Raw genomic sequence first — 288,358 nt, 5'->3', positions numbered from 1 at the left:
GCTGCCTGCCTGCCTGAAGCTTGAGCTTGATGTATTTCTGCATCTTTCATAGTTAACCACCCAGACCACCATGTCCTGATGCCTGCCCTGCCTCCCGATCTGCCTGCCCTCCAGCGCATATCCAAGCCCTTCTCAGATATAACATACCTTGTTGGTTTGGGTTTACTTGGGTTATGGGTTAGAAATAAATGTCCTTGAAATGCTAATCAGCTCTCTGATAACTTAGGAAAACGTCCTCCCATGGGGGAAAAAAAAAAGTCTTAGAATTTACTTTGGAATCTTGGACATGACTTTTATTATGAGCTAGCCCACAAAACCTCTTCTTATTATCTTGGTTTGGGGATGAAATTTTAATGCTTGAAAGTTATATATGGAACCACCAATTTTTTCTTTCATTCTACTGAACTTATTATTATCTTTTCTTTCATTCACAATGCAAATTCCTTCTTTTTACCTTGTTGGATCCTGGTTTTAAAAACATATAGTCAACTGAACAAAAACAAAGTGGGGGTGTGGGGTGGGGAACAGAGAATAGTAGACCCCGCCAATTGATTTTATGGAGCTTTGGTGTGGCCAGGACTGCAATCCCTGTCTGTAGGACTGCCAGAAGTAACCCTTGCCAGAGCTATGTCTCATAATTTTCTTGTTTTATTCCTATATCTGCAAAAGATGGAATCAATGCTGTGTTTAGAGCTGACCCACAGTGTTTGAGTAGTTTTTTCCATTTACAGTTGTGTTGGACACATAACAGCTTTACTTGTTTGTTTTTATTTTTTATTATGAGTCTAATTAAATAACACAGAGGACCTGTGTGAGTGTGAACGAACACTGGTGAGCAGTTAATCCTCAACTGGACTTTTTCACTTATTATTTTACTGCCTGAAATTTCAATAATTGGGGATTTATTTGGGTGAGTATTTTATTTTAAAAAGTGTAAATATCTATGCTAAGTTTAAGGATTTGTGAGCAAGTTACACAGTCACACATTTTTGAGAACTCATCCATCCAATTGCTTTCCAGTACCCTGGGGAATGAGAATAGTGATTGGAGGAGAGGAAAGGAAATATTTAGAGAGTGCACCCAGGGTTGTGGGAGGAGCAGGCTTGTGTAGGTCACTGGGACACTGAAAGGAAAGTACTAGGAAGTAGGGTACTCATTCCAGAAGTGGGTGTAGAAGCCAGAGACCAACTTGGCCTTTAAATGTTTGCTCAAGGCAGGTCCCAGAGTCATAGAATGTCATAAAAGAAAACTGAAGATGACTAACTCTCTTTTTTTGTCAAAGCATTATCGGACCAAGCTCTGTTTATTGTCATTCTCAGAAAATAACTGATTTTATCTGATACCATCACAAAGCCCTGAGGCTCCCCTCCCTTCCAAAGAACACACAGTGAGGAGGCACTAAAGTTCTGGAGGCAGACACTCAGACTCTTGGACAAGCCTCTGTGCATAGAAAGGGCCATATATATAAGGGTGGTCTGGACCAGCGGGCTTTTGACTGCATCAGGACTAGACCCTGTCCAATTGCTTAAAGAAGCAAGATCTCTTGTGCAGGTAAATTTCTTTAACTCCAATGGTGGGTCCAATTTAGCCCAGTGTCCCTAGAATCCTCTATAGGGTCTGGGTTCAGAAGGTGAGGGAAAGGTAGTTGCTGTCTCTAATTTGTACTCTGCAAGTTAGAGTCTTTCTAGAAAGTGCCCTGGAGTTTAGAGATGTGAATTTTGTTCTCAGCATTGCTATTACTTACCAGTGTGACTTACGTGACTTAAGAAATAGCCCTTTTGCCTCAGTCTTCTCATTTAAAAAGGGCAAGTTTTGACCTTAGTGATCTCTAAGGTCTGTCAGCTCTGATTTCTATTAAATGGTCATTTGGGAGAGTTACTGATACTGTTAGGCATTGTCATTTCCTAAGGCTCAGACCCTTCCAGAGATCTTCTGGAAGGAGTGTGGAGGTGGCCTGCGGCCTTGTAGGACCCTAATAATCCAGGAGAAATGGTGCTCTATGGGTGTTAATGGATTTTCTCTGTGATACCAGATGTGAAGAAGACAATGATGACAAATTGAGAATAAAATAGCTCCTCACGCGATAGTTATCATTGTGGGGCTGGTGGTGGAGGGGCCCTGGCTTAGATGAGAAATATAGAAATCATGCAGGTTTGAGCAGTTTGGTGGCCTCTGGGCAGCTGAAGTCACTCATGTAGGCTCTGGATGACTGGAAGAAAGCAGTCCACTCAGCTTATCATCAGTCCTCACCTATGGAGACAGAGGGAGATGTTGTTCATTGTTTGTTTAGGTGGGATTTAGCCTGGATATGGGTTAAACATTTTTGTTTCAGAAATGTCAAATATAGTCAGGTACAGAAGCTGGAACTGTGATCTTAACTTGAGCCAATGGGGTAGACCTAGGTTTGGGGGTTTGGGGAGATCTATCAGACTCAAGGTTGAGAGAGTATGTATGACTTTCTAGTTCACTCTAAAGAAGTCTAGAAAGGATTCTTGGATGGCTTGGGAACTGACCATTAAACAGAGTGAGCACCTTGTGGAGAGAGAAAAGGGCTCTCTCTAGAGTGAGAGCCCAGCCAGTGGACCGGGACTCCTTGAGGACAGCCATTCTAGTTCATCATGCATCCCTACCATCGAGGGGAGCGCCTGGCCTATGATCAAGCACTTAATAACGCCTTGTTTAAATGAATTGGACCTACCACTTCTCAAATTCCCATCTAAAATCTCTCTCCTGACCATCAAGACCGTCAATAGAAAAGAATAGAATTGATTTAACTATTAGTGGTAGAATTGGTTTTGTGATAAATCTCTCCACCCCAAGGGTAACCAATGAGCTTATTTGTAACACATGATTCGTTTTGCCCTGTGTAAAGAGAATCACAGAGTTTCTGTGTCTAGACTTTTTCACTCAGTACTATGTGAATTGCATCCATATTGTAGCATGTAGTTCTTGTGTGTTCATTCTCAATGCTGCATAGTAGTCTATTGTGTGAATGTACTCCAATATTTAATCCATGTTCATGGGCCTGTTGGTAGTTCTCAGTTTGGTGCTATTTTGAATAATACTATTATAAATATTCTTATAGATGTCTTTTGGACCATAAATTTAAGCATTTCTATGGGTAATACTGAGTAATGGAATTAATGTTATAGGATATATATATATATATATATATATATGTACTTAGCTTTAGTATTTACTGCTGAACAGTTTTCCTAGAAGATGTTTTTGATTTTCCTAAAGTCTTGCCTGGGTTTTTAACTGCATAGGCTTATATTCTGGAGTAGCATAAATCACAACCTAAGATGCAAGTTCATTCATTCCTTAAGTCCTAGACTGAGCTTTGGGGGTGAGAGGCCAGTGAGTATGTACACTTGTTATCCAGCACCCTTTTCTCTAGTTCGTGCACTTGAACTAAGGGCAAGTGCTAAGTTATACCTGATTCAGGATTGCTCTTTCACAGCATCTTCTTTCAGTCTCCCTAACTGTTACACAAGCTCAGAGGTCCTGAGAATAATACCTTTTCTGAGCTGCAAACATCTGTGTATCAGTGAGATAACTCAGCTGTGAGAAGATAAAGTGGGCTTGAGGCTCCAGGTAGGAGGGGACGCTTGAGCTGAGGTTTGAAGGATGGGTGCAATTCAAACCAGAGACAGCAAGAAACATCTTGTGTTTGTGGGTGGGTAAAAGATACATTAGGGTAGAGCTGCAGGTCACTTATATGGAAAGGGACCTGAGCACTGAAACCCTGATTCTTTGAGTTCAAGGCCATGAACTACGGGATCAAAGGGAAGGGATGTGACACGGTGGGTCAGACAGCAAATTCAGGAACAGGGGGAAACAAAAGCTACCTTATTCTGACTGGTAAAACAGCTCAACATCTGACCCTTTATGATGCAAATATTCCTGAAAAAAAGAGGAACGAATTTACATCTGTTTTAAGTCTCTTTCCTATTCAAATATGTTTTGAAATCTTCAGAAAGGAGAGAAATCAAAAGGGTTGGTCCTTTAAATGTGTGGAAAGTGGTAGAGAAATAAGGGTAGGAAATGACCTAATACTAGGGTGCTGGTGTCTCCTGGGTGGAGGTGGTAAGACCAGAAGCAGGCTTGAGGGAAACAGAATGATCCCACTGAGGTTCTGCTCGAGGAGCCAGTAAGAAAGAGAAGTAGAAGAGGATATGCTGAAGAGGTGCCCAGTACTCACCCTGGTCCTGTGGAGTCGGTAAAGAGCCCATGGGCACTGCTCAGAGGTTTAACCTGTATAGAGGGGCACTGACCAGAGTGACCACCAAGTTCCATGTAGCCTGATAGTAGGTTTATCTTCAAGGAATGACATCAGGGTCTGGCTTCCACAAAGGCCAAGTGAATGTTCTTAAGCTCAAGGAAAGCTGCCTCCACTGCATGACAACTCAATGAGCACACTCACGCTCCGGGAGTGGTAGGGTGTCCGCACTTCTGCAAAGGTCTGTGGCTGTGCTGTGTCTCATGGAGTCAGATGGAAGATGCTGCAGTAGAGAGTGGGTAGGGGGCTCTGCCAGCCAAGTTTTTATGTCTTCAAATAGGCATGCAATCAGCCCAGAGGATCCCCTAGCACCCCCAGCTAAGGCAGGGGGTTTCCGGCCTATTTTCTTCCCAGCCTACTCCCAAGGCTCATGGATCCCACAAAACCTTCTCCCCCTGAAGGGTGCTCCCAAATAAGTCTGGATCAGAAGGGGGGCTCTTAAGAAGGCCCCTGAATGCAAGCCTCAACCTAAATCAGTTTTCGGAGATGTAATCAGAACAACAGGAGAGCAGCCCAATGGTTGACAGTTCACAACAAGTTTTCACATCCTTTATCCATTTCAGCTTCATGTCAGGAGGAGCAGGGAAGACAGGCTTTATTAGCCTTCACATTTCACAAATGAGAAAACACCCATCTATTTTTTTTTTTCTTTAGTCAGCCAGTCAGCAAACATTTATTAAGTATCTGTTTGTTTGTGATGGAAGACTAGGCTCTGAGAATCTGGTAGGCCATTCTTGTCATCAATAGCTCATAGGTGGGCCACTTTTTAAAATTGTTTCCTGAAAGGCAAATGTCTGCTCTAATAAATGAAGATGAGTTCTTTCAGTCCTCTGTTAAAAATGTAGACAAATATTTAAATAGTAAAAACTTTCAAGATCCTTTTAAACTATTAATTGGGCAAAGTCATTTCCTCTTTTATGAACAGGGCATGCTCTATACTTAGAGATGTGGGTTTTCCTATTTGTAATCAATAGCCACAAAACCACCTAACAGCTGCCCAGGAATGTCTGCTGTCATCACATCAAAAACATTAGAGACTTTAGCAGAGAGAAATGGCAGGCCACATCTTTAAGACTCTTTGAGTCATGAAAGTATCCTGCGAATGTTAATTATCTACAAAAAAAAAAAAAAAAAAAAAAAAAAACTAACAACAACAAAAACAATGTCACTTAGAGATAAAATTCTCTTGCATTAAGATAAATTCTTAGTGATGGATGCAATTAACCATGTTCCTATTTGGAGCTTACCTCTGTGCCTAGCACCGTGCAACAATGATCTACCTGAGTTAGACAGTGCTTTAAGTAAACTTGTCTGTAAATGGTCAATCAGTAAGTATTTAGGCTTATAGGTAATAATTTCTGTTGTAACTACCTGACTCTGCTGTTGTATATTGCAAAAGCTGCCATACATGAACAAGGTAACTATGGCTGTGTTTCAATATAATTTTATTTACAAAATCCAGTAGTGAGCCAGATATGGCCCAGGGACCATAATTTGCCAACCCCTGCTTTAGAGTTCTTTCAAGTCACTTCACATAGTTACCTCTTTTGAGTCCTGAGAATAGACACAGTATGTCATCGCCATTTTACAGGTAAAGAAACCAACTTAGAGAGGGTAGGGAGTCTGTCCAGAGCCACATGGGTAGAAGGTGGCAAACTTGGCCACCTCTTGGGTTTTCTGGTTGTAAATGTAGTGCTTAATGACCACTTCACACACCATCTATTACACAGAAGTACAGTGCCTACCCAAGATAAATCAGGCAGGGCCCATAATTAGTCTTGTTCTTTTTGTTCCAACTGTCAAGAACATGGAATTGATCACTTTTTCAATCTGATGCTTTTTATCATACAGACAGAGCTATTGTGCTAGGAGCCTAAGTTTCTATTCCAATTTTACCTTGGACAACTTAGTGGTTTGTGGCAAGATGCCAGAGTTCTCTGGAAATCAATCATCCCTAGGGGGATGCTACAGATTCATAGCACCTGTGAGTGAGAATACAGTTCTTATGTCTTTTGTTTCCTTCCCAGAGCTCCCACTCTACTCTTATGAGGTTGACCAAGGGCCAGGTGTCCAGCATGGACCCAGTGTCTAGTATGGAACCAGTACCTAGCACATAGTAGGTGGTCAGTAAATATCTGAATGAACCGAACATCATGGCAGGGACTCAAGGCATGGAACAGGCTCAGCTCTCTTGCCTGGTGATGCTTCTCAATGTTCTGCAGCTAGTTAGCACTAACAGGCCTCCTCTGGATCAGGAGCCCCAGGTATACCCCTCATATCTCACGGTCACAAAGCTCTCCCTAGTCCCTAACACTGTAGACAAGGCAAGCAGAGCCAGTATGAAAAAAATGAAGATTGAGTCTCTGCCCATCTCTTTGCTGAGTGCAAATAAATCCTGACATGAAGAACATGGGCAAGGAGTCTTAACACCCCATGGGAGCCAAGGAAAGAACAGCTGTGGCAATCTGGGAATGAGCCAATTTCAACCCCGAGCTTGTAACATACAGAAGACTTGCAAGAACTGTCAATCGTCCACATCTGGGTCTAGACCCTCCTTAAGGTGACTTAGGGAGATACCTGTGTGTGTGGCCTTATTCTGAAATTTGATCTTGTGATGGGCATTTTGTCCTTTGAGCCTCATGAGGCACCAAGGCTTGTCATGAAATACAATGCAATGTTTTCAAGTTCAGAGAAGAGTCCAAGTCCAACCCAGCACTGGGTAAGGAAGGCATAAGCCTGGGTCAGGTTCTGAAGCCAAGGGACCTGCTATCACGTCTCATGTCACAAGCAGTGAATGGTTGCTGCTCAGACTTGAAGGGACAAAGAAGTAAAACCTGGCTTTTATGAGCTCTCATGTTTATACATGTAAATAGGGTAGAAGAAACTTGCTGGGGAAGAAACAAGGTTAAGCTGGAGGAAGCTTTGTCTGATAATCTGTATTAGGATGAAAAAACTCAGGAGGAACACAGACCTGAGTAATAGCTTTCGAGTCCCTATAACCAGGGTTGGGAGCATGTTGGGTCTTCCCCCGGAAGTGTGTTTGCACCTGTGACAACTAAGAGCAGCTAAAATCAGATGTCCTGATGTCAGAGGGAATTAAGGGTGTGAGACAGAGCATTCCACCAGTATTAGCCCCATGAGGATAAGCACCCAGGGTTAGAGGAACTTTTAGTACATGACTCACTCAGCGCAGAGCCCACATGGGGTCAGAGGACAGGGCCATTCCACAAACTGGTCACTAGCAGTGCTGATAAGGTAAGCACAAAACTAAGGGTAAGTGTTCAGAATGTCTTATAGCACTTGACCAATAGTTTTACTTCTGCTGAATCTGAATTTTTTTTTAAAAAAGGAGGGCTTGTATTTTGCATATTATTTTTAAATTTCTATTTCTATTCATTAAATTTCTGTGACAAATTGGAAATAAAAGAATACAGGTCCTTCACTCGTGATCATTTGAGAAGCACCTCAGAGGGTAAGGAGTAGGGTGTTCTATGGGGTAAATGGTGAATTAACAGACAGTAAGGATGAGGAGAACTCAATGAAGGCCAGGCACTCAAGGAAGGCTTCCTGGAGGAGGGGCTCAAATTGGACTTTGGAGGATAGGCAAGATATTGACAAACAGAGAGGGCCCACAAATCACCCCTACAATGTAGAGGTGTATGTCTTGGTACAGACAGGTTTGCAGGCTGCTTCTAGTGCATATACATTTTGTTTCTTTCTTGCAGGCTAAATTCTCTTTCTCACATTCTCTCCATCTTCCCCCTCCTCTCTGTGGGAATGACAAAGCATTAACAGGAAGTAAGTAAACTGAACATCTGCTTTCCATTTCAGGAGCAACAGAGACCATCCAGGAAGATCGTATCCACATCCTACTATGTCTCTGTGGCCACCTTGGCAAGGCAAATGGAAGCTAGTGGTGAAAGACCCGATGGCGGGCTCTTCACAGCTCCCCAGGCAGGACTATGAGGCCCTGCAGGAAAGGTGCCTGAGGGACAGCTGCCTCTTTGAAGACAGCAGCTTCCCGGCCACCCTGAGCTCCATTGGCAGTGGGCCTCTCCTGCAGAAGCTGCCACCCCGCCTGCAGTGGAGGAGGCCACCGGTAAGGGGCTGGGATGGGGGCTTCCGAACCACTCATGCAAAATATATCAACCCAGACATTCCTTCTGAGGGCTCAGGGCTTTCGGATACCTGTTCTTACTGTCTCCACATCTCCGTTTCCCAGGAAAAACCAGAGGTGATCCTGGGAGGGGTCTAAGCTGTAGCTCCCCCTCAGGCCTGAAATACACAGAGCAGCTGCAGCCAAAAGCATGTTAAGGTACCATTGAACTTCATCTGAGATTGCAAGGCATCCTGAGTCACATCCCCTGCCATCTGCCGGAGGGACATGTTTCAACATTCACACCCCACTCCCCCCAAATCAGGCTCACGAAACACGCAAATTAAGAAGCTATTAATCAGTTTACAAAAGTATCCTTCACTTTATAAATGCATCAACAATTCCTTTAAAAGGCAACTTTTCAATGTGTTCAAAAGTAATTCATCTCCCCCAAGCTTGATTTGCATACAAGATTCCGCAACACAGTAAAATCAACCTGTGCTGAAAATTCTCCCCTTTTGTGTTCCCTATTCAGCCATCACCATCAAAGCCAGACTTGTTAAGTCCCTACTATGTGGAAGATTCCCAAGTGTGCCTCCTGAACTAGAGGGCAGTCATGATTCTACTTCTTCTGGAAAACTGTGGGAGCTGCTGACACAGTTTTCACACCCCTGACCCTCAGTGAACCGTGAGGTGCAAAGACTGAGGGATTTGGTGCAGGCCGTGGATCAGAGAACAACCCCTCTCCCCATGATTCCCCCATCCCATCCCAGCCCACATCTCAGCACAGAAAGCCAAGGGGGCCATTATACTGGGGACCAGGGGCAGACAGGAGGAGTAGGGGCAGAATAAGGATGGGAAGATGTGTAGGAAAACTGACACTACCCTCTATAAGAGTTACTTCTACTTTTAATGGGAACTCCAAGAAAAGGCATTTTTTTTGGTACAAGTGCTATTTCTCACATCTACACAGAATTCATTGGGACCTGACTTCTATGAGCTTTAAGAAGGAATAAGAAATACAACGGAAAGAATCTGTATGTCAGATTTTCTGAGGCAGCCTTGATTCTACATACACATATACATATACACGTACACATACGCATGCACACACACACATATACATATATGTATAGATATACCTATTCTATGTTGCTGTCCTGTAAGTCCAGTTTGGGAGTATGGGACCCAATGGTCACTGTAACTCCAGGAACATCTTCTTGATCAGAAGGACAATTCTGTCTGTCCCCACAGGAACTGCACAACAACCCCCACTTCTATTCTGCCAAGGCCAGAAGACTGGATCTGTGCCAGGGATTGGTAGGTAAGTCTGCACAACCCCTGAGACACACATCTGGCAGCTGTGAGCCTGTCTCTGTCCAAGCAGAGAGGTGAGGGGAAGAGGGGAATCTAGAGATTCCAATGGGGGAAATGGCCATCTGAACTCTAGCTGTGTCCTTTGCTGAGAAAATGACAACTGGTCCTGTCAGGATGCATGGGAATATCAAAACTTGCCTAATGATAATCTCCATCATGAGTTTACAGGTCTAAGTCTTGTCTTGGGAAAATGTGCTCACTCTACCTTAGTCCCTGTAATGAGTCCTTCTTGACACACCTGTCACTAAATGCTCCAGAATAGGGTCTAAGAAGACCTCTTCTCAGCCCTTCTTTCTTCTTAGAGTAATAGAAACAAGCTTTGGCCACGCAGGAAGGCACATGTGTAGCAGTATTCATTTTACAGACAGGGAAATGAAGTCCAGAGGGTTTAGGCTTTCCCAGAAGAACATAAATCAGTTACAGAGACAGGAATTAGAAAAGTTTGGTTGTGTTTGGGTCCAAGTTCCTCAGGATGGAGCATTTGGGAAGCTAAAAGCTGGTCCAGGAATATGGTTCAATTCTTGTTGTCAAGTCTGGACTCCAGCCAATATACCCCCCTGCACATTTTATTCAATTACCGTTTTCCTCCCAGTATATAATTCCCTTCTCCTAAACCAGGCTACAAGCCCAGAAATTGGTACCAGGCATTTCTTGCATGCACTAAATTCTCAGTAGATTCATGTAGACACCTGGAGAATGTGCATGCATGTGCAGTACATCCATGCAGATACTGTATGCTGTCTGGCTTAGGTGACTGCTGGTTCCTGGCTGCTTTGCAAGCTCTGACTTTGCACCAGGACATCCTGAGCCAGGTTGTTCCCTTAAATCAGAGTTTCACCAAGAAGTATGCTGGCATCTTCCAGTTCTGGGTGAGTGTCCTCCTGGTGCTCCAGCCTGACTTGGGTGTATAGGAAAGAAAGTTCTTGGAAGAGTCATGTCTGTCTCCTGGGCTGACCATGTTCCACCATAATCTTCCGCCACCAATGGGCACTTTCTCCTTCCAGTTCTGGCACTTTGGGAAATGGGTTCCTGTGGTGATAGATGACCGACTGCCCGTGAATGAAGCTGGCCAGCTGGTTTTCGTCTCTTCCACCTACAAGAACTTGTTCTGGGGAGCTCTTCTGGAAAAGGCCTATGCTAAGTAAGACTAGCATGAGACACCGCCCCCTCCTCCCGGTCTCTGTCTCTCTCATCAATGTTGAAGGAGGGCAAGATGAGGCAGGTAAAGTTTATGAAGTGAGATACTGAGGCACGACTCAGTGAATATACAATTGACATATCCAGAGTCTTTTGTGTAGAGGTCACTCCATCTGAACAAGTTTTCGGGAATTTTGCCTTCCCTAATGGATGGAGTTGTTCACAGGAATAAGAACTGTGAGCAGACTTCCAGCCAAGATGGAGGCCTATACTGATGTGTTCTGTCTCCCTCCACAACTAAGAAGGAATACAACTACTGCAAAACCAGAAATAACCAGAAGTTCCAGAAAATAAAGCTACATGAAGTCGAACGTATGAAGTTATAAAGAAGTGGTGCTTGTCTGGATGGGTAGGAAGGGCAAAGCCAGGTTGAATAGGTCAAGCTGTGCTGGCGGCGGCAGCTGTGGTGACGGTGGTGGGACAGGGGTAAACACAGACATCCGTATTTAAGGGGAGGCAAGAAGTGCCTGGGGAGCACCCCCAGCTGCAGACCAAACCCATCAGCTCATGATTCCAACGCCGGGAAGGCAGACCCCCATTGCCTCGGACTGTGAGGGCTGGAGGCCGTGGGGACAGAGAAGGAGGCTCCTGGTCTCTCAGCAGAGAGTGAATGGCAGGAATCCATCTTCGACTCCTACCCCCACACAAAACACCACAGTGTGATGAGAAGGGTGGCCCAGTAGTAATGAGTGCATGGGGCTCCACCCCCTATAGCTTAAGAGGTTTGACAACCCCACCCAGGAAGCAATGGTAAACACAAAACTGTCAGGATGGCACAGATCATGATAGAGATCCCAGTGACGCAGCTGACCAGACATCAAATATTTAATCTAACAAAGCAGCAGATAGGAAATCTTTCTGAGGCACAGTTCAGACCTTTGGTTATATGAATGCTTACAGACCTAACAGCAGATCTTAAACAAGATGAGGAAGGAATGAAGGCTAGTCCTGATGAAATGAATGAAAATACACACGAAACTAGTGGTGAGGGTAAGAAAACAAGGGATCAAATCAACAAATCGGAACACAGGGAAGGAACAAACAGTCAACCAGTGCAGAAAGAGGAAACAAAAAGTGAGGAAAATGAGAAGCTCAGAAACCTCTGGGACAACTATAAGAGAGTGAATATCTGAATCATAGAGTTGCCAGGAAGTGAAGATAAAGAACTAGAAATTGAAAAATTATGTGAAAAAATAATGAAGCAGAACTTCCCTAACTTGGGGAAGGAAATAGACTTACAGGTCCAGGAAACACAGAGATTTCCAAAAAACTGGACCCAGGGAGAACCACACCAAGACACAATATAATCAAAATGTCAAAAATTAAGGATAAAGAGAGAATCTTAAAAGCAACAAGAGAGAAGAGAATTATGTACAAAGGGGTCCCAATAAGACTGTCAGCTGATTTATCAAAAGAAACTGCAGGCAAGAAGGGACTGGCAAGAAATATTCAGAGTAATGAAAAGCAAAAACCTAAGACCATAATTACTGTATCCAGCAAAGGTGTCATTCAGAATAGAAGGGCAGAGAAAGGGCTTCCAGGACAAAGTAAAACCGAAGGAGACCATCAGATCCAAACCACTGTTACCTGAAATGTTAACGGGACTTGTTTAGGAGAAAGAGGATATAAACTATGAACATTAAAATGAAAACTGTATCACAACAACCAACAACAGAATCTAGGGAACCGAAACAAAAGCAAACTAAGTAGGCAAGAAGAATAGGAAAAGAATTATAGGTATGGGGAACATTTTGAGGGGAGGTCAGCGGGGAGGGGGAAGGAGGGAAAGGGAGGGAGATGGTACAAGAATTAAGAAGCACAGTAGGAGGGAGTGGAGTAGACAGGAAGATGTTGAGAACTATATGTACAACCAATGGGCATGGACTAAGGGGAGGCAATTGGAGGGAGGTGGGGGTCACTGGGTGGAGGGGAACAAAGGCAAAAGAAATTGTGACAACTGTAACAGCATAATCAATAAAGCACATTAAAAAAAAAACAACAACGAGAAAAACTCGGAGCACATGTTTTCTCCTTTGCCCTGGGATGAAAGGAAGGGGTAACAGGCACATGCCCAGGGGATAACCAAGCAAGGCTCATTTAGACCATCCCAGGCTGCAGTATTAATGCCCCTGCCTTCTCTTCCTATGTTTACTTCTTCCCTGGGCAGGCTCTGTGGCTCCTATGAAGACTTGCAGTGTGGACAGGTGTCTGATGCCTTGTTGGACTTCACTGGTGGGGTAACAGTGACCATCCAACTGGCAGAAGCCCCTGGAAACCTCTGGGACATCCTAACCCGAGCCACCTACGGCAGAATGCTTATTGGCTGCCAGACCCACGTAGGGGTGAGCCTGGGCTTTGTGCTGGCAGGATGTCCTTCTCCTCTGCTGCCATCCTCTTCATCCACCAGTCACTGTCCTCACCTCAGCATGAGCCCCAAGACTTCCACAAACCCCTGCACCTAAAGTCCTGTGTCCAACCAGAGCAGCCCCAGGCAGGCAGGGCCGCCACTGAATGCAGATAGTGTGTGGAGAAGGGAGCTGACAGTTAAGTGTCAGCCACACACAAGCTATTTCACTAGCACAGCTAGTCCTTACTGTCTAATTTTAATAACATCCAAGAACACGGAACTGGAGTAGGAAGCCCTGGGTCTCGCTGTGCCTCAACTAATGACCACTGTGTCACCTTACACAACTGCCTAGTGGCTCCGAATCTGAGTTTATCCTCTGCAGACGGGTTATCAGGACTGCAGAGTGGCAGCCTGACTTAAAGATTTGAATGAGGCTGTGGGTACTGAAGAGCTATGAAAACAGTAAAGGTCACTCAGTGCAGCGTGGGCCTCTCCCACTGCCTCCTCGTGACTCCTGCTTCGGCCACACAGGTCCGCATGACTCCTGGATAAGCCATACCCAGCAGGACTGACAGGTGCTCTCTTGTCTCTACAGAGGGAGAGGGTGCTGGAGAACGGGCTGGTGGACGGCCATGCCTATACCATCATAGGACTCTGGAAGGTGGGTGGAACCACGCCACTCTGTTTCCTTCCGGCCTCCCCTACTCTCCTAGGGCTTCTCACCAAAGCATGGGGTCCTCTTGGTGAACGTTATTATCTCTATCTAGTCCAGGAGTGAATTCTTTGGGGTCCTCTGGGTCCTGCCAAAGCTGTTGGGGCTCCCCATACCTCTGTCCCTATTTTCTGGGGTGAAGTGGGGGGTTGTCCAGGTTTTGCCAGCATCTCTGCATCACTCCAACCTCTCTTTCCACGGGGAAGCCCCAGCCAATGGGCGTCTATCCTCACTGTGCCTCACAACCTTCCCTGGGCTTCCTTCCCTCTGGGCTGCCTTTACAGCTGGCTCTTCCCTCCCAGAGTCCTGCTTCTTTCTCACCTGCTCCTTCTCAAGCCTCCCAGTTTCTTTTCATTGCTATTTTACCTTCTGAGCTTTACTAAGCATTGAGCAAAAGAGGAATCAGGAACCCTGCCTACAGAGAACTCACAGTCAAGTGTAGAGACAATCCATATCTGAAAATGACAAGGGAGAAAATAGAAGCTGAGAGAAGAAGACACAGGTGAAAGGCTTGGGGGGGGGGCGGTCAGAGGTAGGAGAGAAGACATTCGCCTGGTTGGGTGGGAGGGAAGTCAGCAAAGGCTCTCTGGAGGAGGTGACATTGAGCTGGTCCCTGAAAGATGGTAGATTTGAATGAGGAGAAAGGACACTCCTGGCTGAGGGAACAGCATGTGCAAAGTGTGGAGGTAAGAAATCAGTAGGTTTAATCTTAAAGAACCACTGATATTCTCTAGAAAGTGATTACCAAAGAGTCTTCCAATTCCCTTTAATTCTTTTTCAAATTTCTTGAACTCAATTCATATCTGAATTCTTCCTCCTTCCAGATGTCCACCAATCATTTTTGTGTGTGTACCAAGAACTTCACATTTATGTTCATATTTATTTAGCAAGATTTATATTTGTTAGTATTTGTATGTTTATATTTATATTTTGTTTTATGTTTACTTAACAATATTTGACAAAATTTAGCACTTACTGTGTGCTAAATACTGTCCTAACTGCTTTAGAGACATTAACTCAATCTTTACAACAGCCCTGTGAGTAGGTGTATTAGTGTCTTAGGGCTGCCATGACAACAGAAATTTATTTCGTCATAGCTCTAAAAGCCAGAGTCTGAAATCAAGATATTATTAGTGCCCTGGCTGGTGTGGCTCAGTTGGTTGGAATGTCGTCTTGTAAACTGAAAGATCTCAGGTTCAATTCCTGGTCAGGGCACATACCTAAGTCTTGAGTTCAGATCCTGGTCGGGGCATGTACAGGAAGCAACTGATAACGTTTCTCTCTCACATCGATGTCTCTCTCCCCGTCTCTCTCCTCCCCTTCCCGTCTCACTAAAGTCAATAAGTATGTCCCAGGGTGAAGATTTAAGGAAAAAAATAGATGTCATTAGGGCCTTCCTCCCTCAGAAGGCTCTAGGGGAAAATTCTTCCTTGCCTCTCATAGTTAGTGGTGGTGCCCAGCAATTCTTTGCTTGGGAAGCATAGCTCCAACTTTTGCTTCCACCTTCACATGGCCTTTTCCTCGGTGTCTCCTCCCCTTCTTCTCTCTTGTCGTTGGATTTAGGACCCGCCTAAATCCAGGATGATTTCGTATCAAAATTCTTAATTACACCTGCAAAGACCCTTTTTACAAATAGGATCCTATTGACAGGTTCTCGGTAGACATATCTTCTGGGGGGCCACCATTCAGTCTGTTGTAGCAGATGTGACTGTCAGCTTCATTTTACAGATCAGGAAATAGTCACAGAGAGGTTAAGTAACTTACCTTAGGTTTCAGCTTGCAAGTAGCAGGGCCATTTTCTCCTCTGCCAACTCTCAGGGCCTTTGATCTTCCATTTCAAAGTCTCATTGCAGGCATGAATCTCACCCAGGTATCTGTAACACTTGCAGTTGGCACTCAGCCCAGCCACCTAAACTGCTTCTCATTTTGTGCAGGTGACCTGCAAACATGAACCTGAATATCTCGTCAAGCTGCGGAACCCCTGGGGGAAGGTGGAATGGAGAGGAGACTGGAGTGACAGGTAAGCTTCTGAGACTGGCTGGCAGGGGTGAGGAAAATGAGGAACATTTTCAGAGTGTGATGGTCAATCTCTCACATTTATAAAATGTTTAATGATATGTAGACTGTTTTCTCATTCATTTTAGTCATTTAAATTAAATACTTATTAAGAGCTTGCTGGCACTGTGCTAACTCCTTTGGATTTTTATCTCATTTAATCCTCCAAATAATGCTATTATAACATAGGTAGTTTTATCCCCATTCTACTGATGAGGAAATGATGCTTAGACTAGGTGAATTACTTAAGGCCTTAGAGCAGGATTCAATCAAGGTCTTTGCTGTCTAGTCTAGTGTTCCTTCCCTGGCATGGTTAAGTGGCTCTTGGGCTTGTTGAGTCAGAGGCAGACAGATCCAACTGGCCCCTACATTCTGGTTTTATTTAGTGGCCTTACGTTGTTTCTGCCTAAAGAACAGCCCTAAAGGGGTGTGGGCTTTATAGACTACAGACTGGCTGGACGGCTCAGGCAGAAAGGGAGACCAGTGATCCAGTCCTTTACCCTCTCGCTATGAAGATTTATAATACTGGACTCTGTGTAATACTTTAAAGTATAGAAACATGTCCACATACTCATTGTCACTTAATCATTTTTATAGATGAAGAAATGAAGGCTCAGAAAAATAAATTATATTCCACTCCTCATAGGATGTGCTGCACTTGATTTGTTATACACAAATAAAAAGAATTGTCAGAGGAACTGGTCTATGTAAAAAATGGCATCCAAAAAAAAGTGTATATATATATTTAAAGTGTTACCAAAATATAGCACCGTGATGTTGGTTTTAGTTTGTTTCATAGAAGAACAAGTCATCTTGGGCAAGGTTTTTCATTTCTCTGAGCCAAAGGTATGGGAAGGATTAAATAAATGATGAGCTTTTAGAGCCTAACCTGCTGTTAATCCCATCCAGTGTATATTTTCATTTTGAATATTGCACTTCCTAATTCTAGAGATTGCATTTGAGAATATCGTCTACTTCTCTCCTCATTAGGTTCACAGTTCCCATTTATACCTTGAGAATATTGAGTGGGTTAATGATAGCTGTTTAAATGTTTTTATTTGCTAATTCCATCATCTGTCTCATTTCTTGGTCTCTTTCTCCTAAGCTGTTTCTATTCCTGGTCATAGATCACATTTTCTACTTTTTTATATGCCTGGTAAGTTTTTAGTGGACTCTGGGCATTGTAAAGTTAAGTTTCTGAGTGCTGAATTTTGTTGCATTCCTTTAAAGAATGTTGGGCTTTTTCTGGCAGGTAGTTAAATTGCTTAGGGATAATTTTTGCTACTTTGAAGTCTTGTTTTAAAGCACTTTTAACACAGAGCTAGAGAAACCTTTATTTCAGGGATAATTTGATCCCACTATTAAAGTGTTGACCCTCTGGGATCTCTACTGAAGACCCCATGTAGTAGTCAACAAAGGCCTTTCAACTCTTGCTGGTGAGTATTCAAATGATTCCCAGCCCCGTGTCAGCTCTGGAAATTCTTCTGTGTCTAGTCCAGTCTTGTGGAGTTTTACTTTATGTAGGCCAAAGTCGCAAGGGAACCCCTGTGAAGTTCTCTAGGTCTCCTTCTTTATGTTGCCTCCTTCTCTCAGGCACTTTCCCCAGCCTATTCTAGCTGCTGTGCCCTCCCTGAACACCAGACTCTGTCTCCTCCACTCAGCAAGACTGCGACGATCTTTTGGGGTTCCTCTTTTCTGTGTCAGTGCCCAGGGAATTTGTTTCAGGCAGGAGTCCAGGCAATGTTAGGGCTCATCTCATTTGTCCCCCTCCTCTTGGGGGTCTCAATCCTGTGCTGCCTTCTCACTAACATATGAAAACAGTTGTAGTTGTTTATGGTGTGAAAGTGATACAGGAACGGCTTATCCTTCGTGGCCAGAAATAAAAGTCCAAAATGATGGGCTTTGAAAATAAGTAATTCCAATATAGGTTCAAATCCTGGCTCTGACATTTCATAGCTTTGTGACTTCAAGCAAGTGACTTAATCTCTTTTAACCTCAGTTTCTGACTCTCTAAAATGGCAATAAAAATCCTTGCCTTGCTAGGTTGTTATCCTTGACTGAAATGAAGCATGTCAAGAGCCTAGCCCAGATTTTGGCTCATTATGAGTGGTGAATTAATGATACATGTTGCTTTTATAATACAAAATGTGAGATTTAGTTGTCTGCAAAGGCAGCATGAAGAGAATAAATAACAAGATTATAGAGCATTCACTGAAGAAGTTCTCACACATCCTTTCATCCCCATGAAAACATTTCTTTTCTGTTTTCAGCTCAAGTACATGGGACCTCCTGAGCCTCAAGGAAAAGATGGTGCTGCTGAGAAAAAAAGATGATGGAGAATTTTGGTATTTGACTCAAGGATGCAGGACAAATGCCCTGGCTTACATTTGCTCATCCATCCAGCAAATATTTATGGGGTGCCTCATGTATGCCAGGCACCTCTTATAGAGAAACCTGGAAGATCCTTTAGGAGCCCACAGCCTAGCAAGGCAAACAACCCCTGCAAAGGAATAGTCACAGCCTCTGACAGGAGCAGTGACCATGGCATGGAGCTCAGCAGGTGCTCAGAGTGCAGTGGGGTGGTCGCCTCCTCCCAAATTCCACTCTGCTCTTATGTCACTCAGTGCACTCCATCCCACGGTTGTGCCTTTGCTGGCCTAAAAAAGGAAACGAGGGAAGAAGGAACTGCGAAGTCTTGCCAAGTTATAAGTCACTCACCTGTGTCCTCTAGAGCAGAATAGCACTACTCCCAGTGACTCTAAAGCCACTCACCTCTTATTATGAAAGGTCACCCAAATGCCCTGAGCCAATGCTGCTTCTGGGTGTCTGATGTGAGACCCACTGTTCCTCTTTCCCTTTACTCTTCACCCTTACTATTAACTTCCACCCTGTTCCTGTGATTCCTCTTCTCCATTGCCCATCCTTTTCAGATTGCTGCAACCCTGCTTTTTGAAGTAGTCACCGTGCTGAAGATCCCTGCAAATACTATTATTTCCACATCACAAAGAAGGAAACTGAGCACCAGACAGCTCAAATATCATGCCTTGATTGCAAAGTTAGGAAGTAGGAGTGAAGATTTTTATAAATTAATGATTGAGAACTGATTACTGAACATCTATAGATCAATTGACTGGTTATAAATGCCTCAATTCAGCTTCATCAGTTCAACCAACGAAATAGGAGGAATCTTCTGCTCAGGCAGCCATTGTATGAGGCTGCCTCCAGCCATAGGGAGGGGTTTCTTGGTAGCTCCACCAACCTGTGATGGCCCCTCACACTGGTCTAGCCAGCCCCACTGCCATGTCCAAAACCTGCTCAGCTCTGCACACGGGTGTGCAGGATGGGGGCCTGCATCTGGGAGAGGGCTGGGTTGCCCAGTGCTTTGCTCCAGCCTCCCCTTTTGTCCTGATAGCAAGGCATCATCTCATTTATCTTTGTACTCTTCCCTCTTCCTCTCCAGGATGACGCTTAAGGACTTTAAAGCACATTTCAAGCTTCTGGTCATCTGCAAACTGACCCCAGGCCTGCTGAGTCGCAAGGTGGGCCAGAAGTGGTTGTGCACCATGCAGGAAAGGAGATGGGAGAAAGAGACCACCGCTGGTGGGCCCATGAGATCGCACCGAGGTGAGTGAGCATGTGCAGAGGAGCCGGGACTCCTGGGTCTAAAGCGGCAGCTTCTCCAGGCAAGGGTGGGGATACGGGCAGAGCCACTGTGGATGGTGTGCAGCTCGTGCCCTGCAGAGGGCATCGGGCTGAGGGGTGAGGACTTCTGCTGGCCCAGCTAACTGCTCTGGCCTCTGCGGCATCCACTGCGAAGATGGGGCACCTCCGGCACTGATGTGCACAAAGGCACGGAAATCTCAGTCAGGCTGCCAGCCTGTCGGGGCGGCATCCTTCCAGAGGGCGCCTTCTCCTAATTAACACCAGGAGGCCACACGCACACGTGCGTGGTAAGAGTGTGGGTTACAACTTGTCCTGGTTTTAGGACAAGGTGATTGATAGGTTGAAGTAACCGTCCCTGAACAGGCAGGATTGAAAGAGCAATTATATCATAGGAATGAGGCCCTCCATACCTAGGAGGTCTTCAACTGCAGGAGGCAAACACATTTCAGTTTTCAAAATGGAAGATTTGGTGACTGTGTCCCTTTCTCTACAACAGAGGGAGTGAGGGATCCCTTTGGAAAGAAAGACTCGTAGGGTATGACCTCAGCGGACTGTGGTTGCCTGAACTCTGGTGTCCCCTGAACTCTGGTGTCCCTGTTCCAACAGTGTCTTCCTCCAAAGCCGAAGCTGCCCTTAACTAAGGCTTGGTTCCCTTAAAATGCAGGTGCCCTTGGGATCATGGCCACGTTCTCCTCAGTTAGTTAATACAGTCACTTACTGAGACAGCAGGTGTTTATGGGACATGGAGTCTTTGCCTGGCACTGTGCTGGGCAAAGGAGCTATGGTGGTGAGAATGCCCCTCAGTCTGTGTGTCTGTGGAACACCTGGGTGGTGGAGGCAAGATGCGATGGTGGATAAAGTGGGGTCAAAGAGACCCTGACTCTGTCCCGATGAACCTCCGGGTGCAAATCCTGGGGCAGGTGCCCTGGGTCTGTGCACCTCTCGGTGGTTTGGGGAACAAGGTGCTACGGGAGCTGAGGACCTGTCCCATTTTGCTGTTTTCAGCCCAAGACACATTCTGGAAGAACCCGCAGTTCCTGCTGTCCGTCTGGAGGCCCCAGGAGCGCAGGGCGTTCCTGATGCCCTGCAGCGTGCTGGTGTCCCTGCTCCAGAAGCCCCGGCACAGACACCGCAACCGCAAGCCTCCCCTCGCCATCAGCTTCTACCTCTTCAGGGTAGGGGGTGCTCTGGGGCACACTGCCTCACGCGGGGTTCCCATTTGTCCTTTCTTTTCTGTTTCCTGTCCTCTGTCTGCCTACCGACCTGGGTACAAATCCTGGCTCTGTCCCATAGGAATATGTGATCTAGAACAAGTCAGCTCCTTGAATTGAACCTCAGTTTCTTCATCTGTAAAATGGGGACAATGATATTTGTGCAAAGAGCAGAATGAAAGATCGTGTGGTCTTGCTTTTCACTATACCCAGGCACATAGTGTACAATCAATACTAGTTTCCTTTTTCTGTCCAAAAAAGCTAAGGTTGCCTTCCTTCACCCTTTTCCAGAATTCCTGATGATGGATTAAAATGTCACTGACTGGAATAGAAGGTCTTGTGGGAGAGGGTGGGATCTCCGTGGAGAGTCTTCCTGTATATCAGCCCCCGTTAGAATTTGTGCTTGCGAAAGCGTATTCACTAGCTAATGAGGTCTCTCTGTCTTTTTGTTTGTTTGTTTGTTTTTCAGATGAACAAGGTGGGTTCCACACTTGACCAGCTGGCCCTGGTTTGGAGTGATGTCATGTGTGACCAAGCCACTGTGAGGTTCAGTTTGACCATAGCAGCATTTTACAAGGAGCTCTGAGAAGGTCTGACAATAATGTTACTGCCTCTGCATGGGGAAGTAAAGAGCTTCTGCTGGTTTTGTTTTGTTTTAATTTTTTTATCCAAGGACCCTAAGAAATCTTTATGCCTCTATAGGGAGGTTTCTGAGCCTGGTGTAGAACCAATAAATCTTAAAATTTATTAAATCCCTACATAAATACCTAGGGCTAATATCAAAGACTGTCAAGCAGCATAGGAAGGCTGATAAATCACAACCTTGGCTGAGTTATGAAACCCGTAATACAATAGATCTATAACATATGAGACATGAGGAGACCGTGTAGCCCCCTGCCTTGGGGACAAGGGACAAAGGATTGGAAAATGGGACAGAAACATGAGCAGAAGACATCAACTCTGTATTTTGAGTGCAGTGACAGCCTAGAGGGATCAGTTAAGGCAGGAGGCATCCCAGCCTCTGCAGGCTGGCAGCTATTATTTTGTCTCCCAAAGAAAACAGGAGTAAAAACGTAATTTTCTCAGATTGGACTAAACAATATAAGAGGATTTTTATAAAGAAAAACATTTTGCATTGGGTGTCTTGGGTCAGTGTTGGTTTTTTCCTCCTGTGGGAACATGGAGTACTCCCAAAGTTGCCTATTAATTTAAAAAGGAAAAATTGTTTATATGAGAACTATTTCTAAACAGAACAAAACTACAAGCCAGTTAAAAAGTTAAAAGACAAGAATAAAGCAATAAATCCATGAGGGATAAGCAAGCAGTTGATTCTACCAGAAAAACTAAACCTAGGACAGCTAGTATGGCTGATTATAAAATTTACTTCTGAGATTCCTAGCAGCCAAGGCAAAGATGGCAATTGGATGATTCACTAGTTCTTATTGTCTGATTTATATATATATAATCAAGAGATACATTTTATTCCCGAGCCCTGAGATGAATCTGTGAAATATGTCTTTGTGTGGATGGGTAGTGTCTTTGTTAACAGTTGTATATATACTGAGAAAGGCATAGGGGCCTCATCTTCCTCCATAACCCTGAGTGAGAGCAAAGGGAAGAGGGAACAAGAGAGAAAAATAGAGAAAGAGGGAGAAGTAAAGGAGGAAGGGATGGAGAGAGAGAGCGAGTGAGTGAGAGAGAGAGAGAGAGAGAGAGAGGGAGAATATGAATATAAGGTAAGTAAAGTAAAACACACGCCCAGGCAATGCAAGAACCAGAGCCCTGATTAAGGTTTTCTGAGCTCTTGTCCATTCCCCTTTCCCCTTTATGAGGCTGTTTTCACTGAGATGATGTGGAATGTCCAGTTGATCTGTATGCAGCTGTTATGATGTTGGTGGGGAGGTGGTTGGTGGTCCCTCTGTGCCTATGACCATGATCATGTCATAATCCACATTGAAAGCACAGAGTCAGAATTGTAAGGAACAAGGACATTGGAGCTCGGTTGCCCTGAATTCCAGTCCTGGACAGGACTCTTACCAGCTGGGTGACTTTGGGCAAACGACCTAACTTAGAAAATGCAGGCACAGTGACAGTCCTCACATCATTTTGTATATGATGTTGTTTTCAATGTAATGGCAAATCAATTGATACGTGTTTATTCAGTCCCACGTAGGGTTCCAGCAAATGTGCCCACTCCTGACATGTTCTGTTTTAACCTTCCGGCTCCCCACTCCTTTATCCCATCCTCCACTGGGGCAGGTTGGATTTGGCAAATAGGAGCCCACCTTATTCCTGGCTCCTGGCCAAGGGATCCAGGCCTGGCCTCAAGCCCCAGGTAATGATCTAACTGGTGCCCTTCTGCTTGCCACCTACAGTTCTGTGATGACCAGAGGAAACTTCCCCATGAGTTCTTCTTGAAAAACAAACCCCTGAGCCTTCCTGAGGCATTTCTTCCAGTAAAAGAAGTAAGTCAGGAGCTGTGGCTGGAGCCAGGGATGTACCTCATCGTGCTCTGCGTGTCGGAGGCCTGCCAGGAGTCGGAGTTCGTCCTCAGAGTCTTCTCCAGGAAGCATGTCTTCTAGTAAGGGCACAGCCTCTCCTGGAGCTTGGGGGCCCCTCAGGCCAGGGACGATAAGGAGCATGAAGTGGGAAAGGCCATGGTTGGGGTCTCTGGGGCCAGTACGGACAGAGATTGGGAGAAGAGGAGAGCAGGGCAGCTCTCTGCTCAGAGAACATCCTTCCCTTCTTCCTCCCACTCTCCTACTAACCAATTAACAATCTGCTGGATATTACAGAGAAAAGGATAGAAAAGGCACAGGCCTGGCCCTTGCCCTCCAGAAGCTCAAGGTCTGGGAAGGACATGGACACGTGAGCAGTAATTTTTGTTAGACTGTGTCCAGCAGAAGCATGTACATGCACAGGGTGTTAGAGGAGCATCAGCTACCCTCCCACAGTCCTGGGGAAAGCAGGGGTGGCTTCCAGGAAGTGGTGATTCCTAAGGGATGCACAAGGTGGTTCAGATGAGGGGAGGCTGTCTGTCATTGACCAGCAGGCTCAGGCAGTGCTGGCGTGTGCAGGTAAATCTATACATACACATCCCACCTATACTTATTACTTGGCTTATAATTGTTTTGACAGGACAGCCCTTCAATACTTAAAATCCAGTTTTTTTTCTCTTTATGCTTTGGCCATTGACAGTTTAACCTGATCTCAAGCATCACGGCCTGTCAGACTGCTGCATCATAAAATATAAGGAGGAACAGTTAGATGGAGGCGGTGGAGCAAAGGGTGTGCTGGACAGAGGACTTGGCATGAGCAAAGGCACGAGATGAGAACCAGCACCAGGTGCGTAGGGAATTACAAGCAGTGTGCCATGCTGTGTGGCTAAACTTGCACTTCAAGGAGAAGTGGGAGGTGAGGCATGAGAGATGGACAGGCCCACACAGTGCCTCAGCTAAGGAACTCAGAAGAGTTCCCCCAGGGCAGGGAGAAGATTGGCAAGAAAGTTCCCAAGAGGATACTCAAGAAGAAATTCTGTCTTTTGTTTTCCCTCAGTGAAATTGGCAGCAATCCCAAAGCTGTCTTCTTTAAGGTAAGTAGTCAGGTGGAATTCCACATGGCTGGGACTGTTTACAAAGCCAGGATGGTGGGTTTCTCCCCTCAAGGTCAAGGGTCGGGGAGAAAGTCCTCAGATCCTGCAGACTGCTCTGTGGCACACACGCTGCGATATCTGTTGGGCCCTAAGGTTACCCAGGTTCTGCTGTTTTTGCACCAAGAGAACAGCCTTTCGGGGCAGGTCCTTGTCATCGAGGACCCAGAGCCCCAGGTGCATGAGTTATACCTTTACCTTCTTCTGCTTCTCTCTACTCGGTGTTTCTTTTACCCGCTTCCCTGTTTGCTATTTCCGCAAAGGTGGTGAGATTTGGAGAAATGAGGGTCGCGTGAATGCTGTGGTAGAACATTTAAGACAGTGCTCAAGGTCCAACATCTGGCTTTTAGAAGCCTGGGAGCCATGAGACATGAGAGTGTGTATGGGAGTTCATATATCCAGGTGAATAATCTTCCTGTGTATCTGTTCCTTTAGGAAATAGTAGACCCAACTGAAGGGCATGATGAGTTCTTCACCAAATTCTTTGAAAAGGTAAGTTGAAGAGGTGTGGCATCCAGAGGTGGGCAGGGCAGGGGACAAAGAGGAGCATGTAATTCCTTGGATTGTTGTTTGCATCTGCCTGGCCCTGTGTGTAAACTGTGATTTAAGATGACCTATTCCCCAAACTGCATGTTCTATTCAAGTCCTCAAGTTTTTAGACAAATGAGTGGAGCTGCAGTCTCCAGAAGGCTCCTGTAACATGCATATCTGTTCTCGGAAGCCATGTGCATTAGTTGTAGGAGAAAATGGAGTATAACAGAGTCAGAAATCAGGATTGGGAGTTGGGGTGGCCACGGCAATGAGGAGCCCAGGGAGAAAGACCTCTCGGGTGGTTTCCTGGAGAAGGGGTGGGACGGAGGGCCCAGGGCAGCACACCTGGTCCCCTGACTTCTTTCCTTGGGCTGATCCAGATCAGATGGCCAGTGGGGGGGGGGGGGGGGGCAGGGGTAGGGCTCTGGAGGCCCCTCTAACTTGCAGGGCAGCAAATCTATTTAGAAATAGGGCAAGAAATACACTGGAAATTGGGGGTCTGACATCTGAGTGATTTCATTAAAAAATGGAAGAGTGTGAGTTTCTTGTGTTAGTAACACTCTGGATTTAATTCACAACTTGCCTGTCCTCCCATCTTTTCTCATAGTCACCCCTGGTGCTTTGCTTAATGTAGCCAGAGAGGATATGTCAGAATCGTATGTGTTTTGTTTATAAATGTTTTCCTCCACACCAGGGTTTCCCAAACATTTTCTGCTGCTGTCCTCTATCTAATGAAATCTCATAGAGAATCCCAATATCTATGAAACAGATAAAAATTGTATATTATGAATAGTTATCTGTTTTATAAGTTCAAATGTGTGATCCTTGTATTTTATTAACATATTTTAAAGTTAAATGTTAACGTAAAGTGTTGCTTCTGGTGAATCTCAAATTAAAATCTAGAATCTTGGCTGAGGATATTTTTTGAGGAATAGAACCTAAACCAGATTATTTACTCAACTTCTGAAGCATCTCTATAGAATCCAGTTTTAAAGCCACTGGTCCCTTTTAGTCTATTTCTTCGGAGTCCTGCCCTGCCGAGGTGCTCTGCCCTTGGCGCCCAGTGAAAAACTGTGAAATTCCAGATTTAATTACATGACTAGTCATATTCCTTATGTGCAATCTAATGGTGTCACTCATTCTGCCCAGGGGTGGCATCTCGGCCACGCAGAGCAGATGCTAGAGAGGACATCCGAGCCCCCTTTAGCTGTGGCCCCTGTGTATCTAAGGAGACTCTCATAATGATGATTTTCTCCTGTCCCTCTGCTTTCACTCCAGAATCCAGAAATAAATGCAGCTCAATTGCAGAAGATCTTAAACCACCTGACTTGGTCAGGTGAGTATTTCAGAGACGTCCATCCTATAGGACTCAAGGGACACAACTGTTCTGATCTCTGGGTCTGTTTCTCTTTCCCCTGGTAGGACGCATGAACTACTGTGTGCTGGTCCCCTAAACATCTATGTCTTGTGTCTTACACCACGGTGGCTCATGTGGTCTGACAAGGCAAGAAAGAAATTTATGCTGTTTGGGAAATAGTTCTTGTTTTCTTTTGTTTTGTTTTGTTTCAGTGTGTAAAGACATACATATATCAGTGAAAATGAAGATTTCTGCTCTTTTCCTAGTTTGGGAAGAATAGTTGAGTACTTCTTTCTTGGCATATAAATTCCATGTCGGGAAACTGTAACCATTTCCTCAACAGAGCAAATAAATATTAAATATTGACTAGCCCACCAGGGAGCTCTCTTACAAATTTCTATTTAAATCAATCAACTTATAAAAATCTGGAAGGAGGGAGCACATCACCCAGGAGGGCTGACAATGTGTGGTATGGATGCCTTCGGGGGAAGCCTGGGTTACATTATTAGGAAAGCTTAAAGTCCACATGAAACTAGTTTATGAGTGTATTTTGAGTGAGAAGAACATGATTCCTTCAGGGAGGAAATTAATCTTCAAAAAAATTTTAAGCCAGAAAAATTAAAGGGTATTTTCTGCCTAACATATGTGATTGCTTCTTCTTTACATGAAAACAAGACTTCCTGAAACCCAAACAAGTTAAGTCCAGGGCATTGTGTGACTCAGGGCTTGAGATGATTTCCAGGTGGTTCTCAAAGCCTCATTTAGGTAAAAGAGCCAGAAGATGAGACTCTAGAAATGATGGAATCTAAGAACCCTGCCTCTGCCCCACTTGGAAACATATTCCAGGGAAATTATCCAGAAAAGTAGACATTTCAGTTTTTCTCAATGACTTGATCACAACCAGTATGCAAAGTAGTTTTCCAGGAATCTATGGACAAATTGCTTCTGTTTAGTCTCTGAGAGGGGTTCTGGTTTGATGGATCAGGGAACTACTATGGATTTTGGTGAAGTACTTGGTAAAGCCTCCCATGATAAATGATGAATGTGGGTTGGAAAGCAGCAATGTGAGATGTATTCACAAGTCTTATCACCATTCCGAAATTTTATATAAATATAAAACCAGAGGGATGAACTCTATGATATAGCTGAGTATCTAGATGTTTAGATGAAAGTCTTTGGACTCTGCCCTTGGTCCTCCCTTCACCTCCTCAACTTTTACCAGTGGTTCAGAAGAAGACATGGAAGGCAGGCTGACCAGATGTGCCGATGGTACATGCTGGGAGCAATCATTATCATAGACAGCAGCACTGAAATTCAGAATGCCACTACAAGCTGTGCCCAAACCAAAAAGATGAAAGACAGTCAGGATAATAATTCAAAACTACCACTTGGTTATTTTAAAAACTTGGTTGTGCACATTCCTAACAGAAGAGACCCCATTTTTCTGGTACTTTGATGTGAAACGTATCTGGTTAATGTAAGTGACCTCGAGCTTTGCGTGAGCTAGTAGTTCTAAATAGCTGCTACTAAATAAGCTAATCCAGATTGAGGCTGTATTTAATGGAAGCATTTAGATTGTGTTTTTGAAATTGTGTTCCAAGAAACATTAGAAACCAAGAAGTTTTAGTAAGTGTCTCAGGGAATAGAAGGGATTAGGTTCTGTGTCAAACAAAATTTTGGTGTTGGCCCCTCCACACTTCTCATATATGAAGGCACCTGACGATTGGAGAAAAGCATCTATAGATACAAAGTATTTCAAATTTGTTTGAACTCAGAACCCTTTCTCTGCAGAACATCTCCCTTGGAACATAGTTAGGAAAATACAGACTGAAAATTTTGCAAGTGACAGAACCATTTTACTCTACTTAACCAAGTTTCATCTGAAGGAGTGTGTTCCAGGAGGGATTCGGGCAAAGTGTAGCTCTAGAAGAGGGTAATGAGAGTTTAGAAACCATATCACCTGGGGAAGAGTTGGAAAAATATTGAGAGGAGACAGAAACCCATTTATGCTTTTCTGCAGGCAGAAATGAGGAATAGTGAGCGGATATTACAGGAGCTTCCTTTGAAAGTAACATAGGAAGTCTCTCCTGAATGGAGCTAGCCATCCAGGTGAGCCTCCATCACTGACCAGCCATAGTCAATACATCTGAGGAAAGCATCCCTTCATTTTGATGGGAGCTTGAACAAGTTGACCTCTCAGTTCTCTCTCATAGAGCCCATGACTCTTGGATCCTGGCCCTTGCTGGGTACCTAGGGCCACATTCTTTTGACCCACTTTGTAGGCAACTCTAGGTTATGATTGGGGTTCTCCGCAGGGGTTTACTATGCAACTTGGGTGCCGAGATCACCACCAAGCCTTCCCTCTCTCCCCATGGCTCTTTGTCTCTTCCCTTCCCATAGAAATGATGGTTATCAGAACCTGTGGCTCTGCCATCCTGGGCCAGCCCCTATGAACTCTTTCTGTTCTTCTACAGGTCTGGGGAGCACACAGCCCCTCTTCAGCCTCGATGCCTGCCAGGGGATCCTGGCTCTACTGGATGTATCTTTTCTTGTCTGTGGGAGGATGCACGCTGCTGGTTGAGAGCTTCTCCTTGAAGCCAGTCTGCCTGAGTTTGAATCCCACACCCCAGTGCTTACGAGTTGGGTCATCCTGGGCAAGTCACTTAGCCTCATGGTGTCTCCAGGTCCTCATCTGCAGCCTGGGGATGGCATTTGAGCCTCATCCATAGGATTAGTGTGAATGCAAATGGGATAAGCTATGTGAAGTGCTTAGGATGGAACTGTCCTAGGGAAAGTAATCGATATTAACTATTAATAACAATAGTCTGATAGTGAGGCTGAAGCAGCTGTAGGGTGGTGGCTAGTAACAATTCTCCAGATTTATAAGAAACTTTAACAAGAATTTCAGGGTCCTAAGTTTTTTCCTTGGTGATCAGGCAGGGGCTGCCCCCATTTGCAGGTCAGGAAATCGAAGCTCAGGGAATCCAACAACTTGCAGCAAACTCAGTTTTCCTAGTTCTCAACCCTGCAATTATTTTTTTAAGCAAACCTCCTGCCTGTCTAAGTGGACACTTTAATCAGACTTTGTTGTCCATACTACAGATAGGCACATAGGATGGGTGTGTTGGGGGGGTAGGGGAGGGAGTAGCAAACACAAACCACAGTGATGGCGAAACTTTGCAGAGGGCACGAACAGTGTGGGATGGTGGTCAGGGGTACAGGCGTTGGACAGGTCCCAGCCTCATCGCCAGCTGTATAAATATGGACATGCTCAGACTCTCTGAGCCCTCATTTCATCATTCATGACAGGGACAAATTAACACCAATCTCACTTACCCGGTGAAAATGAAGTAACACGATAAAGAGAGCAACTCAAAGCTAGACCCGTTGTAAGGGTGGGATGCTGACCCCATCTCTCTAATGAAGTGGTACTAGGACATGATCTACAAGGACAACCATTAAGCCTTTAACTTTCATAAAATGACTGAATATAAGAAGCATCCTTAGCCACCTGACTCCTTCGGTAAGCTGGTTTTGACAATAATACAAAAGTTACCGGGTTTTAAAAATTTTAAATTAAATCAAATCCAATTGGCCACGTCAAACTATCCTGCTTCCCTAAATGGTAGCTGTTATCATTGTCACCGTTAACCATCATCAGCCCTTCTCCCTGGCTGCTGTGTGGCCGCTCATTCTGTCCTTTCCTAGCAAGGGCAGGGAGCCCTGGGCTGGACTCTGCAGCAAGCGGGGGCCATTGGAGATACCCAGCATGGAATGAGGCTGTCCACAGATCACACAGTGCTGTATGGAGGGCTTGTCGCTGCCTTCAGAGGCATAGATGAACCTCCCCTGGCAACTTGGACCTTAACCCTGCTATCAGCTTAACGCATCAGGTACCATGAACATTCAGGAATTCAGAGACCTGTGGAAGCACCTGATGCTCTATCAGGTAAGAACAAGTCTCGCAGGATGCTGCAGAAATGGCAATTCTGCAAAGTATGAAAGGGACTGACTTCTCTCCCTTTCAGCCCCTTAGACCCAACGACTCACCCACCCTTCTCTGCTCCTCTTCAGGTGAGACTCCCTCTCTCCTTCACAAACTCAGAGAGCCTGTTGCTCTAGTCTCCTGAATCTCTAAAGCTCACATCTGATCACATCACTTCCTCCCTGAAAGCTCTGTGAGGCTCCTCACGGCCTTCAGAGGAAGTCCACACTCTTTAGTGGGGCATTAAAGTCCTTCATAAATGGACTCTTCCCTCCTTTTCCAAGCATTACTCACAGCTCCCCTCCTTGTCTCCTGAGCCATAAAGTTGGAAGCTCTTCAAAGGTTGGGGAATGTGCTCAGACTAAGCCCATTGACATGTACCCAGACTGTCTATCCCCTGTGACCTAAAGACCCCTCTTTCTCTCAGAAGCCTTAAGAAGAAATGGGCAAGGAGGTGGGATCCTGGCATGCACCCTCTGTCCTGGCAGCAGGCCTTACAGATGGAGCCTCCACTCTCCAACAGTCCTCTGCGGCATTGACACCGGGGATGGAGGGGCTCTCGGGGGGTACTTAACATTTGATTCTTTGCAGGTGGTTTTCCGCAAGCAGGACAGTGGCCGGTCAGGATGCCTGAACTGGGCACGGCTGCAGGCTGCCATGAAGGATGCAGGTGAGCATGGGGGAGCGGTGGGCGTGAACAGGATGGGGGGGGGTGCATGACATTCTGCAGTAATCCTAATTCACAATCTTACTCCCCGAGTTCAGAGATCCAAACACATAGATCTACAAAAAACAGAAACATTTTTTATTATCAATCACTATTATCACGGTTAACAATTATTGAGGGTTGGCACATCCACACTCTCATTTAATCTTCAACAATGCCCTATTCTAATCCCCACTTTACAGAGGAAGAAATTGAAGCTCAGGAAAGTTAGGTAACTTGTTTGGGGTTTAAATTTGGGACCACCAGGCTCCAAAGCAGATGCTCTTGACCCCTAATAGACTGCCTCCTGCCTTGAAGGCCAGTAACCCACTTGATAAAAAGATCCTCATGCTGGTTGCCCAAGGGGGCAAGAAGGGGAAGTGGCAATCCAATGAATGGACTAAATAGTTAAACAATTCACAATGAAGCTTATAAAAGAAGACCCCCCATGCTTTCAGGACTCCAGTCCCAGAAGAGGAGGGACACTTTTAGGGGTCTCAAATGGAATGGGAGGTGGGTATGAGGTCCCCAGCACACATGGCAGGAGTCTGTGTTCAATGCAGGAATCGTGCTCAGTGACGACATCTGCCTGCTGATGCTTATCTGCTATGGTGGCCCCAACCTGCAGATGGAATTTGTCAGCTTTGTCCACTTGATGCTGCGCGTGGAGAAGATGGAGAGTGAGCTGGCAGGAAGGAGGGAGGGCCAGGGCTTCCTCTGCACTGCTCATGGATCGCCCACCTGTCCCCAGTTCAGGGAGGAGAGCAGCCAGTGCAGAAACAACACGTCAGGGGGCTATGGGGAATGCTGGCTTCATGCCTGGGAAACCAGGCTGCACCTACCCGACTAATTGGTACCCTGCCTTTTCCAGAGGCAAAGGTGGGAGGCAGCTCACTTGTGATAAGTGTGGCCACATGTACTTCCACAATTGGGTTCCCAGGTGAGGAGACATATGGGAGGAATTAGTTCATAATATTTTCTAAACACTTGAGCTGTGTTTCTTGCTTCTGCATTTTCACAGATGTCTTCCAAAATTTAACCCAAGATGGCAAAGGGATATACCTCCAGAAGCCAGAGGTAAAACTTTCTCCGGGGGCTGAATCACATCATGTACCGTAGCGGGGGGCCACAGCAGGCCCAGGCTCGCAGGAAGGACAAGGCTTTGGGGGGCTTTTCATTCTCTTGAGTTCAGGATGTGGCACTGAATTCACTTCCCATATTCATTCACTTTTCCATCGAATATTTAGTGAGCACCCACTCTGTACTATGCACATATGAAGGGAACAGGAGACTGACTCAGTGTACCCAATGACTATGACCACGAAAATGCCATGTGACAAGTCCATACAACTTCACTGGTGATGACAGCATTTATTTGGCTCCCCAGTCACATGCTGGGAGTCAGCGGGTCTTGGCTGGCTGGCTAGTGACTGTGGGTGATGGGGGCTTTTCTGGAACCTTCATTGAGGAAGCTGTGGCCAGGCTTGCCTTTCTCAGAATGATGGCAGAAGCCAAGGGGTGTAAGCTGAAACACACAGGTCTGCATGTCTGGGGATAACGTGCCTTGCAACTCATTCTGTTATCCTAAGCAAGTCACATGGCCAAGTCCACTTTCAACATATGGGGAACTAGCCTTCTCTTCTCATTGGGAAGAACTTTAAAGGCACTTGCAGAAGTCATGGAAGCAGAGAGGGTGAAGACCTGGGCCAGCAATGAACTTGAGCACAGTTATAGGAGAGAGCTGATGTAGCTAGCATGTCCCACAAAGGCCTTTGCAGAGGAGGTGATATCGAAGTTGAAATGTCAAAGATAAGAAGGAGCCAGGCAAGCAGATTGGGGAGTAGGAAAGGCCCAGACAGAGAGAAAGGCAAGTACAATCCTGGCTAGAGTACAGAGCGTGAAGAAACTGGCTTAGAATGAGTCTGAAAAGATCAGGACATATAGGCCAGAAATAAACTTCATTTCAATAGCTGGCTTAGCCTCCCCATATGGAAAGGGATTCTAACCTAGTCTCTGTGCCCTCATCTTGAATCTCATACAGTGCTTTGCACGTAGTAGGTGCTTGACAAATGTTTATTGAGTGAATGATGTGATATGCTCAGGAGAAGACAAATCTGTGGCCTGACACCAGCTGTATTCCTTGGTCATTCAAACTGCATGGGTGTATTAAGCACTTGCTCTGCCAGATGTGGTGGGAGGTGGTGTTTGCTGCAAAGACATTGGAGTCTGGAGTCTGCTCTTCCTTTCCGAAACACATCCTCTGTTCGGGCTTCTTAGAAAGGACCTACTAAAAGCTGGGGGTTCTTTGTTGACCTCGAAGGTTCATTTTATGAAATATCTTTCCAAGATAGAGGGACCCTCAGCATGTGTCTCCCCTCAATCACTTCCATGTTCAAGTGTGAAGGTGGGATTCAGCTGGAGGAACAATGGTTAGACTCTTCTGAGCCCATCCCAACCTAAGATCCCCCAAGGTCACTTCCTGATCCCAAGGACACTTCCATAGTGCAGGCTCAGAACTGGGAGAGCAAGGCAACATGAGGGTGCAGTTGAAATGGGACAGCACACAGCCTGAGCAGGCTGGCAGTGCAAGGTGCTATGATGGGAGGAAGATTGGACTGAGACCTGGTTGAACCCACCATGCTCTTGTAACCAGCAAATCACGTTAACTCTCAGTGCGCAGGCTGGGCTAGGTGCTCCTCAAGATCCCCTCCAGCTCTGACCATGTCTGATTTCATGAGGAGGAGGTCCTCAGGGCCATCCAAGGAGTTCCACAAGGAGTGGCAGCCAACTTGTTGGAATTTCACTCTGGGGTTTTCTTTGACCCATCGCTAAGTTACTTCACCATCATCATCTTCATCGCCACCATCATCAGCATTATCATTGGGATGTAATTAGTCCAGGAAGTGGTTTCTCCAGAAGTGCCCTCTGTGTGAAGTAGAGGGACCATGCATCACACCCACATAAAGCTGTCAGACAAATGGGTCTAAAAATGTAAAGATGTAGAATATGCTCTAATGGATTTCTGCTACCTTGGTTGGTCCATACACCTGCACACACAGCTGTCGCGAGCATACCAGACTGAATTCATGGGGAAAAAATGCACTGAGGATTGAATACAGAATCAGCCTATATCTTGACTATCATCATTCATTCACAGTCACCATGAGAAGTCAAGGTTGATTATATTTCAGGTTGATTTATAAACATGCTACCAGATGGTACGGTCCCTCTGGCTAAACCATCCATTAATATCCTGTCTCCATGGCTTCCCAGGAGTGAGGGGGAGGGGACCCAGAATCCTATGTCAGGCTATTGGACCTGATGACTGAGAAATGCAGCACCTTTAATGGAATGTCAGGGGTTGGGCTAAACTGACCATAATTTGCTTCCCTGTTCTATGCAGTGGCTGATAATGACTCTGTACTCCTGAGAAGGCTTGAGTGTCATCTGCCCTCACCGAGGACTCTCCACCTGGCCCACAATAATCATGAGCTGAGACAAAAACCAATGCTTAACTCTCTGTTCTTCAGGACTATGGGAAGACTTCTCTTCTGTAGACCTCCCCTTTGGATGACCATTGTGCAGAAAGGGGAGGGAGGTAGCAAAGACTGTCTTGGACTTGTAAAGACTAGCTCCTCTTCCCTATGGCTACAACCTCGTCACAAGCAGAGACATCATCTGATGTGGCTTCAGAGTTGCTGTCTTAACCTCTGTACAGCCCTGCCTCCAGTGTTGTCCAATTTAAGTGACCTTAGGCATGCCAAGTGCCATCACATTTGGGGTAACATTCTAGGTTTCATGATCTGAAGAGGAAATGTTATGTTCTTACACAAGTTGTGCCAGCATCTGTAAATTGGTGGAGGCACAGGCTAAATTTCAACTGTTTGGGTAGGAGGGTGGGAATATGTTGAACTTTCAAGAACACAGAAAATAACAGAATTGTCAGGGTTCAGGTGGGATGGGCTGGCTCAGGCATCTGAGGTCACTGGGTGGTCTTCTGACAATATCTCCAGATGATTGGATTTGGGGTGAGGGAGAACCAGTGGATTTAAAACCTGAATTCTCAAAGGGCTTCCTGTATGTGACACGTGTCAGTCTGTTCACTTGATTTATGGACTATCAGATCCATTTCAAATCAGTCCAGAGACCCTCTGTGTACCTGTGTCAAAGGACAGCAAACTCATGCTACCTCCTAGAGTTCATCAATGGATGGCCCGTATATTTGCTTTTTTGAACTACAGTGACACCTCACTGTCATAGCACCGCCACCAATCCAGGACCCCAATGGAAAACCAGAACAAAGGCAACTTCTCAAAGCCCATGCATTTTACTCATAGGTTAGCATCTCACTGCCAATTCACTGAAATTCCATTTTCCTGATTTACAAACTGTTCTAACAAACATGGCTCTCTGGTTTCCAAGTCCTTAGCAGACTAAAAGAAAAGGCAGACTCCCTGGATAAAAGTGTGCCCATTGGCAAAACTAAAAGAAACTTTGCAACCCAATCGATGGCCACTGATGGAGAAGGAGGGAGCACAAAGCATGGCGTAGGGAAGCGGAAAAGTACTTTATTTAGAGAAATCTTTATTTCTTCCAAATGACCAAATGTAAAATGGTTTGCCACAAAGTGCCAGATACATGAGGTATTACTGATTTTATAAACGATCATCACCTATTTATAATCTTTAAAAGATTTTTATGTCCATTTATTTATCAGTATCTCTGATTCTAGATCCTACCATTGTAAATAGTTGTTTTAATTAAATATTACTACTTTGGTCCATGAGGGCAATTTTGGATTTTTTGGGGGGGGGTTGTTAGGAAGGTGGTACCATTAGCCTGTTCATGATACTTTGACTACGGTGTGATGGTTTTGGTGCAGATGGGCTCTATGTCCAGATAAGTCTGACTTCTTGGTGGTCTGAACTGCCCTCTAATGCCACTCACTTGCTTCTCTCACCCCCGAGTCGATGGATCACTGTGGCCGCTCAGGGATGCCTTGTGACCTGCAGACCTGCACCCCATGATTCTCTCCAACACTCCCCACACTGAGTACGGCAGATCAGGGGCAAAGCTGTCTGCCCACCCAAATACACTTTCCCCATCTTTTGTCACTCCAGGGCATGGGGGGTGGGGGTGGGGCGCAGGATAAACTGGGAAAGGGTCAGGATGAAGTCGTGCTGAAGGTCCGAGTGGCGGACGTCAGCAATTCTGTGACCGAGACAGGTGGGAAGTGTGCAGCCGAAGTCCAGTGAAGGAGGGTGAGGAGTCGCTCCTCCGGTGAAAATTAGGGCGGTCAGGGAGTCCAGAGGCTGGGCTGTGCCTAGCAATGCACTTCCTGCAGCTCTTCCAGGGTCAGTGCAGCCACGCAGGCAGAGTGTACCAGGATGAGCCCTGTCCTAGGCTTTCAAAATCTCGGAGGAAAACATGACTAACTGCTGAAAGAAAAGGACGGTACAAGAGGGGCTAAAATAACTGCCTTTTCTTCAGCCCTGTTTAAAATTTCTTCCCCTCTTCTTTCGTGTTTTGTGTGAAAACCCAGCCCCCTAAGAGAACCTTCCAGATTCTAGGCTGGGCCTGGGCAGAGCAGTTAGCAGCTGACTGCAAAGAGCATGGCTTTCTTGCTGCTGTCACGCTGGGCTAGAGAAATGATTTTAGCCTCCAGGACTTTCCATCTGACGTTTTGCTAATGACATAGATGTGTTTATATGTAAAGTGGAAAAATGAAGGAAATGAGTTTCATAGTTACGGGTCAGTAGGTGCGAGCCAGCTCTACATCGCTTTGAGGAGGAGCAACCCATGTGTCCAGCTCCAGGGAGCTCTGGGAAGACAGCCCTCTGGGGTCACGGACCCCAGTCCTGAGTGACCACCTCTTGGCCAGTGTTCTGAAGACAGAGTGGGTACAAAATCCACCAGGAATGAAAGCGAAGAGAGCTTGGGAACGAACATCCTAGCCATGTGACATTGGACCTTAGTTTACTCATTTATAAAAGGGAACCCCATATGGCCACATCTCGGGGTCATTGCGAAGATGAGACATTCTGTGGGCACTTGATAAATAAAGCACCTCGTTCTTCCCTAAGGTAGCACAGCAGTTCTAACAACTCTTATTATTTTTGTTTTAAAAAACATGGTCATTCATAGCGACCGCTCCTCTGGAACACAAAAGCTTTCATACTTCATTTTTACTTTTCTCTTCTTTCTCCACATCTCCTCTCCTTGAAGTGCGACCTCAGGAGGGCTGTGCTAGTCTCCAATGTCAGGGACTAAGTTCCAGGGGCCTCGGAGAAATGGGCCATCTTGTTATTAATGCTCGTCTTATGTCAAGCAGACAAGGAACCCTGCCCTCTGCTCACCTCAAGCCTCAGACGCAGCAGCAGATTAACTCTTCAGAGCCTCACATTGTTAATGAGGGGTTAAGCGTCAGTAAGACAGTGAGAACAATGCTCTCCTCACAGGGTAAGTATCATATGATTTGATTCTGGCATTTGTCAGTGTACTTAACATGAGTTCAATCTGTTTTCTCCGGGGAGGGAGGACACTTTCTTTCTGCATCTGTTGCATGTGCTGAGGCTGTGCTACCACTAGATGGCGAACTGTCCCCACAGAAAGGCCACCGGACTACAGGTGACAGCTTTGGCCCCCAGTCTGGTCGGTCGGCAGCCGTCCGTCTCGAGAGACGATGGTGTAGCTTCTTAAGAGTCTATCTGCACCACCGAGAATGGCTGTGCAGTCCGACTCGGGAGTGACACGATATCTGTCTCCTCCTGTGTTGAATCGACATCTTGCGATGATGCTGAAGCTACAGAGCCTGGGCAGGGTAATATGGAGGGTCTGCTGTTGCCCATGCAGCAGACCCCCCCTCTCTTCGCAGCTGAAGGGTCCAAGGGAAAGACGGAGTCGATATAGCTTGGGTTCAGGTGCGCCGCAGGAGTTGCCGGTGTTGACTACAACGTCAAACCGCCTTAGGGACTCCGGCTCCGGATTTTCTGTCGGGGTTTACTCCCTTAGCCTTTCCCCTGAAGAGGTATGCCGCAAGGCAGCGGAGGTTTTTTGGAGTCAGAGTTTTCCTTCTCTGATATGGAAAATAATACAATAATTAATAAATAATAATACAGTAAACTTTTGCTTACTCACACCTGCAAACCTACGTTTGCCCAGCCCCGTATACGAGTATATAGATACATACACAAATGTATATATGTTTATGTAGAGGGATTGTGAAAAAGCAAGTGTGGCAAAAATGTTAACTAGTAAATCTAAAAATAGTCAAAGAAAGTGTATGTAACTCTGGGTGTACCCAGGTAACAGCTATTTAAGTGGTCAAAGCATTGCATTTGAATGAAAAGTGAGCTTTTTAAATCAATGAGATATAAGAAATGACTACAATATTTATACTAGTTATTAAAGGCATTAAGTATAAAGATTCGACTTTACATGAATGCAAAGAATTCATAGGAAATATTTAGTATTAATAAAATATTCTCTTTTCCAAAAGTAGGCGCTGAGGGATTATTTTTCCAGTTTTGTTCATTTAAAAACTTTACATTTAACAGTCTGGTAAACCTGGGCTAAATAGTGTCCTGACTCAGCTCAAGGACCAGCTTTAGCGCCACACAGACTCACTTTCCTTGCCTTGTCTCTTTTTTCTGCTTAGTTTTTAAGTGATGCGCAGTTGTTTATTTTATGCAGTGTATTTGTTTCTGGAAAAAAGCGAACTGTGTTCTGAAGCCCTGTTTTCAATGCATCTCCTTCAGGGATACATCTGCACCCAGCCCACTCACCCTTGTACTCCAGTGCCTAGCTTAGTCCCTGCTCACGTTTGGGATTTATCAAGCGAATGAACGTTCTTGAAAGTAATTCACGCGAGTCCTGTCATTTGAAAAATCAGAATCCGATATGACTCTCCTTAAAAAATAAAATTGTCTGATGTTGAAGTGGAGTGTCACTATGAAGCCAAGTGCCATGCCCTGGCCGAGGGGGCAGCTCAAACCACCACTGAAAAGCTCATCAGACTGTCTGACGACATGTTTCAGATCTTGACACCCGGAGACTTGGGCATTTTCTCTTACACATTCAGAATTCCTCTTCCCAGTGGACCAAGATCCAGAGCCTTTTGCTTTGGGGTTGTGAGCAGAGGGAGGTAGCTCTTCCTGGGCCAGACCCAGACCAAGGAGGGGGGCGCTGGTTGTTAAGTCTTTGTATCCCCTCTAAGCCTCAGTGGGCTCAGCATCTCCTGCTTGTACAAGACAAGGAGGCCAGCCGCCACGTAGCCCTACAAGGCAGCGGGGGTTGTGAAGGCGTCAGGCTCACCTTGTCTAGGAGTCTGGGCCTTTTCAGTTCTCCTGAAAAGTTATTCATGGGGCTTTCTCTCTCTCTCTCTCTCTCTCTCTCTCTCTTAATTGAACTTATTGGGTGACTCAATTCTATGCTTTAAGAAGGTTATGTGTGCAGTTGGAGGATATTGGACTGTAGAACTTCTCTATCTGCCTCAGGCTAGAGACCTATGTGCCAAGAACACAGGGTGGCCTTTAAAAAAGATGCCTGCTTGAGGTCATTTCCAAGTCTTAGGTCACCTTCGGCGAGTCTCCAACGTTGTGTCGGTGGTCTAGAGGACGTGATGTGGACCAGCTGTGCTCACACGCACGCGGCTTAGCACTGAGCCAGGCTCTGCTGTTACCTTTGACGGGCATGCCTACCTGCAGGAGGGGCCTGCTCTGCCACAGCCCAGGACTCTATCAGGGGACAAGCCAGGTGGTTGCTGAACCGGAGCGAACCAGATGCCAGAAGGCTCTGTTGCCTGGAACCCAAGTTTCAGTTCTGCTTGGAAAACATCTATTTGAGGGAGGGCTTTTGCACAAAGAATTCATTTCCTAGGTTCATTTTCATTTTGCCTGAATAAAATGATCAAAATGATCATTGTCTTTGTTTTGACTTTCCTTTGGCCTCCCATCAAGTCTCCCCCAAGAGGGAACTTGGCCATGCCTGGCGCTCTGCTCACTCAGCAGCAGACTGATTTGCTCACCAGCAGTAACAGGAGAGGCAGCCCTGCAAAGGCCTCACAGCCTCAGGCGGCACACGGGCTCAGGCGGAGCCCTTGGGGACCGAGCTGTGGGCCCCCCGGCCACCCTTTCCGCTTCTTCATGCCAACAGGTGCTACACACACTTGGGAACACAGCCCAGTTCAGGCCCCACAGCAAGGCTGGCCTGTGAGCTGCCCTCACTCCTGTCTGTGTGGCCGGGGTCCCCTGGGTACAGCTCTGAGGGCTGACACAGAACTTTCTTTTCCTGGTTTTCGGCTTCCTTGGGAAAGGAGAAGTCAGAGATCCTTAAGGCGCCCTTGGCGGTGGTGGGGCAGGGGTAGGGGGGTGGGCAGTGTCCAGGCTGAGAGGACCTGGCGTTCTCAGGGAGCAGAAGTTTCTCCCCTGAAACCGCTGCTGCTCTGCCTGAGTGGATGAGCTTCTGCAGGGAGGCCTCCCGTGGGCGCCATCCGGTGGTGAACATGCAGTTAGGTTTGAAGGCTTTGCCTGGAAATGGTCCTAGGAGACTGCTGTTCATCCTGCTCATTGCTGTAAATGCCTGACCCCCAGGCCTCCACAGAGCAGGTGCGTCAGGTCAGGCTGTGCCAGGCTGGGAGGCGAGGGCTGAGTTCTGCACGTTCTGCTGTGAGAACTGGTGGTCTTACAGGGAGTGAAAATGAACCCGGGGTGGGCTGGTGAAATGGGAAACATGCCTGATCAGAGGCCAGATGACTTGAATTTACGTCCCTTCTGCCACCAACTGGGTGTGTGATTGTGTGGCCTTTGGAAAGCCCCTTAACCTCTCTGAATGTCAATCCTCCTCTTCTGATTTGGGGTGGTAACTCCTGCCTCACAGGGGGGTGGCAACGATTCAGTAAGAGCATGAATGTGAAAGAGCTTTGCAAGTTGTAAAGTGGGGTTCAGAGTTGGGGGTCACTGTTCTAGCAACACACCTGATGTCATCTGCATTTATTGGGTTATTGGAGACCATATGATTCTGCTCCAAATGAATAAGGAGGATAGATAAAGCTACGTAGAAGCAAATGGCCTGAAAATGAACCACGTGTGTTAACACAGGAAGGGAGAGGAGCTGAGTAGAACTTGAAAAGTCATGGTTCACACCAAATATACATGAACACCTGAAGCACCAAATAGGATACATTGATCACACCTGAGTCCACGAAGCTCTCAGTCTTCAAAGCTGCCCATGGGGGAGGCCCCTTATGGCCCCGTTCTAACCCCTAGAAGTGCAGATAAACTCCCAGGCCCTCCAGCTGACTCATCAGTAAGCTACAGCTGTGGCCGTACCTGCCCTATTGTCCCTCTGATAGAACACCTGTGAGGTTGGGCCCCAGATCTTCTGTCTTCTGGGCTCCTTACTGAAGCCTTTGCTAGGGTGCTTGCGATAACAGCATTAGCTGGAAGGGCTGATGTGACAGAGGGCGGGGACAGGAGCATTGCATACCCTGGATTCAGTTGTGTGGTGCCTCCACCCCCGCCCCCCTGTACAATATTCTAAGTGTGTTTGCTATCCCATCTCCTTAATCAAACATACGATTTGATTTGAGCCTCTTGCTATGGTCAGTGAGCTCTTCTGTTTGGGGACTGGAATAATTCACTGGTAGTGGATGTGGAGGCTCCTGGCTGCCACAAGGTAATTTCCCCCATGACGCCTGGGGCCAGGGTGGGGGGCTGGAGCTTCAAACCATGGAGCTTGGCTACTGAGAGGTGGGTGCTGTGTCCACATGTGTGGTGGGTGAAGGGGGCCCTGTGGCTCCTCTGAAGGGGCCTCTCAGGATCCCCTCCCCACCAGCCCTCAGCAGGTAGACCAGCTGTCCACAGCAGCTGAGCAGGAGACTGCGCCACTGACCCCCAGGAGGTAGAGGGCAGAGCTGAGCTAAGCATGGTCAGTTATTCCTAAATCAGGTAAATCTTCCATCCTTCGTAAAACAGGGAAGAAACCCAGCCTGAGAATAGGACCCTCAGATACTTATGGCCTTCACATTCCACAACTGAGATGATATTCTTCTCCCCCACTCCCACCCCAACCCCCATTTATATTCTCAGTCTAGCCAGTCAAGGACAGTCTCTTTGGAGCCAATTCCCAGGATTTCTAGTCATTTCTGAGATATGCTCAGCACCCCTCCTAATGCCTTTGCAAGTCATCAGATGGACTTTTAGACAAATGAAACATGTAGGGAATCCCTGTATTAAGAGGCAGTGGGAGACTAGCAAAGCAGGCTAGTATTCTGGCTGGGCCACCAAGGGTCTGTACCTGATGAGACTGACAGTTCAAGGCTGAGCTGGTTGGAAATCCCCAGATCAGGGCACCCAGACATGACCAGTCTCTGGGTAACTGGGTCCCCACCAGTCAGGCTCATGTGCTTGTAATGTGTCTTGGGAATCCAATCCATCCATTGTCATCGAAGGATACCCCTTTCGAGCGGCCAGATGCTTACATCTGCCCTCCGAGAAAGGCCACCTCTGGGCTCCTAGAAAGCAAACAAATCATTAGGTGGCTAAACAGACTTACAGCCCAGGCAGTGAGAGGAGCCTGGGCCGCTGCAGCACAGGCCTTGCAAGTGATTAAATAGTTGTGCTGCCAGATGCGCCCTCCTTTGTCCCTCTGATGGCCCTCCCGACAGTGGCGATCTCTGCCTCCTGACAGTGCTGCGATCAGCTGTCGGTTACTTCCATCCATTTGCCTGCCCTCGTATGACATCACCTTCATGTGGACACATGGGGCTTTCACGGCAGGCTACGCTGTCCCAGTTCACAGATGGGTTTGGGTTGATTGCATTTCTGAGTGTGCAGGAAGGACCCTTACTCAACCAGTGGGTGCTCACTCCCACAGTCGCTCCCACAGCCCAGTTTACTCCTGGGAAGATTTCCCATTAGACAGTTAGTCCTCATCAGGAGTGTGGGTTCCCATTAGACCTGATCATAGAGGCTCCCTGTGATTTGCTCTTCCCTTAAAGTACCATGTGTGTTGGTTTATTGAGCTAATAGCTGCTGCCTTTAATGTTATTAGGAGCTCATGGGAGCTCATGTAACTATCTTTTGAGCCAAAAACAATAGGAAGTGTGCTGGGGCCTTAAGCAAAGCCAACCTTTGAGTTTAATAAGAGTTTGCGATTTTGAAACTGAAATTTTTTCCTCCCCTTACAAAAAAATTTTTTTAAGCAAGCAAATAATTGTTTGCTGTTAACAGGCATTTAAAAGTGAATTTTTAGTAAGAAACAAGACTTTAAAGGTACACCCCAGGTCTTCATCTTTGAGGGTGACTTCCCCCCCTTGGCACCCACATTTATGAATTTCATATGGGGATTATCTACTTGTTCCCAGTGCCTCAGGCTCTTCATTGTTTGGAAGAGCTCTCACTTTAAAGGCCTTTTCTAAGAAAGTGATCTTTAAAGGAGACAGTTTGCTTTGAAACTGAGGCTCTAAACTTCAATTGTTTACTTGATTTAAAAGAGGGGGCTTATGTAATGTGATAGGGTACCTGGATATCTCCTTGGTGTGTCTGCCCAGTGGGACTTCAACTCAGAATTACCTGAGAAAGTTTTAGACACAAAGCTTCCAGGATCCCACAGATCACCGTCCTCATTTCAACCCATGGCCTGCTCATGGCATGGCAGGGTCTTCAAGTTTAGAGATGGTTTTGTGTTGGTTGCATTTTAGAGTGGCTGCTTCTCTGGGTGTGCAGGGAGGCACCTCAGTTCACCACCTAAATGTAAAATTCTGAGTCCAAGACATGAAAATTCCAGGATTTCACTAAAGGTCACATGTTCACAAAAGAACCAATAGATTCTGATGTACGCAAAGACCATTATTTCAGTATCTACAAACTTCTCTTTGTCACATTTCATTTGTTCCGTCTCTCTCCAAGACGGTTCCTGTCATAGGCTTCTAGGATATACTAGAGTGATCCAGGGTAGCTAGTATCTGGGCACTGGTAACCCTGACCTTGTGGCATAATGGAAAATGCCAAGGAGGTTATACATTTCCACATCCCTCCACCCCTGCACTGCTCTCTCGGACCCACACTTTCTCCAGAGCTCCCCAACCTAACATGGATCTGAAGATGCTGAATCTGACCTGCGGGTAATGTGGGTACCTTGTTGAGAAGGGAATGAGGTTTGGTTTAATGTTGCTGATGTACACACATTAACTTCAGGGTCTTCATCTGCTCTGGTAGATAAATCACAAACATTTCCATGAATAACTGCGACTGTTATGTAAATTGGTTTCCGTCTGCTGGTCTGTTGAGAATAATGTTCCATAATTACAACAGTTATTTACTTATGGGCAAATAGCTTTCTTATCACCTTCTTCATTTGAGAGAGACCTCCAGCTGCTGCAGGAGCCCGTGCATCTAGAAGGGCTGAGGTCTGAGTTTGCAGCTTCCAGGACAGAGGAGACTCCAAATACATGTGGCCAATGAGTGGGGATTGGGCGCCCTCTTGGCTTCTCTGTACTCAGGTGTCTAGGACACACTCCTCAAGGGTTTCACAGCTGGGAAACAAGTCACATGGAACAGATGGGAGAGAATTAAGCCCTATAATGTACGGTTCTGCTTAGGATCCATGCAGTAAGTATCCAGCAAGGAAGCGATTAATGTGGCCTGAAGAATTCTGAGATAGTTTCCTGGAGAGGAGTTGCCCTGGACTTGGGAAGGTGGGAAGGATTCCTGGAGAGACCACACATGGGGAGGCATTCCAGGTCCAGAGCAGAGGCTGGAGAAGGGATCTAATGTAACGTGGTGCATCTGGGTGCAGGGAGGTGGGCCTCCCAGCCTGGAAGTAACTGACATGGATTAATTGAGCCACTAGTCTCTTGTCCTTGTCCTGTCAGGTTCATATAGTTGCCTGCTAACAATAATGAGGGAGGTGGGAGCATCTCCAGATAGGAAAGCTGAGGTGGAGAGTTCAAGTAGATTACCTTACGTTACAGAACCAGACAAGACAGGCATGAAAAAGGAGACAGGGTTGGAAGACAATGGAAGTTCTAGAATTTCAGAGAAAGTCATTGGGACATGACTCTCCCTCTAGGATCTAGATCTGTGGTAAAGTGGCAGACGATGTTGGGACGATGACTCAGAGCAGAGGTGGGGCGTGGGGATGGAGGCCATGCTTTCTTCTAAGGATCTTTGATATCTGCCCCCCAAGTGGCTTTTCACCTTGATTTTGTAAATTAAACCCAATAAGAACATTATCCATATTTTTAGTTTTTATTTTTCACAAACAAGGAAAATGAGGCCAAGAAAAAGTGTGTCACCAGCTATTTGATCTTTTTTACTAGTCACAGTGCTAACTCTCTTGGGATGGGGGTCCTGTCACCCTTAGTTATAATTCATAGTAATACTAATATCCATCCCATACTCTTCCCGGAGTACCTGATAGAACACAGTCCTTGTCTTCAAACAGCTTCCACTCCAACATAAACATATTCAAAGTGTTTATTGAACAGGGGCATAGGATGGCTTTGGGTCACAGGCTGAAGAACCTCCTTATTTACCTGGCGGCGGTCTTGGTGGGGAAGGGTCAGAACTCTGAAAGACTAAGAAACCCAAAGAGTGTGGGCTATACAAAGAGGCTGCTAACAGGTAAAACTAAAATTTGAACTTGTGAACTAGATGTCGTATTTCCCCTGCACTATCTAGTAGCTGGAGGGCAGGACTGAGAAGGGAAGGGGAGGCTTGAGAGAAAGATCACTCAGATCAGCTATGGAAAATTGAGTAATACTTTCTCTGGATAGTAGGTCTAATATCAGTAACTTTGTGGCCTGAGGACAGATGCTTGAATAATAGCCCTGCACCCCAAGGAAGGGATTTTTATGGTTTGTAATTGCCATAGAGCTTGAAAATCTTCCAGGTCTTATAGTTCTTAATTATGCTCTCATGCATATGCATCAATTACCCACATGCTCCTTACCTAGCTTGTTACAGCAAAGATAAAAAATATATATTTGGAATCGTTTCCTCTGCATGCATCTCCCTCTGCAAATATCCTATGAAATATTTCACCTCCGCTGCAATAATCTGCTCCAGGTGGGACATGCTTGCCAATCTTCCCCTGCACGATGGAATTAAACCTGACTGTCATCTGCTGTGGTCTCAGTGTCTGCTCATTCTACCTGGCAATTCTCTCCTCATTAACTCCCCGTGACTTAATGGCACATTCGGCTCTCTGGGTGTGTGTCTGTTTTGCTGGGTATGGTCTGCAATCCAGGAAGAACCAGGAGGTTATGTTTAAATGGCAGTGGAGGGGGAAGACGGGGTGTGGTATTTTGGCTTGCTGTGTCTCCCCGTTAGAAGTGGCTCTGCAGGGTGTGCACTTCTGGCCCACTGAATTTCCGCTGAGTCTTAGTGCTAGAGAGGCAGATCAAAACTCCGCCAAATGATAGCATGTGAATTCCCCATGTGGCCCCCTTCAGTGATTTTCAGTCCCAACTGAATCAGTTGACTAATCTACAAGTTGATCTTCCTTTTCTTCCCTTGTCCCTCCTTTTCCTTCAAGTCCTTCACTCCCTGACTGTCCCCATCCCTGATACCCCGCCCAGTCCTAGAGCTGCCCATAGGAACTACACCTGCTTGTTTCTGTTGGGACAATCACGACTGCATGGGCATTTTCAGCAAATGGACCAATGCCACTCTGCTGGTGAGCTAAAAGGTGGTGATCTGCCTCAATTTTTGACTGTTAGGCTGAACTTAAAAATTTATTTTGTGAAAGAGATGTTGTCACCTTTGGAGCCTCCATTATATAACATGTAAGTTGTATGATTAGGTAAATCTCTTAACCTCTCTGCATCTCAGTTTCCTTATCTGTAAAATGGAGATAATAATATAAATGTGGTAGTGTACTGGGGAGGAGTAAATAAATTAATGTGAAAAATGCTTGTCACTATGAAATACACTCACTCAAAAATATGTCTTCCCTCCTCTGCCTCCTCACTTCATTTTTATGCTAGAGATGCATACACACACCCCTGGTGAGTGTGCTTTCAAAGAAGATTCTGAGGTGTTAGTATGGAGAGTCACATTCAGTTAGTCTTGGGAAAAGCCTAGGAATCCGCACTTCGAGCAAGCTGCCCAGGTGACATTGGTGCAGGGGGTCCTTGGACTCTGCTTTTAGAGACTGCTTGGCAGTCTTCCAGCTTGGCATAAGCATCGTCAGGGCAGCACCTGTGTGGTGTCCGCTTGTGTATAATCATCACACCTGTCACAGAGAACACGCCCAATACACATCAGCCAACATTAAATGATTACCTATGTACACCTGCAATATTACCTGATTGATTTTTTCAATTAATCAGGTAATATTGGGCAATTAGAAGGCAGAGCAGTGCAAAAACCCATCACCTGAACCTTGAGATATATTCCCAGGGGGTGTCTGAAGTCCCCATTCTCCCCCGTCCCAGCGTGTCCAAATCTAACCATCTTTCAATAAGTCCCAGTTCAGAGCCATGTTGTTTATGACGCCTTCCCCAGTCAAAGCTAACACTGCCCTTCTCTTCCAGCAGCTTCTCTATGTCATTTAAAACAGGTGAACTCTATGGTTTTCTATGTATGTGCATCAGCTCTCTCAGCAGATGGCACGCTCTTGATGGTTTCCCCCACCCCATTGTGTCTCCAATCCACCCCCTTCTCCCATCTCTGACATGTTGATCTGGTGCCAGATCCATCCTCTCACTTGTCTTCACTATTTGAGCTGCTGCGTTGGTCTGTCCACTCATTCTGGCCCTTACCAGATTGCTCTCATTTTTGAAGCCCAAGGAGACTTTTGAACACAGGAGACCAATAACATTATCCCTCCGCAACCCTTCTTCACCAACCCTGCCACTTAGCATCCTCTCATGACTCGACTTCTCTGTGCTAATGGGATAAACCCCCGACTTTTGAATATGACCTCAAAAGCTGTGTGGGGTCTGGCTCCCCGCACCGCTCCAGTCTCCTCTTGTATTTTTGTCCCCTCATGCAGATCTTGCAGGTCATGGAATGCAACATGCTGCCTGTGTCTGAAGTTCCCATCTCCCCTTTGCCCTTTGGCCTGGGTAACTTTGTTTTCAGGACTAAGTACAAATCTTACTTCCTCAAGAAAGCCTTCCGTTGAGCTCCCAGTTTAAATAAAATTCCAGTTATGTCATATTCTCAAACTGTGCTCCTTTACCCCATTGTCTTCATCTTACTTATGATTATATATCAGATGGTTTATTAATGTTTGCTTCCATGAGAGCAGGGGTTTGTCTGTTCTTGTTTACCTGTGTCTCCTTAGCCTTGGAAGGTAAGACTTAACACATCCCAGGTGCTCAGTATATATGTGGTAAATAAAAGAAGGAGTAAATGCATGAATGAGGAATACACAGATTTCACTGCAAATGGGGGCTGTTTTGAACTCACCTAGAAGACACCTAGTTTGACTAAGTCCTGGGGATCAGAATTAAGCAGTTGGCCTCTGAAAAATAAGTCAGAATAGAAAATTTTGTGAAAACTGGTTTATGGCTTGACTTGGACTCAAGAACTATGCTGATTGATTATGATGTGACTGTGTCAAATTCTCTAAGAAAGCATATTTTGCTGACTAAATGACTTACAAAGCAGACCTGGGCTAGACAGAGGGCCGTAGAGTGCTATGTCCATGGGAGTTTTGGGGACAAATGTTTTCTGATGAGCAAAGAGGGGATTGCTGTGATTAGATAAGTGCAGAGGGGGTGCATGAGAGTGGGGATGGAAGAGGTGGACTCTCTGGATTGAGATCATACACCATCATAGACCCTCGATCCAAAATGGAACCTAGGAATATCATGCAAGGATAGGTATGGCTAAGGGTGGGTGGTGGGAAAGTAGAGGTCATGGTCATGAAAAGGACAAGAACAAGAAGATGTGTGGAATGAACGGCAGCAGTACACAGGAACTATGGGAACTAAAAGGCTCAGATTTTGATCATGGAGCTGAAGTCATATAACTTGAGGTTCCTGCCACCACCCAAAGCTCTCCGCTCAGGCAGTTGCTCCCAACTCAGGTTGGCCGAGGCAGCCGTGAATGTGGCACGCAACTGGTTCTTACTGCCTTAACTTCTCATACAATTGTTGGGTCTGAAGCAGTTTTCTGCTCAGAACTGAGCCAATCAGACCCCTCTCTTGAAATATGGAAGTAGAATAGTGAGGGACTGAGTTATTTGTCAGAACCTGAGCCCAAAGTGTATATTAGAGATGGGGCCAGAGCCACCCCAATGCGAGCCAAAGCTGACATTATGGGAGCAGAAACTATGAACAAGGAAGCAGGTGTGCAGAGGGGAGAAGGCAGCACAAGTTGGAGAGAGTCAGGGATGCAAGACTTTTTGTGTCAGATAGAATCACAGAGAATAGCTGCTTGGTCCATGTACCTTCCATGATTGGACTGGCCAGAAAGCCCATTCATTTTTTTCTGTAAAATAAAAGACACGTTTTTCATTTTCACCAATAACTTTATTGGTCTGGATATTTTGAGTATGCATATTTTCCTCCTTCTTTAATTTTAAAATGGTTACACACAAATTCATCAATTCTGATAATTTTTTAAAAATGCATGCTGATATATATATATATATATATATGCTGTCACAATACAATCTAAAATTGTTTCAAATGCAGTTAAAAACAACTAAGCACTACTAGAGCCGTCTTATGGAAAAAACCAAATGAACTTTTTTTGCCAAGCCAATACTTAGATCCTCTTTCCAAGGACCCAGCTGGAAAAGGTGACTATGAGTTCTGTATTTTTTCAATCAATAAACCCTCTTTTAACAGCTAGCTTAAGTGGGTCTCTCTCTATTCTGTGTATTCAAAAGAAATGCGGGAAGCCATCAGTGAGTGAGTATATAATAGAGCAAACTGCTTCTTTCTGAATTTGAGATGTACCTGGGAGGATTCAACTTCCCTAAAGAAGGGAGCCACAAACAGCCTCAGGAGAAATAAGCTGGAAGTATCATGCTTGTCTGTAACTAGGCCGAAAGCTAGTTCTGTGTTTGTGTATACAATTAGCATTCCCTGTCATTCATGCTTGAGTGAGAGAGCTTTTCCTCACTGCTCAGCTGACCTAACCGGAGTTGGGCTAATGTCCTGCTATGATGAAACCCTCAAGACTGAGGTCCGAAGTGAAGAGTCTTCTGTGTTGCCTTGGGAGGTGATAGTGGAAATGACAGGTGGAGAAAGAATTTGTCTAGCTTTTCCCTCTTCCCCTTCAGTAGTAGCCTGCCCCAGCAAAAAGCTGTAGTCCCTTCCCTGAGCTTCTAGATTATTTCTAAGGTGTTAGCACCAGGCTGACACTCTTTTAAAGCACATTGACTGCTACTCCCCTTGGACGGTGTCTCTGCCACCAGCTCTAAATGCCTTCCGATGTTCAAGTCAGCACACTAAGCACCTCCTCATTGCCTAGGTGTTGTCAGCTAGTCAGCAAGTGTTTACTGAGCATCCCCTGGGTGCCAGTCTCTGCACCAGGTGCTCAGTGAACTTGGCTTATATGTGTCACGAAAACAGTTAATTGACTGCCGTATGTGCTGTTCTGTTGGAAGGGTTCTGATGCTTTGGTGAGCATTGCTAGGGCAACTGTACCAAGCGTTTGTTAGTTCATCAATACTGCAGTGATTGCATCCAACTCTAGCTACAGAGTAGAGCAAACTGGTTGGGATGATTTTCTTGTTTGAGAGGGACAAGTAAAAAAAAAAAAAAAAACTACAACATGTAATGTCACGGTATAGAGCAATAGGTCCCATTTTAAAGATAACTGGGAAAAAAAACACTGAGAGAACTGGTGTGTGTGTGTGGGGTGGGTGGTTGTTATGGATGAAAATAGTTCAGCTCATAACCAAGTAGATGACCAGCAGAAAATTAATTAGAGGTTTTCTTAACCACAACATGAAGGATCTATCAAAGGAGAAGCTCAATTGCTGTCAGGGTTCAGGCTCCATGTGAAGGCCTGCCTTCTGATCAGGGCTTGTGAGAAGTTCCGTTTAGAAGGGTTTCTATATAAAGTTGGGAATTTATAAAGAAAGACACATACATGTATGTTCTGTGTAAATTTTTTGGTTTAATTTTGTGTGCGTGTATGTAATTACAAAAAAACTAAGTACCCATGGAAAGGGAGAGAAACATCAACGTGAGAGAGAAATATTGATTGGTTGTCTTCTGTACATGCCCCAACTGGGGACCAGACCTGCAACCCAGGCATGTTCCCTGACCAGGAATCGAACCAGTGACCTTTTGGTTTTCAGGACCACACCCAACCAATTGAACCATACTGGCTGGGGCCACTAACTGTTTTTTGATTTCACATATACACATGTGAGATTAAACAAAACAAAGACTGTGCACCTAATGGGTATTTTTAAAAAAATTTTTAACAAGGTTACTTGATTTTATTTTAATTCTATTTTATTTATCTGTTTTTAGAGAGAGGGGGAAGGAGAAAGAGAGGGAGAGAAACATCAATGTGCAGTTGCCTCTCACGCACCCCCAACTGGGGATCTGGCGTGCAACCTAGTCATGTGCCCTGACTGGGAATCGAACCACCTAATGGCTTTTGACTTAGGGATACAAACCCTTTCTTCCCACAGTCCTGGCTACCTTTCTGTACTTTGGACCCCGTTCTGTGACCAAAGGTTTTTGGACATAGGATGGTCTCCAAAGGAATTCATGTGTAGGCTGGACTGAGTCAATCAGATTCTTTCTCTCTTCAAAAATTTCATTAAGAAATTAAATTAGTCAACAATTAAGAGCTTAAATGGAGGTTGGAGGCTGTCACAGAGACCTGGTTCTGGGCTGCCATTTTCTTCCATGAGCTCACAGAAGCACATAGAAGCAGAGAACAAGACTGGAGAGAGAAGGAGAATTCATTCATTCATTCATTCTTCACGCATTCAGAACTATTTGAGTACCCTCTGTGCATCATACCCTATTCTGGGCCCAGATGATGCCACAGTGAGGAAAAAAATGTCCCTTTCCTCATAGAGGCAAGGGAGAGACAGAAAATAAACATACAATATGCTCAGGCAGTAATAAGTACTATCTATGAAGGAAAAGAAAGACATTAAGGCCATAGAGATTGAGAGGCTGCTATTTTAGGTAAGGAGGGCAGGAGAGAGGAACAAGGAGAATAACCCATGTGCTATCCACGGGGAAAGAATGAGGCAGGTCATTGAGAGGCTTAGGGATAAGGCTTCATGTGGCCCTAGAGAAATGAAGAAAGGAATTTTTTTTTTTTTTTTTTGAGATCTGTCTGTTCTTACTGTCCTTGAGTGCTGCAAGATACCTGCTATATACACCCAATGAATTATTCCTTTTTGCTTAAGTCAGTTTGAGTGGTTTTCTTTATATTGTAGTTAACAGATTTCAAAGTCATCTACAAACCCACAAGGTGGGTCTAAAGCAGTTATAAACTACGTGGAATTTCTGTCAAGGCTCAGTAGGCAAAGCATGTGGCTCTTTATCACCCCCTAATGGCAATATCCTTAAAGTGCAGGGGCCTTAACAAAGGCACCAAACACGACCAGTCTGAGCAAAACAGATTGTCGAGAGATAATAATTTTGCAACTGCTTCTTACTCCAGTTTTAGCAAATTTTTTAAATGGTAGAAATTATTCTTTTGAAAGCATTAAAGATGTGTTTATTCACACCAAGATTATCCTGTTTCATTTGGAGGATTTGGGGAAATTTGGAGGTCTGAGTTGTGATTTCTTGGAATTGTGGACCAGCTTTGGTCTGCATACTGGATTCCATTCATACAGATCACTCTTGATGGCTCTGAGTGATTCTGCAGGTAAACCTGGGGTATGGTTTACCCCCAGCCTTCTGAGCTCACTCTAGCTGAAGAATTAGCCAATATGGTGGTATCTCTCTAGAACTGTGTGGATCGCTGAGGCACACAAATACTCAAACATCAAAAAAGAATGTTTCCCAGGCAGGGTACATGACTCAGTTGCACATCAGGTCCACAGTTGGGGGCGCAAGTGAGAGGCAACCACACAGTGATGTTTCTCTTCCTCTCTTTCTCCTTTCCCCTCTTTCTAAAAATAACTAAATAAACAAAACAACAAACAAATAAATAATTTAAAAAAGAATGTAATTAACACAGTAGCTTGAGGCTATGACTGCTGTTAGACTTGTGTTTGAGGTAAATAATATTTATTGCGTACTCTGATACCAGGCACCTGACATGTATTTTCTCCTATTCTTGAAGAGTTAACCTTATTCTAAAGATGAGGAAACTGACCTGCAGAGAATTAAGGACCTTGGTGGATCAGTCAAAATCTGGGTTGCATGATACAGAAGATGATTTTGGCTGATAAAACGAAAACAGAATATTAAAGGGATTTGGGAAGCTCACAGAAAACCAGGGCTAAGCTTCTGGAGGTGTTCCTAACCTCACACTGCAGACTTGGTCTCTTATAGAGAGCTAAATGCCCATATTTGCAGCGCTGCCACTTCTGGGCAGGTACTCAGCTGGGCTGCTTCTGTTTTTGGTGCAGCACCATGCCGCTTTTATATCAGAAATTCAGCCTTTTAGCTTTCACTACTCCCACTGCTCTCTGTCCTCTTTTGCCCCATCTGCTCCCAGGTAAAATCTGGCACTGAGATCTCATCGGGAAAGTGTTAATCTAGGCACTAGCTGCAAGGGAGGCTAGGAAAGGAAGTAGCTAGCACTTTAACTCTTTTGGGAGAGGTGTTTAGTCCTTCATTAAGGGAGAAATTCCCCAAAGATAGAAAGTGGTTCAGATGTAGGCAGCCAAACAAAAGTCACACGCCCACCAGAGTTGCCAATATGATGCACGTGTCCATTGAGGGATGGAGTTGGTGCTCTATTTCCAGAGCTCATCACTTCACACTCCCCATTGTAGGGCTGCCAGTCAAGTGGAAGGAGATGCTCACTTTAAAGTATTCATCGAACAAGCATAGTGTTGAGTATTTTTAATATACTCATTATGTCACTAAGTGGTGGGGTACAAAGATGCCAAAGATATGGTCCTTGTCCTCGAGGTGAGAGCTTAACCATCATCACATGGTTGCAAGCAGCAATAATGGATGACTAATATATTGATTACCTTCCATATCAGATAATTTGAGTCCATTATCTGTAAATTTTGACAAGTTTTCTGCAGGAACATATTCTTAATGCCATTTTCTTTTCAGATTATGATACTGAGGCTCAGAAAGACTACACAACATATAAGTTACACAAGCAAGAAGCAGCAAATTCTAGAGGTCTGTCTGACCAAGTCCAACCTGGGGACACTGGGAGACAGGACTCAGTAGCTTGACAGAAGTCTGCAGCTGATGGCAGAGCTGGGATTCGAACACAGGTTTCTGACTCCAGCATCCAGAAGACTAACCACCAACCTAAACTGACTTCATATCAGCTATGCTTACTTCACACCATGTGTAGGCTGGCCTGCCCCTTTTTGCCTACATTGTTCTCAATGCCTTTTATTCGGTCCTAAGGTTTTTAAATTTGGCTTTCCAATTTCACCTTTCTGAGGGATAATGATCACTGATAATGCAGCTGATTTCAGGATGGGGCTGTGTGTCACTAACACCAGACCATGCAGAGACCCTCTGAAGGCAGGCTAGAGACAATCAGGGCATTGCCAACTGATCTTGAAGGTCACCTTCTGGTCTAATTCTCCATGAGGAGGGCTGGTTCCTAGGGTCTGTGACACCTTCAGGACAAAAAGTTCTACATTTTAACTCCCCTGTGTGAGACTGTTGAGCTATATGGTCTCAGGTGGTCACCCTGACCACTGGTGAGTTCCTACCCTAAAGGACAAGGACAGGCTGCTGGTGGTGATTAACTTCCTAATGAGGAAAAGGGACTTTGAAAGAAGAAACATGCTCTGGTAGGGGACATAGTGACATCATGAGGACATCCCTTCCAACTGAACAGGTCTGCAGAGCTAGGGTAAAAAAAGAGAGGATATTCTGAAACAGGTCATACGAGGTTGAGACAGAGACAGAAAGAATTAGAGAAATTGGTTCTTTACTCCACATCTTTTTCGCCTACCCTTCTTCACTGGTCCAGGTTCCATTACAGTTATCTCGCTTTAGTTTCCACATGGCCCCTTAATGTGCACGTGGTCTGTATAGAAGTGCTTAAATATGATTATTGTTGTGTTAGTGTTATTGGGTCATTTCCATTCAGTTCCCATAAATGGGAGTTAATACCACCTTCCTGCCCCCAACTAATCCCCCCTCACACCCCACAAACAGCAGTGAAAATCTCAGAGCTATTTGCCATACCCTGGAGATGGCTTTATCTTTGAGAGTCCAAAAAGAAAAACCGATCAAGCTGTCAAGGATTTTTAATTATTTATTTTTAATTACACAAGCAATACATGGATATGTTCAGGTTGTAAAAAATTCACACAGTACAGTGCCTATAAAATTAAAGTGTTCCCCAAGCAAAGAATTTTAAGTAGCTCTGGTCCTTATGTGTCAGACCACAGCTCTGCTATGGATCAATTCAGGGAATGTGGGTGAATCTGGCGGGGCTGTAAGGACGCACAGAGCCGTTGTGACACTGGGAAGAATGGAGGAGCTGTGGTCACTTGTAAAATAGAATGGGGGCTCAAGCTGAATTTCTTCATATGACCCCTTATCCCATCTGACTTCCTGAAGGAGCTTCTCAGTGTTGGTTCACACCCTCCTGAGTTTAAGGGGCCTGGGCACATTTGGCCATAGGAAGTGAGTAGATGTTTATCAAATTAATTTCTTTCTCAGCAACACTGTATTAGTGAGTATTTCCCTATGATTCAATACCTACACCCATTCCCCACCCCAACCCCCAAACCCCGTATTAATTTGTGCAGAACTACATGGAGATGAATAAAGGGTTTTGGAGGAGGAGTCAGAAATGCATTGAATCAGAGAAAGATTGAAGTGGAAAAGACCTTGGAGACCATCCATTTAGTCCTTCACTTTTCAGATGAAGACATTGAAGAGAAGTTTGGTCCAATGCTCCAAGTCCCATAGCAGAGCTGAATGCAGAGTGAGAACCAGCACTCCCAGCTCAGCGTTCCATCCATTATACCAGAGTTGGAATCCAATCTGTCGCTGTGATCTACCTGCAGGACCTAGGCAGGCCACACTAATTCTTGGCCCCAGTTGCCTCATCACTCCTGTCTACCTTAGAGTAGCCGTGCTAACAGTATCAAGTGAAATAATGACTAAGTGCCATGCAAATCGCCAAGCAATTTTCAAGTACAAAAAGTAAACCGTGCTTCAGTTATTGGAAAGACAGGCATTCTTAATTAGTCATCTACAGTAGCATTTCTCAAAGCATGATCATTACCTAAATGAACAAACATTTTTTGGGAATCTGACCAGAAAGCTATGCCTTTTGGTTTTTGTTTGTCTTTTTAAGTCCCCTAGAAATCTGATTATGGGTTGAGTGTTGTATGATCTTAGGGACTTATTTTTAATTGAGCTAGCTGTGATAATGGTGTTGTGGTTATGCCCAGAAGGTCATTCATTTGGGGGAATATGTTCTGGAGTATGTCTGGGTTATTTAAGTTTATTATTTAGGTGTGATAATTCATGATATCTATAATTTGCTTGTTAATGGCTCAGCAATTACAGAGCATGCATGTATGTGCACACACATATATGGCAAAATGTTAACAAGTTTTGTATATTATGTGTGTAGCTATTGAGCAAACCATCATTCTATCTTTCTGTATGCTTGACTTTTTTTATAATAAAATGATTAGGAAAACAATTTCTCCAGGTGATTCTGATTCTCTCTAACAATTTGAGAACCAGTGATCTTAGAGCTGTGAGCCACTGACCAATGACAATGTGTGAATGGAAAAATCTTTTTAACCCTCTCTTTGATGTCTTTTAAGAATTGGAACCAGTTTTTCTTAACAATACTAGTGAGGTTCTATTTCTCCTTGCTTTATTTTGCCTGTCTGAATTGTCTATAAGTCCAAAATATTGAAATAGTAGACCACCTTTCTAATTTCCAGACAGGCCTAGAAGTGACACTGACTCAACTTGATTAGACCAATGGGTGCCTGGAAACATCACCTGTAGGATTTCAGCAGGCTTAGGGTGAGACAGTCATCTAATTCTACAGCAATCAGAGGTACTTCTAATGTACATCTAGGTTTGAGACCCATTGCTTTCAATCATCATGACCACAAAGCCAAGGTCACGGGTTTGGTTCCCAACCGAAGCGCTATTGAACTTGGCATGAAGTTCTCTTATTTAACGACATTTTGCACTGTTTACTCTGTTCTACCATTTTGAAATAGGGGTCCTAGTGGAGAAAATGAGAAAAATAATGAACCAGGAGAAAGAAGGTATATGAATTGGAGAAATTTTCTATTGTAAATACATCTACAATTTTTTCCCCTTCTTGTGAGAAGGGGAATAATACTTTCTATTGTAGAGGTGGCTGCACTTTATTGATGGGTGAAAAGAGACCTTTATTCATTGTTCTCTGATTATGAAATGTATCAACTACCTCAGAAATTTTGGATGAAAAGGTAAAAATGTTTTGTCAGCATCAGTGCATTATGATCAAAATGAATGATGCTTTTAATGAAAAACACTTGAGGAACACTTACCCAGCAAGCCCGAAAGGAGAAATTGAAGCTCAGGAAACAGAAAATTGAACCACTCCCCCCTCACCCAACCATCTGATTACTAACACTTTGGAGCTTCTGATACTGTTGTAGGGGAAGAGAGGCCCAGACTTTCCATGTAACCCTGGTCTCTGCAGCAGGAACCAGTGGGGTCCTTCATTGGTACACCATAAAGTGGCTTCCCTTGTTCTTATTTATGTAATATGTCTTAGTAACTTAAACCTTTAATTAACCAGAGATGTCATCAGGAAAAGTTTGCCAAGGGAGAGGATGCCTGGTTTAATTAAAAAGATCTTTAATAGTTATTAAGGAAATCAATTTGGAATTCAGGCCTGAGAGCAGCGATAGGAGAAGAAATCACAGGGAGGAATTTTGCCATTTCTCCTGGGAATGGATGTTAACCCTTCACTCTGCACTGCTGCAAAACCTCTAGGGTAGTGGTGCAGGGCGTGAGAGCATGCTTATCACTCATAACCTTTGAATCTACATTCCAGATCCCAGAGGCTGGTCTGTCTTACAGATGAGAAGCCTAACCTTCCGGAATGCAGTTATCCTGGCAATTGAATGCAATAGGAAACCTTTATAAATTGGAAATCGCCTTCCTCATAAGTATAAGCTATTTTTTTTTTCAAAGAGATGCATTATTTCTCCCTGAGGATTTGTGCTTGGACTGTACATCAGACTTCTTTCCATTACCGCTCGAACCCGTCTTCTTCAGATCCAGCCAGAAAAAGGGATTAGGCTCTTTGAAGCACAAGAGAAATATTATTTTCACTTGTCTCATGGAAATAATGACACAAGAGGTGAAGTAGCCAGGGGATGGGCAAAATAAATGGTCTGCATAGGGGAAAACTGAAAAGGGAAGGAGTTTTTATTTTAAAAACAGCCATATTCTGCCAACAGGCAATGGTTTCCTATGACCCTCTGATGCAGCCCAGTTGAGTTCAGATGCTAAACGTGCCTTTCAAATAATCTATGTTTAATTAATATTTTAATAGCGCTTAGAGAGAGCAGCTGATGACAGGTGCAGAGTATGGCTATAAAAAGGACTTTTCTGTTGCAATGTAGCTATTTCTCAGGTGGACTGAAGCACCTTCACCTGAAACTCAGATCATTACTCAATGGAAACTCAAAAGAGAGGAGGGGCCAGGTCTTTTAACACCTGAGCCTGAAGGCATCCTCACCAACTCACACTTCTTGAAGAGCTGGAAACAGGCCTTATATCTACTTGTATTCTTTTTTTTAAGTATATTTTATTTATTATATTGTTACAGTTGTCCCAATTTCTTTTCCCTTTGCTCCCCTCTTCCCAGTACCCTCCTTCCCTCCAGCAATCCCACCTGCTTTAGTTCAGTCCATGGATAATGCATATAAGTTTTTTGGCTTCACCCTTTCCTATATTATTCTTAATTTCCCCTTGTCTATTTTGTACCAACCAATTACGCTTCTTGATCCCTGCACCATTTCCCCATTTCTCCCCCTTCGCCCTCACAGTTGATAACCCTCCAAATTATCCCCATACCTATGATTCTGTTCCTGTTCTGGTTGTTTGCTTAGTTTGTTTTTGTTTTTATTTCTTAGATTCATTTGTTGATAGTTGTGAGCTTGGTGTCATTTTAATGTTCATAGTTTTGATCTTCTTTTTCTTAAATAAGTCCCTTTAACATTTCATATAATAATGGCTTGGTGATGATGAACTCCTTCAGCTTTACCTTGTCTGGGAAGCACTTTATCTGCCCTTCCATTCTAAATGACAGCTTTGCTGCATAGAGTAGTCTTGGTTGTAGGTCCTTGCTTATCATCACATTGAATACTTCTGGCCAGTCTCTTCTTGTCTGCAAAGTTTCTTTTGAGATTTCAGCTGACAGTCTTATAGGCACCCCTTTGGAGGTAATGCTCTGCTTTTCTCTTGCTGCTTTTAAGATTCTATCTTTATCATGAACCTTTGGCATTTTAATTATGATGTGTCTTGGTGTGGTCCTCTTTGGGTCTAGCTTCTTTGGGACTCTCTGTGCTTCCTGGACTTGTATGTCTATGTCCTTAACCAAATTTGGGGAGTTTTCCCTCATTATTTTTTCACATAAGCTTTTGATTTCTTGCTCTTCCTCTTCTCCTTCTGGCACCCCTATGATTTGGATGTTGGCATGTTTTAAGTTGTCCCAGAGGTTCCTAAGCCTCTCCTCATTTCTTTCAATTCTTGTTTCCTCATTTTGTACTAGTTGACTGCTTTTTTCTTCCTTATGTTCCAAATCATTGATTTGAACCCTGGTTTCCTTCCCTTCTCCATTGGTTTTGTGTGGATTTTCCTTCATTTCATTTAGCATAGCCTTCATTCCTTCCCTTATGTGTTTGCCATACTTAAGCATATCTGTCAAGTTTGTGAGCATTTTTATCACCATTTTTTTTGAACTCTTCATCTGTTAGGTTGGCTCTCTCCTCATTTGTTAGGTTGGCTATCTCCTCATCGCTTAGTTCTCCCACTGGGACCTTGATCTGTTCCCTCTTTTGGCCATACTTCTCTGTCTCCTTATCTTAACAGGCTCCTGTGTTTCTTTGCCTCTGTGTCTTAGGTAGAGCTGTCATACCTGTCTGGGTGAGTATTTCTTCTTTATATCTTTGTTGGACTTCCATGCAGCTCAGTTTTCTGGAACTTCTGGTTGTCTCTAGTTTTGAGATATTTGTACTCCTTAGTTGTGGAGGGAGATGCAGCGTGTCTATCTAGGCCTCCATCTTTGCTGGAAGTCTCTATTTGTATTCTTAATAGCAAATTTCCCAGAATCTGTGCTCACAGTGTATTTGTTGATTGCTTTGCTGATTACCTGGAAACTTCTGGGCATAACAGTCCCCCAAAATGTCTCAGCTCCCTGTTTCTCTTGGTCCATTAAACATAGTAAAGAACATTATTTGGTGAATTGGGGTATCTGGGTAGATGGATTAAAACTCAAGCTTTACTAATGGACTCATCCCGCTGTAGGGAGATCATGTAGCTTCTTTGGGCTCTACTTTTCTCAATTACAAAATAAGGATCATCGGACTAGTTGTTCTCCAAGTCTCCTTCTGACCTAATGTAGCCTGATGCATCATTCCTCCTTTGTCTTAGCTGGTATATCTTTTCTAAGTTAGTAGACTGATAGTACACAGGGAGTCTCAGTGCTTATTAAAACATTTGTGGCAGAAGTGTGGGTTGTAAACTGGCAAGCAGCAGGCTGGATCCAGACCGTAGACATGTTTGGTTGAGCCCACCAGATTTGGAGGGGGGGGGGAATTTAATTAGTTCACAACAGTTAAAATCTAGGAGATTTCATAGTTCTCTGGACTTGTGTTTCTGTTGAGAAGTAGGGAAACTCTGACACCACTTTATCTACACTGGCAGCAGTCAGTTGAGACTACTTCATTGTGAGTCCTCCATAGACCCTGCCATTCCCTACTGTGTCCTTGACATGAAGGCTGAATGTCAGTTCCTTTGTCATCATTGAGCTCATGCTGTTATTTCCATGACCCCATTTCATTTCACTCACTCATGTGACTTTCATGGCCGGAGTAGGCATGTGGGTGAGAGGAAGAGATGGCTGGAGGGTGAGGAGAGTCTGATGTTAGGAACCACCTGCCCTCTGAAAAGACATCTACACTGGGAACATGGCTGCTTCCCTGGATGTGTGAGCTGCTAGGTGTGTAACATGCCTTCAATTGGGAGGATGGGATCAGATAGCCATTGACTGATGTGGGCAGCACAATTATTTCCTATTTAAAGCTAGCTCAAATTGTCCACATGGCCTCTTCTTTGACTACATGTCTTAAATATCATTTACTCAGAACAGTGACCCCCATAAACATATAGGCAATCCCAAACTCAGCATATACTCAGAAGAACTTTAACAGCAAAGACACGTTTTTAGTTACCACTGGTGTGGCCATTGAATTTATTGCCTAAAGTAGGAAATTTATTTAAAGTCAAAGGGGGCATTATTAATAATTATCCCAGGAAAACAGGAATAAACCAGCAAGCAAACTAGGGCATGTGATCTCCCCGCTCAATATGCGACATCCACGAATGACTCGATTACAAGATCTGCCACTGGCCATTGTGGGTTGTCCTGGGAACCAGATTTGTCCCATTTCCATTTCTGGGGCACACTTGGCTCCTCTCATCCTTTCATGGATGCCTCTTAGCCTAAGCCTACTACGAAGGATTGCCTTCAATTCTCAGAGATGATGCAGATGGCTGTCAGAGCTGACTGTCTAAAATGTGGGACCTGGGAAGTAAGTGATATCTGTCTTAGGATCCTTCCCTTTCTTCTTCTGCTGTGCTCCCCTCTTTCATAAACTCTTATAGGTAATTCAGGATAAAAATGTTTCCTCTACTTTTCCATAAGCTAACTGGGTCACCCCTTCATGCTACTAGAAATGTGCATTTTCTGTGTGTGGGGGGTGGCTTGGGTCACTGCGGGACACTAACATTGGAGATCAGACCACTTTCTACAACCAGCAAGGACATATTATTGCAGCAGTAGTAAGTTTTACACTTGGCATTTGGGGGAGGGACAAAGGAAGTTTGGGGGAATTTCAAATTCTAAAAGAAAGAGGCAGGATTTTTAAAATTTTATTTTTATTGTTTTTCTGTTACAGTTGTCCCACTTTTTCCCTCATTGCTACCCCCCATGCAGCCCACCCTTTCTCCCACAGTCAATCCCCACCCCATTGTCCATGTCCATGGGTTATATATACTAGTTCTTTAGAAAGAGGCAGGTTTTTGAAATGCAAGGATATGAGTCCCTTTCCAGGAGGCAAATTATACAGTAGTAGCTAAGATAAAAAAGGGAGGAGTGGTAGAGGGTATCGGGATGGTGAAAGAAATTGTTTAATGGATAAAGAACAATCCAGAAAGGTGACTCTCAGATCCCTTCGATAAAGCCACCCAGCTACTCATCAAAGATAAGAGGAAAAGCTGGCTGGCTTTATTCTTTTGACAAAGGTGCACCAAGGTGGCAGACAGGGGAGGTCAGAAGGTTGGTGATAGCTCATTCTCATTTACAATGCATCCTAAACTATTCTACCACTCTTATAAGAAGGCCTTGCAGGAGACTCAGACATGAGGTTTTGATAGAATTTACAGTGACAGGAAAAGGGGGAGAGACACAGGGACAGGGGGCTGACGTACTATTTCCAGTTGGAGAACGTGAACAGAGCAGACTGCAAGGGCTGGCCCAAAGACTTGTGTCTGTATGACTGTGGGATAAAGACAGGCATATCTGAATCCTCAATGTGGCTGTGCTGGTCCAGCCTGCGGATGTGCCATCGCCGTGCGACAGTCTGCCCTCCACCGGTTACCTTTCCCTATGGCCTAGAAGGGTAAAGATCTCAATAGAATGCTTGTCAGGACTCTGTGGGTGAAATCTCATTAGGTTGGCATGGAGGGCATCTTGCTAATAAGCATGAAGATGGCAGACCCACACGCACACATACACTCTTACTGAAGTCACCACACAGTGGGCAGAGAGGAGGGATGTGGGAATCTGATCCGAAAGGAACAAAAGGCTGCAGCCTCTGCAGTGAGCTGAGAGAGAGTGACAGGAGGACAGCACAAGGAAACAAGAAGCAAAGTGTGAAAACCCACAGCAGAGGCCGCTGGAGAGCATATGCGTTGGACTTCACAGCTTCTTCCCGTTTCCAGCTTACATTTGTTCCATATGCTGCTTTACACGGCTTTCTGGGGCCATAATAGGTTTTATTCCATAGTTTTTATACCAACATGAATGACTCACATCTGCTCCAATACTCAATTCTCTCTTTAATGTCTTCGGCTGCGAGGAGAGAACAGTGTACACAGAACTTGCCAATGACAGAAGTGGCAAAAGGAATCCTAATTCAGGGACAAGGAAGGTTAGAACCTGGGTGAGCTAGAAGAGTCCTTGAGAGGGTATGTCATGACGAATGGAAAACTGAGACCCAGAGAAATGTGGAACTGGCTCAAGAATATCAAGACCAGTGAGGTCAATTCATGTTTGAGCACCAGGATATACCTAATTAGGAGGGTACTTTTTTTTTTCTCCTTATTTCCTGCCATGTTAAATCTTTTGCTGGGACATTTTCCTCCCCCCATAGTCTGTGATGAGAAAAAAAAAGTAACATGGATTAATGGCTAATGATAGCTAATCCCCCACTGGGATCAACTGTGCTCTGCATTACTCAGACTGGTTATTAAAGTTTTAAATATCTGCCAGAGCATGGAGGTCCCCTGGATAGACTGAGTCCTAGAGGAGACCTATAGGGCTGGGCTCAGCGTGGAGACTCTCCTGGCTTCCAGATGCTTTGAGTTCCATCTGAAATGGATTTTAATCCTAGTAACACTTACTGGTTTGACAGCCCAGACTAATATGCCCTTGGCTGGATCAGGTAATGCCACTTGGCAAAACCAGATTCCCTCGACAGCTTCCAGAGGCCCAGGAAATCTTCTCCACTTGACTGGAGGATAAAATAGTGACTTGCGAGGCAAGCACTTTCGAAGGCAACCCCTGTTACCCCAGGCATCACAGGCCTGGCATGGAGCTGCCACGGTACTCCCAAAGCCTCAGTTTCCCCAGATGCTAAACAGTGAGAATGAAGCACCCAGCAGCTCAGCAGCTCAGCAGCACTCTGCACGGCGCTGCACCATCTCGGAAGCTTGGCGGTGGTGTTGTATAACTCCCTGCCATCTGTTCCTCAGAAGCCGCATCGCAAAGCGCTGAGCAATGGACTACGGTGCTGCAGCTCCTGCCTGGAGCTGACAGTGTCTCAGCGGCTTGCCTGGGGTCCCCTGCAGAGTCTGCCGCAGAACACTTTGCAGGCCCAAGCCTACAGGTTCAGCAAGAGGCTCCTGAAAGGGATCCAGACCGCTCCAGACTGCTGTAGGGATGGGTTCTCTTGCTGCCATTGCTCCCCCGCCCCCTCTACCCCCACCCCATGATCATGGTCTACCTGGACCTTTGGCCAGTCAAAGGCCAAAGTGATGGCTGGGGAGCCTACACCAACCTTTCAGTGTATAGAATTCTAATGAAGGTGAATCTGGGGTCACACCCAGGGGTCTGTGTGGTGGTCTGAGAGCTCAGCCAAATCTCGAGATGAGCTGACAAGAGTGCTCGGCTTTTCTGGGCGGCTTGATTTTCACCTCTGTTCCCAACCAAAACGCTCTTATCTACAGTCTCGACAACAGCTCTTTAGAGCTCTGTTGCTGAAAGACAAGGTACTAAATACGGTGGTTTTCGGCAGATTCCTCCATTTCAGAATCTACCTCTTGGGGGCTCCATCTTATGGGGGAATGAATCCTGAACCCCACTTTCCTAGTGTATGGGGGCTTCCCTTATGCTAAGCTCCGCGGGGAGAAGCAGAGAAGATGGTGGCCACAGTGGTAGGAAATAATTTTCATTTCCTTTTGAAAGATAACCCTCTACCTCCAGTATCCCCCTGCCTGGGGTCACTTTCCAAGAACTCCATGTAGTTGGCCTAACTTCCGACCTCCTCCCTACAAGCATCCGCAAAAACAGAGCTCTGTTGCTTATAGGGAAAGAAACTCTTAAGGGAGAACACTGTTCCTTAATTTTTTAAAGGATTTCTTTAAAGTTAAATTTAGACTAACTCAGCGTTCCATTAAGCAGAAAAAGTTGCCAGGCACCTGCATGCAGGCAGAGGAATACTCTGGAGAGTTGGCTGAACTTGGCCTTGGCCCTAAACTGCCAGGAGTACCCCCAGGGTCTCAGAGTTGGCTCCGGGGTGGGGTGGGGGTGGGGGGACGGGTAAGGGGCGAGGGGCGGGTGAATTGAGGGCGGGACTCGGGTTTGAGCGCCACGTGCAGCCCCCTGCTGTAAGAGGGTAAGTCCTTCCACGCACAGCTCCGCCAGGCGCAGGCTGCCCCTTCGGTCCCAAAATGAAGCTGGCAGTGGCGTCCTCCTGGATGCACCATGCACATCCCGCCCCGCCCCGCCCCAACCCGGGATCGCCCTGGAGCTGCGCCTTGTGTTCGGCGCGGGCAGCCCCAGAACAGCACCATGCGCCTCGGTCGGCGGGCGGCAGTAGCGCCCCCTTTCAGAGCCCCCTAGTTCCCACCCTGGCTCCCTCCGAGTCGGTCTGTCGTGCCTTCCCTCCCCATTCGCTCCCTCCTCCCCCGCCTCCCTCGTGTTCCTCTTGGGGTGCCGGGCACAGCCTCGGATTTCTCCCTCCCCGCAGCTCGAATCAGTTTCCCTCGCGGTGGCGGCGGCGGCGGCGGCAGCGCGGCAGCGGCTGCGGCGGGCGAGGCAGCGGCAGCGGCAGCGCGGGGACCACCTCAGCTGCCACCACCGCGCTAGTTCAGCTTGACCGCCCCTCAGCCCTTTCCTGCCGTGGGCGTGGCGCTTCCCCCACCCCTGCTCTCTTCTCTCGGAGGCTGGCGGGGCGCTTTGCAGGATCCCGCCGCCTCTGCACCGCGTTCCCGGGCTAGCGCTCCACCGAGCAAGGCGCTCTCCCCGGGACTCCTGCCCCGCCGACCCTGACCGCCAGGGGGTGCCCCAGGGGCGTAGCTCCACCTAGAGGAGAAGGCAAAGGGGACCATGCGGCGCCTTTCTCGTCGGCTGTTGTTGCCGGTCTTCGGGGTGCTCTGGATCACGGTGCTGCTGTTCTTCTGGGTAAACAAGAAGAAGTTGGAGGTGTCCACGGGACCTGAAGTGCAGACCCCCAAGGTACGGGCTTTGGCGGCGCTCCGGGCACGGGGCAGCGGTTTGCGGGAGGGCGCGCCGCTCGCGCGCTGGGTTTGCAGGCTCCCAGGAAGCCAGGGCGGGGGGGGGGGGGTCTGGGTTCTGTGAGCAGGTAACTGGGAACCGGATGCGGTTACAGAATTTCTGAATTTAAAAAAGCTCGGGGGCATCTACGGACTCGCAGTGCATGAAAGCGGGAGTGGGTGTGGGTAGTGGGCGCGCGTCGCGGGCAGAGAGGAGCTGTCAACTTGGGCAACGCGCCGGGGTCCCGGGGCGAAGGGGGCGCTGCAGATGAATGGCCCAGAGGGTGGCGGTCTGTGGACTTCTCGAGAGAGTCGCCGGTGTTTGGGGCGGGTGGCCGGGCCGGCCGGTGCTGGCGCCCGCGAGAAATCTGAGGGCTGCGCTGACCTCTTTCTTTCTGGGAGCTGCCAGGCCCAACCACCCGAGGCCAGAGGCCCGGGGTGCGCTTCGTGCGTGTGCTTCTCAGGCGGGCGCCCGGCAGCCTCCAAGGGCGGCTGCTCTGGTGCTCACCTGGCCTGTCGCCACCGTGCTTTGTAATTGTCCCCGAGCTCTTTAGCTGCATTGGAAATTGAACATCACTAAAAAGTCTGTAAAACAAACTCCTTGGTATTGGTGGGGAGTTGGGGAAATGAGAATTCGAGTGGCTTTTCAAACTCCTGCCCGGTTGGCTCAATGAACAGGCTCACTTTTACCTCTCATTTGAGCCCCCATTCCTCAGTCTGTCTCTTCCACAAACCTGGCCGTGGGACAGAGAAGGAGGCCTCTGGGTTTGCTGACCACGGGGGCAACACTTAGGAGCTGGGTTCAGAGCAGGCCTCCAGGGACTGGGGAAAAGCCCTTGGAAGAGCTTAAGCAGGAGAGTGAAAACAGGGGTGAATGGGGGAGAGGAGTCTCCCCAGTAAGTACAGTACAGAGGACGCCCAATTCGCCAGGTAACATAGTGGGAGCTTCTTCATAAGTAGTTGAATAAGTTGGGTGGTACTATCCTTATTTCATAGATTAGGAAGCAGACTCAGCTGTTGAGTACTTTGCGGTAAAGGGTCAGTCTACTGATTTGACCTCAGACCCCAGATATTGAGGATCTTTCTGCTATATCCAGGTGCTTCTCAGATCCCCTTTGAACTCAGTCTTTGGCACATATGTTTTAGAATCTTGCCAGTTCTCAGTTGCATTTCACAAGCTTTTTTTTTTCTTTTCTTTTTGGTAGGCCATATGCCATCACAATGGGTACAGAGATGCAAAACTTAACTCTGGGGTGGGATTTACTCATCACTGGACCTGCCATACAGAGTGGTGAGAGCCAAGAGGGTCTCAGTGCACTTGGTGCTGTAGGAGCCTGGGGACTTCTTGGAGGACTTAACAGAACTGAGTTGAGAAGGATGAACCGTAGGTCTGTCAGTGGGCAGGGCAGGCATTCCAGGTAGAGGTTAACTGCACCCAGCAGGCTCAGAGGAACGACACAGCACACTGTGTGAGTTTGGCATCATTGGGGCATAAAGCAGGTGGCAGACATCAGGGAAGAGACCGGGGGGGTGTATGTGGGTCCTGTCGGGCAGGACCTGTGGGTGATTGGGCGTCTTGGAGGGCTACTAAGCAGGAAATTGACAAGGTCAGACTTTTACCTTCAAACAGCCTTTAGAGCACGGGATCAGTTTTCTTACCTCAGACCTGCCCATAGATCTAGAGAGCTTTTCTCCTTTTTCCCTGGGGGGTTCTGCTCCTTGGGTGCAGCTAATGATGCCTGTGGGGACATGAACTCCCTTTGTTTTGATCGAACCTCAATTCCTCAAATTCACTTATTCTTAGTTTCCATCAGGGATCTGGGACAAGAGATATTCCTTCTTTGGGCACCTTGTCTTTCCTTATCTGCCTGCTCCCATCCTGGCATGTGCCAAACACACATCTATGGAACGAATGCAGCTATGTGCTAGGCTCTGTGCCAGGTTTGGGGGCTGCCCTTTGTGGGGGTGCTTTCACAAGTTTGTGGCTGAGGCAGAATTACAAACAAATGAATATATGGGTAGTGTTGGGAGTGGCCTAATAGCAAAGTCTGGACACAATGCTGTGCAGTCACAGAAGAGGAGGCTCCTAGTTTTGAGCACTTGCTCTTTGTCTTAACATCCTATTTTTTTCTTTCCTTCTTCTCTGAATCTTTTGTAACTACAAATTTTATACATTTTAAAAATCTTGATACCTTTTATTAGGTGTCCTTCTTTTTGTTAGTATATTTTTCCTTCCTGTTTTTCATCTGTATGTGACCATACATCTGCATAGATGTGTTGTGTATATTTGTGGATGTGTTTATATCTGGAGGATGAGCATCCTCTGTATCTTAGTGTGTATGTGTCTGAGAACAGAGGTGGAGAGACAAAGAGAGATCTTGTCTTAGGACCAGAACAATGTTATTCCCATGACATATCTATACAGTATAGGAAGTTTGCTCATCTTATCTGAAGAAGTGCAGTTGTATGTTAGAATCACCCGGAGAGCTGGTTTACCATACACATTTTGGAGGTTGTGATTCTGTGGGTTTGGGAGAAGGGCCTAGAATCAGTATCTTTACAAATGCTCCATGTGAGTTGGAAGCAGCCTACTGGTGGATGCTGTTCAGGACCTTGATGAAGAACACCAAGTGTGTGGACTTTATTATAGTTCCATTGGTCTGTAAACCCTGCCTGAATGATTTCATTCTCTTTGAGGTGCGGGTGGACCAAGCTTGTGTGAGAGTGTGCAATCATGTGAAGTAACAATAGCTAGCCTTTGTACAGTGCTTTCCAAATTCCCAAACTCCATTTTATATGTACTTATTATCTCTTTTAACCTTGACATCCACCACATAAAGCAGATGATACTTTTTTGCAGATAAGGTTGACTAATGAAGTTATACAACTGGCCCACGATAACAAGGTTATTATTAAGTGGCAGCATCAGGGACAAGGATGGAACAGGATTATTCTAGAATTGCCTACCCATGTGCTCCTTCCATGCCACTATGCTGCATGGACCACCTGGGTCTGCACTTGTCAATGATGGGGTTAGGGATGTGTATAGTATGTGCTCCCCAAACCACTTTCTAGCACTTTCATGCCTCATCCCTGGATACTTGCCTTTGGAGACCTGCGGGGTGTGTTGCTGTGACTTTCAAGGGAACCACTTCAGAGGGAAATCCTACACTGCCCTTGGAGGAGGCCCTCTGGGGCAGAGGAGGATCCTCTGGCTAGTCAGAGTACACCTGGTGGGGACAGTCCCGTGAGAGGTTTCACCCAAAAGCTGCAGATGGTTTTCTTTGGCTTAGAAATTATTTGCCAGGGCAGATATTGTTTTCTCAACAGTAGGAATTTGGTCATTTCCTGGGACATTTGTCTATTGCAGGAAAAAAAAAAAAAACTCAGTTTTTGAGTGAGTTCAGTACCTTAGGTTTTCCTAGGAAATGCCATGCAGAGAGCACTTGTCTTGGACATAGAAAGCCTAGGGGAACTCCCATCCTGCCTAGGCCTCTTCCCACTGTGGTGGAGGAGGGGTCAGCAGTGGCTCCCTTCCCTTCAGAATATTTGCAGGAGGCGGGAATGCCACTTGGAGAGGAGAGGGCTGTGTTAAGGGCTCCTGAGCTGGGGACCTCCCAAATTTTAGATTCCATGCAGCAAGTTGCCTTCACTAGGGTCTGCTACAGGTTCCAGCTCTGGACTTCTGGACTCCAGTCTCCTTTCTTCACAATGTTAGAAAACATCCTCATTCACCTAGTGATGGGATCTCCGAAGTGGGCCTGGTAATAAAATAAAACCTATGCCCAGTCACAAGCCACATGATGCAGAGAAGGCATGCTGTACTACTGATGAAGAAAATTAATTGAGTTTTTTTCCCACTTTGTTTCAAGAAAGGCTGGCTCTATTAATAGCTCAAATAAAGATTTTTTTTTTAGGTTTGACTTTCTCATGTTGATTCTATTCTTTTACCAGGTCCCCTACTCCAAAATTCAGCAAACTCTAATTCCTAATTGGAAATTATGTAACACGTCTGATGTTTTAATTCAAATTGCATTTTAGTGATAAATATGGTACCACTAAAAAAAATGCCTCCAAAATGTTTTAATTTCTTTGCTCCCCTGTCATTTGTTTGCCATTTGGAGACTTCTACAATAAATGACAGACTCAAAAAGAAAAAAAGAAAGAAAGAAAACCAGCAAATTTGTCTCTTATTTCCTACAACTAAATTTAGTCCAGGGGCTTAGGCTTTAATAAAAGAAAAAAAAAATTTTTTTTTTGAGGCCTGCGGGTACTTTTGGGGGAAGGTATTGCAAATGTAAAGGCTTTGAACAAAGTGCCTCGGGCCCATGTAAATGTTCTTGTGCTATACTAGGAATACAGCAAACACTAGGAGAAAAGAACTTGTCTTTCTGTAATATTCGCATACCACAAATGCCTTCAGTATATGACACTGTTATTTTATTCCCCATTTAGTAGATAATTTCTTCCATTAAAAAAATCATGAATTTTAGAGAACGACCCTATTAATCTGCTGACGCTCAGTGCATGCCTATTGGACTCTGTCCAGGGAATCTTGACTCTGGCATGACCAGAAGTAGCTCGTTATCAGAAACATGTTTATCCTTTCATTGGCTCCTGTGTCTGAGCCAGGCCCTGGGCTGTGTGTTCCCCTATAGCGGGTTCCTGAAGCAGGTGGCAGAATGGCCTAGCAGTGGCTGCTGTGTGAGGCTGGGAAATATGCAAGTAGGGGGTGGGGACCTCAGGTATTTAAGAAAGAGCATGTCTTTGCTTTCTAAATATCAACATGCTTTTTAAACAAACAAACCTGAGTTTACCCCTTCCCCCTCCCCATCCCATCAAGCTGGTGGGAATTTCTCCATCCTGGGTCATTTTTGGCCACTCAGGGTTGTATGCATGTCCTAGCTCCCTTTCCCAGCCAGCACTGTCCCCCATGTCCTGGTGGGAGGCCCCATCCCAGGGACCCACAGATCTATTTTAATGGAATCTCTTGGAGTCAGTCTGCGGAGCTCTCTCCCTCCCTAAACCCTCATTCCCCTAATTGGCCTGGTGCTTTTGGAAACAATGATTAGGAATCCCTCTCTCAAGTGTTCCTGGAGGCACAGAATGATACCTGCTCAAATCAGAGAAGACAAAGGAACAAAATCAGGAAGGAAAGAGAAATTAATGTCCCCGTCACAAGCCTCCCCAGTCTATCTAGGGACTACCCTTTATCAAGGCTGCTCCTCTGCTTGTATCATTTAAAAGTGTTAATTTCCACTCATCAGACGTCATTTATAAACTGAACAGGGACCGATCAAGGCTGCATTGGCTGATGCCCAGGGCCCAGGATTTCCATACAGCCTGTTCGCTTGCCATGTCACCTGCGATGTCTGCCTGCATCCCTCCCCACACCTGTCCCTTCACAGATTTCCCAAACAGCCTTATCCATTACCAGGCACCCAGGAGCACATTTTGAAGAACTGTGTTACTGTGCCCTTGTGTAGTTTCTAACGTACACAGTTTTGTCATGGTTCCAGCGCATCTCAAAGTCCCCCATGCATTTTTTTTTTTTTTTTGGAAAAGAATCTGAATTAGAAAACAGGAACAAATTCCCAGCTTCGCTCTTAGGGGGAGACTATGAATCCTGCCGTGACTTTCGCAATCCTGCCGTGACTTTCGCACATTCCACCCCAGAGAGCAGCATTCTAGACCTGCCATCTGTTTGGGGAAGTGAGCCTGGCTGTGCCCGTCCGTGCCCTCTGCAGCTGGCTGCTGGCTCTACCGCTTGCCTGAGCTGGGTGGTCTCAGCCTTCCTCCTCATATGGACCTCAGAGACTCACACTGCTCACTAGGGTCAAGGATAGAGAGCCTGACCCTCTCTTGGTCACCCCCATGGTGTTGTAATCAAGTGTGCTTTCACCTTCTGGGGTTTCTTATACAGGTGGCAGCTTGGGCACCTCTCTGGCATGGCAAATGCCAGGGACAACCCAGAACCTCTCTTCCAGCTCAGTGGCCTCAACTGTGAAATGGGAGCAGCGTGAGACAGCACTGCCTATCTCCCACTTGCCCTGCCAGCCGTCTGAGTCATTTGAGGTTACTTGTGAATAACTCTAAAGAGAGACCTCATGGCTATCAATAATTATACCACAGATACTCTGTGTCTGTTACTTATCTTTTAATTATTTTACCAGAAACGCTAGATTAACCAAAAAATAAATTAGTCTCTGAGTCCTCAGATGTTGAGCTGATTAAGAAAGAACCCTTTCGGGATACTTACGTGTGTGCCCACACGGATGCACGCACGTGCGCGCGCACGGATACCCCGGGGAATTCTGCAGAAGCTCCTGAAATTTGCTGGCTCTGGTATTTTGGAATTTCAGAATAAATGGCCTGATGTGACCTTCTGGGGCAGCAGTCTGCACTTGGCAGCAGCTGCTGCCATCACAGGACCTAATGAACACTAGGAAGCTGATAGGGAGAGAGAGGAAGAGATCTCTACGGTGTGAGAAATTTATGTGCCACCCAGGGGGTTCTCTTTCCTTCTGTTTTCTTTCCACGCGTCTCTCCTGTCTTCATCACGTTCCTCCTTATTCACATCCCCTGCCAAGCTTGTGGGGTCTAGAGCAGGGAGCCCCAGAGCACTTGGTCAGGAGCTCTAGGAAGAAGTCTGAAGGGACAGGAGCCCAGTATGTCCCTGCAGGCTCCAGCCAAGGTCAGGAGCAGCCGGCCTTGCTGCTGCTCTGGACACAAAGGCATGTCTCTCTGAAGGTGAAAAGTAGCTTCTCTGGGCCACTGAGCCATTCTGCTCAGAAGCCCTCAGACCAGCAGGAGCCTTTATTGTAGGAATTAAGGAGCCATTTGACCCGCCGCCTCCTGGGAGATGCTGATTTTCAAGCACAAAGTCTCTTCTACATACCATTTCCGGGAGACAAGATTAGGCACTTAAAAAAAAATTAAATTCTCCTCATGTCACTTGTCTTCTTAACTGTAAGCACTACAGAGATCTTTCAAGGAAATGCAGGGGAGAGAGACACACTCACATGCTCCTGCCTTGGATTTGAATATCAAGAGGAAGGAAATACCTCCAGCTGCCTCCTTTCTAATGATCCTGTTGTTTAAACCCAATTTGCATCTCATTCCAGGCCAGGAGAGAGTGGGAAACATCTATAGGAATGGAATGACCCCCTCATCTTGGCCAGCTCTCTTCCAAGAAGTGACTGTCCCTTTTCTCTGTCCTCACTAAGGTTTAGAAATTAGGATTTTCTTCCCTAGGGTCCGGGCTGAAGATTTATGTATCTTCTCTTGTTCCTTTGAGAACACTCTAATCATTCATCCTCCTCCTCCCAGCCACAGAGGCTGGTCCAATCAATATTTATGCGCCCATCGCTTGCAGCTGCAACATGCAGGGATAATGGACGCCCAATTCCTTGATGGCCATTGAAAAATTAGCTGGCGCCTGTATTTCAGGCTCATTGTTTTCTAGGATCTGGGGAGATCAGACTACGTGGTCCATGGATTAATTAAGCCAGCCAGATAATTGGCTGTTAATAGATGGACAGTTGATGGCTGCCAGCTGGGTGCTAAATTGACTCCGGTCCTTCTGGTGGGTCATGGTCCTCAGAAGAAGAGGGACAGGCCAAAAGACGCCGCTGACCAAAGGCGAATTGGGATCGGGAAGGTAAGAGGTAGTTTCTTTTCTCCACCACTTTGTGTGATGTTTTTAACGGTTTGCAAAGCAGTTTTCTTCACAATAAGCTCATTTGATCCTTCCTGCCACCCTGTATGTGGACTTTATTATTATTCTTGTTTTCTGAGGTCTGATGAGTCAGAGGTGATAAGGGGGAATACAGGCAAGCTTGCCTAACCAGTAAGTGGCTTTCGACTCACTCATTTGACTATAAAGCACGCGCTGTCTGTATTATGGCCACGCTCAACCTTCCTTTTCCAGGGGAAATGAAACCTATTTTATCTATGTCTATATTATATGCATATTTTCATGTGGACAGAAAGCGAGTGCTCTTGCTGAGAAATGGCTCCCTGCCTCTGTTGCAACACTGGAATTGCTTTTCTGCACGTTGAAGAGAACTGAGCAATGAATTAAGGGAAATACAGAGCCTGTCTCTGGAGGGCCACTGGGGGGCCAGGAGGACTTTAGGTTTTCCTCTAGGAAAGGCCGAGTTGAAACCACCTGCAGGCCTTAGAGAAATGCCCCACAGGACATGGCCTTCTGCTGTTGGAAGATGCTGGGCCAGAGTGGCAGACTTGGGGTCGCGAGGTGTAGTGGAGAGAGGCGCTCCCACCCACTCAGACCCGGGGTCTGCGCTGGCTCTGCCCTTCTGTGGTGAGCCCTGCTGGGCAGCCTCCTTGTCCTGCCTGGCCCCGGGGGTTTCACAGCAGGAAATGAAGCTGCTCAACTCTTAAGTCAACAGGATTGTGCAATTAACGTAGAAACTGTTGATTGGAATCCCCTTTGTGATGAATGTAGCCCTTACAGGATCAGAAGCAATTTCCCTCTAAGAGGAAAAATGTCATTTGAAGGAACTGAATGCAGCCTATTGGCAATGCAACGAGGCAGGTGTTGGGGGAACGACTCCAGGGATGTGTCTGGAGAACTATAGACACTCAGCATCCTCACCTGAGATCCTTCTTCCTTCACAATGACAGAGGGCGCTCTGCCCGGGCCGTGCTGTTGAGCCCTGAATGCCCATTGAGGACTGCTCAGTTCGGCCCATTTCCTGTAGGTGAACTGCTGGTTCTGCCCAGGACAGGGCACAGATGCTCCGTGGCTGTTTTCATGGTGAGGTGTGACTTATGTAGTTGCAGCTTGTGTATATGTTTAATCTTATGAAAGCATAAAATTCTTACAGAGGGAAAGGGGATTCTTTCATGTGGCACCTTGGTGTAAAACCCAACAACTAGTATTGAGCAAAACAGGTCTTTATTTACAATATTCCAACCTGGGGAGGGCAGTGAGCACTGCAGCTCAGAGCCCTGTTCTCCCGTGGGACCCAGCACTTCCCTTGCTCCCCCCCCCCCCAAAAAAGGCTAGAAGCCAAAAACATGCCCAGACGTTCCCCATCCCTTATCTGTCAGCTGTCTCCTTTAGGATCTGGGATACGATGTCATCAGCCTCCATATAACAGTCCAGGAAAACATGTACCATGTTGCACTGGATCACACATGGTTCTCTCTCTGCCCCTTCAAAGCCGCATGTATCTCTTCTTCTACGCCTTTGCAAACCGCATGGATCTCTCTCTCTTCCCTCTCTCCTCAAAAATGACTGCCACCTTATTTTTAAATCCCTGACCATGGCCTGTGATGCAGTGGGCACGGTAACCAGTTCTGACTGTTCACAGAACCCTGCCCAGGCCCCCTATGCTCTTTCCTCACCTTTCTATGGTCAAAACCCCTCCCATCTCCTTGGGGCCTTGAAAAACCCAAAACTATTTGCATAACTAAGACACTAGTTACCAGCCATAGATATGCAAAGGCATCTAGAAAGCTGCCCCCTTTTCTTCATTCCTCAACGGCAGGCTCTGGGGAGTTTTGGGGGGACCTGCTCTGTAACAAAATCAAGAGGCTGCTAATGTCTTCCCAGATATTTTATCTGCAATTCGGGTAAACTACCGGAGGGGTCGTGTTCCCTGGCCTGAATGACAGTCAGGCTCTACTGCAAGATCCACAGCAGAAACATGACTTTTCCACTCTTGTCCGCTTCCACTGATAATGCAACATTAAAGGGGACTGTATTTTTAAAGAGTGTGCAGGGGGTGAGAAGGAAAGACGAGTAAACCTAGACAACTGATATTTTCCCTCTCCACTTGGAGGCCCTGATGGTTTTCTAATTACTTGCTCAGTTCTGGATCGGATCAACTCTCTAGAATCCTCCCTTGTCTCTTGTTAAATGAGATTGTGGTTTTTGCTGTTTTCTTAAAACTGAGCATATCTTTTTTGGAAAACTTCTTGGTGGAGTCTACTAAAGCTGAACATATGTAAATGATCTTGCAATTCACTCCCAGCTACCAACCCAGCAGACATGCATATGTAGTCCAGTGAATGTCATGCACTGGAATTGGAGTTGGCAAACTTTTTCTTCAAAGGGTTTTTAGGTTTTACAGTTTCTGTTGTAAGTAGTCGGCTCTGCTGTTGGGGAGGGAAAGATGGCATGAGAAGGAATGAGTGGCTGTGTTCCAAGAAAGCTTTATTTATGGACACTAAAATTTGAATTTTACATATTCTCATGTCTCATGAAATATTATTTTTCTTTTGGCATTATTTTCAAATATTTATAAGTGTAAAATCCATTCTTAGTTTGCAGGGTGTACTAGAGCAAGTGGCAGGCCAGATTGGGCCCGAGGGCTGTGGGATTCCCTTTATATGAGGACAGGCAAAAACTAAGCTATGGTGTTAGAAGTAGGTTTCGTGGTGATTCCTGGTTGGGATTAGTGATTAGAAGGGAGCAGGGGGGCTTTTGGGGGGAGCTGGCACCGTTCAGTTTCTTAATCTGGGTGCTAGTTACTCAGATGTATTCACTTTGTGAAAATTCATTGAAGACATGCTCTTTTCTGTTTGTACAATATATTCCACTCTAATTAAAAGTTCAAAAAGCAGACGTCTGAACTGTGTGTGGCTTCTGACTCCAGGTTTTAGCACCTCATTTGGGGTTAAAGTGTAGCAGTTTTCATTCTTTTTATAGCCACTGGTTTCTGTTTTCTAATAAGAGTCTTTGAAGAAAGGTCTGATATGTCTTTCCAATTTCCCAGATCTTATTTCCTTTTATAGGCAGGGAGACATTTAACAACTGCTGTGGTTAAAAAGTACAAGTATGGTGATGAGTGTTAACCCTTCCGTTGCTGGATCACAGGAAGATTGGGGAGGCTCCAGGACAGGGCAGGGGCAGAGGGAAGGCCTTCAGGACAGTGGGACCTGTGTGCAGGACTTCACCTAGTTCAGCTGCCCCCATAGTGAGTCTGGGCTGAAATCTACCTATGCTTGTAGGTAAGAGGTGGAGGCTTAATTGCAGAGAATGGAATTATATGGCACAAGGGCCTGGCTTGTAGAAGACCAGCTTTTATTTTTTTTGCAGCTGGGGGGAAAGAAAAGCAGAGAACTAACAATCAGACCCCCTAGTAAGTGTCAGGTGCCTGCTGTGTATTTCGGTTGGTCATCTATTCTCCATAACAACCCTGAGCAGTAGGCGTTATTCACTGTTTTTCACATGAGGAACATCAAGGCTCAGGGAAGTTGAGTGACTTTCCCAAGGTCATTCTGCTCATCCCTGGAGGAGCTGGCTTCCCAACCAGATCTGTCTGGCCCCAGAGCCTCCCTCTTTTCTCTAACCCCATGCTTCCTTCTCTCTCCTCACAGTCACACCGAATCTGGTCTCTTGAAAGTGATGGCCTGAATATATTTTTCCCTGAGCAACCAGCTTTTATAGCCCTCCTGTATTCTGCTTCCCAGAATTGCACACACTTGTTTAGACCAGAGCTGTTGAATGAAATAGTTTTATATCAGCAGCTATCTCTTCAAGGACAAGCCTTTTTAAAACTATAGTCAAAGAGAAAACTTTATAGCATTTTCAAAGAGAAATATATTGGGCTTTCAGCACTATTTGACATCCCTTGTGAATACTTCTCTCCTTCAGGCGACTAGAAATGTTTCTGGTCCCAGGGTTAAATTTTTTTTTAAAAAGTCTCCATGGCATCGCATTCTGGGGAGAGTTAAGGTGCTTTAGGCACACCGCAAGACTGACTCCAGAGGGGACAATGAGGAATTGATCCACAGCTGCAGAAATGCAAAGGCTATAGTGGATGGTAAACACTCCCCACATCACCATTCAGAGAGGAATAGTCTTGTATCTATTATAGCATAATAGCACCAATTATTTGGTTGTTTGTGCTGAGGAGTTGAAAGCTATCATATGCTGGGAAAATACTCAGCATGGAGCAGTAATTATGGATCAGCTGATGATAAAGGATGCATTGGATTGACTGCTAATTAGATTATTAGCAACAAAAACAAATACCTGCTATTAACCATAAATAAGCTGCATATATGGTATTTTCTACTTTTTAATGCATGTTTCTTTTTGTAATGTGCCATTTTCTTTCTTCTTTTTCTGTGCCAGGACTTCCCATGCTCCCCAGTCATATTAAGCATATTTGTTTATTGAGCTGTAATCAAGCCATTTTCGTGTTTCCTTCCCGTCTCAAAAGGGACTGAGAGAGCTGACGTGTACTGACTGCCACATGTCAGGCCCTCTGTGACGTGTGTTAGGTCTTCTCAGGGAAGGAGTCAAGGCTATTCCAGAGCAGATCCAGGTCTTTCCGTGGGCACAGAATCTTTGTTAAGGGCAAATGATGGTAGGGTTTTCCTGGTGACACTGGTGTTGAGAGTTAACTGGTAAAGGAATGAACTGTTGCTTTTTTCATGGCACTTTGAGGTTAGATCCTTTTTATTCTGGATGCAAGGAGGATGGGATGGGCGCTTGGGTGCCTCAGGTGACTGGCACCAAAGTGGTCCTCTTCCTACAAGTAGGTTGACTGTGCCCCCAGCAGAGTGAGACCCCAGCTGTCTTCCTGCCCAGGGGCTATGAGCTCTGGGAGTAAGACCATCTGGGAGAGCACTTGGAAGCTCCCTGGAGAGAGAGAAGCCAGCATGATCTAGGGACACCTCTGGTCATGACCTTGATAAGTGATGTAAGTGACTGTTTGTGGCTACCATTACATGCCAGGAGTATATGTACAGAGGAGAAGTGTCCGTGGGGAGAGGGGCATATGGCTGCCTTCTGAGAGAAATGCCAGGTGCTTATGTGTGTTAAGTAATTCATTCTTTACAGCCACCTTGTGAGGTAGGCAGGCTGAGAGTTTGCTAGTGCTTGCCAGTGTTCAAGGACGGCACCTCTCTGATTAAACAGCACCTGAGCCATACAGGTTGTCAAAATGTTGTCTGATGAATATTATCTCTGGATGACGATTTGATGATCCTTTATTTTACCATCGTGGAACTTGAGGTTCATAAACGTCCAATAATTTGCCCAAGTCTGTTGAGCTAATTAGTGGCAGAACTAAGACAGGTCTGTGTGATGCTGGAGCCCATGCTGGGGTGCCACTGGGTCATTGGCACGTGAGAAAGATGGTAAGCTCCTTGAAGGAGTTTTTCCCTGTGCATGGCTACCCAGTGTGGGGAGACAGAGTGGGGTCCAGCTTATCAGTTCATCCAGAAACTGATGTGGGCATTGCTGTGTGGGAAGCCCTGTGCAGGAGGTGCCTGGCCTGGGTTCTGCTCTCCTTGCCCAGGGTGAATTCTGGGGAGTGGTGGAGTATGGAGCAGCAGCTGGCCCCTGGCCGCTTCTGTCTTTAGAACTCTGTCCCCCTCTTGGATTTTATCCCTAGAGAGATATAACTGTGCCACTAGGATATCTATTTAATGGAGAAAGGGACTGCAAGATGGATTGAAGTATGGTTTCTCTTTTGAGTCAAAGTGGAAAGTAAGGTTGAGGGGATGGAGAGAGTCTTTGCACAGTTCATGGGATAAAAGTTTGAGACAATTGCTTTTGAATTTCCTAGGCGTTGTTCTGCAAGGTTGAATCTCTGCCCCTGATCATGCCACTCTTCTGTTAGCTCAGAAAACTGTGGTTGAAGTTTAATCTCATCCAGAAAGCTGTTTCACTGTAACACAGGGACCTGTTATTCCACTGGGCCTTTTATTAGAAGAAGAAGGATTTCAGGCAGTCTAGTTTAAAGTCATTTCAGTGATTTTCGAAGAAGTATATTTGCTGGAATCCACTTGTCCCCAAAGTGCCTGCTGTTTGTAAAGTGTAGCGCTAGTGGAAGAATTACAGGAAAGGAAAACCAACTTCAGAATAGAAAATAGGCTGACTGAGCGGCAGACTTTAATTAGTGTGTGTGTGGCGGGGCGGGGCGGGGCTATTGCCGATTCTGTACTATTTGGAGCATCCTAGGCCATGGTCAGCCCATGGCACATCCAGACCCCTTCCTCCTGTGGTTTATGTGTGGCTTGTGAACGAAGAATAATTTTTTTTCTATTTTTAATGAAAACTACATGAAATTCAAATTTCACTGTCCACAAATGAAGTTTTACAGGAACACAGTCCTGCTCATTCCTTTAGGTATTGTCTGTGGCTGCTTTCACGCTACTGTGGCAGAGTTGAATAGTGGCAATCGAGACTAGCTGGTCTACACATTTTAGCTGGCCCTTTTTAGAAAAAGTTTGCTAACTCCTGCCCTAGACCGTTGCTTCTCAAAGTGTACCTTCCCTTCCCACCCCTAGTCCTCATACCCTGGTGCTGGCTTCCTTCCCCAAGGAAACTGTCCATCCCAGGACCTTCCCTTTTCCTCTCCTGTCACTTCTACAGCTGGTCTCACTCATCATAACATCCAGGCAACAGGCACTAAATTAAAAAGCAAGTTGAGAAGCCCCTCTCCCAGTTCAAGCTCCTCCCTCTCTTCCTCCGGCAGCCCCCAAGTAAAGCCAATGTCCATGGGGAAGTTGTTTTTTTTCTTCTTTAAACAGTCAATACCTGACTATTTAATCTGGGGCACTGGCCTCTTTTCCCTTAGATCGTTGAATTAAGAAATGACAACAGCCAACACAGCAATAGCTATCTTGTGTGAATGAATCAAAATTATACTTATTTGTTTTGGTCAGGTCAGCAGAAAAGATAATATATTTTTGGGTGTGCTGTAGAATTTTAGTAATTGCTTTATGTGTGTCATGAGATGAAAAAGGTTGAAAGTCACTGTTCTACAGAATGGGTGTGACATTTTGTTCAATCATTTCCTTTTGATGGACCTCCAACTTGCCTCTTACTCCTTGTCACTACACACAGTGCTGCAGCACATATCTATGTACACACGCTTTTACATGTTGGTGCTCTTCTATAGAATAGATGTTGAGGAGTGGGAATTCTGAGTCAAAGGGAGTCACACACACACACACACACACACACACACACACACACACACACATTAAGACTGCTTTTAAAACAGTGTAGTATTCCACATTTCTATTAACAAAGCATGAGAGTACTCTTTCCCCAACATCTCCTTTAGCACAAATTTGTCATTTGCATTTTGCCAATTAAAGGGTATAAAATGGAATCCTATTGTAATTTTATATTCCTCTCTGACTACCGGAGTGGTCCTCCTATGTTTATTGTCCTTAAAGGAACTGCTCTTTTGTGAAGTGTGCATTCATAACCTCTGCCCACTTTTCCCCTGGGCTGTTTATCTTTTTGTTGTCAATTTTAAGAGCTTTTTCTATGTTATAGATAGCTCTTTATTGGTCATAGATAATGCAGTTTTTTCCTAATCAGTTGTTACACCGTTGACTTTGTTTATGATATATATTGCCATGTAATTTTTTTGTGTAGTTTTATATAGTTAAATGTGTCTTTTAAGAAATATCTAATGAGTGTTGTGTCTTATTAAAAAGATCTTCTTAACTGCTAGGTTGTATATAAAACATCCTAAATTTTTTCTTCTTTATGACTTTAAAAACACTTTTAAATCTTAACTTCATCTGGGTTTTATTTTTATGTCTAGTTTGACATAGGAATTTAACTCCATTTTGTTCCAAATGGATAGTTATTTTTGTTAAAGCCATTAATTAAATAAACCATCTTTTCCTCCAGTAGTTGAAATACCATCTTTGTCATATATTTATTTCCCATGAAAAATTGGGTTTTAGTTCTGAAAGCTCCATTCAATTCTATTGGCCTATTTATCTCTCACTATGCCTATATCATATGTTTTATTAGAATTTTCTTATTAAACCTAGTAATTACTTCTTAATTAGTCCATTGGTTTTATTAGGTACAAAATCATATCATTATCAAAATGAATTAAAATTTTCTCATCTTTTGAGTATTAATCTTATTTTATTATCTTGTCACATTCAGAGAACATTCAAGGTGAAATACAATGGCAACATAGGACTATTTCTTGACTTTGATGCAATAGCTGTAGTGTTTTACTATTTACTGTTCACTTTTATGAAATATTCTTTATAATATTTTGGTAGTTTTCCTTCAAGTTTTTATTAGACATTATTTAGGATTTTATCATATTTTGATTGAATCATAGATATATATTTTCTCTTTTATTGATGCAGTGAATTATTTTGATTTCCATATTTTTGAACCAACCTTGTATTCCTGTTATAGTTTATTGTTACTAATGCTTCTGTATTTTATCTGTTGTAATTTATTTGAAATTTTAACATCTATATTCATGAATTAGATTGATTTATAGTTATTTGGTACTCATTAGAGTTTAGATGTAAGCACATACTACTACCATTATTAGGGAAAATGAATGAATTAGGGAGTTTTTTTTTTAAACGTGGGAGTAGTTTAAATAACTTTAGTATATCTGTTCTTCAATGGCCACTTAAAACTCCACCCTGAAATTACTGGTCCTATTGACTTTCTCCAGTGGTAGCTAGCCCTTGGCTATCTTAAATACCTATTTTTATTTTACAATCTAATCTGATAATGTTTATATCCTAATATGAATATTCAGCATATCATAATTAGTAAAAAATTGATATATTGAATACTTACTATTTATTTTCCTTTATTTTTATCTTTTTTAAATTATCTTTCCTAGTTTGGCCAATTACTATGTCAACTCCTCTTTTATTTTTTATTTTTTAGTAAAGTTGACTGTCTTACTATAACATCAACACTTTTATCTTCCTTTTCAGGACATTTAAATAGCCATATCTATAAAAACAAGATATCAACAATTTAAAAAACCTTTGTCAAGATGTTTTATTGACCTATTCATTATCGATCTAATGAACTGAGCCTTTTAGGAGCACTTTTACTTCCTTACTCTTTCTTATCACTGAAAGCAGGCAGACCTTCAGAAGACGTACTCACTCTGCTTCTACCACTCCTAGTTTCTAGGTTTTGCTAAGATAATTTAACACTTCTAGAACTTAATGTCATTTTTCTTTGCTGAATGCTTCTTCTTTTTAAGTATTCTTACTTGCCACTTACAGTACCCGTTTCCAGCACTTTAATGCTCTCTGTTTAGAATTAACCATGCAAATTGTAAGGTTCACCACTCACCACTGTTCTCTTGATCTCACCCACCTCGACATTTCTTCTTGAATTCATATTTATACATATATGTTAATTTATTTACTTAAAAGTTTTCAATTATTGTTGACATACAATATTATGTTAGTTTCAGGTATAAAGGTTGTATTTTCTATGAGCCCTTGCATATCCACAAATATGGATAACATATGGCTTGGATATCTGGCAGTCTGTGGAAGGTTTTCTACTGTCTTCTAGACTCCAGTTTTGCCAATGGCAGGCCTACTTGAAGGCTAATTACTTTCCTTGGTAAGTTACTTATTTTTTCTGTTTGGGGGCTTGTGAGATTATTCTTGGATCTTAGAAACACACTTTGGGCTATGTCCTTTCCCATGATTCCTGCAAGGAGCTCAGTTCCATTTGCAGACAGTAAATGCCTGTGGCCCATGTTCATGAGTTGATCAGGAGGCCTGACTCGGAGGCGATAGTGTTGTTGAAAAGCATCGGATTTTGTCCAAGATTTGCTCCCACCGTGCTCAGAGAAAGCAAGCAACTGTGGTGTGTTTGCTCCCCTGTGCCCGGGGGCCAGCTTATTGCTCTCTGGGAGGAGACTTCCGCTGCTGGCCAGGAGTGTGTCTGTTGGCCTTGAGCTCATGTTCTCTGTGGAACAAGGAGAGATACAAAGAAGAAAAAAAGAAGCAGCAAATACACAGAGCTGCGGAGTGAGAAGGCGCCCAGCCCCTTCATCGGGAGCAGCAGCTGCCTGTGGGACTGTCCTCTTGGTGCTCCGGGGGGGGGGTTATTTTTAAAAAAGAAAAGGTAAATAAGATGTGAAGAAGTAACAAAATAAATGTGGTAAAAGAAGGAAAGGATCAAATTGTGGCTCATCTTGCATAGAAAAAATGGGTAAAATCAGAGAAGGATCTTTGTCTGAAAAAAAGTTGTAGGCAAGTATTTGCTAACCTGCATTACACTTCATTTTTACAAGGCAACGTGTGTTTATGGTGTGCTTCAGACACATCCTCCGGAGGGCCGGGCTCAGAGGGGAGCCCTGTGCAGTCTGGGGTGGTTTGTTATACTTTATTTTCAGTTTGGTGGGTTATAATTTGAAATCTTGGATGAAAGCCACAAGGGGGCTTATAGGACAGCTGTTCCAGCAAAGCAGCCTGGGGAACAAGCAGATAGCAGCCTTCCTACTGTTGGATTTGTGAACAAGGTAAATTCTACAAATGTTTGGCAAGTATCTGCTGTGCGTCCAGCACTGAACTCATCATTGTGAGAATAAAAGCATTGGGTTGGCCAAAAAGTCTGGATGGCTTTGCCCATAAAATAAAAGACACATTTTTCATTTTTACCAATAACTTTATTGATTTGGATATTTTGAGTATGTAGGCTATCTCCCATGTGGTATAACATTGCTTGTTCTTAATTAATGTCTCAATTTGATCGCTATCAACTTCTACTGGTCTACCCGACTGTGGAGCATTGCTCAGCAAGAAATCTCCAGCACAAAACTTTGCAAACCACTCTTGACATGTTCTATCAATCACAGCACCTTCTCCATACACTGCACAAATCTTTGTTTTTGCATTTTTACCTTTCCTGAAACAATAAAGCATAATACACTGATGATGTTGTGTATTTTCTTCCATCTTCAGTATTAAAATCGCTACGCAAAAATTCACCAGTTTTGATCAGTTTTTTTTTTTAGAATGCATGCTGATATGACAGCTGTCGCAATACAATCTAACAAAATTGTTTCAAATGATGTTGAAGACAACTGAGCACTACTAGAGCCATCTTATGGAGAAAATCCAAATGAACTTTCTGGCCAACTCAATATAAACCCCAGCCTTTTGCCCTGGAGACCTGTGAAGTTTGGCAGGGTAGTCACCATGGGAGGCCCTGTCTTGGTGTCCTGGTGTCTTGCTAATGACCTGGGTCAACATGTTGGGCAGCCCAGCAGAAGCATCTCCCCAACCATAGCTGGACACTTCCCTGCCATCCTCTGCATGCTATCTTTGATAGTCAGGAGTGCCTGCTGCTTTGAATCCTCTGACTTTGCAGGAAGACCACAGGCATGAGGGAAGGTTTTCTAACTCTCTCTGTACAAAAGGGGCACGTCAGTGAGGGAAGACTAAAGTATTTGTTGCCCCAGTCATTCAGGCATTTGGAGTTAGAGTCCCAGTTCCTACCTTTTCTCTTAACCCCCTCTGACTCAGGTTGAGTCATATCTTTGAAAGTCAGGATTTAAGAACTTTTTCCCTTGAATTTAGTGCCTATGGTAGAGTTGATATAAGTCTTGCAGAGTCAGTTTTTCCCACTCAGAGAAAAAGACCAATCAGCTTGATGTGAATTCCCTGGAAATTTAGAACAGATGGTTTTCTAAGCACTTAGGGAAAAAAATGTGGTGAGTGCCAGTCTCTCCTAAGAGCAAAGCATGCCTTTTTTTCTGTGGTCGTTCCACTGGGGGGGTCAGGGGAAGAGCTGGCCAATACCTAGCCTGTGGGCTGGCACTTTGAGAGATGGCACAAATTGTCCCGTGTGTCAGCATATGTCCACAGTTTTCATGGAAGCCAGCAACCATGTTTGGTAGCTCCTGGTACACTTTTATTTTACTTGCTTTTGATTGCTTTCTGGGTAAGAAACAGGGTTCTTTCTTTTTGTGACTTTTAATATCCTGGGCCTGTTCAATTTCTAAGATGCATAGTGTTTGGAAGACGTGTCTCTTGGCATCACTGCAGGCAGGACAACCTTTGAATTGGTGAATCAGTGAATAGAGAGCCCAGAAGTGGGGGCCACAAGGAATCTGTGTGCTTCCTGTATTTATAGGGAATGCAGAGATTTAGGACGTAAAGGAGGAAGAAGGATTGCCTATTCAGAGACCCAGCATATTGTTTCAAAGAAAGGCAATGCAGAAATTAAACCATTTTCTTTGGAAAGATGGGACTCAAAGACAAGGAAAGAATGGATTTGTTTTTAACGATTTCAAGTGGAATTGAGCCTGTTCCTGTGATTGTTGGAAATAAAATTGGTTAGAAAATGATGTCAGCAGAGAGCGGAGATTGTGAACCAGGAAAATAAATGAGCTCTGAAATCGCCTTCTATTTTATAAATATTGTTTCTGGAGTTGAGAAAATTGAGACAGATTATTCCTTTTTCTCTCTCCCAAGCTACGGGTGGAAGAAGCCCTGAGTATCCCATTTGGACCTTGTGAGGAGCCTCTCATCTCGTCCTGGTGCGCTAAGTGGCTTTGTCTGCATTTAGATACACACCATTTCCCTTTCAAGGACCACTATCAGCAGCAGCCAATTACAAACACACCTCATAACACATTATTGAGACACACTGCACGCAAATAAGCTGGAGAGACGTTCAATGATTGGACTGTACCGAGTCCATTACAATCTGTCCGCACTGCTTGGGCTGAAGGGGCCAGTCCCTGGGTGTGGGTGTATCTGGGTATGTGTGTTTATGTGTAGTTCATTGTCACTGTGTCTCAGTTAGACCTAATTCAAGCCAAATCAGTTTACGCCTTAAAGGAAGGAAAAGGGACCTCACTTCACATTCCGACAGGCTCTTTTTAAGCCTGAGATTCCTTGCCTTTGGTTTTCTGAAAATATCAGCGCTATTAGCAGCCTGAATTCATCTGAGAACAAGGTCTGATGCATTTTCCGACTCAATGGGTGGCTTCTTTCTGTTATCTGTTTCTTGTGGAGAGGCAAAAGGTGGGCAATTTAGGGAAATGTTACTTAGGCTGTCACTTCCTCCACTCTTTCATCTGCTGGTTTGGTTTTGCAATAAAAGTTTGCTGAATTTATTTTCCCAGCCATTTGCCACCGTTGTTGGTTTTGAAGTAATGACTGCATTTTGCCCCAGTACCAGCTGCGTTCCAGGCCCGGGTGAAGTGGCAGCTCATTGAGAAAGCACAGGGTCTTCCTTATAGTGTTGGGGCGTGGGATCTAAGAATGAGATGACAGCTGGGCTCATGGGGCTAAACCAGAATCTCCTGTTGTTGCGGCAGGAAGCCTTTTATTTTCCTTACCCGAGGACATCTTTTCTTTCATTGCTTTTAGAGAGAGAGAAAGGGAGAGGGAGAAGCACTGATTGCTTGCCTTCCATATGTGCCTGGACCAGGGATCAAACCTGCAACCTAGGTATGAGCCCTGACCAGAATTGAACCTGCAACCTTTTGGTTCCGGGATGACGCTCCAACCAACTGAGCCACACTGGCCAGGGCGGGGCAGGAAGCCTTCAGATTTCTCAGACCTGCTTGCTCTTTGTCTGAGGATGCTGAGGCTACGGAGAGGAGTTACCTTCTGAAGAGAACTAAGTTGGTTAGTGACAGAGCTTACCTAGAACCTGGCTTCTTGGCCCCTAGTCCAAACTTCTGGCATTCGGTCTGTTTTGAGCTGGCTGTGTTTGTTTCTGTGAAACATAGAGTTCAGCAGGGAGCTGGGAGCTGCCAACAGGGATGCCGGGGAACCAGTGGATCCTCTGCCATGAAAACCATCACAGAGCATGCAGATGATTAACACCTGGATGATGTTCATGCCCAAGGAAACTGCCTATTCTGCACAGCATCCTGAATGCAGGCGTGTGATTTCAAAGGATTATTTTATCAAAGAATTGATTTTATCTTCATTCTTTTGGAAAAACTGAATGTTCTATGCACCTACCTGCATTGTCTTTCTTGAGATAGGCTCCAGTAGGTCTGGGCCTTCTTAGAAGAGGTAGCGGCAGAGAGGGAGAACACACAGTCAAAAACGTTTTCAGCTGTATGGAAAACTAGGTTGGGTCTTCTAGAGCCTGTTTGTATAGTTGAGCAAATGACATGTCCAGCCTTCTAAACTTGGAAAAATTTACTGTTCACACTTCACTCGTATGTTCCTAGGTCCTTGGCAAACGAATTGCTTTTGAAGAATTTATGTTCCATCTGCCACTTCTATTAGTATGAGTGGCATTTGTGACTGATGTGGTGATGGTGGAGTCCTGGGGCTTTGGTGATTTGATGTCGCCCATCTGCAGCCTGAACTTCGGGGTCGCATGGGTCAGAGGCAGGAGTGTGGGTTTGGTGTTTCTTGAATCACGTTGCCTGGCTGAGGGAGCTATGTTTGCTCACAGCCAGGCGTTTGGTGCCAAGTAGTGGCACATTCCTACTGCTACTTTGCAGCCAGCAAGAGAAATGAGACAGGACAGCCAGCAAGTTGGTATTTTGAAGAATCTGCTGTCTTTGGGCGTGAGTGGGAGTGTTGTTCGGGAGGCGGTGAGAGTCTGAGGTATGGGTATAATTCTGTCCTAAAGAACCAGCTGTTTCCTGGCTGGTGGTCTCTAGAAGTGCAGGCACCGAGGGAGAAATTGGATAAGAGGTAAAATGGTCAGCACCATGGAAAGCACCACATTTCTTGCCATTTTGAAAATTTTTCTTGATAGCATTGAGGTCTGCCTTAGGCCATGCTCTGCTTTGATCGCCTTCAGAAGGAGCTGGGAGAAGGACAGCAGTTCCTTCTGCCTATTCTGCTAAGGAGGAGCCTGAGCCTCAAGGGGTGACTGGTTTGAGATTGTGGTGAGCCCGCAGGTTCACAGGCAAACAGGACTTCCAGCACGATATGGTTGCTTGTGCAAATCAGCCTCTTCCACTTTCTGTTCTTGTATATCAGACACAAGCAACAAGGAGAATGATTTGAGAAATTTAGATGTCATTTTCAGTCGAATCAAAGAAGAGGTGTAATCTGTGGAGTCTGAATTATGTGCAAGAGCTGCCCAATCAGGTAGGTTTGGGGAGGCCACTAGAGGGGTGTGAAAAGATTTAGAAGAGTGGCAGGAGGGCCTTGGGGCAGAATGCCAGCGAAATGTGTGTCCAGAGGTACAGGGGCATCCCGAAGAGCCCCCAACTATATCCTTTGTTTGCAAACATTGGGCAGGGACTGGCAGGAACAAAACTGAAGGAAGGTGCCTCCTGGGCCTGTTTTGCTTCAGAGAAGCAGAGGAAGTGGGTTCATACAAAGGATCCTCAAAGAGACCTATTTGTACGAAGTGATGTCCATAGAAGCACAATAACTGTCCTTCTTCCTTTTTTCCTTCCCTCCATTCTTCCTTCCTTAACATTTTTCTTGAGGTATAACATACATACAGTAAAATACACAAATGCCTTTAGCTTGACAAACTTACATATGTGGACACTTGTCTCACCACCACCCAGATCAAGACTAGAGTGTTTTCAGCACCCAGAAGTCTCCCTGTAACTGCTCCCAGTCATTACCTCTTTCCAAAAAGAGAGGGTTTTTTTTTTTATAAATAAAGAAAGGCTACCCTGATTCCTCCTCCCATCGCACAAGAATTTCCTGCAAAGAGCTGGTCCAGGAAAGTCCACCCCATACAATGGGAAGTCATAAAAGAGAAATTGAGAGTATTGGTAGAAAAAAAGCAAAGATATTATAGTGAAAAATGTCAACTACCATAGCCACAAAATTACCCCCCCAAATAAGGAACATTCTGAGGAAAATGTTCTTAGGGATCAGATGAAAATTATAATCAAGTATTTCACAATGAATTTAAAAAACTCAATGAAGCAATAATTTCTGTGAGGAAACACTCCAATGCAGAAAAAAGAATTCTGGAAGTGATGACAAAATGGCAAGAGGGGGTGAAATGTGAACGGTCAGAACTAAAGGAGGAAATCAGATAAAGGCAACTCTTATCTCAGAAATGAAGATAAAATTGAAAGGATCTCCAGGGAAGATAGACACTGAGAAATACAGTGTGGGACAAAGACAATGGAAATGAGAAAGGCAAAGAAGTGCAACTGAAATAAGGGAAGCATTAATAAAGACTAGGGAGAAAATGATCGATATAGAAGACTGGCAATGGAAATCCAACATAAACTTAATTTTAGTCCCTGAATGAAAACATAAAATAATTGAGTAGAACCGATATTTAAAATATAAATTAGGAAAACTTTCATGATATCAAGTAGACTTAAATCTAAATGTTGAAAGAACTCATTTTGGGTGTTGGGGGAAATTACCCAGAAGAGTTAACACCAAGATATAGCCTTGTATGGTTTTAATCTTTTTCTTTCTTTTTTTTTTTAATGTATTTTATTGATTATATTGTTACAACAGTTCCAATTTTCTCCCCTTTACTCCCCTCCACCCAGCATCTCCCTCCCCCAGCAATCCCCCCCAAGTCCATACCCCTGGTTCGTAAAAAATAACTATCCCCCCCTCTCAGATATTAAGACCCTTTGTAATCTTGTAAAGGACAATGGGCGAAGGTCTCAAGCTCCTCTAGCTGCTTCAAGCTGGACATGGTTGTCGTCCTACCTACCCTTGGGTCCAGAAAACCCTAATAATAGTGGGGGTGTGGAGGGGAGGGTGGCCTTCCCACATGGGGAAGGTTCGTGCAGACTCCAGGTTGGTTGGCTGTCTCCGGTCAACGGCGTGCTTGGTTTAACAGGCTGGCATCCTTGTTGTGTTCTAGGGGCAACAGATTTGGCGAAAAGGGTTAAAAGACATCATTCAATCCATAACTACTAGATGACAAAAGGCAGGGATTAATTTTTCAATGTTCCATATTAGGAGAAAGAAAGAAAAAAAAGAAAAGAAAAAAAGGGCTTCTTTGGAGGAAGGTGTGCTAGGCACATGTCACCTGTCCAAAACCCTTTTGCCCATTATACTTAGTTTGAGCTGAAGGAAATAGTTTAGGTTTTCCCCCTCTCAGACCTCTGGGCCTTTTCTGTCCAAGCCATTAGGATAGAAAAGAGAAACCAGTTTTAAAGTGAAGCCCACAGACCACCCCGTTCTTCACCAACCCAGCCATTTAGTTCAGCCAAACCCTTGAGTCTCAGGAGGCAGCGCTGCAGACAGGATTAAGTGAGGATTATGTGTACAGACAATCACTCAGGTAATGCAGTCATAGGCTTATGTCTCAGTCACTCCTCTCCGCATTCGTTCCTGGAGTCTCTCCTTAACAGGAGCGAGCTGAGAACACTGTCCCTACTCCGCGGCCATCTTCCCCCTCTCTTTCCTTTTTTTTTTTTTTTTTTTTAGCCATTAAAGATAGGGAATGAGTCTTCTCTCCTCTCCTCTATGTCCCTCCCCTCCTTTCCTGTGCTCTTCCCTCTTCCCTCCCCTCTCTTCTTCCCTCCTCTCTCTCCTCCCCTCTTTCCCCAGCAGAGTAGGGGGGTGTATATGCAAGTGGCAGACACAGAAGGTGGCTAGAGTGATTGAAAGATTAGTTACAGAGGGAAAATAAGTAAATAACTATATAGAGGATAATAAAACACATATTATTCACTATTTGAAAAGAGATTTACAAATATAGAGAGAGGGAAGGCTAGGAAGAACTTGGGTGTTAGAGTGGAATTATATATTGTGGTCTGTATATATGAAGGCTGTCTGGAAAAAGTACAACTATTGTTAATGTAATGAGAACAGTTTGTGTGACATCGGTGTAACCTGGCAGCCAAGGAGAGTGGACTGGAGTGCTTATGTGTGAACAGTGACGACTTCACTGTACTTGTCAGTGGGAGTGGTAGGTGCTGTTGAGTGAGCATGTGTACTGTGTGGCTGTCACATTCGAAATGACTGAGCAAATAGAGCAACAAATCTGCACCAAATTTTGCATTAGGTTTGAACATTCCTCTGTGGAAACTATCCGGATGACTCAGAAGGCCACAGCTATGGGCACCTGGTGATTGGCAGCTTCATCACAACAACATGCCCACTCATGCATCACATCTCGTGCCAAAATTTTTGGGAAACATCAAATCACCCAGGTGACTCAGTCCCCCTATATCCCAGATTTGGCACCCTGTAACTTCTGGGTCTTCCCAAAACTAAAACCACCTTTGAAAACGAAGAGATTTTAGACCGTCCATGAGATTCAGGAAAATGTGATGGGGCAGCTGATGGTGACTGGGAGAACTATTTGAGGTCCCAAAGTGCCTATTTTGAAGGGGACTAAGGCATCACTGTCCTCTTTACAATGTTTCTTGTATCTTGTAAAATCTTCAACAAACATGTCCATTTTTCATGGAACATGGCTGGATACTTTCTGGACATATCTCATATACATACATGTATTTCCTGACTCATCCCACTGAGACTGCTGGAAGCAGTGGAACTGCAGTAGCAATGAGTATTCATTGAATATTCAGATTCTGGATTCTGAATACTTTTCTCTGCTAAAAGTTACTGGGGCTCCTCATAGAAATAGCTGATTTAAGGGATAGGCCCAAGAAAGTGTAAAATGAACCTGAAATATTTTATTTTGCCAGAAAATCAGGAAAAGATTGGAATGCATCAAAAAGACACAAAAGCCAGCTTGAAGGAGTTTTCGTGGGCCAAACTGAGGACAATATGAGCATCAAAGTGTCAGATTACCACCTATTAAATAAAATAAGAATTCATGAGCTCATACTGTTATAAGTGGTTGAGTAAATAAATACATAAATAAGTAAGTGAATTGAGGGGGAGGGAAAACTCTTCTTTATAGTAGAATGCCAACTTGTAAATGTAGAGGGGATGATGGAAATCCATATTCACCACTTGCCAACCATTGTAGTTGATACAGGCAAGAGTTGTCAATGGATGCTAAGTGTTGTGGGTGGAGGTTCCATAAGGGTCAATATATTGGTACCATATTGTAATAGTGCCCCACAAGACTGTAATCTAATACAATGGTAACATGGTGAATTGTCAGTGGTAAAACTTGGCAGACACCACCAATATCACTAGTGGTGGGATAGGTTGACCTATGGTGTCCTCAGATGTGATGCACTGAGAACATGACATCATTTCCATCATAGTCCTGCCTAGAATGCATGGCTTGTATCTGGTCATGAGGTAACACCAGATGGACTCGGACCCTGCAGAATAAAAGGTCTGCAACTCTTTGAGACTTTGAGAAACTTGAAAAACAGAGAGAAAAACTGAGGAACTCTTGCAGATTGAAGGAAGACTGATGAGACTTGACAACTAAATGTCACCCATGTTGGTGGATAAGATTCTGGACCAGAGAGAAAGGAGACATTGTCGGGACAATTGGAGAAATTTGAATGGATCTGCAGGTCGGGTCTGTGCTGTATGTGAGATACAGGAGAAGGGAGGAGTTTGTTGGAGTAGTTAGGAGTGATAGACATCATGTGAAAAGAAAAATCTCTGAGGTCTCAATGAAATATCATCTAAGGAATTTGTGTGGAGGGAGTATAAGAGTTTGTACTGATCTTATAACTTTTTCTTAGGTTTGAAATTACTTCAAAATTAATAAAAGGGCCATGAGAAAGAACAATAAATAGGAAAGGAAAGGAAAAGAAAGAGGTGAGGGAGTGAGGGAATGACAGGGAGGGAGGGAGGGAGGGAAGGAATCCAGGCAAAGAAATCAAGTTACTAACAAGGAGGAAAATATCGTGTGCAGCAACATTCAATGCCCAGAAGACAGTGAAACGTCTACAAGAGAACCAAGGAAAGAAAGTGTGAGCCAAAGATTTACATCCATCCTAGCTGGCTTTTAAGTATAAAGACAGTTTTGAGCATGTGATAACTCAGGGATTAGTGTTCCCAGGAGCCCTTCCTGAGCAAACTAGTAGGGCATGAACTTGAGCCAACAAAAGAGAAGATTGAGGGTGAGCACTAAATACTTCCAACTGTCAAAGTAAACTAAAACAAATATAAGGATTAGAGCCACAGAGGAGAACATAAATGTCCTGTGCCCTGATGATGTAAAAAGGACACAACCAGCAAATGTGGGAAGGGGAAGGAGCCAAAAAGAGTAAGTCCTCTGGATGCCTCATTCTGTAATATCAGGAAGTCAAAGGATATAATTTAGAGCTGACAAATGAAGCAATATAAGCATAATTATATTTAAAATAAATGCTGAACTTTAGGAAAGATAACATTATGTACTAAAATCGGGTGGTAGAAGAGATGCAGCGCAGCCAGAGTAAGTGGTTATGTAATGTGTTTGTCCTCTCCCTGCGCACAGCTGCCACTGTGTTAACGTCTCTGTGCACTTTCAGAACTGGCATCCAGGGACATACGTCTCTTTCTCTCTCCATCCCAACCAAGCCTTTGCTATGCCTCTTGAGAAAAGGGACATAAAAGGGAAGAAGAGAAAGTATACCAATTTTATCTTTGCTTGTAATATAGGATTAATAATAATGTCTAAAGACATGCATTGTAGGTATGAATGCAACCATTAGAGTAAAAACATGAACTTTCCCAAAAGAACTGCCCATCAGAAACAATCAGAGAAAGACTAAAATAATGCCAAATCACTAGAGAACATGATATAAAATGAGAACTAGGAACAAATCCATTTGTTATAGTGCTAAATATAAATGAGTCTAACTCACCCTTTAGAAAGATTTTCAGATTGGATCGCAAATCACAGTCCAATTCTTTCTTGTTTGTAGAAATGCCCCTGAAAGTAAGTGATACAGAAAGGTTGAAAATATAGGAAGTAATGAATAAAAGAACACCAGGAAAATGCTTTAAAAGGTTAATAAAAAGTAAATATAGAAATAAAAAGTAGTAATTATGAGCTTGCATCACACAAGGAGAATTCAGGTTAAAATGCATTTAAAAAGCTAAAGAAAGGAGGTTCTTCATGCCAAAGTGTACATTTCAGAATGAAAAAACATAGCAGCAATACTGGAAAAATAAACAAACAAACAGCAATCCCAGGAGATTCAAGAGAAAATAGACCAAAGCACACTAGTAACAGATTGCTTTAATTTATGTGTTTCAGATAACTGGAGAAAAAAATAGAAATCAATATTGAAGACCTAATTAACATAAGTAATAAAGCAGTTCTGATTGAAAAATAGCAAACCCTATAGACTAATGAAAAGAATGCATCTTTCAAGGGCCCGTGAAACATTTACTAACATTGACCATCTATTAGTGGACAAAGATAACCTCCATAAATCCCCAGAAAAATATAAAAATTATCCTCTGACTACAGTACAATTTAACTAGAAATTAACACGGGATCAGAAAACCAAAAGATCCACTGAAAGTAAAATCAAAACAAAACAAAACAACAACCAGGAAACACTCAATGCCTGGCTCATAAAAATGGAAACTGCAGATTTTCTGGAAAATAATGATTAATGAGAACACTATCAGAGCAGATGTGATATGGCTAAAGCAGTACCCAAAGGAAAAGTGATGGACTTAAATATTTACACAAAAGGATTATAGCACATGAATTTGTGCAAGGCAAGGGGTTATAACAATAAAAGGGATTATAGCAGAGTGAAAGTGGAGGCAAGAACTAGAGAAAAATAAAAATTAATGCATTAGAAAACAAAGCAGTTGAAATAAATTTCAAAGCTGGTTTGAGGGTGAAAAACAGCCATGAAATAGATAAGCTTCTAGTTCACCTAATCAAGAGAATGTGGGCGCAAATGTAGATGCATAAAATAAGAAATGATATGTGAGAAATAATGATATAACAGAAAATTAAGGGACTCACAAGAGACTATTTTGCTCAGCTCTATGCAAATATATTTGAAAGCCTGAATGAACTAGATTTTTCAAGAAAATAAAATTTACTCAACTGACCCCAGAAAAGAATCCAAATTTTCCACGGTGGAAATTTAAAAATGGACAACTTTTCAGACATGTATGTATGCTATGCCTCAAAGAGGAAAGTACCAGCCCAGACGGTTTTACAGGGAAAATGTTACCAAACTTACAAGGAACAATTTCAGTATGAATGGTCCTAAATGTGTTAAAAATATACTCAACCTTACATCATAAAAAATCAAATTAAACTATATAAAAATACAACCATATTTCAACATATTGCCAAGTTTAAAAAAAGGTGCATGACAGTGTGTGTATAATACTAATTTTTTATAAAAGGTGGTAGAAGGGGTGAGGGCAGAATTAGAATATAGATTTATATTTGCATCTATATGCAGAAGAAATTCTGCATATTCATAATAATGGTTTGCCTTTACAGGTGGTGATGTGAACTAGGGATGGACAGGATAGAAGGGAAACTTTTCATTATATACTTTTCTTTAACCATGTAAATTCATTTTGTAAAGGGAATATTATGATAACATGATTCTGACATATTCACTGACATATTTATATCAACAAGATGATGCACACTCTTTTGTCCCCCACCTACAGAAATGGGTACAGATGCTTCTACTCCAACAAAATGTAATTTGTTCAAAGTCTTTCCCCCCTTAATAAACTGTGAAGGATAGAGGCAGAGCTTCTCAGTGTCCACTGTAAGTTTTTCAGGTAAAATCAGCATCTTCTTGAATCACTGATTTTTATTAGGCTCTGGAGTGTTTGTTTGCAGAACACAGTGTGTTTGCTGAGTGTGCGATTTGCATCTCCCCTGATGATTCGACATGGATCTGGATCAAGTGTTAGATGCTTGTTTTTGCAGCTTTTTAAAGGAGATGTACAATGGTGATTGGTACCAGTTTGAGATTACTCAGTTCCCAATTATAATGGAAGTCTGAGGAGCACTGACCAAATAGAGCATAGGACACAGATTGTGGAAGTGGAACGGATTCTATTGTTTTGTGAAACTCCCTCATTTCATTGGTAAGGAAACACTCCAGCCCAGGTAGAGGATACTCGACTTGTCAATGCTGAGCTAGGAACTAGGTAAAACCTGAGCTTCTTAGCTGGAACCCGCCGGTTGTGGGTTCTTTCCCATCACCCATTTCCCATGATCACCAAGGTCTTGGCTGGCTCAGCACAGTGTGATGCTATGGACAGGACAGTATTAGGGGGGCTCAATATTAGGGGGCTAAGTGCCATCTGTGTTAGGGTGCTTGGGTATAAACAAGAGGGAACCTGATCCAAATGAACTTAAACAAGAGAAGATTAGCTAACGTAACTGAAAAGAAGTCCAGATAACACCCTTGGTCTCTCTCTGTAACAAAAACCCTATTTTATTTTTTCATAGCCCATAGCACTCTTGAAAAGTACCTTCTTGGTTTTCTTTTGTTTTTGTTTTTGGGTTTTTTTTTTTTCCTTATTTATTTATTTGGTAGCTCCATGACAGCAGGGGACTCATCTATTCTTGTGTCTTGTCTACTCGATTTTATTTCCTATGCCTACAATATATATTAGGTGCTCAGTAAATACGTGTGGAAGGAGTTAATTTTCCACCCTTGGAGTGGAGGATGGAGGATAGATCAAGCACATGGTCTGAGAATAGGTAGAGAGATTGTCCCCAGAAGACTTTGATGTGACAATGGACGCTAGGGGCCAAAAAAATACCAAATCTCTGCCATACCTCAAAAACAATCAGATAATCTTTAGCTCCTTCCTCCTTTCTTGTTTCCTATAAAATGTCTTCACTGTTCCTCGTTTTCCTTGCACTGGATTTGACTTAAGAGGACAGGGAGAAGATTCCATAACAGTGTTTAGTTGTCCTGTCTCACCTAACCAAGAGCGTCTCATGTCCCCAGCATTGCACAGAGGACGTGAGAGCCTCCCCCAATTCCAGCTAGAGGCTCATGACTTCTCCTTGATTTAGACTAAGGATTGTGCTGATAGTCTCATAGCAAGAAAGGAGGAATATGGCTTTAGGAGGATACTTTCAATGGGACACAACTGGACAAAGTCCGGGATCCAAAATGGCAGACCCAGAGTTCTAAGTTATCATCAGAGACCACTTCCATGACTCAATTCTGCTGTTGATTCTCAGCATATCATTTGCACTCTTAGTGACTGAATTAGAATATGGCCACTGACCCCACTCAAGACTTGACATTTACTTGGTCATTCTTTTGTATCAGCTCCTGGCCTCTTTCTCATTTTGATCTTGCTACCCCTACCTTGTGGCTCTGACCTGGCTCCTGGTCCAATGTCCTCTTTGGACAGATGAGCCTCTAAGGCCAGAGAGGAGAAATTTTGTGCATGGGCCCATATGTGCAATGGGACCAGAGCTCAGTTTCCCTTACTCTATTCCTTGCCCCCCAGTGCACCCCCTATAGTGAGTATGTAGAGGCATCCTTGTTGGACAAGGTACAGCCTATGCCTTCTAATATTAAAATCAACCTCATATTCTTTTGGAAAATTACTTAAACATGAACTTTCATTTCCCATATGCAAATGGAGAGAGCAGAGAAGACACTGAGAGACACCTGGGGAATGGCGATGTCTGGCATGTGGAATGAATTGGATCAGGGGAGGCCTGAGGCCATCCTATTGCCAGAGCAAAGAGTGATGAGCATGTAGCCGCATATTGCCCATATCCAGTTTCTAGGACTCTCATCACACAATAGCTTTGGTCTTCAAATGGGGCCAAGTCAAAGCCTACAGCTGGGGTAGATCTCATTGCACCAAAATGGATGTAAATGACCCAGATTCAATGCGTTTTCTAGCCAATCAACATGCTTGAGAGGGGCTCCTCAAGTTCTGCTTAGAGTAGTTCAGTCTAGGATATGGAAGAACCTGGCAGCTTTTCTGTTCTGTGCTCACAGGTGTTTTTCTGGAGACTGCTCGTCTGCAAAAATGTTTCTTAGTCCATTTGCATTCACCACCTGCTGGATGCTACAGAAATAAGGTGATGTATACATGATAGATAACAATAAGAAATGTAGCACTTATCATTTGTTAACAGGGCTATTCATTATTCTTCATAGCAGCACGATGTGATAGATTCACATTATCCTCTTCCTAAAGAGGAGAGACACAGGCACGGTGGATGGGAATTGATCTACCATGTCTGTGGTCCCTTCTCAGGATGTTCAGTGGCAGACTCCCCAGGAACTGTTTCTAGATGTGTCATGGCCTCTCTTCTAGGTTGGCAAATAGATACTAGATCATCAGTAGTAGTATCAAGGTTTGAGTCTCCCTTCCCCCCAAACTACACTATTTAAAGTTTCTGAGAATCCATCTCAAGCTGGCTTCTGAAAAATAAGATTCTTTTTATCTTTAAAAGTTTTTATTTTCTTTTTTAAAAATATGTTTTATTTATTATGCTATTACAGTTGTCCCAATTTTTTCCTCCTTTGCCTCCTGTGCCTGGTACCCTCATTCCCTCTAGCAATCCTTAGTTCATGTCCATGGGGTGTGCATATAAGTTCATTGGCTTCTCCATTTCCTATACTATTCTTAACATCCCCCTGTCTATTTTGTACCTACTAATTATGCTTTTTAATCCCTGCAGCTTTTCCCCCATTCCTCCTGACCTGGGGCTGGAATTGCTTGCTCCCAAGGGATCCCTCTCATTTTTTATCCCCCACGTGTGAATGTGGGACCACCTGTTCCGCCTCGCCTCTCCCTGCCACACCGCACCTCAGTGTCTCCTACCTGTCTGTATGAATGTGGCTTCTTTAAATCCTTGGGTTGTTGGAGTTCCTTCCATACAGCTCCATTTTCTGACGGTTCTGGGTGTTATTTATTTTGAGGTCTAGTTGTAATTCTGTGGTTGCGCGAGGAGGTGAAGTGTGTTTACCTACACCTCCATTTTGATTGGAAATTGAAAACTGAGATTCTTATACTGGTCCAGAAGTGTGGTCATGGAAAAAGCCAGGCCTCATAAAAAGTTTAATGTCCAGGATGCAAAACTGTTGAGGAACCCAGGAGGATTCTTCCTCTATCTCATCCCTCTCCCCCTCTCCGGATATCTGCTTTTTTCTTCTTTTCTAGTAGACCAACCTTCTCTGCTCCTGAGCCCACACGGCAGATGGAAAGGTTACCCTCCCAGCCACACAGAGTACCCTTGTCCTCTCTCTCTTCCCCACCCTGAATTGCTCTCAAGTTCTAAGGCGAGGGGCCCAGCCCCAGGCAGGAGCCATGCCTGCTCCAATAAACTGGTGGAATCACATTGTACACACATGACATACAGGGACATCGTGTCCTGTGGTTGCTTGTGGTGGAGTTAAAGAGGTCTTTGCGAGATAAGTAGCCTTCTAAAAGATGAACAGATGCTGGTCACTGATCACTACACTTTATATTCACGACATGGTACATCCAGTGCTTGGAAAGTCTGTAAAGACAGGAAATGCGTCGCCTGAGACAGTTCAGGCAGCTATGATGCTTCTTTATATTGAACTGAAATTGTCTTTCAGTCCTAAGTGTACTTCTTGTAGCGACAGAGAATTATCCTTGTCTTTCTTCTTCATGACATCTCTTTGGATAATTGAAGACACCCCCTGAATTATCTCTCTAACCAGTCTTCCCATGATATGTCTGAGTCCCTGCATATCCCTGGTCGCTCTCCGGAATATGACCCATTTTGTCTGTATCTTTCTTAAAGTGGAATCCTTATCAATCAAATCCTTACTCATTCTAGATCCTTTTCCAGGAGTAGCCTTGACACAAGTAGAGAAGTGGGCTATATCTGGGGTTGGCAAACTTTTTCATTAAAAATCCAATGAGTATGAGTAATTTGGCTTTACAGGCTACAACGTCTGTAGCATCTACTCAGCTCTGCTGGTGTAGAATGAAAGCAGCCATAGGCAATATGTAAACAGCTGACATGGCTTTGTTTCAATAAAACTTTATGTATGGACACTGTAATTTTGAATTTCATATAAATTTAATGTCACAAAATACTCTTCTTTTCACTTTTCCCCCAGCCATTTAAAACTGTAAAAACTGGCCCTGACTGGTGTGGATCAGTAGGTTGGGCATCAAGAGTTGCTGGTTTGATTCTCAGTCGGGGTTCAGGCCAGGGTTGTGGGTTCAGTCCCTGGTTGGGGCACGTATAAGAGGCAACCAATGTATGTTTCTCTCTTAGACTGATGCTTTTCATACTCTCTTTCTCCTTTGCTTTTCCTCTCCCTAAAAATAAATAAATAAAATCTTTTAAAAAAACTGTTCATAGCTCACCTGCCATACAAAAAGCAAGTGGTAGGTCAGATGGGCCAGTGGGACACAATTTGGTGACCTTTGGTCTAGACTTTGTAATTAAGGGCCTTGAGCACCTCCCTCAGTGTAAACAAATGCAGTTCCTCTTGCCCATGCCCAAAACACCACCGCTGCTGAAGGAAGAAAACGTTGCCCTCCACAGAAGAGGGGAAGGGAGGTTAGAAGGTCTGTTTATAAAGTGAAAATACTCTGTCAGAGGTAGTAGTCTTTATAACTTTAGTATGAATTAGTATCAATGACTTAATCTTTGTAAAACACTGGCCAGTTATAAAACATGTATTGTTTAATTCTGTACTCACAGCACATGTGAGGTAGCTGTTTTAATGTTCCCTTCACTAGTGAGGAGACAGTCCCTTAAAGATGAAGGGACTTCCTCAGGCTCCACCATTCAGGCAGAGCTGAGGCTTATCACAAGCGGGTTCAGTTCTCTGCCCACCTATGCCGTTAGAGTCTAAGAGACCATTTATTGAGCACTCGCTTGTTCCTGCTGGAAAAGGAACTATAGGTGGACATAATACAGCTCCAGTCCCAGAGAGCTCAGCATCTCATGAGGGAAATACCTAATGTCATTGTCAGCGTTTCCCTGGAAGGTGAAGATTTTGTGCTCCCAGGAGCTCGGAAGAGGGGTCCCCCAGGTCAATCATGGACTGAGGGCTTCCTGAGGGACACTTTGCTTCAGCAGAGAGGAGGTGTGGGTTGGCTTGACGATTCTGGGGTCTGGAAATGATGGAAACTGGGGAGGGTGGACTGCAGCCTCTGGGGGAAGGAAGGTACATTCCCTCATGAGTGCCTGTGGCTGTCCTGCAGCCAAGCAAGCGTTCTCTGGATCAGTCTCGTCTTCACGTGTAGCTGGTGGGTGTTGGAGATGGTGGCGCAGGACCTTCTGAAACTCTCAGGTTCTCTGAACTGAGACTTCAAGGTATACTCAGCCACCCTGGTTCAGGCTGGGCAGTCCCTTGAGAGCTCCCTCCGCTCTCTTTCAGGTACAAACAAGATTCGCATAGTTGGGATGGAGGAGAGCATGCTGGCTGCTTGTTATTTCTGGGACTCCTTGCATGAAATACAGGCTTCCTAGCATCACCTGTCAGATATGGTGCATTTTACTTCATTAAAAAGAAAACAGAAAGCCCTCTGAGCAATGGCGTTAAAGAACATCTGGAAAAATAACTCTTCTGTTTTCCCAAGGAGGGTGTCAGTATGTCCAAGGCAGGATTGATGAAAGGATTTTTGAAGCACTCAAGAAAAAGGATCAGGCTTCAGGGACATTGGCATAAGAAGTAAGAAAAAAATAACCCCCAACTAGAAAACATGTGTGTCTCCAAAAACAATAGTTTTGGTGACTAATTCTTCACAGCTGGTCTTGCCTGATTTGCTTTGGTCCAAGTCAGCTCTTCTGGAAGGGGAAACAGTGGCAGACAGATATTTTTTCTTCTTGAACTAGTTGCCAAGTAATTTTTAAGCCCCTTTAACATGACCATCACTATGTCATGGGCATTGTGGGAGATTCAAAAGAAGCAGATGGCATGCCCCCTACCCCTGTCTCATCAAGCTCAAGTTCAGTATAGGGAAGATATGTAGGTCCTGCATCTAAAAATGAGAAAGCTAATCAAGTGTTGGACTGGGGTAGAGATTATGGATGCTGTAGGAAAACAGATGGGTCAGGGGAGGCTGAACTAGTTAGCAAAAGCTTTCAAGGAGAAAGAGAGACTTATCAGGATTTAATTTAGTGGAGGAAATTGGAAAGACATTTAAGGAAGGGCAAACAACAGACAACAAAGTCCCCCTCACCACCGCCAACAACACTCTCCTTATGATCTTGCCTCTCCATGTCTTGAAAGTTCAAGTCCATCTGATCTGAGCTCATCTTTCCTCTCACAGACTTCAAATCTTCTGACATCCAGAATATCTCTTCTATTCAGCTGTCTTGACATTGCCATTTGGGTGTCATGATAACCCCCAAACTTAATACATCGAAATGGAATCATTTTCCCTCTATAATTTGCCCCCACCCTCAGCCAGAAAGGTCCTTAACAGACTGCGTCGGCACCTGTCTCAGAGCCTTTGGAAAGGCCATTCCTTATGCCTGGAATGCTTTGTGCCCCTCTTCTCCCCACCCCAACGCTCCGATGACTGGCGTCTTGTCATCATCCAGGCCATGTGGTCAGATGTTAGAAACCCAGAGAAGTCTTCTCTGCCCATTCTCCCTAAAGGAGGCCATGTTTTCTAGGCTGTCTCATTTTTTTCATGTTAAGTCCTTCCAGTTGTCACCATTGGTCATTCTCTTATTTGTTCTCTAGGATGTTTTCTCTCTCCTTAACTAGAATGTACACTTCCTAGCAGGCACTCAGTAAATATTTGTTGAATGAATGACCTTGAAAGGCCCTTAGAAGTCGTCTAGTCCACTGTTTGCCAATCTGTGGGCTTGGACTCTGGGAGACTGGAATTATTACCCTGGATCCCAGAGTCCACAGTGCACTAATCATTGTGTCTGTGGGAGAACTAAATAGTAAATCTCACGCATGTGTGTACTACTATTTTTCAAGTGATGGTGTTGTGATGAATAAAATACAAATTCATTGGAAGGTATTACTAGATTCATAGAGCCTTCTTATCTCACCCACGAGCGTAATTTGTATAACTTCTATCTTTGTAGTGTAAATACAGCTCCAAAGGGATGAAGGTCCTTACTCAAGGTCAGGGTCTCCAGCAGTAGCAAGGCCTGGAAGGGGATGGAAAGGGAAGGTCAGGGAACTGGGGAGCTACCCAGCCTGGTGATTAAGGGCATGGCTGTGAGGCAGACACTCTGAAGGTACCTGCTTCAGGGGGCAGTCCCGTGTCCCTGAACCTGAGCTGATTTGTGAGGTTGAAAGCCTATGACTTGGAAGCTAGTAGCAGGGGGAAGTGGGGAAGAGTTAGCACCTCTGTGTGTGTAAAAACTGAGATTTAGCCTGGTGACTGGGGGCCAGTCCAGACACCTTGTGATGTAGTGAAGGCCTGATGACCAGGGCGGGAGTGGCAGTGGCAGATCGAGTGTCACATGTGGGCAGGAACTGTGAGCATTTCAGTTTGAGAAGCATCAAGAAAGCACAAGAGAGCCAAGGGGTCACAGCGATACTCAGAAAGGAAACGAGTGACTTCCAATGAGGGAGAAGGGGAAAATGTGACAGAGGTGCCAGAAGCCACTATGGGTTTCCCTGGTGAGGGCTTCAGTGCCCTGGCCAGGGAGCTGCAGAAGCTGACTTCTCGCCTCACCCAGGCCCTCCTACACCCTCCTTCTGCCTTTCTGTGGTTAAGGCTCCGCGCACCCCCCCACCCCCAGCCCCTGTCTCCTGCTGGAAGTTGAACTCGTCTGTGACTCTTCTTGGGAGCATCTTTTTGGGGCCCTGAAGGTCATGCTGGAGGGAAGAGAGAGAGCAAGGAGTGGCTTTAAGTCAGGCTCCTAGTTGGACCAGTTAGTTGGCAGTTAAGTGCCATTAATGGGCGGAAGGGTAGCTACTGTTTGGCTTGTGGGCCTGGCACCCTGGCAGTTAGGAAATGTTTGCTTAAGATAATGTCCCCCATGTATGGGGGGCTACCTTGTACCCCATACAATGCTAAGCATGTCATACATGCTATCTCTAATACACCAGCTGTGGGTAAACCAGGTTCTAGAGGAAGAGACTGAGGTTCAGGGAGGTGAAGTGACTCGCTGAAGTCTGCTTAGTGACCCCGGAGTAGAGCCATTATTGCAATCCTGATTTGTGGGGTGTCTAAACCTACGCTTCTCCTTTACTGTCCCACCTCAGCAATGTTTCCAAGGAGGAGACTCCTTCACCCCTGTGACCCAGACATGCTGAGCATCAGGTCGGGGCACTGAAGTCTTAATAAATGTGGAGGAAGTAGACATAGCAGCCTAGGGCCTCAAACGCCACACAAGATGGCTTGCCCAGAGAGCGCTTTTCCGGTCCTGGGGTTCCTGGGGTCCTGCATCAGCCACCGTCAGTTCGGTGAACATTGCTCGTCCCAACGCACACCTTCAGGGTTCCAGAAATCAGTTGTTTTCAGCTTCAGCCGACACTGAACCATCTACGAAATAGCTTTGCTGTCTTGAGTAGCTCACCTCTCTTAGCCTCAGATTCAGCTCCCCGAGACTGTTTGCTCATAAAACAGGGGAGGCATAACAGTACTTATTTTGCAGTTGTGTGGTAAGGATCAAATGAGGACAAACTTTGAGAAAGTGCCTCGCGCAGGGGCTGCTGCCGGTGCCCGGCCAGCAGGGGTTAGCTGGAGCTGAACTTGGAGGGTGTTAGGCATGCAGGTTCTGACTGTGAATCCAGTGCACTTTCTCCCCTGCTGTGCTCTACATCTGCAGGCTCTGGGGAAATCGTTTTCCTCAGTCCATCCCCAAATCGAAATGTTCTGCAGGCCCTCCTTGCTCCCAGTTTTAAGATTCACCAACCGCAGGAGAGGGAGTAGGAACCCAAGGCTGTGTAACTGCCCTTCCCTCAGGGTACACGTGGAGTCTGGTGACAGGGTTATGGGCAAGGCCTTGGTCCTGGGCCACCTGGGACAGGGAGCAGGGCCTTCCTCCTGAACCATGGCTCCCTGATAGTGATTCCAGCCCAGTGCCTAGGCCTTTCTGCAGAGACACATCCAAGGAGGTGGCAGATCGGAATCCCAGCCCCAACCACCAGCTTATCAGATGCTGTGCATGTGGGCTGAGTGCTCACTACCTGCCTGGCCCATGAGGAAGGCACTGGGTGGAGGTTAAAACTTGGTGAAGATTAGGGAGATCAGCTGAAACTCAGTGATTCCTGGCTTCCTCACCCACCATTCCCTCCTAACCCCTTGTTCTGTTTTATTTAACTGGAACTGACTGGAGGAAGTGATCAGCCCGGATAGCTTGTTAATGGTCAATTGATTTACCACATTCCTTTCACTAGATACCTTGAAAAGAAAAGCCTGACCATAATCCTCAAATACCTTTCCACCTAAGAAGTCATGGTGCTGGGCTTCCTGCCTCTACTGACCCTTGATCCCCAGAACTAATAGCTCTTAAGCTCACCTGCAGGGTATGTCCCCCCACCCAGACTCTGTGATCAGTCTGGGCACAATGCAGGGAGAGAAGGACCAACCATCTGGTTTGCCTGGTTCTTCCTAGATTTAGCTCTGAATGTCCTGAATCCTGGGAAACCCCTGAATCCTGGACAGACTGGACAGTTGGTTCCACTAGCAGGGAACATAATTTTTCCTTCTTCATTGCCGTCTTCATCCTCACCGTCATTATTGGTAATAACCAATATTGAACACTTCCCATGTGCTAAGTTGACACATACTACACACTGTAAATCTTCATGAGGTCAATAATTCTCTTTGGAAAGCTGAGGCAGAAGTTGGGGTTAATTCTTCTGGTCAACCTCTGTACAACTCTATTTCCCCATACCCCCAACTCATGTTTTCATCATCAGATCAGTTCCTGCAGGGGCTCCTCTAATCCTATGGCTCTAAAAACTGGTTTCTTCCACACTTCCGCCTTGTCCTGGTCTCTGGCTCTCAGCCTCTCCTACAGCTGGGACCTGCTGAGTACTGCAGTCCCCTGTGACAGAGGTCAGCCTTGTTCCTGACCTCCATTCCAGACTTCTGTAAGAGCCTGGAGTGTCACACTTGAACTTCTGTCGATGAGGCTTGGCCTTTGCACCTGTACTCTGCATCCCTTCTGGCTGCTTTGACCTGTGCCTGCTCAGTCACTTAGTAATTATAGTTGGTGCTTGGTTGGCCTTGCTGGGATTATCTGCAACTGGTCTAAGTTTGCAGAAGCCTCCGTTGCTTGCTGTTGGTGTGGCAAGGGGAACACAGTTCCTTCCTTATCAGTCTGAGCATTCTATAACTAGGAAGACAAATAGCCCACTGAAAATAGCATCATGCACTCTGAAGGCATGTATCAGTGACTTTTGGATAGGGTGGGGTCGATTAAAATCAAATTGATTCAGATCATGATTTGAATCACTAGTCAGGAAGAGTCGATTAAATCAATATTTTCCCTTCAAAAATGCATTTATTTTTGGTATGATTTTAATGCACAGTCTCCACAACTCTGACAGAGATAGATGTGGTTTTCATTTTTAGGAGTTACATACCATGCATTTTTAAGCTGTGATTTATTTTGACATTTTGTTGAATCAGTTTTGCAGCCACATCTGAGTCCTGAGTGATGACTTGGTTATTTTATTTACCAAAGCTAATCAAACAAATGTGTATAATTTTCCCAACAAAATAAGCATGTGCACTTTTGAATGTTTAACTTTTATTTTTTATTTTTTGCCGTAAATGTAAAAATCTGTTTTTGCTAAGATGAATTAGACTGTTTTGGGCAGATCTAACCCAAAACACTTATAATATTCTATTTTTGGGTTAACAAGAATCTTTATCTTTCATTTCTACTCAATTATATATTAGAAAAGAAAGGTAAGCTTTTCTACTTTCATAGTTGCCAAGTCATTTTTTTAATTTAGACTGAATTAATCTTCTTTGGAAGACACTCTTGTATGTGTAGAGAAGATACAGCTGTGATCACACTAACTTGATATTCCTCTTAATCATTGTTGAGAATTCGTGTGCTTGACTTCTGCCAGGCATTTGTGTGAACTTTTGGAAGCCTTATCAGCATCTTTCATGATTAATGAGCCTTACTGTATCTGAGACAAATTGTCTTCACAGAGATCAGTGGATTGTATTTTAAGAAAGTATTTTCACAATACAGTAACAAAACATTTTAGGACTCACATTTGGAATCAGTCACAGTCTTAGCTACAAATGTCTTATGGAAAGACAGCTTCTTTTCCCTTCTCTCAGCCTCATAATGTTTGGGATGGACCCCATAAAGCATGAGAGGCCCAAATAACTCACTTGGGTTTGTGAATCTACCTCTGTTCTTTCTGGGCCTGTTTCTGGCTTAACCATGATATCATGTCCACATACATTTTCTGCCTGTGGGGAAGTTGAGTAACTGTGTATAGATGAATGAATACAGAAAATGTGACACACACACACGCACACACACAATGGAATATTATTCAGCCTTTAAAAATCAGGAAATCTTGCCATTTGTGACAACCTGGATGAATCTGGAGGGCAGTAGACTAGTGAGATAATACAGACATAGGAAGAGAAATATTACATCATCTCACTTATAAGTGGGATCTAAAACAGTCAACATCATAGAAGCAGAGAGTAGAATGTTGGTTGCCACGGGCTAGGGGGAGGTGATATTGCCCAAAGTTTCAGTTATGAAGGATGAATAAATTTAGGAAATCTAACATACAGCATGGTGACTATAGTTATAATACTATATTGGATACTTGAAATTTGGTAAGAAAGTAGATCCTTAGTTGTTCTCACCAAAAGAAAAGAAAAAGTAACTATGTGAGATGATACTATGTTAAAAAAGATAAAACAGTACCTGCATTTTTCAGATGCCCTCTAGTTTTTCTAGGACTTAGAATATAAGTACATTTGTATTCACCCTGTTCATATAGTTCTAACTGAAAGAAAACCATAACATCTTAAGGTTGGGAGGAACATAATAATTTCCTCATCTCATCCTCCAAGTAATTCTTTAATGTAAAAATTAAGTGACTTACATAGGACACAAGCCTAGGACAAAAAGCCATGTACTCTGAGTCTCCTGGAACAGGGGATTTCCTGTAATAAATCATGCTTGGATTTGGATATTTTCTTCTCTTAGTCTTTGTCTTCTGGAAAATAGTGATTTTTTTTTTTTTTTTTTTTTTACAAACATCTTTATACAAACATCTACCTTTTGTTCATTTAAAGCTGTCCTTTCTGGATTTTCACAAAGCTGCACTTAAGAGTCCAGATCTGGAATGAACACCACATGCTTCTCTAGCAGGGATTCCAGAGTTAGCAAATAAAAAGAGAGGACACCCAGTTAAATCTGAATTTCAGATAAACAGCAAATATGTTTTTAGTATAAGTATATCCCAAATATTGCAGGAGACATACTTACACTAAAAATTTAACTGGGGCAGACCCACCCACTCTGGGAACAACAGCCAGGGCAACAGCTAGAGAGGCGCCAATCCCATATACAGTGGGAGAAGTGCCTGAAAAGGGGCAAGTGCTGAGCAAGTAGCATTGTTCCCTCTCAGACCCCTCCCCCACACACAACGCCACAACGTGGTGAAATGGATCACCCTGTACTGACGAACCCCTAAGGCTCTGCCCCTTACAATGTAACAGGAGAGACAGCTCTACCTAAGACACAGAGGCAAGCAAACACAGGAGCCTGTCAAGATGAGGAAAAAGAGAAGTATGGCCCAAAAGGGGGAATGGATCAAGGTTCCAGTGGGAGAACTAAGTGACGAGGAGATAGCCAACCTAACAGACACAGAGTTCAAAACACTGGTGATGAAGATGCTCACAGGCTTGACAGATATGCTTAAGTATGGCAGACACATAAGGGAAGAAGTGAAGGCTATGCTAAATGAAATGAAGGAAAATCCACACAAAACCAATGGTGAAGGGAAGGAAACCAGGGTTCAAATCAATGATTTGGAACATAAGGAAGAAAAAAATAGTCAACCAGTACAGAATGAGCAAACGAGAATTGAAAAAAATGAGGAGAGGCTTAGGAACCTCGGGAACAACTTTAAACGTGCCAACATCCAAATCATAGGGGTGCCAGAAGGAGAAGAGGAAGAGCAAGAAATTGAAAATTTATGTGAGAAAATAATGAAGGAAAACTCTCCAAATCTGGGGAGAGAAATAGACATACAAGTCCAGGAAGCACGGAGAGTCCCAAAGAAGCTAGACCCAAAGAGGACCACACCAAGACACATCATAATTAAAATGCCAAAGGTTTGTGATAAAGATAGAATCTTAAAAGCAGCAAGAGAAAACAGAGAGTTATCTCCAAAGGGGTGCCTATAAGACTGTCAGCTGATTTCTCAAAAGAAACTTTGTAGACAAGAAGGGACTGGCCAGAAGTATTCAAGGTGATAAAAAGCAAGGACTTACAACCAAGATTACTCTATCCAGCAATGCTATCATTTAGAATAGAAGGGCAGAGAAAGTGCTTCCCAGATAAGGTAAAGCTAAAAGAGTTCATCATCACCAAGCCATTATTATATGAAATGTCAAAGGGACTTACTTAAGAAAAAGGTCAAAATTATGAACATTAAAATAATAACAAATTCACAACTATCAACAAATGAATCTAAAAAATAAAAACAAAATCCAACTAAGCAAACCAGAATAGGAACAGAATCATAGATATAGGGATCATTTGGAGGCTTATTACCTGGGAGGGGGACGGGGGAGAAATGGGGAAATGGTTCAGGGATTAAGAAGCATAATTGGTAAGTACAAAATAGACAGGGGGAAGTTAAGAATAATATAGGAAAGGAGAAGCCAAAGAACTTACATGTACGACCCATGGACATGAACTAAGTGGGGTAGGATTGCTGGAGGGAAGCGTGGTACTGGGCAGAGGAGAGCAAAGGGGAAAAAAAAATTTAACTGGACATCCTGTTTTATATCTGGCAATCCTATTCTCCCTATTATTCAGGGTAAATGTGCTGTGTTTGCTTTCTCATGCTGTTTTTAAGGTGTCAGGTAATATACATAATTCACCTTATAGGTGGCCAGATGTGCCTGAGTTATAATTTCACTGTATACTTTACTCCTCTGTTTCTGTTTCCTTAAATATATTTGTATATGTATATTTATACACATTAAATATACACACACACACATATGTATGTATGTCTTGTTTCGGACAGCTCCAATTTCGCCCCATGCACCATTTTCATTAGTGCATGCATCCTCTTCTAGAAGGGATCCTATGCTTACAGAGCTCATGCTGGCCTAAGCCAGCCTGTGCAGCACCAGGTTGCAGGGGACTGGCCAAATCCAGGACTGCTGGAGGTTGGAGCCGTGCCCCGAGTGCCCAGGTGACTGCTAGAGGGAGTAGCTGTGCTGGAGGCTGAGACAGGAACCTCACTGTGCCCAGAATGGGTGATCTAGACCCTGTGTAACGAAGGAAGCCTGTGCAAAGCTCCTGAGGATGAAGCCGCTTCGCCGGTTGATGGGAACCTCACCCAGAAGTCAGCTGTCCCTAGATGCATGGCTTTCCAATTGGTAGAGCAGTTCTTCCTGGCCACTGGCTTTCGTCCTGACATGAAGCCTGGGCTATGGCTTTTGGTTCAGACAAGCTGGTTTCCCAAATATCATGGCACGCATTTCCATTTCTCATTTCTTTGATTTCTAGAAATGGCAATGGCCTGCCGCAGTGGTCTGGGCCCCCCATGTCTCTCAGAACCGAACCCCAGCACACCAGTGTAGCTCCCCGGCTCCTGCTCAGAGGCCCTGAGAGGGGCGTGTGCCGCAGAGGTCCTGCCTACCCTGCTTCCTGCTCCAGCGGGTACGAAGGTGCCTGGGTCTGCAACCCTGTTCTCTTCTGGTCTATGAACCAACTTTGCCCTGAAATCTCTCCACTCCCGACCATTCCGAGGCCTGTGTCTTGTCCTGTGTCTTGATCTCATGTGCCCATGTCATTCCCTGTTGCTTATCTTGGGGGTCTCACGATGCCGTCCAGCTTGAGTGAACACTCTGTCCCAAGTGGGTGGCGTGGCCCCCAGGAGCCAGGGCCTGCAATCTTCCTGGTTTTGGCATTCCTGACGGCCTCACAGCAGCCCGGTGCAGCACATGGCAAGGGGGACTGACCTGAACAGGGTCCAGGGAGTGGGAAGAGAAGTCTTTAGTGGGCCAGAGCCTCCCAGGATTGCCTTGATGAGAAATTCAGACTTAGACTTTTTATTCTAAAGTCCTTTGGTTGGCTTTAATTCTGGACACAATTTTCTGGTAACCTTTAAAACAATAAGGTTTTCTTATCAATTTGTGTTCCTTTAATAAGGGACAGGCTGATTAAGACTGGAGTGGGGGGCAGACCAGGGGAGTTTATGATGGTCTGACATTATCAAACCTAATTACCATTTGCAAAGCCTTGCTGGAACTCTGAAAGTTGTTGAGTAGGATCATTACCATTCAAGTTCTCTCTTTCTAATGAGCCTGAACTTTGGCTGCCATCACTTAAGTCTGATACTTTTTGGCGGTTGTCCCTGTTGACTAATGAACATAATTGGTCCTGGCCTTTTTTCCAGCCTCCTCATTTCAGAATAAGCTTGGTCTCCACTGGAGCCAGTCTTTTCTCAGGATTACCCTTCTCTGCACTTTTTTTTTGTGTGTGTGTGTTGTCACCTCTGGCATGACAGAGCAATGTCCTTAACTCCTGACTTGAACTGTTTGCTTCCACGCTGCCCCAGCCTCTTGTCCTGTCCTGGTCTCTTCTGTCCCCTGGTATGTATTTCTCTGTGGGCACAACATGAGAAGTTTTGGACAGGCTCTTCAGGCAGTCCTCCACAGCCTTTTCACCGAGGCTGTGCCTGAGATGTGACGCTTAAGCAATGGGAAAGGGACAGTGATGTGGTACCCTTGCTGAGTGTGGGATGAAAGCCAAAGGTGATGAAATTGAGTGAGAAATGTGTGTATTTTGCTGGTACTCAGGGAAAAGTCAGTTTAATTAAAGACTGATAAAGAGGTAAAGAAAGGTTTCTGGGGACTGTGAAAGGGGACTTCTGGGTACTTTTTGTGTCATTATTGAATGATATAACTGTTTATTATTTTAAGTTTTATTTTAGTACTTAAGCTTTCATTTGCCTTCATAGAGAACTTACTCAACAGGATCAGTTAGTGTCTCTGGAGGTGTGTAACAAGAATGGAGATGGGGAAAGAAATATTTAGAGAAAAGGAAAAGTATTTTCTGAGATAACTGAAGGGAAGAAGGACAAATGTTAAAGAGGGAGACACATGTTAAAATGGAAAGAGAGAGAAACTGCCTGAGATGGCAGATGAGCTGTGAATGGTAAAAAATGGGGGTGATATTGGATTTATGGCCTCCTTGAGAAATAAATAATGAGAGGAACCACAGTTTATAATTAAGATGAGGTCCTTTAAATTCTGTCCTAGATTTGAATACTTACTTTTGTGGCCACTAAGTATGCCACTTAACCTAAACTCTTTGTACCCCGTTTTCACTCACCTGTAAAATGGGTTTAATAATGCTCACCACTTATCATTGTGAGAATGAAATGGGCTTATGTTTTTAATGGTTTAGTGGAGTATCTAGAATAACCAATCAATAGAAGCTGCAATTATAAGGATTGTTACTGTAATGATACAAATAACACCAGTAACCCATTAGTGCTGGTATCACAAGGCATAGGTTGACACTGTGTAGAAGTCAGCACTTGTATAGGACAGGTGAAAGTTGAGTCTGCATAAGTTTGGCTGTGGCTTATGACCTTCTAGCTACTTTAGGTGACCTTATACCCTGGGCCACCTTGACCAGTCCCATTTACATCTTTTGTCCCAGGGCAGTGGTGAACATACCTCCTTTCCTTCTTAAGAGTGTTCCAGTTTGGATCACAAATCATACAGTTACCCAGCGTATGGTTCTTAAATGTCTAAATTGGTAAGGCAGTATTATTGCATTATTTATTTTCCTATTTCTTGAGGCCATTATATATGTATATATGTGTAAATCCGTATGTATATGCTTGCACATGCACGCACACACACACACACATACACCCCTAGTACTTCTTTTGCATTTACATCAGTTCTTCAACAGTGCTCATCACAAAGACATGTGGTGACTTCACCTTATATATTCATCTCTAGAGAACCCATCCCCTCCCCCTGTTTGCTACTCAATGGGCCACTCCCAAAAAGGGGATGCTAAGAGGAGAAGTGAGGGGGAGGGTATTCATAGTAGCAGAATTGGTTCTAAAATGTGGAGCTGTGGACAGAACATGGGTCTCGATCCTTGCTTATCACCTAGAAGCTACATGCTCTTGGACCACACACATTGAATCTCCGTTTGCTTGTACAGAAAAGTGAGTAACAAAATAGGTCTAGAAGGCTTGTTAGAAGGATTGCATGACAAGGGGCCTGGTTATAGAGGCAGCTCAATGAATGGGGCCCTTGAAAAGGACAGTCCTCAGTGGAGAGCAACAGGGGAAAAATTGGGACAACTGTAATAGAACAACAATTTCAAAAAAAGAAAAGAAAAGGACAGTCCTCTAAATAGATGTGGGCGGCACCACGTTCCTGCCTGTCCCTACTCAACTCCTTTCTCTCGTTTTTCCAGCGGCTCTTTGTACACTGTGGTTTTCAGGTCCTCTGGTGACCCGAGTATGCTCAAGTTCAATGGCCAGGTAGGTGGGTTGGCCAATTCATTCATTCAGTAAATATTTATTGACGGCTAGGCCCTGTGCTGGGCATGGGGAGTTCCCTGGTGATTGCCAGATACAGTCCTGGTCTTGTGGAACCGGTGGCTGCTGGAGCTGTTCGCAGACTGCTTTAGGAAGATTTCCCTCCACGTCTCATGAAAGCCAGAGTCCCAGACAGAGCCCAGTATCCTCTGAGAGAGGTCTTCCTACAGCGGGCTTTGAACTTCCTGCCTGCCTTGAAGTTAAATCATGTTATTCAAATGGCATATCTGTAATTCAATAATCAATTCAGCAGTGAACAAGGCAAAGGCGCAGCCTGCCAATCCTGGCGGAGTAAATCATCCCGGAAGCCCATGAGGAGCAGCAGCTCTAATAGCTCTTGTAAACATGCTGTCACTCTCGGGGTTGGGTGCGGTCCAGCCCAGCCTCTGCCTGGTGTTCATCTCCATTTCTCAGAAGCCGTGTGGGAGCCAGCTGTGACACATGTTCTGCATCAGCCCAGAAACTCTGTTCAGAGATCGGTTCTGAAGTTTGCATACCAATCAACAAGCCTTTGTGGAGCAGCTTCTAGGTGGGTGGAGGATGGAGGCTCAGAGATTCAGAGAGACTCATTTGCAAGTGAAAGCGTTGTGGAGACCAAGGTCTGCATATGTGCTATCACGGATGCTCTTAACAACTCTCCCTCGTGGCTTTGTTTTATAGATCAAGAAGCTCAGACCTGGGAGCTCAAGGGACTTCCCCAAGGCCACACAGCAGAGGGTTGGATCCAGGACTGAGTGCAGGCTGTGTTCTCTGCTTAGTAGACCAGGAGCTGAAAATCTCTGTTAAACTTGTGTCCTCTGCTGAAGTGGCCGTCCCTTACCTGCTTCCCCTGCAGCTTGGTGTCATTCCTCACCCACACTTACTTCTTCCAAATTCCCAACTCACAGGCAGCTGTTTGCAATGTAAACCCCAATTGATTCTTAAGTGCAGAAAACTCAAGTAATATCCAGGTAGATAAGTAGTCAGCCTGGGGTAAGACAGAGGGCCCCGTGTGGCAATGGAAAGAGGGGGGTATACCCCAGATGTTGCTCCTCCTTTGCACTTTAGCCCCAAATTTGCTTTATTTTTCTTCATAGCAGAAATAATTTATCCATGATTTGTCTGTCTATTCCAATGGAATGCAAGCGCCAAGGGCAGAGTCTTTGTCAGGTTTCTTGCCCACTATATCCCCTGTGTGTGGGTCAACACCTGCACACAGCTGGCATGTAACACCTGTATTTGTTTAGGCCCCATCTTTATAAGTAACATATACTGAGGGTCATGTAATGTGCCAAGCCCAGAGAAAGGTTATTTATGTTGTATAACCTTGTAAAATCCCAGGGAGTGAGTCTTGTTAACATTCCCTCTGGCAGATGAGGCATCTAGAGCATAGAGTGGTTAAATACTTTGTCCAAGATCCTACAGCTGGCTAGTGTGGGAGCCGGGGCTGTTTGACTCCTGATTGGAAGTCCCATAGACATTATTCTTAGTGACCGCTTGCTGCCATCATTCAAGAAATTGGGGGAGGGGCTTTCCCAACAAAAATTTGCCTGCTCCTGTCGTTTCTGACATTTCCTGTGAACTTGACTGTGTTCCTTAACTACATCTTCCATGTTCCCAACACTCAGCTGTTTCAGAGCAGAAGCCAGTTTATCATTATGTGTTGAGAATTTAGGTCTTAAAGAAGACATGTAGACAACTAGCACACCCAGTGCAGGACAGAGGCCACGTGTGGTCATGGAAGGAGCACAGGGCTAGAATCTGTAGCCTGCGTCACCCTGTCCAGCAAGCACATCTCTGCATGGTGTCCTGCTGTGCATAGGTTCCCGTACCCTCTTGCCCCATCTAGAGGGCTGAGAAGGAAGTCCCTTTGTCCCTATGCACTGAGGCGAGGGATCCTGTTGGAAGAATGTTTGTGTCTCTGTGTAGTGGGACCCACGTCCTCCGGTCTCCTTCAGCTCCAGGAGGCCTAGTCTGTGAGTCCAGTAAGGGAGAAGCAAAGGAAAGCAGAATTTCCCAAGCAAACCAGAATAAAGGGTTGCGTAAGGAGAAAAGAGAAGGAAAGAGGCAGGGCAGAGAGAGGACAAAGAGAGGCCGGGCCAGGGGCCCAGGGAAAGGTGAGAATGAAAGAGAGAAGAAAGCAATGGAGGAACAAAGAAAAAATGAATGGGACCAGGAATGGAAAAAAACATGTATCTGACATGTATGTATGTATATGCACATGTGTATATAAAATAAACATGGTGGAGGAAGGAGACTGGAACCCAGGGATGGGAGTCAGCTCCTTCTCGCCTGGGCCGCACCCCTGCTCCTCCTCCCCTCTGCCTCAGGCCCTTTGCACAGCACAGCGTAGGTTGGAGACTGGCCTCCAGTCCGTCCATCCTTAAAAGCTCCTCTCTGCCCAGGGGTTCACCGTGTTCTTCCACGTGTCTCTGTCATTCTGGCCTCTCCCCCAAGCCCTCTCCTTTCACTCCCACGCGGTGGTCCCTCCCCCGCACCCACAGTCCTCACTGGCCCCTGGGCACTAGCTCCCCTGGTGGTTGCTGATCAGCACCTCCAGACCAGACCTGCGTGTCAGGGCAGCCCCCAGCGTGCCAGCTCCCTGCGCAGGCGGCTCCTGCAGTTGCTCGGTGGTTGGTCTCACGTCTGCAGCTGCCATATTGAAATCCTTCGGGATTTTTGAACAAGGAGCCTGTATTTTCATTTTGTACTGGGTCCTATCAGTTATGTAGCCAGTCCAGCTTCAGAGTCCAGGAACTCCGGGGGTTCTGAAGGGAGAGGGAGTTTCTGGAATTCAGAGGAGGGCAGGGGTGAGAGGGAGGGAGACCCAGACAAGGCAGGTCAGGTGAGGAGAAGGTGGGTCAAGATGCAGCTTGGATGCCTTGGGGATCAGGTGAGCCAGGTAATTCTGTAAGGCAGGAGAGGCCAGCTAGGGACCCACAGAGTCGGCCTTCAGGGCCCCAATCACTGGGGCGATGCTGCTACTTTGGGTCTGGCTGCAGCGATCCCTCCTTCCCTGGATGGGCAGGGAAAAGAACAGCTGTAATGAGGGAGATGGGGTCATTTGACACCAGTTTCTGCATAAAGCTCCTCTGTCCACCCTTGATTTCAGATCCAAGTGGCTCTCCATTATGCTCTAGTGTCCTCTGGATGTTGTTCAAGAAAGAGCTGTAGAAAGTCAAGTTCAGGGAGGACTCAGACTTATGATGAGTATCCTTGGTTGACCCTGGTTCCACCTTTCTTCAAGTGCAAGGATGCCCTGGCATCTCTCTGCCAATAAAGACACTTCTTCCTGCTCCTGCAAGTACAGCACCCAGCCCCGAGGGGGCGAGCCTCTCTTCATCCCTCAGACATCAGATTACCCAAACGTCCAAATCTGCATTTTTGCAATTGGTCAAAAGATCGCAGATTGCCTCACCAACTCCATGATGGCCAGTTGCTACAGACTAGAATGTGGATGCATCTGAAAGAAATTCAGACTTCAGGTTATGGGATTTCAAATTAAAATTAGCAGTGTGGTTCCCAGCATCGCTTGTTTGGGCAGCTGCCTCCCCTCAAGCACACTGATAAATGGCTGCTGAGCGTTTCTCGGGCTGATAGAAATGAATGAATCCCGGGGCTTTGAGAGCCTAACTGTGAGCTTGTTAAAAAGTTCGATGTAAAATGGGCAGGCGGAAGAAGATGGCCTCTGAGCAGGGGCCCACCAGGGGTATTTAGGCATCTGTTTCTGAGGACAGGACAGCCTGGGCAAGGCCTGCTTGGTGCTGCCATTTCTAGGTTTCTTCCATCCGCAGAGGAACATTGGGACCTAAATGTTCCCCTTACAACATCCAAACTGATCTCCTAGGTTTTTTCAGGATGCTGGACAAAGCTGCATGCAAAGGGAACTCAGGACAGGTGTGTGGTGAATGAGTGGATAGATGGAGCAGGTCCTGGTTCACCTGGGGAGGAAGAACTTAGGGGCAGACTCTGTGCCTGGCCATGTGGTGGCAGGGCCAGCAGGGCCATTCTGGGACTTCACTCAGGTGGTGGCTTACAGTTCGTCTCTTTCCTGCCAGAGGTTCTTGGAGGATGCTTTGCAGAATCCAGGGGAGGTGCAGGTGGGTGGAGGGCCGACCGTGGCTTTGCTCCTGGCTGGTTGATTAAGCCATCTCCTTTTGTTCACCCGGGCTCTGGCCAGCGCTGATGGATTTCTCTCCTCCCTGTCACAGCGCCTGCTTCTCACTGAGTGAGGCAGTTCATCACCCCCATCGGGACGGGGAGACAAATGACAGCAGTAACGGGAACTGAGGAGGATTAGATAAAACCAAAGAGCTATCACACACAACAGTGGACAGTCATTTAAGAGGAAATCCATCTCGTTGTTGCCTGAGGCCTCTCGGGAAGAAAAAGACATCTTCCTGTTGCGAGTTCAGTTTTCGCTGCCTGGGTCAGCCTCCAGGAGGCTCAGGCCCTGCTCCGGCAGGCTGGCGTGGCCCCGGGTTGCCCAGAGCAAAGTCTCCTGGAACCAGGGCAGGTGGCAGAGGAAAGGTTCCGGAGAGACTACCAGTGTCCCCGTCCCAGCACCAGCACCAGCACTCAGGGTCTGCCTGTCCATGGGTGACACATCCCGTTTAACTCTTGGCGAGTCCATTCTCTCATTTATAAAGTGGGGATAATAAAAGCGCTAACTTTACACAGCTATTGTGAAGAGTAAATGAGGAAATACAAGTGAAGTGCTTAGGCCGTAACTCGGATGCAATCAACGGTAAGTATGGTGATTACAGGGCAGAAGCAGGCTGTCTAACCTGTGTGTAGACAAACACGCACTAACAAACACAGATCTTGCTGACATCATGTGGCCTTGTGGTAGATAAACAAAAAGAATGTTTAACTGTTTCTAAGATATTCACTTTGTCCCTGGCCCTCTCTAAAGAGGAAGATGAAGGGGGTGATCCTAGCATCTTATTTTTTTAGAACAGCTGTATGGAGATATTTACATACCATAAAATCCGCCCATCTAAAGTGTACAGCTCCGTGGTTTTAGTGTGCTCACAGGGATGAACAACCATCACCGTAACCTAATTTTAGAGTTTCTTCGTCCTTCCAGAAGAAACCCTGTACCCAATAGCAGCCATTCCCCATGCCTCTTACCCAGTTCCTGGCATCCACTAATCTGCTTTCTGTCTATGGACTTACCTATTCTGGACATTATCATAAACATGGAATCATACAATGATTGTCCTTTTATGTCTGGGCTTCTTTCACTTAGCATGATGTTTTCCAGGCCCATCCATGCTATAGCATGTATCATTCCTTTTAGTTGGCAAATACTAGTCTCTTCTATGGATGCACCTCATTTTGCTCACTCATTCATCAGCTGGTGGGTCTTTGAGTTGTTTCCGCTTTATGACGATTAACCCGGTGTCATCTTACACACCCAATGGTGTCCCACTACTGCGCTGGCTCAGGGGCCGGTGGTGGGTGCTGCTGTGTGCTGGAAGGTGACCCCTACCTGCCACTAGTGTGAATCCTCTGGGGGTTGGGAGGGCAAAGGGGAAGCTCTGCACCTTTCGTTACTATTTAAATCAGTTGGCCATCAGGTATGGACCTTTCTTGGAGTGCAGCCCTTTGCCTTTTTTCTTAAGCAGCCAGAACACAGGTGCCTGTGTGGCTGGGCCCCAGGGTCCTGAGCAGAGGTTCCAGTTTGGGGAACGACTTGGAATCCCTTTCTGGGCAGAGCTGGGTGCGGGATGGGAAGCGGAGGCCCCTGAGCTCTGTTGCTGGTGTAGACGGGGAGAATCCACACCCACGGAGGGAAGAGCAGGCTTGGGGTGAAGGCGCTGCATCCACAGCCTTTCTGTCTGCATCTCCCTAGGTTGTGGTTCATGGGAATACACGTAGTGATACAGTAGTCCCCACCCCCTTTAGCCTTAGCTTCCTGTTCCGCAGTTTCAGTTACCTGTGGTCAACTGTGGTCTGAAAATATTAAATGGAAAATTCCAGAAACAAACAGTTATTAAGTTCTAAATCATGCGCTGTTCTGAGTAGCATGATGAAATCTTGCGTCGACCCGCTCTGTTCCACCGGGACATGAATCATCCCTTTGTCCATCGTCTTCACACAGCACACATTTCCTGCTCGTTCGTTACTTTACTAGCCATCTCGGATGTCAGATCTGTTATGAGAGAGAGAGACCACATTCACATAACTTTCATTACAGTATATCGTTATCATCGTTGCATTTTATTATTAGTTACTGTTAATCTCTTACTGTGCCTAATTATACATTGAGGAAAAACATAGTATTGATATGTATAGGGGTCCGTACCATCCAAGTTTCCAGGCATACTGGGGTGGGGGGATGTCTTAGAATATATTTCTCTCAGCAGAGGGAAGACTACTGTACTGTGCATGTCCAGACTGCCTGAATCTGGCTCATTCACATTGAGCAGGCCACGGAGCGCCCCCGAGACCCGTCCTTGTCTGATAAATGGGGTGAGGCATGCTCACTTCATAAAATGTTTATGGGAATTTAGCAAGCTGATGGTACTGGAAGCAGAATGCTGCCTCTGTATGAAGGGTCATTTTTATCACATGAGAACTTCAGACTCCTGAATCCTCCGTTTGTGAATCTGGGTAAACTGAGGCATGGAAAGCAACCTTAGTTTCAGGGCCATGAGGGGCAGAGCTGGTGACCCTGCCCAGTTGCACAACAAGTCCAGTCACCTGCAGACACCCTACTTTTCTAAGCACTGTGGTGTCGGCCCTTCACAAAACCTGTTGCGGGGAGGACTCAAGAAGATCTACTGTCTATTAAGTTCTTGGGACTCAGTGCAGAACGTTGGGCCCATGATTGTGCACCTCCTTTGGGGTTTCAGGGTGGGCCTCTGCCTCAGAGGGGACATGTGCTCCTGCCTCTGGACTCTCTGTGTGGTTGCAAGGCCTGAGCTCCTTTCTGCCTTCAGTGCCCCTCCTTAGGTCTGGAGGGGATCACCCCTTGTTCTCTTCTATGTGACAAAGGAGGGACCAAGGCCAGGGAGGCCTGGTGACTGGGTGAGGGGACAGGGCACATCCGCTTGCCTGGCCTGGAGGGAGGGAATGCCCGAGCAGATGGTGGAGTCTCTGAGGGAACGGTGATGTTGTGGCTGCTGGGGGCAGAACCAGGAGATGCGTGGCTGAGCAGGACGCACCATCGCCCACCGCATCACTGGTGTGGCTGGGGTGGGTGTTCCCGGCCCCAAGTGGGGTTAGGGCTGCTGTCCGAACACCCTGAGCAGGGACGTGGGTGAGGTAGACGTGCAGCCACTGCCCCTCTCCCGCTCCCCACCTCTTGGCCTGACTGGGCCTGAAACTTGGGTTTTCCATAGACTTGGCAGCTTCCCTCTATGTGACTTGATTTCCCTTCTGCTGCTGGAGCGTGGGCCAGCCTGGAGGGGAGTGGCAGTATGTGGCACTAGCAGGTACGCTGGCCTGGCAAGGGCCAGGTTGCCTTGAACAGGTGTCTGTGGCAGCAACAGGGTGGCTCCCTACTTCACCTGCACCAAGCCCCACAGGCTGCTCTGTGCTCGTCACATATTTGCAGCCGATGTTATCATTCCACCGGGATCATGGGGATGATGATGTTTTGGCCAAGAGGTAGTTCCAGTCCAACCCATGTCAGCGTTTCTGAGGGGAAGAGCTCTAGTAACAGGCTTCCCTGCATGGCCCCCCTCCCTGCTTGCTCAGCTCCAGTGATATAAATAAGCCCCTTGTTTCTCTTTCACAAGCAAACAGGGACCCTTAATGGTGGCTGGACACCACCTCCCCACCCCCCACCCCTCGCAGCCACTGAAGTTCTTGGGCAGAGTCAGTGAATAACGGCTGCTGTCAAAACCACAGCCTCACTCCTGTAGCTTCTGACAGGCTCCTGGGTGCTTTACAGCAAGGGAGGGTGTTATGAATTCTTCTTCCATCTCCCTTTGATGCTGGTGCTGTGGGCCCCAGGGTGGCCTGAAAAAGAGTCTAGCTGAGCAGCCAATGAAAAGCTACATGCTTTTGCAGATTAATGCAAAAGAGGAAAGGGCTCCTGGGAAGGAGGCACCTGCTGTGTACTATCCTGCTCAGAGCTCAGCACCTTGCAGCTATTATCTCCTCTCTCCCACATAACAACCCTGCATACAAGGTAAGGAAAATAAGGCTCAGAGGAGTTGAGCCACTTGCCTTAGGTCACACAGCTGGAGAGAAGATGAGGCAGGGTTTTGAATCCTGAACTGAAGGCCTATGCACTAGCATTAGCCAGTGCTCTATTGACTTTCCATAGGTTGAATTTTGGGGCAGTTTGTGGGAATTTCAAGTAATTTACAAGGCATGAATTTATCAAAGCCGGAACTCAAAACCCACGTCTGCCTCCTGCCTTCTGCCCTGCTCTTGTACTACCCTGGGAACCTGGGGAAGACCCAGGATGTGTTGGGTACCTAGGGAGGTCTTGTAGGAGAGTTTGTTCTAGTCTTTTTCAAAGTAGGAAGCTCCCAGTGCGACTGGCAGGTGATTTCTTTCACAATGCTTCAATCCACACATCATGTTTAAAGTCCCATATGGTGAGCAGGACCTGTCAATCTGAGACCCTGGAGGGACTGACTCTTACCAGGTTGATGGGGCTGGAAGGGGTGCAGTAGCATCCATTCATTCCAGGGCCTTTCTCCTGGCCCTGGGCTTGTCTGGCCAACCCCACCCAACACAATACCGATTACTCCTTCGTCTTGTCCCCTAGCATTTGCCAGGCACCGAGCCGTGTGGTTTACTGAAAGCATCTATTTCCCTTAATTCTTACCAATCTCCTGAAAAGTGTTTCTCCTCATTTTTCCAATGCAGAAAATGGAGCTCTGAGGGAGCCAGTGACCTGCCAAAAATCACACAGCTATGACATAGAAGAGAGGGATTTGGATTGACTCACAGTGATGCTTTCCCTACAATCATCACAGCCTTCCATGGAGGGAGGAGAGAGGAGGGAGAGGCTGGAAGACATCGGATCTAGTCTCTGCCCATAAAGTCCTAGAAACTTAATGCATCCACGTAATAGTTAAAAGAATAAAACAAAAGAGTAGATAAAGGACCAAGATAGAAACATAGACTACAAATTCGGTGGGGATCCAGAGCTGGGAGGTCTTCAGGGCTGATCTGCAAAGGATAGGTCCGTTTGGGCCTTGCTTCCAGCCACTCCTTCATGGTCCCCACTCCTCCTCCCTCTTCCCCCAGGAGAAGTGCAGCCAGCCTGAAAGTGTAAGCGCTTAATGTGCCGGTGATGAAGGAGGAGATGAATCTCTTTAACTGTTGTAATGGTTTTTCACTGCTTTCTCCCTCCTCGTCCCGTTTATTCTGGAGATCGATACAAAGAAAAAGTTATTCCCAGGAGAGGACCTGGCTATGTAATTTTTTAAAAATATATTTTATTGATTATGCTATTACAGTTGTCCCGATTTATCCTCCTTTGCCCCGCCTCCACCTAGTACCCCCCACCCTCCAGCAACCCCCCACTTAGTTCATGTCCATGGGTCATGCATATTAGTTCTTGGCTTCTTTGTTTCCTATTCTTAACATTTCTCTGTCTATTTTGTACCTACCAAAAATATCCTTCCTCCCTGGTCCTGCTTGCCTTCCCCCGTCGCGTTTATTTAGAGCAGAGCCGTTTCTGAGGAGGGCGCTGGGCAGTGGTGCTGAACTGGACAGCTCGACTGCTACAGCCTGCTGCCTGACCTGGATGCCCGCCCGCGTGGCACCAGGCTCGAGAAACTCATCTCTTGTTTAGACAGAAATGTTGACTTCCTGAGCCAGAAGCCTTTGCAAGAGAGGGGACCCAGAAGCAGAGGAGACCCAGCGGTGGGTGGGAAGGAGGCATAAGTGCCCTCCTGCTTTTAGATCTCAAAATAGAAGAATGTCTGGCAAGATCCAACAGGACAATCGAAAGTCTGCCAATCCAATAGAAGTCAGGGTCCTCTATGCCATATATTTTGACATGTAAACAAAGTCTTGGCTGTTCCATAAACTAGTTGAATGACCTAAGGAATTAGATGTTAACTTTCAAATATTTCCCCCAGTGGATCCTTTGTTGTTTGCCTGAAATCTGTGCAAGGCCCCATATATGAACCGGATGAAAGTGGAGCTCTGGTTTTGGGGGACCAGGGTTTGGGGCAAGCTCTACCTCCTTAGTTGTTCTCTGTACCACCATAGGAGCTGGGGGTCTGAGAGGGGTCAGGAAAGCCCTGGAGGGTTTGGCTTTGGAGTTGTTTCACATCTAACATTCTGGAGATGTACTATCTTACATTACACTCCTCTCAGTTTTGTGCCTATGTTTAGATTCTCCAGGGACGCTGTGAGAGCTGCGGTGCAGAGACACTGTCTTACATTTGCGTCCTTGCACAGAGTAGGAGCAGGAAGGCAGATGTGTACACAGGTGGGTTTCAATCTCTATTCCCATTAAACTCAAGTGTTTGCAGCATGGTATCTGGGGAGGGGGGGCAGCCACTAGATGTGACGTCCATTCTGAATCCTTGTGGAGTTGGCTGGGAGCCTGGCCATTTCTCCTGTTTTGCTCAATAGAGATGAAATGAGAAGGAAATCCTCATTTTGGAAGTCCCCTCCTGTAGAATTGTCTTTTCAAATCTTTTTCACTCAGGCAAAATTATTCTTGCTTACTATTAGTTAGGGATTCAATTCATTGTCAAGACTTTATTGAAACCATTTGGTTCCAGCATTGCATGAAATCCTGAGGTATGAGTAAGCTTAAGCTATGATCCTATTTTCAAGGACTGTTCAGTGTGGGTAGTGACAGTAGGCACATGGGGGCATATGACAGGGTGAAAAGATGTAGGGACGGGTACTCAGAAAATAGGCAGGTATAGAGTACATTGCAAGATTTTATTCTGGAAGGGCCAGGGCACCAGGCTTAAAGGATAAGAGAAAGAACATTCTAGGCAGGGAGAAAAGCATGAGCAAACATCGCAGGCATTATGGTGCCTGTTTTATTAAGGTGGCATGGGAGACTGGGGTAGTTGGGATATCAGGTTTATTGGGGAAAGTTGCCTGAGGTGAGACTAGCTGGAGAGTTTGGGTCTCCGGTTGGAAAGGCCATACATATATGCTACAGGACAAAGAGTTGGTCTCCAGGAGGAGAAACTTTATGGTCATTATTCAGTTTGAGGAAGATCACCCTGATGGTATTTTAGAAAATGAATATTGTCCTTGGGAGCAATGATGGAAGCCCAGACTGCGATGAGATGCTTTCATTTAAAACGAGAGAGGAAGGAGACAGGTGCCAGAGACATTTGGTCGTAGGGTTAATGAGCCCATCAGTGGATGTGAGGGTTGAGAAAGAGACATGAAGGAAGAAACCAAATGTTTGTTTTGAGGAACTGGATGGAGACCAGAACTTGCTTTTGAGACTGGAGTTGGGGAGAGGAAGAGCACCCTGAGTGTGGAAGGTGGAGAGAAGGCCGTAGCTGCGTGGAGTTTGAGGCGTCTGTGGACATTCAAGTGGGATGCTCGGTAGGCAGTCTGGAGCTCAGAACCCTTGGCCTAGGGCTGAGGGTTGACTGCCTGGGTGTGGACAAGCGATGGGGCACCCCTTGAAGGGTGGGGAGAGAAACACCAACACTTAAGAAGCAAAGGGAAAGGAAGATGAGAAGAAATTGCAGAAGGGAGAGCTGGAGGAAGGCCTGCCTTCTTCTAAAAGCCCACCGGGAAGAAAGTCTGCAATTCCGACAGCAGATGCCTCTGTTGCTCAGAGACCTGTCCTGTGGCGCTAGAATCCCATTATCCTTCTACGCCCTGGGGCTTTCCCACGAAGGTCCTGGCTGGGTGGAGTGCAGTCAAGACTCAGGACACAGCAAGGCCAGGTGGTCCTGCAGAATTGGCTGTCTTCCGGGCTTCTCCAACTTCCCTTGGAGAGGGGTGACCCGCTGGGCCCAAAGCACCGAAACTAATCGAGAGAGCTGTTTAACTTAAACATATCACCCCGGCTGTGCTGGCTGAGCCCCAGGTGTCGCGTTGACACAGCTGGCCCGTTAAAGGTGCAGCTAGCCTGATGAGGCACCGTTCTGCGGAGCTGCTATTAACAGCATTTAATAGCAGGAGTGTAGTTAATGGTTAGCAAATGTTTTATGAACAGGTTCCCTCGTGCTCTGGGAAGGAGGATTCAATTTATTCAGAATGGATTTGCTTTCCCCTATTAAGCTCCGGCATGTATAATCAGTTCTATTCCTCCACCGAGGGCTTTCTCTCTAGCAGGAGTGGGATCTGTTTGACATTCTGTCCTATTTAGGGTCACTAAGAGGCTCTGGGTGGTTGGCTTGTGTGGATTGTTGGCAAAGCGGGGGCCTGAGAGACTGGTTTATGGTGGGTGGAGAGAGGCAATCTGGAAAAGTTGTGTGATCATAATAGAGCCTTTCTCAGACGGTTACAAAACCACCCTGACTTGGGAACTCCTGGCTGCAACGCTGTTGTCCTTGTCACTCTTGGATGAACCATGTAACCTTTCTGCTTCTGGTCTCTTCATCTGTGAAGTATAGCCAGTGACACCTCTCTTCCTCCGAGGTATGCTGTAGGAATTAGTGACTCTGAAGCATTTCAAGGTTGGGATGGGAACGGGCTTGGGATTTGTCCACAATAAACATTCAAGGACACTCAGGAAGTCCTGTTAAAGGGAAGGGAAATATAAGTTGGCATTACCAATAAATCATGCATTCAACTAAATTTATGATAGTGTTTGTTCAGGACAAGTAATATTTTAGAAAAGATACATGAAGTGTTGCTCTGTCTGTTCAGAATGGAAGTGGGCTGTGGTTTTTGTTTTTAATTCAAAGAAAACTCACACTTCTTTTTCTCCCATTAATGATGGACAGGCAAGGAAGAGGGCAGGGCCCCTAGCCTGGCTTTCCCCTTTAAAACAAAGGTGAAGAAAATGTTGTCCCTTGGGAAATAAGGAGGTGAAGATGAAATTCCATCTCTCTAACTTTTATTTAAATGGAAGATGTTTCTTGTATCTTTCCTCTTTTCCCCAAAGCGAATTCACTAGATGATACAACTAAACCACACATGCTCGATGCCTAGGGGACAAATGATCGTCTTTTCAATAACATTTCTGTTTCTCAGTGGGAAGGCCTGTCTTTCCAGACCAGGGACCACTTACTGAAGGTTGAGTTTTGTTGAGTCATTTCTATCCACTTTCTTAGGTTTTTTTTTTACTGGATAAGAATTTGAGACATTGTTTAGAAGATCTGAGAACTAGGCCTGGTTCTGGTACTTAATAGATCTACAACTCTGGATAAATCTCTTAATATCTCTGAACTTTGTATCATCCAAAAATAAGTAATGTAATAAGGCCCACTTCAAAATATTATGAAGATCAAATGGGATGTCCTCTTGAAAGCTCTGTGCACCTGTCAGGTGTGGTGATTAACTGCCCAAGTGGGAAAGAAGAGGGAAATGAAGAGGAAATCTAGAGGGTGTTGTCCCTTAAGCCAGAAGGCTCCCCAGGGCCAGCCTGGCCTCCCTTCTCCTTCAGGGGATGGCCCCCAGCTGCTGAGAGCTTCTATAGGACAAGAGGTCACTGAGCCCTTTGTGCCACCGAAAGAACTCCCCTAGAGTGATTCTGGCCATTCTGGACAAGGGACCCACTAGGGCCGTTGACCAATAACAGCGTACAGAACAACCTGCAGAGCTCATCACCAGCTCTAAAATGAAAGGTAACTTGGCAAGAGCTTCCAGAGGATGGGCTTCCCGCTAATCCCTCTACACACTCTTCCACTAAATCCTCACAGCCCCTGGTGATGAGAGAGGTGCTCTGGCTCCCCTTCCATGGATTAGGAGGCTCTGATCAATGGGTCACCTTGTTCAAGGTCACGTAGCTAGGGAGAGGTTATATTGGTAGGACTCTGGCAAGAAACAGCTGGTATACAGAGAGTGTGACCAAGGGGACCTTAATGAAGGCAGATTTTAAAGATCTATGGGCAGGGATGAAGGAGCCATCAGGGGACAGAGAGCCCCTCAGGGACTAGTGAAAACAGGAAGCTATTCCCCTGTGACTGGAGGAGCCAGGGGAGTGGTGTTACCAGAGTAGGGAGCCACCTTGGAGCCCTGGAGGAGGATTGTTTGGGGTGGTCAGCTCCTGGGTGCAGAGTGGGATGGAAAATGTCAGAGACAGTCTATCTGGGGGGCAAATGGAGAATAATGGGGATGCGAACCCAAGTCTCTGGCATCAAAATCAAGGCTTGTTTTTATTTCACCAAGCTGAACTAGTGTTACATGTGGGCTCCCACATGCAGGGCTGTGTCATATAATGATCTAAGGCTCAGTGACAAAAAAGTGAAGCATCTGGCAGTAGTTGTTCCTGGTAACAGTAAAGAGGGCTGTTGCCTCTCCTTCGGCACTAGAGCCAGGCCCAGGGCCCCAGCAGCTGAGCTGAGTTCCTAGCGGGCCCTAGCTTTACATTTCAACATGCAGCTGCAATAGGTATTTAAAGTTTTTCTTCATCCTGTTACTACCCTGAAATTATAGCAGTTATTAGACCACTGCTAGATCTTGTTGTTGACTATATTAATAAACATATATTATGATATCAAATTAAATTTTTTTTTTGAAAAACTGTATTTAATCTATTTTCTTTGTAATACTATGCATTTTATTTTATGCATTTATAAATATTATTCTGACAAGGGCTTCCCCATGGCTCACACACACACAAAATGTTCAGAATCCCTGTATGGCACATTCTGGACCCCATGTACGTGGTTGTAACCACAGGCGGTGGTTGTGGCACGTGGTGTCTCAAAGGTCCCCAAGGCCGAGACCCATGGACTCAGCTCCAGAAGTGTCCCTGGTACGGTTCCGGCTCTTTCTGCCTCTGGATTCGGTGACTTAAACACTGATCCTTTCTGAGGATTATATTTCTGAGACCAGTGTCCTGGATAACAGAGCGGGGACAAATAAGTCTGAATCTACCAAGTGGACCAGGGTAAACCAGAAAATCATCCCCTTCAAACTTGGAGTTTCTCTGAAGTGTGATTCATTTATCCCTGCCTACCTCAGAATCACTTGGGGAGCTTATTAAAATGCAGACTCCCAAGACCCTACCTCAGAGCTACTGAATCAGAATTTGGGGGACAGGGCCTGGGAATCTGTGTTTTAGGAGCTTCTTGGCTGATTTGCGGACATATTGATATTTGAGATCCAGAACCACTGCTTTAGACTGTCTGTGCACTGGGGGTTTAATCTGACCTGAAGTTCAAAAAAATTTTAAACTTACAGTTGTTACAGTTGTCCTAATCCATCCCCCCCACTTTGCCCTCCTCTGCCCAGTCTACCTCCTGCTCCCAAGTTAATCCCCACACTGTTGTCCATGTTCATGGGTCATTCATACATGTTCTTTGCCTAGTCCCTTCCTCTTCTTTCCACAATTGCTCCTCTTCCCCCTCCCCTCTCCCCTCTGGCCACTGTCAGACTGTTCCACGTTTCCGTTCCTATGGTTCTATTTTGTTCGTTAGTTTGTTTTGTTCTTAGATTCCTTTTATAGGTGAGATCACATGGTCATTGTCTTTCACTGACTAGCTTATTTCACTTAATTTTAACTGAATTTTCAAGAAGACATCTAATTTCTAAACCAAGCTACATTTGATTTGGATGAAAGCATGTAAGTTAGGGAACTCTTGGCTTTTCAGAGTACGTACAGATCTCCTCTCGCTCTGTCCAGCAGAACTTGAGGTCTTCTTGTCAGGCTAGGCTCTCCTCTCTGGCTGGGCCACTTTTCATATGAGAAAGAAAGCAGCCAGTCACTGTACTAGCAGGGTCTTGTCCTCCTGATGCTCTGGAAGGTAGGCGGAGTAACAGATCCACAGGCCAGTCCTTCAAGTAGCCCCTGTTAGCCACCACTTGGCCAGTGGGGAGCCTATCTGCTCTGCTGTGGGCCTGCTCAAAGTCCCCATTACACAGGAGGCCCCTCCTAGGACCCAGCGCACTGCAAATAGGTGGGAGACACTTGGTGGCAGGGGCAGGCTAGGACTCAGAGAGCAGATAATGGCATAATGGCCCCTTTGGCCTCTGGCAGCTGGCATCCCAGCTGACCTGGGATTGTTGTATTTTGACCCTGAGCTTTACCAGGCAGTTGATCAAGTGAAATGACAAGTCTGTGGTTTATCCAGCACCTTTAGTCCCAGCATTTAAATGCTATTCAAAGGTCAGATTCCAAGGGGTGAGTGCCCATGTCATTTAGGCGTTTAAAATATTAGAATAATGAAAAGCAATGTGTTAGCACCTTGCTAATGGGTGTACCCTTTCCAAATTTTCATTAGCCTTTCTGAAGATTGCTAGTGTTGTGTGGATGATCTATTTGATAGCAGTGAGCCTGAAGATACTGTGTATCTGTGCTATGAATAATAATTTTTGCTTTTATTTAAATTACTCCTTTTCCAGAGTGTGATTTATTTTATAAGCAATATTTTCATGGCTGAGTCTCATCATTTTTTTACTCTAAGAGTATACGGGTTTTTTACTTACAGCTCTGTATGGCCTCACACCTCAGTCTTGCCACCCAGAAAATAAACAAGTATCCCTGAAAATAGATAGGTATCCTCAGTCTCTCCACCATGAGAACTTATAGTGCTTTTTATTTTGCTCCATGGTCTCTAGTCTTGAAAGATGTTATCCACTAAATAAATGTTTCTGATGTTATAATGTTTTGTTTTCCCACTTTTAATATCCAAAATATATTTACTAATGAAGAGTGTCTGATTAGCATGGGAGCCAGTAATACTGAGTTGATATCATTCTAGTCAAAGGCAAAGAAATGTGACATTTTATTTCTCCTGTGGGACTTTACCAAGGGTAAGCAAACAGATGAAGTCTGTTAAGCTTTGAAATATATTAGAATAGCTTGCAGTGCCTTTATATTACACTCAAGGGCCCCTGGAAGTTGGGAACCAGTGGGTTGTCATTCTTTACATTCATTCATTCATTCATTCATTCATTCATTCATCTGTGCAGTAAATATCAGTGGAGTGGGCACTGTGCTGGGTGCTGGGGGTATAGCATTGCACGAAACAGACAGGAATCTGTTCTCGGCAGAGGATGGATCAACGAATCAGGGGAGGCCAGGCAGAGATAAAAGCTGTAACAACAAGAAAACAGAGGATGGGAGGGAGAGTGATTGGGGCCCCTCAGATCAGGCAGTTGGGGAAAGCCTCGCAGAGGAGGGGACCCTTAAAGTGAGAACACAATGACAAGAAGGAGTCAGCCATGCCAAGACTATCTTTGACCACATTGACACAATGGCCAGAGTAGTTTTTACATATGCAAATATGATTTCAGTCTTAAACTATATTTAAAAAAAAAATGAGAACAGTCATTAAGTAGACAGCTCACCCCAGGGGATCAAAAGATTTGTCATACTTCCTGGAAGCAGCCAGAATACTCGTCTCTCTCCCTAAATAGTGTGTGGTCTCCTTGAAGGTGGGACGCTGACTTGGTCCCACTGTATCCACGGAGCTTAAAGAAGAGCCTGGATGAATGAAGGAATGAATGATGTTGATTCTTACTCTCCTCAGGCTTTGCAGGTCTACACTGTGGTGTGGGGTTCTTGCCAAGCAATGACAAGGCTCAAAGGTGGGCAAGAACTGGTAAGAGGGGTCTTCCCAGCCTTGACCTGATCTGCTAGTCCCTCGAACACGATGGTCTGCAGACTGCAAGAGAAGAAAAGGTTTAGTCCTTAGTAAAACATTAACGCTTTGTTATGTCTCTTGTTAAGAAAGCGCGGATGCCAGGATAGCCAAGAAGCCAGCTTAATCAGAAGCATACTTGTTTCTGGATACAGGCAACTGACTGGAACAGGTGCCTCCGGGGAAGCAATGGGATCTTAGCCAGGAACGCCACCTGGCTAAGATCCCATCCATGGCTCTCGGAGTTGGGGATTGGCAGAACAGGTGGGCATGGCAGCGCATGTGGGGAAAGGTGGGCTGAGGAGATTCTTACTCACCTGGATGGAGAGCTAACCCAGCTGCCAGTGCTTAGTGGGTGAGTTTACACCTACAGCCATTGCAGGGTTTGCGGCTATAGTTGTCTTCAGTCACAGATCCATCACTGAGGATGGTGGTACGTACCTGAGGTGAAGCAGCTGACTATCCTGGCAGTCAGAACCCTCCACCCATTATGCTGGGGTTTAGGCACCGGATCTGAGGACAGGCAAAGGGCCTGATATCATCAGGCAGGTCCCCAGGTCTTGAAGTGGTATCAGGCAGTACACAGCACAGTCATGCGGTACAAGTGGAATGCAGGACCAGGGGTTGGGGCCAAGTGAGGTCTGGCTGGGAGCACTGGGGCTCGATGTTGGTGTGTGTCTCTTATCTCAGGTTAGCGCTGGGCCTGAGCTGAGTGCGCTCAGCTGTAAGGAACAGGAATGGAAGGCCCAGAAGCTGGGGACCAAACAGGCCCTGGTGCTGTAGCTCTCACGGGTCTCTGCCATTGGAAGTAGGGGTGCCAGATAAGATACAGGATGCCCAGTTATATTTGAATTTTAGAGAAACAATGAATAATTTTTAAATTATAATATGTCCCAAATCTTACCTGAGAGATATTTTTAGTTGATATGAAATTCAAATTGAATAAGGCATCCCATATTTTTAAAGACTTTACTTATTTATTTTTAAAGAAAGGGGGAAGAAGGGAGAAAGAGAGGGAGAGAAACATCTATGGGTGAGAGAAACATCGAAATGGTTACTTCTTGCACACCCCCAACTGGGGACCTGGCCCATAGCAGCCCAGGCGTGTGCCTTGACTGGGAATCGAACCAGCAACCTTTCATCTTGCCGGTTGCTGCCCAATCCACTGAGCTATACCAGTCGGGGCATCCTGTATTTTTACTTGCTAAATCTGGCAACCCTAATCTGAAGGCAAAAAGCAGAAGTTCCCAAAGAGGCCACTGATTTCTCAAGCACCAGCTGCCTGGCTTGTCCTCTGCAGTCAAGGCCGGTGGAGCTACTGTTTCTCTTCCACCTCCCTGAGCATGTGTTCCTCTGGGTTAGCGGTTGAGTTGAAGGAGGGAGCCAAAGGGGTTGGGACTGATGCAGATGACAGGAGTGTCTTGGCCAAATGAGGAAGAATGCCCTGGTGTGCCCCAGGAGGCCAGGTTTCCGTGGAGAGCAAGCTGTTGCTCTTTGCTACTCCATCCTGCAAAAGTGTCCAAAGTAAAAGTGCCCAACTTCCCACTTTGTTGTTTCACCTCGAGGATGTCTTCTGCTGACACCTAGGATGTGACCTGTGGGATGTCATCCATCCAACTGTATGGGTCACCAACATTTCTGTTGGGTCACAGAGCAAGGGACCCGAGGCTCGCAGGAGTACAGGGAGATGGGTGTCTCAGTGTGGCATGGGGAGCTGGGGACGCAACCCAGACCTGTAGACTCCTGGTCAGCTTAGAGCCCACGGGCCCAGGGCTGCTTCACAGATGCTGTTCTTGTCCTTGATGCTGAGGGAACCATGGGCCCAAGGACAACTTTGAAGGACTAGAAATGTGTCCCAGTGAGGTGGTCTGTTGTGCGCTGCTGGTAACTCAGCACCTCCACAAGTCTATCTCCTTGACAGGTGGCACATCTGTTCTCTTCGCTGAGGAAATTCTGTCAGTCCAGGGCACATGTGACTGAGGGTGGGGAAGCTGAGTGATGTGTTGTTATTTTTAAGTTGAAAATGAAAGGCCGTGGGGGGGAATGTCCACTAAGCTATTTCTGAAATGGTTGTTGCTTACTGTCACTTTTGAGTACCGGGAAAGCCATCCTCTTAAGACAATCAATATGAACTCTTTATTTCAGTGATGGAACGGCAAAGCTGTGGATGCACCGGTGACAGGGTGTCACGGTCTAAACCCACAGAGAGATGTCAACAGGACAAAGGATGGAGCAGGCACCTCTGACCCTCTGCTTTGCTTGTTTAGTCAGGGTTCTCCAGGAAAGCAGAGCCAGTATATGTCTCTGTCTCTGTCCCATCTCTACTATCTGTCTGTCTATCTAGATTAATTTTAAAGTATTGACTCCTGTGATTGTCATGGCTGGCAAGTCCAAAGTCTGTGGGGTTGGAAGTTCAGATAAGGGCTTATGTTGCAGTCTTGAGTTTGGAATCCACAGGGCAGGCCAGGCAGGATTCAGTTGTGAGGAGAATTCCTTCTTCGGTAGACCTCACAATTTGCTCTGAAGACCTTCAATTGATTGGTTGAGGCTCACACACACATCGGCTTGACTCAAAGTCTGTTGAGTTAAATGTTCATCTTTTTTCAAAGTCCTGAGTCAGGTAGGTTGCATGCCCTCTCCTTGGGCCTGTGATGAGAATTACAACATCCCCAGCTGGTAGGCAGACACACACCCGACTGGAGGCAGGTTCGAAGGACCCTGATGCCAGCCCAGAGTATGCCATGTGGTGTGAAGCATTCTACCCCGTTCATTTCACTGCCTCCGTCCGGTAGAATTTTCTGGCATTGAAGGTGGTTTCTCTGTAGCATCTTCCTGCCTGATTCCTTTGCTTGCATCTCTCTGGAAAGCATTTCCCCTCTCCTTTCCTCTTTGCCCTTCTCCTTAGTTGTAACCTGCCTGGGACTTGCAGGCTCTATCGGGGGTGAGGTTTCACACAGAGCAGGTCCCTGTCAGTGCTGTGCTACCCCCAAACCCCACCATCCATAATGGAGAACCCTTCACCTCCAAAAGGGCTGCACATTCACTTTTAAAAGGCGAACTTTTTAGTTTAATTTTAGATTTACAGAAAAGTTGCAAAGAGTACAGAGAGGTCCTGCTTACCCCCTCACCCAGTTCCCTCTAATGTTATCATTTTGCATTACAGGGAACATTTGTCATAATTAAGAAACCAACGTGGGTAACTACGTTGCTATTAACCCAACTCCAGACTCTGTTTGGCTTTCACATGTTTTTCTGCCCTGGGAACCGGCCCAGGATGCCCTGTGCGTTTCAGGCTCGTTCACTTTTCAGGCAGGCTAGGTCTGTCTGCCACTTGCTCCTTCTCATCACGCCCCTTCCCAATGCTCCCCGCCCCTTCCCAGTCTCCTGTCTGTGGTTCACGGTCACTGACTGGAAGCCTATGGCCACGTCTGTTGATCTCTGTTCAGTCCTAACTCAGAGCTTTCTTCCTCTTGCATATTGGGAGGAAGGAAGCCACCCTGGCCGCTTGGTAAATATTTTACAGCATCTAATGGAATCAAGTTGTTTACGCTGCAGGAAATAGAAAGGCATTAGTTAAAGAAAGTAACAAGCTGGCCGGTGGCTGGCTTCAGGTGCAGGAGAGGCCTGGGAGCCTGAATGATTTCCACTTAAGGAGTTTTTGTGCTGGGCAACTGGGACATCCCAGAAAGGACTGGCTTCTGCTGCTTCTGGGGGGTGGGAGTCAGGCTCCCCGCAGCCTCAGGTTCTTAGGGACCTTGCTAGGTTCCTGCTGAGCTTTGTCCCCTAACACCCCACACCCCCAAACCTCATTCCCCAATAGTTCTTCGCTTGGCCTGTTCCTCCTCTGCTTGACTCTCCCAGCCTGTGCCCTGTGGGGGTGTCCCTGTGGGTTCGTGGACCACATCTTGCACCTGTCATGTCTGTGCCCATCATCATGGCCCCTTGGCCGCAGCATCCGGCTTACTTGTCTAGAATGAGATGGGCGGTGCTCAGCACGTGTCCTGGAGACAGTGAGGTGCACGGTCGGCACTGGCTGCGAGTCCAGGACCCCTGGGTGGGTGCTGCTGCGCACTTGTTTCCTGCTCCTACCTCCCCTCCCCCACCTCTCGGTCCTACCTCTACTTTTTCATACTTTGCCTCCCAAGAGTTTCATTTCACAGAAGAGTGAAATAAAAATGTTTATTATTTAAACCAAGGCAGATAAAGGCTGTAGTAAATTGTTTTGATGCCATTTGCAAGCTGTGCGTTGTAGTCAAGTTTAATGTGAAGTCAGAAGGGATTCATTGAAGGAAGTCTGAGCAGAATTTTGAATGAAGCAGAAATGGATTTTATAGACCCACAGGTTTGCAGGTTTGTCCGCTCCTTGCCTGCCACTCTAAGAAGACTCCTGTCTGCCTTGGTCCTTCCTGCTTGGCCCTGTGGCCTCCTCTCCCTCTTCTCAGCTTGTGCACCTTCCCCTGTCCCCTAGCCCCTCACCCCCCTCTATGCCCTCACTCATCCCTTCTTCTCTGCCCCTGCCACACACACACCACAGGACCCTGAGAGTGAGTTGCCAGTGTGGATCCATGGCGCCTCGGCCCAGAAGCCACATGGCCTGGCTGTTCCCCAGTAACCTGGGAGCCAAGCAGCAGGACCAGCTCAGCTCTGGCTTGGAGCATTCAGGAGGTTTCTGGGGGACCTTGGCATTCCTGTGTCCTCCAGCCAAAAGCCGTAGAGCCTGCAGAGCCCCAAGCCTGTGGTCCCTAATAGAAAATGAGAGAAACAGACCAGTACGGGTTTCCTGCCCTCGCCCTCCCACCACAGGTGGGTCGCACATATACCAGGAGCTCTGAGGGTGTTCCTGACTCTGCGCACATCCCTCTGGGCCCAGGGCAGGTGGCTTCATGACCCCTGAGTCTCGGCTGTTTCTCCCAGAGAGCAGGGAGCTGACTCTCGGGTGTATGCAGGCATTTCACATACTCAGCAGCTTTGGATTAAAATGTTCTAAATCCACTTATTATGGACCCTAAGCTGGAGCCCCAATGGCCTGAGGCTTGGCTGTGAGCCAGCGCTTCCCAGAATAGGCTGGACACTGGCTCTTAAATCACACCCGGAGATGAGGTGGGTGGGCAGCTCTGGCTCCTGCAGCACGTCTGGCTGTCTGTGTCCTCTTACTGGTTGTGGCTGGTAAGAAGGCTCCATTACAGCTTTGTTTCCTCATGGCATGAGACTCATCTGCAGCACTGGTTGGCGTGCAGGCTCCAGGGCCTGCCTGCCGAGTTTATGATTCAGTGTGTCTGGGGTATGGCCCTGGAATCTGCATTTTGCCCAAGTTCTCCTGGGTGATCCTACTTGCAGCCAAATTTAGGATCCCTTGCTCGAGTCCACCCTCTTCTTCTAGGAAGGGTCCATTCAAGGTCACTAGCCCAGGCTCTCATGGATTTGGATATGGAAGGGAGACTGGGGAGCACCTTGGGCGCCCCCTGGCCATTGCTTTTAGTTATACAAAGATAAGAGATGTTACCTCTAGTGCCTATCATTCTCAGTGTATAGAGTCCTTGGGAAGAGCTGATTCTGAGGCTATTCATAGCACAGTGAGTGGTTACAAATGGAATCTGGGCCACTGGGAATTGACACCCCATCTTAAAAATAAGTGGGAAGGTAAGGAGCAGTGTAGGCAGATGGGGGCTCTAGAGTTGAATGACTTAGGATTTCCCCAGCACGATAACCTCCATCCCTGGGGAACGACACCAGGCCACAGAAAAGCCAGTAGAACATCCCACATGCTAATCGCATGTCAGATGTTCCCACTGGCCTTCCCTTCTTGGCTTGCCAGGTCTCACTGGGGGCGACAGGGAAGGCAAGGCTGCAAGGTAGGCCTCCCCTCTGCTCTTCTCAGCAGCCTGGGGCTCGCAGCTCACCCTCCTGGACCCGTCAGGCCCTGCTGTTTTCTCCTGGGGAAGGAGTCATCACGAGAGGTGGCAGCTGCTGGCATCGTGTCCCTTGTGTTCCATGGGACTCTGTTGGGGACAGTGATCTATGTATGCTGTGAGGTTTACCCCCTCCCAAGGAAGCAGAAAGCCTGGACGGAGTTTATTTCCCGCCTCACCACTTCCCAGCCTCTCAGCTCAGGCGAGGCGCTCAACTTCCCTGAGGGTTAGTTTCTTCATTTGCAAAAGGGGATTTTGATTTCTGTCTTGCCTTCCTTATAGAAACATTTCAAAGACCCAATGAGCTGAGAGATGGATGAAATCTTGAAAATTCCAAAGCAAGGTCTGTAAACTTGAAATGGGTGACATGAATGAGTGATCTGGGCAGTGAGGAATGGTGGGAGCTGTAGAGAACTGGAGACCAAAATTAGATATGCTTAGAAGAAAAAAAAAAATACCGAAGGCTTGGAATAACTCGTATCTAAGGGCTCAGTTTGGCCAATTAACCTCTACTGTAAAGTGTTGTTCAGAAGCAGGTATGATCAGTTTCCATACCACATTCATAAACTATGATATAGCAACATTCCAAACAATGCGCTGCAAAGTATTTAATGCCTGGATGTGTCTGACAGGGGCTCTGGCAGTACAGGCTCCAGAGTAAATCTGCTTAGACTCAGACCCGGTCTCTGATGCTTGGGCATGTTATCTTAACTTCCTCTACTCTCTTTTTTTTTTAATATGTAAAATGTGGATAACAATAGCACCAACTCACTGGAATCCTGTGAGGATGAAATGAGATAACCCATGAAAAGTTTAGCCCAATGACTGCTCATAATAACTTTCTCAATGAAAGTTCATTATTATTTTTTTCACTGTGTTATTATTATTATCCTCTGCTTTGTTGCACAAAGGATTTGAGGGATGTAAGCAGCAGTAACAACATGATGATAATGCAGAATGAAAGATGGAGGTAGAAAAGAGTCAGAACTCAAGAGCAGACAGGACAGATGACCACAAAGGTCTCATGTGGTTCCTGCTGGGAAGTTTTGCACTTTGCTTTGAGCTCCCTGATGACTACAGGGGACAGGGAGACATAGTCAGTTAAAGCTTCTTATCAAAAAGGAAGAGGGATCATGGAAGTTCCCCCTGGATTCACACTTGTATTTTGTCTGAGAAAGTAGTAGTAAAGACTTTCATTCTTGGGTAAGAAGTTATGAAAGCATCTGGATATCTCAGATGCAGTCTGAAAACTAGCATTTTCTCATAGGCATGTCTGAGCTCAGCTTGGCACCTTGGCAGTTGTTAAACCTCATCCAGTTCCTGGGCTCTGAGACATTGAATGGCCCCTCATGGCTAGGGCTTCAAAGTTCAAGGTTTGGGCCAGTTTTTTCATCTTTCTGAATGCTCCAAGATAGATCATGGATGCTACTCAGTTATTTCAGTAGTCCCATCCTTGCCCGCAACTTGCACCTAAGCAACCTGGCCATTCTTCTCTTCCCAGCATGCAGAAGGCTTGCATCTGCCTCCCTACCTCCCCTCAGGAAGCCCTTTCTGAAGGTTTTCTAGATGGTGATTTCTTGGGAGCATATTGGTTTGAACTTCCAATGCCTTTGATAGATCTGATGCCCCATACTTCTGACCAGCCAAATGCACTTGGGATAGAGTGTAGCCAGTGTGTATTTTCTAGAAGAATCCTGTCTGGTTTGTGCACTGTTAATATGTAGTATCAAAGTACGTGTTTCTAGAGTGCAGAGACCACACATCTGTTTATCTTGCTCTGAATTACATCCTAGGCACTGAAGGACACTTAATAAATCAATGGCCTGGTGAAGATGGTGGAATCGTTAGTAAATGACAATACTTGGGAATGCAAAAGAGGGCAATGTTACTTGATTCGAATGTAAACCTTGGGTTTGGGGAAAACAAGCTCTCTGCCATGTGTTTATTTTGGGAGGGCAGCGTGTTGAGTTTGCAAGTGCCACACCATTGCAGGATGAAATGAGCGGTACATTATTTGACTGCTGAGCCCTTCCAAATATTTCTGGGAACTCTGATGTGTCGGGACAAAAGGCTTGTCTTTTCCCAATAATATGTGGCTTTAAAAGGCTTACTGATGCGAACATGAAGAAACAATTACATGTAAAAAAATTGATCTTTGAATGATTCAATGGTCTTCAAAATTATTAGGTGGTTTTATAAGTATAAGTTGCTAGTCTTTGGCTATGTTGTTATAGAGGACAGTATATAAAGTTGGCAGTCAGGAAACTTGACAGCGTTCACTGAGGGTGAGTCCTTTATATGCACAGGAGCTAACAGGTAGTAGGCCCTCAATATGCATTTGTTGAATGAATTGAGTAATTTTGAAAAAGCACTAAAAGAAAAAAATCATTTGGTCCATCCGTTTCTGATAAGGTGGAGTATCCCAGAGAGTTTTAATACTTTGTCTGGAATTCCGCAGCCAGGCTTGTGGACCCTACAGGGACTGGATCCTCTGCCTTCTGTCTCCAAGTGCAGCATTTTTGGCTGGAATTGTTGAGTTGTGGGTTTTTCTTCCTCTTGCTTCTGTACATTGCTTTTTCTTCTTCACACATTCATTCATTGACTCATTCTTATGTTATTTGTCAAACAGCTACAATGGGCTAGGTATAAAACAAAACAGATAAAGAACACTAGTGGGCTTTTATTTTGGCAAGGGAAGATAGCCAATAAAAACCATAATCCATAGTGAAAGTATGTAGTATGTTTGAAGAAAATCAGTGCAATATATAATAAAATAAAATAAAACAGGAGAGCAAGGGGAGGGATTAGAAACATTGAGGAGGGGCAGGCAGTGGGTTGCAGCATTTCCTGAGATGAGAGTGAGGTTTGAGCAAAAGCTTAAAGGAAGTGAAGTGAAGGATTTAGTTATAGAGATCTCTGCAGAAGTGTGTTCCAGGCACAGGAAAGAACTGCAGCAAAGCCTCCAAAGTAAAAGTATGCTTGGAGAGTTTGAGGAAGAGCAAGGGGCTGGCGGAGTGGAGTGGAGAGGGCCAGGTGAGGGTAGGGGGAGACAGGTAACCAGCAGCATACCAAATAGAACCTTGTCAGTCATACAAAGGACTCTGGCATAGATTCAGAAGGAAACGGAGGGCCATTGGAGGGTTTTGAGGGAAGGAATGACATCATCTGAGTTGTCTTTTAAAAAGTACCTTTCTAGCTGTTGTATTGAAAATAGACTTTGGGAGGGAAAGGGCAGAAGCAATACGACCTACTAGGCAGCTATTGAAATCATCGAAGTCCAAGATGATGGTGGCTTGGATCAAGATGGGAGCAGCAGTGGAGATGGCGAGAAAAGGCAGATATCAGATATATTTCAAATTCTGGAGAGCAATTAGGATTTCCTGATGCATTAGATGCAGGGTGCATGCAAGAGGAAGGGAGTGAAGGTAACCCCAAGGTTTTCACTTCAACAGATGAATGGATGGAATTGCCATCAACAGAGATGGAGAAGGCAGTGGGTGGAACTGGATCCTGACATCCAATCAGCCGCACTTGTTCCCAAGAAGGAGGAGGAGTGGGGACAATATGGAAGGCTATTCATTCCAGTGAGACTACAATCCTCCCTTTCGAGTCCTCAATCTTTTTTCTTTACTAAGTCAAGTGCCACCCTTTCAGTATTCCCTTTAAGATGGATCACCTCCTTCGTGACACCTACCTTGATTAATTTTACCTGGCTGAAGTCTCCCAGTTCATTCCATATTCATACATAGATATGCTTTACTTAACACAATAGATGGGTTTTTGAAAAGAGAGGTGTAAGTCACCTTTCAAAAAAAATATTAAAGCCTATTTTATATTCACCAGGGGAGCTAACTATTTAAAGTACCCTATTATTAATGCTTTTGTAAGGTGAAGAATCCTTTTGTTAGATAACGATGGAGCGCCACTAATTTATCAGTTTTGAAAGATCAGGTTGTAAATGTATAAAACTGAGTGCACACTTATATAATATGTCTCCGTACATGAGATACCTGCTAAGCGTCTCATCAGAAGGCCCACTGGGACCTCAGGCTCAGAGTGTTCTCACCTGAGCTCATGATTTTCCTCCTAAATCGTCTCTGTACTCTGTTTCACCCAGGGCTGAAATCTCAGCGTCATCTCTTGATATCTGTTTTCCTCATTCTCCCCCGCCCCCAGCTCATCTCTTCTTCACGTCTGTGCACTCTCTTGCGTCTCCTGCATTCTTTCTAAGACCGTCTACCTCTATTACAGTTCAAGGGCCCAGGACATTTTAATGGACTTCTTAACACTTCTCCTGTAACTACTTTATCTGTGTTCTTAAACGTATTATCCCACATACAGCTATTTGAGCAGACAGCCAAAAGCATTTTTCCCATCACAACTCCCCTTTGTTCAAAGATCTGTAATGTCCTCATCACTTTGTCTATTGCTTACAATCGCAGCACCTGAGCGCAGTATCTGAAACCTGTCTGTGGTTGCTGTGCATGCCCATTTCTAGCCTTCTCACACTGCTTATCCATCCACCCTCACACATCGAGTGAGGCATCTTGATGAAACGTTTACTACACCCTGCAGCCCCGAGCACGGCAGGTGTGCTCCGTGCCTTCCTCACCCCTGGCCTGCAGGGCCCCTCAGGCCACCTTGTTCTGCTCAGATCCTTCCCCTTTTCAAAGACCAGCCAAGTGTCCCTTCTTCAGGCACAAAGGACCTCTCCTTCCACAGCACTTCATGCAAATCATCTTTATAGCCCGTCTCCCTCTTCCAGCGTGTCGTTTTCCTACCTCTCATACCTTCCTCACCAACCTGTACATGTCCTGCCTGCTGGGGCGCCATCTTCATCCTCACCTTTCTCTCTTGTGCCTTGTATGTGATGAGTGCATGATATGTCACATGACTGTATGATTGTCCTTTTCCTTATTAACGTTTTATTGTTGACATGTGTTGCCTACATTAAATTGTAAGTTTTGCGAAGGCTGGAATTGTCCTTGGCTTTTCTCTTTTTTTACCTCCATCCTTTACCATACAGTCCCCGCAGTGTGGTGTTTATTGTGCTGGGTGCTGAGTTCTCTGATAGCCCTTGTGTTTCAAGGTTGCACGATCCTAATGGTGGAAACACAGCAAACTAGGAATTGATCCTAGGCACTCTGGCCTCTCTGGTCTGTTTATTTACTCATTCATTTATTTATACCCCATGTGGCGTGTATGAATTTCAGGCCACAATAGGAGGGTGCAAGAGATGTCACATTTCTTTATCTGAAATTTAATCAATGCCAAGCTTCCACCTGCTGAGCTGGCAGCAAATTTAATCTCTCTTTTGAGAATCCCCAACTCCTAACCACTCTCTGAGGATTGTACAAAAGCCTCAGCGTTCTCACCATTTCTGAAGGGCTGAGGAAGGACACTCTCGCATCCTAGCCCATGTGATACACAGGCCAGTGACTGCTCTGCTTCTGTGTTATGAGAGCAAGAGGATTGGGACTGGAGGTCCTTTCTGAGATCCTCCCACGGTCCCAGGATACTGCAAGGAGGAGAGCCCCAACATCCACCACCTATGGTACCTCCAGAAATCAGGCCACCCCAGCTTCAGGGGACATTCTCAAAATGTCTTCCAGATGAGAATGTAACAGAACCCCTGGGCTGCTCCGATTGAAACAGAACCCACGGGCTGTTTAGTTAGGGGTCCGATTGCCCGCCGCCAGAATCATAACTCTGAATACCAGAGTTTGGTGAAAAGGAAAACAATTATTTATTTACGCATAGTTCTGCCTCCCCCTCCCAGACCTGGCCAGTCCTAGGAAAGTCAGAAACACCGTTTCCCTACTTCCTAGGCACAGTTCAGCTTTACCAGCAGCTGCCAATCACTCAGTTCTGATTGGGGAGGTCCTTTCTGTGCTGTGGTGCCCTCCAGCTCTCAATGCAGGACTGCCTGGATTCTCAGCCTCCTTGTAAACTGCCTTCTTCCTGCAAACCGCATGGATCTCCTCTCCTTCTCAAAGCAGCCTGGCAAGAGCCTCTTCTTAAAGCAGCCTGGAGATCCCTTCTCCAAGCCAGATGGAGGGAGCCCACAAGAGCCAGAGAGTGAGGGCGTGAGGGCCAGAGAGAGCCTGAGAGAGAGAGCCTCCTAGAGCCAGAGCCAGCCCAAAAACGTCCTCTGCTCCTTCTCTCTTCCTCCCTGCCTCCTCTCTCTCCCTGCGTCCTCTCACGCAGTGGGTGTTGCAAACAGTTCTGACCATTCACAGAACCCTACGTAGGCTCTGTCTGCTTCTTCCGTACCAGCCCAAAGTCCAAGATCCCTCCCATCTTCCTGAGTCTTGGAAGTAAATTGGATCTTTGCAACAATGTATCCAGCCACTAGCTCCAGGCATGCAAGGGCATCCTGAAAGCTGCTTCCTGCTCCCTATCTCCCAGCCGCAAACTCTGGGGTTTGTTTTTGGACTCCCCTGTTTCTGTAACAAGAAGAGAAAAATAACTCTTGTTCCTTTTAGCCTCTTCCTGTATTGCTAAAAAAAAATTGATATTGGATTGATTTTCCTGTCACACATTTTAATAAAGTGATTTATGCCAAGTATATGTCATAAATTCATGACAGTATAGAAATAAAGAATTTGGGCCAGGGAAAGCACCCAAAGTTGCAGTGACTGTAATTGCTATAGTTAAGCCTTACATTTGATTCTAAGCTTTCTGGTTGTTAAAATGAAAAGGGAGATGTGATTTCATAACCCTTTTATCGGAAAAGGAGAAACAATCAGTTTTTCAAGAGAAGCAAAGATTTTTCTATTATTTGATTGTAAAATAAATTTTTCATGTGAAGCATTATAAAGGGAATATGAAGTAAAGTCTTTTAAGGTATTCACATAAAACTCTATTTCTTGCAGCTTGTGCTGCTTGATAACCACTTTTGAGGATAAGTATGTCTGGGGGCCTGTACATAGAAGCACTGACCACAGACACTAGCCTCTTTTTTTGCTATCTTTATCTCCGGTTTAAACTGCTAAATATGACTATATATTATTCATAGCACCACTGCACAATAGCCTAAACAGAACAGGGACTGAAATGAATGTCTACTAAAGATTATTACCTAGGTGACATAAAAGTTTGGCCAATCTGAGCAAGTAGGTTCTGCTCCAATGTTGCCTTTGCTTGTTGATGGCCTTGGCTGTTTCCCTCTCCTGTTAAAATGTCTTTGAGCACAGGGGCTGGACTCTATTCTACATTGAATCACCAATGCAAAGCATGGGTCCTAGTATTTAACAGGCAAATAAATCATTGTTGAATTAATATGCTTGTTTTCTCCTCTCTTTCACATCTGAAACATGATCTTTTAAGTGACCCTCCTGTGTTTCAGGAGTAGTGTGGAGCTAAGTGATAAAAGAGTTCCTCCATGGTAGACCCTTCTCCTCCTCATACATGACAGGACTAAGAAAATAGACCTGAGGATCCTTCAGTGAGTTAGGGGACATGTGAAAACTAAAGCAAAGTATGAGAAAATTGCTTCATTAAATACAGAATATCAGGAAAGAGTTTGAAAATTTGTATATATATTTCAGTTATATTTTTATATTTATATTTTTATATATGTTAAATAAAAATTCACTGAAGAAGCTCAATAGCATATTTGGTTTGGCAAAAGAAGGAATTAGCACACTTAAAAATAGGTCAGTTAGAGACTTCCGGCCAAGATGGAGGCCTAGACTGACATGCTCCATCTCCCTCTACAACTAAGAAGGAATACAACTACCACAAAACCAGAAATAACCAGAAGTTCCAGAAAATAAAGCTACATGGAAGTCCAACATATGAAGTTATAAAGAAGTGGTCCTTGTCCAGACAGGCAGGAGGGGCGAAGCTGGGGCAGGAAGGTCAAGCTGTGCTGGCGGTGGCAGCTGCGGCGACGGTGGTGGGACAGCGGTAAGCAGACACCCATATTTAAGGGGAGGCGAGAAGCGCCTGAGGAGCACCCCTGGCTGTAGACCAAACCTGTCAGCTCGTGATTCCAACTCTGGGGAAGGCAGACCCCCACTGCCTCAGACTGTGAGGGCCAAAGGGTGTGGGGATGGAGGAGGAGGCTCCCAGTCTCTCAGCAGAGAGTGAATGACAGGAATTCATCTTGGACCCCCACCCCCACACAAAATGCCACAGCGTGGTGAGAAGGGTTGCCCGGTAGTGACGAGTGCATGGGGCTCCGCCCCCTATAGTGTAGGAGGTGTGACAGCCCTGCCCAGGAAGCAAAGGTAAACACAAAACTGTCAGAATGGCACAGATCATGATAGAGATCCCAGTGACACAGCTGACCAGACAGCAAATATCTAATCTAACGGCTCAGCAGATAGGGAATCTTTCTGAGGCACAGTTCAGAGCTTTGGTTATACGAATACTTACAGACCTAACAGCAGATCTTAAACAAGATGGGGAAGGAATGAAGGCTTGTCCTACTGAAATGAACAAAAACACATACGAAACTAGTGGTGAGGGTAAGAAAACAAGGGATCAAATCAACAAATCGGAACATAGACAAGGAACAGTCAACCAGTGCAGAAAGAGGAAATGAAAAGTGAGGAAAATGAGGAGAGGATCAGAAACCTATGGGACAGCTATAAGCGGGCCATCATCCGAATCATAGGGCTGCCAGAAGGTGAAGAAGAACTAGAAATTGAAAAATTATGTGAAAAAAGAATGAAGCAGAACTTCCCTAACTTGGGGAAGGAAATAGATTTACAGGTCCAAAAAGGACAGAGACTTCCAAAAAAATTGGACCCAGGGAGAACCACACCAAGACGCATTATAATCAAAATGTCAAAAATTAAGGATAAAAAGAGAATCTTAAAAGCAGCAAGAGAGAAAAAGAGAATTACGTACAAAGGGGTCCCAATTAGACTATCAGCTGATCTCTCAAAAGAAACTGCAGGCAAAAAGGCACTGGCAAGAAATATTCAAAGTAATGAAAAGCAAAAACCTACAACCGCGATTACTCTATCCAGCGAAGCTGTCATTCAGAATAGAAGGGCAGAGAAAGTGCTTCCAGGACAAAGTAAAACTGAAGGAGTTCATCAGATCCAAAACTTCCCAAATTTATGAAAAACAATCTACACATCCAGAAAACTCAACAAACTCCAAGTAGAATAAAATCAAAGACATTTCCACCTAGAGAATCCTTAAACTGTTGAAGGTCAAAGACAAAGAGGGAACCTTTAAAGCAGCATGAGAGAAGAGACTTGTCACATACATTGACTCCTCAATAAGTTTAACAGCTGACTTCTTACCAGAAAGCATGGAGGCCAGGAGTCAGTGGTCTGAAATATTTAAAATGCTGTAAAAGAAAGACTCTCAACCAAGTATTTTAATATTCAATAAAAACTGACTTTCAAAAGTGAAGGAGAAATTAAGACATTCTCAGATATACAAAAACTGAGAAAATGTGTTGCTAGAAGACCCTTCCTACAAAAAATGCTGAAGAGTGTCTTTCAGGTTGAAATGAAAGAATACTAGATGTAACTCAGGTTTGCATGAAGAAGTAAAGAACAGTAGGCAAAGATGCTACAGTATGAATGTATTTTTATTTGTTATGCCTTTTTTATCTGCTTTAAAAAGCAACTAAAATTGTTGGTTTATAATGTGTACTATGTAATTTGTAAAGCATTAATTGCATGAAATGGGGGGAAGGAATAGAGCTATACTGGATTAAAGTTTTATATACTATTAAAAATACATTGGAATTAATCTGAACTAGATTGTTATAAATTAAGATGTTAATTGTAATTTCCAGGGGACCCACTAAGAAAATAACTCAAAAAAAGAAAGAAAAAGAAAGAAACAGTAGGGAATAGAAATGATACAGTAGAAAACATCTATTTAAAATAAAAGAAGCTAGTAGTGGAGAAATAGAGGAAAAAAGACATAAGACATACAAAAGTAAATAGCAAAATGGCAGGCATAAATCCTGCCTTATCATTAATTCCACAATTATATTTAAATAGACTACTCCAATCAAGAGGCAGAGATTGGCAAATGGATTTAAAAGAAACATGATCCAAATATAAGCTGTCCACAAGTGACATATTTTAGATTCCAAGGCACAAATGGGTTGGAAGTAAAAAATAGTTAAAGATATAACATGCAAACAATAACCAAAAGGATCTTTACCAATACCAGACATGACAAACTTTTTAAAAATTTTTAGTAGAGGACAAGAAGGACATTTTATAATGGTAAAAGAGTCCACTTATCAGGAGATATAAATATAAGCATATAATCACCTAACAGCAGAGCTCCATAATACATAAAACAATAACTAACAGGAATTAAAAGAAAATAGACATTTCACAATAATAGTTGGAGACTTCAATACCCTACTTTCAGTAATTTATAGAAAACTAGGCAGATGACCAACAAAGAAATAGAAGGCTGGAACACTATAAATCAACCCGACAAACATCTGTAGAATGTTGCATCCAACAACAGCAGAACACATATTCTTCTCAAATTCACATGGGACATTCTCCAGGAGAGACCATATGTCAGCCCATAAAACAACCTCAATACATTTAAAAGGATTTAAATCATACAAAGTAGTTTCTCCATCCACAGTGGAGTGAAATTGGTCATCAATTATGGAAGGAAATTTGGGAAATTAAACAAATATGTGGAAATTAAACAGCATGCTTCTAAATAACCTGTGGATTAACGATGAAATCACAGAAAACTAGACTAGAAAATACTTTGAGAAGCATAAAAATTAAAACACAATCCAAACTTTTCAGATGCTGCTAAGTCATTGCTTAGAGGAAAATTTATGGCTGTACATGCCTAGTTTTAAAAAGAAAGATCTCAAATCAATAACCTAAATTTCCACCTTTAGAAATTAGAAAAACCAGATCAAACAGAAGGAAGAAAACTAATAAAGCTTAGAACAGAAATAAATCAAACAGAGAATAGAAGAACGATCAAAAGGCTAGGAAAAGATCAAATGCCAGTGACTGGAATAGCCACAAGCAGCTCAGGGGATCCGTCAGACAAGGCTGCAGAGGACGTTAGGACCATTTTGTGACGGGCCCGTGCTGGACGCAACACTGTGTTTTGATGTGTGAGCTCGGAGGAGTCCTTGGGACTCCCTGCTAGAAGAGTAACAGAATGAAATGTGCTCTAAAGGATTATTTGGTGTTAGTGTGTATTATCTGAAGGCAGCGCTCAGTGCATTATAAAGACTAAAGAATGAAATCAGTAAGGTGAAGCAGGAGGCTACGGCAATAATCCAGCCAGCTAGGACAGAAGTCGAGTCGTGGTGGTGGAAGGACAGGTACGGGACAAAGGGGATTAGGAAGGAAAGAAGACTTCGTAGGATTTGATGGCTGTCTGGATCTTTGATCTCAGAAGGAAGAGCATAAAACTCACTTTAGTCTTGCTTCCATAATTTAGTAGCTATTTGATCTTAGGCAGTTCTGAGCCCCCAGTTTCCTCATCAATGAAACGAGAATAGCATTGCTTCCCTGGCTTTTATTTCAGGATTTTGGGTATGATTTAAATGGGAGAATGGGTGGAAATAGGTGTAAAAGCTACTTTTGAATATTCAAACTCTTGATGAGTATGAGGTTTTGTTTGCTGTTGTCATAATGAGTTCAGTTTCTGACTCACTTCAGTAGTGAGAATATCCTAGCAAAAGTAGCATTATCAGAACCTGAGCAGTAAGGAAAGGTTGGCAACCCTGTTCATTTTAAATAGTTTGCTTGGGAAGAGGGGATTGAACACATTCAGAGTGTTGTGTTGGTATTTAATGGTTCTTTATTTTGAAATGGAAACTACTGTGTTTCTGCTGTTAGAACAGTCAGGGCCATGAGGGAAGACAGGGGACTCCATCTTGTCCCTGCCTCTGGTGCAGGTTTTGCAAGTAGAAGCTATGCCACCTGTGATAGATGGGGACACCTGTCCAGGAAGCCGGAGGGAAATGCTCTGCAAATCAGAGATACCCTAAAGCCTCTAGAGCTCATTTGCTTTTCAGTGACTCCACCTGAGCACCTAGAGAAGCAGCCCATCCTAGCCAGCAAAGCTCATTTTGGAGACCTGATTCTTGTACTGCCATCTATCCCCTTACCCATGTGGCACCAGCCAGATTACGCCCAGTCTGTTCCCCAGCCCAGGCATGTTCACTGGTCACAGTATGGCCCCAAGCTTGGGGTGAGGTGTGACTGCAGGTCCCTCCCAACTCAGGGTTACTTTGGGAGTTGACTAAGGCAGTGGTCCCTTTAGGGCATGGATGCCGCCTTTCTGGCTCCTTCTCCCACAGAGCCAGCTGTTTCTCCAGTGTTGAGCAAAGTGCCCCCTGAGGGAGGGCTTCCTGGCTCCCAAGTGCAGGATGCATCTTGAGCTCCTCACAGCAGCTCTGTGGGAGGTTTATCTGACCTTAGTGGCTCAGCAGTGCTGCTGAGCTGTGCTGCAGAGGGGCTTCCTGCGGTAGAGGGTGGGGGCATCGGGGGTGGAGGTGGTGGGAATATTCTCAGCAGCTACCTTGGCAGGATCAAGTTGTGCTCTTGCTTACACAGACCTCTGAGCTGCTGAAGTCATTTCAGTCCCAGGATGCTTCTTAACATGCTTGACCTTGGAAGACACCGGAAAATAGAAGCAGCAAAAGTCAGGCCCAGCTACCCTGAACTGCTGACTTCATGTGTTTCTTACAACCCAGAAATTAAAGTGGCCCTGCCTTTGGTGGCTGTTCAGGACATTCTGGAGCCCCACACTGCAGTCTGCGTGCCAAACCACTACCCCTGACTTTCTCAATACCCAGCCCTGGGCTCAGGTGGGGATGAAAGTTCTGAGGTGTTGGTAGCTGGGATGTATCTTGAGTAGGTGAGTCCTCTAGGGACCATGGGCACAAAAGACTTCCAGAGAAAAATTACTCTTTCATCATAGGTTAGGGCTTTGGGCTGGAGCCCAATCGGTCACCTACCTTGGGGATCCTGCTTCATCATCATGGGCCTTAAGGGCTTCATTGTGTTCACAAGTCTGGTCCCTGTGTATTCCTCCCTAAATCCCACCAATGGTTCCAGTGTGGGCTTCCTGAAGGACAAAGATGCCTCCTTCCAAGTGAAGGAAGGTCCTCAGCAGATTAGTGTGGCAGCTACAAGGAGTCCCTAGAGGAGTAGGCAGAGGCAACAGCTCAGTCATACCAGACACAGAGGCTCCAAACAGAGAAGTGCTTACTGTAGAGAGAATGCATTATCCCAATATTGTGTGTGTGACTCATGCATGACCCACACACGGGGGTGTAGGGGAACAGAGGGAAACTTCTACCTCTCCCTACAAAGTTGGAATGTATTGCCAAGATTCTGCACCCAAAGCCACATTACTTTATGGAATTCTAAAGGTGGCAGCTATTTTCAAGGCTTAGGCAGGACATTTAAAAAAACTTCCTTTTTCTCCATATGATCTTGTTTGGCTGGATCCTGATGTGAATGTGTGACAAGCTGTTGCTGGGGGCTCGGTTTCCTTCACTTGGTGTGTTGGGGGTGGGGGAGAGGAAGTGATGGGCAAAGTAGGAGGTGGTGGAGGTGGCACTGCCAGATTAGGCTAATCAAAGAGTTTTCAGGGCAGTGCGAAGTTGGGCTGGGTCACAAGTATGATTTCAGTCACTTTAGTGAGTCTGGATATAATTTCCTCATTATCACTTGTGATATTAGTATCACATCTAATAATGATTGTTAAAAAGGATGGTCCAATAACCTGAGAATCAAAATGGAGTTTTTTTTGTGTTTATAGTCACTTACTTGAGGTCACTTTAGGCAAGGATCAATGGGACTTGCTCCCCAACCCTGGGGCTGCTTATATCCTAGGGTCACCTAATAGGACCAGACATTCACCTGTTAAATGATCTCATGGTGACAGGACAGGACTTGAGATGTCTCCAGTTTTGAGAAGGGACTTTTAGTCACTTAAAGGTTATGATATTAAATTCTCTAAACACAGAGTGGTCTCCATTATAGGAAACTCCATTCTTACATTAGAATTGTGCTGTTGGGGCTAGCTAGTTTGGGGTGTGTATGTGTGTGTGTGAACATACTTTCTCATGATGCTTGAATATTAGTGGCTTTTTCTGGCCTGAAAGGGAGACTATCAAGATCCTTCAGCCCCCAATGAATCCAAAATACAGCAATAGGCATCTCAAGAAAAGAAGTTGTTGATGGATCCATATCTAAATACAGGCTGTGACTGACTATTGGTGCTGAGCACCATCTCTGTCCTTGGTTCTCATCTATAGTTCAGGGGCTAAAAGCCTGCAAACTACATTTCTCAAACTCAGAAAGATTCCACCAACAAGGAGCATTTGCTTAAAATTTGCAAGGCAGGAGAGAAACAGAAGCTCAGTGGGATAGCTCATGGACTTCAGCAGATGGTACATATGAGTCTTTGCCAGTGCTTCCAGGTGTCTTCTTGTGAATGGTGATAGAAGTGTCACCTGCCCTGTGCTATAGGAAACTGGGACCATTGGTTGCCATCTCCTAGAGTTCCTGCATTTTCTGATTTCCGGAACACTAGTAGTGACCTACCTAACTTTTGCTCACTCAGCCTTTTCAACACCTTCTCAGTTCCTCTCTTTAATCCTTCTTGCCAAAAAATACCTGGAGTGGTTTCTATATGCACACTTTGTTTTTCTCTTCTTTTGTCCAAATCTGGTACTCAACCCTAGATGTGTGTGATTTCTTATTCTTTTTTTAATCCTCATCTGGGGAAATAGCCATTGATTCCAGAGGGAGGGGAGAGAGAGAGAGACATTAATGTGAGAGAAACATCAGTGGATTGCCTCCCACAAATCATGCTGGCGTCATTCCCAGCATGTTGGTTGAGTACTAGAGAGTCTACTTGTCTCCTTTTATGCTGTTCTGGAAACTCAAAAGGTCAGGCCATTCCATACAAAATTGACTCCTGACATAGTTCTGCAGCAATGAGGACCTTGAAGATATCATGGGAGAGTCTGATAGGGAATTTATTCACTCAATTAACTATAATTTTATGACCATTTACTACAGTAAGTGCTCACTTAACTTCATCGATAGGTTCTGTGGCTTTAAGTGAAACAACATACAAAGAAACCAGTTTTACTATAGGACTATTGATAAAAAATAAGAGTTAAGTTCCTATGGCATTTTGCCAACATTATAACCAAACAATGTTATTTGCTGTGCCTGGTAAACACTTTGTTTAAGCCCTGGTGATATCAGAATGAAGAAGACACAAACCCCGTTTTCTAGCTGCTCACTGTCTAGAAGTTACACATGTTGTAACCAAATAAGATTGTATGATAGGTCCTCATAGAGGGTTACCATAGAGATGATGTTCTGTGACTGCACTGTACAGAGAAAGACTGTCTCCCTAGAAGGACAGTGGAGGTGTATTAGTTAGGACATAGACTATGCTGCTCTAACAAAGATACTAAAAAATTATAGTGGTTGGACCAACATAGAAACTTCTTTTCTCCCTAAACAGTCCGAAGGTGGTCTAGGGAGGGTAGTATTCTGCAGCATGAGGTCATGTGGAGAGCCTGGCTCTCTCTTGTTTTTTCTCCACGCCGTAGAGTACTGTTCTTATCCACATGGCTGAGATTGGCTATCAGCATCACATCCATGTCCCAGCCCAGGGGAAGAGGGAAAAAGAGGAGTAGGGGACAGTCAGTCTCTTATATGCTGTATACATAATTTCCACTCACCTTCCTTTCGTTATATGATTCCATCTGGGTGCAAGGCAGAGAGTGGGAAATACAGTCGCTAGTTGGGTGGTCATGCCCAGCTCAAAGTCAGGGAGGGACTCTGTTAACAAATGAATAAAGTGGGGAAAGATTCAGGGAGAGAGAGGTCAATCTTTGCCTGGATGGCTTCACTGGGAGGGGACATGGGAAGTGCTGCCACCCGTGCAGGGCCAGATGGTCAGATGCTGATGGTGAGGACCAGGCATTTGGACATGGGGTGGTCGAGGCAGCAGGATGATGGTGGCAGAGGTGGTGCAGGAGCATCAGTGACAGTGAATGGGGTGAAGGTGGCAGAATGTGTGTGAAGAGGCAGGCTGACTATTCCTGGCTTCAGTTCTTTGTGTAAGAGTCACAGAGCTTGCCTCACCTTTTATTTTACAAGTGACAAAACAGATCCAGAGAGTTGATGTGACATGCTCAAGGTCACACTGCTGTTGAGTTACTGAATAGAAGCGCACCCATGTCTTCACTCGTTGGGCCAATACTCTTCCCTCAACACACGCTAGAACTGGGCTGGGCAGTTTGATAAAGGGGAGCCCAGGAAGAACCTGGAGCACTGAGGGTAGTAAGAGCATTTGAGAACTACTAATAAACGCCCTTGTTCGTGGCCCTCAGCCTTCATTCTGGAAAGCAGTGCTTTTGTTTTTATTTTTTGTTTTTTGACACGACCAGTCCCACGACAGTAATCTCCCGTCAGCCGTTGCTGCCCGTCCTGAGAGCCAGCCCTCTCCCCTCCTCACCTTCCCTTCCACACGGGATATGGAGGCGATGAAATACCACCGTGGCTGAGTCGGAGAATTTGTCATTTTTACATCTCTGCATTCTAGTGTCTTCTGCTCCCAGTGACAAATAAATCCCTGGGCTGACGGCTGGCCCCAGCCATTCATTAAGCAAATATAGCCCCAGCGTGCGAGTGGGAGACTCGTAAATAATTCCTGGTGTTTTATCCTCATCGCCTGCTGCCTTCCAATCTTTGCATATTTATAATACAGGAGCTGTATTTCTGACACAGACGGTTATGTGTGGGAGACTCTGGGGAGAAGGACGGACAGAGGCGGCTGTAACCTGGCTGGAGAGAGCTGGTTAGCTGGGCCTCGGCTTTGGGCAGTTGGCCTGAAGGTCTGAATGTGGGCGTCATCCTCCAGCAGGGGTGAATTGGGGACTCTGTGGTGTTCGGCCTGGAGCCAGCTCTGGATGGGCTGAGAGTTCTGATCTGGCTCCAAATTGAGGGGAGGAGGAAGAAGGTGGCCTGGGGCAAGTGACATCTTCAGACTTGTCTGTCCTGGGGATAGAGGACCATCCAGGACAGACCAAGCTGATGGTGCCACTTCAGTAAGGTCAGTGCTTGGCAATAAAGGACACAGTGCCCTCCTCAGAAAGGTCAGGCACCCTCACACCGGTCTCCATGTGCAGCCTCATGGGTAAGGGTATCAGACTTCCGGTACTGAGGAGCAGGAGGAAGATGAGAAAGACCTTCTGCCAGGAGCAACAAGAATGATGAGACTCACTAACAGGAACATCTACCACTACGGAGGGGGTTCGAGTTTACAGGTGTATTCATATGCATTACGTGTCTCGTTACACATGCTCATGACCAATGGACTCTGCAAATCTCGTTTACCCGAGGAAGATGCCACTGCTGTGGCCTCCCACCCCCAGTGCGGACATGCACACACACACCAGGGTACTCTTAGCGTGTCATATACCTCAGGCGACAATTGTTGCCTAAAGCCTTCCAGAGGCAAAAACTGTTGTTTGTAGAGGTGTACAATCTACAGTACCCAATGGTGGATGTGAATTTCATTTCAATTTCTATTTAACCATATAGGGTGGGCACATGAAATTGTGATGAAAAACAGAAGCACAGACAACGGGCTACTAATACAACATACCAGTCCTGCAAGGAACACTTGGGACAAACTCCTATTAACCCACTGGTATCCATGCGCTAGGTTTCTTCCAAAAGTTGCCAAGGTTGGCTGGTCTCACACATGACCCACACTGTCTGGGATCCGTGTGCACTATGACAGGATCCCCAAGGTTAAAGGTTCTATCTCTGACTGGGCCCCATGACTTCTCTGAGTAAGAAAGTACCAAGAACAGAGACTGCCTTTAAGCCCCAGCGAGAGCATGTGGGCGTCCTGGTTCTGCACTGTGCCTGGGGAGTGTCAGGTGGACCAGAGTGTTTTTTTGAATACACATAATGCATCAGTGAATTGTATTTTCTTAAAGATACAGGGCAGAATGAGAAAGTATTACAAGCAGATAGGGACTTTTCCATTCCTTAAATGCTAGTCTCTGTTGCGTTTATAGGTGTATGTGTTATGTGGGTGTGCTGGTCATATTACGAAATGTATTTCTTACCTTCGTTGCACTCAAGTAAGTGGGCACCATGGGAAAGACTGGAGAGGAAAGGGCTCTGGACTTGGAGTTGGGGGTCCTGGGTTTTGGAGTTAGGGGTCCTGGGTTTAGTTCCCAGCTCTGCTCCTGAAATCCTTGAGCACATGTTTACACATCCTGACTCAGGTCAGACCCCTTTCTTCATATATGAGCATGACAGAAATGACCTGCCATGATGGCCCAGTAGCAATGTTAGAGCAGGAAGACACCTTGGAGATTAGCTAGGTCTGCAGGGAAATTCAGGACAGGGGTTTGGAAAGCGGGTCCACGGTCACTTGGCACGTGAGTGGCAGAGGCAGGACTGGAACCATTGTGATTCCTGGGGCAGCCTCCCTTCTGGTAAGTGAGTGACATGCTCAGGAGCCTCAGGAATCTTCCTAGAAGCAAACATCGCCATGTAGCTGCCAGGATGACCTGGCATCACCCCGTTCTAGCTGTCATTCACCTCTGAGCCAGGCCAGGGCGGCCACTTAAACTGTCCCAGGCCACACTCCAATGTCTGTCTGGGGAGAGAAGACAAGATACTCTGCATCCCATTAAAAGCATCAGGAGTGTGGAAGGGAAACAGAAAGTAATTCTCCTTCTTGGAAGCCAGCCAGGGCATCCTCATGCCAAGATTAAGAAGGATAATAACAACAGCCATAATAGTGGGAAGGAAAAAGCTTCTACAAGGCCTCAGGGACCTGGTGATGTAATAAGAAGAGAAGCGGAAATCAGGACGGCACTCTGACCTTTGTAAGTCTCCTGCAGAAAAGCCAATGGCCCAGCCCCTTACTGGAGAGAAATGGCCTCTTGAACATGCCAGACATCCATCTGGGTCTCCCACCAGCTCTGCACACTCGGCGCCTCTGAGGTCAAGCTCACTGTCGTGCTGTGTGTCAGCTGGGTGAGACTCTGGGGCCTAGTCGCTTGGTCAACACCCACCTATATGTTGCTCTGAACGTGTTTCAAGCACGTGGTAAACATTTAAATCAGTAGTCTTCAGTCAAGGTTGGCATTTCAATTAGTAGACTTTGAGTCAAGCAGATTACTCTTCATAATGTGGGAGGGCCTCATCCCATCAGTTGAAGGCCTGCAGAACAGAGTGAGGTTTCCTGAAGACGAAGAAGGAATTTTTCTCAAAATTGCCTCATCAACTCTTGCCAGAGCCAATTCCTTAGCATCAATGACCCTCTCTGTCCCTCTGGTTGATTCTGTTTCTCTGGAGAACTCTGACTACTGCACTCAGCATCTCATCTCCACGTACCTTCTGTGTTACAGGAACCTTCAGCCTCATCCCCAGCCAGGTTCGCGCTCTCCTAGCCGACTTCAACCTTGGTTTCTTCTTCCTTCCTCCACCCACTTCCAGTTAGCCGACAAGCTGGGTATTTTCTCACTACTGTATTCCTTTTCTCCAGGCAAAATGAAAGTTTTTACCATTCCTGCAAACATGCATTTTCCCCTCCTCCATACATTTGTTTTGCCAGACCTTTAGCTATCTCGAAAACTTTCTCCTAGATTTTAATTTGATGAAATTGTATCTGTTCTTCCAGGCCTGTCTCAAATGTCCCACCCCTGCTCAGCAGCATTCCCACCTGGGTCTGTTACTTGTTCTCTCCAGGGTACTCCCTATCAGCGCTGCCCTCCTCAATAAGAGGACTGCGTTCATGGCAAGGGCAGCAGCCCCCCACGGGTGGGAAGTGAGGGAAGGAAATAAGCTTCTATGAACTTACCCAGAACTGTGGTATTAGTAAAACTACAAAGAACCTCCTTCCTTTTAGTATCCTTGTAAATATTGTGCTTTAATGTGACATATTGCTCTTATTTAGCGTTATATGTGGCAGAGAGCACCATAATTTCTTCTGTGCTTAGATCCAAAGATCCCTAAAGATTCTTATCTGGTCCTGCTTACCCACTTCGTCCCCTAGGGGGCCATGGCACCTTGAGCAGGCATTTTATCCCACAAGTCCTGGGGTCCCTGCTATACCTCCTTAGCTCCTAAATGCAAATTTGCTGAGTGTAAAGACACTATTTTGTAGTAGCATTACCTGGTTATGTGAGGTCCTGTGTGGGATGGCATTCTGACTTCGAGGAGATTAGGGTGTTGGTTAAAAGTGGCCCTATTCCAGGACAGGGAGAAGAGAGAACAGCAGGGCTAAGTATGGGGTCAAGATGCACAATACTCAGCCCATGGAGAGGCTGACCCCAAGCCAGGTATTATGATGGGCCCAGCATCACTCCACCCCCCACTGAGGGACTACATGGCCATATTTTAGGAATGGCAGGCGTTCATATTAAAAAACAAATCAGCCTTTGATTAGACTACTTATCAGTGTTTCTCCTGGAAAAATCAAGACTAACTCTCCCTTCTTTCCTCCTTCCCTTGCCCTTCTGACCCACACCTCTCATCCATACACGTATTCACAAAACACATGCAGGGTCCCTGAAAATATTCTAGCCCATGGAGAGTGGGATGCAAAGATATATTTCAGAAGAAAGAATCTCCGTTCTGTCTAATTACTTGCTGATGCATCTGCCTTCGAGGCTTTCACTACACACTAGCTTATCTCTTTTTTACTAATTATGACAGCTACCCTATAAAGTAGGTAATATATCCCCATTTTGTAGATGAAAACAACTGACCTCTAGAGAAGTCAAGTCTACCCAAGGCTGCATAGCTGGGATAGGACAGAGAACACGTTTAATCTCAAGTCTCCTGACTTCCAGGCTCCAGCTCTAAGGCTCTTTCTTCTACACCAGGGTCGGCAAATCTCTTCTCTAACAGGCCAGGTAGTATTTTAGGCTTTGCAGCAATGTGGTCTCAGCTCTGCTGTTGTGATGGGAAAGCATCCACAGTGTGTAAATGAGTGGGTATCACTGTATTTCCGTAAAACTATTTATCAGAGCAGGTGACCAGCTGGATATTGCCCAGAGGGTGAGAGAGAAGACCTCAGACCTCCTCCAAAGCCACTTGCTACCGCAATGTCCTTTTGTGACCACAACTTCACATGGCCGTTAATGTCCCTTCCTCACCTGCAACCTGGCCTATTTGTGCAGTGCTAGCTGACTTTTCCAGCTCCCGCATGAATTTCTCAGTTCCAGGATGGGCATTTTTGCTCCTGTCTTCCCTCCAGGCCCATTGGCAGGTGATTAAGGGCCCAGCTATATGTTTCTGACAGCAGAAGCTGGCAGAAGGGACCGCATGGCTGAGATAAGTGAGTGTATGCTGGGGAAGGGGACTGGCCACGTGGGATGTGGGTTTCATTCCTGGAGGGGAGTAATAAGCATGTAATTGGCTTTTCAGAAAATGCGCAGGCTGCTGGAAAGCCTGTTTCTCCTGCACACCATGCTCTTCAGAGATGCTGAGCCTGGCTCATCCTGAGCAGGGATGAGCCAGATGAATTCTGGATCAGCAGGTGGGAGCCGCCTGTCCCAAATGATCACTATAAGCTATATGATGTTTGGGAGCCAGGAGGCAGATAAGGACAAGACAGAGGTAGGTTGTTCCCACCAGCAATACACTTCCTCACCCCAAGGAAGCAGAAGAAGAGGTGGGCCTGGTAGGGCCAGTCCTAGACCCAGCATGATTGTTGAGGAGCAGAGAGAATTAAGTAGCTTCCCCAGAGTGTCAGGAGCCTTGGGCCTGGAGATGATACTATCCTTATATGAGTCCCCAAGGCCACCTTGAACTCTGGTTACATATCGGAACTGCGTATCCCTAACTTTGCATTGCCCAGAAATGGGGCTTTTACTGTCTTTGAGTGGGGAGATCAGGAGCTGCTAGAGGTCCCCTGTTTCTTTCTAAGCCTCTGTTCTCTGGGGCACCATAGACCCACATGAAGGTATGAAATACCGTAGCCATGTATTTGATAAACAGTACAGAAAAAAAAATCAGTTTTCATTTTAGGTTCACTCTAGGTTCATTCTCCTTTTAATGAACACAGTTAAAATGCTTGGTTTTATAAATGGAGTCTATGTTCATGTTCTGGATAAGGACCCAACACTGCCTTGCTGTGCTGTAGCAGCAAAACTCATCTATCTAACATGTATGTTTCCGAGTCCCTTATACTTAGCAGTTAGTTGTCTGTTCGGCAGAGGTGCCGTTCATAGGGTAGACCTATTGCCCCTACTCTAGTGCAATTCTATACTTAAATTGTGACATAATAATTATCTCTTAAACTTATAGAGTGCTTTTTAGGTTGTCAAGAAACTTTTGCATGCATATTTTTATTAATTCCTGCAACAACCCTGTGACCTAGGCAAGCTGGGAATCATGATTCCCATTTTTAGAGAGGTACAAATGGAGACTCCAAGCATGGTCTTTTGGGGTCGCACAAGGAATAAGTATGGAGATGGAGCTAGACTCCAGTACTCTTTCCTCTGCTCCACGTTGCCATTCTCACGAGGGTCCAGGCTCCAGGCTGAAGCCGGGATACCAGACTCTGGAAAGGGAGCAACAGATACAAGGTCTGTCCAGAAAAAGTCCAGCCATTGTTAATATAACGAGAATGTTTGCACGATATCGATGTAACCTGGCAGCTGAGGAGAGTGGAATGGAATGCTCATGCATGAACAATGACAGCTGCACTGTACTTACTAGTCAGTAGGGGAGGTAGATGTTGTTGAATGAGTGTGTGCACTGTGTGGCTGATGCATTCAAAACGACTGAGTGAGAAGAGCAATGAATCTGCATCAAATTTTGCGTTAAGCTTGAAAATTCCTCCACAGAAACTATTCGGATGATTCAGAAGGCTGCCGCTATGGGCAACTGGTGATTGGCAGCTTCATCACGACAATGTGCCCGCTTATGCATCACGTCTCATGCAGAGTTTTTGGTGAAATACCAAATCACCCAGGTGACTCAGGCCTTCCACAGCCCAGAGTTGGCACCCTGCGACTTCTGGCTTTTCCCAAAACTAAAATCACCTTTGAAAGTGAAGAGATTTCAGACCATCAATGAGATTCATGAAAATACAATGGGGCAGCTAATGGTGATTGGGAGAACTGTGTGAGGTCCCAACATGCCTACTTTGAAAGGGACTGAGGCGCCATTGTCCTATGTACAATGTTTCTTGTATCTTCTTCAATAAATGTCTATTTTTCATATTACGTGGCTGGATACTTTCCGGACAGACCTCATATATAACTTCCGTGAGGAACCCTTGCATCCCCTGGGCCTGCCCCATCGTAACCCTCCTGACATTTCAAGGTCATCTGCAGGCTCCTGATGCAGCCCTGAGTCATGTGCTTGTGTGGAGTACCCCCATGGCCTGCTGCCTAGCCCAGGCCCTGCAGGGCACAGCTAGATTCTGAGTGAGTGTCATTAAGTGAGGGAATGAATGAGTGACCTGGGACCCTCACAAATGAGTGTGGTGGCCAGTTAGGCGTCAGACACTAGGCTCTGCAGTTCCAGAAAAGCAGGTTCTTTACAAGTGAAAATTAAAGCCGAACGCACTCTGTAAGCTCTGATGCCTACAAATTCTCAACCCAAGTTAGATTCTAAATGAAGACTACACTATTTGGTGCTGACGTGGAATTGCATCTGAAGGCCAAGTGGAGGAGGGGCAGCGTCTGTCCTTTCTGAGAGGGCGTCAGCCCTCGGGGTGGCTTCCCTTCCACTGTGACTGGAGGCACTCAGGATACTGATCTAGGCCACCTGGATTTGAAGTCTCACTGACTTCTACCAGCCTCTGACCTTGGGGACATAACTTAATCTCTTCTACCTCAGGGAGTTTGTACAAGGGATTATATGAGATGATGCCCAATAAAGCATTAAGCGTAGTATTGCAGATACCTAACTCGCTGTCACCAGTCCCTGTCATACTGTCATTTACTCATTTAAAGACCACTCACTGAGAATCTGTCTGCCCTGCAGGGCCTGGGATGGGCAGCAGGCCCCAGGAGCTACACCACACAACCACAGAGCCTGCAGGCCACACTGAAAGGCCACGAGGTCAGGAGGGCTACGTGCTGAGTAAAATTGTGCGCTTATGGTCACCATCCTTAGCATCATGCTCTCACATCCCAAGAAAACCCGCACAAGTTTCCTTCCTCTTCACTATATCCATCCCTGCAACCCCTCACTGTTCCAGATGTCGTCTCGCTAAAATACATTATTTTTAAAAAAGAGCCCACCCCTCTAGTCTCTGTACAAGAATGAGCAATATGTGATAGCCATTCCTCTCAAATCCTGCAAAGCTGACACTCCCTCACCGCTGAGCCGAGGCCTCCTTGCCAATGGCAGAGGCAGGCCTGGGGTTTGTTCCTCTCACCTGGCTCCAGCCCTGCCCACACACCCCCCACCCCCCATCTCAGGAAAATTGAATTTCTTGGGGCCCTGAAGCCTCTGAATGGTTGGTTCTGACCTTAGTCAGAAATGAGTAGAGTGTGGCCCCCAAGGCCTAGGGCCTGTGGATGGGGGTGTGATTTACCCTTGTCACTGTAACTACAGAGGCCCTTATTACTCACACAGACTGCTCACCCTTGTTTAACAACAGATTAAACCATTAGTCTCCATGCCAGTGGGTTCACTTAGTTCAAAGTGGCAAAAGCTGATCATTAAATTCTTTTTTTCCCTGCTTAATCTCTTTTAAATTGGTTGCCTTTTAATTTCATCAAGTGCCCTCTTCCTCAACCATTCCATCGTGCCCAGGGCAGCAGCATTGGCGTATTCCTAGCAGAGAGGGGCTGGCTTTCTGCGTCTTCCTTGAGTGGTCTCTATGGATGACAAGGACACGGGGACAGAGGCTAAAGAGGGTTCTCACCCTGCTGAGCAGGCCCCTCTGAGCGTCGTGAAAGGGTTATTGGTTTTGCTTCCTGCTCACTTACCTCTGATACCTGTATTGGAAGATTCCAGTCTTTAAACCCCTCTCTTCATCATTCTGTCCAAGAACCAGGGTGCCCTGTAGGTAAAAATTAAAACCCTGTGTTTTCTCAGCAGAAAATGGAAATATTTATTAAAATGGATACTGTGTTATGTGTATTACTTACATTAAACTCAAAAGTCACTGAGGTTGTAATAGGAGAATTCAGTTTGCTATGACCCATCAGAAATGCTTATGTAGGTGGGGGAGAGGGAGGTGGGTGGGGATGCTGTCGCTCCTGCAGGTCGTGGAGGCTGTGGGAGGAGAAGTCCTGGCTTTCAAGGTACCAGGGGTCAGGTCATCCCTGGTAAAGGCCAAAGCGGCGGAGGGAGATTAGAGTCTTTATGAAAATGTGGAGACAGAATTGATATGGGAAACATAAATGGCATTAACAGAATGACTGTGGGGCCAGAGAGACTGGAGTTCAGATTAGAAGTTGGCCATAGCTAGCTTTGAGAGCTATGGATTCACAGTGCAGGGTTGCGAGGAGGAGTCAATGAGTAATGAGTACAGTGAACCTAGCCCAGAGTCTGGCACATTGTAATGATGACAGTGTCCTCTCCTCTCAGGGCTGCATCTCCATGCTGGTGCCTCAGCAATGCTCTGCTGGGCTGGTGGCTTCTGGATGGCATAGTATGTTTTAGGACCAGTGGATCTGTAGTCTTATACCCACCACTTTACTCCCTTTGACAGAAGCGGGTCCCTTGGTACAAAACAGTGCTATGGAGTAGGTGGGGGTTCCCTGCTGACATATCTGACTTTGTATGAGCCTTCAAATGGTGGTACTAGCTGAGGCTCTGCGGGCAGGAAATGTGAACTCATACCTAGAATATGTGTTCAAATCGAAAGAATAAATTGCTGCTTTTTCCATCATGGGACAGTCCAGTGTAATCTACTTGCACCCAGTGGCTAGCTGGTCTCCTCAGTGGATGGTGCTGTTTGAGGCTCAGCATTGGTCTGTGCTGTTGGCAGGTTGGCATGTGGCTGTGGCAGTGGCTGGATCACACTTAGTGAAAGGGAGGCCATGATCCAGTCATTGTAAGTGACACGGTGGAGGAAGGGTCTGGCCACCTGTTTGTGCAGCCTTCTTGTGCTCTCTGGACATACTCAGCCCAATTCTGGATGTTCCAGTTCCATTTTCTGATGCCTTGCTCCCAGCCCAGGCCTACTCAACCTTATAACTTGGTAGGTCTGACACTTTTCAGTACATTTTGAGTAGTTCTGGCCATGTGCTTGCTTGACGTTCCATGTTAGATTTCTTTTTTTAATGCTCTTCCTTTACTTGATATCTCAGGATTAGTGGTGTGTGTGTGTGTTCAGTCTCTTCCACACCCCAGCACATGCCTTGGTGTCACGTTCTCTGCCTCAAATGACATATATCACCTTGCTACATAACCCTGAAGTAGAGACCTACTGTTAACTAAACTACAGTTTAAAACTCTGCCAATTTTTCCATTAATGTCCTTTGTCTCTTCTGGGATCCAATTCAGTTGTTATTACTTCTTAGTCTTTTCCAGTCTGTGACAATTTCTCTGTCTTCCCTTGTCTTTCATGACCTTGACACTTTGAAGAGTATTAGTCAGTTATTTTGCAGAATGGCTCTCAGTTGGGTTTGTTTGATATTTTCTCCTGATCAGATTGAGGTTATGTGCCTTTGGCAAGAATGCTGCTATAGAAGTGATGTTGAGCCCTTTGGTGCCTGATTTTAGGGGACACATGATAATTGACATGTCTTATTACTGTGGTGTTTACCTTGATCACTTGGCTAAGGTAGTGCCGCCAGGCCTCTCCACTGTGAAATTAACAATTTTCCCCCTTTGGAATTAATAAAAATCTTGGAGGAATGTACTTTGAAACTATGCAAATATCCTATTCCTTCTCACACTCTAGCCCACCAGTTTGAAGATAGATGAATGCCCTTTCTATGCCTTTGGTGGCCCCTTTTAAAAAGTGGTGTTGACTTCTTTATGCAGCTCTCCTATTAGGAGTGGAGTTTGGGGTCGTAGGCATGTAACTTTCAGCTCTCCCTGGCAGGGAGCTGACACTCCTTAAAGGCTATCGAACTTGGTTTGTCATAGGCCACAGAGCTTTAGCTCTTTCCTGCTTCCTTTTCTCATCTGTTCCCCTGCTAATTTACACTGCCAGCCCACGTTTCCTCTGTCTTTCTCCCCATTTCCTTTGGTTTCCTTGTGGAATTAATTGTGGCCACAAAGACTTCATGTCGGGGATGCAACCAGCTCAGGACTCAGCACTCTCCACTCAGGGTAGACCCAGAGCACTCAGAGAACCGCCCCCCTCTTACATCACTGATGAGTAAATAGACACAGAGCTCTTACAAGGAAAGGGCAGGTGACAGTGCAGGGCCTGGAGCTCAGCTTCCTGAGTACATGCTGTGTTCCCAGGGGTGCTCAGTCCCTCCAGGCTGGTCCTACAGAGATGCCCCCAGGCCAGCAGGAGGAGGTACCCTCTGGCAAGCAAGCTGGAGCCACACCACCAGTCCCTCTGCCTCTGCCTCTGCCTGAGAGGAAGTCTGACTTCCCGTTCAGTCTTCAGCTCCTCTACCCCAGTACCAAGAGAATGGGTCTGCTGTCTGCCTGGCTAGAAACTGGGGGTCCCATGTCTCTCTGGAGGAAAGGCATCTCCCTGCCCTGGCTCGGAGCACTGCCACAAGGACCTTGAGGGAGCCCAGAGTCACCCAGGCACTATCCAGACCCAGAGCCGTGGTTGCTTCTTTTGCCTTTCTTTGCGGGGACAGCGAGGAGGAAGCGGGGGTGCTTGGAATGCTCACTTTCATTCTCATTTTTGTCCTCATCTTTGGTCCCTGTCACGTCTTAGCAAACAGTTACTATGAGCAGGTCACAGCCTTTTACATATGATATTTTCATTTAATCCTTAAACCCTGTGAGATTAGACATGATTCTCCCCATTTGGCAGGTAAGGGAACTGAGGCTCAGGTAGGTTAAGGAGCTTACTCTAAATCACATAAAGAGTAAGTTTTTGGACCATTCCCATAGCTGTTTGGTATTGATTTCATAAGTAAATAGATTTAGTGCTCTACTGGTTTGTATACTCCATTGCTAGGCTTTCATTATGAACCATCTCTTCATTGGCTGGAAGTTCTCTAGTAGAGTCTTCAAAACGGGCTCAGACTGTAGCAATCTTGAGTTCTCACCTTTCGCATTTGAACTGCAGCCCAGCAGGTTAAGGTGGTTTTTGGTTGCACTTGGAGTCAGCCTCTGTGGGCTATTTCCTCACTGTCATCTGACAACGAACATTGCCCTGGAGGGGATTTGAGGTCAGCAAATCTTTTCTCCTTTGAGGCGACTTGTTAGTTCTGCCTGGTTGCATGGTGATTTCTCTCTTGATTTTCCAAGTTCAGTACCTAAACCTGGAAATGCCTTCATGTCAGTTGTTCTGTGTCCATGTTTTATGGAACATAGCACAGTCTTCTGACGTGCAGATGTGGAGCTTTATTTTTTTTTTAAGGTGAATACCTGTGTGTTTCACCTGTGTCTCTGCCTCAGCTTCACCAGTTTTCTGATGTTGGGTCACCTTTGCTGTTTCTATGTGTTTTTTTCTCTCCTCCAGTTGCTTCAATAACCTAAGCCTTTCTCCTCTGCAGTCACAGTGACTCGGCAGAGGACCTGCTGCTGCATGGCCCACAGGGACTGGCACCCTGCAGCTGGTGTCACTAATTAGGTTTTCTCTTGTGTCTACTCTGCATCTTGGAGTGTCTACATTTACTCACTGGGTTCTGCAGAAAACTGTTTCGGGATTCTCAATTTCATAAACCTTCATTTCATTTCTCTGCTTTATCATCCCATCTTTTAGCTCTTACTTGATTAAATTGATGTTCTTAAGGTGTTCTATAACATGAAGCATGTTTGGGTAACTTCCCTCTGTTCCTTAGTTTATGTTTTCTTCCAGAGTGGGGAGTTTAAGTGTGTGTGCAGTGGTGTTTTTAATATACTTTTTTACCCTGTCCTTATTTCTTCGCTTTTCTTTTTTTTACTCCATCGACATGTTTGCATCATTGCCATGCGGTCTCTTCTCATCTTGCCTGGCCTACTGACCCTGATTTAGGGCAAGTCAATTCTGACATGTTTCCCTGCCTGCCTGCGCTTGTTCCTGTCCTCCGTAAAGCAGGTCTGAGGGCCTGCAGTTCTGTGTTCTTTCCACTGTCCTGCAGCCTGAGAGGCTGGCCAAGTGAGGGGTGAGAGGGATAGCTGACCTGAGGCTGTGAGCAGTCTTCATCAGGACACCTGGCCTCTCTGGCCCTCTGAAGATGCTTCTGAAGATGTTTTTGAGGGTCACCAGATGGCAGCCAGGGCTGGGGACTCTACTTCTGGATAATATATCTCAGGTTGTTGTCTTTTTTCAGCACAGCACAGAGCAGCAACCAATGATAACATCCCTCTGCACAGTGTGCCCCATTACTTTGCTCAGCATAGGGATGGCCAGAGACTGGCAGAGCTGGGGAACCTACTTTGGCTCCCTAAAGGGTAGCAGGGAAGGGAGGAAGGGTGTCATTGATGTCTTCTCTGCCATATAGGTCTGCCCATGTGAGCTCATCTTTTTAGGGAAGCACCCACTCTTCTGTATCCAACTTGACAACCAGGGACCTCCTGGGGCCCCAGGATGGCACCGGGTCCTTGATAATGCAAGGAGAAATTTACTTCTATTTCTGCCAGGGCATTTCTTTGGGGAAAAGAGCCATGGGTTCCATTACATTGAAAAGGGGGCCATATTTCCTCAAAATAGTTAACAATGCCTGCTCTATCTAACCCTGCATTTCATAGATGGGGAAAGTAACCAGAGACCCAGGGAGCAGGAGTGATTTACCCAAGGATAAAAGGTGGTGGCAGAGGCAGACCTAAAAACCAGAGCTCCCAGATCCTTCGAGGACTCCTCGCTGCCCCATGGACACGGTGTTGTCTTCATTTTACTAACAGACTTATAGCTACTCTTTATTGAATGCTCAGTGCTTTATTTGTATTATAGCATTCATTTGTAAAACAGTACATATCTTGAGTTTATAGGAGAGACAGCTATGTCAATTTCAGTTGAGAGGAAGAGGATAAATCACTCGCCCAAGGTCATGGAGACAGTAACTAGAGGAGAGAGATGGCACACTCAACTCTTTTGGGCATCCACTCCACCCATCCTATCCTCGCACTGTTTTGGATTCCTGTCTCAGTCTGGTCCATCTCTAAAGGCTCACGTCAAGCGTGACCTGTTCCTGAAGTGTTCTCTGGCAGGCCCAGTCCTCGCCAGCCTTATCCTCTCTGCTGGACGAGGCCACTGCAAGTGTTTTGCAGGCAGGTTGAACATGCATCCTGCTGCTTCCCTGATGGCTGCCCTTTTCCCTCAACCTCTGCTTGGATGTGACATGGGAATAGTCATGCTCCAATCCTGGGGCTTTTAAGAGGGTTAAATGAGATGATTAATGTCCACCAAGTCATTTATTAAGCAAATATTTGAGAATCTACCATGTGCCAGGAACTGTGCCAATGATATTAGTGGTGACTGAAACAGACACAGTTCCTGTCCTCAAGAAAGTCCTAGAGGCCCACATGAAATACACAAGTAGACAAAGTTACCTGGTTTAGGCTGGGACTGCCAAATTCTATGAAGGAGATGTACCAAGTTCTAGGAAAATGTAAGGAGGGATTTGATTCAGCCTAAAGATTCATGGAAGGCTTCTTTAAAGATATAATAACACTTTGTCTGAGAGCGGATGGATGTATAGGAGTTGACCAAATGAAGAATATTCCAGGAAGGCATGGAGTCTGGAGATGGTGTGTTAGTGTGCTGGCTGCCATAACAGAATGCCACAGACTGGGTGGCTTAGACAACAGACCTTTATTTTCTCGAAGTTCTGGAGGCCTGAAGTCCAAGATCAAAGTGCTGGTATTGTTGGTTCCTCCTGAGGCCTCTCTGTGTGGCTTGTAGAGGACCACCTTCTCGCTGTGTCCTCATGTGGCCTTTTCTCTGTGCAAGGACACCCTTGGGGTCTCTTCCTCTTTATAGAAGGACACCAGTCAAGTGGGATGACGGCTTCACCGTGGTGGCCTCATTTTAACAATCACCTCTTTGAGAGTTCTATCTACAGATACAATTGCATGGATTAGGGCTCACTCGTATAACCTCATTTAACCTTAATTACTTCCTCAAAGGACCTATCTTTAAATACAGTTTCATTCTGAGCCACTGGAGACTTCAACAGATGAATCTTGTGGGGGACACAATTTGTCACCATGCAGATGGAAAAGAGCTTGTCTTGTTTTATAAGCTGAAGAGAGGCCAGTGTGGCTGGACCATAGTGGCAGAGGAGGAAGGGAGAGCAGGGCGAGGCTGGAGGGTGTGCAGGGCCTGGAGGGCCACAGAGCAGGGAAGACAGTGTTCCATGTGCAGCGTGGAGCCAGGATGGGAGAGGATCAGGTGCCATTTTTAAAAAGGTGATTCTGGACAATGGCTTTGGGGGGCCAGGAGTAGAAGTATGGAGTTGGGCCTATTGCAGTCTATATTCCAGAAAGGAGTCGGTGGTGGCCGAGCATGGTTGTAGAAATAGGAGAAGGTGGGTGGATGGGTAGAGACATGTTTTGGGGGGGTAGAATGGACAGGATGGTGATGGGTTAGATATGTGTGTGGGAGTCCAAGTGATTAGGGCAAAGATGTGGGTGAGAGAGAAAGGCATGTCAAGGATGATTCTTAGCTTCTGGCTAGGCACCCGCATGGATGGCGGTGCCATTCCTCACCTGGGAAACTAGAGGAGGCACAGTTGTGATGGAGAGATCAAGAGCTACATCTGGAAACTGCTTGGGATGAGAGGCTTGTGAGACACCCAGGTGAGCATGTCAGGTGGGCATATCACGTAGGCATACGTTTCCTGTAGTTGTGGAATGCAGGAAAGAGGCCTAGGCTAGAGAGATATATTGGGAATTATTCACCAGCAGAAGGTTTTCAAGATACAGGTATGGAGGAAATCACCTGTGGTGAGCATGTCATGGGAAGAGAGGAGGGACCAGGGTTAAATCCAGAAGCAATTCCAACATTTAGAAGCCAGGGAGAAGGAGAGGGCAGCAAGGAGAAGGGGAAAAAAGGCTGAAGTGTGAGGGGGGCCAAGGGACAGGGCTGGGGCTTCCCCAGCGCGGTGGAGTATTGCTCAGAGGTCAAGGTTGATGAATGTGCCAAATCAGAGCTTAGTGCTCAGCAGCCAGTAGGTGTTCATCAATGCAGGAACCTTCTCCTTGCCTCTCTGTCCTTCGGAATTTGTTTTCTTATTTCTGAGGATGGCCTTTCCCCTCAGATTACTGTAAGAACTCAAAGAATAATGAATGAATGCAGTTTATGAATGAATGCAGGCATTAAGTGAATGAAGTGTATAAGTGCAGCTGTTATCAGTCGTCTCCCAGGTGGGCTGTAACCCTCATCTCCCTGCCTGCAGCCTGGGCATTGGTTTCATCCAAGGGCTAGACTGGGTGCAAGTTTCCTGGAAATGGATGGCTCCTCTGTCAGAGGGCCCTCTGGGGAGCTCCTTCTCATGCTTGTTGGGCATCCTGGCCTGAGCAGGATTGAGACGGCCCCCGTGGCTGCCTGTGCAGGAAGCCGCCTTTCCCAGCAGGTCTCCAGAGTCCCTGCTGCCTTTCCTCCCTGAGCAGTGTTGCCTGCGCTGTAATCACACAATTATGAAGCCATTAAAATGTCACATTTGGAGAAATCCATATAAACAAAGCATTCACAATCCCATGAAAATTGTAGTCTTTACCACTAATGACCTACTTTCTCTACACATGATGCCCTCCCACCACCCCCACCTGGCTGCCTTTTTTCCCGGTCTCGCTTCAGAGACCAGAAGGTACGGTCATCTCTGCTGCCTGGAAAGCCTTAACGTTTAACGTGTTGAGAGGGGTTTCTTGATGGGGCCAGAAGATGTCCAGGTGAGGGGAGCCCAGCACTGAGCCCTCAGTGAATGAGGTGAGAGGATGCCACACCCCAGCAGATCTAAGGCCCTGATGATGCAAGGGCCCTCAGAGAGAATCTGGTCCTTGGGAAATTGAAGAAAGAGGATGTTGTTGAAAAATCAGAGGAGGTGGGTTCAATCCATTGGCTTTGGCTCCCTCCTTTTGAGAAGAGATTGAACCTGAGACATAGTGGTCACGGCATCCTGCCCAGTGGCTGTGGGCCAGAGAGCTTGGGATCCCCACTGCTATGAGAGGACGGTGAGAATGTAGGTGGGCGATAAGGCTTTTGATAGTTTTCACTTATGTTCCCAGCGTAGTGCTCTGGAAAAGTTCAGGTACCGAATTTTCTTTGTCATCAGAATCGAATTTTAATCAACTAAGGCACCGATTTTCAACCTGTGGGCCATAAGAATTTTTAAAACGTGCAATACCTGACTATTTAGTCAGGGGCACTGACCTCTTTTCCTTTAGACTGTCGAATAAAAAAATGACAACAGCCAACACAGCAATAGCTGTCCAATGTGAATGAATCAAAATCATACCTATTATTTTGCCAGATGGGCAAAACATGTATTTTTTGGTGTTCCGTGGAATTTTAGTAAATTAGTTTATGTGTGCCATGAGATGAAAAAGGTTGAAAATCACTGCACTAAGGAAATGGAGTATTTAAAGGAATTTTGTAGCGAATGAGCCTATGAAGTAAAACACGAACCGAAACAGCTCAGTGGACTGATTAATCTCTTCCCAACATATCTGAATTGCAAACCTGGGTTCCCATACAGTCCGAGCTGTGTTGCAAGTGAGGTACGTCTAATTCTGAGGAAGCCAAGAGAAGGCAACTGTGGATGAAGAAAGTTGGATGAGAGTGCAGGAGACGTTGGAAATATTGTTACCAAGCAAAGTGGGGCTTGCTCACGTGGCACCTTGGTGTAGGACCCAACAATAGGTCTTTATTTATAATATTCCAACCTTGGGGGGTGCTGGAAGCATGTCAGCTTGGAGCCCTGTTTTCCCCTGAGACCCAGCACTTCCCTTGCTCTCCAAAAGGCTATAAATCAAAAGCAAGCCCAATAGTCCCCCATTCCTTATCTGTCAGGTCTCTCCTTTAGGTTCTGGGGTACGATGTCATGAGCCTCCATGTAATAGTCCAGAAAAGCATGTGCCATGTTACAGTGGTTCATGGTGAAGTCCAGGAAAGGCACAAGTCCTAAGAGAATGTCCTCTCCACATGTCTCGAGTTCCGAGAGTCCAGATAGAACCAGTCTGCAAGGCAGAGTCTTGGTGGCCTCAGAGTCAGTTGGCATGAACACAATCAAAGTAGCAGCATGCCTGCTTTCTTACTAGCCCAGGCCGCATGGCTGAATCCTGACTGCAAACTGCATAGCTGATTCTCACCTGGCTGCTACAAGCTGCTGCTCCCTCAGGCTCCTCTAACATGCTTCTTCCATTGTGCTTCTTCTCATGGCGGATGGGACTCCTTCTTCCCATCAGACTTCATGGCAGACTGGTGGGGTCCCTCTGAAGTCTTTCAAACCACGTGGCCCAGGGTGCAAATGGCTGCCGCCTTTCGTTTAAATTTTAGCCACAGTCTGTGACGCAGTGCATCTGGTGACCAGTCGTGGCCGCCTGCAGAAATTTTGCACAGGTTCTGTGAGCTCTCTGCTACCACTCTATGGTCAAAGTTCCTCCCATCTCTCTGACACCAGGCAGTGGCCACAACTATCTGCATGACTAAGAAACTAGCTATCAGCCATAGATATGCAAAGTTCCTTAAAAGCTGTACTATCTCCTTCCCACATCCCCACAACCAGGGACTGTGGGGTCTTTGGGGATTCCTCCCCCACTCTATTACAATATCACTTTGGTGTACCCTACATGCCTATAACAATAAGAATGATCAATGACAAGCACATCATTTGGGGAGCAATTATTGGTGATTCCTAAGGTGGGGGAAACATCCTCATGGGGCTTATTTGCATAGCAAATGCATTATAAACCCCTTTTTATAGTTCATGCAAGATGTCCTGGAACAGTTTCCTGCTGTGCTATAAAGATGGTCAGTACTTCAGCCCACTGCCATGACCGCTTGCTCTATCATTTGCAGTACTTAATTTGTCCTTGGTTGAGGCAGGCATCCCATCCCCACCCGGATTCAGCAGGCATGTCGGGTACCAGGAGTCTGCTTTTGCCACAACAGCCAGTGGTCCCTATGGAGTCTTGTGAGAAAAAGTCATTTCAAAGTCATTCACTCTCACCCCACACCTACACATTCAGCGGCTGACCTAGTTTTGAGGGAACTAGAGGATTATCTGTATGTCACTTTATTTACAGAGACAATAGAAAATGCACTAAACTCTGGGCACAGCATCTGGGTAGATCTTGCATGCACCTTGGAGGCATAGGAGACAGGGGGACAATTTTTCCTCAGCTGACAGCTTGAGGCTTCTTACTAATGTGACCTTATGGGAATGAATGACAGGGCTCAGGGGACACTTCACTCTGAGACTCTCTTTCTAGCCAGATCCCCATTTAGCACCTGGCATGTGGATTAGGAAAGGTGTTTCCAGGCTAACCTTAGCAGAAAGGGTATGACCGAGCTTCTGGCTGGTGCCTCCTCCCTCCTCCTTCCTTTGTCCTTCCCTATGGGGCACTGAGTCATTGTACCAGTGACCCTCTGCCATAGCAGGTTAAGGAAGTGATGGAGTTCACCTGCCTGGATTTAATCCCATCACCTCCACCCACTAATTGTGTGACCTTAGCCAAGTCTCTTTAGCTCCTCAAACCTCAGTTTCCCCTTCATTAAAAAATAAGGTTCATAACAGCACCTGCTCCAGGTTTGTTCTTAGTTTTTAATGAGGGACATTTTTAGGACAGAGCTTGCCACAAAGTAAACTGTACAGAACTATTAGTTATGGTTGTTCTGAGTGGCATCCAGTGTGAGAGCTGATCACCCTTTGTAGTCTGTCCTTTCCCTTGGCTTTCCACAGCCATCTCCATCTTGACTTCTCTGGTCCTCTTTCCCAGAAGGAGGGGTGAACAAGCTGCCATCCTTGTTGAACACATTCCTGGTGAGTGCAGCTGCAGGACTGGCCCTTCCAGCCCTTGGAAGCCAAGCCCCAGGAGCCTGGAGAAGCCCCTCGGGCTGATGTCTGTGGAGGGGAGGGGCCAGCAGTTGAGCAGGGAGACATGGCATCCAGGGTCCTTGGCCGGACAAGAGACTTGGGCTCTCAAGCAGGTTCAGGCTTCTGACCCCAGTTCTGAGATCTCCAGGTCTCTCTCCTGAATAACCCAATGCAGCTTCTAGCCCCACCTCCACATGCATAAAAAGGGATTAGCAAAGAGGCCACCGCAAAGCTCAATTTCTAGCCTTCTAAGCTGGTGATAATCTTATGTATTATGCTTCTTAAAACAGTTTTCTTGTCTTATCATGTGTATGGCACTGTGCTCAGACTCATGTGTGAGATGGTGCTTTTGGACCAAAAAGCTCTGCCCAGTCCCAGGAAGCATTGGTGTTGATCATGACCAATTACTTTCATCCAGACAGTAGGTGATGCATCCAGTCACCACCCATGGAGGCTGTCAGAGATCCCACCCAGAAGGAAGAAGGTAAACATACATTGGCTGACTGTAAATTACATTTTATCTCCATTAGCATTCAGTCCCCAAAAGAAATAACGGTAACCACATCAATGATGATGAAAATAATATGTTACACATGCGTTATGTTTTGCCACACAATTTTTCATGTCTTATCTCATTTCTGAGATCTCATTCTGTAAAATTGCATGGGGTGAAGATTAGCATTGTCCTCTGGATGGAGGAAGAAACTACCACGAGAGGTTGAAAGGGCGTGCAGAGTAGAGCCAGGCTTGGGACCAGCTTTCTAGTCTCCAGTTCTTTTGTGACCGCGATGGGACTGTGGAGAAGAATTACAGGACCCTCCTAGTGTTGCACTTCCCCTTCTCTGCCCATCTTCACCTTCCCACACAGAAACACTGGCGGCCTGCATTTCTTCCAGGTGAAATTGGCTTAAAATGTGCACGGGGTCCCTTTGAAGAAGGAAAGTAACCACAAAAGCATAACCCATCGGATGAGCACTTTTCCTTTTATTTCATTTTCCCCTTCTTTTTTTCTCTACCCGTCCCCTTTTAATCCATTACTGTCCCCGGATTCATGGTTTGGTGTCCTGTAGGCCACATTCAGACCACAGGCTTTTTTTTTTCACCCAAAGGGAGGTTGAGAGCAGTGTGCTTGGGCGGTTATTGGGTAGTACCTACAAGGTACTCACTTACATTTTGCTTCTCAGTGACCTGAAGGCATGCTCATGTGTGGCCCCTGCTAGATATCTCGGTTCCGTAGGGCCCTTTGAAAATCGCTTGTCTCCGTAGCTATTCCTAAGGCTAAAGAGCTTTCTGATGATGCCTGAAGATAATTCCTGGGCCTATCCAGGTGAAAAATGGTGAAAGAGACTGACTTTTAGAGGAGTCCACTCCTGTCACTGAGAAATCAAAATCTTGTTTTTAGTGTTTTTTTTCCTCTTCTAGAAGTGGCTTCCAGTGGAGTAAGCCTCTGACTATGAAGTCCCATCTCTGTCCTGATCGAGGCCACTCTGGCCATGTTGTTGGGCCACCCTGGGAGGAGTTGGCCTCTCTTTCTCTTGCACCTGCCCTAGGAGATGCCACGGCACCACCCTGGCAGACCTGCCTTCAGTCTGATGAGGTGACCATCCAAGATAGCTTGACTGTCCACACTAGAGGCAACATGTTTTATCGTTCAGCTCTGTCCAGATGGGGGCCTTCCTTCCTGAGCCCATTTCTGGTTCTTCTCTTCCCAAGTCCAAGTCCTCCCTTTGGTCTCTTCCAGACATTGGTTCCATCTCTCAGAAATCTACCCTCCTGAGCCCCATGTGGATACCAGGCTCCCTCCCTCCTTCATCTCCTGTTCTCTGGGTTCCAGAGCTGGGAGAGATAGAGACTCCTCATGTCTTCGAACATAGACAAGATGGTGAAGAAATAAGTGGTGGGGGTGTGGGGCCAGCTCTTTCTCAGTCCTCATGCCCATCCGCTACTGGGAGGTATTCCTCAAGCAAGCAACAAGCAACTTGCAATGCCTGTCTCCATAAAGGAGTTCTGGGTTCAGGCTTTGGTGGTGGAATTTGTAGGGTTTTGGGTAGGAAGGGAGCAGACACATCAACTTTAGAGCTCACGTCGCCTGGCACGTGCAGGGGAGCCAGCCATCTTGCCCAGGCACGCTGACTTACCCTTCTCTGGCACCTCCCTCTCATGCTAATTAGTAAGCAAATTAATCTGTATATAGGGTCCAAATGGTCTGAGTTTCTTTATTTCTATTCCAGAAACAAAAGCTGGGCTTCTGTCCATTCTGTTAATCACATTATATTTCGCAGTTGGAGTTTTCAGGCAATTATAATAATCAGAACTTTTCTTCTCCCAGAAAGCTTGAAGCATCTCCCAAAGCTGCATTTGCACACGTGGGCACAGTTGGGATATAGGTGGTGAGCACATGTATTGGGGGTGTGGTGGAGAGGAGAGAGCCAGGCGGTGGTGTCTCTTGTTGTCAGAGGCTGAAACCAGATGGAGGAAGAGACCAGCATCCTAGGGGGTTCTAGACGTGGCGTCCAGGTGGTCAGACCATCCACGGGCTCAGAGTAGCCGCAGCAGGCAATTCCCAGCAGACCCATTTTATAGGCACTTGGCTTTTGAGGGAGGAAGAGGGGATGGGAAGGAAAGTGGAGAAAAAACCCAGAAGAAGGCAGAATAGAAGAGTAAACTCAGCCCTGCTGATTACATGCTACCTTATTTGGTCTGAGAAATAGCCCTTTCCCCCTCTATTATATGTCCATTTCATCTATCAAACTCTTTGAGGAGTGACTTTCATATAATTAATACTAACCATTAAACTACAGCAGTGAAGAAGCAATTGCCTAATTCTGAGGAAAATTTAAATTTATTAGCAGCACCCAAGATAAAATGAATGCTAAAGAGAAGGAGAGAAAACCCTGCAGAAGATAAATAGAAAGCCAAGTGGGATATTGACTTGATCCTTCTCCAGTGCTGGGTAATTTGGCTTGGGAAGTGAGTTAGATCATAATAAATTAAATTTAGATTTCTGCACATCAGTTAAATAACTCCCAAGACAGAACTGCAGTGAGATGAAAAGGTGCTAATACATGGTGAAAATATTAAAATGAAGATCTTATCTAATAATCCATAATTGATGTGTTGTCCCCAGGTAAGGGGAAAAGGATTTTCCAGCTCTTTCCTTTGTCATGAGCACAGGTGAGCGAAGGGCTGGCTTGCCTCTCCTTTGTGTGAGTTTATCTTGCACTCTGAGGGCGTCTGTTGTCGTTCTTGTCCCAGATCACTCACTCTAGGGAGGACTTACGGAGCAGGGGTTATGCTGTACTTTTCATGTTTGACTGGTCCTGGGAAAAATGAGGTCCCTGCCCAGCTGGATGGACAAGCATAGGAGTGAGCAGATATTTGTACATCCTTGTGACTGCCCAGCGTGGGGAAAAACTGGCCCTGTGCATGAGTGAGCCGTCTGGTGATGTGGAAGGAACACCAGCTTTGAAGGCAAAAGTCCGGATTAGCGTCACGGTAACAAATTCTCTACCTCTGTGGTTTCAAGCAAGCTCCTTGACTTCCCTGGGCCTCAGTTTTCACATCTGTGAAATGGGAACACTGTAACTGGCCTGCCTCCTTCATAGGGGTAATAGAATGAGGTATCCAGGCAAATCCTTTGCAGATTACATGCTTTTCCCTTTGGCAGTTTGGCATGGACTTTTCCATTAGACTCTTTGTGTCTAAAAGTTACGCTGGTTCTTTTTCAAAGAACCTTTGTTCTTTGCTAATTTCCTATTCCTCATTTTAACCATTTTATCTATAGATATGCTTTATTTTGTATCTGTATTTCCTGTATCTGAAGTCCTTAGAATATCAAAATATACTGTTTCTAGTTTTGCTGACTCTCTTAGTGAGTTGCTTCCTTGTGTGCCTGATCATTTTTTTCCGGTGATTTCGTCTTTGGGTGAGCTTTGTAGGAATCCAGGGAGCCTATATTGGAGATGCTTTTCTCCAGATAGGATTTACATTTGCTTCTGCTGGGAGCCCTGGAACCAGTTGATCTGGGGCCATTTCTTTCCCCTTCTTGGCCTTCATCATGGGAAACTCAGGTTCAGTTTTTCCACCTTGTGGGCGCCGGGGTTTACTTTCTCAATGGCCTCTGCCTGCAGGACAGCCTCACATGTCTCTACTTATCATTCCATTATCACAGCCTGGACTTCAGCACCCTGTCCTCTTCCCTAGCTTCATCACTCTTCTCATGTTGAAGATATTCCTTCCAGAAAACCCAGAAATGTATTTAAAAACATGTTTGTTGTCATTAGTGCGGAATCTAGTTGTAGTTTAGCATGAGTTCCTGGATGATCTGGTTTGTGCTAGAAGCAGAAGCTCCAGGGGGGCAGGAAGCAGGGACACTGGGGGAGGTTTGGGGAAGCCAGAGGCTGTGAGCGCCTGCAGGTGAGAACCCCAGTCCCGCCCAGCTGGCCTAGAAACTGGGTCTGCAGGTTTTGAGACGGACACTTCTCAGTAGGGTGAACTTTGGCAAATCATTTCTCCTCCCGGGCCTCAGTTTCCCCACTTGGAAATTGGGAATACAATTTTCTATTTTATGGTAGGTGAATTTTGTGTGCCCATTTGTCAGGCACAGTATTTCCACACAACAGCTTCCATCTAGGAAGGCTGGATATACAAGTCCGACTCCATCATGAGCAAGGTCTCCCTGGTCACACCGCTTGTATAGATAGATGGCTTTCGGGGGTATTTGAACTCCTTGATGAACCCCATCTGACTTCACTTGGTCTGGTTCTCTTTGACCCTTAATACATGTTTCACAGTCTTCCGTGTCATTTATTCTGAGCTGGAAGTCTCAGCTGGTGGTACCAGAGGGTAGAAGGCCCGGGAGACACAGTAGTTGCCACTAACTATTTGAAAAGTATGAGAGAGATTAGACTTGTATCAAATAGCTGAGGGGATAAAACCAGGCCCCCAAGAGAGAGATTACTAGGAGACAGATTCTGGTTCACTATGAGAAGGAAACTTCTAGAAGTGGCACTCCTTTGAGGCTTGGAGTGGGCTACTTGGGACCTCTGTGTCCCTGGCTGGACCCTGGAGGGATGCCCACGGGACAATGGAATGTTATGCTGGGGTCTCAAACACTGAATGCATAGATGAATTATACCATCTTTAAATAATATATCATTCTTTTTTCTCAATGATGACCTTCTCCTGAGTGTTAGCCTAGCACATTCCCACCTTCCTGCAAGAATGTGTCCACAGACTTTTCTTGCCCCAGCTGTCAGGAAGAAGCCTGCTGCTGGGAGAAAAGCTGCCCAGGAAGGAAAGTGACGAGCAGGTGGGTTGATGGGGACAGGGGCACAGCCAGCCTTTGAGGAAAGAAGGTCCCTGAGCAAAGAGAGAAATTGACTGAGAAAAATGACAGGAAACCCATAGACAGTCTTTGCAGATGACCCAAGGAAATGATAGTGAGGCTGCAATAAGGCAGTGCCACCTCACGGTTGAGAGTGTGGGAGCTCAAGCCAGGCTCCCTGGATTCAATCCTGCCTCTAGCACGTACTTCCTCTGAAACATTGGCCAAGTTACTCCATCTCTCTGTGCCTCAGTTTCCCCACTTATAAAATGAGAAGGGTGTTGTCAACATCTATTATTGTGGGGATTAAATTAACTTTTTATGACACGTGATAAGTACTCCCGAGGTATGAGCTGTTTTACTATATTATTAGGCAAGTTTGAGAAGTTTTATTCCGGATCCGCACAGTTCCAAGCAGGACAGAAGCCTTATGAAGAGATAGAGATGTTCTCATTTGAAAGGTGAAAAAGGAGAGAATTGGGACAATAAGAGAGAACGTGTAGTACCAAACTGGGGAAAGGAGGGAGAGAATGGAAAGAGTGGAAAATAGAGGCAGCTTCAAAACTGAACAGAAGGAGAGTCTTACACCCATGGTTTCTGAGCCAAATATCAGCTTGAAACTAGAGTGAGAGAAAACAGGTCGGGAAGGGAGACAAGGGAATTCAAAATTTCTCACGGAAGCATGGTGGGAGGAAAGAATTAAGCAACCCAACAGATGTGCTTTTGAACTTTTGTTTTAGGTGCCAAATTATTTCAGCTACGGTCTTGGCCAGGAGTTTGGCTGAGTTAATCAGATAGTTTCTATTTAAAAGATAGTTTTCTGTTTGTGGCATCGTACTGATGGATTGACTCTAGGTTGAGTAAATTCTGGTTAGAAAGTTAAGTGGGGACTTGCTTGAGGGGTGTGTGTGGTGGTGAGGGCCACCCAGGGGCAGCACAGTCCTGGGGTGGAGCCCTGTGGAGAAGCCTAGGTGTGTGTTCTTGTTTCCGAGAGGAGCATCAGTTCTTGTCCTGGGGAGGTTTGTGATGGTGTGTCTGTTCAGTTGTTTCCCTGGATGGTCACATGAGCCAGGAAGTGAGTGGGTACAACGTACTGCACTCTGGACCCTCAGACACTGGACATGGGACTTGAATTGTAGGGCATGGAAGCCAACCCCACATTAGTACTGCACGTATCTGGGAAGGCAGTGACTCTTCAGAAATCCTGAGAGGCCCACAGCCAGCCTGTTCTGGGAACAAGCAAGCGAAGAGTGGCTGACCCTTCCTGTGGGCATGCCCCCCACCCCCCTGACAGGTTGTTATCTGCCCACTCACCCTCAGCAGAGGAGACGTTCCTTGTTTCTGTCCATGAGGAGACAGAGCGGACCATGGCCTTGGGAGGCTCTGGGGAGGATTGGATCAGCTGTCCCGTCACTTACGAGCTGTTAAGCCACTGAACCTCTTGGTAAGCCGATCCCTCCCTGTACACATGGAGTTGTGTGCAGATTCTGTGACAGTTGTGCATACCGTATTGTAAAACAGAAATTGCTAATCAGATGGTAGTGCTATTACTGTAAACATGGGTTCACCATTATTTAATGTGTCCTGACATCGTTATAGGAAAGCCACACTCTCAGTGCAGGGCATTCTCCCCCGTCGATCTCAGAGCAGAGAAGTGTGGCCCAGCTTTGTACATGTGACCATCTGAGGGAGCAGTCCCCTCTAAGGACAGCCTCGGAGCCTAGTCTTAACTATTCAGGTGATTTCTCTTGCCAGCCTGGCTGCTGCTCTGGCTCTAGGCTCTCTAGGGGCCAGAACCTCACTGAGTTCTCATGGAGACGGTTCCTGTCAAGGAGTCTTTTAACTGCTCTGAGGATGGTGAATGCCAGGCTGAGCAGATTACCCAGCCTCAGGCCCTCTTGGCCCTGGGCCTCGTCTAGTGGGAACAGGGAGTAGGGGAAGAGGCCAAGAGATTGGCTACCTGCCCCCTCCACGGCGCCTGCCTCTCCATCTGCTTCTCCCGCTGTTGCTAGAACCATCCATCTGGGCCCCAGTTCAGGCTGCCCTTCCCACCAGGTTACCTTCCTGAGGTCACCAGTTGGCCTCCTGCCATAGCTCCCTTCTCCCCACTCTATCCTTTACATGTGGCTGGAGATATTTTCTGCCAGACCTGCTTCCTACAAGCCCAGCTGCCTTCCAGAGTTTTCTTTCATTCATGCCTCTTTGCAATCCCGCTCTGGCCTCCCCATTCCTGAGCTAGCTGTTCTCTGAACAGTTTTCTCCTCTAGGCCTTCCTGCCTTTTATCTGGATTTTCACTGCATATGTATTTGCCCTCCGCATCTCCCCTCAAGGGAAGTAAAATTCCCACTCAAACTTCAAGCTCTAACTCTTTTGACACTTCCTCCAGGAAGCCCTCCCCATTTCCCTCACGCCTCTGTTAGAGGTGTGAGAGGTGTCCTCATGCGTGTCTCTCTGCAACACTGCAGCCCCCTCCAGGGCAGAGGCCTCCCATCTCTGCACCTCCCCTTTGCAGCACAGGTCTCTGTGGGACTCACAGCTTGTTTAGAAAAATGCAATGAATTAAACTGGAAATGAGCCAGCAGGAGATGGTTCAGGACCCCATGCTCCTTCCCTGGAAAATGCCAGGTCAGTTCACCTTGTGGTGATGTTCTAAGCACAGGTGACAGCTGTCAGGCTGTGACATTGCACCGAACAGGTTTGGGAGTTTCACACCCTCCCCCAAGTTCCCCCTGGTAGCAACAGTATCACAGGACATTAATGAAAGCAATTATTGGATAAAAATCACTGGTTTCTAAAGCTTCATTTTGTGCTATTAGTAGGAGGGTGCTGTTTCAAAAGGAGATAACGAGAGCAAAACAGAGATCAGTTACCAGATAAGGTCGAGTGGTGCCTGAGTTGGGCGCATGCCGGCAAGCGGCCCCCTCACCTGCCTGCCATGTATGGGCCGAGCGCCCACACTGCTGTTTGTGGGCCTTCCCGTCAGGGCCCCAGGTGAAGAAGGGCATCCTGCTCTGCGATGGGATGGGTGGGTCCCAGGCAGCTTTGGGTACTTGCATAGCAACTAGGCTCAGTAACACATGAATGAGCATCTCATCCTCCGTGAGCATGCCAGCCTCAGGGCTCCGGCTACCCATCCCGTGTCAGAACCTGCTCAATAGGTTCTTCCCAGAGACACAACGTTCTTTTGGCTTTGATGAACCTGAAAGATCTGAGCTTGGTGGGATACAGACTGGCTTTCACCTTTGGGTGACAGCGCTGGCATCCACTGCACAGTGGTTGTCAAGGGAAGCATTCAGCTGCCGAGGCCCCGAAGCCCACGCCTCCTCGCTGGCTTTGCTGAAGGGCTCTGCGGGCCGTGGAGCTGGTGTGGGTGGGGCTGATGAAGCAGTTTGGGCTCTGGAGGCCTCCCCTCCCTGTGTAAACCTCCCTACCTCCCCACAGTGTGAATGCACTGGAGGGCACAGGAGAATGAGGTCTGCTTTAGGCTCTGCCTCTGTCCATGTGGGCGAACCTCAGACAAGCCAGTCACCTTTGCAAAAGCTTGACTCCCGACTCAGGCAGAGGGTTTTGGGGAAGGTGAAATGAGATCATGAATAAGAAAACCACCTAATACCTTCTAAAGTGCTGTCTTCCCGTGTGGTGAGGGTTATTACTTGCTCCCCCACAGATTACTGCGGTGGAGGAAGAAAGGAACACATAGGGTGTCTGTCCAGCGGGTAGCACACCATTTTAGATGGATCACCTACTTCTCGTTACTGACCTCCTATGGGGATGACGGTCATTGAATACCTACTATGTGCCAGCTACTGTGCTGACAATTTCAGTCATGTGTTCTCAAATTATCCTGGAGAGGTGGCCTCTGGAGTCAGGAAACTAAAATCCACTTCCTGATTGTGGGATATTGAGCAAGGTACATACTTAGCCAGGTGAGGCTGTTTCCTGCAATAACCACCTGACAGAACCACTGTGAGAAGCTCACAGGATCCCATGAGGAACGGTCCTAGCACGCGCCTGTTCTATAATGCTCAGTAAACGGTAGCTGCCTTTACAGTCGTTCTGTTTTTGTTGCTGGTGGTTTTATGAATGTCCTACCTCTGGCCCATCGTTGAGCTAAACTTGCCAGAACAAGCCTGGTCTCTGCGGTTGGACATTGACAGACAGGAGCCATTCTCACAGACTTCCTGTTCGTGTCACACAGATTTTGGACGCTGACTGGGATGACCTGTGGGACCAGTTTGATGAGCGGCGGTATCTGAATGCCAAAAAGTGGCGCGTGGGTGATGATCCCTATAAGCTGTATGCTTTCAACCAGCGGGAGAGCGAGCGCATCGCCAGCAACCGGGCCATCCCGGACACTCGCCATCTGAGGTATTGCTCCTTCTCCGTTACTCTCTCCCCCTCCCCTCCCTGGAGTGATGACACTTCAGCAGCAGGGTTGATTTGTGCAGTGTCCTGTGCCAAGTGCTGGGGCAGGCAAACCATTTGTTGCCAGTTGGTTGCTAGAGGGTTTACAATGTGGTAATTTACACTGTGCTGCCCATTGTTGCGAGCCACCCACTGGAGAGGGTGGGAGGCCCCTTTCACCGGCAGCAGGGATGAGAAGTTCCCTACAACCCAAGACCCAGGGGACGGCCTGTACCTAGAACACCTCCTGCTGCTGGCCTGAAAGCTTCTTAGCATCAGAGTCTTGTTTTATTCCTACAAAAATCCCCCAGCACAGATCCTGCTCCTTGGCATCTGATAGAATTTTATTTAAATGTTAGGCTAGTTTCTTTCCCTGAGCAGAGATTACATGTAGGAGAAGAGAGGAGACAGAATGCTGAGAAGCCCCACTGGGTCTCAGTCTGGTGGTGCCTTTCTTGTCCTGAGTCCAGGTGTCAAGCCCTTCAGGGGGGACAAAGAGACACCTCCTGGCCAGGAAAGGAGCTGTTGCATAGGGGGGAGCGCTGTCAGGGAGATGTCCCTGAATAGTCTCACCTGTAGCAGGGAGACTTTGGGAAGTCGTTTGCATAGGCAGGTTCACAGGGATACCCTGTGCAGAAAGAATTTCTGTGTTCACCTTAGTCTGTGATCTGAGAGGCAGAAATGAAAGAATTTCATAATGGCCAATGTCCCCAAAGATCCAAGTTCCCCTTGGCCAGTCCTGGGCCCTGCAACTAACCCAGTGAGTTCCATCTGTTTGGTAAGTGTGATCTGCTGGGATTGCAGCAAGAGGGGAAGAGAATCTAGAGGAAATCCAGACACCCTTAGGGGAGACAAAAAGGAAAAGCATACCAGCCATATGTCTGCCTCAAGGCAGGAACCTTGCCCGATGGGAGCTGGGATGGCGTCACTCAGAGCATTTCACATTTATGGATCCTAATCTGAAAGAGCAGGAAGGGGAGAGGAAAAGGGGTTGGGAATGAGGGCAAGCACATGGGACCAGGCAGTTAAGGCAGGGGCATTGAGCACGTACTGTGTGCCAAGCCCCAGGCTAGCACCATGAGAAACCACCAACTGGATCAGCCATCTCCAGGCTGAGTTTGGTATAGGCTGACCCTGTGCCCACATCGCTCCTGTGGTGTTGGGTGTTCCAGAGACTGCCAGCAAAGCCCGGTGTTCTTCCCTCAAATGGGCCCCATTGAGGGTGACCTTCTATCTATAGGGCCTCCCACTTCCAACCCCTGTGTCCACGTGGTTGAAGTCCCACCTGAGTCCCTGAATCCTTCTGTGGCTCCAACCCCCCACTGCATACAGACTTCATCCTGTTGTGATGGGTGGGTCTGACAGAGCCCTGGGCCCTTCTTGGGCCCTACCTGCCCGGCTCTGACCAGCTGTGGCTGCTGGTGACCTACACCTGTAGACTAGGGATTCTCAACAGAGAGTGACATTTTGGGTTGGATAATTCTTTTCCATGGGGTTCTCCTGTGCATTGTAGGATATTTAGCCGCATCTCTGGCCTCTACCCACTAGATGCCAACAGCACCCTCAAGTTGTCAAAACCAAAAATGTCTCCACACATGGCCAAATGGCTCCTGGGGACAAAATTGTAATGAGAACCACTGCTGTAAAGCCAGCCCCACTTGTTACCCAAGTTCTCAAGAATGAAATATAAACACATGTTATCAGTCCCAGCAATGGGACGAGGCCATTCCTTCCTGAAAGGCAGAATCAAGCAGAAGGCAGTACTGCCCAGGGGTTAAGGATACAGACTCTGGGATCAGATCACCCTGTTTCCAGTCCTGGGTGTGCTATAGACACAACTGAGGGAACTCACCATTGCCTGGCTTCTCTGGACTGCAATTTCCTCTTTTGACAAACAGGGATAAAAATAACAATAACGACACCTACCTAATGTGATTTTTTTTTTGTAAGGATCAAATAACATATATGTAAAGTACTTACCTACTCCATAGGAAACAGTCAAAGCATTTCCATTGTAGTTACTATTACAGGGTAATAATAGGAATAGGCTGGCCCCACCTGCCCTGAAATGGAAGAAGAGGGCTCTCCTGAGAAAACTGAAGATGCTCAGGCGAAGAGATGAAGCCGAATGCCAGGCATCAGGAAGGAAGGGGCACTAGGAAGATCACCAAGTTGTCAGGAGTGGTGGTGGGGCAAGGAGGGACAGAGAAGGGTTTCAAAGCTAAGTTCAATGCTAGAGAAATGGGAGTGGTGGAGTCAAGCCCATATATATGGATGTGGAGTGCAGGCATGAGTATGAACCTCAGCAATTTTCAATTGAGGCCTCATAGAAGAACTGCATGGGGAGCTTTTTATAAATGCTGATACCCGAACTCTCTTGTCTAAGCTCCCCAGGTGATTCTAATGAGCAGTCAAGCTTAAGAACCACTGCTCCAGCTAAGTGTTTCTAAAACTTAAATAGGCAAACTAACAAATCATGTGAGGATCTGGTTAACCTCTGATTCAGCAGGTCTGGTGGAGGGCCTGTGGTTCTGCATTTCTAACGAGCTCCTGGACAATGCTGATGCCGACCGCCATGGATCTCCTTTGAATAGCAAGGGCTTAGAACAACAGTTCTCAAAGTTTTGGTTCAACGAACTAGCAGCCCAACAGCAACTGGCATCATTTGGGAACATGTCAGAAATGCAAATTCTTAAGCTTCCCCCCAGAACAACCGCAGTAGAAACCCTGGGGGTGTAGACTAACAGCCTGTGTCTTGAAAAGCACTGCAGGTCATTCTGATGCCCACTCAGGTTTGAAAACCATAGGGCATCAGCTTATACCTGCGCTTGCTTTAGTGAACCAGGTGAAGTCCATGGGTGCATTGGTTCAGTTGAAGGACTCACAGTTTAAGTAGAAAGGAAGACTCTGGAATAAGACCACCCACGCACCTGCCTGCATGCTGCTGCACTCTACCTCAATCCAGGTGACAGGACTTCTGCCTCAGGCCCTGTGCAGACCTTTGGCTTCTCTGGTTCCTTTGGCTCTTCCCCTTTCTCCCAGTTTCTTCAACCACAGAATATCTGTGTAGCCATTCTCCTGAATTTCATCCTATAGTGGGGCACTCATGGACCGGTGGCCATTGGCCCACACTAGACTCCTGGCTCCTTTGTGGGATTCAACCCCCTTGATACAGGCTTCCCTCCCACTGGTCCACTTTTGTGTTCCCATCATGCCTTGCAGCTAAGGTTCTACTACTTATGACACCAGTAGCCCTCTAAGGGAAGTAGTCTTTGATAATATCTACTGCAACGTGCCTGGTGTGTGATAGGAATTCAGTACATGTTGTTGAACTAATGAAAGGGAGAATAAAAGTGGAAAGACAATTGATTACTCCTTCCCATCTGCCTTATGTGCAGAGGAGAAGGGGAGCTAGAAGAAGCCTCTTCTGTCATCCTTCCATCCTCGGGGCATTCTGATGAGGGATCTGAACAGACTCAGTTAAAGGAAGAAGGCTTTTTTCCTTAAAGAGTTCTCATTATTGAAAAGAGAAGAGTGAAGACACAGCCTGTGGGAGGGGTCTGAGCTTATTAAATTTACTTCTAATTTTCTTACCACAGTAATTGGATTCTGATTTATAGGACGCGTTTGGATGGCGCCTACAACAGAGAACAATTAGCCAAGCATTAGAACAGTGCTGCCAAGAGGGCAGGTGCTGGCGTGAACTGCCTGGGAGTCTAAAGAAGCAGCAGGTGGGGTGAGGACGGGGAGAAGGAGGAAGGCTGTGGCAGTTGTCACCCACTGGGCTGTTGTGCTGATCGAAAAGCCCAGTGCCATGGCAGTGTGGGACACCGCTGACGGACAAGTCATGGTGTGCTGTCGTGTGATAGAAGCCCCAGAGAGGCCGAGGGCTCTTTTTCTTTTCTTCTTTTTTTTTTTTTTTTTTTTTGTGGAATAGTACAGAGTCACCATTTTTCCCTGGGGCCTTTGCCCTATGAAGCCCATGGTATTGGGGGAGCATGGTATAACTGAGAAGAGGAGTAGAAGAAGATAAGACTGGGACAGGCTTCAAACTGCACTTTCCCGGGGTTTATGGGGTCCATGGTGTTGGCAGTGAGTGATGCCCATACCCAGAGTGGTTTGGAAAGTGAGTGTCCACAGTTTCCAGTGGATTTCTTTGTCATTTCACCCTTTGTGGTTAACAACCAGTCCCCCACCCCTTCCATAAGGTTTGAAATTTTCACAGTCTTGGTGTTTTGGCCTTTAGACACGTGTTTGCTGCGGCCGGGCGTCCTCCTTTCCCAGTTCAGGTCCTGAGAGAGGAGTAGGGATGAAGTAACCAGCAGTGGTTTTCCGTACGTCCCTGCTCCTATCTTGGCTTTGTTTTCTCATCTGTAGCTAGATTTGAAGCTTTATCATTCTGTAAGTTGCCATGCAATTGTGGATCCATTCACCCTCCCATGGTTGGTCTTCCCTACCCAGATATTTACACATAGATCTACTCTGCTTTTCCACCCTGCCTCAGTGTGAGCAAAGCAATTGCACCTGCTTCAGGGCGTCCTAACCCTCAATTTTCCCCCTAAGGCCCACAATTCTGTTAACACCAATGAAAGCTTTAACTTCCAGGACACTGCCTAGGTCTTGTGGTGTCACAAGGATGAATAAGTCATGGCCACCTATATCAGGGAGAGGGAGTGGTATGCCATAAATGACTTACAATGTAAGGAAGAGGCAGCTTCTAGCTGGGGTGAGTCTGAGATGATTTCCCAGGGGAGTTCTGCTGTCCATAAATCATTGACTGGCTCAAAAAATAGCCTGTTTTCCCATTGTCCTGCCACCACATCCTGGTGACAGCAGCTGGATCTGCTCTCATCCAAGAAGCACATAGAATATCTAGTGGTCAAGTGGCCCTTAAATAGGGACACACCTCTCTAGAAGGGGGGAAATATTTTGAGGAAACAAATGTATATTTTCACTGTCACCCAGCAATACTTATTATGGGATTGCTTTGATTGCAGGGGAGCAGGTAGCAGGGTAGACTGAGCTCAGGAGTCGTGGGCTGGATGGAGTTAGATCTGGGAAGCCCCATTAGGTCACCAACTCCTGGTCTAGCTGGTATGATCGTTCCCCTCAGCACATTCTCCAGCCTTCGTCCAGTGCCGTCCATGCTAAATGGTTCAGACAGTGGGATGCCTATCACTTGCCTAGAGGGAAAATTCCACACTACGATACATCTCACCAGGAGGACATTTTTCCTTTGCTCCTTTCATCCTAGGGAATGAAGGGGCAGTGGCCCAGTCTCGGCTCGCATTTCTCCCTCCTTGTATTTACTCGGTTGGAATGGCTGCCAAAGATCATCATCATTTCTCTCCTTGTACCCGTCACTTAGCAGTAATAGGATAAAAATCTTTATGGCTGGAATGGCTAAGCATAAAAAATGTTCATATTCCCTCAGCGTCCAGGCTATTCCACCAGCTCAACACAGAGTTGGTGATTTTACGTCAAGGCAGCAGGGAGGGCAGGGGAAACCCATCACAGACACTTAGCTTTTGCAAACAAGCTCCCATCTGCTGCATCCTGGTCCCTCCTGTGCACCATTTTTCAATACAGGAGTTTGTGAGCCTGCTGACAGTTGCTCTGAGTGCAGTTCACTCCGGAGCATCTCTGACTTTCAGAGTTTTGGAAGGAAACAGCAAGAGGGGTTTCTGAACATCCTGGAGAATGGTGTCTGCTGCCCTGGGGAGCTGTTCAAATGCCACCAGGGCCTTGGAATGGGTCCTCACCAGAGTGGGGGGAAGATAGACCACAGACAGAGGCTGAGAGAGCCGGTGCCTCTGGGCCAGGATTCCTTTTCCTCCCAGTCCCCTAGGTCCTTGCATACTACCCCTCCCGCCACTGCTTGCTCTGTGAGTTTCAGACAGGTTTCCCAAGGAAAATGTGCTGATGGGAATTCATCTAGACAAACTGCCTTACTAATGTTTTCTCACACCTCGTTTCCTAGTTAATTCCCACCAACTTTGACATTGCATCGTGCACCTCATTCATTCCTTCCTTTTCCTATCCTGTGCTCATTCATCCGCTCAACAAGTTTACTGAGCACTACCCACCCTGTGCCCCTGCCTCTATTCCCCAGCACAAGTAACACTGCGTACCTCACATGCCCCGGACCAGCGCTGCTTATTGTTGAACTTCACATAAATGCAGTTGCACAGTATGTAGTCTTCTTGTGTGCCTGTTTTCCCTCAAAATTATATTTATGAAGTCCAGCCACATTTTGCAAGACAGTGTGATCGTTGCTGTTGCTGTATAGTACGCCTTTGGCCGAATGCATTACAATTATAGACCTAATCTACTGTTAATGCACGTGTTGGGTTTTTCCAGAGTGGGGCTCTTATGAACAGGGCTCCTATGATTAACCTCATACTTGTCTTTCAGTGAACAAGTATATGTGTGTCTCTAGGGTGTATCCCTGGAAGCTTTTGGAGGTCTTGTCAAACATCCAAGGAAGTGGTTTTACCCGGTTCCATCCACCTGCAGTGTAGGAGAGTTCCAGCTGCTCCCTGGCTTTGTTATCAGTCACTTGCTATTGTCTGCCTTTTCATTTTAGCCTCTTTAGAGGCCGAGTGGTGGTATCTTATTGTGATTTAAATTCGCCTTTCATAAGTTTATTGGCCACTTGAATACCCAATCAAGTGTTCTGCTCCTTCTCTATTCATCTTCCTGGGCCCTTTGCCCAAGAACCAAGCACAAAGCCTGACTTTGAGTCTATTTCCTCTTCCGATTATTCTCATCTTGTCCCAAATCTCTGCAGTGTGATTAAAGGGGGTAGGGGGGAGCTGAGAAGACCTGTGTCCTATCTAGGATATTGCCTGACCCTTCAGCAATCTGGTGTCCATTTTGTACCTATAAGAAGAGGGAAGTAGCTCAGGGATGGTTATTAAGGTCACGTCCATCTCTGTCTGCTGGTTGAAGATACTTCTGTCAGGAAGAACCTGTGGGAACTGACTTAGGAACTGAATCGAATTGGAGGCTATTTCCAGATGCTCGACTCCTGCAGCTCAGCAGCAGCCCCCTCCCCCACGACCCCAGATTAATGTTTCCCCTTGCACACTTCCCTTCCCCGCAGGGCACAGGAGCTGCGGAACCATCAGAGCCACCCTTTTCCGTGCTACCTCGTCCACTTCCTCATGCAGCCTTCCCTGCACCCCATGCCTTGCACCCAGTGGAGGTCACAGACCCGCTCCAGCTTAAGATACACACATAAGGTGGTGTGACACCGTCTCTCTGCTTATCTGAGGGCCTGGGTTCTATTCAACACAAAACAGCAGGGCAGTTTGCTCTTGGAGTTGGCACATCACGTGGATGGCAGCCTGACTTCGAACTGGTGACCTGCCCACGTTTTTCAGCCTAGAATAAGCAGTTGGAACCGACGGACTTTTCCCCTTTAAAGCATAGAACACTATTGTGTGACTTTAAAGAACCCTTGGCTTGGTGTGATATGCCCCATGGGGCTTTAATGCCAGAAAGAAACAGGGCAGCAGAAGTGGTTTGGGAAACCCTGAGACGGCTCAGGGCGCTAGGCATAATTCCTGAGAAAAAGGCTGACCCTACAGGAAATTCTCGCATAGGAATAATCACACCGGATACACCTTAAAATTATGTGAGACTTTACAAAAATGCTCTCACATCTCTCTCCCATGACATCCTCCATAGCCCTTGGGGCGATGGGTCATCACTGTCATCACTGTTTCTCTAGGGAGCAAACTGAGGCCCAGGCAAGGTAACTAGTTAACAGGAGACCTAGCTGTGTGAGCTGTGGAGTAAGGCACCTCCACCAGCTACTAGCTGGTCCTCGCGTACATTACTCAAACTCCCTAGGCCTTGTGGGAATAGCGGGTTGCCATGAGGGTGAGCAAATCCACAGTCCACGTCAGAGGCTGGGCACAGTCTTTGTCCTCTAGTGACACTGGGTGACTGTGTTAGCTATGGTGATGAGTTAGTCAAATGGGTATTCCTGTTAGGGTCAGCATTAGTGTGCAGGCCTTGAGATCTCCTCTCTGCTTTGAAGCTCTGGGTAAAAGCAGGTCAGAGAAGCAGGGCACAGAGGGGGACAGCTCCAAAGGAGAAAGGGGTAGCAGGAATGAGGTTGGAGAGGTCCTGGTTTAGCCCTGTCCCCCACCTTTGAGTTGGGGGTGCCCTCCAAGAACAAGGTGGGACAGGGTTGGAGGGAACGCAGGCAGAGAGCTTCCTGCCTCGGCCCTGACTCCCAGCACCAAGCACCAAACGCTTAACTTCCGAAATGTCAGACTTATTTTCAAAACCAAAAGGCAAAGTAAGCAATGAGAGATGACTGTGGCGTCTGGTCTGGTGAACTTCGTACTTGAAGGCGCTGCAGATAGAAACCAAGGGCAGCGGAGAGAGTGATTTAAGGGCCGGGGGCCAGGAAGCACAAATGTGTTGACAGGAGATGAAAAGAGCAGAGAGGCGGTGACAGCTGGGGGTAGGAGAAGCTGTGGCAAGGAGGCTGGCTGAGGTGCCAGACAGTGGGATGCAGAGATGTGATCAGCGATCAGTGGGGACCCGAGGGTGGCTGCAACACTAAGGAGATTGTGTGATGTGACAGAAGGAGGACTCTGCTGAGGGACCCGTGGAGTCATGAGTCACAGAGCCCGCCCCCGTCCTGCTGGGCTAGCCAGGAGCAAGGTCAGCAAGTGCCCCTTGTGGTTGTCCTTGGTGTTTCTGATACAACGAGAGGAAACCCTTCTATCTGATTGGAGGTTCTTGTATCCAGACAGCTCTCGCCTTCTGCCCTCCCCTGACCCTCACAATGACCTTGAAGCTAGCCAGAGCAGGCACCGCTCCATCCTTCACCTGCTGCCTCGCTCCTCCCTGTCTCTCCTTGATTCATCTTACACACACATCATTTATTCCTTACTCGAGTCTCTGAGCCTGCTTGGACCACTTCTCGAGATGGCAAGCACCCATGTCGCGCTCACCTGCCTCACCTCAGCGCAGGCCCTGCTGTTCACCCTTTGACTCCTACTTGTCTCTCATTTTGTTGAGTCTGCCTCCTCGATAGCTCTTGACCCCTGACCCTGCTGCCATGTTCATCTGCTGTCCGCTCTCACCTGGGTGACTGAAGCAGACCCCCAGCCGGCCTCCTCCTTGGCTCTGACCCCAAACCCGTCCATGCTCCACACCTCCTACACGGGAGCTTTCCAAATACAGATATGTGACTCCTCATGGACAACTCTTCAACGCCATCAGCTCGCCCCTCTCCTGAAGGCATGTCCACCCAGCCAGGCCCAGGGTTTGCAGCTGCCTGTCGGTGCCCGAGGGAGCACGCCTCCTCATCCCTGCTGTTCTCTCAGTGCAGGCCCTTGCCACCTCCCTGCAGACATGCTGTCTGCTCAGGCTGAGTTCCGTAACTGCTCCTCACTCCCATGCTCACCCCCCAGCAGCACCTGTACCCCAAGTTGCAAGCATCAGTTTGCTTTGCCTCCTCCCTCCGCGACCTTGAGCGACATGGGGCAGGGATGCTCCCTTACCCTGGTGTATCCCTCCAGAGCCTCGTCCAGTGCCTGGCTCTCGGGCTCCTCACTGGTATCAGCTGAGTTAATAATGGACTCAGAAAGCACCTCACTATATTTATTCCCAAACTACCTTCTGAAAACATCAGGGTTTGGGAGTACGGTTGTGGGAATGAATCCTCCGAACAGAGGGAGAAAATCACATCACAGGAAATTTAGAACCACCCTCACTCAGCAAAGAATTCTCTGTGTTAGCACATAAATCCAAGACCATAATCAGCCAACGTGTATTGATGAAACTATCTCCCTGACATGTGGTAGGCACCTTATATATGTTCTCTCAGTTAAGCCTCACAGCTTTGCTGTGATCCTGGTTTTAGAGATGAGGAAATTGACTGCAGTCTGTTGAGTAACTTGTCCAGAGGACCTGAAAGGTGAAAAGGGACCCCTGCCCACAGGGAAGACGGCACAGCGATGCAGAAAGAAGGCAGCCCATGAGAAGCGCAGTGGAAGAGGCCGGCTTGGGCCAAACATGGCACAGCAGTCACAGTTTAGGCAGCCCTAGAAAGGACAGTGGCAGGATGGGAGGCGCGCGGAGGTTGTGGCTTAGGGCAGAAACACGGGTTTGCAGGGACAGAAGGCTCAGGCAAGGGACCTGTGCAGCTGGGCTGGAGGCTCACCTGATGGCGGAGGCTTTGAGAGGTGGTCAAGGTTTAGGTTCAGGTAACTACCAACGACAGTTGCATGTGCACAGCAGGGTGTTATGGAGATTAATGTGGGAGATGGGTGCTGGCCTGATGGAAGTGAGACTCAAAGGAGGTGATGGCGGCCGGATTGGGTGCAGGACTGCCTTGGGATGGCTTCACTAACCAGAGGGTGTCAGGATGGCATGAGAGGCCTTTGCTTTTTACCTCTCACCTCAGACCTTCTGGAGGGGCACACTGTTGTGTGTGTCCTGGGGAAGAAGAGACAGAGACATGGGACCCTTGGCCCTCCACCAGGCTGTTGCTGAGCCCAGTGTGCTCAGTCTGGTGACATCTCTGGAGTCTCTAGGCTGCAAAGCTCATCTCAGCTCCTTCAATTTGAAGAACTTTTCACCCATTAGATAAAAGGAAGGAATGACTCTTTCCTAATCTTTTTGCTGGGAGGTCTGAAAAATATGAGGAAATAGCTCAGGGACTATCAAGGAGACACATCATTCTATAGCAGGTGATGGATAGCCCAGACTCATGGTTTTCCATCTTACCAGAACCTCCCAGGATGAGGCCTTCAAGACCAAACACAGAGAGAAAGGTCAGTATGAAATCAAGGTTTGCGAGCCAGTGAGTTGGATGACCATCAAAGGTTGTTCTAGTGGAACGGGTGAGAGCACGGAGTTGGGGGCCAGACCATCTGGTTTTACGCCGAGACTCTGCTGCTCACCGGCTGTGACCTCACCGTCTTCTCCCCGACAAAAGCAAAGGAAGTGCAGCACTTACCTCTGAGAAATCCTGTGCAGATTTAAAGCTCTTGAAGAATGCCTAAGACATAGCGAGGGTTCAATAAATAGTATCTGTTATTACTGTTGCGCAGTATGATTCAAGCAGGGCTGGAGTAAGAATCGAAGGAGCCCTGGTCTCAGGCACCGAGGATGCTTTTTCAGGAAACGTTTCAAAACTAAGCCTCCGTACTTGGGGCCCCGCTAGACTCAGCATTTGCCTTTTAAAAACACTCTCCTCTCTGCATGCACATGCACACGCACATGAGCACGCATGCACACGCATGCACACAGCTGCCATCTGGGTGGTGCTCAGTACCACCTAACACAGGTCCTGGTGGTGTCCCCAGAGAAGCCCCTTTGCAGCCCCCCGAGGGCAGCTGATCTTCCTGGAGAGAAGGTGCTGCCACCTCCAGTTTTCACCAAACCTCCATGTCCTCCTCACCTTGAAGTGGCTGGTCAGCATGAAGGACCAAAGACAGTTGTCTGGTAAAACAAAGGGACCCTGGTGCAGACTATGGTCATTTCTAGGAGGCCCCAGTGCAAACAGAGGCATCTGTATTCTGCATTTAGGAGAGAGCTCGGAGGGCATGGGCAGCAGAAGAGCCTGAGGAGATGTGGGGCCATAGATTGGAACAGCCATACTGACTGGCTAGCATCAGCTGCGCCAAGGACCGAGTTGGGGCTGCTGGTTCCAGAGCAAAAAGAGGAGATGGCCCATCTTTGGGTTCAGTATCCATGCTGTCTGCAGAGGGTGGTCAGACACAGGATCATCATCATTTAGTGGAACAAACCCTAGATGCCAGTTGGTGAGTTAGTGCCGATCTGAGCCATGGAGTTAGGGAAGAGGAGAAAACTACGAGGGAGGTTTTCTTAAAGCTAAATTTTACAATTAAAGGGTTTTCAATTATTCTGAGATTGCATCCTTTTCTGGTGTTTAAATATCCTTTCTTTTATAAAATAATGATGATACTAGATGACGGGATTTTTATAATATATTCTTTTCTGCAGAGTAAAATGTTGCAAGCAATGGTCTTCATCATTTTTTAATTTTATTCTACTTATACAAAAGAACTGAGCATCTATTAATAAAAACCAATATCTGACACTAATGTTGAAATTTTAACTTGGATTATATACAAACTGAGGTTTAGGAATGACTTAGGACCACAGTGTCCAATCGAAATTGATGTGACCCTCCTAAGTAATTAAAATTTTTATAGTAGACACAAATTGTTAAAAGTAAAAGAAATAAGTGAAGTTAATTTTAATAATATATTTCACTTAACCCAGTATACCCAGATAATATCATTTTGACATATAAACAATATACAAATTACTGAAATTGTTTACATTCTGTTTTGTACACAGCCTTTGAATTCTTGTGTACATTTCACACTTACTGCATATCTCCATTCCAACTAGACACCTCCCAGGTACTCAGTAACCACCTGTGGCTAGTGACCACTGGATTGGACAGAGCAGGTCTGGGAGAAGACAGTGTTGAGCCATAGTCTCCAGTCCTATCAGATAGGATTCAGTCTCTCTTATCCTACCCAAGGAAGCATCCCGTATCATCCCTAGGATTTTGGTTTATGAGAAAAACATCCAAGCCTTTTAACACAGTCGAATGTTTCCAGTGTAACAGAGAATGGGTCAGAGGCACCATCTGATCATCCCAGGTGTCTCCCAGGACAGCCTTCATCCCAAGCTCCCTGTTCTTGCCACCGTGGCTTCATACTCCAACTTCAGTTTTGGTGACCTGTTTGGCCTTTTCTCTCTGCGCGACTGACCTTGGCACCTTGCTCAGCTCACAGCTCTGCAGCTGTCTTGAGCTGGTGTCACCCATAACTTAGCAAGGGACATTTTCTCCTGTGGCTTTGCCCCGTGGAGGTCTCTCCTGCTTCCTCCCTACTCCTTCTTTGGGCACTTACTGTATGTCTGCAGTGCTTAGTCACTATGCTTGGTGCTGACTGAGGCTGCTACTACAAATAGGTCCTTGCCTTCATTGTGGCTAACAGTCAGCAAAGGAGAAAGAAACGTGAATTCACAAGACTTGGCAATAACTTTCAGAGATGAGGTGAATGCGGGCCCTAGGGGAGCCCTTTGGAAAAGTCTTGGGAGATCCAGAAATGCGTCCGGGGGAAATAACTTCCCATCCAGGGTTAGAAAAGGACAAAATATCCCAGCCTTGGAAGAGAGGAAAGTGCATTTCAGACACATGGGAGGTAGGCTGCACCTGCACAGGTCCAGAGGGGGAAAGCAGGTCAGGCAGAACCTGGCTGGAATAGGGAGGATGTGAAGAGAGGGGTCGGAAGTGGTGCTGGGTCAGAGGGATGGTAAGCTGTGGTTAGGAGTTTCAGCTTTATGTTGTGAGAAACTTGGACAGAGATGACAGGTGTGAAAGATTTGCAGTCTGGAAAGATCATTCTAGCTTCAGCATGCAGGATAGATTAGAAGGGGATAAAGCCAGCTAGAAGCTGCTGCAGTAATCCCTGAAGATGTGACGGGAATGCGGCGAAATATCCAGGTTGGGAGATCAGGACAAATGATCAGCAGGACCAGGTTCAATTAGATCGGGTGTGGGTGAGGGGGAGGCAGCATTCAGGAATATCTCTTGTGTTCATGGAATGGAGGAAGGTCTATGACACCATTTATGCCTGTCTGTCTTCCTTCGTTCCTTCCTTCCTTCCTTCCTTCCTTCCTTCCTTCCTTCCTTCCTTCCTTCCTTTCTTTCTTTTTCTTCTTTCTTTTCTTTCTTTCTCCCTTTCTCTCTCTCTTTCTTTCACTTTTTAGGCTGGGTTATTTTGTTTGTTTTTAAGTAATTTGTTTTTCCATATACAGTTTTACAGTTGACATATACTATATTAGCTTCAGGTGTACAACATAGTGATTGCACATTTATATATGGTACTTTACCAAGTGATGGCTCTGATAAGTCTAGTAACCATTGACAATACCAGACATGGTTATTCCAATATTACTGTAGCTCGGCCTTCCTTAACTGGACTTCTGTGAAAGAATTACACCTTAAAGCCCTAGGATATCCATTGTCTGAAATGAATTAACTTCTCCTCTATACATATGGAAAGGTATTAAGCACGTTCCATCCATGGGAGAAGGGAGAAGACAGTCACTCAAATAATTTTCCATGTATTGTGTTTTATATTAGGAACCCAGGAGTTGAATCTATAAAGAGTGGAACAAACCCCAAGGGTACTGCTGAAGTTTTTGTTTGTTTGTTTGGAGCTAAAAGTGCCTCTATTCGTTGTCTGTTGCTGCATAATGAATTGTCCCAAACCTTAATGGCTGACGATGTGTATCATCATTATTCCTGTGGGTCAGAAATTCAGGAATGGCCCAGCTGGGTCCTTGACTTCAGGCATCTCAGGGCATGACTGGGGTGGACCCTCTTCCAAGCTCCCTCATGTGGTTGTTGGCAGGATTCAGTTCCTCACAAGCTGTTGACCAGAGGCCACACTCAGTGTGGCATCTGGGGATCCCCAATATGGCAGCTTGCATCACCAAACATGCATGCCAAAAGAGTCACAGTCTTCGGTAACCAAGCCACAAAAGCGATATCCCATCGCTTGAGCTGTGTTCTGTTTCTGGGAAGCAAGTCACCAGGTTCAGCTCACACTCAATGGGAGAGGATCACACAAGGAGGTGGGGGTCGGTGGCCATCAGCTGCCCACCACAGTGCCCAGCTGACTTTCCGTGCAGTTCATGTCCCTGCCCCAAGCCCTCCCAGTATCCTGGAGTTTAATAACACATCCAGCAATGCAAAACATGACAGCGTTGTGGAATAGCAGGTCTCACTCTCATTTTAAGTGTCTTTATGAAATGGAGGATTTCTAAAATACTAAATGAGGGTGGCTATTGAAACAAGAAACAGGGACAGTACATGTTTATGAGGATGAACAAATTAACCTGCATGTGAAATCCCAGGGAAATTGACATGAAATAAAAATTTCATGTCTTACAGTGTATCAGTGTTTCCCATGAAATGAGATTAAAAGGAATTTCTGTTTTTACAGTTCTCATACATTTTAGACCACTTGTGTTTTTCTCTTCTAAAGAGTTGAGTGTGAACCCAGAGGCCAGTCACAGGTGCAGCATTTTATAGTGTGTGGTTGTCTTCCTTTTCCTCTTAGCTGAGAGCAGGCTTCCTCATACAGAACTGAGCTGGGAGTGCATCAGGTGTTCCCTGCTCTGAAGATGAAATTGATTCTAAAAGCTGAGAGCAAGTTCACGATCCCTGTCCTCAGGGAGCTGACATTCTGGGGAGATCACTGGGCCAAGAGCTTTTCCCTTCTCAGCCTTTCTTCCTCATGCACATCGGTTTTGGTGGCAGGGGAAATGAGGGGAGGAGACAGTGGTCTCCATGAGGCTTCTTCAGGGCAATGCCACAGGGAGACAGGCGGGAGTGGGGGACAGGGGAGGGAGCATGTATGCCACCCCTGCATCCGGGAATCCACAGATTGTCCCTCCCTTGGGGACAGTGTTCTCCCAGGAAGCTACCTCACTTTATGTCTTGTGTCTGTGTTTCCCTCGGCCTTTGTGGCTGTAGAGTTCAGGACATGGGCACATGCAAAAGATAACCCGCTCACTTCCTCTGCCCGGGACTGAGCCTGTAGTATGTGCCGGAACTCCGGGAATTGGAGGGACAAGCCATAGCTTTCTGTTGAGAGGGGCCTCTTGGAAATCACACCTCCACTCACCTTTTCTGGCTCTGTCTGGGCAGTAAGCAGGGGCCCAGTTGGCATGTCCCTGCAGCTGCTCAGCCAGCAGTGTCCCTGTTTCTCCTTACTGGTCAGGGGTGGCAGCCTGTCCCTCCCTTCTGGGCAGGTCACTACAACTGCTGGATTCCGGGGCTCAGTCGAAGCGGCTCTTGGAGAGGTGATTTGAGTGTGGGCACACGGGTCCACGTGGTGGGCGGGGCACAGAGTGGACCTGAGCAGCAGCTGGATGCTTGAAACAGTGCTGGCACGGCACTGCTGTGGCCTGGTGACGGGCCCTTCAGCAGGCCTGGGGTCACAAGCCGCTTCAACCTCCCTGAGCCTCAGTTTCTTCATGAGAGAATTCATTTGACAATAGCCCCTCATAGGGCTGTTGTGAGCATTAAATATGTCGGGGGCTCGGTACAGCGCCGGCAGTAGGGATCACTAAGGAGTAGTGCACAAAACTCCCTGAAGTGGACATTCTCACCTCTGTCAACCAGGGAGCTAAGGCTTAGAGAAGTGAAGTCACTTGCTAGGCTCCCCATGACAAAGGTTTGACCCCGTGTGTCCCACCCAGGCCCACTGGATTTCCATTACGCTATGCTGCATGATCTTTGTGTAACCTTTCCCCTTTATCTAAATGTCCTTAGTCTCCCCTTTGGATCTCCAGAGCTCCTTTAAGAGTCTGTCTTCTCAGACTCAGAGCCATTGTCGGTTCTGGAGGAGCCAGAGCGGCTTTGCTTTACATGGACATTTTCACAATGATAATTATGCTTTCCTCTCTGCTTCAGAGTTATTGAGGCCACCTCTCCATCACTCCATCTTGATTTTATGCTCGAGAATAAAATCCCATATGTTTATATTTTATGACCATGTCTTTCCTTCCCTAAGGGCAGCGTGCTGTAGGAGGGAAACTATGTATGGGGGTCAGAGGACCTGGGTCCTCACCCCAGCAGGCACGCCCTGGGTGACCAGGGGCTCCTCCTGCCTGTTGAGAAAGTGGGGACGATGATCATCATAACACTGTGTTTATAGGTTGCTGCCCATTTAATGAGATCATGCAATAAAATGAAAGGCATGTGCACAGTATTACATTTCCATGATAACTGACATTGAGTTTCGCTTGGCGAATTTCTGACATGCCCGAGCTGGCACGTGTTCAGGTGCAGGGATGGGCAGGGGTTGGCGGGGGAGGGCAGGGGAGCAGTGATTGGCTGGTGGAGCGAGGGAAAGAGACGAAAGAGGGAGAAGCTCCACGCCCTGGTCAGGGGTTAGCATCTCAGAACCCTCTCTTGGAAGCAACCTCTGCCAATAAGTGGCACTGAACACTCAAGGAGGTGGTTCAGAAAGCACTTTGAGACCCAGCTGAACTTAAGGAAATCAAGAGTCTTAGTAGAGTCTTTCTTTAAAGGAAAAAATCAGCTCAGAGGAGTGTGCATTATTCAGGAACTGCTGTGGCCATCAAGACGGCAGCCTGGGGCTGGTCTCTCAGCACAGTCAGCGGTGGTCCATCCTTCCTCCTGGTCCCACCCCCATGCCTATCTTCCCTGCTCACTAGCTCTTCTCTCCAGTAAAACCCCTGAGTCTTTATTAAATTATAAACACACTTTTTGGTCCGTCTGTTGGCGCCAGATCTCCGTGTTGGCAGCCTTTTTCATTCCCCTCGTGTCCCTAATAGATCTTGCTGTTTGATTAATCTTTTAGATTGCTCTCACTGAAAGCCAACTGTCCTCACTGTGTCCAGTTTTTAGGATTTTTCTCGGCTCTTGACTTTGTTGATGCCAGTGTCTAGTGCTCATTCCAAAGCAGGGCTATTGTTCTTCCCGCCCCCCAGCTTCGGGGGGCAGGTGTCTCTTGCACAGGGCTCAGGCAGGTGGGCCCCACCCAGCACCAGCTCCTCCAGCTCTTCTTGTGCCTTAAGCAGGGTGAATTCACAGTGGGACACTAGGGACATATACTGGGTGAGAAATTACAGGACCTGGGTTCAGCTCATCTCAGTTACCCTGCAGGTGTGTGACCTTGAGCAAGATTCTGAGCCTCAGTTGTCCTCATCTGTGGAGTAAAGGTTCTCAGCGGCTGTCATGATGGTCAGATGAGACAAAAGGTGACTCCAGGCAGAGGCAGATTTAACGGCGGGCGCGCTGAGTGTACACCCTGGGCCCTGACACGAAGTTTGGTTTCATTACTATGCTGCATAAAATATGGTTAACATGTAATTTTATTTTCCCTGTCTCTCTCTTTTTTTTAAGAGGCCCAATATTTTCTTCTGCGTCTGGGGCCTCAACCGACCTTAATCTGGGTACCAGAAGCTGTGAGCAGGGGCAGATGGCAGATAGTGCCAAGTCCCAGGAGCCAGGATGCCTGCACCTTTGATGTTGGAGCACTGCCCAGCGGCCTGCCCTCCCCAGAGCCTGTGTATGCTTGAGGCACTTCCAGGATTCCTGCCCAGCCTGGAGGAGGAGCCCCAGCCTCTAGGCACAGGAAGCTGGAGGGGCTGAGGCCCATGAGCACAACTGCCCAGGCTCTACCCCATGCCTGTTATGTCACAAATTTCTACCCAGTTTAGGAGATTGGGCTGGGCCACCTCCAAAGCCCCTTCCTTTTCTGAACTGTGAGTTTGTGGTTCTAATTCAGAAGTACTGAACATGGCACGGAGGCTGGCTCAGCCTCAGTTGTGACAGTAATTCTAGTTGCCGTTTACTCAGCAGCTGCGAAACACCAGGTGTTTTGCCCGCAGTATCTGTGGTCTTCAGAATGAGCCTGAAAGTGGGGTATTTGTCCATATATTATAGGTGATGACGTTGAAGCTAGGAGAAGGTAAATGACACAACCAAGGACACACACAGCCAGTGTCCGGCAGGTCCAGGATTCACATGGACATCACAGTGCAGGTTCCTTTCTCTGAAATCGATGTTCTCTCCTCCTTTGCTCTCTCCTCCTCCTCTAGCCTCCCAGCACCCCTCACCCACTACTGCACTGGCCAGATCACTCACCAAAGATGCCCTTTCAGCCCATGGAAGATCTGGCTCTACTCAACGGAGGAAGGTCTGCAGATTTGAACTTGATGTTAAAAATAATAAGTTAATATTTGTCAAGCATCTATTAGTAATCTAGGGGGAGGTCCTCTACAAGTTAAAAATTGCCTCCACTTTGCAGATGAAGAAACCGAGGCTTAGAAAGAAAATTTAGGTGTCCAGCCACGCGGTCGAGCCTCAGCTGTAGAATATGTGACATTCCATTCAAATCAACCATGCTTGTTGAATGCCAGCCTCCATCAAAGCTTTTGATCACTGCCGCTGTGAGAACCTTTAACAGGAGAGCCCTGTCTTACAGATGAGCACACAGCAGCCTGGGGAGGCGGTGCTCTGCCCATGGTCCCACGGCTGGTCAGTGGTGTCTGGACCCTGGAGCCAGTGTACCATGAGCTGCCTCACTTGGTACTCAGCCTGTGGGCCCAGAACTGTGCTGTCACTGGGATGCTGTACCCCATTTTCCATTTGTCCAGGTCTACCTTACCCTGTGAGATCCAGCTCCTCCTCCTCCAGGAAGCCTTCTTCACCACCCCAAGTGGAGTCATGCGCACCTCTCTGCTCTCCCAGCCCCACATGCTGTGTCACTGTGGGTAGATACACCTGTTTCCTGGCTGGATGCCTACAAGGCAGGAAAAGTGGCCCCTGTCCCTAAAAGCTCTCTAAACCATTATGCCCCAATACCATCCTCCCGCACCAACTTGTCCTTGAATAAGTTATATCACAAAGGTTGGGGGGTCCCATTGCCCCCCAGAGTATGGAGGGGAAGTCATATCCAAGGAGCCTGACCCTTGACACAGCCCCGGCGTTGCTAGCCCTGAGTCACTCTACTTGGTCTCTTTTTTCTCTCTGTCTCTAATGGAGACGAGGAGGTTCTGCTAAGTTCTCAGCTCTATTGCCTTCCTGTAGAGGTGCTGACAGCACACCTTGCCACCTATGCCACTCTCCAGGCCTCTCTGTGTCCTCATGACCCAGCAGCACACCAACCAGGGGCCCCCCCACATCTGCCTTGACCAGCCACCTGTCTTTCTCCCTGCCTACTCCTTCCCACTTCGACTCAGTTCTGTGTCCAAAGATAGGCAAGTCTAAGGCCTCATCTCATTGAGACCATTTCAAGACATTTTTTTCTTCCATTTTTATGATGGTTATCTAATATACAACAAATTACCCCCAAAACTTAGTGGCTTAAAATAATAGGAATCATTGATTATCTTGATGGTCTTTACAGGTCAGGAATGTGCAGCATCTTGGCTGAGTGGTTTTGGCTGGGAGCCACTGGAGCCACTGTCACCTGGGGGCTTGGGTGGAGCTGGGGACTCACTTCCAGGCTGGCTCATTTATATGGTGGGCAACCTGGTGCTGGCTGCAGGCCTCAGTTCCTCTGCCCATGGGTTGGCTTCCCTCCAAGTGGTCCAGGCAGAGCCTGCAGTGCTTTTGTGGCTTAACCTTGTAAGTCACATTCTGTCACTTCCATCACATTCTATTGGTCCTATAGACTAGCCCTGATTCAGTGAGGGATGGAGCTACACAAGGCCTAAAGACCAGTAGGTGAGCATTACTGGAAGCCATCTGAGAGGCTGGCTAACACACTCTTTAAACCCATAAAAGGCTAAGTCATCCTCTGACCTAGGAATGCACTTTCTGAATTTCTTCCTCTCTATGTGAATGGGCATCTGGTATACTGAATTCCTATTCTAGGGATCGGGAGATGGACAAGGGTCCTTCTTCCCTAGAAGAACTCATAGTCAAGGGGGGAGACAGTCCCATCTCCAGAAGTACTAGAAGAGAGAGATGTGTACAGTTATGGGAGCACAAAGGACAGGTTGTTAGCTATCTGGGAGAGTATAGAATACCTTCTCAGCAGAGGGGACGTTTGCTCTGGGTCTTGAAGAATGAGTAGGAGCTCACCAGACAGAGGAAGGAGGAAAAGTATTGCTTCCTGCAGAAGTAACAGTGTGAGCAGTGGCAGAGAGATATGGAACTGTATTAAGGAGCAATTATGAAAGGTCTTGAAGGCTGTGGTGGGGAGTTTGGACTTGTACATCAGGAGCCACTGGAGGGTTTCAGCCAGAGGAAGGCCTAGGCAGAGCTGTATGGTGGACAGGAGGTGACTGACAGGGGCAGAGGCTGGAGGCAGGAAGACTGGTCAGGAGGCTGTCGCAGAAGAGCCATGGGGACCAGAAAGGAGGACAGATTCGGGGCATTTTATTCGAGGTGGAGCTGGCAGTATGCAGTGAGACGTGTCTCTGTGGGGCGAGCACAGAAAGGCCGTGTCATGAAGGTCATGACTTACCTTTTCCAGGATGTCTTCCCCTGAGGCCTTCCTTTCCTAATTACTAGCTCCTCATGGATGACCCAAGCCCAGCCTGTGCTTAGGCACTGAGCAGAACAGCCTGCCTTTTGAGGAATAAATTTTATGATTCAGTCTTTGCTCTCGTAGAGAAAAGTGTTCAGAATTATCAGTGAGGCCAAAGGGACAACAGGCTCACTGACCTGGGAATGAGGTTCTTAAGTATTTTAGGCCACAAACTTCTTTGAGAATCTACATAAAACTATGAACCATCTTTCTGGGGCAGAGTGGCGGGGGATGGTGGTGCACATTTGCATACACTTTGCAAACAATTTCAGGGGCCTCACAGTCCCCCTGAAGTCCATCCTTGGGTTTCTGAACCCCAAATTAAAAGTCTAGGGAGAAATTGAATATGAAGAGAGGAAATGTTTGATTCGCCAAACGTCTGTTATTTACTTCCTTGTTTAATACTCCTCCCTGTACTTGGACAGCCCCCAAAAGAGCAAGAAGCAGGAGGACACATTTACTCAGGGACAGCCCCTGGTGGCATCCGCCTCCCTTGGCAGGTTTATCTTCATTATTATAGTAATTTTCAGGCTGCAGGCTGCAATTTTCACTTGCAGCAAGGTATTAAACTGAAAGCACCCCAGATGTAATTGTCATACAAAATGATCCTGGACACGTGGAAATGAATGATTTCTCAAGTCGGGGTTTTATGAGTATTGTTTACGCCAGGGATTGAGGGCTCTGCCTCTTTAAGCGTGCCCAGTTTGGGTGTGTGGGGCAGGAGGTCAGGGGTCAGCATGGTGTGGTGGGCTAGAGCTGCTGGCCCAGAACATGTGCAGCCTCTGCCAGCTGGATGGGCACAGACTGGGAAACAGAGCCCAATATCTGGGGGCGGGTTTGTGCAGCTACTAGGAACCATTGGGTTCTAACTGGGGCATGCAAGAAATCCCACATTTATGTCCTGTATCTCAACTTAATTTGGCTCCAAGCCCACGTTCCCCCAGGTGGTGGGAAATTGAGCTTTAGTTATTTTTGGAGTTTCCGTGCCCCACTTAGGGCCAGGTGAGACCCTGGGGTCTTGCCCAGGACTGTGTGGCTAGAGCAGCCCCATCACACACCAGGCATCTGTCTGTCCTGGTAACCACCACGATGCCCTTGGTTCCAGTCCCTGACATCTGCTTTGCCCCCAAAAGTTCTTAGTCGTCTGCTGTCCTTTCTTCCCCAGATGCACCCTGCTGATGTACTGCAGGGACCTCCCTCCCACCAGCATCATCATCACCTTCCACAACGAGGCCCGTTCCACCCTGCTCAGGACCATCCGAAGGTAAGATGTTCTTCCTGGTTGGTCAGCCCTCCAGGGCCAGCACTTGGTGAGGGTTTGTTTGCTTGTTGGGGGTCTTGGGGGTACTGGCCGGATGATAAGACTATCAGGTGTTCTCAGCTTCTGCCAGGCACTGTCAACACACTGCACATGCATCCACTCAGCCACTCCTCACAGGCCTGTGAGGGGGGCTGTTCTCCCGTTTTATAGGGCAAAGATGGAGGCCTGAGGTGTTGGGTAATTTGCAGAAGGCCACCAAGAGTCATAGAGGTCCTAGTAGACCATGGTGTAGATGGCTTCTAGAATATGAGTTCTAATTTCACAGCTGACAAAGGAGCTGAGGCCCTGAGAGGCTGGGATGTACCCCACCCCCAGCGTCAGGCCGGGCTTGGTGCTCAGGTCTGCCAAGTGCTGACTATTCTAGCACCTGCCTCTCCACAGCCTCCCCGGCGCCAGGGCCCATGGGGCAAATCAGAGCAGCCCCACGCTAATTGCTGTTTGCTTTCTCGGCCACCAGTGTTTCAGCCCTGTTCCCTCTTGGGTTTCTCCATCCACCCTCAGTGCCTAGTCTGGACCATGCTGTTGCTCTATTAGGTAGGTCCTTACCTGTGGCCTGCGTGCATTTTTGATATGCAAAAGTCTCAGCCAGCATCAGCCCCCAGCAGAACGCCTCTTGTATAACACAGACAGGCCCTAGAGACTTGGCCGGGAATTTTTTGCCCAGGTTCTCAGGAGACGCTGGTGGTTGCAGCTCCCCTTCTCTAAGCCATGCCCCTTCCTCTCCTCTGGAGCTTCTCTCCCCCTCAAGCCCCCTTCCTCCCCCAAATCATCTGGCCCACCCTTTTGTCACTCAGGTCTCTAGCCACATTGGCATCTTAGATGGTGGTAACAGCAGCCACTGGTCCCGGGATTCCCCCGTGTGTAGGCAGCTCAGTTCATGCTCTCGGCTGGGGAGGCAGGAGGCCAGTGCTATGCCCACTTGACAGCTGCGGAAACAGACTTGGAGGTACTAAATTAAGGCCCCCTGTTGCTCAGCTGACAGCAGGGAAGCAGGGCTTAGACCCTTGTGCTCTGACCTGAGTTCTTCTCAGCAACCCTAATAGAAGCAGGCTATTCAGCAGGCTACTGAGCACCCATGGGGAAGGCGTTGGGGCCAGAGGTGCACTTAGCCAGGCCTCCAGCAAGAGAGGGGCTGGTCTTGGGGAAGGTGCCGGTGGTGCCTTCACTCCCTTGGCCCATGGCCTGTGGGAGCCATTTCAGATCTGCTGGGCAGTATATCACCTGGTCTCCCGATCCCACAGAGAAGGAGGTGAGACGAGATCTGGGCCAAGCAGGGGACAGCCAAGCACAACCAAGTCTCTTCCATTTCCATCCACCACACCTTTTCTCCCTCCCTGATGCATCTGCATGTCTGTAGGCAGGTGGGAAAGCGCCAGGTGGCAGGAGGGAATCAGCAATTAGGGTCCCCCTGATGGTGGGCATCAAGCCTTTCGCAATGCCTGTCACTCACGATAAATGTCCACTGAGCAGGGCCAGTGCATCCCCTACAACTGTAGGGAGGGGCCTGCCCAAGCACACAGGCTCCAGGCTGGCATTTCCCTCTGTCCACAGGGGCAGCTCTACCTGCTGCCCCCATGTCCTTAGAGACTGGCTGGCTGGGTCCTTCTCCCAGCCACTTGCCCTGTCTGCCCAGGCTTCTGCATTCACCCCATAAGCTGCCTGTTTGACTTTGGTTTTCCAACAAGGCTTCAGCTTTTGACAAGAAAATGTGCCAAGTCACATGGTAGACCAATAATGGACCTTTCTGATTTGTAAACCAGTATGGGTATGTGAGGTGTAACAGGGACAAGGAATGGTCCCATTTACCTGGGTCTGCTCTGGTGAAGGGAGAACAGAGCTCGCAGCCCTTCGGGCAAAGCAGGTACATGGTGGCAGAGGTATGGGTTCCAAAGTGCCAGCCAGACCCCACCACGCAAGGTCTTGTCTGGGCATGTCCACCAGATGTTTCCCTGAAGACACTATAGCATCTGAGAGAAGCTTCTTGCCTTGCAGGCTGGCCTCTCCTCCTCCTTCAAGGAGGCTTCTGATGCCATGCACCTCTGTCCCCCTCAACCCTCAATACACACACACACACACACACACACTCACCATTAGGAGACCAAGAACTTTGCCAGCACAGAGTAAGCACACGATCAACGCTAGCCATCCCTGTATCTGCACAGCTAGTGAGCACTCAAAAGAAGAGGTTGTGGGGTACTGAAAGAGCACCACACTTGAGGTCTAAGGACCTGAGGTCCAGTCCCATCCCTAGCACTTCCTAGCCTTGTGATCTTGGGCAGGTCCTAACCACACCTCTGAAGACTGTGCTAAAAGTGTATTAGATGTCTCAAGTTCTGTCACATTTCCCACAATAAACCTTCCTCTTGGGAATGTCTCAGACACATTTGGGGGGCATTATAATATGGAGACCCCAGGACCCCCCCCCTGCCAAGCTTTTCTAACACGGTGTTTGTTCTTGGGGGCCCTTCAGCAGCTGCCCTGAGTCATCCTTTCAGCTCTCCCAGACATATTTCTCCTCTTCCAGCTGCTCCTCCGTCTCTTCATAATAGTAACAATGATACTTTATAACAATAGTAACATGTTAAGCATATGCTGAGTTGTTGTTTTTTAAAGATTTTATTTATTTATTTTTAGAGAGAGAGGAAGGGAGGGAGAAAGAGAGGGAGAGAAATATCCATCTGTGGATGCCTCTCGCACACCCCCAACTGGGGACCTGGCCCACACCCAGGCATGTGTCCTGACTGGGAATTGAACCAGTGACCCTTTGGTTCACAGGCTGGTGCTCAATCCACTGAGCCACACCAGCCAGGGCTTTGTGCTGAGTTTTAGGTGTACAGACACCTCACTTCACCTGGGGCACCAGTTGGAGTCTGTGGAGTTCGGTGCCCATGGTGAATGGAGGACAAGAGCCACAATGGGCCAGGCAGCCCAGGAGCCAGGACTTCGGTTCCCGACTTCCTGTGTGGGCATGGGGGACAGCCAGGGGTGTGGCCCAGCGCCTCTGTCTCCGATGCCCTGGTGCCCTGCACTCTGGGAGGGGCTTGGAGCCCATCAGCATTACACTTCTCAGAAGGTATCCATGAAGTGCCAGCTCCACACCAAGCTGGGCCTTTGGGCCTGTGGGCCTGTGGGCCTGTGCACTGCCTCTCAGGCACTTCTGATGTAAGCTGGACCCCCAGCTCAGACCCAGGTATAATGCAAAAAATAGCAGGATGGGGGCCTGAAAACCACGTGTGAACAGACATGTGATTACATCATCCGCAGGCTGGATGGAAGTGAATTTTAGGGGTGGGGGCAAAGGAGATTATTTCCAAAAACTTCCATGGCCAGGCATCATTTGCCTTGGGATGCTGTACCTCCTTCCACTCCCTGCCCTGTCACACAAATAAGTCGCTAGCTCCTGAGAGGGGACTGAATGAGAAGCACTTCCTGTCACTTCACCATTGATGAAAGGATCTTCTCTAAGGTATCTTTCATCTCTAATGTATAAAATTTGGATAGCTTTACTGCCAGGCCCTTGAAAGGGAAAGATACCCAAGGAACTGGGGGCAGGGGTGGGGGTGGGGAATGCTCGTCCTCTCCTCCCTCCAGCCCAGCACCTGGCCAGGCCTTCAGCTCTCTGCTCATGCCTGCCCATGCCCTCTGACCCCCTGAGCTTCTGAGTTAGCTGGAGGACTGAGGGCTGCCCACATGGGGGACACTCAGAGCCAGACAGAGGCATGATGGGGTGGGTGATGGGGGGAGGCAGAGAGGATCACAATCAGGATGAATTAGGGCACTTTTCACACTTAAGGAGAGAGAGAAAAAGCCCCCAAATAGTTTCTCTTGGGTGCTGGTGTGAGTCCCTGTGTATATGTGAAACCCAGGGAAGGGGCATCCTTTCTCCCTACACCTCCCATGGGGGCTCCGGACCCCACACCATCTGGACTTTCCATCCTGAGTCTCCTTCCTGTTACTTTTTTGTGAAGGTCTAGATTTAGAGGAGCGATTTCTCAGGTTAAGGTGGTTAAGAAATCAGACTCTGGGACCAGATTTGCCTGCTCTGCCCTTACCAACGGTGTGACCCTACATGTAAGCTCCTTCGCCTCTCTGCCTCAGTTTCTTTTTCTGCAAAATAAGGACGTCTGGTAATAACTATTTTGTATGGTTGTGGAGAGTGAATGAGCTCAGGTAGGTAAAGGCCCTGAAGCAATACCTGGTACCAGCTGAGCCTGTGCAGGTGACAACAGGTGACGCGCCTCTAGTGGGTAGGCAGCAACGTTCTAATGCCATCTCAGACTTGAGCAGGGGTCAGAATCCCCCGGGGGGCTCGTTAAAACATGGCTTCTTGGGCCCCATCCCCAGGTATTCCAGCTCAGTGAGTCTGGGGTGGGGCCCAAGAATCTGCATTTCTGACAAGCCCTTGGGTGGCGTTGATGCTACTGGCTCCAGGATGACACTTTGAGAACCAGTGTCATTCTCAGTGCTCAGGTTCCAAGAGCAGCCGCTGTGCACCATGCACACGCTAGGTGCCTTTCCTGCAGCGGAGGAAGTTGGCTCAGTACTGACTGAAGCTCTCGCTCTGGTGAATGGAGGGTGGACAGGCACAGTGCCTCAGCCCCAGCCACTCTGGCTCCAGAACGAGTCAACTCCTCTGCCAGCCTTGGGTCTTCATTCAAGCGGCATTTATGAAGCGTTTGATAAACCCTGCCTGCCTATAGCACCATGGAGTTCACAAAGCAATTTCAAATACATTTCCTCATTTATACGCACAAAAGCCTGTGAAGTAGGTCAAGTATTAATATCGCCTGCCTTTACAAGGAAAATGTAATTACAGATGGAAAGGAAGGCAACCTGGCATCTTGTTCAGGATGCACAGCCAGTAGGTGGTAGAGGCCACCTGACCTCCCACGCCGCCCACACCACCAGGGCCACCGCCCCTCGGGGTGCTCCATGTGGGCCCCATGATCAGGGCAGCAGGCAGAAAGCGGAAGGTGGAGAAGCTGCCTGCACAGCTGTCCTGTCCTCTGGCAGGGGTGTGAGCTGTGTACAGGAGACTCAGCTATAGAATAATTCCCAGGCACAATGTGACCTGAATATGCCAGCGAGGTGAGCACTCACTCCCATGCTGAGGTGTGTAAGGAAAGGGCATGGAGCAGCGCCAGGGGCTGAGGCAGGAAAAAACTTCTCTGCTGGGCCCTGGGGAAAGGGAGGGCGGGCTTTGCGGTGGAGGAACTGATGAGGTGTGCTGGCCAAAGGGATGAGAGCAAAGGGGACACCTGAGTAGCCAGGGTGGGGCGGTGGGAATGGGGGTAGGGTGTGCAGAAGAGAGAGCCCCCTGGGCTGGCCTGGACTTTTCACCTTCAACAGCCACCCCAGGAGCCCAGAGCACCTGCCCATCCCTGGCCCTCCCAGCCCAGAGCCACTTTTACAGAGGGACCCTCCCCACTGCACCCATCACTCCAACTGCTCTGTTAAGAGGAGCAAAAACAAGCCAGGTGTTACCAGGAAATAGTCTAATTAGCACTTACTACTGACGATTTTTTTTTTCTTTTTTAAACCCTGGACATTTTTTATTCACTAATCATCTCTCAGTTCAACTAGTGCAGAGCCACACGCGATTTACCTTTTGATGTTCGCAGAAGAGAACTCTTGAATTTCAAAGAGCCGGCAGGGATTTGGGGAATCGCATGCAGAAGCTGCAGCCATAATCAAACCTCATTAGAGGGTATTCTTCAAGCAGGTTTTCCCTCTCTTTCTGCCTCCCTCTCTGATTAGGAGGCTGGTTGTTGAGTTTGCCTGTGTTTTCTCTGGGACTATCATAATGAGGGTCCCCTTCCACCACCTCCTGCTCCTCCTGGTCCTCACCTCCTACCAGTGGGCTCAAGGTTTGATGTTGAGGCTCCTCTCTCTGCCTTACACACATCGCGTTGCCATGGTGAGAATTAAGGCTTCATAAATAAAGGTAGCTCCAGGCAAGGTTCTGCTGGAGAGTCTCTGCAGCCTGTTTAGAGAAGTGGCGCACCTGCAACAGGGTTCAGAATGGTCCTCCTGAGAGGAGGACTCGCATGCACACCTCGGCCAGCACCCATCAGACCCCCCTCCCAACACACGGGCAGCTCTGGGCACCCCATGGTGGGCAGTGTAGCCCAGGAGTGTTGCTGAGGAAACACACATTTTGGGGGGCTTTCAGGAGAAGCGGAATCCAGCTGTTTCAGTCAGGTCTGACACCCAGAGTAAACTCTGAAACCCAGCCTTGCCCTGGGAATATAGATTCACAGCCCAGCAGGGTAAACAAAGTCAACTCAAAAAAGTCATTGTGATGCACAAAATAGTAATAATTGCTACCATGTTTCATCATTTAGTGCCAGACATCCTGCTAAATGCTTTAGAAAAGTGTTCTCTTTTAACTTTCCCAACAGCCCTGTGAAGTGGCTATTACTATTATTATCTCCATTTTATAGATGGAAATACTTTATTGCACAGAGCAGTCAAGTAACTTACCCAGATTTGCACAGCTTGTAGTAAGCTGCTAGACCACAGCTTCTGGAAGTCAGAGCCTATGTCTTCTTTGTTCCTCATCATACGCCCAGTGCCAAGCACATAGTAGGTGTGCACTAAGGGTCCCTGGAAGGGCTGACTGTGGGCCAGGGGGCTGTGCTGGACTCTGACAATACAGGGGTAACTTGACAAGGATATGATCTGTCCCTGGGGATTTGACCATCAACAGGGGTCAGCAAAACCAACCCTCAGAGTCAGGCAGCAATGAAAACTGCAGGAAGTTTCAGATACACACTGCTGAGGAATCCCAGAGGAGGAAATAATTAATTCTCACTAAGTGGATTGGGCAAGCTATTAGAGAGGAAGTGACATTTGAACTGGGCTTTGTGGCAGAGGACTGGCATTTCAAGCCGAGGCAGCAGGAGGGTAACAGGCTCTCAGTTGGGGATGAGGAGGTTGTCTCCGGATAATGACATTGAGCGTGAGTGGGCTGGGAAGGGAACAGGAGTTGGGTCCAGGCTGTGAGCAGCCTTGAAGAGCATGCTGAGCGTTTAGGGTGCAGATACTGGAGAGCCACTGAGAGGGGTTTTGTCAAATTATATATTTGCATCAGTGAGGAAAGTCACACAATCAGAGACCAGATTGTGCTTCAGAAAGCTCACTCTGGAGGCCACAGGAGGATGGCCTGGGCAGGTCAAGGCTACTGTAACAAACCATACAAGAGAGGCTGGGGGAAGGATAAGAGGTGAAAGTGATTTGAGTGACATTTTCAAGTTGAGCCAGCCAGTCTTGGTCACTGATCTGATGTGGGGTGTCAGGGAGAGGCAGGGCTGCTGAGGATGACTCCTATATTTCTATCTTGGTGCTAGGTGGTGGCGCGGGGGTAGGGGTCATTCACTAACACAAAGCAGAGTTCCATGCCAGTAGCTCACACGGGAGCAGTGGGCCTGGACAAGCCCTTTGGCTGCTCTGAGTTTTCATTCCTCAAATGTGATTGCGTCTATTTAAAACGCGATTTAATGCATATGTATTGTACTTGCCACTAGAAGTCATAACGATCTTTCCTCTTCCCATCTGACAGTGTGTTAAACCGCACACCTATGAATCTGATCCAGGAAATCATATTGGTGGATGACTTCAGCAATGACCGTAAGTAGTAACATCGCTCCCCTGCTCTGGAGACACAAATGTCTGTTCCAGCCCCTGAATGAAAAGCAGAGGTGAGCCCATGGCTCTCTGGGGTTGGAGGAAAGCCTAGGTTTATAGTAGGAATGGAACGCTGAGTGTCCATGAGGGGCTCAAGAAGATAAACCTTACCTTTCTAGAACAACTTCTTGGGTTCTCTGCTGTGAGTCTTTGAGGACCTACGCAGGTATATTTAGTAGATTCTTGACTGGACTGGTGTGTGTATGCATGTGTGTTGCTGCTCCTTCACCTGCACTCCTGGACATGGGAAGAACCTTCAAAGGATTGATCCTGATGCCCAGGGCCCAGAGCAATTATGTCACCAAGGATTCCGGTCTGGAGTGCTGTGATCACCTGCCAGCCTGAGCAGAGGCTGGCACACCCTCTCCCTTTCATTCCTGTGAGAGGACTGGGTGGGCTCTCCCTGTCTTTGGGATCCCCAATGGGACACCCCATCACCTGGCCTTGCCTTCCAGTCCTGCGACCCAGTCATCATCACTGTTTCCTAGTTGTTGTTTCAAGGAACCTGGGGTCCCACCCAAATTCACACTCCAAATCCTCTTTCCCCAAGAAAAGCTTGCAGGTGTTTACAAACATCTGTGTTCGGTTTGACAGGTACGCTACCTTTAGAAGCATTGTTAGACTTCAAGTATTAATACCGCTGACCCCTCTTCTGCAAGCCATGGGTACAGTTCCAAGCAGTCAACCACACCCAGACAGGACCACTCCTTCCCAGTGATGACCAGGGGAAGCAGACAAGGGTCACTGGGGACAGTTCCAAGTCCTAGGAGAATGGAGTCTGCCCCACCAGTGCTGATGCTGGAGGCTGGGTACAGGAGGCTGTAGGGAGACTAGAAGCCCGCACCCGTGACAGAGCCTTGGAACCTTGGAAGTGATATATCAGTGGGCTGTGTGGCAGGTCCGCACCAGACCTGAATGCTACAACTCAGGGATCTGGTCGTTTCCCTAGTGAGGAGGGGGTTGGAGGTAGGGAGGCACTTGTCCTGCTGGTAGGTAGCCTGGCACTGAGGCTAGAGAAGGGACTGCTGCTAGAGTCAGCTAGAAGCAGAATAGCCTGATGGTTAGAGCATGAACTGTGGAGCCAAGACTGCCTGGCTTCAAATCATAGACCTATCACTTACCTTACTAGGTAAGTGCCTTGGGCAAATTATTAATCTTGATGTGTCTCAGCTCCCTTGACTATAACATGGAGATTATAATAATAATAGATATGGTTTATAGAAGGATTTAACTATGTTAACACACTCAAAGTGCTTAGAACAGAACCTGACCCCAAGAAAGCTTCTATGAGTCTTGGCTGTCACTCAGTAGAGTCCCAAGCTGAGCAGAGAACCTAAGATTAGTAAACTGATGAAGCAAAACCAGAATGGGGGGCTCACAACATCAAGTTCAGAGCCAAGGCACAGTGAGCCAAACGGGTGCTGGGGCAGCAGGCAAGCTGGAGGATGACCCCAGGCAGATGCCCAAGACAGGGGTCCCTTGCCCATCCTGGCACATTATCCTGTGTGATGAAAGACACTCTGGATGGACCTGTTAACAAATAGGGCTTTCTGTGTTAAGAGTTGATAGTTTGAAGCTCCAAAATTCATCTCATCCATTCTCTGGCCTCTGCAGTCAGTGGGGATGGCAGGCAGGGCTGCCTTACCTACTCTTCAGGTTCACCCCCATCCCCAGGGGCTCACATCACATAACCTTTTTTGTCTTTGCAGCTGGTGACTGCAAAGAGCTCATCAAGTTGCCCAAGGTGAAATGCTTACGCAATAACCAGCGGCAAGGTGGGTCTGTGCAGCTGGCGGGGCCTGGGGATGTGAGGGGAGATTAGGTGTCGTCGTGTGTGTGTGTGTGTTTGGGGGTGTGTTCCATGTGTGGGGAGAATGCTGAGGGGTTTTCCATGGGCCTGCTGGAAGGTGGAGCAACTTGGGCACCCACGTGGCCATTTCTCCCCACTGCAGGTCTGGTCCGGTCACGGATCCGGGGCGCTGATATTGCCCAAGGCACCACTCTGACTTTCCTTGACAGCCACTGTGAGGTGAACAGGGACTGGCTCCAGCCACTGCTGCACAGGGTCAAAGAGGTGAGTGAGGCCAACGGAGAAGCAGAGGGGTCCTACGCCCCCGTTCTCTGCAGGCTCTCTCAAGCTCAGGACTTTGCAGACGCTCGCACACTGAGTGCTGTTTAGAAAACCCTCTCTCCCCACTTTCTAACATCATCTTGGCAAAGAGGTCTGGAGAGAGAAGTAGTAGGTTATGAATGGACTATTCAGTGAAGGGGCTTTGCCTGGCTCTGGAGGCCCTTCCAAATCCTCTCCTCCCTTCAAGCTCAGTCTGCAGCCACAGCACTGCCTCCCCAGTCTTACACTGGGCCACTCCGTCCCTCTGAACATGCCCCAAATTCCTGCTGCTTCATCTCTGACCACGCCCTTCCTGTTCCTGGGTGCCCTCCCCTTGTCCATATCACCCGTCCTCCAGGAGACTTTCCTGACTGCCTGGGCAGCTGGGATCACTCCAGGCAAGAACAGCCCACTTGGCCCTGCAAGTTCTTTTCTGGGTTCCCTGTCTCCCCTAACAGACTACAACCCATTGGGGGCACCAGTCACCTCGTTATGGTCACCCTGCTTGTTGTAGAGTAGGTGTTCAGTGTTCAGAAATGATCTGAGAAGCCAGATGCCCTGGGGAGGTGATGCAGGTGCAGCAGGAGGGAAGCAGGCTCCCTTCCTGCCTCTAAATGAACAGGTAGAGCTGCGAGGGAGGGAGACCCCATCTTCTGCAGACGCCCTTAGTTCATCAACCCAGAAGCGCTCAGAACCCTGTGTTCAGGGCTTCATTACACAAGCAAGATTGATTAAATCACTGGCCGATGGTGATCGAACTCAACCTTCGGGTATCTGTCCCCTCCCTTAGGTGGGGTGAGGGGAAGCTTGGAGGGAGAAGTGAGGGGCAGAGGTGGGGGTGAAAGTTCCAGCTCTCTAATCACCTGGTTGGCTCCTCTAACAACCCACCCCCATCCACCACAGGTCTCTAATTAACATAAACTCAGGTGTGGTGAAAGGGGCTTAGGAACAAAAATATTCCTCTCACCCCCCACCCCCCGTCAGTCAGAAGTTACAAGGGTTGTAATAGCCCTGTTTGATGACCCAGGAACAGGGGCCAAATATCTATTTCTTACTATAGCACATCTTCATAGTACACACAGTAACCACATTCTGTTTATCTGTTCATCTGCTAGTGGATATTTGTATTGTTTCCCCCTTTTTACTATTGTGAATAATGCCGGTGCACAAGGTTTTGTTTGAGTGCCCGCTTCCAATTTGGGGGGGTGAGGTACATACCAAGGAGTGGAACTGCTGGGTCATGGGCTAACTTGGTGTTTGACCTATAATAGGATCCGTCAGGCTGACGTGTCCCTATGCAGGATGTGTTCAGGGGTCTTTATACTTTCCTCATCCTTTTTCATTCCCGGGGTCTGAGTCCATCTCAGAAGCCCTCTCTGAAAAATGCTCTCGTTTCTGCGGTGGCAGCCAGACTTACCTGTAGGCAGAGGAAGGCTTCATCTCCTCATTCCTGCCTGTGAGTGTTGCCTGCCACCCAGGGCTCCTCCCCTGGGCATCACTTGGCCCCAAGATGGAGCTCAGCCTCCCGGGCTAAGATCCAGGTCCTCATCACTGTCTGACCTAAGGCTTTTGTAGCAGAGGGTTGGTCAGACAAACCCAGGCAGCGGTCCTTGCTCTGCTCCTGTGGAGGTTGTCACCGGGCCCTGACTTGTGATGACTGAATGGTCGCGCTGAGACATCCCTCTCAGGATAAGGAGTGAGTGTGGATGGGTGCCAGCCAGCATTTCCACGTGTCTTCGTATGTGTCTTGTCTCAGAGTAAAATGCGATTTGATCTTTTGAGTGGAAGTGGAAATGTTAAGCCGTAATTGGGGTTTGGGATTTTCAAAAATAGAAAAGAGATAAAGAGGCTGGGCCTGAGCTCTCAGAATCTGTCCTTGGCTGGTGTTTTCCACATGGAAAAAAAATCTCGATTTTCCTTCTCTCTCCTTCAATTACATGATGATGCTTGAAACAAGCACCAAATTGTTGTGTTTTATTTTTTTTAACATAGGGTTCTTTTTTCCGCTTCCTTATCTACATATTTTTTACTAGAAAAAGATATTTTTAAGAAATTTCAATCCTGTAGCATTTGGTAAATTGATATAAACAATGGCTTACATATGCTTCAAAGCCCTCAATTATTCCAAAGCCCCTGTTGGGAAGGCAGGACAGTTTTGCAAATACTAATTTGTTCTCGCTTAGTAGATGAAGAAACAGAGTCCCTCCCTGGGTGCTGATTTGCTTCAGGTCATGTGTATTTTAGATGGCAGAACCTAAATAGGAACCCAAGTCTCCTGTCACAGCATCACCTCCTTGAGGGTCCTCTCCAGTCCCCCACTCCTCCCTCCAGGGTAGCTTAGAGACCTCATCGTAAAGCTCCTCAGCTGTCCACCACCTTCCCTAGATTGCGAGGTCTTACTCATCCTTGTACCTCCCACAAGTCCTAAACAACAGTAAGTGCTCAGTCGTGCTAGTTGACAAAATGAATGAAAGAGAGTCTCTAGGAGTTTTTTGATTGCCCATCCACAATGTGGTTTTAATTATATGAGCAGGTGGAGAAATGAGAGGCATGACTGCAGGAGTGATCGATGGCCATTGACTCCCAGTGGAGGGGCAGGGCTTGGGCGTGGATTTGAATGATGCGGGGGAGAAGAGGGGAGCATAGTCCTGGATCTGCCAAGGATTCCACCTGCTGTCTGCTTGATCTATCTGTGGACCTAACCTGAAAGATACAGCCCCCTGGGACAGGCAGGTGGGGATCTGTGATTGTCATGGGTATCTTTACAGAGAGTCCCTCCATCCTTGAGCCTACACGGGGTGAGGCCATCTTGCTCAGCTGTAATTGACCCACCTGCTTTGCTGCCAGCCATTGACACAGTGCCTTCAGCAGGAATTAATAGATGGCCTCTTTCAGCCAATACCAACTTAACACCTGCTGTCTACCAGGCTCTGGGCTGGGGCTGGGGGGTACAACAGCAGAACAGGTACTAACGCCCGTCCCAGAGTCACTCAGAAAGATTTGTGTCCTAGCTTCAATGGGTCGTTTATATAGTCTCTACAGCCCCTTGTCAAGGCCATGGCTCCACACAGCACTTAGCCCCAAATATCTCTCATTGCCTCTCTGGTCTCCATGACTCCAGGTAGATGCTGCGATGGAAACGTGACAGGAATAATAGGACAGAAACCCTCAGAACTTCTCAGGAGAGTGAACCAGAGCCTGCACAGTGCTGGAGGCAGAGAGCCTGTGGTTTGCTTCTGGGGAAGCCTATGGATGAGGCAATAAACCTGCATTTTATTTTGCATTTCAATCTCCAAATATTGAAGAAAGATTGTTTAAAAAATAGGATTGCAGTTTGGGGGTCCTTAAGACCACCTTCAGGTGTTTGACGAAGCTGTTACAATCATGGTTCCTGCTCATTACAGTAAAAGGATACAGGTTGAAATTAGCAACAGGAAAAGGTACATAGGGAGAGTTCCAGGCACAAACTTCCAGCTGTCCCGTCCCAGTGGTGGTATACAGATAGCACGGATATGTGGTAACACGTAGAGTACTGTGAAGCAGGGAAGCTCACCCGAGCCTTGGTGTCCAGGGTTTAAATTGGGAGTTGGTAACACAGACACGGCTGATCACCCGCATGGTGTCCATGTACCTCCAGAGGTCAAGTTGAGTTGATACCACACGGCCCAGGCCATCATCCTAAATCACATCGTTAGCATAGACTATCTTGTGTACCCAAGGCTTCCAGCAAATAGAGATATTCTTACAGGCAGGACATTTCAAGGGCTTAGAAGTTCCCTCTCGGGAGCTGGGCAAGGGCCAAACATATGTTTGGGCTAGGTTAATCCTTTACTACACAAGGGTCGATATAGGACTTGGTGAAGCTGCAGAATTCCAAAAACTCAGCAAACAGAAGTAACATGAGATTTTATCAGACCCACAGAATAAGGCCAGACTCTGAACTTCTGAAAACATTTCAGAATTCAAGTCACAAGAACGTATTTAGGGGTGTGTCTGTGTGTAGATATTGGTGTGGATGGCAGTGTGTGTGTGTGTGTGTGTACACACCGATGCATGATGACAGTGGCCTGGAAGGAGCCCCAGAGAACGGGTGGCAGCTGGGCAGGTGCTGTGTTGACCATGAAGGAAGCATCTGTGCACATCCCAGAGGTGGAAGCAATGCACTGAAAATTAGCATTTTCTTCCAATGGGCCAACTGGCTTCAGAGGCACCTTGTCACTGTCAGGATGAGTCACACATGGAGGCTGAGGGCCAAATTAAATCTGTGAACGTAAAAGCAGGCATTTGGTGAATCTGAGCTTAAAATAAGAAGACAGCCTCATTTAGAGGAAAGATTGAACCAGGAAATTAAATGGCTGCAAGGAGAAACAGGTTCCCACTGGTGCCGACCAGGGGTGCTAAGTGCGGAGGATTGGGGAAGCGGTCCTGTCTGGTCCTCGGCTGCTGGGTTCTATATATTTAGCTGTCAGTTCTCCGTATTCACAGCTAGCACACGCTGCCCATGGGAGTCCATCTTCCCCTCCTGCACACCAGGCAGAGAGATATTCACTCAGAACTAGGGAACATTTAAAAAATATATACAATATATTGGTGGCCCCCAGGAGGTGGTGAATTTGTCTTATAGATTTTGAAAATGTCCCCTGGATGACTTTGATGCCTCTGGACAGGGTGGCCTGGGGAATGTAGCAAGTAGTAAGGCTGGAAAGCTAGATTATTAATTTTTATTGTTGTTCATTTACAGTTGTCCCAATTTTTCCCCTGTTGCTTTCCTCTGCCCTGCTCACCTCCCCCCACTCCCACAGTCAATCCCCGTCCTGTAGTTCATGTCCATGGGTCTTTTATACTTGTTCCTTGACTGGATACAGGCCTGTTTTTGATGGTCTTGGATGCCAGCTAAGGAGTTGGAATCTAATCTTGGAGGCAACTCAAGTCTTTAGCTGTTGAGCTGCAGAGTGAGATTTGCATATCAGAGAGACAACTTTGTCAGCCACCTGTAGACTGAAAGGGAAAGGGTGAGATGGGGGTGGGGAGGGGCTAGGGGTCCATGGTAGGTGTGAGGAGCTACAGGAGAGGCAGGATTCATTCAGATGAGCAGTTTTGATTGATGGGCAGAAATGAAGCTTCTTAATTTAATGCTGGGGAGGAAGTGGGATATGTGATGGTTTCTGTGAACAGAAATAGGAAACCGAGGGAAAGGAGTACATTTGGGGAGATGATGAAGCCACCACGGAAAGGCTGTGTGAAATCCACATGGAGGTGGCCCCTGGCACACTGGATCTCAGTCTGGAAGTGAGGAGGGGAGTCAGGGCTGGAGGTGCAGATCTGTGAGTGTCACAGGTGGCAACCAAAGGTAGGAGTCTCTGGAAACACTATTCACCAACTTGCCTAGAAACATAAGCATAGAATGGAAGTACAGTATTGCCTCACTTACCACGGGTATTATGTTCCAGACCCCCCGCCCCCCACTAAGTAGGAACCTTACATTTATTCTACACTCTTAAACCTACGTAACTTTAACAACATATGTATACAGTACCACAAAATCCCACTATAGAGTGAAAAATCCACGATAAAAAAATTAAATATGATATTTTTAAAAATCTCACACAGTGAGGCCGTGATAAGTGAACTGCGATATAGAGAGGGACTACTGTACTTGGAAATTTCAAGAGGTTCCCTCTGTAGGTGGATAGCTTTGCTTCTGGGGGCTGCAGGCTTGGGGTCACCTTCCCAGCTGAGTGCCCCTGACAGTGAAGGGCTTCTGGAGCCCCTCCTTCCTGATGCCCCCCTTCTCGGTATGCAGCACTCTCTGGCCAGCCTGCACCGGGCCTCCGCCATGTTTAGATGACCACTGTGCTGGGCATCAGGGAAAGGCTCTTAACATTTTCGGCATCGGAACTAGAGAAGTCACGGCATCCAGTGCCCCATTTTATAGATGAGCAAATTGTGCCCCATGGAGGAAAGTGTTTGGTCAAGACTGCAGAACCAGTCTCTGGCACTACCAGGGGGAGACCCCACCCAGCTCCCTGATTCCCACCATACCTTCCACTGAGCGCGGGGTCTGTTGTTGGCAGGACAACACACGTGTCGTATGCCCTGTGATTGACATCATCAACCTGGACACGTTCAGCTACATAGAGTCTGCCGCGGAGCTCAGAGGCGGTGAGTGGGGCTCCTGCCCTCTCCCCAGAAGGACTTTCTTTTTTCTCCTAGTCATTGCTATCAAGGGGAAAGGTGAGGAAAACTTTCTTCCTAGTGGTTTGTCTGGAACGTCCGGTCCTACATCCTGTAATGCCAGTTGCTCCATGTGGCCCTTACCACCGGGACTGAGTGGAGGGGCAGGGGAGGGCCGGTCGCTCCCAGTTCCCAGAGCTCGGCTCTCACACCGGGCTCACTCCAGGGCCTGACGGGGAGGGAAGCAAGGACCCCCGGCTGCACTTTTCCAGCACCTCATCATTAGACACCACCCTCTCCTTGAGGCCCACCACAGCTCCCTGCCCAGCCCCCACCCCAAGTCTGGCTGTAGGTGATTCAGCCGCTCCAGACCTCCCACTTCCACCTTCTCAAGGTTCCAGGCCAAGGACCGCGTTCCCTAACCGTCCATCTTGTCCCCTTGGGCTCTGTCACCTGTGTCTCTTTCTCCTCTACCCCTCGTTCCTAACTGCAGCCAGCAGAGAAGGCGCAGAGAGGCAGGAGGTAGAGAGAGAGAAGGAAGCTGTGATCATCCAGGGTGAGACGTGCTATCCCTGAGACGCACTTCCCCAGGAAACTGGGTACATTCATGAACTTCCAGAACAGGGACAGAAAGGGCAAGCTTTGTAGGTACATCTGAGAGACCAAATCAACCATGTGGGTGCTGTGTTTTAGGGTTTGACTGGAGCCTCCACTTCCAATGGGAGCAGCTCTCCCCAGAACAGAAGGCTCGGCGTCTGGACCCCGCTGAGCCCATTAGGTAAGTCAGGGCAAGCGGGACTGGGCTGAGTCATTCCCCCTTGGTCCCTCTCATTGTCACATGGCATACATAGGGAGGCGTGCTACATTACATGCTCAAAAGATTGGGGCAGAGACCAAGAGAGCCCTTATCCAGGCCAGTACCACTTTTGCTTTCATTTTAGGAGATTTCTGTCCTCATGGAAACATCTATTAAGGGGATGGGGGCCTGGTGGAGATCTGTGCTGGGGAGTTGCCCGGTGTTGTTCACACACAAACATGTCATGGTGTACTCGTGCTTCCTGCTAAACATGAGAGGGTCCCAATGGCCCCATTTGAGCCTCTGACCAGGGTAAAGGTCCCGTAGGGCCAGGAGCAGAGCCCCCAGATCTTAGATGTCAGGATTTAGCTCAGGAAGGTCAAGGCAGCCATTGAAGTCAGTGGAGGCTGTGATCAGGGCATGGCCACTGCTGCTTGTTAACTAATACATCTGCTCTGTTCTGTGCAAGAACATGACAGTGGCGTTGACTCTGGGCTGCTTCTGCACTGCTATCAATAGCTTTGTCCTGATCTACCATCTTTCTTCCAGGCCCCATTGTGGCCACCCTAATAACTTCATTTTAAGTTGCTTACCTCTGTAAAGACCTTCTGTCCAAATAAGGTCACATTCTGAGGTACTGGGGGTTAGGACCTCAATATGTTTTTTAGGGGAACATAACTCAACCCATAACAGAGAGGCAGAGATGGGAAAAGGGGGGAGGAGCCCAGTCTTAAGAAACACATGTGTTGTTAGCAGGTGCTGCCCTTCTGTGCCTGGTCAGTGGTCCACTGCCCCTGGTCCCAAGAGGGAGCTCCCAAGAGAGCCATGCTGGGCAGGGCCTAGGTGGGAGGCCAGTGTCTAAGCGAGTCTTGATCCCCCACGGGAGGTGTGCTGATGAGTGAGCTAGCCTATCTGCAAGATCAGGAGATTTATAATGAAAGGGGAAACCCCAGGAACATGCTCATGTTTAGGTAAGTTGGAAAATGCATTGGCCTCTCCCTGAAGAGGAGCAGAAATGGTAAGAAACTGGCCATGGCTTCCGGATGGCTCGGGCAGAAGAATGTGGCCGTGATCCCCCTCCCATCCCTGATCCCCCCTTTTCCCTCCTCTATGCACAGAACTCCAATCATAGCTGGAGGGCTCTTCGTGATGGACAAATCCTGGTTCGATTACCTGGGAAAATATGACGTGGACATGGACATCTGGGGTGGGGAGAACTTTGGTGAGTTGCTCTCTCTGTGTCCGGGAGCTGCGGCGGGAAATCTGGGTCCTTGGACCACATGGCCTAGGAAGAGGACGAGGGAATGGGGCCTAAAGTTACTCCTGTGGGAGAAGGCCGGGTGGGCACTGGAGGAGCAGTTGCTGGGAGGGTGGAGGCAACCAGGGAACTGCTCCATGGGACCAGGTGGATGCTGAGCACCAGGCAGACCCTTAGGGGGAAGTCGACCTGCAAAAGCCAGGAAGACCAAGGAGGAACGCCAAGGGCTAGAGGCAGGTGTGAGCTAGGAACCCTGAACTTGAGAATTTGGAGTTGCAAAGAGACTGGAGATAAAGAGAATGAAGAGCAGGATTGACAGTGGCACTGGAAACATCTGGGTCACATCTGTTGGCTGCTCTAGGCAGATAGCACTCAGCACTGGGGTAATGAGGAAGGCCTGGAATGACTGCTACAGAAATTCTGGGGCGTCTTGTCCTTGTGTTTCACTGGGGGTGAAGGGGCCCAGGGTACAGGTTCCAAAACTGTGCAGAGGGCCAGGTGCAGCCAGAGGAACAGGACTGCAGTTTGCAGAAAGAGCAGTCAAGAGACCCATTCCATCTGGCTGATGACACTGAGTGACCCTTTAGTTTCCTTGTGTATTTAAAGCATAACATGGGGATATTTCTCGGGGTCATTGTGAAAATCCATTGAGGGGAGACTGTAAAAACCTGGGCACCACAAGGGCACAAGAAATGTTAGCTTCCCCTTCCTTCCTTCCTTCCTTCCTTCCTTGACTCCTTCCCTCCCTCCTTCCTTGTGTCATGTGATGACTAGAATATTAGCTGCACAACGGCAAGGATTTGGGTCTGTTTTGTTCACAGCTGCCTCAAGTACTTAGTATAGTGTTTGCCATGAAGGAGGCTTCCACAAAGGAAGAGGAAGAGTCCCCAAATGCTGGGGCCCCGTCTCCTCTCTGGGCACCGGGCACTGTGTTTGTCACGGGCGCCCCGAGCAGGGGCACAGGCCAGGACAGTGATCCATGGGGATCATCTGGTGTTTAGCAACAGTCCAGTGCATTGTCCTCTGCCATTGTTTTCTCCTGTCCCTGCCTCCAGAGTGTTTTACGACTTTCTTCCTCAGTCACTAAGAGTTATTTCTCAGAAATTTATGGCTGCTGGCCTGACCCAGAGCATCTGTTCTCCCAAACTGGGCAGTGTAGGGAAATCCATCAGAAAAGCCAGTCTCCTGCCTTATGGGGCCCGGATTGGAAGCTTGGCAAACATAGCAGAAAACCCCAACACCCAGCAACCAAAATGACTCCCCTTCATGGACCCAGCCCTGGAACATGAAGGGGCCTTCAGTGCGGGTTTGCGGTCAGAGCTGCCTGCAGGGGCCCCAGAGGATTTGGAACCAGGCCCACCCTTGGTGTTCACAACGGGAATGAGATTTCTCTCTTTCTGAGCAGAGCCCTCTCACGATCCTTAGCAACATGCCTTCCTTTCCAGCCACCAAGTGAATTCGTTCTCAGCACCTTTGACAGACAGCAGTCATCCAGTCTCCCCTCCGATGCCCCTTATGGTGGTGTATTCGCTGCTTCACAGTTCAGCATGTTCTGTTGTTGAGAATTTTGTGTTGACATGTTAGAAACTTCTAGGTAGAAGCCCATCTTTCTCTAGCTCTTGTGTGTCAGGCTTATTGCGCCCTCCTGAGCCCTCCAAAGTGCATGTGTTCCATCTCCCACGGGACAGCCACATTTGGACTCAGAGAAACACTGTTTTTAATGTTGGCACATCTGGTCCAACCTGCCAGTACCCTCTCTTTCTAGCACTGTTGGCACACATCTGCTCAAATCAAGTGGCAACCTCGTCTAGCTGGCTTCCGAGTCAGGTGCATTACCAAGTGCTGATCCGCATAAGGAGGTAGGGAGGCGCCTCTGCATAGCTGCGGGAGAGACAATTTATAATTCATCACATTTTTAAGCCACAGAAAAATCTCTGTAGACAGCTATCGTGGGAAACACTTGGTTTTTTCCTATCCCAACATTCCACAATGCTATAGCCAGGTCCCAGCAGATGGATTTCTTTCTCTTAGCATTTTATATGCCACGAAATGCAGGGCTTGTCCAACAATGGATACAGTGTGTGAACAGCATCAGCTCTGTGGGCGAGGCTAGCCAGGCACCTGAGTACGTGAAGGTGGGGATTCAGAAGAGCCCGTGCAGGGTGGAGTGATGAGCAGGGGTCTGATGGGGTTGGAGAGAGATGCTTTCGCTGCAGAGGAGAGGTGGGGTTAGGGGTTGGAGGAGGCTGTATGTTCCAGGCAGGTCCCACACCAGAGGGTGGCAAGAGGGGCCTCCCCACACCCCAGCTCACCAAGTCCTGAAGATCTGCTCCTTCTCACCATTGTTCACAACTATGGTCCCTCTTCATCTCCAGTACTCTCCACCTCTAGTCTACTCCCCTCAATGCCATTCTGCCACGTTCCTGCCAACGCACTCTGTCTAAAATGCAGGTCTCTCCCACCCTGGTAGGCCTGGTAGCCACCAACTGGCTCCTTCTTGTCTTAAGGATGAGGCCCACGCTCCTCAGCTGGGTCCCTCCCTGGCCTTGCCCACCCCTCCAGACTTCAGTCCAGAGGCTCTGCCTTGACATGCCCATTTCTCCACCAAGCTGAGGAACATGGCTTTGGGGCTGCCTAACCCAGAGCATGGACACCTTCCCTGCCCCCTGTTACCCAACCCCCGCTCACTCTGTGCCCCTAGCACCCAGCTCTCCTCTCCACCCTGGCACTGAGCCTTCTCAGGTATTTGTGTTTATTCATCTGTGCCTGCTGCCTGGCCTCCTACTAAACCTGGAACAAATGCCAGAACATTCATCCTCAAGGCCAGAATGTTGGAAACTGCTCTCTGTGTGTTCAAAATCAAGAGACAGGGAAGAGGAGTCAGGGTTGGGAAGGTGAACATACATTCAGCCTATGAAGCTCCACATAAAACAGGTCTCATTGCATTCAGTGGAGCCCATGGAGTAGAAGAATAACAGCAGGTCCAGGTGTGTTTCCTTTCCCAGAAGTGGGGTCTCTGGGGGTTCCAGACATGGTGGCCTCTTTCGCATTGATTGTATTTCGCAGCACAAAATTCCATGAGGTTATTGGAAAAGGCCCCAGCCAGGGTGACCACTGCGGGCCTCAGTGGCATGCTGTCCCCGCCCACCCCATCTCACTGTCATCTGTTGGAAGCAGACTCAGCTCCCACAGGAAAGCAGACCCCACAAGCACTCACCCAGCCTGAGCCTGGTATGCCTCATTCCCACGGTGTTTTTAACAGGAGCTGGATAGTTTTGATAATTATGTCTGCGGTTTAGCATAGGAGCAGGCTTTACGGAAATGTGGCTTTTAGCCCTTTCTTCCCCCAGAAGTTGTTTTGCATTAAAATTGTACACTTTAACTCTAATTTGCATAACACAGAACACATAATATATCTGATGCATCTACTTCCTTCCAGCTGCATCTCACTCTTAGCTTTTGGTCTTTAGAGATAAAAAGAAGCTATTGCCCAGTGAGTGAGAAGAGTGTGTGTATGTGTAGTGGGGGTGGGAGTGTGTGCACATTTCTGGGGGAATAAAAAAAGGTGACCTTAGCATATCTATGAAGGATGAGCATGGGATCCCTGGATTTAGAATGGGGGATTTCTAAAGCATAGCAAATGCAAAAGACAGGGCTGAGGAAAGAAACGCAGTGAGGCCCAAAAGGAGCCACCACTACCGCCATCCACATCCCTAGAATGCAGTCAAGGACATCAGGCTGTCAGACTTGGCACACACCCCTGTGTGTGTATCAACATGGGCTACAGAATCAGATGGACTTGAGTTTGAATTCTGTAGCTGTAACTAGCTATGTGTCCTTGAAATAGTTCCTGTATTTCACTGGGTCTATTTCCAAGTCTTTAAACTGGAGACAGTGTTTTCTGAGGTAGGGAGAATGTCCTCCCCCAGAAGATATTCACCCCCTACTCCCTGTGTTAAAGAAAAAAATTACTCTGAGTCTTGTAAAGTGGGTAGGAAGACTTCATTCAGCACCATCACAGTAGGTGTCAAACCTGTCACAATATGGGAAGGACTCAACTCTAAGTACCATGAGAGCAAGGGGCAGGGTGGGGGTCGGTGGATGAAAATCACTAAGAAAGAATATTAAGTGTGGGGGATTCTCTCTCAACTGGGTTAGCAGAATTCTTGCTACAACTGGGTAATATAGGCTCAACAAGGGCAGGGGCCAAGGTCAAAGCCTCATGGAGAAGAAAGCTGACTAAAGCCTGGTCAAGGAGAACATAACAAAAGGGACTTTGCAGGTGATTAAGGCTATTGACCGTGAAGTTGGGAGATGATCCTGGATTATCCAGAGGGAGGCCAGTCTAAACATGTGAGCCTTTAAAAGCAGAGAACTTGCTTCAGTTGGAGGGAGAAGAGATGAAACAGAAGTCAGACATTGGCAGCCTGAGAGGGACTGATTTGGGCACTGCTGGTTTAAAGATGGAGGGAACCGCGTGGACATAGAGAGGCTCCTGGCTTACAGCCAGCAAGGAAAAGGGACCCTCAGCCCCACAGCCGCAAGGAACTGAGTTCTGCAAATAACTAGAATGAGCTTGAAGGCAGATTCCTCTTTGGGGCTCCCAGAGAGGAACAGGGTGCGGCGGACACCTTGATTTTGGCCTTGGGAGACTCTCAGCAGAAGCCCAACCAAACCCACACACCAGGTGTTAGTGTGGTCATTTGTTGCAGCAGCAATAGAAATGATCACACTGCCATATCCCAGGGCTGCTGTGAAGATTAATTAGACAACGTGCAGTGCCTCTGCTTCCCCTCCTGGCTCCGTGCGAGCCACGTGCTTAGAGGGGCATAGTGCCAGGCCTGCTACAGTACTTCATCCCTCCTGGTTCCTCTTTCAGCCTCATTCTCTCCATGCTTGGTGGCCCGAGGTGAGGGAAACAGCCCTGTCTGAGAACACCTGAGTCTGATGGAAAGTCATTTTATTTTCCCCCAGGGCGTAGAGCAAAGTGAAAGCAGGTCTCTGCCCCATTACTTAGCTGAGCTACTTGCTAAAGCCGCATGCCCAGGTGAGGTTCCCTAGGGGTCATTCTTTTCCACGGGGAACATGGAAGCATAAGGGTGCCACTGTGGCATTTGCGGTTGTGTGGTCCTTGCTGGCTGTGAGGTGACTGAGGCCCAGATGCGGCTGTGATTGTCCCAGACGGTGTGAAGCTGTTCTGCTCAAAGATTCAAGGCTGCTTTTTGTGGACCAATAAGATAATCTCTACGCAAGTCTATGTATTCATTAAAAAATAATGACAGGGATTTCTGGCCCAGGAGGCCCTGAGAATGTAATTATTGAAAGGAAACGTCCTGTGACCACATTTATATGTGTGGTCTTATGACTAAAAATAGAAATAGCCAGGTGAGTATCTGTCTGTTTCTGCCCGCCACTGTCCACCCTACTCCCTTTGTTCTCAGTAGGTTTCAATGGCCAAAGGTAGGCTGGATAATGCTCCTGTGTGTACAATAGATGTGGCTTCATTCAGAGCGGCCCGTTGCATTCAGTGGAGCCCAAGTCTAATGTTCATTTTGCCTTCGCTTAGAAACCAGGCTATAAAATGAAATTAGAACCTAGTCCAGTAGTGGCATATGAATAGCTGTGGCTTAGTTCCTAAGGAAAAAGCTGCCCCTTTCCCCCGGAATTCCTATCCACCATCATGGGTTTGTCAGGAAGACATTGGTTCTGGTGAAGAGTAGGAGGTCTGTGAGCACTGGTAGAACGACTGATGGACTGATGAGGAGACAGAAAGAAAGAGGTAAGAATGGAGGGTGGGAAGGGCCATTTACTCTCAAATATTACTTTAGAGAAAGTTTACAGTGGAGAGCAATGGGGGGAGGATTGTAATAGAACAATAATACAAAAAAAATTTTTTTAAGAACGTTTAAAAAATTAAGTTAAAAATAAGCTTAAAGAAGGTTTAAGAAAATAAGATAACAGTGTCGCCATTGAGGATGGAATAATTACACATCTCCCATCTGGACTTCAAAGCAGATTTGAGACTGTGACATTCATCACCAGGAAGATGATGCAGGTGACTCTATGAGAACCCCTAAAACTCCTACATTGTCTTTTTTTTTTCCTACATTGACTTTTTGCCTCATCTTCCTTCACATAAGAAAGGGGTGACTTTGCAGGGTGGAAGACATGGAGAGCGAGAGTCTAGGCTTTGCCTACGAGGGATACATGCTGTCCCCCATCATGTTCCTCACATGATGTCCAGGCCTCCACTGCCTGGTGCCGTAGGATGACAAGACTGCCCCAAAGCCTTTAGCAGGTGTCTCTGAATCACTGGGCCTGGCTCGCAGTCCTATGAAGATAGACGTCATTATCTTGAAGGTAGTGGAGTAGATAAAGGAAGGGCAACTCCGTGTCCTAGGTTTTGAATATCCCACACTTTTGTACCTGTAAACCATCACACTAATCTGACCACTCCAAGCTGCATCACCCATTCTGCTCCCACTCTAACAGCAGCACAGTGCACGTCAGCCACCATCTCTGATCGGCTCAGTTATGACAATCTGCCCTCCCAGGGAGAGGAGCGCTTATGCACCTAAGGCCGCAGAATCCTCTGGGTGGCACCTGCTAGCCTGAAGGAGATCTGAGAAGGACATTTGTCAGGACTGGGGGAATGAGTGAATGAGGGAGAAATGTGACCCCTGGTTATAAATCTGTCTCTCTTGTTTGTGAGCATGTTGAAGTCAGTATCTTTGTATCCATGGCTGCATTGGCTGATGGGGGTGTTTGGTAGGGAGGGTAAAATCAGGCAAGAGCATGAGTTTTGGGGTTGGGGGGATGTGTTTCAGTTCCCAGCGACTCGCCGTCAGGTGCCCCATCAGAACTGCATCTGCATCATAGAATAAGAGCATGCACAGCCATGAGCAGGTTGTCAGGATGACTCATAAGCTGCCACCCGAGGGAGGGCTGAGCAAAGCCCCGCCAGAAGCAAGTGAAGGGGTCCTTTTCCTCCCATGGCTGATGTTTGCAGAATTGAGATACTCGGAAGTTTGAGGCAAACGCCCCAGACACAGGAAAATGAGGAGGAGGAAGAGTGGCTTTAGAGGCAGAGGAGAGGAGGCCGGCTGTGGGGCGATGCTGCAAGCATCAGGCAGCCACTGGAAGCTGGTGCTGGGGCCCAGAGCAGAGCCAGGGCTGGCAGGATGGAGGTGAGTCCTTAGCATCAAGTGAACGTGGGCATCACATGAGGAAGCAGTGTCTGGAGGACACTCAGGGACAGAGCCTTGGAGTGAAGAACGCTAGGAGACCAGAAGGAACATGGAGAAGGACCAGGATCAGGCAACCGTACTTTCCAGGGCGGGGCCTGTGCGTGACTGTGGCAGAGGGGCGGGAGGTCAGCAGATTCAGGAAAAAAGCCAAGTGCTGGGCCCGGCGAGCACAGGCGAAGAAGCAGGTTCAGGGGACTGCGGGACAGGGATGGGATCGAGGCACAGGTTGCAAATGAGGAGGGAACATATGTCTCATTTGAATACATGGAAAGGGAGAGACCATAGCCAAAACACACGCACAGTTTTAAGAAAGCTGGCACAAAATTTGTTGGTTATATCTAGTAAGCCAGGCTTATCATCTCTAGTTTTGAGGGATTAGCACATTTTCCCTTTTAGAAACAAGAAAACGGCGAGGTGACGGGAGCACAGTAGACTTTAGACCTGTTAAGGAACACGTCTCTGGAGACTAAACTTACACATGTACTAACGTAATTCCCGGGACCAAGCCCTCCAGCCCCTCAGCACGTTCTCTGCAAGGTGGAGAAGGGATGTAGTCAGTCAGCTAAGCACACACATGGCTCCTGATCGGCCGCAAACATCAGCCGGGGGCACGCGATTCCAGCAGCGCCCCCTGCCGCCACATGCCCGATGGCTGTGCATCCTGAACCTTGATGGGGAGTAAAAATCTTGAATGTCAAGTGCATGAATTTCAAATGCCTCCCATGGCAGAAGAGGGAAGATGCAAGTGGTCACCGGTGGTCGATGCCACCAGTGTCCATGTTTTATTAGACACTGGCTTCAGAGGGACCCCTCTTCATAGCTGTTGCTGGTCTTTCTATCCCACTAGAGTTTTCAGTTACTCTAAGTTCTATTTCATTTGATGTCAACAGCAGTCCTGTAGAGTATTTTTATGATTTTCATTTGACATACGAGGAGATCCAGTCTTGGCAAAGTCAAGCAGCTGTCCCCACGAATGCAGCTAGTAGGTTACTGCAGACTCGGGGCTGCTGACCCCAAAGCCAAGCCCTTCTCATTTCTCCCCCCACCCTGTGTTTCTGCTATTATTCGTAGCAACCTCAAGGAGTCCTTCCCTCATCCTAGTGTGCACGTGGTCCCCACTCTGAGGGAAATCCGAGCATCCTGTGAATGAGCTGTAGCCTGCCCGGGACAGCACCTGGGCAGATGTGGAGAAGATGGTAACAGGAGCATTGGTGACAGGGAAGTCTTGTTTGCAACTCAGTGGCTTTTTCAGGGACACATGGCAGGAGGAAGTAGGAGACAAGGGTGGCTGAGGACTGGTGAGTGAGAGGGCAGGTGAGGATCAGGATAAGGAAGAGGTCCAGGCACCAGCTTGGGTCATTGGGACGAAGGGAGACAGAGAGCAGGAAGGGGGAGGGACAGAGAAGACACCGAGGGAGGTGGGGCCCCAGGTGCTGGACAGTGCAGGGCACCTGTGTGGTAGGAAGGCACTAGAATATTCCCATCCTCATTCCTGCCCTGGACACCCAGCCTGCTGCCACGTGGCACCTCCCAGGGACAGTCACCCACGGCATGGATTTTTCCTGAGCCAGCCTCTCTTCCTTATACTCAACCTTGACCGCAAAAGCTAGGGCTGGCGGAAAGCTAGTGTTTCCCACTCGTGGCCCAGAGTGCCAGTGGGCAGCCTCCCCTGGGAGCAGTCAGGAATCGGCGGCACTTCTAGAGAGGTTAAAAGCAACGATAAAACTGCCTAACAGTTACTCTGCTTTTTATTATCACCATGTGCTGGCAATTCTGAACAATGGCGGCGATAAGATACACACCGCCACCTTGGTGTGCTACTGCTTCCTCTGGGCAGAGCCACTGCTCCAAGCCTGCTGGTAAGCAGCCCCAGGGAGAAAGGCACAGGCCAGCCCAGCCCCAATCTGCTGACTGCCCTCCAGTCTCCTCCCTGAGGTCCCTGTAGCAGCAGCAGCAGCCAACCAGGAAGAAATGGGTGTGTGTGCAAACAGCGGAGCACGCCCAGCAGCAGCTTTGAGACTTCTAGCACATTCTATGACCACTCTCAGTCATCCTCCTGGGTGGGGGCTAGGATTCAGGTGCCCTTGCAGAGTGGTAGGATTGCAGCCTGGGTGTTGGGAGGTGCCTCCTGCACACCTCATTCAGGTGCCTCCTGGAAATGGTCCTCTCTGTTGCATCCCGGCCATTTGGTTCACTGGCCTGCCAGAGTGTGAAACTCCCTAACCCCATGACAGCCCACTTCTACCTGGACCTTGACTGCCAGCAAATTCTTCCATATTTTTGAGTGAAAATTCTTTCTCATCAGTCCTGGTTCTAACCTTACTCTCTGGAATCTTGTGAGGGACTTCCATCTGTCTTCCACACTGAGACCTTTCACGTGTCCAAAAGCAGCACTCTCGTGGCCCCAAGCCTTCTCTTTCCCAGACTAAGGCGTCACAGCTGACCCGGAATGTGTTCTGGGGGCTGATTTAGACGTATGCTCCTCCTCCTTGCAGGCCACTCTTTCCGTATTAATGCATACCGCCCTCCCAGGTGTGAGTTATTATCATCCCCACTTGTGGATGGGGAAACTGAGATTGCCCAGCCTGTGGAGTGCACAGTTTGGCTGTGAACTCAGCTCTTAACCCTGTGCCCTAGCGTGGGTGCAGGGGGCCCTTACTGCTTCCTTGGACCTGGTGTTTCCTGGTGCCTTAAAACTGCCATCATATGTCTCCCCGTCCCCGCCACCCTCCTTGTCCAAGAGGCAGAGCCGTGATGGGAGGCATGGCTTTCTTGCAGAAATCTCCTTCAGAGTGTGGATGTGTGGGGGCAGCCTAGAGATCGTCCCCTGCAGCCGAGTGGGCCATGTCTTTCGGAAGAAGCACCCATATGTTTTCCCGGATGGAAATGCCAACACATATATAAAGTAAGTGCGCGTCCCAGGGGCTCCGATGGAGCTGCGGTGGCCGCGGGCTTTCCTGGGGTGGACTGTGGCTGTCTCAGGTTCTCTGGCACGTTGCCTGCATGTTCTGGGTGGTCAGGAACCACAGGTCTCGCTCTCCAGGCCTCTTCCTATGCAGGGAGGTCAGGCCTGCCCATTCAGTATTAGACAGGGGCCCCCAGGCTGGCAAGGCCCCACATGTGGCCTTGGGGATTTTAAGTCACTGGGCAGTGCCATTCCGCAGGGCTCAGGGTTCTGGGTATTTTGTGTTTTTTGAGGTTGGGGAAGGGTAACTGTTTTTGGCCCCTGAGTTCTGGATGATCTCCTGCTCCCATGTTCAGGCTGAGTCACCAGAAGTTTTGGGAATGGGGTGGGGGCGGTGGGGACACAGAGGATCCAAGGCCCATGGCTGCTCCAGGGCCTCAATGTGCACAGAAAAGGTCCTGCAACCTGGGCTCCTCTCCTGGGGTGCTGTCATCTCCTGTGGGAGCAGGACAAGCTACTAGGGACTCCATCACCTGCTTACATCCTTCTCCTTTGCTTGACTTCTCCTCTTTCAACCTTTCTCTTCTCCTTTAAAAAGAATTAGTGTATTCCTTTTTCCCCCTCTAGCGTTTTCTCTCCTTTTCTCTTTTCTCATTTGAAAGTTTCATTTGCCCATGTCTTCCACTTTTTCCTATAATTTTGTCCACTTGAGACGCGAGAGGGAGGACTAAGCACCTCACTTGGTGTTTTTTCCTTTGGGGTGTCACTGTCCTCCTCTGTGTTCTTCCTCGGTTTTTTTCACATATGACCAGGTATGGGGCTGCCTCGAAGGACGCGTGGGTTTGAGCCGTGGGAAAGTTAACACCTTTCATGGAAACATGGTGGGCAAGGGTGGGGCAGTGAGAATCCCAGTGGGCAGAGGCAGCAGGGAGCAAAGGTAGGGCTGCCTCAGCTCTTGGGTTTTTCAGAGGGAAAGATGAGCTGACAGCTGGTGTGGAAAAGCAGTGTGGCTGTGGTGAAGAATGGAGGCAGGCTGGGAGTGAGGGGCAGAACCTGGGGCTCCAGCACATCCGTGTCCTTGAGACTGGACCCTGGCCAGTGCACCCTGCATGCCACCAGGGGGTCATTCATTCGGTGGTTGGAAAAATGAGCTGTCTGCTAAGCAGCTTCCAGTTTGCTGATGGTTCAGCTAGTGGAAGGGTCAGCAAGGCAAGAACTGCCTTCAGTGCCCCCAAAACTGGGCTGTGTGGGCATAAGTCACTTCTGGCCCATCAGCATGGAAGGGCTTGCCATGCCCCTCTGTTGAATGCCTCTGCTCCAAAGGGAACCAGAACTCCGGAGGAGCGCGCCGTCTTGACTGAGACCCCAAGCTCACTGCGGAGGGCCTCAGCAGGGGCGGCTTCCCAGGCTGTCCCTGGCATCAGGTGGTTTTCCGTTATGTTTGTTCTGGGCTCAGGGCCTCCTGATATCCCTGCCTCTTTGACTGCTGAATGATGACATTTCTTAGTTCCTCTCTGTCTTTTTTCTATGACCTTTGGAGTCAGACTCAGAACAATTCTTGATTTAAAAAAAAACCAAAAAACCTAAGAGTGCTGGCAAAATATCTGAGATGGCTTAATTACTTAATTTGTTACACCTCCAAGAGGCTAGTTGCTTAGACCGAGGGGAAACCTTGGAGAGCTGAGACCTCGGCACGTGCTTTGTGTAAAGGGGAGCACCTGGGGCAGGAGCTATGGGTCACCTGAGGCAAGGTGGCCAGCGCAGGCCCTGTCTGTCCTCTTGTCTACTGGCGCCACACAGATGCTCCAGACTGTCCTGGCTCTTTTCTCCCTGTGATTCCTTTTTTGAGTCACAGAAGTTCAATGTGTGGGTAATTTCTCTGGTGCATATCTTTTGGAGAAGAGCTTGTTGTTACTACTAAGGTCCTGTGTCTTGGGGTAAAGGACCCTTTGGAGACTGGGTGGGACTTGGCTGGGCTCAGCACCCTGGATAATGCTGCCAACTTGCTCACGTGTGTATCTTAACTGGATACATCACGGGTCCTCTCAGATAGCACCTCCCTGATGCCCCCTGTCTACCCCCCTGCCCAGGAACACCAAGCGGACAGCTGAAGTGTGGATGGATGAATACAAGCAGTACTATTATGCTGCTCGGCCATTTGCCCTGGAGAGGCCCTTTGGAAAGTAAGTGTCCCTTCCAGTTGATTGTGCAGAGCGTCCAGAAGGGCCCCGGCTCATAGGTCCAACAGGTTCTGACGGGCCTGTCGCTTAGCTGGTGCCCTGAGCAGCTTAGCCCGTCCAGGCCCCCGGCTGCAGCTGCTCTCCTTTCCTAGCCCTCTTGTGCCTGCCCAGGTGTGGGTGTACAGGGCCTGGGGCAGCTCCTGTGGCACCCGGACCACCAGCCCCAGGGGACCCGTCCTTGTCCAGTGGGCTGATATTTCCAGCTTTTTCTGGACTAAGCAGCATTAATGCCTGCACCTCACAGTGGCTTCCTCCTAGTTCTGTCACCCAAGCCCCTCCTTCCTAGGGGCACAGTGTCGTACAGATGTCCCCTACAGCACTGTTCCAGCTCCGTGGGGGTGGAAGAGGGCAGGGAAAGGCATTCAGTGCCAGATAACATGAGAGAAGATACTGATCTCATTAGCGCTTCCCAGACTCTGAGTCATGGGTATAACCAGTATTCCCTCACTTATCACGGGTATTACGTACCAGACCCCTCTGCGAAGTAGGAACCTTACATTTATTCTACACTCTTAAACCTACGTAACTTTAGCAACATGCATATACAGTACCGCAAAATCCCACGATATAGCGAAAAATCCGCGATAAATAACTAAATATAATATTTTTTTTAATTCCACAATACAGTGAGGCCGCGATAAGTGAACCACAATATAGAGAGGGACTGCTATACCCATTTTACAGATTAGACAACCAAGGCTTCTGCAGGTTAAGGTACTTGCCCCAGATCACACTGCAGAAAGAGGGACAGGGCTCAAACCACACGGTGTTGCACTTCCCAACCCAAAGCCAATGGAGTAGGGAAAAGTGGCAACTTCCTTTATGTTGTCTGTCTTTGGGGGTGGGGGCAGCCAATGGCTTTTTGCTATAGTAATGTCACTCATTGGTCAGACTAAGGCTGTGGAGCTGATGGGTTTTTTGCCACCTACACTTCATAGGCTGATCCCATCACTGCTCCAGAGGGTTAAATCAGACCCTGACAAAATGATCTGCATCTCTGAAGCCATTAACTCACGCTGTCCCTCCACTTTTCTCTCCCAGAGCTTCCCAAGGCCTTCGTCTTCATCCTCACCAAACTTCCAGTTCACGGGTCGTGTCCATCTACCCCTTTCTCCACTTCCTTCCTTCCCTCTCCAGCTTGGATTCCACTCTCTTGCTTAAAGGGAGGACTTGAAAGACGCTGTCTTCAGATCTTTGGCCCTGCTGTGCATCTATCAACACCCAGGCGAAGTTTCCTCAACCCTGGGAGAACCCAATCCTGCATCTTTACCTCCCCTGTGCACAGGCTGCCCGTCCTGGGAGTTATCAGCTGGTGCTGCTAACACTCTGTAGCCATCAGTCTCAGAGAGGCCCTCGGTGTGCTTACTGGTCCTGCCCCTCTCCTGGTCAGCCTTCTCTCTCCAGCTCCATTTAAATCTTCACTCTCCCCACCCTCTGAGTCCACACCCCTCTTATCATTCACAGCAGATGACACCTTCTGTTTTATAGATGAAATAAATGGCATCTACTTTCCAAGACAAACCAAACTGTAAGCGTCACTGTATCTGCACCATCCTGCTCTGTCTCTTTCATCTCAGAGGACAAGGTGCACCTCCTGCTGTGACAGGCCAGCCCTCCACCTGGGCTCCAGACACACCTTTCATTCCTGCACTCATTTATAAATCAACATTTATTGAGTTCCCACCGCCTGGATTCATCTCTTCCTGCCTCCTGGCTCAGAGCTTATCAAACTTTAATGTGCCCGCAGATCTCCTGGGGATCTTGTTAAAAAGTACATGCTGGTTTGGTAGGACTGCATTTCTAATAAGTTCCCAGCTGATACCATGTTGCTAGTCACAGGACCTCAGCCCCAGGAGCAAGGTTCTAGGGCGATGACTCCCAAAATAGCCAGCTCATTGCAATTACCTAGGGAGCTTCAGAACCTACTGATGCCTCTACTCCACTCCCAGGCAGTTGATTTAATCTGGGATGTGGCCTGGGCTGCAGAAATTTTAAAAGATCCCCCCCCCCCCCCATGACTCTAATGTGCAGACAGTGTGAGAACCACTGTTCTAGGGGACTTTGCCCTCCATGTGTCGCCACTCCCTTCCTGATCACCCTTCTCTTCTCTACTGCATGGTTGCCATCCGCATTTGAACTCATTCAGTGTCTTACATCTCCAGAATAAGATGAAAAGGCAGAGGGAGAAAGAAAACACTACCAAAATTCCCCTTTAGCCCTCCTCGGCTCATTACCTGCACCCTGTCCTCTCCTCCTCTAGAGCCAAGCTTTGTGAAACGGCTGCCTGTCCCTCCCCCTCCCCCTTTGACTGCTCCCACCTGGCTCACCCATGACTCCCTTGGACCCCATACCATTCTCTGTGTTACCCCATTAGTAGGAGTCTCCTCCCACCCCAGCCCCCCCCCACTCAGCATACCTCTGATCTCTGGGTTTCTGTAACCACTGTCCTGGCTTTAGTTCTGCTGCTCAGGCTCCACCTTCTCGGTCTTGTTTTCAGCCTCAGTTTCCTCCTGCCTCCCTCACGTGTGGGTCTTCCCTGAGGGTCTGTCCTAAACTGCCTTCTCACCATGCATTCTCTCTGGCATCAGCCACCGCTTCTATGCTGCTGCTACTCACATGTCTGTCTCTAACCTGGGCCTCTCCTGAGCTCCAGTCCCTTACATCCAAGTACCAACTGGATATCTCCACCTGGATGTCTCCCAGGCTCCTCCAACTCAACTTCCAACTGAGCTCATCTGCTTTGCACCCGAATTCGCTCCTCATTTGACATTCCCCATCTCAGTGAATGCGCTTCCTTGCATCCTGTGGCCTACGTGAGAAATCTGGGTGTCCACCTTCACTCCTCCCTCTCCCCTCATTTCCAAACAATCACCACATCCTGGTAACACTGAGCACCCAGGTCCCGCTAAGCACTAAACATTCAACAGTTTTTTTTTTTTTAATGTCATTCCTGTCCCCATGTTGCTTAGAGTCTGGTCAGGACATGTGGTTAGTGCTTTATAAAAATTCCTGGTGCCGAGGGAGTGCCTGATGCCGTCCTAGGTGGCAGGAGGCATGGCCGGGCAGCATAGGCCCCTCCGTGTGTACACCCAGGAGGAACAAGATGCAAATGGAACTCAGGCAGGTGCTGGTGGTGCAGACGGAGAGGAGTGGAGGGACTTGAAACTGTCACCTCTCTCCATTCCCACCCCCACTTTTCTACCTGAAATCATGATTAGCACCCAGGTTTCTATAACTGCCTCCTAATTGCTCTCCCTGCCTCCAGCTTTGCCCCATCCGTCCCATTTACTGTCAGTAAGATGCTCTTAAACTGCAAACACCATCACGTCATGCTCTGCATCAGAACCATTGCCATTAAAATAAAGTCCCACCTCCCCCACAGAGCCTGGTCACAAAAAGACCCTATAGGTCTGTAACTTCATCTCCCACCCCACCCATTTCCCGTCTCCCACCCCCCCCACATATTCGCACGTACACATATGTTCACCTCCTACAGAGCTGCTCTTGCCCACACAGTTCTCACTTCCTCATATGCATTACTCTCGGCTAGTCCCCCGCCTCTACCAGGGTCCCTGCCTCACCCGCTTTCTGCTTTGTCCAGGCAGCCTCCACTTTTCTGCATTGCCACAGTGACCACCACAGACCTGCCAAGCAAGGCAACACCCCTGAGGTGTTCCCACAGTCCCCGCGTGCCCACTTCCATCCACACTGGGTTGTGATCACTTATTTCATTACCTTTCTGTATTGCTCGAAAGCTCATCATTGTATCCTACCCTGGGACATGGGTGCTCAATAAATATTTGATGAACAAAGACATGATGAGTTCCCGGAACCAACCACAGAAGAGGATTCTTTGAGGCTGGGGTGGCCCGGGGTGGTATTTCGACTGCAGGAATATGTGAGTGAGTAGACTCAGAGCCCTGACGGTGAATGATCACAACCCGCTGAATGTTCTTGTAGCCTTGTTTTTACTGAAAAATCAAAACACCCCTAAAATCCATTTTCAAGTTAAAGCACAAGCCCTTGGTGTCGTTACCACGTCATTGTGAGGTATTGTGAAGTGTTTCCAAAACTCTGTCTGGGACTCTAGAAATCTCTTCTGCTTAATTTTTTCGGCACCATCCAGAGAGAGGCGGGCACAGGCTGTGGCCTGGGCTGTGTCTGTGACTCAGCTGAGTTTTATTTCCTTGTCTGCCCCCAGCATTGAGAGCAGATTGGACCTGAGGAGGAATCTGCAGTGCCAGAGCTTCAAATGGTACCTGGAGAATGTCTATCCAGAACTCAGGTATCTGTCCTGCTGTCTTAGCCTCTGGTGGCTGCTGGGAAAGGCCCTCAGCTGACTTGCTCTGGATAAGGGGCAGCCTGTGGCCACCTGGAGGAGGGTTTCTAAGTAGATAGAGGTCTGAGAAGGCCAGTGAGCTCCCTCTTACCCCTGAAACCAGAAGAGGAGTTATACTCATGGTAGCATCAGTAGCTCCAGCAGTGTTTCTCAACTGCTGGGGTCTGAACCCCATTCCAGCTACAACCCCCAACCCCCCCAACCTTTAACCCTTTGAGTGCCAGTGTCACTGTGACGCTGACAAATTTTCCCAAAAGTGCCAGCGTCACTCCCAGCAACTCTTTTTTGATGGCTATAAATGTAAATAACAATGAAATAATTCGTATTTTTTGTTTTGTTCTCTTTTTTTGTACCTCAGGTTATATATTGATACTTTTTCTCATGTTGATCCAAATTTTGAACTTCTATGCTTGTTCAAATACTGACATATTAATTCTGTTATAATTTTTACTTAATTTTAAACGTCCTTTTCATTTCATTTATCTTTGCAATAATCGTTGAAACTCTATGCAGTGTGCACGATAAGGAAGCTTTTGTTAGTGGATATTTTCATTGCTTCATGGTATAGAGTTAGTGTTTTGTTTATAAACTTTTTCACTGTTGATATCTATTGATATATGTCTCTAGTGTGGATGCCATTTGTGTTCATTTTTTGTATGTTACGAAGTTTTCTTTTTTTTTTTCAAAAATTTATGCAATATTTGGCATACTTCTTGCTTGTTATCCATGTTGCTGTGTGTTTTTCCAAATTATAATCATAGGTTTTATATTATGCCATATATTATACTTCAAAAGCCATATTGGAGGAAAGAATTTATTTTTTCTAAAATAGTTGTTATAATAAAATAATTTTAATGCAATAAATTTTTTGCTAAATTGTATCAAAGAATGCTGCTTACAAAAGAAGAGTGTACTTACAATATGTCTTGAAATTTTCAGCAAATTATTATGAATAATAATGTTTTTATAGACATTTTTCATAAACTCTGCATTTCTCAGCAAAATAACCTGACATTTCTCACACAAATTTTAGCAATTACGCATGGCACTCAGAGGGTTAACTCCTGGCTGTTTCCTTGCTGCCTTGTTAGTAAGGGCATTCTCCTCCCCAGCAGGGCCCAGGGCAAAATGCCCCTGCCATTCTCAAAGCACTGCCCCCACCTCTTAGCTGCTAGTGCTAAAATCCCAAGAGCCATGGATTCTCATCTCTCCTATGGCTTCCCTCTAGAGTCCCCCAGGATTCCTCCATCCAGAAGGGCAATATCCGACAGAGACAGAAGTGCCTGGAGTCTCAAAGACATAAAAACCAAGAGATCTCCAACCTCAAGTTAAGCCCGTGTGTCAAGAGCAAAGGCGAGGATGTGAAGTCCCAGGTAAGTAACTGGCTGGGGTTTTGCGAACGTGTGCATGGACTCAGCCTCTGTCACCTGCCTTTACGTGACACCAGGTGTCCAGTTATAGCCAGAGCTCAGCAGCAGAGAAGCGTGACTCCCCCTCACTTCGAGACTGGGTTCACTCCACTAAGTTTCCAAGGACGTGGAATTTCTCTGAAAGACACCTTACCAGGCAACAGTGTGCCCATAGGAAATTGCCATCAAATTAGCGGTTTAATGAGTATGTCATCTGTGTCCAACCTGCTGGCAGTAAACGTGGGCTGGCTCAGACACGGCGGGTAGACCGCTACTCCCAGCTATAAAATGCAAATAGAAACGCACGTCACTGGGTGTCGCTGCTCCAGCCTGAAATGCCTGCTCTGTGAATCTCTCCACTGATTTAACCCAGACTTCCAGGTAGTGACATTAGATTTGCTAAAGCCATGACCATCCTCTGCCACCCCCATCTCTGAACGGGGCCCTTGTTTGTCCCCCTCCTGCCCTCACCAGGCCTACAGTTCCACCTCTGCTATTTCCTGCTTCCCCCAGGTCTGGAGGAACCATGTTGCCCCTTCTCAGAAAGGTTTTCTTGTGACTTGGCTGGTTCATCAACAAAGCATCCCCATGTGCTGTGGGCCAGTGCTCTCCCCTCTGATGATAGAACAGCTCTTTAAAGGTCACTGACAAATACATGGCCTGCTTCAACCTCTGCAACCTCTGCATTAAAGTACACCGTCTCGTAAACTGCTCTCCTGGCTCTGGCAGTTCTGTGCCGGATCCTTTCCCCAACTCTCATACCCTTACAGTGAGTATTCACCAAGAATCTCAGGTCACTGCTCTTTTCCTTTTAAGTAGTTTCTTGGAGATTTTATCCATGCTTCCAGCTTTGGCAACCTCCTCTGTTTCACCGATTCACAAATTCTGGATCTTCATCCATCCATCCATCCATTCATTCATTCAACAGACATCTATGTTCTCTGCTAACTGTGATGATGCCAAAATGAAAGGCCAGGTTGCTGGCCTCTTCAGTCCCTCAAAAGATGTGCATGTGTGTGCATGTGTGAAGTATACACCTTGTAGGGCTGACTTATGGTACCTTTCTCTCCTCTCAGTATCTGCTCCTCATATCTACATAAATTCCCAGTCCTGTCTTTCTGCTTCCCACCTCATTCTGCTAATGCATTACAGCCTCAGGGGGTTCTTGCCTCTTCCCTCCTTTCTCTCTCTACTTGACCTGCCTCCTGGGCTGTCTAGAAAGAGTCACGTCTGCCTCTCTGCCCTTCACAGGACTCATACATTCCTCTTCCCTGCTCCTACCTTTTCTCTCTGAGAGGCCCTATCAAAGAAGTGATACAAGAACCCTATAAAGTAGGTACAATAGTCCCCCTTATCCATGGTTTCATTTCATTTTCAATGGTTTCAGTTACCCATGGTCTAAAAATATTGCAGAAAATTTCAGAAATAATCCATCAGTTTTAAGGTGCACATCAATCTAAGTAATGTGATAAAACCTAGGGCCATCCTACCTCATCCTGGATGCAAATCATCCCTTTGTCCAGCATATCCACACTGTATACACTCCCCACCTGTTAGTCCTCTGTGTGATCAGATGCACTGTCACAGTATTGCTATGCTGTGTTTCAAGTGACCTTTATTTTACTTAATAATGGACCCAAAGCACAAGAATAATAATGCTGGCAATTCAGATATGCCAAAGAGAAGCCATCAAGTACTTTCTTAAGTGAAAAGGTGTGTATATATACCAAAAATATAGTATATATAGGATTCTGTATTAGCAAAAGTTTTAGGCATCCATTGAGGGTCTTGGAATGTATCTTCCAAGGATAAGGGGGGACAACTGTATTACTATTGTCCTCCTCTTATAGATGATGAAACCAAGGCCTAGAGAGATGATCCAAGGTTACGTGTCAGTAAGTGATAAAGGTGGATTTGGAAAATCTGGACACCTGTGCTGTAGCTCTTGTTACTGTTGCCAGAGTCGTGGCTGGTTTTAGAACCTTTTTATTCAGATTTAATTACAGAAGATGTCTGTCCCTGACATCCTCTCCCAGGCTGTAAATATTAAAACTATAAATCAACTCCACTTTGATAGAAGAGAGCTAGCAAGAAATTCTTCTTCTTGACCAGTTCCCAATGGCAACCCCTTTGAGGAGGGAAACAAAGGTTACGCCTCATTGTCAGGACCGGGGAGGGGGCAGACCAGAGAATAGGCCCCTTCCCTGACATGGGTGGGAACCGGGCAATGTAGGAATGGAGGCCCACACTTGGGGCACTCCACACCACACCAGGGGACACACAGAGCTCTGGCTTCCAGTCTGGACTGCCCCCCTTTTCTTCCCACTCCTGGCTCTGTCTCCCATGGTGAATTCCACACCTGCATGTCCACGGTTGGTCACTCCACCTCGGGAGGACCAACCCAGAGGTGTCTTCCACACAGGTCCTGAAATTAGGCTTGGTCATTCGGGTGAGGGATTCGGGTTCTCTGACATCGGAGAGGAAAGAGTACCATATTGTGAAAGCCAAGAGCTCTGAGTTGTGCTTCCAGCTGGCCTCTCACTGTCCAGGTCATGTGTTGCCAGGCACATGGGTTTTCTCATCATAGAAAGGAGACTGTCAGGCCATGTCTGTCCCCTGGCTCTGATGCTGGCTGTGTCCCTGCTTCACCCCAGCCCCTTTTGTCCTTCACCCCGCCTTTACGCCCTTTCTTGACTGATTTGTCAACCTTGGGAGCAAAATGTTTTATCTGAGTGTATATTGAAGACATTGGCAAACCGATGCCTTGGGTGGAAGGCAAGAGAAATACATCATGAGTTTGTAAATGTGTGAAGTCCGAGAAGCCTCCAGGTTAACAAGTTTCCTCTTCACTTTATTGGATTCCCTAGAAAAATATTTATTGGATTCCCTAGAAGGAAGACAGATGCACCAATCTAGTTGCTGTCTCAATTTAAAGAAAAGAAAACCACATAAATTATAAACTCCTGAGTGTGTTCTTCTACCTGATTGCCAGCCATTCGGGCTACTGGCTCATGATGTATTGCGTGCAGACAGCTGGATACCCTGGGTGGGTGAGATGAAGATCAAAGCTCTTCCCCCAGACCTGGACTCACACTGGCACCTCTAGGTGAGTCTGCCAGTGGACAGCTTGTCAGCATGTCAAGTGCCCTGCCTGATGCCACCCTTCCTCCCTGAATTTTCTCAATACCCTGTTAGGAGTGGCCCCATCACAACTGCCTCTCAGCATCTCCTGGGAGGCAAAGCAAAGGCAGATTTCTAAAGGAAACCTGCTAGGGGCCATCTCTTCTATTGGCTTCCCCCATCATCGCAGTCAACATGCACAAAGTAGCTAGCGCTTGTTCCGTGGCCAGCACCCTTATAGACACGCATATGAATTAACCCATTTATTCCTTACAGTGGTGTGTCTTTGTTTTTTGTGTGAGGAACTGAGGTACAGACTTAACTAACTCACCCCAGTTTACAAGTGCTCATAAGTAGGCGAGCCGGGATTCCAGCCCCAGGAAGTCGGTGCATTTGGGTTATCCTTCAGGGATCCAGCTGAACTCAAGTTCCCCGAGTTCCTCAAGAACCCACTGGTTCATTCCAAACACCTTATCCGAAGAGCTTCAAGGGCATGTTCCATGGACTAGTGTGCAGCCCAGTGTGGCTTTAGCGGTTCAAGTCCTGCTGGTGACCCTGGTTACTCTCAGCTCAGATCCCATCTCACCAAGGAGATCCCATGCTGACAACCTACCCAGGGATCTGCTCCCGGTGTTGCCCAAAGTAACCACTGACTTCGGTAATGGGCTTTTGTCCATTAAATGGTACCTATCTCCCAGAGGCAGGAATCCATGACAATTACATAGACAATGAATGTGAAGTCCTTCTACATGAGCTACTTTGGCCCTCTAACCACAGCATAAACAGCAGCGTTGCCTTGCATGCAGTGTTTCTCCTCCGTTCTGTACTGTTTCCCTCACAGGAGAGTTTTTGAATGGGAAACTCGCCACCATCAGTAAATGCTGTGCACATCTGTGTTAATGTAAACACAGGCCCCTGATTTATCTCTATGTGTGAATGTTTCTCTAGTCCCACCTAGCCACTTCTCCTTCCCATGTGCCATGAAAATACTATTCCCAGAGGCTCTGTGCTAGGGGCCAGGCAGTGGGCTAAGTGTTCACATGCATATCTATTCTTCAAACAACCCCCTAAACCATGTCCTGCTATTACACCCATTTCACAGGTGGAGAACATGAGGCTCAGAGAAGCTGACCAGTGCTACCCAGACTATACATCAGTAATACCAGAGCAGGGTGCAGACAAAGACCCACTGCTTCCAGAGACCAAACCCTTAAGATTAGGTGAGGGTTTCTCGGCCGCAGCACTACTGATGCTTTGTGTCAGATAATTCTTGGTTGTGGGGGAAGTCCTGTGCATTGTGGGATGTTTAGCAGCATCCCTGGCCCTACTCACTAGGTGCCAATAACTACCCCCTAACTGGTCATAATAATCAAAAAAATGTCTCCAAATCTAAATGTCTCCTGGGAAGGTGGACAAGGGCCAAATCTTCCTGTTGAGAACTGCTGCCCCAGATTGATTGTTTCTGGCCTCCTGGGCCCCCAGCTCATCCTCATGCCTGCTCCTCTCTGAGCTTTGCTCCTTCAGGTGTCTCCTCTTAAGAAAATCTTTGATGTGCTTCTCCATCCACTGCAAGACAATAGGCCCCAGGCTGGGCGCTGTGGCCTGGTTCATCCCAGCTTTCACAACTGTGGCCAGATGCACATTTACTAGAGAGAAGTCTGCTGTCCCCACTGCCAGGCAGTCTTCTCCCACCACAGTGGCTGTCTACAGGGACTTCTCTAAGCACAGGGGGCCACAAGGCTATCCAGCCTGGACCATATTGCTTCATTATCAGTTCCCTTCATCCAGGGGAGAACCTCCTCCTCCTCAGGCCCTTACCACCCTGCCCCAAAAGGGCAAATCCAGTCACACTGCCTCTAAGAAGGCCTCTGGATTTTCTTCCATGGGTATTACTGTTTGTCAGGGGGTTGGGGGTATGAATTAGCCAGTCCCCCAAATGGAGCCATCAGCAGGGCCCAGCACTTACTGATTGAGGCCAGGCCAGTCTGAGCAACCACTACTGCCCTCCTGAGTCCATTTCTGACTCCAGGATTTGTGTAATAAACCCATGCATCACTGGCCATTCTGGGAAGTCTGGCAGGCTGCAGGGTGGGAATCGGAAAACCCCTCCTTGCTCCTGTGTGCCTGCCTCCTGTGCACTGCTCCCCAACCTCCTCTCCTGCAGATATGACCACTGAGCAGGGCTCCTCTGGGAAATCGAGAAGCTGAATTATTTCAATGCCAGTAAAGCATCAGCTAATGGAAAGTCCACTTAGTGAAAAGGCTTCGATCCCTGTCTGTGCGAGACCCTCGGGGGTCTTGAGGTGGTTTCCTCAGACACCAGCCAGGGGGCTGTATCTGTGTGTTCATTCCCAAAGGGCATTTGTGGATGGGGTGACTCAGATGTCAAAAGAATCCCCCTCTCCACATGCCACCCCCATACCATTCCCAACACTTAGAGTTTTCAAAGCCACTAGGTCAGCGATTTTTCAATTTTTTTCATCTCATGACACACATAAAGTAACTACTAAAATTCTGCAGCACATCAAAAAATATATTTTTTGCCGATCCAACAAAAAAAAGGTATAATTTTGATTGACTTATAAAAGAGTAATAGTAATTACCTACTCTTTTTTTCTCCAAAGTGACTTTTTAGAAAAGCAGGTGCCTGTACTTGTATACCAGGATTTCTGGTACCAAGAATTAACCAATCAGATGCAACTTTATTATGCAACATGACCCATAAGATGCAACTCTTATTACATGACCTGTATATTTATGGTTTAAGACAGACATTCAAACTAAATGGCTATTGTTGTGTTGGCTGCTGTTATATTTTTATTGGACAGTCTAAGGGAAAAGAGGTTGGTGCCCCTGACTAAATAGGCGGGTATTGCATGTCTTAAAAATTCTTGCGGCACACAGGTTGAAAACCGGAAGTTATGGTATATTTTTTTAAGTCTTTGTTGTTGTTGTTATTGTTGCTGAACCAGTTAATGCTTGCCATATAAAAAGCACAAAGCCAGCTTCTGGGGGTGATAAGATAATTGCAGGGCTGTTGTTAAGTTGCTAAGGCATATGGTTTACTGCAAGCTGAATGGTGGGGTAATGGGACAGAACGATGACACTTATCTTCTTTCCACACCAGTGACTGTGTGCTTGGCCAGAGTCTGAAGTTGAAGAAGTTGCAGGTGGACCTAGGTAAAGGGCTCCCTGGCAGCCCTGCCCTTGAAGCTTGGCCTCAGGCCCTTCTCTCCTTTCTCAACAAAGCGAGGAATTCTCTGGGCCAAAACCCAGGGCCTTTCCCACCCTTTAGATAAACCCTAGACACTTAGGACCCTGAATCCCTCACCCAAGTAGCCCAAGTCTGATTTCGGAACCTGTGTGGATGGCACCTCTGGGTTGGTCCTCCCGAGGTAGAATGACATGCAGGCGTGGAATTCACCATGGGGGACAGAGCCAGGGGTGGGAAGAAAAAGGGGGCAGTCCAGGCTGGAAGCTCTGTGTGGCCCTTGGTGTGGTGTGGAGTGCCCCGAGTGTGGGCCTCCATTCCTACATTGCCCGGTTCCCACCCATGTCAGGGAAGGGGCCAACTCTCTGGTCTGCCCCCTCCCCAGTCCTGACAATGGGGTGTGACCTTTGTTTCCCTCCTCAAAGGGGTTGCCATTGGGAACTGGCCAAGAAGAAGAATTTCTTGCCAGCTCTCTTTTGCCAAAGTGGAGTTGATTTATAGTTTTAATATTTACAACCTGGGAGAGGATCTCAGGAACAGACATCTTCTGTAATTAAACTTGAATAAAGGGCTCTAGAACCAGCCATGACTTTGGCAGTAGCAGCAATAGCAGAGCTGATGGAGAGAATATGTGTGGAGGCCACTTCCTAGTACATGACCCTTTCTGAGCCTTACTTTTACCATCTGTAAAATCGGGATAATAATAGCTCTCTAATAGGGTTCTCATGAAGATCGAATTAATCTGTGTAAAGCTCCCAGAACAGTCTTGGCACACAGTAAGAGCTCCATAAATATTAACCATTATTACAGTCTCATCTTGGCTTTGCATCACCTCTGTGCATACAGACATCTTCCCTTTCAGCTCCTCCTGGAGAAAGCACGGTATGTGCAGAATGGTAACGTACACAGGCCAGAAGAGAATTTCTTGATCTGTCTCAAGAAGTACATTTTACAAGTTTTTACTATAAAAAATTTCAAACATATATATATAGATATAGAAATAGATGGAAGAGTATAGGAACCCACACATACCCATCCCCAGGTTCCAAGAATTCTCAAGTCACAGCCTGTCTTTTGTCATCGGTATTTCCATTCACTTTTCAGGGAGTACTTTCTGGTCTAGGGCTTGTCCCAACACCAGCAACTTGAGAAGGGACAAGAGAACACACAGGCAGCCCCCAATCCTAGGGGACAGAGGCTCCCACTGGGATGGTGGCCTCATCTAGATGTGAGGGACAGAGAAAGGTCCCAGATCAGGAAAGGCAGCAGCCAACGTCCAGGTGGTCCTGCGGGGGCAGCAGAAGGACCCAAGCCTGTGGGAAGGGAGGAGGAAGAAGCCAAGTTGCAGAAAGACATCAAAGATGTGAGCAGACAGTGGCAGTCAGGAGAGGACCAGGGCCAGGAGGTGGCTGCCATGAGCTAGGGAAGGTGCAGAGCAAGGGGCAGGTAAACACTGTATCAACTTATGGGACGCAGGGTCCTAGTGCAGGGGCTGGTCAGCTAAGGGGCCCTTTTTTCATTCTTTGGCCAAGGAGAAGTAGCCAACGAGGGGCCTGGTCTAGAGGCTGGGGGTCAGCTGGTCGGCAGGCGTAAAGTGGAGGACGAGGAAGCCAACCCCTACCAAGGTTCTCTCTGCAGCTCCCCTCAGGGCAACCAATTTAAGAATCACCCTCTTTGCCCCGTGATAAAGGCAAAGGGCAAATCTCCCCAGTTTTCAACCTGCGCAAAACCTCTGGGAGGTTCACATTTTGATATTATGCCAATACTTTCACCCCCTGATGTGAGAACTAGGAAGTATGTGGCTTCTTTAGCAGCTGGTTGCTCTCTGATCTCTGGCACTTTGGAGGAAATACTGAGGAGCACTCATAATGAACCTCACGGAAAGCCCCTTTCCCTTTGTCGTCAGAACTCTGCTTGTCCATCCAATTTCTCAGCTTCTCTCCCTGCTGGAGCTTAGGAGGCAAGTGATCAATTCTGCTGGGAGTGCCGGAGTACGTGTGCCCTCTGGAATAATTTTATTTCTCGTGACTTTCCTCTTTCCGTCTATGCTCCTCTTCCACTAGCTCCCCTGAGACACTTCGTCCTTCCATCTGCCTCTTGTCATTACTCTCATGTTCTCAGAGCACCAATTTAAACTCCTTTTCAGAGAAGAAGGGACATTCTAAAGACAGCTTATGGGTGTGGAGTGCAGCCTGCCAGGTAGCAGCTAGCAACGTCAAATGTGGAGAACAGACACCTATCCCAAACAGAAATGGGAGACGACGCAGCTTGGCTGGGGTGTTATTCAGGTGACCTGCATGCCCCAGGCCAGTCCCCATCATGGGGTGGGGGACAGAGACTGCAGTGGGAGTGAGACCGACGAGTCTCTGGCTCTTCAGTAACCTTTTCCAAAGTGACCTTGTTGATAGTTGATTTCTGCTAGCTCCCCCACTGCAGTGCTTTTTACCACACACCATGTTATATTATCACACGTGGGCACAGCAGTGTCCTACCAGTGGTGGCTTCTTCCAGGGATCCTAATGTGACCCTTGCTGGCCTCTTCCCCTCCAGATCTGGGCCTTCACATACACCCAGCAGATCCTCCAGGAGGAGCTGTGCCTGTCAGTCATCACCTTTTTCCCTGGTGCCCCGGTGGTTCTTGTCCTTTGCAAGAATGGAGATGATAAGCAGGTAAGTGCGCAGTGGGCACGGCTGCCTGCAATAACGTGCCAGCCTGTGCAGGTCTGAGTCTCATATGCAGGAAAAGAGAGAAACTGTGGAAGAGGAGTGTTGATAAGAAAGAGGTCTGAATGGTTAGGAGAGGGGCAGAATGCTGCCTCTGCTACCCTCCGTGGTGCCAGCAGGCGGTGGGCAGCTTGCCACGTGAAAGCATATTGACCTCATCAGACCCCAACATGCATGTGTATCTTGTATCATCCTGTCTGTCTTCCATGCCCACCTGGGATCCCAGAGCAGGAGAGGGCTGGGACAAAGCCTCAGGGCCACAAGAATGAGCAAGGCTCAAACCTTTGCCTTCAGGGGACTTGGGCTCTCAGATAACATCCACCAAGTTCATAGTACCCTGGGTACACCACGCATTCAATTCCTCCAGCTGCAAGGTGTCAGTTCTACTTAATTCCCTGCCAGTTGCGTACTGGCATTAGGGAAACTGAACTTCGAATGCCCATTTTATGTCTCACTGGCTGTGTGACCCATGGCAGCTTACTGGAGTTCTCTTCAGCTCCTCCTATGAAATGGAGTCAATGATGCCCATCACACAGGGCAGCTGTTTAGAGAAATTAACTGAGACGGCCCATGGTACATGGTACATGGTCAATGGTGATTTCCCCATATGTGTCCATTCCCACCCTGCTTGTCATACAAGGTATCCTCTGCAAAGCGTAAGCATGAGAGCCCCCACTCTTTGCTTGTGCCTCCCACGTGCTGAAGCATTTTGGAGGCGCAGAGGTTTACGTGCTTCCCAGGAGGCCTGCCCATCCCCACCCCTCCTGCACCATCATCCCCCAGCTCACTCCCACTCTTGGTGACCAGGCAGACACTGAGTGTGGATCATTTCTTTGGTTGCCCCTATGACTAACTCGCTTCACATTTTCTGGCCTATTGCTTGGAAGGTTATTCGCATCTAATGAGTTTTCCTAGCAAACATATTGATTTTGCTTTTACTTTTTTTTTTATCTGTTTACAAAAAGAAAAACAACAATACCTGATAAAGCAATTAGTTGCAGTTTTATATCTCCATGAGACCATGAAGTCAAGTCTCAAGGTGATCCTAGCCATGTGGTTAAACGTTTCTGATTCTGACTGAACTCCTGATATCATTGTGAGGACCTGGCCTTAGCCAGAGCACCCTGGTTCATCCTCTCTCCTCTCCATCTTCTCAGCAATGGACCAAGACTGGCTCCCGCATCGAGCACATGGCATCTCACCTCTGCCTAGACACAGACATGTTTGGTGATGGCACTGAGAACAGCAGGGAAATCGTGGTCAACCCGTGCGAGTCCTCACTCATGAGCCAGCACTGGGACATTGTGAGCTCATGAGACCCCATGCCGGAACCAGCAGGGGGCCATTGGTCAGCACCTCCCCAGATGAGAGGCAGACTGGAAATCAGGCTGTGAGCAGTCCATGACTCTTGCAGATGCCCTGACCTGGGAGGTGGAGGCAGAGCCCCCCAGGGCAGGAGCGGCTGTCTCAGGGAGGAAGGAGGAAAAGTTGCAAGCCAAGTGGAGCTCCCAGCCAGATCCCACCTCTTGTCAAGGCCAGGAAGCTCCAGTCCTTGCCCAGTCTGCGTCCGATTGGTGACTGGAGACAGAGATCTAATGGGAAGAGTTCATATTTTTCACTTTGTTACATGAGAGACTGGAGAGAAAAACCTTTCTGTCACTAGGCCAGGGCTGAATTGAAAGTTGAAGATTGAAGGTTGGTTGTTTTCTAAGCAAATAAATAAACTTAAGATTTCTGTGTATCTCTCACTTTGTTCCTACTTACATTAGCTCAGGGTTAGGCTGAGTTTTCCATTGAGTGGGTGCCTAGGGGCTCCTGGGGCCTTACATCAAGTGGGTGAAGCAGAGAACAGGGAGGGAGGAGACCTGGGCTGCCACCAATGTGCTATGTGACCTTGAAAAGACCCATCACTTTTCTGGCCTTTCATTTCCTGTTATGCCAAGTTGGGGAGTAGGCACTCATCAGTTGTTCTTACCCTGGAATATACAGTCCGTGTGTGTCATCTGAGGAAATTGTACCTATTCGGGGGTCCTGGGTTCTGCCTGTGGAGATCCTGGTTCATGGGGTCCAGGGTGAGGTCCAGGCTGCTCAGCTGATTCTGACACCCCTCCCTGGTTAGAGTTACTGCCCTAGATGGGTGGCTCTGTGGGCCGTTATGGCCTTATAGTCCACAGCCACTAATGTAAGGAATTTCTTACCATCATCAGTTCCTGGTGGATGTCTATTCTTCTTAACTAGACTTTAAGAAAAGAACCAATCTGTGTTGTATAAAGTTTCCCAAAGCCTGCCGGTACATTCTCTGCCAAGGTAAGTTCACCACATACTGATTTGTTATGATCTTAGTTATCTATTACTAAGTAACAAAGTACCCTAAAGCTTAGCCACTTACAGCAATGCACATTTATTATCTCTTGGTTTCTTTGGGGCAAGAATCAAGGCACAGCCTCCCTGTGTCCCCTGCTCCAGGGTGACTTAAGGGGCTACAATCAAGGAGTTGGCTGGGGCTGCAGTCATCTCAAGGTGCAACCAAGAAAGATCTATTCCCAGCTCACTCGGTGGTTGTTGGCAGGATTCAGTTCCTCATGGGCTGTTGGCCAGAAGCTTCCCTCTGTTCCTTGCTACATAGGTCTCTTCAACGCAGCAGCCTTCTTCACCAAAGCAAGCAAGCCAGGGAGGCTAGAGTGCCAGCAAAGCAGAAATCTTTTATAACTTGATCTCACAACTTCTTTCCCATCTCTTTTCCCACATTCTATTCAGTAGAAGCAAGTCAGTAGGCCCAGCCCACACTTAAGAGGGTTACACAAGAGAGCTGATGCTGGGAGGTAAGGAATCCCTGGATGCCCTTTTAGAAAACATCTACCATAATAACTATGACACCTTGGACAGGTGTCCATCTCCCCTTCATCCAGAAAGCCTTCCGTGGTTGGCAGTTGTGCAAGCTCATCATTATATTGGGTTGGCCAAAAGGTTCATTTAGTTTTCTCCATAAAATAAAAAACATTTTTCATAAGTGAGATCATATGGTATTTGTCTTTTGCCACCTGGCTTATTTCACTTAGCATAATAATCTCCATTTCCATCCATGCTCTTGCGAAAGGTAGGAGTTCTTTCTTTCTGCCGTGTAGTATTTCATTGTGTAAATGTACCACAGTTTTTTTTTAAAAGGCATTTTTCATTTTCAATAACTTTGTTGATTTGGATATTTTGAGTATGTCAGCTATCTCCTAGATGGTATAATGTTGATTATTCTCAATGTCTCGATTTGATCACTATCAACTTAACTGGTCTACCTGATCATGGAGCATCATCCAGTGAGAAATATCCAGCACAAAATTTCGCAAACCACTTGACACGTTCAATCAGTGACAGCACCTTCTCCATACACTGCACAAATCTTTGTTGTGTTTCAGTTGCGTTTTCACCTTTCTTGAAATAATAAAGCAGAATACGCCAAAAATGTTGCGTATTGCTTTCCATCTTCAATATTAAAATGGCTACACAAAAATGACCAATTTTGATAAATTTTTTAATGCATACTGATATGACAGCTGTCACAATAAAATCTAACAAAACTGTTTCAAATGAAGTTCAAGACAACTAAGCGCTACTAGAGCCATCTTACATCAAAAACCAAACAAACTTTTTGGCCAGCCCAATAAAATGCATGACTGTGGCCAACTGCAGATGTGGTTGTATTTGTTCACATAGCCCCCCTCTTGCTTTAGTTAGTTATGACTTGGCTCTTTGTGGGAGTATTTCAGTCCCCACTGTGAAAAAGAGAGGAGGCCATGGAATAAAGACAGCTGAAGAAGACATTCTGAGGTCTCCTCAAGCTGTCTGTGTGTCCACAGAGTTTAAGCCAGTCTTGCAGAGAAGAAAGAACAGAAGGTTCATCAGTGCCCTTTCCCCAAAGCCGGGGAACCAGACACTGCACTAAAATAACTAAAGGAGCTGGCCTTGTCCTTGTCAGTTCCCTTGTCTCCCTCTGTGTATGTGCCTGTCCTTGTGCTCCCTGGTGGCAGGAAAGCCCTTCCTTGTCTTGCTGTATTCACAGCACTGGGCCAGGCCCATCAAGTGCTCTGTGAACATTTTCCTAAATGAATGATTGGAACAACTATTCCTTGCCCAAGAAGAAGTGACTTTACTTACATTTTACTACCCCCCCCCCAACCCTGGCTGGTTTGGCTCAGTGGATTGAGCGTCGGCCTGCGAGCTAAGTGTCGCTGGTTCGATCTTCCAGTCAAGGCACATCAGAGAAGGAAAACTCTGACTCCAAAAAACCTCCGCTGCCTTGCGGCATACCTCTTCAGGGGAAAGGCTAAGGGAGTAAACCCCGACAGAAAATCCGGAGCTGGAGTCCCTAAGGCGGTTTGACGTTGTAGTCAACACCGGCAACTCCTGCGGCGCACCTGAAGCCAAGCTGTATTGACTCCGTCTTTCCCTTGGACCCTTCAGCTGCGAAGAGAGGTGGGGGTCTGCTGCATGGGCAACAGCAGACCCTCCATATCACCCTGCCCAGGCTCTGTAGCTTCAGCTTCACTGGAGAGGACACTCCAGCATCATCATAAGATGTCGATTCAACACGGGAGGAGACAGATACCATGTCACTCCCGAGTCGGACTGCACAGCCATTCTCGGCGGTGCAGATAGACTCTTAAGAAGCTACACCATCGTCTCTCGAGACGGACGGCTGCCGACGGAATCAACCTATAACATTATATTAGTTTCAGGTACAGGGGCATGTATCCTAAGGCCTCCCTAGTGGAAAATACAGATTAAAAACTGATGAAGCAAACAGAAGTCACTACGACTGCGTAGTTATCCACATGCCCTCTGTTCACTAAGCTGATGATAATGAAGCTGAAGCAAGAGTAATCTGTGATTTAAAAACAAGAAAATTAGCAATTCCAACCCTCAACCAATCCAAGACAAAGCCTATGATACCCTGATAGGACAGTGACCTGCTTCAGTGTGGGATGCCTATGACCTGCACATGCACGGCCAAGTAACCTGGTGGTCAGGGTTTTTTGATGGATGCTGAATTAGAGTCCTCAGTCAACTCTGATCATTGATATGAATGCTGAATTTCCATTACCTAGAATAAATAGCTCAGTGGGCTTCCAGTAGTTGCGGGTAAAAGTGAAAGTTTTTCAAATGACATCGACCTATAAAAATGGAAAACCTATGCTTCTCATATTTTTAGGGCTCACAAGATTCAGACTCCAAACTGAGCTTGAAGAGTCACCACCCTGGAGCAGTCTCACCACACTGCTAGGTGAAGAGGTGACCAGGTGTAGCAGAAACCCCTCACCCGAGAGCACAACTGGCTGGTGGGAACAGATGTGAACAGTATGGGCTCTTATGTATCTTAACAGGGTGGTGTACAAATTACATGAAAGGAAATATATACATATATGTGAGTGTGTGTGTCTGTACTGGAAAAGAGAGAGGCAGGTGCCTCAGACACTGTAGTGTCTGGATTAGAGTTGGAGTGATAATGGTGTTGAATGGATGGGCAGAAGTGAGAGTTTTTAGGTAATTCTGCGGTCACCATAGGTGGCTGGGCCAGGTGCCATATGGAATTGGAGACTTGCTCCCTTTGTTCTCGTATGTGCTGTGTAATTTCTCTGTGTGAGCTCATCTTCAGCCGTAGTTATTTCTGCTGGGCCCCCTGGTTATGGAGGCATGCCTCAGGGAAGGTTCAGCTTTGTCTCTTGGGTTCCATTGATTTCAAACCAGTCTGTACATTCATTTCTCCACTTGTAGTTCCCATGCTGTGGGAATATGATGCAAATTTAGGCCCCACCTCTTATGCTTGGCACAAGTTTGAATTCTGATCTTTCACAGATGGTCTTTTCTCTACCCAGATTGTCTTCTTGCTTTTATGCCACCACCGCTCACCCAACTGGGTGGGGATTGTCTAGCCCTTCTAAGTACCCAGCCCTATGTCAGGTCTCACTTCTGGCCCCAGCCACCCATGAGGCTGTGGTCTTCAGTATCTGCCTCTGCTTGGGTGTTAAAAACTCAGCTCTGATTTCATACATCTGGTTACAATTCTCCATCAGCTCTCACTTTCCACTCTGGCTTTGAATTCCCACTTGTTTTTGGAATCCAGAATTTTTCCTTCCATTCTTTCAAATGCAGCTGTGATGTCAAGTTGTTTTATTGCATTTTATCCAATATTTATATGTGTGTGGGGGAGGGGGCTTCCATGTCAGCTCAGACCAAAATTGCTTGGTGCCGTAATTGGCTGTCACCACTGGCTGTGGGCCCATATCTTAGTATAGACACTCGACACATTTCCATGAATAAGTGAGGGAATAAGCCTGTGATTCTTTAGTACCATTTCCTAATTACCCCCTGGCTACAGCTATCAGACATTAGAGTTTTAAAAAGACAGCCAAGGCAGAAATGGAGGACCGAGAAGACAAATTTATAACAATGAAACCTCATTATAATACACATAGATTTAGAGATCATGCATATTTTACCTTCTAATGACAGAGTTTGATGCTGAAAGTGCTAACTGGAAAGAACTACCAATAATGGAAATCTTTAATACTGCAGTGGGGCCCAGCAAGAGAATCTGTTCTCATAAACTCTGAGGGATGATGATGAGAGGGTAGACGGGGAGCATTCACGTCTCATCTGCAAGCTCCTCGGGCATATTCTCTGGCACCTGGCAACCCAAGTCCTGGCTGGCCTTCATGGAGGCATCACCTTTCACCTGCAGTCCACCATAGTTTGCCTTCTCCCTTCCCCGACTCCAGATTCTGAACCGCTGCCCACTGTGTCCCTGGAGAGAGCTATTTGTTCCTTTGGCATGTGACAGCACCTAGGGCAGCATCTGGCATGCAGAGGAGCACAGAGAAGATTTGAGGGTTACAGCAGAGGTCAACCAGCTGTGCACACGCGGGGGCCTCCGGGATGTTGCAAACGGCAAGTGGAAACCTCTTCTCCCCAGCCTGCAGAGCCAACCCCAACCCGAGCTCCCCGGTGGTCTAAGGTCTCAGGCAGCCAGCCCAACCCAGATTAACAAAATCCAAAGCTCCGAGCGCTTTTTCATTTGCCATGGAGCCGACTAATTTAATGAAGCCGTCACAGTGCAAACCTCGGGGCTTATTGGAAAAGGACTCGAGCACGACATTATTTCACAGCAGTAGATTGCATCATTTTCATTTCACAGCTTTCCAGTGGGAAATAATAAAACAAAATTACAAACATAATGAAGAAAGAAAGAAGGAAAAAAAAACCCTTGGGTGAAAGACGCATCCTCTGTGCTGTGACAGAGCTGGTTACCTTATTCATTTGAGCCAGTAAATATTACCTGGCTTCGCTCTGCAGGAAGGAGCCCAGGATGCCTCCACCTGCTGCTGAAGATAACAGGCTGCAATAACTCACTGTCCGGCGCAGCCAGGAGCGCTGTGCGCCCCTGCACAAAGCTTGCTGGATGGCCTTCTGAGAAATCCCAGCCTCCAGGAGCGCAGCCCCGCCCCCGGGCCGGCCGCAGTGCCGGGGTGAAGGGTTGCCGTGGGAGATGTCAGGGCAGGCTGATGGACTGTGGGCATGCACTGTGCGTCTCTTCTCTCGGGAAGACCAAGTGACTTCCCAGTGGAGCTTCACCCATTCCCGGGGCGGAGGAAAGATAATGGGTCCCTGTCCCCATCTGCTTCTGCAGGGTGCTTTGTGGTGACAAGGTGAGCTGACAGCCAGAGGCTAAATTGGAGTCAACTGAGAGACAAAGCTCCTTTCCAAAACTGTTCCCATTCACAGCACTGAAGTGTAAGATTGCGGGCAGCCAGCTCCGCTAGGCCTTTTAGTCTATTCTGCAGACCTGTCCTTCAGCTCAAGGATGCCCAGGCCTGTCCCTACAGCAAGGAGACTGACCTCCTTCATTCCAGCCAGGCCCAAATTCCTCCCCTGCCTCGTACTGAAAATAACATTTCTCTTCTGTCAGTGGAATAGTATCCAAATTTCTCCTACCCTGATGTACAGAAGGAAAACCTTCCCTTGAGCCTGCTTCCCCCTTTTTCTTTGACCAACATGCTCGTCTAATGTAGTTGGTCCCATGAACTAAGGCCCAGACCCTGGCTCCTCTAGTTCCTCGCTGTGTGGCTAGGGGCAAATTACTTAACTTCTCTGAACTTAATTTCCTCCTCTCTGAATGAAGCTAATAGCCATACCTATCTCTTAATTCTGAGAGTGAGATGAAATGAAATGATTCATGTGCTTTCTTAGCACAGAGCCAGGCACGTATTATGTCTAAAAATGTTTGTCGTTATTGTAGGTTCGTGTGTGTGTGTGTGAGTGTGCGCACATGTGTGTTTCTAATATCTGTTTTCAGAGAAGAGGGTAGGGACTGGGGCCGTCCTCAGGGGTCACTTAGAGGTCAGGACGGGCCTGAGGCCCCCCTGTGGGGCTGCCCTCAAGCTCCCTGCAGCCCTGCTCTTTGGTTCCAAATTGGTGATGAGCCTAGAGAGGAGGAGCAGAGGGGAGCGGGGAGGAGCTGGGAGGGAGATGGCGGTCCCTCACTGGTCTTGGCCCTTCGTTGGCTGCATTCCTCCGCCCCGTGCCCACCGGGTGCTTCCTCAGCCTTTGCGTTCATTCCCTGCCCGTGCACACTGATCAGGTCTGGCAGCTGTGTGCTAGCTCCCGGGTGTGCTGCGGTGTGTGCCGAGCCCTGTGGGGAAGCCAAGCCATGCACATCCGGCCTGGCTCCGCAGCCCAGAAGTTCCCTCCTCACTCACAGGGATGGTCACATCACACCCCAACACCCAGGAAATGTCTTCAGCCTGCCCTCCTACCCTCTGTTAGAATCATCTGGTCTAACCTGTGAGTTCAGCTCTCATACCTGAATTCCGCCCCTTTTAGCTCCTCAGCAACCTGGCACCTGCATGATTTTCAGTTCTGGAGCTCCTCTTAGATGCTGTCAGAACACCATGTTTGGCTTGGGTGCCAGCGCCCAGGGCCCAGGGCTTCCACCTGCCTTCTGGAAGGGTCCCCTGCTCAAGGAGTAGGGTCTCATCTATCTCACTAAACCAGAGGTGGCTTTATAGGACACATGGACCTGAGAAAGCAGACAGGACATTAAGATCCCGTAGCAGTTCAGCCAGGATGTTTTGTCAGAAAAGAGGTTCAGATAAAGAACTCTGAGGTTCAAAGGAAGAAAAGACCTCATGTGAGATGAATGTGAGGTATGAGTGAGACTTTAGAAGGGTGGAGATGGGGACAAATCGTAGGTGATAACGGCCTAAGCAAAGGCAGCAGCAGGGAAGGACTGGCCTTTTTCAGCAAATGTGGAACAAGTCACCCAACCTGAGGTTTAGAAGAAATGAAGGAGAATAGGGGTCAGATAAGGCCAAAGAGAGGGGTTCTGAATGCCAGTCAGAAGATTCTGAACTTAACTGGATAAGTAGTTGTGAGCCACTGAAGGTACCGAAGCAAGGCAGTAATATGGACCAGGGTGTGAGAAGGGGAAGATGGATTTGGTAGCAAGGAGTGGTTTGGAGGTGGGATTCTGGGAAGAGGGGTCTGCTAGAGACTCCAGAGATTATCCAGGAAAGATTATGAGGCCTGGACTGTGTCACCGTCAGTCAGAATGGAGAATAGACAATGGTTATGGGAGAGTGTGGTGGGGGGTGTGGGAGCGGGGATGGAGCAAGGTGGGAGAATGTCCTTTGTGCCAGCAGATCCTGCTCTGCTTACCTAGCAAGGGTCTTCAAGGCCCACATTTAATTGTTCTATTTGAGTATCTGATAATCAGGCTTAATTATTTAATCCTAAAGCATTTTAGACATACACAAAAGAGGAACAGTAGCTTAGCAACCACTTACACGGTGCTTACTCTGTGCTCAGTATTGTTCTAAGAGCATTAGAGAATTTAACTTAGTCAATCCTGGTGAAAATAATAGCTATAAAATAATAATTATTACTATTCTCTCCATCTTTCAGGTGAGCAGCTTGAGGGCTGAGAAGGTTGCGTGACTTGCCCAAAGTCACATAACCGGTATTAGAAGTGAGATTCAAGTCCAAGAAGTTTACTCCCAAGTTCTGGGTTCATATCCACTAGGCTAGACTGCTTCTCAGGTTGGGGATGGAATGATGAATGTGTGTTCTTGCCACAGATACAGGGAAGTCCCTGGTGCAAAACTCCGTATTGGGCTGACCTTTCAAATCAAGTAGTTCTCGTCGTCGGCAGCCGTCCGTCTCGAGAGACGATGGTGTAGCTTCTTAAGAGTCTATCTGCACCGCCGAGAATGGCTGTGCAGTCCGACTCAGGAGTGACACGGTATCTGTCTCCTCCCGTGTTGAATCGACATCTTGCGATGACGCTGGAGTGTCCTCTCCAGTGAAGCTGAAGCTACAGAGCCTGGGCAGGGTGATATGGAGGGTCTGCTGTTGCCCATGCAGCAGACCCCCCCTCTCTTCGCAGCTGAAGGGTCCAAGGGAAAGACGGAGTCAATACAGCTTGGCTTCAGGTGCGCCGCAGGAGTTGCCGGTGTTGACTACAACGTCAAACCGCCTTAGGGACTCCGGCTCCGTATTTTCTGTCGGGGTTTACTCCCTTAGCCTTTCCCCTGAAGAGGTATGCCGCAAGGCAGCGGAGGTTTTTTGGAGTCAGAGTTTTCCTTCTCTGATGTGCCCTGACTGGAAGATCGAACCAGCGACACTTAGCTCGCAGGCCGACGCTCAATCCACTGAGCCAAACCAGCCAGGAGATAAGGAAATAATTAAGGATATACATAAAATAGCATAAAAAATCTATTAATGTTATAATAAAAGGAAAAATCTAAAAACATCTAGTCGTCGTCGTCGGCAGCCGTCCGTCTCGAGAGACGATGGTGTAGCTTCTTAAGAGTCTATCAAGTAGTTCTACGTCTTTAAGAACTGGGTAGCCACACTGATGCTCGATTTTGTTAAATCATTAGCCATTCGTTAGATAAGAAAGGGAGGAGGGAACTAGCATTTAGTGAGCTACTCTTATGCTCCAACTATATGTTTGTGCTTTAAAGTCACTGTTTCATTGAATGACAACAGCATTCCATGAGGTAGCTGTTATCCTCATGATTTTACAAATGAGGAACAAATGTGAGTCTCAGAGAAGTTCAATAACTGGTAAAGGTAGCCCTGCTGACAGGTGGCAGAGCCTCTTCTCAGTGACTATGCTGCCTTGAAAAGCACATGGTGATTCAGACACCCCCACCCCCAAGTATATGCACAAACCACTGTATTTACTAGGCACTTGTTACACGACAGGCACAATGCCAGTAGCTGGCCACCAGTCCTTGCCTTCAAGGACAGCAAGCCTAGGGAGAGAGCTGGGTTTTATTTTAAGGAGTCCAAGGAGAGGAGGAGAGCAGGGTGGGAAGGAGGATGTGCTGGGTGTGATCACGGCTATGACAGAGGTCACCTGAGTACAAGGGGCACAGCGGAAGGGATGGAACAGCTTCATAGAGAATGGGATGGCGGAGTTATAAGGCTGATAGGACAAGAAGAGGAGAGGGCAGAATCCCAGACCCAGGAGTTCCCGTTTGCTTCTCCCCACTCGTTGAGTACCTGGCTCAACCCTGGCAGTAATATAATGGAGGCATTATCTTTATGTACTTTCAAGGATTTGTTTTGACGTTGGATAAGAAAATGGGACTGAAGGAAGGCTGAGTCATTGCCTAGGAAACCCTTTCTGGACTCCCCAGCAGGAGGGGTGCAGGTAGGCTAGATGTTCCTGTGGTACCCTCTGTCCTCATGGAGCACGTTGGGTCTCCATGTGCTTCTGTAGGAACAGCACCCTCTGCAGAGCCGACTTGGCACTTCATCACCTGCACCTCCTCTGCTGGTGTGTCTGTCTCCCACTGCCTCGGTCTGTGAGCTCCTCACAGGATGGGGCCCCTGCATCTGGCAGGGCTGGTGCCCTGAGTAGATGGAACCAGATTTTTCAGACTAAACAGCTCCTTCATTTGCTCTCATGTCTAATCAGCCGGGCCGGGATCATACACATTTTTCTCTCTAGAATAGGCCCGTGCAACTTGAGCAGCACAAACAGGCCATAGCTCATTGTAACTGCAAGAATTATTTCTGTTGGATCATGAAGCAAATGAAAAACCCTCAGACCTCGCTTCTGTTGTTGGATAATCAGGTGCTTCTGCCCTGTAGCCCTGAGGAATTGACAACACACAGTTAATGGGAGCTTCAGAGCATTCAGAACTGCCTCGAGGAACCTCCTCCTGTCCTCAAGTTCTCTCAGCCACCTGAGCAGGACCGCCCATCTGAGAATGGCAGGGCATAGTTCGAGAGCCCAGAGGGATGACTGCTGACCTTCCTCCCTGCCACAGTTGGCTTTGAGATGTGCAGACCAGCTCAGCTTGATAACAGCCAACCTGTGAGGCAAGGCAGTGCCTGGGGAGGGGCACCCACAGGAAGGCACCGTGGACACCAGCAGATGTGTGCCAACTCCAGGTCGTAGTTCAGACTCCAGAACCAGGAGCTCCAATGGGGGAGTGTGGCTTGAAGACTAAGTCTCTGCATTGGCCGGGAATCCAGTGTGGCCCAACATGAATTCTTTATTATAAAGCAAAGTTGCTCTGGCTGGTGTGCTCAGTAGGTTAGAGTGTCATCCCGCAAACTGAAAGGTCACAGGTTCAATTCCCAGTCAGGATGCCGGCAAGAGGCAGTCAGTTGGTGTTTCTCTCCCTCTCTCTCCTTCCCTTCCCTTCTCTCTAAAAATCAGCATGTCCTAGAGTGAGGATTTTAAAAATAAAATAAAGCCAAGTCATTCCTGGGAAAACAGGTTTGATGACCTCTACCTCCTTGACTCTTTCTTTCTAATTGCAGGAGCCCAACTGCATTGCCTTGAATTGTGCATTTCTATGGTAGAATTAAAGAAAAGTCTAGAAGGTCGAGCATGAACAGCATCTTGAAAGAGCATTTCAAGTCTAAATTCAGCTTTTTGGTAGGTCTGTGCCCATATTTTAGCAGCACCTTGCTTCTATTTTAAAATGTCTTTAGAAATCACTCAATTTACTCTAATCAAATCAGTACTTAGTGGATGCCCACTTCATGCCTGTAGCCAGCCTACTGAGGCTGCAGTAACTAAAAGGCCCATGCCCTGCCCGTGAGTGCCCTGTGAGGGGGCAGTGTGTACCTTTTCTGCAGGGCAAGAAGCTGCATTTCAGAGCAGTACAGTAATTTGTCCAAGGACACACAGCAAGTGCTAGGGCCAGGCTGGGCTGGAACCCATGTCTTTCAGCTCCAGACCCCAGATCCCTGTTCTCTTTCCCTTTTTTCAAGAAAGTTTAACTTCAAAAAGAATCTGATCAAGAGAAACCTGAAACTGATGTGATATAGAGTATAACTAAGAAGTTCAAAACGTAACACATTTAAAAAATTGTCTTTTCATGATGAGAAGAGCTGGAGTTTTGAGATGGTAATGACTAGCCCAGTTTGGTTGAAAAAAGGTTCAGCCAACTAAAATGCTGTGCAAGCTATCTGTGTCATTTCTAAAATCTCAAATTTATATTTGTTAATTATTTTTATTAAGTAACACTTATTTGAAGTAACGTCTGCTAATATAGAAATCTCCTGTTTCACATACACTTTCTCTCTCCAGACATAACATCCTTCACACTGCTAGGGCTCTCCCCTAGCATTTACCTCTAAGTTTAAAATTCTACTGCTGTTTCTTGAAATATCAGTTTTATCTATTGATTTTGTGCACAGTAGATAAGAACTTAGTTTTTCCATACCAATGCCCACATTTCTCTCCTTTTACCCCGTAACATATTTATAAAGTAATTTTAAGCAAAACCAACAATCAGCACTTGCACAGTGAGCCAATCGTGAACCAAATGTTCTTTTCTTGTACAATCTTTTGTTTTTCATAGAATTATTAATTGCTTTGTTTTTAATCATTACCCTGGTTTTCTGTGGGTCTTTCACACTCCTCCCCAAATTTTCCTACGTGTTATAATAATACCTTTCAGAATGCATGCTAACCTCCTGGGAATTTTCTTCTCCAACTCTTGATTTTGCTTCTTCTCTTTTTAGGGGAGGATCCTATACCTTCTTATTCTTAATTAATTTATTAAATTTTTTAGACAACATCCTAGAATCCATTCCTAAGAATGGGTACATTTACTGCAGGTACATTTTTTAAATTTAAATATTTCAAGACAAAAATGTTGAATTGTAAAACTGTCTCTAGTCTATTTCACATTTGTTTTCTGCTTTGGTCGTGTATGAAATTCTACGGTGAACATTCATTTTCCTTCAGAATTCTGATGGCATAGCTGTCAGGAACTGTGAGGAGTGAGGTTTTGCCCTACTTGTGAGCTAGCAAGCTGGCCTGCCCCATTTCTGTGGAGGCTGGAAGAAGATACAAGGCTCCTGGGACAGCGACAAAGGACAACTTTTTACTCACAGCAATGGCTGGAGCCAAAATGTCAGCATTGTTGCACCTGTTTCTCTAACCCCAATTCTCATAGGGGACATAAAGAGGGCCGCAGAACACCTGCTTATATGCAATGGGCTGTGTTACAAGAGAGGAACCCTGACCTTAGGGAACCCAAATCTTTTATAACAGGCGTGTCTGCCTTACACTGTCTCTGTCTCCTAAAGCTGTTCATTCTCCATGCATACCTGAGAAGGGAGTCCAGAACACAGGGCAGTCAGTGCTTCTCTCATGAGATAGTCAGGAATGCAAAGCCATGTAATAAACTGAATGCCCAAAATTGGTTCCTTGCTTATAGCTTCCACCAATGCTCCTGGGCTTCCACTGATGCCAGTGCGGTCATTTTCTCTAGTTTTTCAGTTTCTTCAGCCAGTTTATTTTGTTTGCCTTTTCCCCCCTATCTCTTTATACCTGGTCTTCTGATATTTCCGAGTATCAATTTGGAGTCTCATATCCTGCATTTCTGGAGACTTGTCTTATACTATTTCTTTGGTTATTAGATAGTTTCCTATGGAATTTTTTCAGTTTCCTGTGGATTTGTTTCTTTGCTTTGTTCTGTCATTCAGTTTGGAGGATTTTCCTCAAATTTCCAATTATCTATGGATGTAAGGGTATATTTAAGAATGAGAGACTAAAACAGCTGGAATCCTTGTGTACAGGCAGGGCATGCCGCTTGGTGAGCTGAACCACAGGATGATCGAAGGTGATGTGGCCTTTTCATTGGGGCCTTTCATTCAATTGTCAGTATCAGTAGGTGTTTGCTCTTGGTTCTTCTAGTTTCTCTAGAATACAACCTGTTTGTTTCCTACTGGAGAGATTTATGCCAGGTGTGGCTTTCTGGATATAAGGCAGGAGAAGAGAGCTGGGGGCTACCAATTTCAGCAAGCATATTTTTATCAAAGAGAAGAAATAAATACATTTGCCAAACCAATGCCTCTTGACCCTCCTGTTCTCACAGTAGTACTACCCTCATCCCCAACCTCTCAGGGCTTGGGCCTCAGCTTAGAGCCTGAAACTCTTCTTACAATGTCAAGGAAGATTACGTACAAATTCATTAAGGCAAGAGGATGTATGATTTGAATACTTACTGTGCTCTCAGACATGGCTGGTTTTAGAAGGTCTATCTGAGGGGGGAAATCTGATGCAGGATATCCTGAAGAAAGAACCTGGGTTTCTAATGATGACATGGAACTTTCTAAAGAAAATAACTGCTTTTCTTTTTCTTTGTATATAATTTGAACTTGGTTTCTTGATCTTCAAGATGGTGTTTGCCCTTCTTTTTAAAAACTTTCTGAGCATCTGGTTCACATGCTTTGAAGACCTCCTGCCTCTTGGTAAAACATTTTTAATTAAGTTCAAAGTCACTGCTATTATGAGGCTTTTTAAAAAATTCATCACCTGGTAAGCACATGCACTTGCAGAGCTGGAAAGCTCATAATCTCTTCTACCAGTGCATCCTACTTACTCTATCAGAATCTCAGTGGCTGGAGCATGAGAATCTATATTTCGAGAAAATCTCCAAAGTAATTCTAGTGACCTACTTACTAATTGACAGTATACCTTTGCCTCTCATGCCTACTGCCTACATTTGGAGCTCTGATGTACCTGTTGCAAATTGCCTGCCCATTTGAACCTCTGCCAACCCACTGCCCTGTCTGGACAAGACCTAAACCCCAGACCTTAACTTTGCATCACCACTCAGTTCTGGTCCTTTACCTGGCTCTTCTCTGTCCTCACACTGGCCTCCTGGTCTCAGGTCAGCTCTGTGGGCTCACTTGCCCTGCCAAGACTCATATCCTAAACCCTCACCCACTCCTCACCACCCAAGTTCTGATATTTTGCTCCACTTACCTGGACCAATTGGATCTGTCTGTGCCTCAGATCCTTTAAATATAAAAGGTGCTATTGGGTGTTGCAATATTTGGTCTAATACAAAATTCAGACAAAGAACACTGAGGAGGAAGGGTTGACCTCAGACTGGTATCACGAGGAGGTGTCGCACTGAAATGAATTTCAGCAGGACTTTTAGTGCAAGAGTATTTTTTGTATAGTCATAGAGGAGGGCCAAGTCAAATCTAGGAAATGCTTAACCAAATGCCTCCTGCTATTAGAATACAGGGACTACTACTCTGGCTGGTCCTGCTACTAACCAGATATGTTATCATTGAATCCCTACACTAACCCAAGCACTGTGTTTTTATGTATGTAGATTAATATAATTTACATACTTGAGGCTTTTCAACAACCCTACAAGGGAGGCATGGTTATTCCCATTTTTGAGATGTGGTCAATGCCTCTCAGCAGGTAGACCGTCCGGCTCCTCCCTCATAGGTGTTCATTATTCTGAGGGGTAAAGTGTGGTTAACTGTGATACTGATAATTTCATGGCCACAGGATTTGTCTGAAAGACAAGGTGGCATTGCAAGGCTGCAAGCCCTTTTCTTTCTCTGCCCTTCTTTTCCATTCCCCATAGCTTCCTGAGACATTGGCTCTGAGACTAAAAACATTCACGGTTCAGCCCCAGCCTGAATTACTTTGTAAAACTTAAGTGCTTTTATAGTTAGAAAAGCAAGAAAACATTGTAAAATATAGAAAACAGCCATACTTTTGCACTTCAGGCTCTAATATTTGCCAGCATGCTACAGCACACGGCTTGTTAGTACACAATACATGAAAATCTAGGTTTACAGAAAAGTTAAACTAGAGGTTATGTGTTTATACGGATGCCTTTGTACAGGAATTCCAATCATTCGAAAACTTGAATCCTGGGTCATGTCCTGCCACTTGTGGGCATAACCTCTGTGTACTTCAGTGTTCATCTGTGTAAATGGGGGAGGTGACAGTAAGCTGTTTCATGTGTCCCAGGAGGCTGTCATGAGAATCTGATGAGATACAGCTTGTAAACTGAGAGGTGCTTAGGAAGGTAAGGCACCTTCAATGAGAGAAGTAGAGAGCTGGGGTGAGGAGCAAAGGAAGTCCCTGTCCAGGAGCGATGCTCCAAGTTATGGGGGAGCAGCCTACATACGCTTGGGACCCTCTACCCTTGGCTGTCACAGCAGAATACGAGCTGTTACAGTTCCATTACCCTGCACAATATCACCCCGAAGCCCTGCTAGTCAGTTAAACACTGCAGCTCCTGAGTGCATTTTAATTTCTGATCATTAGTTACAAGATTTTCTTGTTAATTCTGATTCAGCAGATTTTGCTGAGACAGCTCTATTTTGTCCATTTTATTTTGGTAGTGCAGCACAGAGCCTATTCAGACAGACAATAAATTCCAGTGGCTTACTTCCCTCTGGGGTTGAAGCGTCTGAAACTCTGAAAAGGATACAGCCGTGCGCGGTGGAGATAGGGAGAGGTCTTCTTCCCAGGCTTCTTTACTGGGGACTCTGAGGGAACCTTCAAGATTCTGGCCTCGGGACATGAACCTGCCAGTGGTGATTACATCAGGGATAACAAGGATCCCCCAGAGCTCAATGGTGGGCAAATTAGGAGAAAAAAATAGAACAACCCAGGAAAACTCAGCAAAATCAGTTCCTGCTTTCAGCTGCTTTTATTAGATCATGCATTTGCTATAGATTTATCTAACCTGGAGGCAGCAACAAAATTTTGCAACCAGCAGGATTGATTTTTGAGCCCTGTACCCTCCTCCTCTCCTTCCTTCCTGTGTCTAGTTGCTCACCATAGCCACTGGCATGAGTAGGCTTATTCTTCTCATTGGTCTGGTAGGTAATCCCCTCCCAATATTGTACCTAGAAAAACAATGAGCTCATTATGCTAAAATGTTGTTCTGGTTGGTTGTAATACCCTTCCCAGGGACCAGTGGTATTTTTAGACCTTTAAGAAGAGGTAACACTCACAGAGGGTTTTTCATGTTCTGGGAGCATTCTTCTTAACCCTGTTAATGTATTTACTCCATTGCCACATCAACCCTGTGAGGTAGGTGTACTAATTTTCCCCATTTTTTATATGAAAAAACTGAGGCCCAAAAAACGTTAAGCAGCTCTCTATAGTCACACATGTAGTATGTGGCAGAACTGACATTTGGTTTCCAGTTCCAGATTCCATGCACTTTATTGATGAAACTTGATTTTGTCACAAGATATTGCTGGCACGGCCTGATGCTATAGCTGAACAGCTCAGTCTCGGGGGAGGGAGAGGGCCTGCGTTACATCTACAACAGAGGAAGAGGCCTAGCTTTTCGGCTGAAAGGAAGTCCTGTCTAATGGAATTCAATCCAGGGCAAGAAGCAGCAGTCTAGATAAGCAACCCACATCGTGAAGGCTGGCATAGGATAGAGGGATGTCCCAGAGCAACAGATAATCCAGGGCAAGAGACACTCCGCAGTGCAGGTGTCAGGGGTGACTGCCAGCAGGCTAAGGGCCCTGGGTTGGACCACAAGCTGAAGTGGGGTTGGGGGCAGGAGGTAAGAGTAAATTAAGAATCCCTACCTCACACCATGTGCAAAAATTAACTCCAAATGAATCAATGACCTAAATATAAGAGCTAAAACCATAAGGCTTTTAGAAGAAAACATCAGGGTAAATCTTCATGGCCTCACATTTGGCAATGATTTCTTGGATATGACACCAAAAGCACAGGCAACGTAAGAGAAAAGATAGATAAATCGGACTTCCTCAGAATTAAAACTTCTGTGCATCAAAAGACAATATCAAGAAAATGAAAAGACAACCTACAGAATGGGAGAAAATACTTGCAAATCATATATGTAATAAGAGTCCAGTATCCAGAATATATAAAGTATTCTTACAACTTGACAATAACAAGACAAACAATCCAGTTAAAAATATGTAGATGAAGGGATTAAATAGACATTTCCCCAAAGAAAACATACAAATGGCCAATAAGCACATGAAAAAATGTTCAACATCATTAGTCATTAGAAAAATGCAAATCAAAACCACAATGAGATACCCCTTAATACCCACTAGGATAGCTATACTAAAAGCGGGAAAAGAAGTGTGGACAAGGATGTGGAGAAACTGGAACACTCATATGTTGCTGGTAGGAATGTAAATTGTTCGGCCACTGTGGAAAACAGCTTGGTAGTTTCTCAGAAAGTTACATGTGGAGTTTATCCTGTCATTCCACTTGTAAGCGTATACCCAAAAGAAATGAACACTGCTCAAACAAATAAATGCGCATGCATATTTATAGCATCACTATTCACAATAGCCCAAAAAATGGAAACAAATGTGCACCAGTGGAAGAATGGATGAACAAATTGTGGTATACACGGACAATAGGCTATTATTCCAACACAAAAAAGAATAAACTACTGATACATGCCACAGTGTGGATGAACCTTGAAAACATTATGAGAGGAACCAGACACAAAAGGTCTCATCTTGTATGATTCCAGCTATATGCAATATCCAGAATAGGTAAACCCATAGGCACAGCAGCCTGGTAGCTGCCAGGATCTGTAGGGAGAAGGAAATTAGAAGTAACTGCTTAATGGGTATGGGGTTTCTTATTGGAGTGATGAAAACGTGTTGCAACAAGATAGAAGCGGTGGTTGTACCACAATATAAATGTGCTAAATGGCAATGAATTGCTCGCTTTAAAATGGTGAGTTTTCTGTTACGTGAATTTCACCTCAATGAAAAAATAAATAAATAAATAAGGACCTTAGAACAACCGAGGCACCAGGCCGGGACCAAGACAGGTTCTCCAGTATTTGAATCAAGGGAGTAAGCACCATACAAGGCAGGAGACCACTTATTAGCCAGAGGGCTGGTGCTCAGCTTCAGCATACAGAGCCAGGGTTTCCTTGAGCAGGAGCAGCTCAGGAAAAGGGTCAGGGACTGAGCCAGCAGGGGAGATGGACTGTGTCCAGCTGGGCACAGAGGGACCTGGGATCCCCTCTTTCAGTGGGAAGTTACCAGCTGCAAGGAGAGGCCGCCGTCGGTAGGGTAGCCATGGGACACAGGACAGCTTGTGGAGCTTTGGGTATTTCTGGCCTCCCTCCTTCGAGTTGTCTGATCCTGGAGGTTTAGACAAGTGCATTTGCTGATAATAGTTCTCAAACACAAAGGAACAAATGGGAGGGGTGGAGATGGAGGGAATGTTCTGTTGTTGTTTAGTAAATGAACCAAACAGCTGGAGGTAAAGCTTTTGTTACAGGCTGCCATCTCTGATTCATGTGTCTATAATCCTGACTACAGTATGAGTGAGTCAGGAAGGGCGATTATTACCCCTCCGTGCTGCGCCCACCAGCGTGGGGTTTATTAGAAGTGGTTAGCAGTGTCAGGAGCACGCTCAACACTACGTGGAACAGACCACCGCCTGAATGGAGACCCATGCTCCTCCGACGTCTGAGGCCCAACTGAGGAACTCTGGGGCTCCCAGGGGAACCCAGCTGCTAGCATAACACATGCACGGAAGCCTCAGCCAGACTGAGCAGAGCCTAGCTTAATGAGTTGAGGTCCTCCAACCTCCCTCTTCACCGTCAGCTGGGAGTAGCAGGAAAGGGGAGGGATTTGTGAAAAGGAACAAGAGGCCTTTGACACCTCCCTCTCCCACTTCCTTCCTATCTATACTGCCTCCTCTTTTCCCCTCAGGCTGCCTGTTGCCCACAATGTTCTCCAGACTTGTCAACTTCTGCCCCACCCAAACTCCAGGGCCAAGCTCAGCTCCTTCCTGGGGTGAGACTCCCACCACATCTTCCCATGACTGTTTCTGGTCCCTCCGTATTGGGCCCTGCCCTCCATTCCTACCTGTTGCCATCTTACCTTGCGCAGAAAGCTGGTTTGTTGGGTTTCTGTTTAGAAGGCTTTCTCGATTGTCCACCCCCGTATATGCTCCTTCTAAACAACCCAGGCTCTATGTGTGCCTCTCTTGAAGGCTTATTCTATTGTTTCCCGTTTGGGTTACTCCTGGCCTTAACCTAACCACCAACCCCCTTACTAGATTATATGGGTCCATCTCTGAATCACCTCACACCAGCACAGGGCCTGGCACATGGGAGACAAAATGTGTTTATGTTACAGAAACAGGGGTGTTCCAAAAAAACCCCAGAGTTTGCGGCTGGGGTATGGGAAAAAGGAAGCAGCTTTAGAATGCCTCCACATGCCTGAGGCTGGTGGCTAGTGTCTTTTTTTATGCAAAATGACTTTAATGCATCCAAAGCCTCAGGTAGATGGGAGGGGACTTGGACCAGGGGATGGTATGGAGAAAGCACACAGATCCTGCTTGAGGTTCTGTGAATGGTCAGAACTGGTTACCACACCCACTGCATCAGAGGACGTAGTCAGGGATTTAAAAATAAGCGGCAGACATTTTAGCCAGGCTGACTGTGCGGATTTAACTAAGACTGAGGCTGACTATGTGCATTTGACTAAGATTAAGGCTGTGTGGATTTGACTAAGGCTGGGGCTGACTATGTGGATTTGACTGAGGCTGAGACTGTGCGGATTACAAAAGGACTAACTATGCAGTTTACAAGGAGGCTGAGAATCCACGAGGTTCTGGGTTAAAAGCTGGTGGACCCCATAACACAGACGAGGTCTCCCCAATCAGGATTGAATGATTGGCAGCTGCTGGTAAAGCTGAACTGTGTTTGGAAAGTAGGGAAACGGTTTCTCTAACTTTTCTAAAGCTAGCCCGGTTCGGTAGCGGGGAGGCAAGGATATGTGTTTATGGGTGTCTTAAAGAGCATAAGACTTAACAACAGAAATCCGCAAATAACTAAATCTATATAACTGTTAAATAAACTATTCTTTTTCTTTTCACTAAACTCTGGTATTGAGAGTTATAATTTTGGCGGCGGGCAATCGGGCCCCTAACTAAAGAGCCCATGGGTTTGTTTTCAATTGGAGCAGCCCAGGGGTTCTGTAACATTTATGGAAGAAGAGAGGAAAGGAGGGAGGGAGGGAGGGGAGTCTTCAGGGCACTGCTAAGCCATCCAGGAATCCCTGTGCCCCCAAGTGTGACTCATTGGCAGAAAGCCCACCTAGAGCATCCTGTTGAGAAAGCAGAGGGAAGGAAGTCGGGCAGAAGCTCCAGGCCAGGCCCCCTGCCTCTCTGGGGAGTGCCCTGCCTTCTGCCCTCTCAAGGGGCCAGGCCTAGAAAGCAAAGATAAAGGAAATGTACAAATCCCTTTTATCAGAACTGAGGTCGACTCAGACCTAGGCACACTGACACCTCCAGGACATAAGCCAGGGAAACGGGAGAGAGCCAGGAGCGGGGGCAGCGGGGGCAGGCAGCGGGAGTGTCAGGCATGGCCACGCTCCCCATCGTCTGCCCAGCTGGCGTGGGAAGGCCAGGAAGGGCTGGTAGTCCGGTGGGTGAGGCAAGGGCTTGCAGGGCGTCGGGCTCCAGCCAGGTGAGTTGGGCCTCTTGACAGGATATAAGGCAGAGGCTTATCCTTCTCAGGAACTGAGCAACCCAATAGACAAGGGAGGGACAGGCCCCAACAGATGGGGTCCCAGACAGGGGATCTGCCCCTGAGCCCAAGGCAGACACCTGATAAATGTTGCCAGTTAACTCCTGACCCGGGGGAGCTGGAGCTACCAATGTGTGCCCGGCTGGGTGTCAGGACTGGCCAGCCCTGTGCTCACAGGGCCTTCAGGGGTTGCCCTCAGCACCCACTGTCAACACCTCTCTTCCCTTGAGCCCTTACCTCCGATTCTGAATTCCAAGAAATAAGGCAGGAAAGGGGAGAAGGATGGGAGAGTAGCAGGAGCAGGTGTAGGTTTGGAGGGACCTGAGACTTCTACAATTGGAGGGTTCTTTTCAAAAATTACAAACGCAACACTGGGTGTTGGAAAAGATCATGCCAGAGAGCGGCCCTAAGCCCAAGCTTTACCTTGCAGAGAATTTGGCCTGGAGCGGTTCTATGCACAGGGGTAGGGAGGGTGGAGGGCTGAAACGTCCCCTGGAAGCCCAGGCACACTCTCCTCCCACCTTCTGTCTTTCTCTCCCTCACTCCTCTCTGGACAGCCTCCCTGGGCTGTCCAAGTGGCCTTCCTTCCTCTCATCCTCCCACCAATCCTCCCACCAATCCCAATTAAAAAATCCATTCTCTCCGGAGTGCAGTACCCTTAATATTAGGCCTGAAAACAATTTGCAATCAGTTGCACTAATTAATCTAATTGAATTTAATTTCCCTTTCTTGGTGTTAGGGGTGAGCGAACTCCATATGCTGACTTATGTAAAGCAATATGCAAATTTGTATCTTGAGCCCAGAGTTCTGCAAATGGTTTTGATTACAATAAAGGCTCCGCTGATGCCCTCAGGAAACACGAACCACTTCAGTTTCTAGCCTGACACCCCTGTCCTCCAGCTGCCTGGACACAGTGTCCCCTTACTGCGCCACCTGTGACTTGGTCACCCTTGTTCCTGCCATCAACCACTCTGCTGGGTCCCTCAAAGGGGTCCCTGGGAACCTGGATACTATGTTTTCTACCTTAACTTCAGAATCTGGGTTCGTTCCCTTTGTTTTGCTGTTGTTCCTTCTCCCTCAGCCCCGCTTTAAGCTCAGGAATGATCTTAACTTTTCCTGGGAAATCTGATGAGCCCCCTGTTGGTGAGACATCCAAGCCTGGGGAGCTGGTGGGTAGTGCTTTGCTTGCTGCCCAGGTCCCCCCAGCAAAGGGCAGCTGGGACTCTTGGGTGGGGACCCTGGCCACTGTGCAGGGATACCAGGCATGTGGTCCCAACTATTTCTCTCCACTCTCATGCAGATAGGGTGGCATCACCCATGGATGACAGAGGGCCATGAGCCATGATTAGTGTGGCTGAGTCCCTGTCCCTCGTAGGGCACTGTCCTCATGAGCTGCCCCATGAAAAAGTGCTGAGAAAGGTGACCACGGGCACCAAGGTTATCACTCACTGAAGGGCTTGCTCCCCTGGTGCTTCTGCTCTGTTAAAACCCAATGTCCTAGTTTGGGATTTGCTTCAAAATAACCCAGGGTGGGGAGAGGAGAATCACAAGGAGTAGAAAAGATACAAGATTGGCCATGAGTTAAAAATTGATGATTGAAGCTAGGTGATGGTTCATTGGGGTTTATTATACTTTTTCCTCTATTTCCATATACATTTGAAATTTCCCTCAATAAAAACTTTTTTTTTTTAAGTCCTAGTTCTGAAGCTGGATCTAAGAGCTGGCATTTTGCTTCCAGTTGAGTGGGAGCTTGGAGAGGGAATGAGAAAAAACCAAAGGAGGCTTTACTGGCAGCTCCTGCCACACCTAGACCAGCGAGGAGAGGACGCAGGCTGCACCCTCCCCCACTGGCCAGGCAGGGGAGACAGCACAACAGCAGATTCCTGACAGCAAAGCCACACGACAGGGACCAGGGCATGAGGGCAGATTAGAGAAGAAAGAGGCTGAGGGGTGAAAACCCATTTGGGGGCTTTGCAATAATTTTGCAATTTATTTTTTAAGTAAGAGTTTGAATTAAGTCAGGGATAATGGATATGGTGAGGAGAGCCCACAAAAGAAATATTCCCAAGGACAACCCATAGCATTTATGTTAATCTGTATGTATGTGAGAAAGGAACAGGCAGGAAGCTTCAAGGATTGCTCCAGCCTGCTGAAATTGGTGGAGCAATCATTCATTAAGACCAGGATTCCAGGTCGGGGAGAGGCGAGCCAATGTTTTTTCTCAGATAAATTTAATTTCAGACTCAATGCGAATCCAGGGAGGTTGGGAATTGAACCTGGAGTCCCAGGATGAGGTGAGAGCTGGAGAAAGAGTGGAAGTCATAGGCATTGAAGTGCCAGGCTAGCACAGGAGGACAGTGAGCACCCCCTGGGAGAGAATCCCAGAGAATTCCCACGTTCAAGGGCCAGGAGGAGGGCATGGAGACAGCAAAGACTGGGACGGAAAATTAAAGGAGCACTTCAGGTCAGAGATAGACTGAAAGAGGAAATCGTGGATGCCAGGAGTGGAGGGGATTCCAGGAAGAGCATTTAATGATGCCACGCACTGCAGGGAAGATGCAGTAATGAGGAGGGCAGACCACCTCACACTCAATCTATGTGCCAGGTACCCACAAAGAGGTCACCATCCACTGCGGGGAGAGAGTGAGGAATTTGTGTGAATGCATATCCTTTGCACTCAAAATTATGTTAATACTTAAGAAACGTTTTTTTGTTTTGTTTTGTTTTTGAGTAAAAGCAATTTCCAAGCCTAGGTCTGAGATCCATATTCTTCACTAAATCTAATCTTCCCTCCAGTGTATTAAATATACTTCAAACATTATTCAAAGGTCATCAAGAACAACAAAGAATTTTCCAGTTTAGCTCTGATGGGAGGAAGAGTTTATTACTAAGAATAAATCCAGTTGAGAAGGCAGAGGGTAGAAGACAAGGATTGTTGAGTTGAGGACAGTTTAGGGGGCCCCTGGGTACATTCAGTCCCTCTGTCCTTGGCATAGAACTTCATATTTCTGATTTTTTAAAACCTTACCCATCGTTCAACGGAAGTTTGTTAAGGATGTACTCTGTGCCAGGCACATATCACCTGCAGAGATTAAATTTTACTTTTTTTTTTTTTTTTACTGATTTGACAGAGAGAGCGAGAGAGAGAGAGAGAGAAAGGGAAGGGGGAAGAGAGAGAGACATCAATTTGTTGTTTTACTTATTTATGCATTCATTGTTTGATTCTTGTGTGTGCCTGGACTGTGGATTGAGCCCACAACCCTGGTATATTGTAATGACATTACAACCAGTCGAGCTACCCGGCCTGAGCCTGCTGGAGAAAAGATTTTAAAAACCAATAAACACAGATCCCAGCCGTGGAGGAGTTGATCCCCCGTAGGGAATTAGGGAGTCTCCCTGGGGATTTTATCCCAGGCCACACAGGTGGCACCAGCGTGGAGGTTAGACTGAACTGAGCCCTAATCCCCGACCTAGCCGGTTGAGGCTTCTGCCACAAGGCTGGCTGCCCCCCAGGGCCTCTTGAATAGAAGCTCTTATTTCCCGTGGGAGGCTGACTTGGCCTGGCATCAAGAAGTGCGGCAAGACTTCAGAGGTAGCCAGATAAAGGCATCAAAATCCATGCCTGGCTCATGTGCCAGCAGCTATCTTGCTGGAGTTAGAGCTTCCTAAAGGCCCTTTATTAAAGTTTCTCATTGTTCTCTGCCCTTCTCCAGACTCTGTGCATTCCCTTATCTCTTCAGGGTAGGAAGCAAAGTCTCCCTTTAAGGCTGCTGTGCCCTGAGTGGGACAAGGGGCATTTCAGCCAGACCTGTGGGGCTGCAGCGTGGGGCTCTGCAGCCAAGTGTCTGAGAGTTTGTGTTCTTGCTCGGTCTGCTTTGAAGCCCCATGGTCACCTGTTTCTGGGGATGGCTGTGGTTACCCAGCTCCTCTACCCCTGAGAGAGATGAGATGAAGGAGAAGAGCCACGTCTCTGTGCACACACAATTCCATGCCGGAGAAAGGTGCAGGGGTTGGGGCGGGCTGTTCTGAAATTGTTGGCAGGGAATAAAAGCTGCAGCATCTCCAAGTCCCTACCCTTTGAGCCACATCTGAAGGAAGAGGGCAAGGGCCTAGGAGAACAGGGCACTCTCTTCAGGGACAAATTTAAGCGAGCACCAAGATTTCAATAATCAAGGTAAACCCTATTTTAACGCAATATTATTTGAAAAAATCACAACTAATGCAAACAGGTCATGATGAATGGAAGATAAAAAAGACTCCTAGGATCAATAGGGTCATTCGGATAGTGAGATAGGAAGTGCTGAGGTTGTTTCCAGGCCACGCACTTTTTTCTGACCTTAAAATCCAATCCAATATCTTTCTCTTCCTTAAAAACCTCCCCTGTTCCCGAAAGCAGCAAGACTGCTCTTGACCATGAGGCTGCAGCCTCTCCTCCTGCCCAGCAGACTCTAGCCACAGGTACCTCCTTCCGTATCCAGGACACGTGATCTCTCTTCCACCCCAGCAATTTTGCACTTGCCCATTCCTGTCTGGGGCTTTCGCCAGCTCTGCTTGTTAAGAGACTTATTGTCATCCTTCCTGTCTCAACTCGAAAGCCCCCTCCTAGAACATTTTCCCACCCGCCAGATTTAGAATAGGCTCCCCTGCGTGTGGACAATTGCACGACCCTCTTTACCTCTTCCAGAGCACGTTTCACAGCCCGCACCTACCTTCTTTAGCTGTTCGTTATTTCCACGGCTAGAATGTAAGCTCCGTGAAGGCGGGTCCTGGGCTGCCACCTCTGTGCTGCCACAGACCCTAACCCAATGCCTGACGCGTGGTGGCTGCTCACTAAGTGTCTGTGATCTGAATGGTCGACTGAAACTCCAGTTCATTCAACCGTTCGGTACTGGTGAGGTTCCCAGTACACAGGCCTTCACCATTGCCAGTGCTTGTTCTCTGGCATCCAAACCAGACTCTACGAAGTCACACAGCAGATTGGGATGGAGCCTCCTCTTTCCTTCCCTCTTGCCCGTTTAGCCTCTCCTGCTTCCAGGTCTGGGCACTGGGTGTTAAACTGGGACTGTTCTTGGTCCCCAGTGACTCAGTTCCCAAAAGGGTGCACGTGCCCCTTAGCAAGGGTAAGCGCTGCAGCAATCGAACAAAGCTACAGTGAGTAATTGTTATTTTCTTCTACACCATCCATCAGGAGACAAGCCCTGGCATTTGTCCAGCAGCAAGTGATCGTTATCTAGGGCAATGTTCTTCCCACTGACAGAATCCTCTAAATTACGGTCAGCCATCCAGTGGTCTGTCTGTCACTGACTTCCTCCTGGGGGATAAACCACATTCAAACCAAGGCGGCAGGGGCACTGAGGCGGGGCGATGGGCGGACAGTGAGAGAATGTTACAGAAGGTGGACATACCACAGCTGAGCCAGAGAAGCTGGCCTGAGCTTTGATTCACACAAATATTTGATGAACGGATGTTGGGGAGAACACAGAAGACAATATCAGGGAGAATCTTCATTTCCACTTGAGCAAACCTTCATGCACGAATGCAACAGGCCATCCAGTAAATTACCAGCGTGGTGAAGTTCTGGTTGTGAGGGAGATGAAAAAAGGCTTTATGGCTCTTGATATCTGTTGCTTGTCTTTCTACCACCAGACCAGAATGTGGAATTGGTTTGAATCAAGGAGCTCAGAATGAACTGTCATCAAAGTAGCTGTGGACCTGGCATCAGAAGATTTAGGTTCAAGTCTAAACCCACCAATTCCTTGTTCTGGACCTTAGACAAGTTAGACTCATTACCTATACATGACCCAAAAGAATTAAAAGCAGGGACTAAAACAGATATTTGTATACTCATGTTCACAATAGCCAAAAAGCAGAAGCAACCTAAGTGTCTGTTCATGGATGAATGGATAAACAAAATGTCATGTGTGTATATATGTATGTATATATGTATATATTCAGCCTCAAAAAGGAAGGAAATTCTGGCACATGCTACAACATGGATGAACCTTGAGGACATCATGCTAAGTGAAATAAGCCAGACACAAAAGGACAGATACTGTATGATTCCACTTACATGAGTTACCTGAAATAGTCAAATTCAGAGACAGAAAGTAGAATGGAAGTTACCAAGGACTGAGGTAAGGGGGAAATGGGAGTTATTCTTTAATGCATTCAGATGAAAAATTTCTGGAAATGGATAGTGGTGATAGTTGTACAACATTGTGAATAAACTTAATGCCATTGAATTGAACCTAACATGGTTAAAATGCTAAATTTTATGTTATGTATATTTTACTGCAATAAAAAAATCCTCAGGCAGAAATTCTTCATTTGAAGAAAAGAATTTTATGCTACCAGAGTTCCTTGTACTAGCAAGTAAGGATGATTATGTTTGTTTAAAAATCATTAACTGCTCTTCAAAGAAGGGGCAACCAAAGACACTCAAGGCATGAAAAGAGAAACAGCACCGTAATGTTAATGTAAGTCACTAGGAAGTGAGGATTTGATTTACAAAAACTCAGTTGTTACACCACTTTCTTCAGAGCCCCCTAATTGCCCATTGCAAACAAATCTGCATCAGAATTCAAAGGAACTAAAAGAAAATGTGGCGGAATTTGACCACAGTTCCCTTTAAGTCATTCAGTGATGAACATTTATGCCACATGTTTCTTGGGCTTTTAAAAGGCAATGTTCTGTGCTGATGGTCCCTCTGGCTGTATGGATAATTGTAAAACAAACTCCATATTCCACTGACACCCTTTCTAATTACATCTCACCTTCATTAGGCTATTAAAGTGATAGATGGCAGCAATTACATTGAACCCCACTGAAAACTCTATCTGTGACATGCAGTGACGATAATATGAGTTATTTACCCAGAAGCCAAGAAGAACTTGGCTTCCTCAGCTAAGATGAGGAAAGAGAAACCCTGTGAGACCACTAGTAGTGTAGGGATTCTTGAAGCAGCGTCATGAGGCAGAGTGGCAGCATACACAGTTGGCTAACCTTTGTGCTGACCTCACGAGATGCCTAGGTGTGGAAAACAGAAACTATATTCAGGTGTTATAGAGTCACTTAAAACAATTTGAAAATAGTCTGCACAGTTCTGAATTGCTCCTAGCTAATCTATATGAAGTCTAGTTGAAGGAACCAAGGTTGAACCTGGAAAAGAGAAGACACAGCAGCAGAGGGTGGCCATCTCTACACATTTCAAGATGAATTTGTCTTGTTACATCTATGTGGCCCAAGGAGATTAATGTAGACAGCAGAACACTGGAGGTCTAGAGGTAGATGGTCTTCAGGGCTGGTTGATTCAGGGGCTTAGTAACACAATCTAGCTCTCAGGTTCTTTCCATTCTTCCACTCTGCCACCCAATGTCGGCCTTATCTTCAATTGGTTATTCTAGTGTGCTTAGGATGACCATCAGTAGCAATAAGGGCTGCATGCTCTATTGCTCAAGTCCAGTAGGAATGCAAGACCTGACTCCCCATAGCTCTCAGAAAAATGAGGAAAACTCTTAGAGCCCCCAAGCAAAGACCTCCGATTACATCTCACTGGCTGAAATTGAGTGACACACTCATTTCTAAATTAACCACTGTGGCACAGAAGATGGAATTGCTCTGGTTGGTTAAGACTAATTATGACCCAACTTGAAGCTGCTGCAGATCAACTTCTCCTGGAATTTCATGGGTTGGGGGTTGGGGAGAACAGTGGAAACCTGAGCAATATTGGGTTCTGTTGGGAAGAAAGAAAGGGGAATTGATATTTGGCAAGGCCTCCAGCAATGTTCGCCACAAGGGAAAAATAAGGACCAATAAGGTAAAAGCAGAGCTGACCCATAGGAAGAAGAGCTTCTAGCTCTGGGAGGTAGGGGGCAGATAGGCTACATCCTTTCCACAGCTGCCCCCTTCCATACCAACAAATATAGTTAACCATTCTACCACTGAGCCTGGACAGTGTCAACATCCTCCTTAACTTGGTTGTCCAGGTAGTCACTAACAATAAATTAGACAACTCTCAAAAAGAACATTTCATCCTGCCATTCTATCAGTCAGGACTGCCCAAAGATGGCAGGCTTGACAGGTAGTGAGCTCTTGGTCACCAGCAGTGTCCCAGCACAGGCTACGTGATCAGCGCACACAGATTCTGTCGTGGGGATTTGATCACAGGGGAAAGCTGAGACCCGACTGTCCCTGAGAGTGTCAGGTTATAGGTGGCTGAGAGAAGAAGCTGGGCATTAGAGCAGCTTCAATTAACAATAGAGGAAGGGTTGGGAAGCCTTCTTTGCCTTTTCTCCATGGTCCTGAAGCTTCAGATTCCTTACTCGGAATATCACTGCAGGCATCAGTAGCTCTCCAGAGCACCTATGCAGGTCACAAAATATCAGCACCTTTGTCTGGGGCTTTGATTCACGGACACTCTCCTTTTAGCTTTCAATTTTTGGTCCTCATTAAAACACACATCAGACCATGGTCATTTCATGGATGCATGCCCCTCAAAGGTTGGTTGCCTGGCCCAAGATCACACAGCTAAGGCTGAGAAAGAACCTTGGGGCTCCTCTGCTTTGGACCAGAACACTCCTCTGGAGGCACTAGGCTGTGGGGCTGAGGCGCCCTCACCTGGGCGTACACATGACAAGAGTCACAGACAAACAGTGATGTGGGCAGGAAGGGCCAGACAGGCCTCAGCACCTGGTGTCCTTATGGCCTATTCAGGAGGCCTGAGTACCGTGCACTATGAAAGTGGATCTTCTATCCTGTCTGAGATTCGGTTCTCCCGTCCACCTCCTCACCTATATCCTGTAAATAGGAGATGCTAATACGGCTAAGATGCTGTAGGGCCAAGAAGAGATGTGGAGGCAATTCCTCTAGCTTCTCCCTCAGGAACAGATACTCCAGGTTCATCTGAGCAGGTGGGAACTTCTGGGGCTGCTTCTTTCCATTGGTTTCTGGAGCCTGTAACCTTGCTGGGCAGAGGTGGAGGTGGCCTGAGAGTAAGGCAGTCCCTTGTTCAGATACACAGCTTCTGGATCCCTGCTCTGTCTCTTCTGTAAATCATTTTCAGCTTGCCAACAGGTGTAAAAGACCAGTAAAATGTGAAGGGAGAACCTGAAAGAAGTTCTCTTTATCCCCAGTGCCTTCTGACAGCACAGTGAGACAGCATGTTGAGCCCCTCCTGTGTGACACCCCCAGTGAAAGGCACTCAATGCATATTATCTGGGTGCTTCTCACTGGAAGTCCTGTGACACAGTGGTGTGTTTCAATCAGCTCTCAGGGACACTGCTAGAAATTCAACAGAACTTGTCTTGGTATTCACAATCTATAACACAGTGTCTACCCTTAGTAGATATTTAAAAAATAACTAGCTTACAGACTGAATGAATGATTAAACTCATTTTAGAGATGATAAAACCAAAGCATGTAACCCATGGTTGGTAAGCCAAGGCAGCATACAAGTTGTGGCAAAGCAGGGACAGGGAACACATCTTCTGCTGCCTCGTCTGGTCTGGAGCAAGACTAGACTATCTCTCATATTCCTCTGTGCTCTCTAATATTTGCAGACTCAGATTCTGGATCAGAAAATTAGTCTCTAGGCTAGTGCTGTGCAGTAGAACTTTCTGCAATGATGGAAATGCTCTCTACCTATGCTACTAGAGTGGCCATTGACCACATGTGGCTGTGGGACAGTTGGGAGGTGACTAGTGGCTACCATACTACCGAACAGCACAGCTCCAGCCTTCTCCCTTCCCCAGGGCCCAGCACCAGCATCTCTGAAAACATTGGTGCAGTGGAATTTTGCAGTTGGCAATGGCACTTAGGAAAACTTTCCTATATCCGTTGGCAAAACCCATCAGGTGCCCCTAAATGCACCAGTCATTCTTCAGTAGCTGTGCTTCATTCTACAGAAGGGATATGAAAACAAAATTGAAAGAATTGAAGCAGAAAGACTATTGATTTTTAATCCTTTTTTTATCATCTAAGACTTTCAAGGTATATTCCTCACATCATTCCACTCCTCTCTTGGGAACAGGGAGAAACTGACCCGTAAGGCCTGTAGAGCATCAAATGATGTGAATTAAACACACTTGAAAGAAAAACTCTCTGGTCAACATCATTTTTTCTCAGCAAAGTGTTTAGATCTTTACTATTATTTTCCTTGGGGTTCTTGCCAGGAGAGGATTTTCAAAAATAGATTAAGCCATGCATTCATTAACCAGTGATTTAATTTCTAGACCCTCATTCTTCTAAATTGTTTTCTCATCACATAATGGAACCGTGGCACATCTGAGCTGAAAGACAGCTTAGGGAACCTCCAGTCCATAAAATTAATGAGGATGAAACAGTTACTGCTTCTCCAACCTTGTGCAACCATCGGACTGTGTTCCCTACACCAGAGTTGTATCATTACCATAATCCTATGGGGGGTACATAAAATTCTCCCCAGTTTACAGATTGATAAGTAGCTGAGCTAGAATTTACATCAAGGTCTAACTGTCTCCAAGACCAGAACCCTTCCTCTATTCTAAGCTGTCCAGTCATTTCATAGACAAGGAAGCAGAGGTGAGGAGAGCTATAATAACTACAGCGATTAGCTCCAGACCTCATGCCTTTTTGTCTCATTCAATTCTATTTTTTGACCCCAGATTTACAGTCCTGCACTCTGCTTGCCCATATCACCCATCCTTCCTCTTTAGCAATACCCTTTTCCTTTCCCAGGAAAAAATAATCAAAATACCTGTACTTGCCACTCAAGCCCCCTCGCAATTGGGTGTCAATCATTTCTGCACCCCCACTCAGTCAAGGGAGGTGTCTGGCCAAGCCCAATGTCTTCTACAGTTTCAGAGTTGAGCCTCTGAGCCTTTTTTCTTGCTGTGATTATAAGATAGACATTAAAGAGAAGGTATTTACATTACAGTGAAATGTGACAAGTAGAAACAATGTGCGTGGTCAATCTTCTTAACAGAAATGTTAAGAAGAAAGTACTTATGTCATGTAGATTTTGATAAAGCCACTAAAATTGAGTTAGGAGCCCATGATGTGGGAGCATTTGGCTTCCCCAATGGAAAAAGCTGAAGGAGAACAGATTCTATCTCCCAGATGCCTCCTGGGCATATACAGCTTTGAGCAAAAGCAGAAACAGCTGAACTGGGCCCATAATAATAATAACAAAAATAGTGGTGATGTGGGTTTATTAAGCTTTGCATTAATTTATAAGTTAAAGTTTTCAGCATTTACCAGCTCTCCTGGAAGCAGTCTCCAAGGGTACCTGGGTGAGTAAAATCCACAACGGACTTGCAGTCAGAAACCATTAATTCAAAGCCCCGCTGAGTCACTGAGAAAGACTTTAGTGTGTCCATCTGTAAAATGGGGTGGATTCTGTCCGCTGTAGGAAGCTGTGTGGAGCACAGTCTGAGCTGGTAGCATCCCCACTTGTCCGCCTTCCTGCTCCTCCTTTGGCTTTGTCCAAGCACGGGGGGAGCAAGGGCAGCCTCACAATGGCACCCCCGCAAAAGAGGGGACCCACCATTGCTCTGTTAGGACTTGCTGGCCCATCAGCCTCTTCCTTAATTTGAATCAAAGTGATTTGCAGCAATCTGTCCACAGGGTGGCAGGAGTGGAGAGGCAGGGACCTGCCACATGCCACAGCTCTCCCAGGAATCCCGCTGTGTTTGTGGATTCTGTGGAAGCAGAATATTAGAACTGGGCCTAACAGTAATGATGGTAAGAGCCACACATGTCTTGGGGGCTTCCCTTACTTTAGCAACCATTCATAGAATATTTCCAGACCTCTGTCAATGCACAAGGCAATTAATATTTCCATAGAAGATCATTGTCACCAAATGTTCTTGCAAATTGTTTGGTTCAACCAAATGTTCAAGTGGAAACGGTTGTGGAATTTCAGCTCTGTTATATCTAAACACTCAGTCTGAAATCTGTCCTCCAGGGCCACATAGGTTGGTCTGATTTGCTTTTTAAGCTCCTAATTCAGAATCATGTGAGACAGCTAAAAGCAGTGGCTTTCAAAATTTTTAAGCAACAGAACATTTTATTCCCCCAAGTGAAATTTCATCTGGAACTTCTGTGTTTATTTTATAATTTCTAATTTGTAATATTTAATTTTTACAAAGCCTATCAGTGACAATAATGAGATTGTTTTGATTAACAAATAAGATTAAATCAGGAAAAATGGATGAGAGTTGTATTTTTATTTCAGCTTCTGCATCTGATTTATATCTGTATCTTATTTTGGTTGTATTGTATTAATAACACATAATAACAAATACTTCAACACTGCTCAGGCTGCTTCAAATATTTTAACTCATTTAAGCCTCAGAACAGATAATATCATCATTCCCAGGTATGGAAATAGAGGCCCAGAAACCTGGATAATGGTTAGAGCATCATCCAAATACACCAAGGTTGCAGGTTCAATCCCTGGTCAGGGCACATTTAAGAATCAGCCAATGAATGCATAAATAAGTGGAACAACAAATCAGTGTTGTTCTTTCTCTCTCTCTCAACATCAATTAAAAAAGAGAAAAGGAACCTGGATAAGTGGCCTAAAATCACACAGCTAGGGAATGGCCAGAGCTGGGGTTCAAACCCAGGCAGACTAGTTCCACGGTCCTTTATTGAAATAACTGTTTTATTTCGCTGCTCCCCACCAAAAGCCCAATATATATAAATATGTAGTTATAAATAATAACATTTTAATTGACTGGCCTGCTAATCCAGGCTATTCTTTAATTAAACTAGGAGGGCAAAAGAAGTTTTATTCCATGTTCTAGTGCTTAAAGAACCCCATTAGGATTCAGGGAACAGTTTGAAAATTCCTGACCTAGAGCACAAGGGACATATTGAAGGGACAACCCGTCTGTCAAAACACACACGCAGAGGACCCTCAGGGTATAGTTGAGACAGAAGACATTGGCTGGCATTTCACCAAGTGGAAATCTCTCATCTCTGGTACTACCAATATTCCCCATTACAAATCTTCCAGCTGGTAAACAGAATGATGCCACTGACATTTAATTGAAATGTCAGCACATTTAGAAAGAGCCCTGATGAAACTGCCAAGTTAAAGTTATCACTGATGACTTAAGCTAAATGGAAACAGAAAATCACCACTAACACCCACCCCCGACACACACACGCACACACGCACTCTAATATCAGATGGAGAGAAAGCGGAGTGCTTCAGCTGTCCAAGAAAAATTTACAGATAATTTTTAAATGGAATTTTATTCTAGCTGTGAAAAGCTGTGGGGCAATTGGAAAAACTTGTGAAAGTAATCAGGTCTGAGACAGGCCAATGCCCGTGTAAATCAATCCAACAAGCATACACTGATTAAATTGCCTTTGGATAGTAACATTATCTTACATTTATTTGCATAGCTTACAGGCTGTAGAGACACGGTAGATGGCAAAAAGGGCCCCAATTCTGCACCACTCCCTGCACTCTCACCTTATGCAATGCCCTCCCACTCAGATGGCTTAACCGTGGGATTTGCTTTGGCTGTGGGATGTTAGAAGATGTGACCTGAGCAGAGGCTTGAAAAGCACTGGTGAGTTTTCACTCATTCTTGTCCCATGCCAACGCCATTAGAAGAACATGACCATGAACAGAGCCAAGCATCCCAATTGCCCCAAGGCCATCGCAGACCAGCAATAGCTAACCAACTCCCAGGCATATGAGTGACCCCTGCTCATATCAGCAGAGCCATTCAGGCGACATGCAGCTGGCTGCTCACAGTCACATTAGCA

General features: G+C 46.7%; 2 protein-coding genes across 3 annotated transcripts; both read left to right on the top strand.

The window, feature by feature from the left end:
* Positions 1–8,156: 8,156 nt before the first annotated feature.
* Positions 8,157–34,598, top strand: CAPN14 (calpain 14). 2 transcript variants are annotated; one of them, XM_090280204.1, is made up of 21 exons: positions 8,157–8,381; positions 9,633–9,702; positions 10,506–10,624; positions 10,760–10,896; positions 13,120–13,294; positions 13,895–13,960; positions 15,946–16,031; positions 18,337–18,411; positions 19,527–19,690; positions 20,741–20,904; positions 21,410–21,418; positions 23,316–23,521; positions 24,496–24,532; positions 25,025–25,081; positions 26,399–26,456; positions 28,952–29,016; positions 30,358–30,426; positions 31,054–31,132; positions 31,732–31,848; positions 32,190–32,245; positions 34,572–34,598. In XM_090280204.1, exons 1-21 carry the CDS (start codon positions 8,157–8,159, stop codon positions 34,596–34,598), a joined length of 2,061 nt encoding a protein of 686 aa, XP_090136330.1. The 2 variants fall into 2 exon arrangements, with proteins under 2 accessions (XP_090136330.1, XP_090136331.1); XM_090280205.1 differs by lacking the exons at positions 8,157–8,381; positions 9,633–9,702; positions 10,760–10,896 and having other exon boundaries at positions 10,602–10,624.
* A 31,473-nt stretch (positions 34,599–66,071) lies between these two features.
* GALNT14 (polypeptide N-acetylgalactosaminyltransferase 14) lies at positions 66,072–253,480 on the top strand. Its single transcript, XM_090280203.1, has 15 exons — positions 66,072–66,489; positions 183,910–184,079; positions 206,373–206,471; positions 214,090–214,157; positions 215,924–215,989; positions 216,167–216,288; positions 222,399–222,486; positions 223,192–223,276; positions 224,413–224,516; positions 234,578–234,704; positions 236,795–236,887; positions 241,146–241,229; positions 242,512–242,656; positions 251,574–251,693; positions 252,905–253,480. The coding sequence occupies exons 1-15, from the start codon at positions 66,361–66,363 to the stop codon at positions 253,061–253,063; spliced, it is 1,659 nt and encodes a 552-aa protein (XP_090136329.1). The 5' UTR covers positions 66,072–66,360; the 3' UTR covers positions 253,064–253,480.
* Positions 253,481–288,358: the final 34,878 nt, after the last annotated feature.

Source organism: Furipterus horrens, unplaced genomic scaffold (genome assembly GCF_987537825.1).
Source record: "Furipterus horrens unplaced genomic scaffold, mFurHor1.1.pri manual_scaffold_6, whole genome shotgun sequence".
Classification (NCBI taxonomy): domain Eukaryota; kingdom Metazoa; phylum Chordata; class Mammalia; order Chiroptera; family Furipteridae; genus Furipterus; species Furipterus horrens.
Note: the sequence above shows the minus strand (reverse complement) of the source record. Positions and strands in the feature narration are given on the sequence as shown.

Excerpts from the sequence above, each read along its gene's own strand:
- CAPN14 (XM_090280204.1), top strand. The coding sequence starts at position 8,157 with ATGTCTCTGTGGCCACCTTGGCAAGGCAAATGGAAGCTAGTGGTGAAA. Across the intron at positions 13,961-15,945 it reads CCATCATAGGACTCTGGAAG|GTGACCTGCAAACATGAACC; the intron begins GTGGGTGGAACC and ends CATTTTGTGCAG. Across the intron at positions 23,522-24,495 it reads TCCAGGAAGCATGTCTTCTA|TGAAATTGGCAGCAATCCCA; the intron begins GTAAGGGCACAG and ends GTTTTCCCTCAG.
- GALNT14 (XM_090280203.1), top strand. The coding sequence starts at position 66,361 with ATGCGGCGCCTTTCTCGTCGGCTGTTGTTGCCGGTCTTCGGGGTGCTC. Across the intron at positions 236,888-241,145 it reads CTGGAGAGGCCCTTTGGAAA|CATTGAGAGCAGATTGGACC; the intron begins GTAAGTGTCCCT and ends GTCTGCCCCCAG. Across the intron at positions 251,694-252,904 it reads AGAATGGAGATGATAAGCAG|CAATGGACCAAGACTGGCTC; the intron begins GTAAGTGCGCAG and ends CCATCTTCTCAG.